The sequence below is a fragment of the Phalacrocorax aristotelis genome, chromosome 1 (assembly GCF_949628215.1).
Source record: "Phalacrocorax aristotelis chromosome 1, bGulAri2.1, whole genome shotgun sequence".
NCBI lineage: Eukaryota > Metazoa > Chordata > Aves > Suliformes > Phalacrocoracidae > Phalacrocorax > Phalacrocorax aristotelis.
The window spans coordinates 116490513-116778728 of NC_134276.1; the positions used below are offsets into that span (position 1 = coordinate 116490513).

At 42.2% G+C, this 288216-nt stretch overlaps 4 protein-coding genes, 3 long non-coding RNA genes and 1 pseudogene across 13 annotated transcripts; 2 read left to right on the top strand and 6 right to left on the bottom strand.

Annotated features, from left to right (window-relative positions):
* The first annotated feature begins 21816 nt into the window (after nt 1-21816).
* Nucleotides 21817-142296, top strand: HTR1F (5-hydroxytryptamine receptor 1F). 4 transcript variants are annotated; one of them, XR_012662133.1, is made up of 5 exons: nt 21817-22942; nt 71888-72002; nt 126053-126188; nt 128321-128454; nt 130787-131594. XR_012662133.1 is itself a non-coding variant. In XM_075102538.1 (5 exons), exon 5 carries the CDS (start codon nt 136025-136027, stop codon nt 137117-137119), a length of 1095 nt encoding a protein of 364 aa, XP_074958639.1. In that variant the 5' UTR covers nt 21817-22942; nt 71888-72002; nt 126053-126188; nt 128321-128454; nt 135987-136024; the 3' UTR covers nt 137120-142296. The 4 variants fall into 4 exon arrangements, 3 of the variants coding, with proteins under 3 accessions (XP_074958639.1, XP_074958647.1, XP_074958656.1); XM_075102538.1 differs by lacking the exon at nt 130787-131594 and adding an exon at nt 135987-142296; XM_075102546.1 differs by lacking the exons at nt 128321-128454; nt 130787-131594 and adding an exon at nt 135987-142296 and having other exon boundaries at nt 21818-22942.
* LOC142061444 (uncharacterized) lies at nt 26289-32342 on the bottom strand. Its single transcript, XR_012662129.1, has 2 exons — nt 27348-32342; nt 26289-26424 (listed from the first exon to the last, which is right to left on the bottom strand). It is a non-coding gene; the product is annotated as an uncharacterized LOC142061444 (long non-coding RNA).
* Nucleotides 43099-167650, bottom strand: LOC142061464 (uncharacterized). Its single transcript, XR_012662134.1, has 9 exons — nt 167270-167650; nt 82513-82611; nt 79949-80155; nt 69402-69488; nt 68559-68618; nt 67539-67639; nt 63844-63903; nt 49688-49794; nt 43099-43597 (listed from the first exon to the last, which is right to left on the bottom strand). It is a non-coding gene; the product is annotated as an uncharacterized LOC142061464 (long non-coding RNA).
* Nucleotides 147442-157381, bottom strand: LOC142061468 (uncharacterized). Its single transcript, XR_012662135.1, has 3 exons — nt 157309-157381; nt 154403-154550; nt 147442-152302 (listed from the first exon to the last, which is right to left on the bottom strand). It is a non-coding gene; the product is annotated as an uncharacterized LOC142061468 (long non-coding RNA).
* A 3922-nt stretch (nt 167651-171572) lies between the features above and the next one.
* On the bottom strand, nt 171573-175922 carry LOC142053614 (cell surface glycoprotein CD200 receptor 1-A-like; annotated as a pseudogene).
* A 28322-nt stretch (nt 175923-204244) lies between these two features.
* Nucleotides 204245-215404, top strand: PDZK1 (PDZ domain containing 1). 2 transcript variants are annotated; one of them, XM_075102588.1, is made up of 9 exons: nt 204245-204338; nt 208501-208712; nt 209020-209260; nt 210255-210391; nt 211664-211859; nt 212133-212329; nt 212832-213026; nt 213839-214138; nt 215136-215404. In XM_075102588.1, exons 2-9 carry the CDS (start codon nt 208503-208505, stop codon nt 215211-215213), a joined length of 1554 nt encoding a protein of 517 aa, XP_074958689.1. In that variant the 5' UTR covers nt 204245-204338; nt 208501-208502; the 3' UTR covers nt 215214-215404. The 2 variants fall into 2 exon arrangements, with proteins under 2 accessions (XP_074958689.1, XP_074958698.1); XM_075102597.1 differs by lacking the exon at nt 204245-204338 and having other exon boundaries at nt 204803-208712.
* A 1144-nt stretch (nt 215405-216548) lies between these two features.
* LOC142061485 (Golgi pH regulator) lies at nt 216549-234419 on the bottom strand. Of its 3 annotated transcripts, none has more exons than XM_075102620.1 (14): nt 234208-234419; nt 231406-231465; nt 230437-230540; nt 228853-228959; nt 227900-228001; nt 224748-224868; nt 224417-224497; nt 221016-221125; nt 219650-219738; nt 219186-219278; nt 218742-218837; nt 218091-218180; nt 217361-217426; nt 216549-217206 (listed from the first exon to the last, which is right to left on the bottom strand). In XM_075102620.1, the coding sequence occupies exons 1-14, from the start codon at nt 234247-234249 to the stop codon at nt 217000-217002; spliced, it is 1368 nt and encodes a 455-aa protein (XP_074958721.1). In that variant the 5' UTR covers nt 234250-234419; the 3' UTR covers nt 216549-216999. The 3 variants fall into 3 exon arrangements, with proteins under 3 accessions (XP_074958721.1, XP_074958712.1, XP_074958731.1); XM_075102611.1 differs by having other exon boundaries at nt 219650-219761; nt 220979-221125; nt 234208-234349; XM_075102630.1 differs by lacking the exon at nt 231406-231465 and having other exon boundaries at nt 234208-234347.
* Nucleotides 234420-242641: 8222 nt separating this feature from the next.
* Nucleotides 242642-244921, bottom strand: GJA8 (gap junction protein alpha 8). The gene has a single exon (XM_075102643.1). It carries the CDS (start codon nt 244348-244350, stop codon nt 243151-243153), a length of 1200 nt encoding a protein of 399 aa, XP_074958744.1. The 5' UTR covers nt 244351-244921; the 3' UTR covers nt 242642-243150.
* Nucleotides 244922-288216: the final 43295 nt, after the last annotated feature.

A 288216-nucleotide genomic window follows, 5' to 3' on the forward strand; every position in this document is an offset into this window, starting at 1 on the left:
GAGAGGTCAAGATTTCAGGTCAGGAAGAAGCAGCAGTTCTTTGGGGTGTGTGTGGGGGGTGTGTGGGGTGTGCGAGGGGGTGGAGAGAGAAAAAAAAAAGAGAGCAGAGTTGTACAGTTAGGTCCCACCTTCTTCCATTTTACACAGCTGCTTATCCTCCTACCTGTATTTCCATGAGTTTACAAATTCATATTTCACTGAAAATGTGGAGTTCAGGCCAACTTATAAAAGCATATATCTCAATTTTTCCTCCTAAAAACCTGCTTTCACCCAAAGGAAGAGTAACACACAATGGTTGAAATGGGCCGTATATGATGGCAAGACATACCAGCACTCCTTGAATCACCCAGCACAAATATCAACGTTTCATAACACAACAAGAATTAACAAATTCATGCCAGGATTTTTCCCATCCTCAGTATGGGCACTGCCTGCAAAAAAAAATGAAACTCTCTCTCCTTAAACTAATGAGCAACATTGCCAGCAGCTGACCCTCAAGAAATTGTGCACCCTTTGGAAGACGACACAAAAGCTCTTGCAAATATCTGCATTTATTTGGTTATAGAATTAATGATACAAGCCCATTTCACAGCTGATACATGAAGAAGCAGCAGCTGCTCTTTCAGCCACTGTGACTGTAGCCCAGTGACCTTGCCTTGATTTGAAAAATTATTGCCCTCTCTCAAACTTCTCTGTATTGTGATTTTATGAAGGCAGTGTGATATATTTCCTGGTTTAGAAGCAGATTCATCCCTGCATGATAGATTTCACATCTAAACATCCAAGATATTGGGGACAGATCAGGTTTTTCATAGCTAAACCAAGAGCTTATTAAATCTATAGCTGAGTGTGTGTTCATTGAAAGGAATGTAGGAAGTTCACAGAAAGCACGTTTCTGTGCGCAGAGCCCGCTCCATGAGAAACACAAAGAAAAAGCCCCCTCTGATCTGTTCAAGGTACCACAGACACTTCAGAGCCAGGATAGCATGCTAGAAGTAGTCAGGAACATGAAAACAAAGAGCACACAGAAGAATTACCTGGTTACTACAACCTCTGCTGATGAGGTTCAGCAACAAAACTGACATGGTCACTTCAGCCATTTGCTGATGAAAAAGGTTTGGGAAATTTTGCTTTTCCATGGTTGTCAAGCACATTCAAAAGCTACAAAAGTGTTCTGTCTGATGGCATACATGATAGGCTTGTTTAAGACCCTGTTTATAGAGCTCTCGCTCTCCTTATGTATTGATTACCTTGGCCATTGCACTGGTCCCTCTCTCGTCATTCCTGATTTCCTTACAGAGCACTGGGGGAGGTGGCTGTCCTTCATTCATCACCTCGCTCCCTTGCAAACATGCATAAACACTCACACAGCCCAACATAGTGAGCGTGGTCCCTCCACTACAGAGCACAGGAAAAACCTGGTGTGTCCAGAAACAGCATGCTTCAAGTTTTCAGTGACTGTCTAGTAATTAGTTATCCCAAAATATTAACTGAATGTTTGAAGCTTCTTAACAGCACTAAGCTGATCAAACTGATCAATACAGTCAACAGTAAGAAGGATGTTCACCAATCTACTGTGCTATTCTGGAGTTGCAGCTTTCAACACCCTAATGTAAAATATTCAAGCATTGTATGTGCTGTAGAATATTTGCATTATATATCTAAATGTATCCATAAATTTAACACTTTTTCATTTGGATATCGTATCTGGAAATAATATTTGCAAGGTTCCAACTTCCAAGGCTTCCTAAGCCACAACACTGACCACCAGAGAACCCTCCTCCTCTTCCACCAGTGAAGACCTCTGTTGAATTTGGGTCTTTCAAAGGGATGTAGAAGTGCCACTTCAGGAAATCCCATACTAAAACCAATCCTAGCAGAAAAGTCCATTAAAACAAATACTTGTTCAGAGAGACCAGCAGTCAGAGCTTTTCCACTTGTTACAAAGAAACCAGGGTCAATCCCATGTTATTTGATGCAGTCACAATATTTGGATCTGACACAATGAAAAGGAGTAGATGCAGGTCCATTCTGAAGGAAGAAAGACTCTACACAACTGCACTGCTGTTCCTGCATTCAGAGGTTGTGCAGAGTTTGCCAATAGACATTAAGAGGGTGTGCAACATGCTTAACTGAACCCTAGCAAAGCCTCATCACAACAGGGACCAACTATTTCCTACTGCAGGTGGTTCTCCCTTCCTGATTATGGTTAGAAATGTCAACCAGGACCCATGAGCTTTTTTTTTTCCTAATTAGGTCCTGTCTGAACTGGCACCTTTCTAAGAGAGATTTCCATTGCAAGTTCACAGTCACCACTCTTGAAACATCCTCACATAGCCAGCAGACCTCAGTAAAAGAAAAGGGTCACAGTGATATTACTGCCGCTTACTAAGTGTTTGCACTGGGTGGAAAACTGGACCATCATTTCCATAACTGGTATTTTCCATACATTAAGAATTATGCAAGACATCACTTCTGTAACAAAAAAGTATTATCCATAAAACATTCCAGATAATTTTAAAACATCTATTATAATGATTCGTCCCCCTTTTTGTCAGTCTCCCCAGTGGTCAGTTAAGCCAGGTTTCACAGTATTGCTCCTTTTGAGTCTGTTTTATAAGTGAGAGAGATGAGCAAAATGCTGCCTGTGGTATTTATGCTTATTTAACACAGCTTGAAATTGTGCTGGGACACCGAAAGCATTTCGGAGCTCATTCAAATCCTCCCTTTGGATTTACAACCTGTTGATGCATATTCAGGAGCACACCATAAAATATCATTAAAGTTATAAATCTGTCTTCAACTACTATGAGCTTCCCCATCTCCTCACCCTCTTTGATACATTTTCAATTGTTGTTTTCCTTCCACTGCTAACCTAAATAAAATACCTTTTTAATAATAAAATGGTCAGATTGAGAGTGTATGATGCTGAGATACCTCTGTGATATCCTTACCTATGGTGTCAAGTGCAGAGACTATTTCACTGAAAGAAGATAGATGCTGGACAAAGAACAGGAGTAACAACTATTTGTTATAAATGGATGCGGTGGATATCAGCTGGAAGCTAAGATGCATTTCATTGTAACTAATTAGATTTGGATATACAAGTAGCAAAAAGTCTACAAACTGTTCCTAGCCATGGCAGGAAATCTGCTTTCTTGACACCAACTTCTATGGTACTCGCACAGCAACGCTGTCGTTAACTGGAGTTTATAGTCCAAATTCTTTCCTTTTAAGGCTCCAAGTCTCCTTTCTACAAGTATGTATTTTACTTTTTTCCCCTTAGTGTTTTGTCTCTTTTTACTCATGAAACTCACTAAATTAAACTCAAGAGAAGGAAGCGGTTAAATTCTTGCCATCATTTCCCTTCCCATATAGTAGGCAGAGTTGTTTTTGCTAGAAATATCCATATTCTAAAATAGAAAAAAAAAAACAAACAAACAAAAGTCAAATTCCCCTGGAGTGCAGTATTTCTTTGCTTTATCACAAACATCTGTATAATAAATGGCATCTGTCTCATGAAGGAGGAAGTTTTCCCTCCTTCCAAAGTAGTCAGGTATGTAGTATACAGCAAGCCATATTTTGTGATTATTACATGAAAGAAGATAAAATATATCAATAGATATTCCCTTTCCCAAAGTGACTATCAACTTGCAGCCAACTGTAATTCACAGAGAGACTAGGGACAAAGTAAAAGTGCTTATTCAGCAAGTAGGGTAGCTCACAAATTAAAAAGAAGGTGTACATTTATAAGTGAGGATCTTGGTCACAGTAGAGGCTGACCGCATTTTAGCAATGTGCAATTTCTGCCGATACCGTCCTTGATATTACAGGACTTTGCACAGCTCTAGAAGAGCCACACGCAGAGCAAAGGAGCAAGAATTAAACAAACATTTTATTACTCAAATATCTTTATTACTCAAATAAATGCACATGAACACAGACACAAAAACAGAAGAATAAAATACCTCTGCAATGAAAGTTACAATACAGCCAAGAACAATACTATTATTTTGCCAGGAAAATAACTAAGGCAAAGCATTTTTTTCTTGCCAAAGCTTTTTTTTCCCCAAGGTACCACCCTTGCCTTGCCCTGTCTGAAGCATCCTTTAATCCCTCTCTCAGGACTGTGCTATGGCAGCAGATGGTATGCTAGACCACAGCTTAAGATTTACTGAAGCTTTTGTCATAGGGAACAGCACAATTATCATCCAGAGGAAAAGGGTACACTACTTGCTAAAAGGTCTGTCACTTTATCTGCAAGCTTCTAAACCACACACCACTGAAAAAATTCTGTCTCAAGAATTATTAGCTTAACTGCTCCTGTATCACAGCACCAAATCCTTTGTACCTAGTGCCATACAACTGAATCATGCACTTTAATTTCCCTCTTCTCCTTCATACAACACACACACCGTGCAAAGAATATTGTCATCTAAGCCACACTTTCCAATCTAATGGAAAAAAAGTGAAGGAAAATACCATGAGGAACTCCTCATGGTATGAGTATTTATTTAACTAAGCAGAAAAATGCAGCATCAGGTTGATAATCCATTTTCCCTGTTCCTATCCAGACTCCTAGACAGCACTTGGCACCGCAGTCTCCAGAAAAACTGTTTTCCTGGTACAGCTTGCCCCTTCACTGAGCAAAATATTTAGAGGACAGAATTATTACCAGATATCTCAGGCGAACGGCTGGTCACTCAGGAATTAACCAGGAATTCTACCCAGCATGGTTTTTTCTGAAGAAAATGTCTCAAACCAGTCATCTTCTAAAGATGAGTTGTTTGCTTCATTTAAATTCTCATGGAAAGGATATTTGTGATCTGGGATGACGGTTCCCCCTATTTCTCTGGTTTATGGCTGTGTTACATATGCTGTCTGCAAAACCAGGAGAACATTCCTGGTGTATTAGTGTCTTATTCTTACTGGAAGAAGAAAAATAACCATTAATTTCCATTTAGACTGCTGTATGAGAAAATGGAAGTGTTACATGTAGCAGCTGTCAACATGGTTTAAAGGGCTTTTTTTGTTGTTTCTTTAAAACTCTTTCAAGTACAAAAATCAGAAGGTGAGAATTAATTCCCAGAATATTCTCTCAGATATTGAAAAGGGAAACAAAACCTGTATCTTGCAGTTATTGCTATTTATTATCAAGCTATTGCCAAGCCATATTTACACATCTCTTAAAAGACAACTTGGATCATTTTAAGGCACGTACAGTATCATACACGTCAGTGAGCTGAACGCTAACGATAGTAGGCCACCCAAGGGACAAGAGCTGTCTAAAAGGAAGAGGCACCTCCAGTCTGTGGGCACAAGTCCCATGTTTTGTGTAGGTTGCTTCATTTTGGTTACATTCCCCAAGAATACATTTTTTCAAGCCAGATGTTAGCTTTGCTTTACACAGCATTAACCACTAAGCCATTCAAATAGTTAATTAGACCATACGTAGAAATTGTGTTTCTACTTTAAGTAAAAAAGATTTTGCAGCTTCAAAAGAATTCCACAGTGCTTCAAAATTGTCATAACTGTTGTCCAAAAGTTGTACTATGCCTAGTGCTTTATTTACCTTCCCTTAAAGCTGTCTGTAAGTAACTTCAGATTTAACAAGGTTACTGAACTGGAGGTAAAATTATACATACCCTGGGGGAGGCGGGGGGAGTTGGAGGGTGTGGGGCAAGCTCTATTTAATTACTGGTTATTACTCTGGGCAAGAACTCCAGGAAAACATTAGGCTAAAGATCAACTGTATAAACCATAACAGTCATCCCCACCAAAACTGTCAGCATCTCCAGATCTATAAGGTTTTCTTAAGTAAAAATCCTTTCCTCTCCAAATCAGGCAAGTTCAGCTGACCGTTTCACATTTACTCCAGGTCACGTCACACAATAAATTCCTCCACCTGAACAGCTACTTAGGGGGCACCTCACCAGAAACCAAATTATTACTAACTTTTCCATAGGACAAGAGAAATTGGGGTAGTTAATTTTCATGTAAGCATTAATATTCAGTGAGCGGTCTCTGGCTATTACAGCAATCCTCCCAGAAGAGAACAGCTGCTCTGAAGAGCTGGGCTGCTTTTCTACAGGGTAGGCAGTCGCTTGTCTCACTAGGCACCATGACTAATAAGATCCCTGCTAACTGTGCAGGATCAGGGGTCCTGCCTGGAGTGCATTTTGCAGAGCGGGGGGCAGAGAAAGCAGGGTGGCTGCCGACAGGAATGACGAATATTTCAGAGACCAGCGTAAGAAATGCTTCAAGAAGTTGCTAGGTCATGCCAAGGTCTTGAACACAGGTAACGATGTTGTGCAGAGAGGACTTGTGCAGGGTCAGGCACCGCAGCCTCCCAGAGGCTTCCCCAGAGAAACCCTGTGCACTGCAGCTTTGAAACAGTCCCGACGCTCTTCACTTCAGCTTCTGACAACACACCGACCCCAAAACACTCCCCGTGCAGCTCCTACCTCCCATTTGGCCTGAACTTGGAGTTCAGTGCTGGATGACAGTGCTGGATTTAGAGCAAAAGCACGCTGACTCTTGCAAGACAAAAGGAGGCATTGACCATTTTATATACAGGTAGATGTTGGTATGAAGGCATATTTAACAGTACACTGAATATTGCATGCAGGAAGGTGGATGCAGACATGCAACATTGAGATTTACAGATATTAGCAGAAAGTATAAGACCATTTCTAAATATTTAGAAAAGCTTGGCAAATTTCTTAGTTCTAAAAATTCTATTGTAGTGTTGTAGTCTTGAGCAACAGCATCTTTTGATTTTTACATTCCCAAATGAAAATCGAGTGTGCAAATTCTGCTATGTATAAGTAAGGCGTTTGTATATGCTGACTACGTCTTGTAAGTCCAGATAAAATTTATTATCTGCTATAGCAGTATGGTACCAGAAAAGACACCCTGATGTTGACGTGAGCTATTTTGAGGATGAAAAAACCCTAATAAATCAGGCTACACAAATTTGAAATTTAGAAGGTAGGCTGTTCAAACTTGCAAATGTTATTTAGTGATACACAACAAATAAAACAAACAACTTGCATTCCAATTCCCCGGTTAATATTTATTGATTAAGCTTTTGTTAGTAAAAGGCTATTAGCAGTGCATATTCTTGTACAAGTGCTTAAAGCAAGTGCTGTAACTTATATCTAAGCATTTGTTCAGTGAAAAGCATTTATAAGGAATTATTTTTCACTCTTTTGAGGGGGGAAAAAAAGTGAGAGTAATTTGCAACAGTGCAAGCAGAACAAATTAGAAAAAAATGAATTCAATGTTACAAAAACAAGTCAATGCCAAAGTTTTATAGAGGTATAGTTAGTATATTCAGCCTTACATTGTACTGAAAAAGTAACATTTCTATTTCCAGACTTCAGAGAAAACTTTGGAAAAAAAGACCCCAAACATTCCCTAGCGCATCAGATATAGGTATTGAATTATAGGTATATTAATTTCATGCAACATTCCATTTACCTGTAGCTCTTTTGAAATTAAACTACTCTTGAACATCAGAATTTCAGCCACCATTCTATTCTATTCCTGCAAAGCAGAGTTTTTGCCCTGCATGAGTGAAAAAAGCAAACAAAAACCCAACCAAAAACCACCAGTCAAAACCAACCTACAAACAACTGTCAGGCAGTTATATTATTGCTGTAAAGGCATCAAGTCAAAACAGAGCGCTCTGTTCTCACCACTCTTCAAGAAAAGGAGTTTATTAAACAATAGCATGATGGTAACAAACTTGTTAACAAGCGTATTTATGATCATCTCTGGACATTCTTTTATGACCTTTGCTTAAAATAATTGCAGGCTTCTATCCTGTTTCTTACTGTAATTTGGGGCATGATATTTTCATCCACACTGCAATGACTTTTTGATAAAATTATTAGGGTCTGAGAAACTTTAATTGTAAGATAGGCACTCGATACTTGCTACATAAACTTACAAAGTCAAAGGAACAAATCCTGAAGATATTTTGCATATCCCTGCATGTACTCTCAGCAAATAACAACTTACTTTGTACACAGTCCCCAGGTATACATCTTTGGATAGAAAGAAGTCCAACAGTTTTCTACTTGATGAGATTTACATCTAATAACTAATGCACAACATTTCTTGTGCTTTTTTTCTACAGAACTTGCAGCATTTCCTCTTAATATTCAGCACAAATAAAAGTTATTCTTTACTTAAACGTAGGTTGGATCATCAATTATTATAAACAGCACATCCTAAAGATCAGTATATTCAAATTCTCCAAGGAAGTGTAAAGGAAAGTTTATATAGTGAGAGAGCAGGAAGAGTCAGATGGATACTAAAAAGGCTGCTTTAGAGTACAGAAGTATCTCAGGCACCATCTCTCAGGAACAGCTCAGGTACTATTCCGATGAACCTTTTGGGTTTTTCCAGCCTTATGTTGGAAATAGTTATCATAAAATGACAGCTTTGCTTAGGAAAATGAGTGTGGAAATAGGTTAGTGCTAGGAGTTTTGCATCTTCAGCAGTATTCCAAACCTTTCTGTAAGCCTTCATTAAGTACAAGTGATCACACAGAAAAGGAACCAAGCGCTCTTGCCCAACTTCTATCTCACCTCCTCACCTCACTGAGGTCCTTGATAGAGTATTTTGCCATTTCATTAAAAAAAAAATCTTAGTAAAGTCAAAACCATTCATATTCCCCCCCCAACTTGATTCAGATTAATGCATGTACTTCTTAACAAAGGGGGAAAAAAATGCATATGCTAAGAGTTAAAATAGGGATAAGCCTTTTCAGAGTATCAGAGCATTTGACTGCCTTAATTCTAAACATTTATCTTCAAGTTAACAGCAAAATATAATTTTACATTCTCAGAATCTGCAAAGCTTAAGCTGAGCATGAACAGTAGGACTCATCCCACCTACATGATAGTCACAAACTTTTCCACTAAAGGCCACGCCACCCACTAACAAGATCTTAGCAACGAAGCTAGGTACTCTGTATCAGGGACTACCTCACCATTAGGTACAAGATTCACAACACACTTCATCTTTAACTTCTTTCTTAAACCAGCCTTGAGAGTCACACAACAGTGACACAGAGATAACTAATAAAGGCAAGGCCCTCAACACTTACTCTTCCCACAGGAGCCCCCTGCAGCAGACCTGGGTGAGGCTGAAGCCTACACCCTGCAAGGCAGCCTCTACAGAGATGGGAGCCATGTGCTACCTTCATCTGCCCATAACCTGAGCAAAATGCAAGTATATCAGCCATAGGCCATCTTACCTTGACTTAGCTGTGACAGATGAGAAGGGAGGTATGTTGTGAACTCAGCTGCAGTTGCCTTTACCCTGGCATCTGAGAGGCAAAAGCTTTTGCCTACAGCCTGAACACTGCCACTTCAGATGCCAGCTGTAAAACTTCAGTCTTGCCCTTTTAACAATAGCTAAACCTTCAGTTGCAGAGCCCCAAAGCAAGCTAACAGCTTGCCCAGGAGGACTAGAGTTGTAGCTAAGGTTTTGTTTCTCAGGACATACTGTACTGCTGAAGCAAAGAGCCCAGCCACACACCTGACCAAGGCAGGCTGCAGGCACTCCAGCCCCACACCTCCTTCAAACAACCATACTACCTACTTTGTTTCTATCCCTTTATAAAAGTCACCTGGTTATTACCCAGCTGAATTTGACAGCAAACAAAGCCAGCTGGCTCCCAGCCCCAAGCTCCTCCTGGTCTGCAAGGCAGATCAATTGTTACATTTATAAACTTAAAATAATGTATTTGTAGGTTTTAACTACAAACGTTTTCCCTCATAAAAACCTTCCAACAGATTGGTAAATGAAGTTCTTATGTTCTTATATGCCTATAAAAGTCCAGGAAACCAGCCTGCAAGCATTTTGGTGGACAGCAAAATGCACTAAGGAGGAATATTGGTTTTCACCTAAGACTTTCTTCATTCTTTGCAAAGATAAGTTTCGTAGCAGTAACAGCAAGCAGACAATGGTTAAAGTTCAAAGAAAGCAGCAGCTGAACTTCACACAGCTGATGCCAGGAACAAACTAATGAGCTACTGATTGCTCCTCTATCAAATAAATCTTAAGATTATGGATGTGACAGATCTCCTAATCATATTTTACTCTTCCTACTAAATATTCTAGGCTATTCTAAGACAAAACAGGTGTAGGAAACAAAAGCTGCCCCTCAGTGTATGAAAATTATTTTGAAAGATTGTCCCTACTAAATGTTAAGACCAAAGGTTTTATTAGAGGTGGAGGAGTGCAATAGAGCCTGAGAAAGCAAAATGCGCGCACAGCACAGGAATTACAGGGAAGAACACCCCTCAGAAGGCACCTTTCTCTATGAGGGAGCAGGATAAAATTTAATGCCTCTGGACACATTCAAGGGTCTGCAAAATAGAAGAGACAGAAAAACATGAAGGGAGAGAAAAAATACATAGAAAAGTGGATGTTTCTGGGCAATGTATGAAAGAAAAACATTCAAAGCTCCATGGTGACAGAGGGAGCCCATCATCTCTCAAAAAAGAGGGAAAGCACAGGGGTGAGTAATGCAAGGCAGAAAATTTAAAAGAGGTAGTTATCTATTGGGAAACGCTTCAAATGCATAGCTAAAGCTTTTCAGGGTAAAAGCATAACTGCCAGTAACTTCTCCAATCTTCTTGTCCTTGGAGAAAGGCAACTGTCACTAGTAGGTTTCCCTCCATTGTAAATAACTGGAAGGCTGACTGTAGTGAACAACCATGAACTTTATGAACCTCAGATCTTAGGGATCTCGTGCAATATGCAGCTGGTCAATATAAACCTATGTCTGATTATTACATTTTTTTAGAAAACATGCTAACCACCAGCACTTCCCCCTGACAATCTCACCATCACCTACAAAGTTACATTTAAGTACCTCTTGAAAAACAAAGGCAAAATCTAGTGATTTCTTTTGAAAATAGCACAAAATAAACTTTTCCTATATTCTTTCAGCAGAACTTTTCACAGTTTCAAATTCAGCTGAGCTTTGAAAGAATATGCTTACTCTGGCACAGAGGAAAAGTTACAGACAGCTTGGTGGGGGTCCTAAAATATGATTTATGTTTTTACAAGCCAAGAAACTGGGAAAAAAAAGAAAAGATAATGTTACACATTTCCAGAGGTGTATCTTCGTGACAAAGCTACTTTTTAGAAAACGGAGACTTTTAAAATCTCAAACACATTCATTCCATAGACTATATTCAAAGCAAATCCACCAAGCTCTTGCACAAAAGGTGAACAATCACCCAGCTATAAACTATTCATTAATGATGCAAGAAGCTATTTCAGAGAGTGGGATCTTAAAAAGCAGGCACTGTCATGGAAATATGCATTTATTTAGAAGCCATTAGAATATTTGTCTCATCTCTTCTTCCATATCCTCACCTGAGCTCGGTCTGTTTAAGAACAATGCAATCAGTCAAGTTGCTTAATAACAGAAGATTCAAAACCTTTGCAATAAATACAACCCTGGGCTTTTCATTTTCCAACAGAATTTTCTAAATATGAATCAAAGCAGCAGAAAACAAAAAGACAAAGGGATGTCTGAGCAAACCCTAATATTTTTTACCTTAAATTAAACGTTATCTATCTTGTGCAGTCTATTTACTTTTTAGTCAATCAGAACCACACAAAAAGATTTCTTTAAAATAACCAGTAGAAGCTATCTAGTGCCAGGCTAGGTAGGAAATTTACCAATATCTTTCTGGATTAAGAAGGATAAGGGAAGGGGAGGAGGATTTTTTTCACGGAGGAGTCCTGCAGTCTAGTGGAAGTCCACACTTGGTGGAAGCAAAGAGTGGCAAATATTGATCTAGTTATGGAAAAAGTCATGTTGGTCTCATTCAGTCAAAATCAGCTCAAATGTCCATTAAATGTGTAAAATGGACTTAGAGCAAGGGATCCTGGACTAGACAGCAGTGGGATAAATGCTTACACGCAGCTTGGCCACTATGGAAGACATGCTTTCCTTTAGCTATTGCTCCCCTACTGTTTCTCTTTTTCTGCTCCTTCTCCAGCTTGGATCTTAAGTGCATTTTGAATTACATTAGGTAGATACCTTCTCTGTCCTTCCTGATGACTGATGTCATGACTTTGCCTTTCCTGCAGAAAACAGATCTAACTACTCATAAGATTTAGATCATTAAACCTGCTTTTTTTTTTCTTTTTTTTTTACATCAGGGAGAAGGCAGTTATTCACTTCAGCAAGTTCTCCTTAGTTTTGAAAATATCTCCAAGATGACAAGGGCTCTCCTTCTCAGTGAAAATGGCTGAGTCCCATCGAGTTCAGCAAATCTTCAACAAATCTGAATTGGAACAAAATCGGCCCACTTATTGAGACAACACCCTAGGGCAGAGACCAAAGTTCCTTGTTATCAAAATAATTCTGGTAGCCTATTAGCAGGGAATGAAGCTCTGGGTTTCCTAGGCAGGAGTCTGACGGAACAAAATGCTCTTAAGATATCCAAAGGGAAAGACTGTCATAACATCAGAATGAGTTATGGGACATCATTTACCTCTTGCAGTTAACACTTCTTACATTTGCTCAGTCCCAAGGATTTTGAAGTCTGTATGTGAACTTGAGAGAGCAAAGGCAGAGCTTCTTAGTACTGATAATACGGAAGGGAAGTTCTTAATTTTAAGTAGGTGGTAGTTCCTTTCCTCTATTCTCCACAGCTTTCTTGTCCTCAGCTGATATGGGACATAATATATCTTTTAACTCTATTGCTATTTTGTTGCTTGGAACCTTCCCTCTACTAAAAAAGTAGTAAAATTGTCTAGGTAAATATGAGTGAGCTTCAAGAGGTAAGAAAGCCAAGAAGTTACCTCACCTGCCAGTGTCTTTGTTCTCTTTTATGCCCTTTTTCTGTTTTATCTAATTAAATGGGAAGAAGAGCTGGTTGCCTATCAATAGTATCTGCAGTCCTTACACAGTGGACACTCCATCTTTGGTCAAGGCTTCCAAATGCAACTTTAATAGAAATCATTCTAATAAAATGATGGGGAAGACAGAAGCAAATAGAAACAAGAAAACAAACAAAAAAGACAATGTACAAAAGGGACAGAGACAAAGAAATACAGAAATGACACAACATAGCTGGAAAAAAAATGCCCAAAAAGCAAACAGAATAGCATCAAATTAGAGTAAAGGCAATACTTGCAGAAATTAGGAGAAAACACTATAAAGTAGAACACAGTGGAGACTAGTCCATACCCTTTTCTTCAACTAAAATTGCTTCAGATTGTGTTGAATTGGAACGAAATACATTTTCTCTCAATTGAATGCTGGCTTTTCCTCTTCAGATCTAAATTCTGTTATTGGTACTTTGGCATGTATTTAAGTAGACACTATGCTTTTTTTTTTTTTGGCGCCACGTTCAGAAGTCATCCTCATGCCACTTTGTTTTTTATCGGCATTGACACATCTCTCTACAAGCACTGCTGACATCAGTAGTTCTCATGATCAGTATTTATGCAAAGCATTTCTCTTTGGGGAAAAAGAAATACTCATTTTTTGCCATTAATGAGCTGAGGTCTGAAGTTGTTTGGGTTATGGTTTTACATGCTACAGCAAGCCTTATAGCTTCGGGTATCAGATATATTTTGATGATGTGTTGAGTAAGGGCACTATTACCTGTAGCTATAGCATACTGTACACCATTTTGCCCTGTAATTATCATTTCTTCCTTTTGCTAATCAAACTCATCCATTTCCAGTTTCATACAGCTCTGATACCAGCCTCTGTGTGTTTCTGTGCATGTGTGCAAGCATGATCACAGCAGCTGACAGAACAGCAGCACCCAGCCGAGTGGAAAATACAATTTCCAGAAAGTAAAAACATGCATTCCCAGAGACAACAATCTTCCTAAAGAAGTAATCTGTTAAATATAGTTACCAGTAATTTAGCAGTGAAAACAATCGAGATTTCTCTTGCGGCTCTCATCTCTAAAGGTACCCTCAAACCCCTACGTTCTTTGTTACAATTAAGAATAGATCTGATACTTATTAAGGGCTGATATATCCACCTAAGATCTTAGGAAGTTATCACTTTGGATGAACAATTGTATTGCATTGACTCTAAACTTTACAAAAATATGAAGGACAAAAATATGGAGGACGTCATCACTCTTGAAGGAAGAAGGAAAGCATAGGGAATTTGCCAGCTTCTGTAGTTCTTTCCACTACATTAACATATCCACTGATATATCTTGGCTTGAAGAAAGATACTAAAACCCCAGTAGACAACTGGAATGGAAGTTACTAAATCTAAGAAAGAGATATTAAACTTATTCCTGACACAATCCTGTTGTAAAACATGATGTAAGCATCCTCAGCCTCCCTCTCAGCTGTGTGTCATATTCAGTTTTCACATTCTGGAAACTGTAATAATTTTCTTCTGGTAGCACTAAGTTTCAGGTTTTGTTCCGAGTGACTTTACATTGCATTCTTCTTTTCCTGTCCATCATGAGAGAACATTCATGTTTTTAAAGTCCCAGTCTCTTTCTTCAGTTACCAACCACTGTATATCTCCTTTCCCACTCTCTCTCCATGGAAGTTGTGGCATTTCCTTTTTTCAAGAGGGGGTCTTGGCCCCTCTATTTGTCTTTGGAGAAGAGCAACCCACCATGACCTGCCCCGTATACCATGCTAAGCCTGCTGCGGGTCATGCTTGAGCTTTATCCAATGGCCACTGTGATGAGAGCAGGTTTGCGTACATGGAGTGTAAGTATTATTTAGAGAGGTTAAATGTTTTCTAGATACACAGCAACGAGATACACACATTTCATTAAGTAAAGATGATGGGCTGTTTTCCTAAGAAGCGATCTTCATTCTCACTTAATAGTCAGACTTTAAGAGAACTGAGAGTGTTTTAATTAAAAGATGCAAACAAATAGTCTGATTTTGAGAGATGCTGAGCACCTGGTATTTTGCAAACCACAGATGGTCTGTCACTGCCCCTGCTGACCTGCTCCACTGCCCCTCATTAAGGGCACACCACAGCACATTACTGTGACAGCTATGCAAGGCTCTCTAGACACCATGATGTAAATAATAACATCATAACCCCTGTCATCTAACTGAAGTTAGCCTGGTATCTGCATATCATATTTCATCCCAAATGTGTAGGTATTTATAGTGAAGTAGAAAAGGCAAGAACTGTGTGGCATCAGTCCCTAGGTCATCCTGAGACTCAGCAACAGCTCCTAAAGATGGCTGTGATGCCAAACACTGGAAGTTGCACTGCAGGTTCAGGAAGGTCCTTCTCACCTCTCCTGTCTATGAAGCCTCACATTGAGCCCCCTCACGCTGCTCTGAGGGGTTTTTGTCCTCGAGCTGAACCCGCTCCAAACATCTGTGTCACGCTGATTCAGTCTCCCTTCACACCCCCAGACAAGCTAGTCAGGATAGGTACAATAGAGAGATATGCTCAGAAAGGAGGAACAGTAGAAGCATTTAAAAAGGGAGAAGACGGTCAACTAGAGGTCTTCTAAGAGCAGAGCAATAAAAATTGAAAATGCATGTGTATCCCCTGCAATGCTGAGTTGCTGCCCTGATAAATGTCTCTGCCAAGGTGGAGCTTCTTCTCCAAGACAGTGTGGCCCTAGAGACCAAACAGCAGCTTTTATACTTGCCTTTCATAAACCCAGTGGGAGGAAATATCTTCTGGCAGCACTATCTGCCACATTAACTTCTTATATCTGTTTAACTTGTTTTGTCTTGTGCTTGGTGTCTTTGGTTATGTCTGCACAAACATGGTCAGGGCCTCTTTTCCACCCCCTAGAAAGCAAATGCCTTGTGTCCAGGGACAGCTCTGACCGAAGGCATAGTGGCACCCATCCCCATCACAACTGTAAGAACCTCACTAAAGCCTTTCTTTGTCCTTCTGTCTTATGACCGACATGCAGTGGTGGGATAACACGCTGGAGGCAAGGTAGCAAGGAGGTATCAGGAAACAACAGAAGCAGCAAATACCAAGTTACAACATTGCTACTACATGTAACTAGTTTCCACAGTGGTGTTTTCTTGGGGGGTTGTGGGGGTGTTCAGCAATGCGAAACAGTGCACAGAGCTCCAGTACTTTCAGGCACCTTAGCCCTCTTTGGGGATTTTACTGGCTATCCCCAAGGTCTCAGAGGATGAGAATGTGGCAACTCAGGCTGAGCGTGACAAGGTGCGTGTATGAGAAAGTAACAAAAGTCCTTCACAGGTGAATGGCTGTTTTTCTGTGTTGTTGTTTTCTGCTACATAACTAGACACTCTTGTCTTCTTAGCATTACCTTGGTAATGTATAACCCATATTGTTCTTACCTGGTACAATATTCTTTTCATAACCCCAACGTACTATATGCAGACACACACGCTGCTACAAAATATCCTATTGAGATCCTCACAGTTAAAATACATTAAAGAAGCCACTGACTGTGTCTCTATACAGCTAACCTCAGATTCACCCCACTCCAGTTTGCCATAACTACAGTGCCTAAGAGAAACAGCCCTTGGCTTGCACTTTTCTGTGAACTGTGCCTGGGCATCATCTCGGAGTTAGCACAGGCTACCATCACACCCATGACTGTGATACAAATTAAACAGCATAGGCAATGATACGTTCTTGCTCAAGCCCTTGCTCTGATCCTGCTTTGTTTACTGGAAAGATGTGGCTCTGTAAGTCTGCACAGGCATACCCTGAGCTGAGGAAGAAGAACGGAATAGCAGCTACCCATTAACCTCCTAATCCATCTGCAGCACAAAAGTGGGAGCTTTACCACACTCTTCACCAGCATGCTATTATGCTTTTCCAGAACAAAAGCCTTTCTTTTCTCAAACCCATGCTTGGAAGGGAGACAGTATATGAGTCAAAAAAACCCCAGCATTCTCACCTGATTAACCTCCAGGCCTGTGGATATGATCCAGGCAGAGAGGAAAGGTGGGTGTCAACAAACCTCAGCCACCAGATTTACCTTAATGAATGGGAAAGGATGAAGCAGCAGGGAGCAACTAAAGTTTCGTAACATCCCTGGAAAGAAACATCCCAGAAAGAAACAGAGCCTGCAAACAAAGGAATGCCACACAGGAAATAAAAGTTATCCACCTGATTTGTTGCACAAGGGGGATTTAAATGTGATGGAAAAAGCCCCCAGACTTTCCAATGTATCAAGCCTATAGTGGTGAGAAGGAAGGAGAGCTCACCAAGTATGGTGGCTTACCAACCAGCTCCAATCCTTCTTTCACTCCATACTGATATGAGGCAGAGTTTGCAGACAGAGGAAGAGGAACACAACCTGGACTTCATGGCTGGATACTGGAATTCTAAACAGCATGATAAACTGAGGATTCCTCGCCCTGCTTTTCTCCTGCACCAGCTTTACACACCAGTTCATGATCATCTACCATGCCAGCCCTGGGGAGGGAGAACTGAGATGCCGGAGATGCCATCAGCTGACACGCACAGGGAACAAGTATCTCCATAAGTCACATGTCAGGGACTAGAAACTTGTCTCAACATTGTTGGCAGGCAAATTTCACTACTAAAGCCTGACCACTACATCAGCTGAATGGAACAGTTTAATCACTAAGGTTGACCCAGCAGAAATGTGCACCCCGTTATCTCAGAGTACTCATCCTCCACGCATACACCTGGGCCCAAGGATGACTGGCAACATATGGGGGGGGCTCAGACCCTCCAGGACTTTCAAGCATCTTCTAGCAACAGTAATGGGCATGCGCCCCACTGCTGAGTGGGAGGCAGGGGTATGCAGAACAGTTACTGACTATGCAAGAGAGCAACCTCATAAAAGGGGAAACCAGCAGAGATGATGGGGGGGGCACGTTCTGGAATATCTTCCCCTCCACCGGCTTCAAAGAAGCATTGGACGCCCAGACCGGACAGACTGCCGCAGATCCATGGTGATAGCTATCACAACAGTCCCACTCTGTCCCTCTCTCTCCCCCTCTCGTTCCCTTTTTCACCTTTTTTTTTCTCTCTTTCTTGGATTTTTTCTCTTGTATCTATTTCTGGCCAAATAAAGTAACTTGGCACTTGACTCCGTTTTGAGTCTTAATTCTGTTTCCGAGAATGTAAAAGGAACCTAGTCACGATAACACACTGGAGTTAATCAGAAGTTAAGCCCAGCCGCCCCCAACCTCCCAGAATTATCTGAGGTCAGTTGGAAAAAAAGGAGGTTTAACCTCTGCCAAATTGTTCAACCCAACAGTGGATCGTGACATCACACCTCTTTCTGAGGCTCTGAATGTGCTGCAGGCAGACTGTTTTTCTGATAGCACACACACCCCCCACCAAGGTGATAGATGAGCAATGCAAAGAACTGAGAAAGGCTGTCTTTTGAAGTGGAGGGTGACTGTGACTCATGCCAATCTTCCATAGCGTTGCTGATGTCTTCAGATCCATATTTTCTGATTTACTTTGTGGAGAGTTTATAGTAAAATGGACAGAAATCCCTCCTGGAGTTCACCTGGACACATAGCTGGACATACCTGGAGAACTGCCTTTGAACAAATTTTTGAGATGCTTGTGACTAACTGTCAGCTCAAGGAAGAAGCTGGGACTAGAATGGAGTCAAATCCAGCTGGCGGCCGGTCACGAGTGGTGTTCCCCAGGGCTCAGTGTTGGGGCCGGTCCTGTTCAATATCTTCATTGATGATCTGGGTGAGGGGATTGAGTGCACCCTCAGTAAATTTGCAGATGACACCAAGCTGGGTGGAAGTGTCGATCTGCTGGAGGGCAGGAAGACCCTACAGAGGGACCTGGACAGGCTGGATCGTTGGGCCGGAGCCAAAGGTATGAGATTCAACAAGGCCAAGTGCCGGGTCCTGCACTTGGGTCACAACAACCCCATGCAACGCTACAGGCTTGGGGAGGAGTGGCTGGAGAGCTGCCTGGAGCAAAAGGACCTGGGGGTTTTGGTTGACAGCCGCCTGAACATGACCCAACAGTGTGCTCAGGAGGCCAAGAAGGCCAACAGCATCCTAGCTTGTATCAGGAATAGTGGGGCCAGCAGGAGCAGGGAAGCAATCACCCCCCTGTACTTAGCACTGGTGAGGCCGCACCTCGAGTACTGTGTTCGGTTTTGGGCCCCTCACTACAAGAAGGACATCGAGTTGCTGGAGCATGTCCAGAGAAGGGCAACAAAGCTGGTGAAGGGTCTAGAGAACAAGTCTTATGAGGAGCGGCTGAGGGAGCTGGGGTTGTTTAGTCTGGAGAAGAGGAGGCTGAGGGGAGACCTTATCGCTCTCTACAGCTACCTGAAAGGAGGTTGTAGTGAGGTGGGGGTCCATCTCTTCTCCCTAGTAACAAGAGACAGGACGAGAGGAAATGGCCTCAAGTTGTGCCATGGGAGGTTTAGATTGGATATTAGAAAAACTTCTTCACTGAAAGGGTTGTCAGGCATTGGAACAGGCTGCCCAGGGAGGTGGTGGAGTCTCCATCCCTGGAGGTATTTAAAAGAAGGGTAGATGTGGTGCTTGAGGATATGGTTTGGTGGTGGACTTGGCAGTGATAGGTTAACGGTTGGACTTGATGATCTTAAGGGTCTTTTCCAACCTTAACGATTCTATGATTCTATGGTGATGAACATTGTTTAGAAACAAAAGATAGGAAACCTAATCTCGAATTCAAGGAACCCAATTATTTTATTGTTTGTCTAAGGAAATGTTTCTCTTTGTATCAGGTCTCAGAAAGGGACTGAAATACATGTCACAAAACTCAACAGTGTTCTGCATCCACAGACCGGCCACCACATATTTGTTATTTTTCATTCAAATAGTCCATTATTATTATCATCTGTGTTGTCATAGTGTCTTGGAGCCTGAGTCCAGGATCAACACTTTAATGTAGTAAGTGCTGTGGAAACTCAGGGCAAAAAGGCTGTCTCAAAAAACTTGAGATCTAATTACATGAGAAGTGTGGGCCTTCTTCCTCCAGTAAATGTAGTAGCCCTTTATGCAGCTATTACCTGTTAATTGGTCTATTTTTTTTTTTTTCAAATGCAGAGGATTAAATAGCTTTATCTAAACAAATGTAAATATCACTTAAGCTAAGTGAAACTTGCCCACCATTACTTGACTTTTAGTTTGACATACACTTTTTTAAACAGAAGTTTAAGGCAATCGAGAAATATTTTTCATAAGCCCAGCAGACACATGTGCTGTAGAACAGCTTGCCGGAGGGAGAGAGTGGATACCAAAAGTATAAATGTGTTTAAAAAGTGTCTGTAGACACTCTTATGAAAATGATCCTTTAAGGTAATAACATACAAAGGCATAACTAGCATTTCAAACCTGTATTGCCTAAGCTTCAGCAAGACGAGAGCATGTACAAGGACAAGGATCTCTCTGTATTTGCCCAGATCTTACACTCTTTTTCTAAGTATCCACTGCCAGCTCTCCTCAGAGAGAAGATAATGCACTTAGAAGGACTTTCTGCCTGACCCGGTATGACTGTTCCTATGTAAAAGAACACAACAAAACTTACTCTGAAAAATAAGCTTTAAATTGCTACCTGTTATAATCAAAACAGAAAAGCCCCTTCTTGCTACCACCAAAGCTATTGCTGTGAGACACACCAGCTAATCAAGATACCACTATACTGAGTAGGGGGCAGCTTTGCTCATGGAGTACAACCAGAGGTTGAGCCACAGTTTGAAACTGAGAGAACACACAAAGAGCAAAGTAGCAGTGAGCAAACACCACAGGAAGCAAGAGGTCCTAAGGAGCTATTTGAAGAAGGAGCTCGAGACACTACTTGCCCACACTGTGACATCCAGTGCCCTTGCACACTGTTTTGGGAATTACTAGAGAATTTCTGCCATCACCAATGTCACTTGAGCAGTTTTCCCTAGTAGAAAATCGTTTTTAAAGGTTTATAGGCACTGCAGAAAAAATCATATACTAAATCGTCAGTTCTAGAGAGGCACTTTCACGTTCCCATTAGACTGAGTGTAATGGCATCATTCTGAAGCCAGATGCAGACCACAGAGCAAACACAGGTTAATCATAAACAGTCAACTCTTACTCATCAGGAGCAGTGGACAGAACAGGACTGTTTTGCTTAACCTCTGCTATTTTTAAGGTCACCTGTGGTATGATTAAAACTTCATTCATTAATTCAGACATTAGCAGGAGGAGACACACGTGACTGGTAGCTGAGGAAGGAGAAGACTGTATTCACTGGTGCTGAAACCTGCAAAAGAAAAACCTGTGTCCAGCTCATATAAAACCGGAATTTAAAAAGCCTGCAGAAGACCAGTCCTAAGCAGCCACCTGAGAACCTGACAGGCACCAAGCAATCGAGGGAGACTGCCTCTCATTAGACTGATGAAACTACAATGTAGCTGTGTGATGCAGGTAGTTGCTAGCGCTTCTACCTATAAAGGCTTTCCTTTGCCTTTTTGAATAACCGAAGTTATAAGTGAACTTCTAGTACTTTCAGCTTTTTAAAGCTGTTGTGGAACAAAAGTTTACAATGGTATGTAGGGGCTGGTTTCACTGAAACACATTTTGGTTTGCTTCAAAGACAAAGACTTGTATAGACAGAGATCCAAGTGAACAACAAGCATCACGAGCTAAAGGGGGAAGGGCACTAGCTAGCACCCAGGATTACTTAGTACCAAGGCAAAGTACGCATCAGGGAAGTGAACTGCAAACAGCATGTAAACAGGAAGGCAAAGAACTGTTTACAGATAGGTTGTCTGTGGGGTACTCAGCCTCCTCGGATGATGGGCTAGAAGCAACCACTGAAGCACGCTGAGTGCTGAGGCCCAGTGCTGAGTGCCGAGATGAGGGAGAGAGGAGGCACTGACCGGGCGTGCAACTGTTGGTAGGTGTTGAAGAGCTTGGGGCTCAGCCCAGGGACAGCAGGGCAGTTACCACCCAGGCATGTCCAAGCACATCACTAAGGTATCACCCACTTCAGAATCTCCTGATCCAAATACATGACTCCGCCAGCTGCTCTTGCCTTTGCAGAAGAACTGAGCGTGTGCTCGCCCACCTCCGCACCACATTACATGCACCCGGCACCTCTTCCTTGCAGCCCGGTCATAACATTTTGGAGGAGGCTAACAGTCTCGCCCATGAGCACGCACTTCTGAAGTCGAAAATCCCGCAGAAGTCGGGTGCTTGAAACAGACCTTGCCCTTCTTGCCCCCACCAGGCAGTCTCGAAAAGACGACGCCTGAGCAGCAGCCTTTCCACCCCATTTAGGACGCGCCAGGGCCCCCCGGAGGACTGGCGCGGCTCCTCCCAGCCCGCGCCCGGCGCCGGGAGCCGGGGAAGTGGCACAAGCGCAGGCCGGCCCCAGCAAGGGACCCCTGCCGCTCCCGGCGCGGGGGGACATCCCTCCCCACGGCACATCGCACCGGAGCTTGGGCTGGGGACGGACGGACACACGGACACACCACCCGGCAGGCCGGCGCGTCCCCGCGGCGGCGACCCGGGAGCCGCGGGCGGAGCATCGCCGCGCCGAGCATCGCCGAGCATCGCCGCGCCGCATCCCGGCGCCCTCCCCCGGCGGCGGCCGCCCCGCCCCGCCCCGCCCCGCCCCGCCCCGCCCCGGCGGCTCCCGCGACCGGCGCAAGTTGCGAGGCGGCGGAGGGGCGCGGAGCAGCCTCGCCCGCAGCCCTGCGGGCAGGGGAGCTGTCGGGGCGGCGCTGGAGTTTCGCGGGCCGGCTGGTGCCTCCCCCTCCTTCTCTTCCCCTCCCCTCCCCTCCCCTCCCCTCGCCGTGTTTTCTCCGTTTGCGTTTTGGCGGGGGGAGCGGTGGCTGCGGAGGGAAGCGCTTTGCCCTCCGCGCTGCGGGGCCGGCGGCTGCCGCGGTGCGGATGCGTACGGACGAGTCCTCGTGAAAACAGCTCCCGACGTTTCCAAACAAAAAAACCAAACCCAAACAAACCACCCACTTGGATAATTAAAACGGTAAATCTAGCTAACTTTTCATTATCTTGCTTGCTGTGTGCTTATATATGTAGATATTTATGGCTTATCCGGCTTCGTTTCGTCATCCTTTGGGTTTTGTTAATTAGCCTCTCTTGTGCTGCTGGAGAACTTGAAATATTGGGGTTTCGAACAGAGCAGGACGCTGTTTCTGCTTTATCCTAAAGTTGGACTGAGGAATAAAAACCTTCCTAGTTCATACCAGCCTTGCAAATATGTTTACTTGTTTTATTAACCTGAATGTAGATGAGATCTCATGCAGCGGCATCCCTCTGAGTTTGCTTTCCCTTAGTTTAATTTTTGCCGATGCTATCAAATACGGCATAGATGTGTCTATGCTACACATATGCAATCCTGTATGCTGACTGATTTTGTATGCCGGCACTCACATCTGAAAATCCAAGTAGGCTCTGAATCTCTTTAGTTTATGATGTTAATAAGTGAACCGTCTTCTGTTTTCATCCTAATTCAACTTGTGGATCCTGCCGACACAAGGTCACCTAAACCAAATCAAGTGGTACTTCTCAGCCCTGTAATTATTTAGTTTCCATTTAAGTGATAGAAACATGCTACGGTTTGTACAGTTTGCACAATTTGTATAGTTTCTTCATCCAGTAGGCTTTTGTTTGAGAGGTTATTAATTTTGTATAGTCACTGTATTAGTTGGTTACTTTATTAGACTGGGCAACCCCAGGCTTTCTGCACGTTATGAACACTGGCTTTAGGAGATTATATGCCTTTGCTTTGTTAGATATTACAATTTCATAGACATTTATGCTCTCTACTATTAGCTATTCTTCTTCTCAGAGTATTAACCCAGCAGACATTTACCTGAGGGAAATGAAAATGAGATGTCCGTTAAAAAAAAATAAACCAGTGTATACATGGAGAAAAGGCTGCCTTAGTCTCATAAAATACAAGAAAATGAGAGTAACAGTTGCAGAGTTGGTAAAAATGACTGACCTGGTCTTTGCTATAAAATATAAGCCAAACTTGCAAGTTTAACTCAGGAAAAACTTAGTGTAGACTCTGCAGCTCTTCATTGATTTTGCTTCTTTCTTTCCTGAGAAGTCATTTATGTATTGATCTACCTACCTGTACATCCATGTGCGTATACACCCGCACAGGTGTGCATACCAGCCTGAGAGTGGCCAACCACAGGACTTGCGGTTCCAGGTTTTGAGTCACAGAGGACTACAAATGATGGTGGGGAAAGGAAAAAGGAGAAGATATTTACAACACTTACTTTTGGGCACAAGTTTTACGGACCTTAGCTTGGAGACTGGTCTCAGTAGTCAAAGGACACCACGTGCCCTTCAGAGTACCTAGCATATACTTCTGCTCTGAACTGCTGCTTGCTGTCATTACATCTCTATTTGAATTCCTCTTCCAAAAAACTTATGTTCATCTGCCATTTCTGTTGTTAGTGTTGAAAATGGGACAGAACACCCATTCATTGGTTATTTCTACTCAACTAAATATTAAGATCTGTTGACCAAGAGACAGATATTTTGCTTAGGGGTTAAAAATAACCTTTGTTCACAAACTTACAAACTGCTGTGCGCTGACACTGCACACTAACTTTCAGCAGTGTTACATTAAACGGGAATATGGAAGTAGGAGCATTTTTTGTCCTGCACATAGGATATGAGTTGTTAGGTGACCGGTCAGTAGCGCTGCTCAAAGCATCAGTAACTCCGGGGAACGTTACTGTCTGAACACTGCAAGAGGTACAGCAGTGACCTTTGGTATCAGGTTGTTTTAAGGCACTGTAAGCACGCTACTCTTGGTACCTCTGCCTCTTCACTGTTACCATTCACAGGCATGATAATGCCTTCTTTCTTTGGTGTGATTTCTGCCAAGCCTGTCATAAATATCTGAAAGTTTCTTAATTTTGATTGTGGAGACTGAAGCTCTTGGAGTGCTAAGGGAGGAAAAAAAGGTAATCAACTCCAAGCCGTTGTGAAATTTTAATACAATAACTAAACCAGACTTTTAGGTAAGTCAGAAATTCTGCTTTCTTAAGAAGAGATTCATCAAGCCTCCATTGTTTCTTATTTTTCCTAGAACTTTTGAACTCTACAGCTCTTGCTGCCTTCAGTGAAACCTGCAAATAAGCAAGTTTCCTTGCATATTTCCTTGCAGAATTCCTCCTGCCTTCCTTACTTCCTTCCTCCCCCTGCTGCAAGCTCCTAATTACCTGTTTTTTTCATCCAGGCAGCAAATGAAAGGGCTAACAATACGCTCAGGCAGGAGGCACTCACTGCTTGTAGAATCTAACTTTTCAATACTAAGATTCCTCTTGAGCTGGGGTTACAGACAAAGAGGGCTCACGCTGCTCGTGGCATCCCTCAGGTGGCCATGGCATTTTATGCCAATTCCACATCTGTGGGTGGCATACCACTATTTCAGTGTTTAAGAGGACTTAAGTGATTAAAATTCAGATTTCTTTTATAACTTGACTGTTAGAAGTTACAACTGAAATTATTGGATCCGAGAGAGTAACATCTTTTTGCCCCAATATTATTTAAGTTATTAATTGGAAAAAGCCTTATAAACTGCCAGATTCAGTGGCTTGCCCCTATTATTAGCCCTCCCTCCAGAAACAGGGCAAAAAATATGTATATCTTCAAAATGAAAGAAAAATTTAAGACAGCTTTAGTACTTGAAATCAGTTTTTATACCTTTGTTTCTTAAATGATTAATCCCCACCTGTGGGTGTCCACTTAACTTGTGAGATAACTTGAATGTGCTGGAGGCAATTTGTACTATAGGATCTTAAGAGATTAACATTAGGTACACAATATAATGCATTTTCAGTATTTGATGGGTTGTATCTCTTGGCTTTGGATGATTTTTTTTTTTAATGTAATGTTCTTGCTTGCAGGGTTTCTCTGTAATTTATGATCACAAACAAAGGTTACAGACTCTAATTCAAGCTTCAACTGTTATGGCATTTTTATACAAATGTACATTTACTTTGTCATAGCATTTAACAAGAAGGATCAGTCAATGCGATCCAATATTCTGCAACTATTCTGTGAAGAAGTGATTCTATCAAAAATGTGTCCCCTGGTTATATTTTTTTGCAAACTAATTATACCTATCAGCCATAATGTTACCCTCTACTCCTACGTTATGTTTCTACTTGCAATAAAGTTGGAGAAGTTTCAATGCAAGAATGAAACACGGTATTTTTTCAGTTGACATTTGATGTCCATGGTGGGAAAGTTGCACAGGCAGCTGCTTCTGGCAGAGAAGGAAGTCCTTCAGTACACGCCCTTCACATTGTAATTAAGACCAGGGGACACTTCAGAAAGCGTTGGGAATGGGTAGTGTGTATATTTAATTTCAGGTGTTACTTCCAGGACAGTTCATCTTACAAATTAGTGAAGGAGCGAGAGAAGGGAATTGGTGGTCATATCCTCCACACTCTCCTCATGTCCTCAGTTCTCCTGCAGTGCCTGGAGGAAGAAAGGCACATGGGAGTACAGTAAACTACACAGACCTAGACATCCTAAGAATGGAATACACACTTCTGAGTTCCACTTGCCTATAGTAGGAGTGTGTCATATCGTAATTTGGGAGGCTTACTTGGAACTTTAAGAGTTACAAAACTGGGTTTGACTCTTACAGCTCTGCATCTCTGTGTACACATTTGCAGGTTTTCTGCAGGAAAGAGACAGAGAGCCCAAGACTAAAGGCTGGATAGCTAGTTTTAAATAGCAAACATGACTTGTTCTGCCGTGAAGCATCAGCAGCTCAGCACCACAAAAAGCCCGATCTAAGGACTCCCACATCACTGGCTTCATTGAAAAATGGGAGGATTTCAATAAAGCACTAGTTGTGATATTGCTGTTTGAAAAACTACATCAGCAGACAAGCAAGTAGCCTTGTTGAATATGCTTAAGCATTGTTTCATCTTGCCAAAATGTAAGATGAATTTTGAAAGTTTTGTTTTGAGTGTCAAGCAGCCCCAACTGAAAGTAGGGCTTATCGAAGAAAAAAAAAAAAAAAAAAAAAGCCAGCTAAAATAATTTTTAAATTATTTTTTCCTAGAAATGCTCTGTCACTATCTTGGACCTAATTCATTGCATTTTGTAAGAAACCATTACTCTGCTATGTTAAATGACAGTGTTACTTTTTCAGGCTTTGACTGGAATGGGTTTTTGTTGATGGTGGAAAATAGAAAGGTTGGATGGCAAAAACATCCAAAAAAGAATCAGCCAGTCAGCTGGCCCATGTGCAAACACAACAAGTTACACCCTAGGTGCTAAACAGTTAAAAAATTATTCTCTGCCACAAGAAATACTGGATTGCATAGAAAGATTATTAGCAGGACTGTCACTATGAGGTGCAGAGAGGCTAAGGTGATCTAGCTACCTACTTGTGTCTATAAAGGTGTGAGCGCTTACGTGCATGTGTACACAGACACACACACCAATTTCATGATGGCCAAATATAAAACCCATGAAGGAACATTTTGATTGTGACCTGCTGGAGAAAGAGGAAAGGAGAGCAGAAATTAAAACTAAGTCACAGAAAGGCTGGATCCACTATGTAAATTTTGGATAGAGTAGGTGGGAAGGACTGGAACTGGCCTACTTAACCCAGAAAAGCTAGTGCTTGTTCAGTAATGAGAAGTGATTAGAATTTGATGGATGTTTTATGATAACACAAAACCAGGAATTCCTCCAAAGGGCACTTTGTACCTATTGAAGTGTGGTTGCATTTGGCAGCTTCTCCTGACTTGAGGAGAACTTCTGAACTCTGCTGCTATAAGTCACAATCAAAAATATGACAATTTCAGAAACTATTGACCTTCAAAATAGAATTTATGACCATTTAATTGCCGTGCCTGTAACTGTGTAGCCATGTCTGCAATACAATTGTGGGCAAACAGACAACAGTCAGATTCCTCTTCCCCCTTTCTCACAGTACTGCGAATAAAAATTGATTTAAATCGAGTTTAATTCCTTTTCCCCATAGTAAAACTTTCTTCCTAGGGCTGTCTGCTGTTGGTTCCTTAAGCAGCTGAATGAGGAGGGCAGAACAGTTGGCTTGGGTCTTTTCATGGACCAGAATGCCAAATGTTCTCTGCTTATTGCTTCCTGCCTCTGACAGAGGACACGGTGCTCTTAAGGTCAGCAGCACAGTGTGACTTCAGCATCACATTGCATCTTCCCTCCTCTCTCTTTCTCCCAGTCTCACCATCTTTCTTACCTCTCAGCAGCTAGGTTTCAGGCAGACCACGCTCTCCTCATCTTCAGCTGTCTGAGTTTCCTGGTCTTTTGAATTCCTGGATTGCTACTGATTGCGCTCATGTGAAAGCACTGACACTGCCCTGACTGAAAAACTTTCTGTGTGGGCAGCAATAATCATCGTGGCTGTTGTTTCTGCCTGGCTCCAGAAGGCAGTGTGCACAACACTTATGTAGGGCTGCTACAACATATGAGAAACAAGCATTTTCCAGTTTTAAGTGCAGATGATTTCTTTGTATCATAGCCACATTTGTTAGTCCCTAGATGCATAGATTTGGGCCATAACTGGATCTTTTGCTGAAGAAGAGTGATCCTTCCTCTGGGAGAAAAGGAACATATCCCTGTCTTATTACCCAGCATAAATGCTGTTGATTAAATAGCATTAAATCTTTTCAGTTTATTTGCACTAAGTGTAAGATTATCTATGAAGTTCAATATGGAAAACAAGTATCTATCAGTACTCGTTCTCTTATCCTTAGCTTTGTGCTAGATTATAAACGATCAGCACCGCTTGGACAAACCACTGTAGTAGGCAGTGATGGAGTCCATGGAGTACAAGTCTTCTAACTCACTGTGATGACTGTGGTGTTCTGAGTCACTGGCAAGACAGGGGTGCCCCTAAACCGAGCGACAACTGAAACAGAGAAGTCTATTTTCAAAAGGTGATCTCTGGGAGAGATTTCAGGCCATGCCTTATTGGTATCTCAGCCTCTAGAGGATATAGGCAAATTTGAACCACATCTGTGCTGTTTACAGATGCAGCTCAGTCAGTTATCATAGTATTTTCCTCCAACTGGTGTTATAATAAATCCCAGCAAATACAGGACAAGCTTCTAACATTGCCACAGACACAAAACAATAAATGTGGCTTGGGTAAAAATACTAGGAGGGGTGTGTACCACTCTCTGGAAAACTTTACTCAGAAAATAGGTGTTAATAACTCATTATTAACAACTACTGTCAAGTTGTAAGTCTTGTGCCACTTGTGATTATCCAGGAGACTCTCCTGGGTATCATGTAATGTTTTAATTAATAGTTTAATAATAATTAGTATTTAATTATTTGTTAACAGTTTAGCTGAGGGAATAATCTAAACACTGGTAAGTGTGCAGGTGATACAAGGTTGAGGAAGAATGCAAACAGGTTGAACAACTGAGTGAGAATTTAAAGTTGTTTTAATAAATGTAGCTCAATAGAACAAGTATCAAGAATACTCTTGGCCAGGAACAATGAACAGTGCAAATATATATAACAGTGGAAATGACTGACTGGGCAGAGATGTACATCCCAATATATGTCAACAATATCACAGAGCTGATTCATGTTCCGATGATGTAACTAGCAGATTCTTTTTGAAAAACTGCTACGTGGCCATCCATACCCTGAATTCTGGGCACGTGGGGAACAGAGAGAGCAGGGCTGCTCTGCTAGGGGGACATGCTGGGAGCCAAGGTGACCCCAGTGCAGGCTTTGCCTCACCAAGGGGGCACAGACAAGTGCAGGCAGGCAGAGCCAAGTGCTGGTAATGGGACCCACTGACAGCCCCAGCACTGTGAGGGGATGACCCAGGGCTAGGGGCCACCTGAGGGAGCAGCCAGGAGCAAAAAATGACATTCACAGTATTTAATGGCATAGAAAAAATCCAAAAGTACTGGACAAAACAAGCAAATAACAAAATTATCCACTCAAAAAAACAGGTAAGTCAAACTTTAGAAGTCTAATAGCATTTTGGTCTCTGCAAAAGAGGCATTTAAGGCTGTTGATTTCTTTCCTAGGGAAATGACTTCCATTCTGTCCTCTGTAACGCTTGTATCTACATAAACAATCTTCTACATTGGGCTTGCCCAACATAATGGCATCATTACTATCTCTTCTGCACAAAGAATTTTTACATTAGGGTTATAAATTACGCTCATTCTTACTCTGCCTTTTACTGAAGGCTTTTAATTTTTTTTCTTCCAGCCAACCCTCACTCTTCTCAAGGACTGTACTGCAGGTCTTATTATGAAATTACCCAAAGACTGACAGTTGCCAGTGGCAAAAAGGGCCCCTGCTGTTTTGGATAAAATGAAACGTGTGTTTCTTTTCATCTAGACAAAAAGCCTTGGACGGTTGTGGATTTGGGGGTTGTTGTTTGGTTGTTGGTTTTTAATTAATATCTTAGGATGTTTATATCTAGAATAAAAAAACTATTTTCTATTAATAACAAGGATCTGTGGATACATCTACATTGTCACTTCCCCGATTTGCTGTGAAGTCCCTATCTCCTGATCATCCAAACAGCATTAATGTTAGTTTGTTTGGACTCTGTTATAGAGCAAACAAACCAGTTTCCTCCAGGACAAAATCCAGGTGTGGATTTGGAGGTGATTTGCTGAGGAGAACAATTAAAGTAAGCACAATAAGTGAGACCATACCCAGATTGGGACCTTTCTTTCCTGCATAGTATTTCCATTGGACTCCTCGCACACCTTCTGTTCTTAAGGGCTCACAAGCCCTCATGTCACGCCTGAGGACATGCAACCTATCTCCCCCTTGGTATTATGCTATCAAGCTGCCATTCTACTAGGTTAGCCCTCGCATCAATTCAGGTATTTTAAACTATAAAACCTCTGAGAAAATAGTAATTATGACTTTCAGCCACGGGGACCTGTGTAAGGTACCATGCAGTGTGGTTCACAGTGTGCTCACTGTGCTGTTCACAGTGCTTTAAATGGAGCTGACATAAATATTGTGGGCACCTGCCACACTGTGCCACTTGGGCTAGTGAGCAGGGATCTCTCAACAATGCAGACATCTTTTCTGTTTGGTTGAGACACACTTGGTTCAGGCTTAAGTTTTTTGCTTGCGTTTCTGGCAATGGCCTCATGACACTAAGTTTTCTTCTTGGGGAAAGCAGGCAAGGCTCTCTTCAATCTAGGGCAAGCCAGTTACCACCAGACAGACAACAAAATGCGGCAGCAAGACAAGCAGCCTAGGATGCCTCTGTTAGTTTTTGGCACAAAAGTCAACGGTGCTTTGAACTATCTCTAAAGATAAATTTGACCTAGAAAAGACCTATATTTGGATACAGCTACTGAGGAAAGACAAGTAAAGAGGGCTTAATTGTGGAGCCTGCTCATGACTGCCTGTACTGAAAGCAAGTACTTGTAAGTGGTGGGCTATCCAAAGCCCCAAGTAACGACAAAGAATGGGAGCTTTCTGAATGATGACGGTGTTCTAGAAAATTACTTGCTGTTTGGTGAAGCAGTTGCACTGTCTCTAGTGAACAGCAGTCTGAGCTGTGTATATATGATATTGTGACAGGATTTGATATTCACGCTGGAATTCTCAATCCACTGTAGCCATCTAAAAACCAAGTGTGTCTTCTGCTCTTAATTATGCGATCTTTAATCAGCAGCAACAGCTTTGGGTGTATATCTTGTTTTTAAGATGACCTATTAAGCTGTCATGTATAGCTGCTTGACCTATAACAGATAACGCCATCAGGAGAAACAAGCACTCAAACAGAAAATAGCTTTACTTGCTCTCGTTAACATTCATCTGACACTCCAAAAGGCTGCAGCTGGGCCAATGCAACCACACTCAGAGTGCAAGTTCACCATGGTGGTATGTCTTAATTATCTTTTTCTAGTGCATTTATGTGTCTTCCTCTCATTTCTCAGACAACAAGTCAAGTCTGCTGCTCATTAGCCCCATCCTTGATCTCGTACTGAAACTATTTATTGGCTCTCCTGGCAGTTTGTTAGTCTAATGGTATTCGTCTCTTGTTATATATAGCTACATGTAAGAAATAAGAAGACCACATTTAGTCATTTCACTCATTTCAAACTACTAAACCTCTCTAATATAAGAAAGAAAAGGGGTGCATAGCTGGACCGAAACTTCACTTATTTTTTAATATTAAGAAGCTAAATTTGGAAAAGGTATCAGAAAAGTGTGAAAAATATGAACGAGGAAAACTATACATTAGATTTACCGTGAGATTCTTTGGAGGTTTCAACGTTATCCTTCATAAGCAGCTGCTGGCTCAATGGTGCACATGACTGGTTACATGAAAGATTTCTGTCTAAAGCATGAAGTTTAATTTCAGAAAAGCAGTCATTAATTTCTAACTTCAAAGGTCTCTCTCTAAAGCATGTCAATCATTAATGACAACTAGCAAAAAATCCTGAATGTAGCAATAACTTAGTATTTAAAAAGAAAAGACGATAAATCCATCTTGCACATTTTTGGGGCTATATAATACAACCTTCTGCCATGAACAGTACTTCTGAGTACTTAAACACAGTGTCCTCCTTGGGTACTGGTGGGAAAAGAGGTTAAGTTGTGAAACCAAAGAGGATGGGAGGAAAGAAGAGTGGGAGGAGCTGTCACTCACTAGAGCAGGCCTCAAACTCCAGTGACTAGGTAACAGAATTTTGTTTAGGTGCAAAATGTGAAATGCATGTTGACGCTTAAAAGCTGGAAAATAAAAACGTTAACACTAAACCAAAGAGTAGAACTACATAGTTTTGAAAACACGTTCTGCCTCAAGCATCAAAATGTTTCTTGTCCTGTGTTCTGAACAGCTAACACTGAAGAACCGTTGTAACTGATGGAGCCAGGGAAATAACAGTTGTGTGAACCACTTACCTGCCAAACCAATGCAATTTAAAGCACTGAAATTATTTGTGAATACACCCAAATAGTTTTGCCAGAACAAACTTTGACAAAACATTATTGAGCACAGAGACCTTCATTTTTTAACAGTTTTGATACATCAGTAAAGTAAGAAAGTAAGAGAGTTGCAAGAGGATGGCAGTATTTCTGTTTCCCTAATAGTTCAGTAATTAGAAAGCACATTCTAGATGTAGCTTCTTGCTCTTCAGGGGTTTCCCATCTTGCAGCAGTTTTACCTCAAGAAGGACCATGCTCTCTGGCTCTCCTGCTCCTGCACATTAAAGGCTGTTCTCAAACAGGCTTGGAGCCACACAACAGCAGCAGGAATGATTCGCTAAGCAGCTTGTTATGGCAGCCTTGAAGGTATAGATGACCTGATTCAAAGCACCCTTTTTCTCCACTTAAGAGGAGGGCCTGAAATGGGCTTTGGTTAGGAGCTACAAAGGAAGAGTAGGAAGAAACCAGCACTTTGTGTTGCTAGGTGTGCGGGTGCCCACACTTTGAACTGCTTTACCCTTCCCCAGCACAGGCAGAGGTGACCTCTGCTGGAATAAAAGTGTATAAAAAGAAAATCAAGGGATTTGATTTACATCCGAATGAAGAGAGGAATATATTTTTGGCAAACTCCTCTTTTCAATACCTGTTTGCAGAAAATTCCATTAAATTATTCTTTCTCAAGACCTGTTTGTGAAGCCTAGTTGATGCAATACATTGAAACTGAGGTAAAAACAATACACTAGAAGCATGGTGTCTGCTGCATGCATCTAATTCACTTGCAAGAATGGGCTGTATCTGCTGTATTTGGGCATATCCTGAGGCAAGGCTGGAGAAAGAGGAGGATGAGTCCTGATTCTCTTTGGGAAATGCTTTCCACTGCAGACCCACGGAGATGCTTCTCTTCTTTAAAGGACTTATGTGGTCTCCACTACTGCAGTATCACCTGGTTTTTGCTGAATGTCCCACCAAAGTCTGTAAGGTGGAAATGTGGCCGTTCCATTCATTTTATTGATTTAGAGAAAGAGGCAGACCCCTGCCCATGGACAAAGCCATGGATGATATGCTAGGTAAGGGAGTTTGCCTCTCATCTTCCCAAGTAATACAGCGATGATGCTGATTGACTTCTCAGGTGTGTGGTGAGGATAAACTGGTGACTGCACAGTTACCAGGATCATGGCAACACGCATATCGGCTTGTAACAGTCAAAGGGATCTTCATCTAGTGGTTTAGAAATTGCTTATCTCTGGCTCCATCAGAAAATCCACAAGAAAAAGCTTTGTATGAAATATTGGAAAAACAGATTTGGCCAGAATTTATCTGGCAAAAAAATGGGATTAAACAGACTTAAAATGCAGAAAGATGAGAAGGCAAATAAGATTTTTCTGGCCTGGATGCATCTGTCTGCTTAAATCTGACTTCCAGCATGTATCAAAAATGTATATAACCAAGAAAGAGAGGGGACAGTACATATAGCTTTACTTCTTTCATAAACCTGTGATGCACCTTGGTGGAAGTGGCACAGGAGTCTGGATTGAAATTCAATGCAACAGCATAGAGCCTATGGTAAAGGCAGACTGACAGAGAGATGTGCTGAAAATACCTGTAGGACCAAGCACCATTTACACAGGAAGGAGCACTGTAAACAGCAAGAGCTGCTTTAATTCATCAGAACTTACTTCACTTAGAAATGAGAGTCTGACTTTTTTACTGCCAACTCTTCTCATAAAAGCAATACTTATTCTAGGTGTGACCAACCTGTTTGTTCCCTTAACGGCTATTGAAAGAGCTACCTCTACAATGTTATAATTTTGTAATGCCTTTTCTGCATATCTAACATGTAGTACACCTGTGACTAAATGATTTTTACTTTCTCATTTTTTATTGAGACAATATTGTGTAGGCTTCTTTGGCACTAACCTGACGTACAGCTTTGTTCAGCCCAAACACATTTACCTTCTGGAAACACATTCATTTAATCTAAAGAAGCATAGATCATTTGAAGAATGATAAAATTACATGGTCAGCCTGAATATTAAGCCATTTCTGTAAAAGAGGTTTGCTCTTGTAAAGCTGTAAGTATGAGTCACTGATCTAAGAACTCAAAGCATTACAGGGATATTAAGAATATAAAAATAAAGATTTCAATAAATTGGTGAAGTAATTAGAGAAGACAGGAAATAAAAGACTTGTTCATCCAGACTGAAACAGAAAGCTTCTTTCTGTGGTAAGGAGAACAGATCATACCCTTCACGTTACTTGTTACAAATCTTCTGGACCAACACCTGTAAAGCAAGTGCTATCGGTGGATATATTGTGCTTCAAAGAGTTTTAGGAAGCAGTGAGAGTAAGGATCAAGAAGTATTGCTCTTCCTTTCGGTAAGATAGACTTTGGCAGCCTATCTCCTTTCTTCAGACTCCCCTTCTCCTGCCTACAACAGCTGCCAGCTCTGAAACAGCTGATCTGCAATAAAGAAACACCCTGGAGGAGTGGAGAGACCCTTGGGCAGAGCTGTTCTCCTCCTCAGACCACAGCTACCTCCCAGCCAGGGAAGAGAAAGTAGTTTTGACTGAGGGTGGAGAAGGGGAAAGAAAGGAAGAAAAATACCTTTCTTCCTTTCTTTGCATCTTTACCTCCTTCTAAAACCTATCTTAAAAGTGAAGATCAGTTTTTCATCCATCTCTGTAGTGCAAGGAACTAAAAGAACCTGTTCTCACCTCTCTCGTTTGGTGCCTTTCAGAGTGAGCAGTGTCATACCTAGCTTTCAGGCAAAAGCCTCATCTCCAGCATCTACAGGGGAGCAGCTCATACATTGCAATAAACTGGCTTAGAGTCAATTCAATTTAGATCAAAATGATGATAATGTGCTAAAGAAAGGAACTAAGGAGGTAATTCAGAAGGTGTTTCTGCCTTCTGAAAGGTTATCCAGCTAGCTACTGTTTTTGTTTGCTTGCAGTTTAGATTCCCAGATACATCTAAGTACTCAGTGCCCAGCCCTGATTTTTTTGTGTGCAAGTGCTTGTCTTTTTTTTTTTTTTTTTTTTTTTTTACCCTATTTTATAGATATATGATTGGAGGAGCCAATGGGAGGTTGAAGTAGGGTAGCCCAAGGTTGCCCTTTCCCACAGCGTGGCTCTGGTAGTTGCTGCCAGCCCATAGCTCAGAGGGTTTGAGTTTAACTTCATCCTCTGCCAAAACGGGTGACACTGGTCTCACCATGTAGTCTCCCTGTGTCTCACTTTCCTGACTCATAAGGCAAGGTGAGGCATATTCCCTATTTAACAAAGCACTAGGAAGAAAAATACATTGAAAAGAGGTACTTGAACTCTGCAAGGATGGGCCATGCATATATTACTGACAGATCTTCCTGTGATGACCTTCCCTGGGTCTTCCAGCTCAGGGTTACTCAGTCTGTTGTCTTGGTACAGAAACATGCAAAATACCTGCAAATAAGTTTTAAGCAGGGCATGCACTTTTGGAGGCCTCCACATGAGAAATGTGCCTCTGATTTTATCTGTAGCCAGTCATACAGGATGAGAATTAGCAGACGATGGGTCAGTCTTACAGCTCTTCCCTCCCATCAAGGTGACAAAACGCTTCCACAGCTGGTTCTGCGGACCTTTTTGCAAGACCTTTCCATCTTCCCTGCATGAAGCAATGTCAACTGACCATTGATTTTTGATGCAGCTTTTCATCACTGAAATGTTGACACTTTAATTATCAGAAGGCCCTGCACAGGTTGGAATTAAAAAATTAAGAGTCAGTATATCATAGAGTTTAGTATAGCAACTCCCAGCAAGTTATCTGAGCAGTGAAACTTCTGAAGCTTGCTTTACTGTAGTTCTTGTTCTTATAAAAATTTTCAGTCTTTCTGTTCTGTCATACAGATTCTCTAATGCCTAATAATAAGTTGAACACATGCTGCGGCCTTTCCATTAACAGGGGCTTGCCTTGCATCTCTTTGGCAGCATGTTTTCATCAAATGTATAGGGACTTTTGATCGCTCTGCAAGTTTAGTTAAAATCTGGGCAATGAGTTCAAAAGGAACTCATGGGGACTGACAGAAAGCGTGATCTTGTAAGTGTCATTTTCCAAGGAAACTGGGTTAAAAGACTAGTGGCTAGTTATGTGGTAGGCTAATTCAACCCTTCCTTTTCTGTCAGTAACAAAAAAAGAAGTGAGAAAATATTGTTTTGACAATGTTAATTAGCAGAGTTTCAGTCAGAGGGGAAGCTGACTCCCCAATTTCCTTTTTTCATTAATAGGGTCTAGAAAAATGACAGCTTTTTGTCCTTGTATAACTAGAATAAATTACTTTTTTAAAGTGTCCTTTTTCATTTATTATTGGTGATCTGCTTTGTCAGGGATTTCCACTGCATGGTGTTTCCTTTTAAATAATTGCAAAATTATTATCTCTCTAAGGTTGTTTTGAGCAACATGATGGAAGCCTCCCATAGCCTGTTTTCCTACTGGAATTTTTATCCTTCTTGATTATCGGCTGTGTTCCCATGACAATTCCTGTACTCATGCATCCCAGAATTAGCTCCTCACACGTTCCAGCCTGATGGTACATCAAGCCCACTCAGTGCTCTGGAAACTACACGTACGCAATAGACTCTGAATGTGTGGGGAAAGGAAGGTCTCCAATTTGGGTATCAAGGCTATGTGATTGAAAGATAGGAGAAGGGATGGACAGAAGGGACTGAGAAAATAAAAGATGTTTAGGTTTATTCCTTTATTTAATTATTATTTTTGAAATTAAAATGCCTCATGTCTATAGAATAACATCTATATTATTAGTACATACTTTTGGTGAAATTGAATACTTGCTTGAAAATGACTTAGCAATTTAACTTCAGAGTCAGCTGATAAGGCAAGCAATTCTGTTTTGAGTTAACTTTCCTCTGTTGCACTTTCAGTTTACCTGGAAGCTCACTGTTTCCATGAGGTGCCCAGGTGTCATTTCCACTTTAAATGCTGCTGCATAGCTGGGTGCATTCCAGCTGCAGATCTACATACCTTTCTCAGGATTGCAACAGTCTTAGCCAAAAGCTGAGCAAATCCTAGCAGAGATCTACTCAAAAGAATCATAGAATGTCCTGAGTTGGAAGGGACCCACAAGGATCAAGTCCAACTCCTGTCCCTGCACAGGACAGCCCCAAATTTACACCATGTGTCTGAGGGCATTGTCCAAGTGCTTCTTGAATACCGTCAGGCTTGGTGCCGTGACTGCCTCCCTGGGGAGCCTGTTCCAGTGCTCCACCGCCCTCTGGAGGAAGAACCTTTTCCTAATATCCAACCTAAACCTCCCCTGGCACATCTTCCTGCCATTTCCTAGCATCACTAGAGAGCAGAGATCAGCACCTGCCCCTTCTCCGACCCTTGTGAGGAAGCTGCAGACCACGATGAGGTCTGCCCTCAGCCTCCTCTTCTCCAGGCTGAACAAACAAGTGACTTCAGGCGCTCCTCATACAGTTTCTCCTCTAAACCCTTCACCAACTTCGTGGCCCTCCTCTGGACACTCTCTAGTAGCTTTATATCCTTAATGTACTGTGGCACCCAAAACTGCACACCGCACTCAAGATGAGGCCGCTCCAGCACAGAGCAGAGCAGGACAATCACCTCCCTTGACCGGCTGCAATGCAGGGCTTGATGCACACCAGGACTTGGTTGGCCCTCTTCGCTGCCAGGGCACACTGTTGGCTCATGGTCAACTTGCCATCAACCAGAACCCCTAAGTCCCTCTCTGCAGAGCTGCTCTCCAGCCTCTCACTCCCCAGTCTGTATGTGCATCCAGGGTTGCCGTGCCCCAGGCGTAAAATCCAGCACCTGCCCTTGTTAAACTTCATATGGTTGGTGATTGCCCACCTCTCCTGTCTGTCCAGATCCCTCTGCAGGGCCTCTCTGCCCTTGAGAAACACCTCATTGCTCAGTCTAGCTGCCAGAATAGTGCCAGACCTGATGGTATACACCCAGCAGGGCTGCTAGCTGAGAGGGGAGCATCTGGATACTCTACTACTGCAGGCTAAGTCAAGGACCATTGACAAAACAAGCTCCCAGCAGGTGCTGGTTTGGCTCCAAGTGGCACTAATACTTCACAGCCAAGGCACAATGAATTCCAGCCAGGACTCCTGATAGATTTTCATGGACAGCCAAAACTGCCAGCAGAACATGTTCAACTCCAATACCTAAAGAGCTGCTAACTAAATTTTTTTCTGCCAGTAGTTGAAGTTCACAGATTAAAGCTATTCTGAGGTTTCCCGGACATTTTTGCCCCAAACCTGTTCTCAGGAATCTGTCCAGACTGGAGAAGTAAAGCTCTTCAACATGCCTCCATCTGAGAACAGCCTACCATCTCACCATCTGTCACAACAGCATTTCCTAGCATTTTCTTCTCCCTCTTGGTGCTTCTTATACCTTTTCAAAGTTTGCCCTCTGGCATTCTCCAAATGGCACAGTAGTGTTAAGCAGTGACAAATGCACCTTGGGACGCTTGCATTTATGGAATATCAAAAAGTATCCTTCCTCCCAGCACTTTTGTCACTCAGCATGACGGTACCACGAGGTACCACGAGGGTTAAAAAAACCAAGCTTATTATAATGCAAGCATGGTTACCAAGATAGCAGGTAGGAGAAAATACAATTGAGATAGTAGTTTGCTTTACAGGTTGAACTCTGAGCTTTCAGCTACCTTTACCTTTTATAAGATATATTTCCCAAAATAAGATATTTAAAGATGCGTACAGATTTTAAGATATTCAGTTTGCTTTTATCACAGTCTCAGCACTATTAATGATATGATTTCAGAAAAGTTATTGCAAAAATCTATTTTTGCTAAGCCGTTTGTGAAGAACAAAACCAAATTTAAAATAAAGATCATACATTCAAAGGCAAGAGGGTCTCTGTGAGAAGTCACCTGTGAAAGTAATATTGACCTCTCACTCTCACAGAACTTCTGCAAGAATCCTTCCAACACAAACATTTCTGCCTATTGTGCCAGCTGCCATTGCCATTTCAACAAAACCCTTTTTGTTCCTTGATGGCAAACCTCCTGATCGCACCTGTCCCCCTCCGTAAGGATAGCCAGCAGAGTTGTGCTAGGAGGTTACTACATTTTTCTCTGCCTCTCACCAATTTCCCAATAGCCCTTCCACCAATTCAAAACCGTACTGGCATCCTCCAAGTCCCTGTCCCAGTGCTGGTCTCCAGGCTGAGCCCAGAGTTCAGCCTAGCCCAGAAGGAGACCATAGGAAGGGAATTCCAGGAGTGAGGGAAAAACATGCATTAGCGTTGCTATGGAGATGAGAATTAGCACAATAACTATTGTGTTCTGTTTCAAAGCTTCCCAGTCACCAGTTTTAACTCTTTCCCCTCTCTCCACCACCGCTTCAGTTCTGTCCCAGCAACATCCCAGCACACCTGAGAGATTTCTGCGCCAGGAACTGGAAAGTGAATGGCAGAACATATAAGAACCTGAAGTCTGGTCAGGGGCCAGAAAATGGGAAGAAAAAAGTGAGAGAAGGTCTTGTAGAAAGAGGAGAGGATTAAAAAAAAAAAAAAAACCAAAAAAAAACCCCAAACGGTTATAAGAGGCAGGTATATGGAAAACAAGCTTCTGGAAATGGCACAGAAATAGACAGAAATGGAAAATACTTTGGTACCATATGGCTACCCTCTACCCTTCCTTAATGAAGCTCTGTCCCTCATGGAGAGTGATGTACTGGCTGTGCACCACTTGGCAGTGAATACTGAGACTACCATCTTCCCTCCTGTATGCAACAGCCTCTCCTTTTTTCTTCAGCACTGAGAGGAAAAGCAAAGCTTCTAGGACATAAATGCAACATTATGCTTTCTTCTGAGAGAAAGAGCAAAAGTTGGAATGAATTGGATAAGTTTAAACATATTTTTCCACATCCACATTGTTACATTCAGTTAGATGGTTGTGCCATTTCTGATGTTTATGTTTATGTTCCAGTGTCTTAAAACTTGCACTTCTTATGTACGAGTCGTTGACATGAGTCGATACCCTTCCATAAAATCACCCATGCTGTAAAGATAATGCCCTGCCCTTTTCAAGATACACTGGGAAAGCATTAAAAAGGGGTAATAAAGGGAGCTTGTAGATGAAAATTAGAACAAGGCATTTCTAATCCACTAGGCTTCGCAGTTAACCGCTGGTGCTAGAGGCAGCATCACCGACTGTATGAAGTGTCTCTGAACATATCTTTCACCTGACAATAACGTTGTCCATTGCTGCCACAGCCATTGTGCAAAACCCAGCAAACAAGCCTTGCTCTGCTACCTCTGGCCCTGCAGCAAGCACCACCTTTGTTCGTTCAATCTTCAAAAAACTTATTCCTCTGCAGCCACCAGAAGTACAGCTACACTTTTATTTTGCCCAGCTAGCAAACGGCACCATAAACCAGTCAATAAGCAGAGGACAAAATGTGCCTCCTAGGAGAGCAGCGGGATGCCTGGCCCTACCCGGCCACCCTCTGCCAGGGAACAGCACTTCAGCTGCAGGGAAAGCAGGCTGCAAAAAGGGCCTAAAAGGTGGCTGGGGGCATTCACACTTATACAGTTGTTATATATCCTGATCCCACATCACATCCTTTCCTAAAAATGAATACTGATTTTCCTACCCCAGAAACTGAGCTCTTGGAAGTTCGTTTGATGCAGACAGAACCCACCAAAACTAGCCCTTAGATTCTATCCTCCTTTGTCCAAAATGACATAGCAACTAGCTGTTCATGCCACTTGGCTGTGCGACGACACATGCAGACACCAGCATCCACATCACAGTTATGACTCTGGGGATCTCACTGCGCCACCTCCCCTCCCTGCTGGCTGACAACGTAAAAATGGGCATAGTTTGCAAAAGGCACATGAATGATACAGCTGACTCCTTTGAGTCTTTGCTGCTCTCCGGTCCCACATTCCCAGACCTTACACAATTTCTAACCGAGCTTTTAAGGGAAAAAAAGAAAAAACATAGCAAATTGCCTCCAGCCCCATGATGGGAGAGAGCACCATAAGATTAACCTTTGGTGCGGTGCTGTGGTGTCAAAGACTCACTGCTGCCCAAATTTAAAAGGGTAGTGAGAAATGACCAACTTTGGCTATTCGTTGCTGTGCAAAAAATTTCAAATATAACCATAATTTCTCATAACTTGCCCTTGTAGGCAAGGCTTCAAAAGCAGGGAAATGAATGCTTTCCCTTCAAGAGTTTTAACAGGAGAAAGAGTCTTCACTTGTTTATTGATCTCTACAGCGTATTTCATGTGAGTGTGGGAAAATCCAGGAGAAAAGTAAGGTTCAGTGGGTCTCTCAGCCCAACTATAATTTCACCCTCACCATCTCATTTCCATCCCCCTTCCCTCCCTCCTCCAGCCTTGCAAAGGAAAATACCTTGACACTAAAAGTCCTATATTACTTCTGAAGATTTACTCCCTTGTCTTTCTGGTGAAGACCTACACTTTTAAATAGAGCATAGGTATGGAAACACCTTTCTCAGAAAACTTAAAACCAGACATAAAACACAGACAGAAAAACAGCTCTTTCAAGCTCAGAAAGTTAAGGAAAAAGTCATTCCAAATCAACACTTTGATTTAATACTTCTCCAGTCAACAAAGCATCTGACAACCTTCTCTTATGCTTTTTACTAAAAAGTTATCTTAATAGCAAGCTGTCAGTTTAAGCTGGAAACTCAGATGCACTATAGAATGGCTAGAGTCTGAACATACAGGAATCATGGGGATGGGTATTATGAGGATATTACTAATTGCGCCGTTCCCTGTTTCTTTTTATGAAATGTAATATATAAAATTGTGACAAAAAACAATGATCATCTAACTGAGAAAGTATCAGGAACAGGAGAATAAGCAGGGTGTGGTTTTTCCTCACATGCCAAAAGCACGGTATGTGAAAATGTCATTGTGAAGTCCCAAAATCATAGCCAAGAGACTCAGCAGCTGCTTAGCTGGGAAAGAGACTTATCTGCTTAACCGTCTAGTGGTGCAGAAACTTTGAGTGGAATTTGGTATAATCTGTGTTTCTACTACATTTCCGTTATGCTTTTGAAAGATTGGGCCAAAGAAACCCCTTGTTTTGTAAACCTTTGTCATGGTTTTAGCTGGGATAGTGTTGATTCTCTTCACTGCAGCTGGCACAGTGCTGTGCTTTGGGCTTAGTATGAAAACTATGTTGAGATAACACACCGATGTTTGGGCTGTTGCTGGGCAGCGCTTGTACTGGTCAAGGACATTTCCAGCCTCCCACGCTCTGCCGGGTGCACAAGAAGCCGGGAGGGGAGGGGGCACAGCTGAGAGTCCGGACTCAAACTGACCAAAGGGATATTCCATATCATGTAACGTCATGCCCAGTATGTTACCTGGGAGGGGCTGGCCGGGGGAGGGAGGCAGCAATCGCAGCTCGGGGACGGGCAGCATCAGTCGGCGGGTGGTGAGCGGCTGTATCGTTTGTGGTTCTGGTTTTTTTTCCTTTTTCCCTTTTCCTTTTTATTATATTATCATTATTGTTATCACAATCAATATTACAATTATTATTTTATTCTAATTAGTAAACTGTTCTTACCTCAAGCCACAAGTTTTTTTTTTGCTTTTGTTCTTCTGATTCTCTCCCCCATCCCTGTGGGATGGGGGAAGTGAGCGAGCGGCTGCGTGGTGTTTAGTTGGCTGACTGGGGCTGAACCACAACAACCTTGAAGAAAGAAAAGAGATTACCAAGAGACCTTTTTTAGCTATTGTACCCTAAACTTCCTGGATTTCAGAAGTTTTGTCTTTAGGGTGATTTACTTATCTTTATCCCCAGATTTTTATGTGCCACAGGTAGGACACAATTTTTTAATAACAGAATACATACTCATGTTTCTATTCAGGAGTCACTTCATAGATAAAACACTTGTATAAATGCCTAAATTATTTCAATGCTCAATCACACTGAAAGTCAATACAACCCAAATACCTACACCGCAAAGACAGTTTTGGAAAATGCTATGTTAGGCTGGGGTCATACTGTCTTAATATAGATATTCTTATCCAGATAATGTCACTGAAGAGATGTTTGGTTTTGCAAGGATGATTAATTTCATTTTCCCTCTAACATCATGAATGGTACTAACCACCCCACCTAATTTTGTTCAGTGATGGTATTAGTTAGTTATTTGGATGGTGCGAATAAAATTTAGCCTGACATCTCAAGAACCTGGGCATAATGAATATTAACAAAGCCTTATTACACAAGGTTTCTTTTATGCCTTTTTAAAGCCTGAACACAATATTGTTGGTGTCAAGGTATGGGGAACTTTTGCATTTTTAGCGGGGACCAGTGTAGAGTAGTCGCTATGTCATGAAACAGCTCAAATTGATCACAGTGATGGTCTGTTACCTGCAAACCCATGCCTGGGTCTTTTACTCTGAATGATATCTGAATGACAAACAGCAGAGCTTCTAAGAGTACTCCATCCCACCTATACCAACTTTATCCTACAGAAAACATGCTACTTCCTTGGCCTCTGGTATGAATGCCACCTGATTGTTAGTGAAAATGTCTAAGGTAAAAAACAGAAATCAAGGCTGAGCAATATTAGTTTGAATCTTGCACAGGCAGAGTCACGCCACACTGTCCAGTGGAGAGCTGCTAGATGGTGACAACTGTTTCTCTCTTCCAAGGAGTGCAGTACACTTAGCAAAAGGAGTTAAACCTCTTGTACACAACAGCCTGTAGGGCATAAAATATTGCTGGGTTCTCTTCCCCATCATGTAAAAAATCGCAAACGTTGCAGCGAGTGCTGTGCTTTGCAGTGTTTTTCACGTCCATTTTCACTTTCCCATGTGCTTGCCTTTTAAGCTTTGATCAGAATGCTGTACAGCTAAAGGCACCTGAGAAACAGATTGCTAGGCAACAGATGCTGCAAAGGACAGCTTCCCCTCCCCTAGAACTGAGATGGCTAGAGACCTTACAGCGCTCAAAGTTGCCTGTTACAAAATATTCAAGGCAAAACCAGCTTAGCATAATGAAGGCAGTCAGGTGAAGTAAGAAATTACTTTGAAAGTAGGAGTTAAAAATAAACAGCAACAGGAAAAAGAGGCAATTCAAGCAAATGAAAGAGGAACATGATGGGAGGCAACAAAGGCGACATCAAATAATGAGTTGTTATTAACAGTGTGGGAGCAGGTAGAGAATATGAGGAAAGAAGTTGGCAAAACACAGGTACAAGGCAGATTTGAAAACTTGTGCGACAGCATAAATATATATAAGCTTAATTTACTGTCATTCTTATAAAAGTTTATTTATTGCTAAAATTCTGTGTAGTGTTCATTTTACACCACTGAATCAAAAATTATGTCTACCATGAGGAAACTGATATTACTGTTGTTTTTCTCTCCTGAATTACAAAACGGAGCACTTTACATCATTTCTGCTCAGTCCATAAATGTCACCCATGGAGTAAATAGAAAAGTTTCATCTGATCACCATTTAGGAGAGAATGCAGAATCTACATACAGCTATATAAATGTTTATAGAACACAAATAGGTTTTTCACCCAGAATATAACTTGGAAGCCAAGATATAAATGCAAAATGGTGCATACTAAGCAAAGGGAAGGTTACATTGGTCTAATGAGAGTTTCCTTTAGGATAACAAAAACAAGCTGCTAAAGTAACTTGACCTGGAAGCTGTGAAGCACAGTGCAGTGCCACATTTAGGAAACGTGTTTTCCTTGTTTAAATCCATAATTGCTATTTTAAATGTGGAAGTAGGCTTGCCCAGTAGGATGAACAGTGGCAACAAAAACAGATGCTGCGTATGCAGAACCAAGAAGAAAGTACTAAGCAGCAAAGCAAGCTGAACGTTAGAGATGAAATGCTCACACACAGTGAAAATTAGACTTTGCACAGGATATGAAAACAAACAGGGGGGAAAATGGAGATATTATACAGGAAGAATGTGACAGAGATTAAAGATAATCCAGGTACAGCCCAAAACCTAAGTATACTCTGCCTCATGTCAGTCAGAGGAGATGATGTTGGGCATGGAACATAAGGCAGAATGGCTAAAGGGAATGACATTAGGGAAATCGCTAAGGAGCTTATTTGGTCTTTTGAGACCAAATGATCAGTCACAGCAGAATTCTGAAAGAACTGGATGCCAAACAGCAGGCAGAGTAACTGGTATTTTCAATAATTCTGCTGGGCCAATCCGTCTTTAAATGTCTATATAATTGTAAAGAGGTTGCAGAAAGACTGTTCAAGCTTGCCAAAATAGGATAGGATAGGGGTTCTGTCTACAAACATACCACTGAAGTAAAAACCAGAAAGGGGAAAATAATATTTTAGCTAAAGGATAATACTGACATGAGAACACACACATTATGAAGTTAGAAAAATGTTTCTAACCTTCAATGCAATGAGGTTTGGGAACAATCTTCCCATGAAAGTAACTGGTACAGAACTAGTTAGAAATGGAGACTGATCAGTTTGGAAAATGGATTTAGTGATAAATTTGCCCGAGGCAGGTAGAAGAGAGACCATTCCTAGTCCTTTTGTCTAAAAGTTTCTTTATAATCAAGTCTCTGTGATTCCCACATGGTTTCCTATGCATTTGACTTGATAATATTCCAGCATTTAGTAATAATCCTTTGCCTTGTTACTACTTGCAGGCAGCTTAATTATCATCCATCTTGTGTACTTCTCACTCTAGCAACAAACAGGGTCCATGTATTCCCTCACAAGGCAAAGATTCCTGTTGGACATGCTGACATGGCACAGACTTTTCTAGTTCTGCCAGTTGTTCCTTGAGCTGAGGGAGGAAATGGAAAAGTCAAGCCCTGCCTGCTATAACAGTTGTTGAAATCACATGACAGCTCACACACCGCTCGTGTAATCAACTGCACCCATGCTGCCCAGATGAGAGACATACTTAAGAAGAAGCAACCAAGAATTTCCCCTCAATCCATTACTTTGAAACTTTACCAGAGTTTATGCAAAGTTCATCAAAGCTAAAACAAACTATTGACAGTCTTGAAATATGAGAATAGAAAGGAAGGCACAAGTCTTTCACATAATTAGCTTTATGCTTTTCAAGTTTGGAGGACACGGCATATTCCTTCCACGGGTTTAACCAAACTTAAATATATGTTTTGTCTGTGAACTCTTTCACCAGCTTTTTGCTACTGACACATCACGTTGGTAAATTCCTTTTTAGGTTTGCTTCAACGTACCCATTTAAAATATCTGACTCGTTTCACAAATATACTCTAAGGTTTCTTATTAAAAAGCCTTGCAATGATCTAAGAGAAAAAGGGTTCTGCAAATAAAGAACAATGTTAACTATTCTATTTTTGGAGAACAGGAGTGCAGTGCCAATTAGCCTGCAGCAGTCTGAAGGCAAAATCCCCCATGTCCCACCAGACAAGGTCACTAGAGTTGTGTGTGCACATTGACACAACCTTTTAATGCATATACCCATTTAAAATAATTATTTTGCGTGCCAAGCCATATCTTCTCTTCTAAGTTCATTTCCACTGTGTAATGGATGGCTTGAAATCCAATTTAATTCATTTTTGTAATGCAATTTTCTTCCATGTCTACTATTTTCAGTGCATATTACATCTTCACTACTTCTGAATGTATCTTATTAAGTAGCAATTGCAAATATATATATAATAAATTTCAATTCTGTAATTTCTCCTCTTAGTCAACTCTAATGTCATTCTTGAAAGCACAAAAAAATCTGTAGGACAAATATACGTTTCACTTGCACTCTATATCCCAGTCACTGAACAAAGAAATTTCATCGCTAACCTGTATTTATTTATTCCTAAAACCAATTCTTTTTTTATTGAATCTTCTTAATGTATTTTGCCTTTATAAGAACTGATATATAGGTATGCAATTCAATTTGGTGACGGACCTTTTTTCAAAGCTGGAAATTAAATTTGCTAGCATCTTTTTCTCATCCTCAAAACATCAGTTTGAGGTATTTGAAGTATTTGAAACACCTCTACAAACGAGAGTTAAAGAGAGAAACAAGAGAACTGGAGATTGCGTGAAGCCCTGGACAATCTGCTCCACTTCAGCTCCAGCTGAAGCTTGGAAGGGGTCTGGAGGGACGCCGGGACATTGTTACCCTTAGACCCCACATGGAGGAGGGTTTGGGGACTGGGTTTTGGGCAAGGCTTGTTTGTTTTTGCAATCGCCATATGAAGTTCTTCCTGCTTATGCAAGACCAGTTTTTTCAAAAGAAAAAAAGATTCAGCTTGAAAAAGAAAATTCTTATATACATCTACTTCTAAAAAAAATTTTTAAATCAGTCTATCTTAAATCTGCCTACTTCTCAGACACTTCTATTAAAGCTGGTTTTTTTCTTCACTTGTGTTTTACAGAAGGGACAGGCTGTTTATCAACAGAATTTTTATGTTGCCTTCAAAGGGGTTCTGGACCCGACTATGCCATTCTAAACAGATTTAGCTTCATCACAGTGAAACCTTCAAGATAGGGGGGTAGCACTTTCTACTTCCATATAAATGATAGTTCTGCCTGCAAAGTGGCCATAAAAGCAGCACGCATGAACTTTATAAATTGTTGTCTGTCAGTTATTTCCATGTAAAGTATACATTATTTGCAAGTTAGATTTGTTTTGTTTTCTCCAATCTGCCAGTTCTACAAACTCAAGCTGACAATCAAGCAAAGTTCTTCTCATGCATAATTACCTTTAATGAAGAATCCTCTGGCCAAACTGATTCACCGACACTTGAGCACTTTGTTTCTGTCAGCACTTTTTTCTGTCAGCATTTTTTGCACAGGCAATGCAGACCAGACCTTAACAAACAATGCTAATGTACAAGAAATGGTTGAACCTGGTCCACTGTCAGCATGTCTCTTCTGCTGGGCTTGCACACCGAATACTTAAAACATCAGCTTTGAAGGCAAGCTAGTAGCTATGACTTTGAATACACATAAATAACATATTGAGTAGGCGGTAATTTTACATCAGAGTGGGAGATGTTAGGTAAAGTCTCTTCTCAGTGCAGCTTTCGAAGTACCTGGGACCAAGTGCTGCCGTTTTTCACATTTGTTTGACGCCACCCTTTGCTGTGCTCTTGTAGCACCTTCACTTTACCCAACCCCGTGAAAAAAAAAAATATCCAGAACAAATAAGTTTTCAGGGGTTGGGAAGAGATAATTAGACAATTAGTTTAGTTTTGTTCTTTAAGAAATAATGCATATTCCAGTCCCTAAATGTCCTATTTTTGTTTTCATCTGGTTTGGCTTTAGAAAGCTGGGAAGTTTTATATGCATTATGCATAGGTAATGGCATGGCCCGAACGCGGGTAGGGCATCCTCTATCTGATACAATAAGCAGTTCTTTTAAATTGAAAGCAACAAACTGATAACTTCTACTTAAAGAAAGGAAAAATATATTTTATAAACCACACTTCACCATATGATATTTGCCTTACATCCAAACCAGTGGGCCAAGCAAGAGTTGATTTTCATTTGGAACACAGGTTGAGAATCCCTGCCTGTCTGATGTCAATATTTAAGTGCTCATCAGCAGGAGTGAACTGATCTCCCCCCTTTTCCTTGTTCATACAGTACTACATACGCTGGTACCCATAATCATTATTTACTTTTGTTGAATGCTATCAGCTTTTCATAATAATTAATGGAATCATATAACACACCACTGGTCTAGTAGTGAGAAAACACCCATAAATTCTGCTTTGATGAAAGATCAGTATGCAACATGTAATATTTGCAAGACATCTATGTTGTACGCACTCACATCCAGAAGTCAACCAATCCTTTACGCCTCAGTGATTACTTTCACTGGCAGATGAAACTGTCTTCCGTGCTTCTCCAGATACATGAATTCTTCAGCTTATTGCCTTTCTGCAGAAGAGGATCAAAGTAAAGATGGTGATAAATATCTCTAACTCCATCCATATCAATATCTTCAGACATAAGGATGAAGAGCTTTAAATATGTTTGCACAAAGATTCTTTCAGCATTATACCAATCTGCAAGAAATGATATAGGTACTAGTGTCAACACTGCAGAACTTTATAAATATACTCTCAGCTGAAACTCTCAGTTAATAGCAAGTAAGCCTAACATTTGCTAACGTAGTCAACAGAAGACTGTTTATAATCGACAGATTGTTATTTACAGCTGTGCCAAATGGGACAGTTTGAAAAATGTTTAACTGCTCTTTAGTTAACATTTAAAATATATTCTTCAACATCCTTGAATATTTTTTCCTTTGGGAGGGTTGGGGTTTTTTGAGTAAAATTTATCTGCAAATATTTTTATGTTCCTGCTGTCAAACACAATTATTATACATGCCTGTAAATAAAAGACAAATTGCCTACAGAAAACTATTACTGGAGCTCTCACAGGAGAAACATTAAATATTAACAATCGAATACATCAATTTTAGTGCAAAGTGACTGAACTTTGTGGGGAAACTTCTGTGTTAGTTATTGTAATACATTATTTGAACGTGACACATCGGGGTGGGTGTGGGGATTAGTGCCATCTGTGTGTCTAGCTCTCAGATAAACGGTCAATAACAAAACCTTTAAGGAAGGGGCACTGAGGTAGTGGTGCTTTGATTCAGTGTTATCTTCATATTTATTTATACCCTCCAAATCCACTGCAAATCTGCTGTTTTCTTCCACCCTTTTCAAATATCCTCTAAGAAATGTAAAATCATTTTAACAACAGATTGTGGCAGAATGGCTGAACTGATGGGGCAGAAACACCATGGCGTGCAGAGCTGGACACAGCTTTATGGCTTAAAACTAAAGAAAGCATTAGTTTTTCTAGAAAGACAGAAGCAATCAGTAAAATACATCTGCAGTGTTCTCATCAGACCTTCAGCAAACCACTATGTAGCTGGTTCGTACTTGAGCTGCAAGCTATATTGTTTTCCAAGCCTTTAACAGTTTTGTTAACAGTGTATCTGTACAGGTCATGTAGCTGATGAATATGCCTGGGTCTATATGGAATTTATTTTTTTTCGCCCCTCTCCAAAACAGGTACGTAGACTAAAACGGCTAAACTGCATAATTATCTTCCATTGCCCCTTGGACATGATTCAGCTCAGACCTTCAATGAGATCTCTGGGGATGTCACGTCTTCCATCTTTGGGTTATCTTCTTGGGTTCTAGCAGCGCTATTAATTATTTTGTGAGGTACAGCCTCTGATCCACTGAAATCCCGGGAAAACTAATTTTACGTACACTGAAACAGTCAGTCATTGTTAGCCTCAGCTGGATTTGAAGTAGCAGCGTTAAAAGGAAGTTTTAGTCCCCTGATTCCCAGCTCCCTACAGCCTAGGGACAAGACAAAAAAAATGTGGAGAAAAGAGGAAACACAGGGAATCAGCCTGTCTTCTACTGCAAGCAGTAAAAAGAGAAGGTACTACAGAGGATGAATACTTAAATATTCTCCCCTCTTTACCTCATCACTGCTTGCACACACTTACTCTCCACTTAGAGACAGAGCTAAGAGAGAAAGGGGGCAGAGAGAGGAAGGGGGCAGCAAAGACAGCACATCTTTTATTTGGGGAAGAAGGGGGAGAATGTCTATAGCACCCACAGGACACAGGCCAATGGCTTGCTTTGTGGACCACGCAAGCCAACGGGTGCAAGCTGACGCAAATTCCAACTCCTCAGGGACTAACCCTCCAGACCTGGCTCAGCCAAGGTCGCTTTGGCTGTATGACAAAATAAAAGTAGGGCCAGGGATGACTTCTGACCATGAGGCACAGAGCTTCAGGATGACTCCCTTTTCTACGGCACACCAGGACATAATTTTTCTGCACTGTTCTGCCGTTCAGAATGCCAAAATCTTGCCAGCACAGGGTTCCAGGTGCCATGCTGAGGGGTGGTGCTAGGACCTCCCCAAGCACAGAGCAAGCCCCATCCTTTGTCTCTAGCCCCACAAAACCATGAAGAAACTCTCCTGCCCCCTTTAGCGGGCTTTCTCTGCTCCTCTTGGCCTCATATATTCAAAGAGGAAGATAAAGTAATTTTTGGTTTTAGATACACATGACACATTAATACAGTGCATCAACATGCATAAATAGAAGTCCTCAAGTTTCATTTTGATGCACACCAGTAGCTTAGGTTTCTCCCATGGCCTGAAGCATGAATTTTAGCACAGTTGTAGAATAGAATCTTTGAATTTCCATTAATATTTTAAATACAATGCCTTCTCTACACAAGTTCCTATTGCAAGTATAGGCATTTTGGATGTATGTCTAAGAAAACCAAGGGAGAACTTGGTCTAATCTTTTACTTGTACCAAGTAGTTTGGATATATTCACTATTTTATTAAGCTGTTACATCATCTAGTCTGTGCACTCTTTCTACTGTTACGAGCTGGAAACACAAATTGCAAGATTCTTGTAAGGGGAGAGCAATACTCTTTATACTTTTTCACTTTTGCTTTATCATGGGTGGAGTGTGGCACTGTTTCAGTCACTTCTTGTACACACCTGTGGCTCCTGTGATTGTAATTGGGCTTATACTTGTCCTAAATTTCAATACAGACAAGGAGAAACGTAAGTGGGACTAACACTTCAAACTTGCAACCAAAAGTGGTTCTGGTGGGGTTTTTTTGTTTCAATATTGTACTAATAAAAGTAGTTGCTACCACTGATGTGGAGGAATTTAAGATGAATATTTCTTTTGTTTTATTTTCCAACTACAGTAGCTCTAATGGCAATGGTAGAAGTATTAACTCATTGGATCAATATCCAAATTACTTCTACTCTTCTGGTCTTTTTTTCACTTTTCAATAGATGAACAGGGAAAGGAAGAATAGGGAACAGAAAGAAGAAAGTCCTCAGAGGCCTGAAAGCTGAGTTTAAGTTCTCTTGTTCTCATTTAAAAATTAAATTTGCAAGATGATACACCCATAGTTGTTAACTTATGGTAGTTTCAGATATGGAACAGTCTTCTGAGTACTGTGCACAGCTTAGGAAAGTTCTATATCCTGTTTTTAAAGTGCTCACTTGAGACACAGGCTAACTAAATAATGTATATTCTGGGTTCTAGTTTAACATATACCTTCAAAAGAAGCTGTGTTAGTGAGGAATGCATGTTTTCTAGGGCTGTTGAAGCTACAGCAAGTCACAGCAACTGAAGACTTCTGGAATAAAGGCCCCTAAAAGATTTCATTTCTAGTGTCTCTTGATTGTCATGAAGAGCTGCTGCTGAGCACACATCTGTACTTTCTGGTCAGAGTTGTGAAGGTATACCAAACCCCAAGGTAGAACCTCAGATATTTGATTCCTGCAGCAGGTTTCAGGCTAAGGACATGCAAATAATATGAGCTACCTAGCACCTCCACTGCCAGGTAGACTCTGGACTACATATTTAAGTGCATTACACAGGAATTGCCAGATGCCCACATTCTCAGTAGAAAAAAAACCCTAGCTTAGTAGGTGAGATTTGCCAAGTGGTATTGCTGATCCACTTTAAAGCACACTAGATTTATCATAGTCTATTTTCAGCCCAGGCAGATATTCATACAAAGGTAGTAATTCATCAACCATATCTTTTCTATAAACCTATTTCTTTTATAGTTTTACCAATTGGTGTCATTGCTTGAGACAAGATTTTCATATGTAATTTAGAAACCTATGTCTAGGCAGGTCATTCTATATTCTCTTTGTAGCCAATGAAGAGAAAAAGATAGAATGCAAGTCCTCTCATCTGTTTTAGATTACTTCTTTTCAGATGCAAAACACTGCATCCTAGAAGAACTACTGAATATAAATGGAATGCCAAAAAAGCCCCCCATCCTAGTTACAGATGTTTGCGTTACAGATATCCAAAGAAGAGCAACAAAGCTGGTGAAAGGTCTAGAGCACAAGTCTTATGAGGAGCGCCTGAGGGAGCTTGGGTTGTTTAGTCTGGAGAAGAGGAGACTGAGGGGAGACCTTATTGTTCTCTACAGCTGCCTGAAAGGAGGCTGTAGTGAGGTGGGTGTTGGTCTCTTTTCCCAGGTAACATGCAATGGGATGAGAGGAAATGGCCTCAAGTTGTGCCATGGGAGGTTTAGATTGGATATTAGGAAAAATTTCTTCCCTGACAGGGTAGTTACGCATTGGAACAGGCTGCCCAGGGAGGTGGTTGAGTCTCCATCCCTGGAGGTTTTTAAAAGACATGTAGATGTGGTGCTTAGGGACATGGTTTAGTGGTGCACTTGGCAGTGCTAGCTTAACGGTTGGACTGGATGACCTTAAAGGTCTTTTCCAACATAAATGATTCCATGCGTCTACATTTAATGAAAATATTCTCTTCCCTGGAATATTTCAGACCACACTGCTGAATTTAATATTGTTAGAAGTATAAACTGCATCTCTTCTTTTACATGGGTGGATTAAAATTGTTGAAAAATCATGCTCCTCTCAGTATTGTGTCACTTGAAATGTTAAGTTCCACATGTAAAAGGACTCTCTTACAGTAAAAATATTCTCAGTCACAGATTGAGCTGGCCCTGGACATTGAAAGCAGGATAGAGATCTTTATAGCTGATTCACAGAAGATTTATTAATCCTAAACTCTTTCTAAAAAATCAAAACAAAAAGCTCATTTCAGAGAAGCATAATACAAGAGATAAACACTATGCTGAGCATAAAGGATGTCTGGCTGTCTGTAGATCTGAAAAACATTTAATTTTACTATGTATTCTCTTCCAGATGTAAAGATTGCTCACTGATGCTGCTGTCTGTGATTTTTTAGCTTCTAGCCTACAAGATTAATTAGCTGTTCATTAACCAAGATGCATATATGACATACTGCAAGAAAGATTATATGGTTATTATTATGGCTTTTAAATAAGGTTTCTGGCATTTGATATTTGTTGGATCCCATCTCGATTGTTTAGCTTCCATGCTAATGAGCAAATAGTCTTTATTTATATTAACCCTTAAAAAAATCCTACAAGAAATTCTTGACACACAGAAAGAATTCTTAAACAGCATGTGTTTTCAGTATAAGCATTTCATTTCAGCGTTTCAGATATGAATTTTGTATGCAGTAATTTATTCTCTAGCTTTCTGTGAATTTGAATTTGTAATGTTTTGGTAAAATTATTAAATTTTGGGATGAACTTTTCTTCACAAGGCTCTATTTCGCCAGTATGCTTAGCTGCCCACCTCCTCTTATTATCAATGCATCTACATGTACGTGTCCCAGTGGTAGAAATGATGTTTAGTTGGTGCTATTTTTATTCATCGAAACACTTTGCAAACATTGTCTTTAGAAATTGCATGGGCAAGATTTCAGAGTATCATTAGTGCCTTTCACTACAGAAATACTGAGAAAAGTAGATGGCATAAAGGTTCTGAAGGAGCAAAAGGTTATGATCAGAACCCACATTTCTGTATATTCAGACTGTTTGAACCTCTTCTTCCCTTGCCAACATCTGCTTTGGTGACTTAAGTCAGCTGTAATAACAATCCTTTTCTAAAGTATTTTTAAATTATGTAGCTTTGGTGTAGAATTGGGCTGCTCCACTTTTGTGCGCCTCGTCAAAGAGGGAATATCATCCGCCCTTCCCTCCACCCTCCCATGTCCCACAACATTTTCAGCATCCCTCGCAGTTTGATATTCCTTGAGAAAGTACAGATTTGTGTTTGGTCTCTGCAAGCTTATCAGATGTAGACTTGTGGGAGGTGTGGATTCTAATTTTTTGTGATTTGTCTCTATTGAGGAATAGAATAGTGGTTCTGTTTCATTTGAAATAGTCTAAACGCTCTTTGGGAACAATTTCAAGTTTTTGCAATTAAATGTATTTTCTTTGTGCCACTTGTACATTTAGCTTCTTCTTCCTCGCATCTAAAAGATTACCTGATAAATAGTCTAGTTATAGACAGGCTATCAGAGTAAAGTCTGGGATATTTTACTACAAAGCTATAGTAAAAGTTTGAGATCATCTGCTAGTATGGCAACTTGGAGAGATTTTTTTGAACACGTGTCTTGCTTTGAAAGTATCTACTCAAAACAAACATGAGTGATCAAATGATGTCTATACAATAAGAATCCATTCACCTTATTTCATAGTATTTCTACTATATTCAAAATTGTATTTGTTTTGGCTTTTACACATTTTAAATACATAAGTTTGGTAAGTCTGAGTACTCGTGCCCAACTTAAAATTATCTTAGTTCTGCCTATTTGGTTTTATTTATAGCTTCAAACCACAACAGTGGATATGGCAACTGAAACCATGTCAGGGCTTGCCAGGCTGTTGTAACCAAGACCACCAACCTGCACGAACCACATTCTTAGCATTTCATCTTCTGGGTCACATTTTAGGCTTTATATGTGGCTTGGGGAAGTCTGGAGGTTTCATTTGATCAATGAAAGAGATCTATGCTTTTTCCCCCTCATATATAACTTTGCTGAACACTGTCCAGTATGACCAGAGCTCTTGGGTATCTATGCCAACAGGCAATAACATGTCCTCATGATAAAAATGAGAAGGCATTTTACAGCGTAGGGGATGGAGCTGTATGATCAGGGATCAATAATAAGAATTCTTACTATTTCCATGGAGGTTATGTACCAGAGACAGCTAAAAGGAGGAAAATCAGGATGTACTGGTCAATCAGCATAGTGCTGTAAGCTCTTAGTGTGATGCAGGTGTGGAAAAAGCTGACCACATCTTAAAATGCTTCAAGCAAGACAGTTTTAGAAGTGAGAGAGATGATTATCCTTTTGAAAGGCTTCATAGAGACACTATTTGAACTACTTTTCTGACCATTTACATTCGGAAAAAAAAAATATTGTAAGCTAGAAATGGTACAGAGGAAGTATAGAAAAACTATTAAAGGAATGGATTATTCAGCAGAGAAGTTATACGAGCTTGGACAGTTTTGTCTTACTAAACAAAGCTGAGAGAGGGCATATAGGAAGGTAAGAGAAGATCTGTTTCGAAGATAACATCAGTAAAAGTTCAAGTAAATACAAACTGTTTGTGAATCAACTGAAACTGGAAGTTGGGAAAGAAAAAGTTCTTTCATGCTGGACCAGCCTTCCAGACAAAGCAGCTGGGCAAGTAACTTGCACTGTCTTAAAACAGTTTGATCACTTTACACAGGGATTTATATACCTAAGAATTGTTGCAGACAGAAAACTGAGTCTATACTACAGGTCCTTGAATTGATGGTGCACCGGTACAGACAAAAAATTTATTTGCATGACACCTATACTGTATTAAACCTCTGCATCAGGATTTCATTTGGTTACCTGACAAAAGCAATAAAGATCTTTTTGCCTATGACTCGTCATTTGTTTTCCAAGTTTTTCTGCTCCTTCTTCTGAATCCTGTCAGATTAAGTCTAGGGTGTCTTTCACCATCCAGCTTTATTGCCCTGAAGTTGTCCCCATTGATTGGCTGCAGCTAGAGACAGGTTGCAAGTAGTGCATGCTAGCTTGCCTATCAACATTCAATTCACAGGGCTAGTGCAGCAGCTCCTCTTCGCTTCCCTCAGGCTAAGCCAAACCACCTCAGCCCAAGCTGAAAAAAGCAAAAAGATGAGCCAAAAAAAAAAAAAGTAGTCCTTTACCTTTAGCATGAGACACAATTTTAGGACCTCTGGATATTTCTCACTTCATATTACCTACTACTGCAAGTACTTAGGGCCTTTAAAGTACTATTATTTGTCCATGGCTTCTGTTATGCTACTACATATAGCCTATACTTGTAACAGCATTATCAAGCAATTTGTTCCTGGACTGCTTGCAAACATGCAAAGTAGATATTTTGCAGACCTTCTAAATCAGACACCCGTGGTCAAATAGCCTATGCTTGCAGGAGGCTGGAATAAACCTTCCAAACCATTACTAGTAATTCCGCAAAACAACTGTAGATATGGAACATATGTTTATCTAAGCACTCTGAAACAACAGTTGAGTTCTTCTGAAGTTGGTAGTGTTTACCTTAGGCAGGAGCATTTTTCAAGCTCTGTTTGAAATAACTGGCAGCACACCCCATAAAATTTCCTCTGAAAATTAGATTGCTAGAACACAGTAAAATGCCCAAATCAATTTCCTAATATTCTTCCAACATAGAGCCTAATTTTAACACCTCCCCCTTGACCAGCAGCTCTGGCTGACAACTCCAGAGACTGGCCTCTTTCTGTTTATGATAACATTTTACCTACTGTACAGAGAGAGCCCAGAGTGTTTCTCCCTCCCGACTAGAAGGCTGCTTGCTGGCCTTAGCCCCTCCCCTACTTCATTTTTAAAACTTCCCCTTTCCTAGATGGCTTCCAAAAACCACCTGGCCCCATCCAGTTCTCTGATGTCCCCTCCCAGACCATTCCATCACCTTTCTCTGCACTTGCCCACCATAAACAGGGACCAAGTTGATTCAGCTGGGGTTGATCTACACCATCACGCTCCTTACCTGAGTCAACCACACAGGGTAGGAGGGAAGGCACTCAGCATACTATTTTATAACACTATTAATCATGAGAATTGTTTTTACTGAACAAAACATACTGCAAAATCAGTAGGCAGTAATGCTAACTATCATCTTTTGTTTCATCTGCAGTGACAAGGCAGGATGACCTAACTGCAGGTTTCCTGTAGTTCAGTTATTGTAGATATCACAGCTGTGATTTTCAAAAATTGGCCTTGGCAGTTTGGACATGCTGCTGACAAAAATAATATGTGAATTGTGAGTTCAGTGTCATAGCCAGCTTTAAAGATTAATTCATTCCTCTGCTTTTGTTTACTAAGATCTAAGATCTCTGCTTTTAGTTTTATGTATGCAGGTCAATTCCTTCTCAAAACAGTAATGGACAATAAGTGAAACCACCCTGCCATATAAATGCAGAAGTGAATTCTACGTAAGAGCAGAATCAGTATGCAATTGAAAGCAAACTGAAGAAAATTAAATAAAATAAAAAAGCTGTATCCCTTGTTTAATAACAGTTTTTCATTACAGTTTTCAAAAGTGTGATCTCCTCTAGCCATGCATTACTTCTGAAATGGTTTAAAACATGTGGTGAAAGCTCCAGGTGTGGGAGTTACAATATAAACTAAGGAGGAAAACAATATACAGATGGATATATACAAATCAAAACAGAGGAAGATGACTTATTTAATAATTTACATAGGGCTGTAGTACATTATGATTTCTCGCAAGCACCAATCCCTGTAACATCAGAGATTAGTTTTCCTCATAGAATAGTATTTTTAGAGGCAATCATATACCAATTAGTATTAATTAAGATCATGAAAGATGAAGTGTTGTACAGAAAGCAACTCTCTAGGGTGAGAAATGGTGTAATATCAGGTCTATAAAGCATCTGTCTGCTTAATCGGTTGAATCACTGTCATGTCTAAGCATTTTAAAACCCACCCTGCCAGGTAGGAAGCTATCAGGATCCACACACAGTATCCTGTATCATGCAGATACACTCAACCTGTTTTTATGCATCTGAGGAGTTTAGCAATGGAGTCCAAAACACTGGTTTTAAACAAACTACTGTAAGTATTTTGGACCATGTCACCCAATGGATGTGCTGTTTTTATATGTTGCTGGTCACTTTTGAGCTCAGATCACAAAATATCTTCAAGCTAGAGACTGGGGGGGAGCTAGGTATACCTAGTGATGGACCCTTCTGCTCTGAATTGTGCTTTCCCCTCCCAATGGCCACACCCGGGAGATCACCACGGCCCTGCACAATGCAAGTGTGTTCTTGGTGCATTGCCATCGGGGGAGAAAAAAAGAAGAGGAATTTGGAAAATGAGAATGAAATAACTACAGACAATAACTGATGGTAGCAATAGGGAAGGAGATTAAGCAGAATCTTTGTTAGGGGAATTCGAGCCACCAGCAGCCCTGGAGCTAACACCCAGCAAGTGAAAAAGAAGTGACAATGAATATCACAGCCCTGAGCCCAGCCAGCCAAACCCCTCGAAGCGAGAGGTTGCAGAGCATGCTGATGCAGTCAGTGTCCTGACAGCATGTCTAACCCTTCTCTGGATAGAAAGGCAGGTCATGGATGGGAGAGCAAGGTACAGGAGATAGTCCGTTCTCATATATACATATATTAGAATGGGGTGAGGAGATGAATCAGTTTGAAAGACAGGTCATGGACGGGAGAGCAAGGTACAGCAGACAGTCTGTTCTCATATATACATATATTAGAATGGGGTGAGGAGATGACTCAGTTTATTTGGAGAAGAGATTATTAAAGATATTTGAAAAGCATGTGCAGAAAAAAAAAGCTAATTATGCAAAAAGGAGAAACAAAAGGGGGGGAAGCAAAAAGATTCTAGTGTCACAAACACTAATTTGTTGGAAGAAGAATATCAGCCAGCAGGTTAAACTGCACATTGGAAAGCAATGAGGAAGAGGACAGGGAAGAATAATAAGAACAAAAAGATCCAACAGCTAATGGGATAAGTGTCTGTGAAAACAAGTCTAAAGAGTTGGACATGTATATGCAAAAGTCCCTGCCATGTAGAGGTCTAAATGGGTGTGGGAGGAGAGTGGGGGGGTTCACGCAGGCAAAATCTGACATCAAATACTGATTCTGTCTATTGTCCAAAGTCGCTGAAACCCCATTCTAAAGAAAACATGCTTTTACAGAGGTAGTCTTAAAATAATTTCTTCTCTTCAAATCCTGAACCCTTCAAAGAAATTCAGAAAGAAATTTTAAGATGATAGAAGTAAACACTTGTATCATTAAAAGGTAACTCTTAAAGCATGCCGCTTTTCACTTGCTAAATTCAAGAAATAGTGTGAAACAGAATTTAAATGCTAGGGAGAAAGAGCTCTTTGCTAAAAGGTCATTTAAACCAGGATGCTTCAAAGATGTAAAGCCACTTCAGTATTATGCAGTCCCAGTCACTCAGCAGGGTGTTATCAGTGAGAGATCTGTTCTATTAACAGTTATCGCTCCAGACTATACCAATACCTGAAACATTGAAAAACACTTGTTTATGCTTTTAAATTTTACAGTTATCACAAAGAAAAGCTCTCCCTGGTTTCTAGGTCTTAGGCAACAAATTTCATGCAGTTTTGTAAGGAGATCTCTCCTGCAGGTGCCCTAGCCAACCTGCAGAGCAGTGTAACAAACGCTGGGCCCTATTTGCAACCATGTAATCCTACTGACTCCTAAAGAGAAAGCAACACATACAGTGGAGATCAAAAGTACTCAGAGGCAGAGGCCCAGATCCCTAGAGACAAATTAACAGCAGAAGAAATGCTCTGAAAAATGAAACAGCGAACAGTACAACTACAGAAACTACATAAATCCAAAGTCTGATAGAGTTTGGTTTTTGGCATTAACGAAGAGGTTAAACAGTCAAAAGAAATCTTGTTAAACACCTGTTCCTTGCGTTTCCTGCTGTTGCATCCCAATGTTATTTAAATTCTGTTCTTTCCTTAATTAGTTTTCAAGTTGCAACATCATGTCACCCTCACAGTCAGTATCTTGCTTCTCCTTTTATTCAACCCAGAAGCAACTCTGTTTTTACTGAGAGCTGGCTACTCTTGGTGTTTCACTCCTTCACCTATATACAAATATATACATATAGATATATACATATAATAGCCCTTTACACATTTTCATTGTGATCTATAGTAGTTGGATACCTCTTTAACACACTATTCCTGTTCTTGTGAATGATGGGACCAATATCCAGAGATTTGAAGACACACGATATAAAAATATTTACTTAAAATCCTCTGAACAAAAGCCCCCTCCAAAAAAAAAAAAAAATCAGCAGTGTCTTGCCTTCTGCTGAAAAGCAGAAGGATGCTTTTTAGGATGGGAAGGATGGAAGAAAAAGAGGCTGCAGTGATCTCAAGATACTAAAGTTGGCCAGGTCACTTAAGCAGGCATCAGATCAATCATTGTAAACTTAAGGGAAAGCGGTGGTTTGTACTGTGCTCAGTTTTTGAGAGGGCATGCTTTAAGTCAGGGTTTACCCAGAAGACAGGAAGGAGGACAAAGATGAAAAGAGAACCATAGGAAATTGCATCTGGCTTTGGTCTCTTCCCTCACACTTTTCTCCTTCATCATGCCTTCTTCCACTCATATTTTCCCTCCCCACTCCTGGCAGCCTTTCTTGACAGCTCTGCTCTTACTGGAAGCATCCAGCATTCAGCTCTGCTTGCACCTACCTTCCTCCCAGTCCTTCCTGCGTAGCTGGAGCCAGCTGCCCTATTTTATCATCAACTCTTTCCTTAACCTGCCATGCAAGGTTGTTAGGAGGCAAAAATAAACATAATTGTTGAAACCCTGTTGCGAAGCTCCTTAACTGTAATTTTTGCCTGAAGGGCAGCCTAAACCAGAGTGCAGTGACATCTTCTTGCAAAAGCACCCATATGCCAGTGGGTTTTGTCAGCAGAATTCCTAAAGGTCCTGCAGTATCCAGCAATAAATCTTAGTCTTCAGCTCAGCATCAGCCATAGGCATTCACTTAGTTGGCATTACAAGTTATACGTTCAGCTTCCAAGTCTGCCAGTGCTAGAACCCTGTAAATCCCATTTGGCTGCCACAGCTGTGCAGTCACAATGTGCAGGGAGTCACTGTCCTCTCTCCTATTTCCCATGCAACATCCAGAGCAGCAAATGTGACTTTCTCCACCCCACCTTCCTCCCTGCCCCACCACTATCCTTCCCTCTGCCTCCACTGCCCATGTCTTGGCCAGACCTGACCCTCATCCTTGGGATCAGAGTTCAACTTTGTCTCCCCCACTGACAAACCCTGAGAGTATTGTGTCTCAGGTGTTACTGTCTCCGGTACTAATCAAGGCATTAGCCACTGCAGAGACATTTCCCACAGCACAAACCTTCCCTGGCACTAGCTTTCATCTAGCCATGTGAGTCCTGTGGTATTTATGAATGAACCTACTTCCTCAGGCTCTTTAGGCACAAATCATAAACCCAATACTAGCATTAGCCTCATCCTCAGCAACATGCATAGTAGTCAACGGCTAGTTATAAGCCATTTGTCTCATCTTCACCATCCCTCATCCAAACCCCTCTTGTCCTGCAGAATCCTCCATAATCTTAAGGTTACGACTAACGTGAGGGCAAGCAGGATACCCTGTCCATCACTCTTCCATCACTGCATAGCCATGCCTTCTTTGCTGTGCCTCTTGCCCTGGCACAGTAGCTCAAGAAGAACAAGCCCGGTAGGGTAGGGGCAGATCTTGGCTCACTTTACTCCTTCCTAGGCAAATAAGGCCTGCCACAGGCACATTTTGGTTGGTCTGCTTCATGTTACAGTCCCCACAAGCAGATCAGATGCTGTCGGAGATGGAGATGACAGCACTTGCTAGAAGCAGTCCCAGACTTCACAGGAACCACCCTGGGGCCAGTGTCAGACCTCCTTTGTGTCACATGAGGCGAGATACAATGACAGCAGCTATCAGGTCGCACATTTCTGAAAACACACAGCCAGGTGTCGAAGCCTTGACAGGTGCCACATTGGCTAAAAGAGGCTTCAAACAACAGGGCCTGTCTTAAAATCCTGGGATCATTCCTGTTGAAATTTCCTTGCTTAGGGGATTTGCTATTGTATGTCTGCTATTTTCCTCCTGACTAGCCAGACTTGTAGCTCTTCCTTAACTCTCCATTCAGGGTAATGTGACATTTGGTTAGACCTTACTACTTGTGGCTTAAGTAGTACCATGCTCCAAACACTGGAAACTATTTTAAGAGGTGGGGGAAAGGTGTTCGAGAAAGGGAAGCATTGCTCGTGATTGACAAGTAAGAAGTTGTGTCTTCAGAAGCCAAGGGGGAGGGTATGAACCTGAGATTTAAGAGAGGAAAATAATGAGATGAAACACTTCTTTGCCTTTTCATTATACATCCAGTTTTCTTAAAGATGTTTTTTTCTCTGTGGGAATCTGAATATGAAATTCTGAGATGTTCTGCATATTGCCCTCTTACCTCACAGCTTTTATCTGAAAATTTGCAGCATCAAGTCTTGGCTTCAAATTCTTGAACTGCCTATAAACAATAGTGGAAAATTTATGGTGGAGTGAGTGCAATAGAATTGTCATAAAAACTATAAAAGAAAATATCCTCCTACTCCCAAACAAAATGCTCTATGGGCACTTAGGTATTTTCAGTATAAAATTGATTTAGCTAATCTTCTGCACAAACACGATGTACTTAAAATCAGTTGCATTTTTTCCATTTTAGAATGTCCAGATTTTGAAAACTGATTTTCCTGCTACCTGTACATTCCTGCCATTTGTAATGTAGAGGGATATGGACAACGATGAAAAATTTGTTTTCCATGTGATGGAAAGGAGTGAAAAATCCTGTTTCAATTATGGTTAATTATGGCAGCTTTGCCTACCTCTACCCCCTCCACTGAAAACGCATGCCTCTTTCAAGCCTTGTCCTTCCTTGACCTCTCTTCGCTTACCTAATGTTTTATTCATTAGTAAGACATGGCAGGAAATGTCATGTCATTAGTGTTGTGTTTGTCTACTTTGAAGAACGGTCAACCACATTTTGACAGATTGTGTGGATTCTTCCATTAATAAATCAACAGATTTACTCAATTCTTTAAAAAAGACTAACCCATTGTTACTACTTGTAGCACGTAGCTTCTTCACAGCAGATGTTTAAATATTAGTAAGTTTTAGGTCCTAAAAGTTTCCAACAAGGTGAAAGCACTTCTGCAGGTCTCGTAGTCTGATCAGTATCTCCCTCCCTCTCCTCCCTTTCCTTCTTGTTATATGCTCCGTTTCTCAGATGCGTTATACATGGTAAATTGGTGAGATATATTTTGAAATTCCCAATTTTTCTGTAATATACATCTGCTCCAGAGAACTGGCAAGCCTAAAAAGTTCAGCTGCAAATGCGTCAGCCTGAACCTAAGAAGTACAGATTGGAGGCAGTGACTCATTAGTTCACGATGGAGTAGCTTTGTACAGTCAACTTTTTCCTACATTAAACAGCTCTAGGAGAAAAAGTTGGGGGAGTGGGGGCTGTTTTGGTTTTTGGGGTTTTTTTTGCTTATGTGTAGACTTCCATTCCATATTAGCCTCTGGTTTTGTATAAAATGTAAAAGTGTAAAAAAACTAGCTTTCTTCACAGTGGGGAAAATCTTCAGAAAAGACATTTAATAGACTCCTTGGTCTACCATCCATTTTTTCTTGGAATATGCCAAGATGGGCTCAAGTGTGCACAGATACCCCGACCTACTCTAGGAATGAATTAAAAAATTTCTCTAGAGAGACTGATCTGATGAGGGTTTGTGTATGCGTGCATTTATTTAAGCACGGAGAAATTGGATGAGGTGCAAGTGACCATCCTTAACATTAAAAAGTTATCTGGTTTCTGATCCATAGTGAAAGAGAGCATTGGAAAATTTCAAATCTTTCCACAGAAAATGGACAACAGATAGTGCAGCTATCTCAGCTGTCACAGGTGAGGGGGCCAACATCAACTGGAGAAAATGAGAAATAATGTAGTTTTTACTCGTAGCAAAAGGCTGGCCACTAAGAATTTGCAGCCTGCTGTTGGAGGTGGGGGGGGTTGAATGTTTTAGTCTGTGAATAAATAGTAGCAGCAATGGTCTGTGACTTACACTGGCACATAGTTAATTACCATGCCGGATCAGATTTGTACCTCATCTTTAATCAAAAGCAAGCAGAAGGCTAAGCTGGCCACCCTGGGCTGGAAAAGGACAAGGAAGAAGAGGGTATTTTATTTATTTGGCACTAGACACCGAACTGCATGGTTTTTGAGCTCTAACTCATCAGTTTTTGAGGTAAACCATACCGTGAAGCATAGGCACTTCTAATGGATAGAAAGATGTGGTTTAGTACATGATTAGGTGGAAGACCTTGGAAAGCTTGTCCTTGAATACAATTTCATTCAGGCAAAATCCAGACATCTTTACCTATACCTGTAGTCTCTCTATTTGATATATTTTCTTTCTTCAATGTAAAAGAAAACTGGCTATTTCTCACTTCACTGTCTTTTATAGAGAAATGCAATTACTTTTGTGCAGCTTTCAGGTACAAAGCAAAAATAACCAATGCACATTATTTTCAAAAATTCCCTGATTTCAATAGCATTAAAAATTAATTTCTTCATAGAAGAAGTCCTACTTTTTCCTTATTTAACTACAAACCTCTCTACAATGTTCTCAGATACAGCAACAAGAAAACACCTTTTGTGCAGAAAGTTAAAAAGTGATTTACTACTGCATATAAAAACAGTGTGCTTGAGATGCAAGCTCAGCCAGGCTGCTGGCTGATTTTTCTAAACTGCTGCAGCTTTTGAGTATGGGTTCAGATTGAAGTCCTGAATAAAATGTAATTTAGCAGAATGGAGGACAATTCTTTGACTGCACACCACAGACGCATAAATCTGTTTCGAAAGACAAAGTGGCATCCTTTGGAGGCCCCCAGAATGAAAGCCCAAAATTTGGTGTAGGAGGGAGAGACATAGATGTGGAATTCTGGTTGCAACTTTGTTGATAGGTTAGACAAGGAGCCTTTATTGATTAAAAATCATCCTTCCTCCTTGAAAATTAAGTTCAAGCTCTTTTTCAGTCTTAATCAAGAAACCGTCCTTTTCAGTTTCCTGATCTGTCAAGGTTTGGCAGATAAGTCCTGAAAATTGTGACAAAACTGTGTGGTTTTCATTCATTAGATGTCTGAAGATACTTAAATTCCCTTTGGCTCATTTCTGCCATTTTTTGAAACTGCTGAGCTACTTTTTCATCTTGTTGCAAGGCCTGAAGAAAGTACGCTTTGAAGGAAAAGAATCTTTCTTAAAAGCAGATGAAGGGGCATTTACATTAATTTCTTCCCTTTACTTTTGTAATTTACTGAGGAACGATTCATACAGAGAAGTGCAGAGCAACTCTGACTACTTAGCCTTGCTTATTTTGCTTTATCTCCTTAGATTTCGACCCATCCGAGAATACTACGGCTAATATGAAATGTCCTTTCCAGTAGTCCATGGCCTCACATGGGACCTTTTAGGTTCTTTATGATATAACATTTATCCTCATGACAGAAAGTTCTCTCAGTCACGGTTGATCAAGCCTGTTATAAACGTGTATCCATTACTTTGATTTGTGTTTCATAATTGATTCATCCTGAAGCAAAAGTAAAGGAAATGCATGCTGACATACTTTTGTTCAATTGCTACTTGAGTTGCGTAATTCCTTGAGCTTATTAGTCAAATTGCTACCCATTGTTGACTGTAAGTAACAGCAACGTTTGCAGACAGTTCGGGCTTGCGTACATTAACATTTCCACACTGACAGGAAGCACTTGTATGGTATATGTGAAGACACAATAACAGTACTCAAAAGTTTACAGTCTAACAGAAACAGCAAAAATATGTGGAGGAGGAAGATATAATCCCACAACTGATACCTGGCATTTTTTTGGAGTTTAGAAGAGATTTCTGTTTGCAACTGCTCCTTCTTTGGTGCCTTTGCAAACCAACTAATTTTATGTAGTCCCCGTGGTAGCAATGGCTCCTTAGGAACAATGTACAATAGAGAAATCAGTCTTTCAGCAGGAAAGTTAGTCTTTCATCATGTTCAGCAAAAACCATTTTTCCCTTGCCATAAGATGAGGACAGATGTGAAAGCCAGGCTAACTTACCGGAGCAGCAGAGGCAGGAGCAAAGCATCCATGCAGTCTGAATCAAGACAGGTCAGGCAATCACATCTTTCTGCTTCTCCTGCCCTGTTTTGAATCCTCACCTGCAATTAGAGATGACATGTTCTAATCCTCGTCATACAAGCTATCAGAGGATTGTAACTTCATCTGGGAAATACGAGGGGAAGAAAAACTCAGAACAAAAATCCTTCTTTCTTACAAAAGCATTCAATAACAAAGAAGGAAGAACTAAAAATAAAACTGAGACAGACTGCATAGGAAGGTTTGCTTAGAACTATATAACTTCAGGAAAACAACTGCGCTTTCAATTTACTGCTGTTCCTTTGTGGGACTGAGATCTTGTTTGAGGGTGCAATTTATACCTGCAAAATTAATTTCAGACATAGTCATACTTGTGAGTAGATATTATCCTCTTTAGATAATAAAAGAAAAGATTATAATAATCAGATTTGTTTCTAGAATGGAAGAGTAGCTTAAAAATTGGCAAACAAAAATTACTCACAAAGACGACCATCCTACATATTTAATCCTTCATTTACTGATCATTCTCATTTTTGCTGCCACTGCCTTCACCATTAGATGGCAAAAATTTCTTCTAATTTCATTGCAATGAACATTTGAAAGGAATAATTTATTCATCCACAGATGATATTATGTGACGCTGCATCCTCAGCTTCAAGCTCAGAAATATTTATTGCAGTCAGATAAATTATCTTTTTTAATGCTATTATTATGCCTATAGAGAGTAAACATATTTTGAGCATATTTCTTTCTCTTTCGCTTTCAGCAGGGAGTTTTTAATATTTTAGTTGTTTTGATATTTTGATATTTTTGATATTTTAGTTCCTATTTTGTACATTTGCCCTCCGGTCACTGTCAATCACTGCAGTCAGAATAACAAACTCCTCTTTATTGCATTGTCAGTGTGCTGTCATTATGGTGGACTTTTTCTTCTCCCAGAAGACTGTTTTGTAAGTTATTTTAGAAAGTTTTACTACAGACGTGTTCAGGATTTATAGGACTGTACTGATCCATCCTTTTCTGGCACATCTAATGCAGTCACTGTAAATTTAAAGAAAAAAAGAGAATTCTCATTAAACTATGGACATGAAGTTGTTCTGGGAGGTATTATCTACTTCTAACTCCTTGCCCCTTTTATACAGGAAACACAAACCCAGCTCAATGTTTTTCACAAGGCCAAAGACCTCATATATCAACGTCTTTGCTAGGAAAGGAGGACTGGAATTGATAGTTCTGCTTTCTGGTTACTGGCCGACTTCAGCCTGACATAATAAATATTCAGACTTGAAGCAGGAGAAGCCTGAGGCTTGAGAAGTGACGGAAGCAATGAATATTCTTCAGAGATGGAGGCAGGTCCAGCATTACTTCTGCTGGACTACCTTTCTAAAGATAGTTGCTGCCACATATAAACTGAGATTATTGGGATTTTGGGCAGATGTGAAATGATTTTATATTGGGTAAAATAGGTTTGTTTGTGTTTAGACATACTAAGCCCAGATATGTACAAGACAACTCTCTTCATCTGTTAAAGGCCCGGCTTCTGTTTATTAAACTAAACAGTGAGTTCACAGGATTTTGGGCAATTTCCCAAATTTTCCCTTTACCTGGGGATGTTCTGCCATAACAAAAATTACCCTGGTTGTAAATTAGTTATCAATGGTTCCAAAAGTCCTTGTTCCTGCAGTTGTGTAACGTCTTCCTCTCTGACTTCAGTTTATAGGAATCACTGTTCTAAAAACAGCTTCATTTACTGATCGAACATTATATATTTTTTCACATGTTCTTAGAAAGCTAAAATAAATCATAATCTCATATGAACTTTACCTGCTGGCTATGTAGGATTCTCTTGGAGATGTCTGTTCGGTTCCTGTGCTGGACCTAGAGGTCCAGGGTACTTCCATTTTCATTAAGCTGAAAATGATGGGAGGTAAAACAGCTATATCATCAACAAGGACTCCCACATCTGTCCTGCATTCCCATCCAGACAAGGTCTTCATAAGAGCTTGTAGATGGCTTGCAAATCTGCCTGTGCAGGAATGCCTGGTAGTACCCCAAGCTAGAAAACAAGTTGCAAATAGTGATCTGAGCACCCAGGTAGCCCTTCAAAGGACACTGTCTCCCCATTCAGACAAGAATGAGGTCATTGGATGGCATGCCAATAGGGAAATTCTTGACTACATAAGCACACACATAGCAGAAATATTCCTTTTTGCATAAGAGGATCAGGAGAGAAAAAGGGACCACAATTAGCAAGGGCCTGAGTGCAAAGAACCAGCTGCTTGCAAACACAGTTGAGATAAGGAGGATGAAAATATGAAGATGCAGAAGCTGGAGGATGGGAAAAGGATAGACTGTAGAGGGAAGGCACGTATGAAAAGAACCTTGACAAGAAATAGAGCTTTCTTATTTTTCTAGAAAAGCTAAACAAAATTTCTGAGGTGTGTAGGAGCTACCTAGACATTCTGATACTTATAATTTCTTACTTTGGGATGAAACATAGCATACAAGAACTCAAACAGGAACTAAAGCCAGCTTCCCCTCCCTCCACCCCTTAAGGCAGAAATCCTTCTGAGTATTTTAAGATCACCCTAAAACTATTTCAGCTTTTGTGCACTCTTGCGTTCTCATACAGAACATAGTTTTGCCACATCTGGTGGAGTGTGTTGAGGGAAGAGGATGCAGACAATGGTTACACTAACAACTTCCAGGCAAAACCAGGCAGAGGGCTACTCTGCCTTGATCAGTTGTCACCTATTTTTGGTAGATTGCTATTAATTCTGGATGCTTAATGAGATACAGCTAAGTACATCATTACTCACACCTTGAGTGCTGCATATTCTTGTAGTACGTCATGCTGGCCACTCTGCCTTCCGTCCTTCCTGGCCTTGCCTAGTGATAGAGAAATCTGCATTGCAAAGGAGGGGAGGGAAAGAGAGAGAGCATGGGCACTTGTTTTACTATTTAAACTCTATTATTGCTGCCAATAAGTTATATTTTGAAGGTTAATGCTCTGTACTGAGAAGGATACTAATTTTTGAAAAATCTAAGCCTCAAGCCTACCAGTGGCATGGGTACAAAAGTACTAACAGCTTTCACCTTTCCTTGTTTTTTCAACACATACAGGACTGATGTTATAATTCATGATTTGCTGGGTACCTTCCTGGCAGTGAGGCCATTGCCCTTCCTCTAGCAATAACAAAACCCAGACTTCCTGCAGTTGCACTGACAACCTCAAGAAACCATGTCACTGACTATCCTAGGCTAGGCCATGAAATCATGTAGATGGGACAACAAATAGGTCTGTAACCATCTTCAAAACCTGCCCCAGACAGCTTTGAGAGAACTCATCTGGTACCAAGTCACAGTCAAATGTTAGTAGAATTACATTCTGGATAAATTACCAGGTTATTGGATCATATGTAAAAAATTATCAGGTTTTATCTTTTTTTCCAGGAAATCATTGATCTTCCCTTATTTCTTTTGTCACTTTGTCTTCTTTTTGTTCATTTTTCTTACTGACTGCTCTTCTACTTTGAACTGCCTTTGATATCTGATTTTCTACATTTTAAGCACTTTAGCAATTTAAAGAATATATATTTAAAATGAAATCAGCCTATTTTTGGTAGATTGCTATATTTCTGCTTTTCACAGTGCATACTCTTTTGCAGTATATGTGTTTTTTAGGCAGTTGCTTACTGGGAGACACTGCTGACTGGAGGGGAAAAAACCTGTTAGTATTTGATAAAGCAAGAAACAATACCTTGCAGTTCAGAGAACGTTTTGGTACATTTATATCCTTAGCTTAATAACATGAGGGCTAACGCTGCAAAATGCCAAGTGCCCTGGGCTCCCACTGCAGTCAATAAGAGTTGGCTATTGGCACCTCACAGATGCACTCGGGTGTTAATAGCATGAGATACACTAAACCTGCTGGCTTGGCTACACAGCACAGACTTCTTCCTCCTTTTCCTTTTACTGACCATTGATCTTCAGAAAAGTCCAGGTCCATTTTTTGATTTCTTGAGTTCCTCAAGTGAAGCCAATTTCTGGAGTGTCAAATCCCGCAAGGGGTTTGCTGGTCATTAGATCGTTATAAAGAATTTCAGGCATTACCAGCTATGCTCTTACACGAACTCTGCGGGGTTTTCCTGACACTGACCTCTAAGCTTTTAAAGAACCATCCCCAGTTAGCTGAAGGGATCCTGCAAATTACAGTTTAGGTCTCTGAAAAATTCTTTCCTTCCCCTGAAGTAGAGATCTTTCATTGCCACTTACAGAGTCTGTACAGATGACTTTTTGCTTTCTCACAGGTTTTTGGCAGTGTCTGGAGTTGCTAAGGGTGATTTAACTCCTACTTCCAGCCCTATCCTCAGGCTTCCTGGCACAGAGGCAGCTTTTCCAAGGCTATCCCAAACACAGGAGATGGTGAGTTGCTTTCTACCCTCATACGCAGAGGCTCTACGTGTGAGTTTGTGAGGGATATACCTAATTCAAAGGTGATCAAATTCATTTAGCTGGCTCTGCCATAGGGGTACTGCAAAACATGCTGAATAGAGAGTTTTGCTGAGCTCTGTGAGATTGACCTTTCTGTAAAATAATGCAGGAAAGAAAAGTCAGCACTAAGGAAAGACTAAAGTAATAAAGGAGGCAAACAGAGCCACGTGAGGGTCGACCTACAGGGTTATTGCAGGCTTAACTGGGCAATCTGAGTACACGCAGTGCAACAGAAAGCTGCAGACCAGCCAGGGAAAAGATGTCAAAAAGGACAAACAGTTTGAGAAAAGGAGGGCAGTGGCTGACGGATGGACAACTGAATAAATGAAGAATGTCCAGACCAGTCTAGGAAGTCCAGGAACCGCAGGAGAAGCTTAGACTGCAGTCCTAGATCTGACCGACCTTCTCCGTGGCCTTGGACGTTTAAACACTCAACATCCACTTCAGCTGAGGGGAAAAAACCAATGATGGCAATATAATGCTTCATTTCACACATATATTTTAAAGACTTAACCTTTGTAAGACATTTTGAAGATGAAAAGCACAGCAGCACTCATTACTTTGCTTAACCAAATTTCTCTGTGCCTAGCTGAACCTAAAATCTTTTGATGTTAGCTCATCACAAAGATATTTTGTGAGATTTTCCTTGCTTTTGTGTTGCCCTGTGGCCATTTCATACCACTATATGCTTGGTTTTGTTTCTGTTTTTGCCATGTACGCTTTTTCAAAGAAGTGAACTTTTCTCATAGCACATAAATGTCGTTTTCTAACAATGTGGAAGATGAAATCCCCAAATTCTTGTTTCCCATAATGATTCAAATACAGCAGCTTAATGATGACATTTCATAAAGCACATACAATTGATTTGAATACAAAAATATTGAAAAACAGAAGGGTAAAGCTTCCTGCAACAGTATCAGAAGACAAAATTGTCATTTAATATTGAGACGTCTGGATAATAAAATAAGAAGAAATGCACGTGAAGTATGATTGCTTATAAGCAGACCTGAAAATTGCACATGCTGAGAGGGAGTAATGTGCCACCATTTGACATTCAAAGACATTCTTTTGGGAGTATTTAATCTCATTACTTTTTTGCTAGAGGGAGAAACAGGCCCTGAAGACTGATGTTTCACATGTTCAGCACTCCTTACCCTTGCTTCTATGGGCACAAGTTCAGAATCCCAGTACCTCAGGATTGTGTCCGCACCCTGGGTGTCTGAAAGATCTGGCAAAGTGCACTTGAAAAGTCTTACTCACAGTGAGAGAAGCAAAGACAAGGCTGCTGTGCTTGTAATAACAGAACAATTAAAATTGTCACCAGGTAACTTCAAAACTGACGAAAATAGTCATCTAATTGTTTCATGGTAATCTTCATGAAACATAGAGATTTTAGTGAAAAATAGGTTGGAATATAAGCCAGTTTCAGCCTTTACAAGCCTTTTCTGCTGCCCCGAAGAACACATACAGAAAGACAAAGTTCCCATACTTGTACGATTTTATACTTCTAAGATGGATTTTACCTTGGTCAGGAATTCCTCCAACTGCCAAATTAGAGGATGAATTAACCAGGTACTTGAGCTATATGCTGAATGAGAGCTTTTCTGATCTATGGCCTCACCCTATGGCTGCCTAATTCAGCTTTTAGAAAGGGGATTAAATAATGCATCCTCATTCAGGAGAAATTAATTGCGTATCTGTAACAAGACTCATGTAGCAAGGTGGAATAACTGTCAAAGCTTCAGGAAAACAGCAAGGCACATGATATTCTTTGTCTCTAACAGAGTTTTAGCCTGAGAGTTGCGTGCTAGGCTGCATGAAATGCATGCTCTGGTCCATACTGGGTTCACATATGAAAGTTAGCAGTGTCTGAACCAACTGCAGGTAGGAGTTTAAGCCTCTCAGCACAGCTGTGGCCATAATACAGAAAAGGATGAGTTTTATACTGTATCTGGGAAGTTCAGCAGACTTAAGCGTGGGGAATGTTTGGTTTGAAAGCTTCTCTTTGTTTTTCTCCTACCATTTTTAAAAACCTTATTTCTTTCTTACTATTTATTGTTTTGTATCTAGTACAAGAGAAATTTTGGCTATTTATTCATTCTACTGTAATGCCCGAGATTACATTACAGAGAGAAACTGTCTAGTAGGAGAAAATGGAATGGAAGTAGAAACCGGGCTTTTCTTCTTTTTTTGGTGGAAATGGGTTTGCTGGCTGCATGCTAGTTTCCAAAAGATAATGACAGACTGGCAGCTTAAAGAAAGGTCCTGACAGCCCACTTCAGTGCACCAAATGTTTTGTAACAGTTTGTGTCATATAAAGCACTTTCACGCCATCTGTGATCCAGCAGCAAAGGCCTGCTCTGTCCCAGGCAGAACCTTTTCTCTCTGCATAGCCACAGAAGTCAATGGAGCCAGAGAGCAGAATTATAAAGCTTGTCTCTGGGTGGATGTATGCAGAGCGTCAGCTTCTCCCGTAAGCCCCCTCTGTAGTCCTGTCAACAGCAGCAGCACAGCTCAGCAGACAGACAGGGATGCAGAGAAGTATCGGACATGTACTACTGTTATGTTAGTGCCACTTTTTGTTTTATACTGGGCTGACTTGCCAAAGAAAAGAAATAACATAAGCAAAGGAGGAAAAGGGAAGGCAAGTGAAATGCGAGCATGTGTCTCATTAGCGCTTGCTATGCGAGTTCCTTATATTCTGGGGAAGGTAAAAATACTTGAATGAGGAAAACAGACCCTTTTCAAATATTTCTTGTAAGAAAGGCTTTATAAGGACAACTTATTTCTAAGATAAATATAGGTAACACATACATTATCTGCGACTTAAATAGAGACGAGGAGGAAAATTACAAAAGCAGAGTATCTTGATTACATTAAATTGCCTTCTTCAAGCGGTGGTGTTTGTCATTATTAAATAATTTTATGTTCCTTAGTATTGGAAGAAGGGCAATCATTAATACTAATACTTACATAAGTAAAGTATTATTCCTTATAGCTCTATAAGGCCCAGTTTTTGTGCTAGTAAAATCCCGTATGCCTATAGCAATGTACTAGTACTGAGTTGCTAAAATTTTCTTTAATTTCTCAGAGTTTAAAAAAAAAGAAAGAACTCAGAAAAAAGAAAACAGACCCTTCCATTCAGTAAGCCCTAAATGAAGTCTCTGCCTTCAGTATTGTGGACTTTGAGGCCCAATACTTTATCTTGTTGCCATCACTGTTTCATGGATTTTTCTTACTTCAAAGTATTTCTATGCTCGGGCACATAGCTATTTTCTTGGCTACCTTGCTTCATTATTTTGATGGAAGCAGTCTTTTAATTTAAAACATTATTATTAAAAGTAATGCATGAAAGGCTTGTCTGAAAGATATATTGTTTTGGCTATAGATGCAAATCAAAATGCAACTGTCTAGATAGTCAATTATATATTTTAATGGAAGACTTTGAGTAAAGCTTAGGCACAAAGGAGAAAAGTACTTACCAACATTTATCATTTAAATTACCAGCATGTTCGTAGACTATTCATATCCTTCTTATACCTTAATAAGGTCGAGACTGAAGCTAGTTCAATGGAGAGCAGTTAGCTTGTGAGGTCTCTGTCCTTGGAAGACATTGCTGCAGCAGAATTCCGAAAGGACAAGCTGTTCTTGCATCTTCTCTCCAACGCACTAAGCACTAGCGTCTTTCAATACTCGGTAGGCTTATACTATGCCACTTCCTCCCTTGTAATCCATGTAAATATGCACCATCTATTTGTCTTTGAATATACTCCGAACTTATTTTTCCTTGTGATCTTACAGGGAACTCAATATCACTTAGGCTAAGGGTGGTCCATGAGAATGCGTGTTAGATAATGCCTTCACTGGGACACACATGAGACACTAAGCTGTCCAAATTATACTTGGGTTTGCTTTTAGTTTTGGATCTTGCAGGGTTTTTTTCTCACCTCAATACAACACAACTGACTGTCATTTACTGAAAATCCTGGTTTATCAAACAGCAGTTAAAGCGCCCTGCAGACTCGTGCTGACCAACAAACTCACATGATATGAGTTCATCTGTACCTTAGCTAAGGATATGCCATGGAGTTTAACCCCTGCAGTGCTCCATGTAACTCAGTCCTTAGCTTTCTTCAGAGCTGGTATGTTCTTTACTGCTCAATCTCCTGGCAGCCGCCTCGATCCACAGACCTTTGCAATGCTGCAGACATCTCTGTAAGGCTGGGATTTGGGATAATGCATCCTAAATGCTTACCAAGTAGAAAATCATTTCAGCTCACAGAATCTTCTAAAATATGCAAGAAGACTCTCTGGTACCTTAATCCAACCCAAAGGGAAATATAATGCAGATTTGAAGTGCCAGCCTACCAAGCTCACATGTTGCTGCCCATGTAAAGAGACCACACATACTCTTGAAACCTCAAGGTCATGAAGCACTTTGCTTCCCTGTACAAGCACCTCCAGCAAGACAGAGGCATAAGTTTATCATCTCACTGTGCCACTGATTCATATCTAATATGCAGAGGTTTTTTTTAAAACTTATTTTGTATTTGACCAGTGTTACTTGCCTGCTGGCCATATTTTTGTTTTACAACAAGCAGCCTGTCAACCAAAAGCTAACTGCATAGACGTTCATACAGAAAGTCACCATATAAATATTAGCATTTCCCTATTTGTAAATAGCTCAACTAAAAGAATTTCTGGAATTTGTAGATCTCAATAATGCTGGTAAGTATATGTTTTCCCTCAGCGCTGAACTAGAGTTCATTCCAACTTTCTGGCCATCTGGTTTATTCTCTGATGTCCGTACCTGCACTCTTTTAACATATGCACTGACCTCTTTTGACAGCTTAACAAGGAGTCATCATGATAGACAAAAGTTAGGATTTAGAAATGGAAAACTGAAATGCAGATTGGCCTTTCTTGCAGAAGGGTTTCATTTTGGCATAGTATTTGCCCCCATTAATATAAAATAATAGCCTGAACAGGGCTTTTTCTTTAAATATTTAGGACTTTGCCTGACATTCACTCAAATCTTAGCAGCCTTAGCTACATTCAGAAGGACTGATAATTTAAAAATTGTTTTACTTTCATACAATGGAGCTCATTCAAAGAGTTTTATCAAAATTCCTACCTGTTAAATTTGACTTTGAGGTTATTTTAATTATACTGGAACCTTCTAACTTGAAGCTAAAGTCACTGAGATGCTGCACTTCAATCAGAAATTTCAGACAACTGGTACAGACACCGAGGCAGAAGAAGGGAACCTATCAGAAGATTGTACTTAATGACATTTCTAAAAGACATTTGAAAAGCTGACCTTTGCCAAGTGCTTCTTTTATCATGTATTGCAAGAAATATGTTACTTCTTTAGGTTATAGCTGCGGTAGACTCTACCAGCTGAAATTGTGCAAGTTGTAGTCCTACTGAAGTCAGGGTACTCTGGAGAGGATAATTTTAGCTACAAATGAATAGGGTCATTTACACTTGAGCTAAGGGAAGGCAAGTTACTGCTATTTTAGTAAAATATGTACCTTTATAATAATTGGGGGGAAAATTTTTCAGACTTTTAATATGTGTTTCTAAAAATGATGGTAACTACAATACATTTGATAAGTTTGTGTCCTCCTCTGAACAGGGTATTGTCATCACCTAAGCACGTTTAGTTGAAGTTCTCTATAAGCATCAGGATGATGCTGTATTAGAATCTATTACTACCAACTCTGTCAATAGTGCTTACAAATTTCCCAGAAAAAAAAAAAGTCATACATTATTGTCCTCAGTCAAAGCTTAAACATGCAGTACCTGCAAATTTAGGGAAAAATTCATCTGACAAAAGACATCTGTACCTGAACCAATCACTCCAGGCTTCCTTTTGCAGTAATGGAGAGAAACAGTCACTTGTAAGGTGCAAGTCATCTGGTCTAAATAGGTCAGCACAATCTCACCCCAGCAGTTGCTTCACTTCTTCACCCATAAACCTTTGGCCTAAGGTGCCAAAGGGTACCTGTCTAGCACAGATAAAAGCATCACACCACTTTTACCTTAGACAGACACCTAAAAGCAGGTGAGAAGAATCCCACCGACAGTAGCTGGAAAATTTAGAAAACTGAAGAGTTTCGTTTCCCGTTATATAAACAGGTGCATGAAACTTTCTCACTTCATAGCAGTGAGGAAGAACAGTAGTTTACCAGAAATACAGTGAAAAAAAGAAAAAAAAAAAGTTTAAATTCACAGAGTAAATAAACATATGCAAATACCTTTTGCTATCTCCCCAGCGCATGGAAACAAGTAGCATGATCTGTTCAAGAAAAATTGGTAAACTTTACTTTGGTGAGGGCAGTTTCTACGGGTTCTCCTGGGTGATAGCTGTTGCATGCTTTAAGTGCCCTTCCTGCAGAGTTTTTAAAAAGGTCTCTGTTGTTGTAAGCCCTGTCTCTCACGACAGCTGAGGGCTATAACCCATAAAAATCAAAGCTTGTGTGTGTTTTCCTGAAAGAGTGGTTTTTTTAGATGAGCTTACCATTAGAAATTTCTCCCCTGGGATCTTTCAGGTCCTTGGAAAGAAAGATCAATGTCTCTATAGAGGAAAAATGCAAGGCAGCCAGTTGAAAATATTACTTATTCTAAATACAGGATTTCTTGATAGAGCTGTAACCCAGAGCAGCTTGCAAAGATTAATCTGCTAATAAAGAGTTGTTTGACAAAGCAGGATGCTTCAGAGTCACTCTGCTGACACGCTAGAGATGATGGAACACCTAAGAGACTGCCGATAGCCTGGAAATGGGATAAAAATACACTGCCTTGTATTGTTGCTATCAGTAAACAGGAACTTAGCAGTGGTATTCTTTGCAGAATTTAGTTGTCAAAAATCTATAAAGACTGTACTCAGCCTGTACACATTGCTATTTGCTTTTTTTTCAGAAACTCAAATTTAATTGAGCTTTCACAAAGATGCCAAGGCCACGTGTTTCACGTACAAGGTTAACCCATAGCAAATGTCAAGGTCATAGAAGTCTGCTAGAATTTCTCAGTCAAGAAAAATATACACAGACATTTTACATTGGCTAAACAACTTACCTTTTTTATGTCTGCCTCTGGAAAAATGGCTCCTGGAAAAATTTCTAACATATATTTCCTGGAAATTTTGTTTCCTTCTTCTCCTACTCTTAAAAAAAATAACCCAAGGAAGACTGAAAATGTCGACCAGCTGGTTAAGGTTAGCTTAGAGAGTAGAGAATAGTAGAGAAAACAACCCTGGGAAAAGAGCTTCGGAGTGGGAATTTTTGGACAGTCTTAATCAGATCCCTGCCTATCCCTGCACCAATCTGGAATTGCAGATTTAATTCTGTACCCATTAAGATCACGAAGGGACTTGCTATTTACTTGATGAGGCAAACAAATGCCCAATTCTGTGAGGTTAGTTATGAATGAGTATAGTATTTCCTTCAGTTTGGACGAGGAGTTGTTTCAAAATTACAAATACATATACTGCTGAACTGGAGAAACACACGCATTGTCCTTTTAACTGTATCTAAAGCACTAGTAGCAGGAAAGAAAAAAAAAAACAAATCAGAAATTGCCTGCTTAAATTATAATTAATATTATTAAGACAAATTACATCATTAAGCAGTTTATATTTTGTTATCTTAACTTACAAAAAGGCAACTGTAAAATACAAAAATGCTATGTATGTTTGACCAGGAGGAGGCATTAAACCCGTACATGTCTTCAGTCATTTTGGTCACTACCCCCATAAAATTATTTCTAGAATTTAGTAATGAGCAGTTATTGCACTGATCCATCACATAAAATAAGGAAGCAGCTGAGAAACTTGGTGTGGATTCAGGCAGGTATTTAGAATAACAGAAACTCACCGTTTGGCAACAACACTGGAGGCCAGATGCCAAGATGTTGTGCAGGAAGATGGATTTTGAACTGACCCATAAGAAGAAAGGGCAAGGCTTGACAGTTTTGCTGTTCTTGCTCACAAGCGCAGAGATGTTGCTGTTTCTGGACTTTGTTCTTGTTTATCTCCCTCGCTGCTTTTAAGACACAACCTTTGAAGCCCCAACCTTTGACACCTGCAATCCATGTTTCCAAAGGATAAAACAGTTGCGTTACTTGGAGGATACAGATGTATGTCATACATAGGATTGGACCCTCAGCATGCCCCTGTAACTCAGTGACTGTAACCAGCAGCTTAATTAATTGTTGTACTGCGTAAGCCATGACTGTATCTGAGGTACAAAAGCATGAATATGGAGCCTATCTCCTACACTGTATAGAAATATCCTGGAGTGGTTATTTGTTTATAATTCTGTTATTGTAGTCATGCTAGAAACTCATCTTTAACTGAACAAACGTACAGTAGTAAATGGTCCTTTCAATAGAGAGCTTTCAGTATAAATAGGCAAAATGACGGCTCGGGAAAAACTGGTTTTGAAAATAACTGTAGTCCTGCTTAATTAGACAATTTGTAACAGTTTAACGAAAGTCCTTCAGAAACTGAAGTTATGCCAGGCAGTTGAAGTCCACATGTGTAGGGATTTAATAGTTTACATTTTCCTTCCATCAAATGCACCTTCAGTTGTAAACTTGCATCCCTAAAATATTTCCGCAAGCAACTGTTTTATCCTATGCATAGCATAGATATGCTCCTGTACCCAGTTGTCCTTGGGTGATATGTAAATGACTTGAAGCTGGTTAAGTAGCGTGGCTTCAAACCGTTTGAAAACAGCATTACGAACAGTAGTCCTCATGTATGATCTATTCTGCCTAGATTTTGAAAGAATGGCAGCTGCACCCTCATCAGGTTCTGTCCCTATCAGAAAGCAGACAAAAAATAGTAATAAAAAAAAAAGACACACAGAAAACTTCATTGATTTGAAAGAACCCTGCGCTCTCTGCATTTTGTTTGCAGCCTCTAGAAGAGTTGACCACGGCCAAGGGAGAGTTTGTGTTTGGGGGTTTGGCACCTTGCTGGTGTTGCCTGTTCTGGGTGGCTCGATTACAGTCACTTGTATTGTAAACACAAAGGTGCACAGCCTAGCAGCAGCGCAGAGTATAGCCATGCCTGTTTCAAACAAATTGGCCTTCTGATCCACAAAACATTGAAGAACATTTCTTGGTATCTTAGATATTTCAGTGGTAGAAAGAGCTAGTGGCAAAGTTTAGCAGTTTATCCTGCAGAAGGGAAAGCCATAATTTTGTAGAAAACAGGGAAGGATCCATGCTCCTGAGCTTATCTTAACTATGAAAACCCAAGGCATACATAAGGAAACCTAAGGAAATCAAGCTAACTAGAGGCTTTTTGTACTTTGAAGTGGTGGGCTAACTTGCTGACTCTTGTATCCCCATTCAGTTATTCACTCATGAGATGCCACACAGAACAACTCATGTGAAGTGAGAGCCTTTATACCTCAGTGTGGTATGAGCTCTAGTACAGCAGAGCTCTCACTTATTCTCAAATGAAGAAAGGCAAAGCTTAAAGCAGGAGCAAGTGAAACAAACGAGGATGCTGAGGGATGGAAATGCCTGAAGCCTCTGGCTAACCACAGCACAGAAGTGATCCCTAAATGGGAAGGTGCTACTTCTGTCACAGCTGTGTGATTACAACTTGCAGGTGATACTTTTCAGTTCTCAACTGCAACTGTGCTCTTCATTTCCATAATTAAGACAATGCTGCTGGATTCGGTCTTTCACCATCCCGAGCTGCACCATTTGTTTCTTGCAGAACAAATCAACGAGAGAAGCAAACTTTTCAGCTTGGTTCTCCAGGGCTTAGAAGCATTCTTTGAGTCAATTAACCATCTGGCAAAAGCTTTCCAGCTTGAGTACAAGGGTCCCACGACGCTAAACAGAACATTGTCCCTGTTAAGTCCTTTACATTTTCACAACTATGAACTAACAGAAATAAGATCTTCCATGTCACTACACAGGTTCTTTTCAGCGAGGCGCAAAAGATGTGCTGGTACTGGGTCAGACCTTTGAGACAGCCTCTAAAAATAGTCACATCAGGACAGGCCTACTCAAAATGGCTTAAATGTTCTTGAGATGGAGGTTACATCTGAAGTCATCATGTTCAATAACAGAGTTGGATCTTCATTCATGAATTCGCCACCACCTGTTTTCAAACTATTTTTATTCTTGACTGCTTTGGCATCCTGTGGCAATGAATGCTGCAGTTTTAATAACTTCATAGCCGGTGCCTCATGAATTCTGTAATAGGGCATGTCCTTTGTATTAAAAACATGCTGGCAGGTACTTCCATTGCTTCCAGTGGAAATCCTCTGTAATTTATCTTGCATAGCTAAAGGATGAATTTGTTACTTTGGGGCTTGTAAACTGAATATGCATTATTTTGACTGAAAAAAAAAATAAAAAAGAGGATTTTGCTTGCACTTTTCATCTCTATACAGATCTAAATTAAATTACTTACCTTCAGATAATCACTTGAGTAGTGAGAATTAAAATTCATAAACTTTATCCAAGTCCCTCTCTGTGATAAACGTCTGGACCAGCCAATTCGGTTACAGCCCTGAAAATAATACATAAAATACATATTTAAAATTTCAAACAAGTCTGTCACAGCTATATGGATTTTACATCAGGTAACTTGAATTTTGAAAACTCTTGCTTAGACTACCTTCACACAAGCATTTTAACACTAAAAAAAAAACCCTATTTGGTTATACTTTAAAAATAACAAAAAAGAATTTTCTTAAGAAAGCTTTTAGAATGTTTAGGACCAGATCTGAAGATCAGCACTTATATTAAATCATTATTTGCTTCAAAACAATGTATTCAGAAGTAATGGAACAGAAACAAATTAAAATTTCCCTTCAGATTTCACTCAGGGAAGATATTCTTTTATAGGTCTCTGACTCCAACCTTTTGACAGCTAAAACTCGCTTTGAATTACTGAAAGAGGTAATGCACATTCCTTATTATATTCAGAAATAATACATTAAATACTGATTACTGATTAGTTTTTACACAAGATTCATAGCAGAAACATTTCTTAATTTATATCAGTTTATGTCCATGAATGATGTCAAGCTGTCCTTTAGGCTTCACTATTTCTGAATATTTTTTTAAATTTACATTGATGTCAGCTTTAGTAGTTCTTTTTTTTAAAGTGTATTAATAATACTTATATGTATATGCACGTTTTTACAAATATTACTTTAAAACACTACAGTTTAAAAATAAAAATTCTCTTTATCTCCTGCTGCCTGCCAGAAAGCTTGCTTGCACAGGAAAGAAAAAACCTTATGTCAGATTAAACCTGTTATGTATTTTCAGGGAATCTAATAATCTTCATATAATAGCAGAAACGTGTACAGGAAAGTGATGATTTTATAGTGCCATAAATGGTGTCTTTTTCCCAGGATTTTCAAGACTGTGATATGCAGGTTGATACAATCAAAAACCAACTACATAATGTGGCTGACAGTGATGAGAACAATGTAAAACTATCATGTGCATTATACGTAAGGTGGATGCTTTGGGATTCGGTGGCTTGTTTCTGAAGCAGCCCTGCCCCTGCTCACTGCTGGGAAGCCAACTCTGGCAGTGCAGAAATTTTTAAGTCCCTGCCATGTCACACAGCCCACTTGTCCAACGCCCCTGAATATCCTGTTTATTCCAAAGGCTCAGATGTATTTCTTAATTAAATCATGACAGTTAAGTTGTAGTTTATGGAAACAACCTATGGTGGTTTGTGACCCAGCATTTGTGCGTATTAAAACAGCACTTGGCCAGACAGGTTTTTTACAGTTCAGTCAGGTATGCCTTGAAAGCATTATCAAGGATAAGTGGTAGCTGTTTGAATAGTAAGTACACTATGTCTGCCTCCGGGATGAAACACAAAGCTTCTCAGGGAGTCCACAGTGTTGTAAAACACAGTCATAATGTTTGGTATTTTGCTCTGCTGCAAGAATCCACAGTTTACTTAGACAGAAGGTTATTTTTCTGATCCTCTTCCCCTGGTATCAATGGTGTCTTACCAGCCTATGTTGCCAGAGGTGTTGTTATTCCCCTCTCTGACCTACATTCGCTCATCTGCTTGTTAGTCTTTCACTTAAAAATAGACTTTAAATGTTACTGTGTGATTTCAAACTTATGTTAATAGATAACACTACCCACTCCTACTAAAGAGAAATACTATTTTTCATCATCTTACAAGTTACAGCCATAATTAAGATAAATCTGAAACACACTTTAAACATCTCAGTCCAAACATGCACATTCCAGAAGTGCTCTTATTAATATATCTGTCATAATTATTTTCTTCTTACAGTTACAGAGGTGATTTTCATTACTGAAAAACTGGTAGTGTTGCTTTTCAAAGGACTGTGTCACAAAGTTAATCTCCCCTTTGAGCTGAAATTCTGTTTTTCATTCGGAGCAGTGACAGTTTTGACCTTGCTCGCCCCATGGTTACTCCTTTACAAAACAAAGTGCATCAGAAAGAGTGTAAGAGCAGGCATGGCAAGCCAATGTTCAGCACCATGTAGGAAGCCAAAGGGGTGGGAAATATAGTACCTCAGTTCAAAATTGCCAGCAGAGGCTGATGTGCAAGTTAACATGGAAGCCACTTAATAGGAAGGAGGAATTCCCATTCCAGTTTAAGAAATTCCTAGAGGTATGTCATTTTCCCACACAGAAGGAATAAACACCTAGAGTTTAATCTTCATCTAGAAAAAGAAAACATTACAATTGTAAAATAGGACCTGAAGCTATATGGAAGTTGTCTCTGTGGGGCACACCAGCAAAAGGAACTTGGCCACCAAACCAGCTGGTGTAGATGGTCTTGTATGCACGCTGCTCAGACCTTGCATCCTCTGGAGCAAACACGTCATTTGGCAATAACTATCTAAATTCATGGAAAGAAATCCATGGAAAATTGCTGCATGGCCAGGAGTTCCTGAACAGTCAGGAGAAAGTGTAATAGACTGAGAAGGTTCCTTAGGGAAGCTTTACCTGCACTTCCTTCATTCGTACTCTTTTCCGTAAGTGTACACTTGGGACGCTTTTCTGCCCCTTAGTTCTTATCATCCCTTAATTTAGCAGAGCTGGGAACAGGCATAAAGGTAGCCATAGTGACAATTGCTTACAGGACAATAGCTGGAATGAGATGATGCTCTAGCAACTCATTTTACTAATACTTTCATAGTCAGCACAAGAGCTGAAGTCAACAAGTTCTGCAAGTTCAAAACATGGGCTGCCTTCCTATGTGTTTCCCATGGAGGCCCTGCATACATGGCCACAGACATTGCTGTGAACGGTGCCAGACTTAGCACCTGCAGGGTCAGTTTCTCTGCCGGTTTTTTATAGTGGGCAATGCTGGAGCCATGACCCAGGGCCAAAAGCAATCTTTGGTTTGAGCCTATAATGCCCTCTGATATTCTCCCCAAGTGAGTAGCCTTTGTGGCACCAGGACATAGCTATCCTATATTACTCTTATCATGTGTTTTTTCAGATAAAAGTTAAGAATGTGAAAAGCCGTGTCCCAGCCTACCAGAGTAATGTTTTTATACCATGACACTTGTACATGATTGTGCTATGGCATGAGGGTGTAAGACTTTGAAAGTACAAAGGCTACTCTTGGAGGGGGACAGACATAGTGCTGCCTTGTGCCGTTACCACTAGTTTGCAGCAGGCTCAGGCATGAAACTCTCCAGGCTTTGGTATTTGGGTTTGCCCTATCAGAAATTGCCTTGTTCTGTAAGGGAGCCAGTATTTATAAGAAGAGGATCAGAGCCCTAGCGAAAAACGGGGCAAAAAGACAACATAGTCACAGTATAAAGGCAGCATATCCTCAGGACAAAAGGAGAAAGGAGGAAGAGAGATTGAGTGAAACCATGACAGGATAGGCTTCATGAAGTGTAACAGTTCACAGTCTCCCAAAGAGTTTTCTAGGTCTCCTACATACAGGAGAGCAACTGTGGCTGTTTTTAATACATTGCACATTAGGATCAGAATTTGGAAAAGGCATTAGAGATACAACGAAAAGTTTAGAGGATATCCTCTCCCCTGCGTCTGACAGGTAACGGTGACAAAGTCAATCAGCAGTTCATCAGGTCTGTGGGTAAGACAGAATTAAATAGGAAATTGAGAATCTCAGACAATTCTCAATATGATTTAAAAATAGTAATCTCCTAGCTAAATAAAAAAAATAAATGTTCTTTCTGAATCAAATTAGGTTTTTTCCAGGATCCTAAATAAGACAACAGTGATGTCATAAAATGGGATATTAATATTTATACACGTAAATAATAAGAAAAGGAGACTTTTACGTACCATGAAGTTGCAATTTAAACCATACATTTCTTTTAATCAGTGTAACCGCAAGAAATAGTATTCAAGGAGTTTAAGCAAACTATCAGATCGATATTTCTGGATGCCGCATAATTAAAAATATCTTCAGAACAATCTCCAAATTAAAAGTGACACACTGAAGGATGACTTAATTTATTCTCTGACATTGAGTAAAGTAGGTTTCTGTTCCCTAGAAATGTAAAACAAACAACTGTAAACACCCAAAGTGCAGATTCCAAAGGAAATACATTGAAACTGAAAACATTTCTTGTGAATCACAATCTTCCTAATCTTTGCACAGTAGTTTTTTGCGTAATTGGATTTTGCTGCTCTACCTGAAAAATCACATTGTAAAAATGCAATGGTTAAACAAGGAACATTTTTAGGCTTCTTTGGGAAGGTAAGTAGTCTCTTGGTTCGTATGCATACATGTGTGTGAAGAGCATACAAAAAAAAGACCCCATAAGCCCTGCCTGCCCAAAACCACCCTGTAAAGACTACATCAACATATCAATATATTGCTCAATTACAAACAAGCAAAAGTTAGACAACGACAAGCTTAAAACTGTCATAAAACTTGCATTCAGCTCCTTTGCACACTAGATTTTTCATACAGTCTCTCACTGAGACATGCTTTTTTATTTCACAGAATCACAGAATCTCAGGTTGGAAGGGACTTCAGGGATCATCTAGTCCAACCTTTCTCCTATGGGACCCTGCTACACTTATTGGTCAAAGAGACCATGCCCAGTGAAGACACAGTCATATTATTTTTCCCAATTAATACACTTTCCCCCACTGCGCATTAGAATTGCTCACTCCTTCGTGGTCTTTTTCAGTGGTGCGCATCACTGTAGACCTCTTCCAAAGCCCAGTGAAGGTCTCTGCCCCAACCCCCTCTGGGCTTGCAGCGTTGTTTTTATTTTGAAGATGACACTCACCCGTATCTACTGGTTGCAGAATCCCAGTTTAAGAAGAGCATAGCCTTAGTTGCTAAAGGTTTTAGCAACGCACAGCACTTTATTTTTACTCAGAGAATACACCTTCCAGATATCAGCTTTTCAAAGCAGCTTATCACTTCTGCAGATCAGACATGGGCTCTCACAAGTCAAGCACTGAAGACTATGCAGAGTGACAAGAGCTTTACTTAACTGACTTCACAGCATTCGTGATACTAGGACAGAAAGAGGTCTAAAACTCATTTAGGATCAGAGGCAAATGCATAATCCTGAAGTCTTTATTTTCCTTTCTCTTTCATTATATACGCTTTGATTCTGTAACAAAGCAGGCAGAAGTCTGACAGCCAGCTACTCCCTCTTCTATAAAATTCTGACTTATACCCTGAGCACCATCTTAAGGTTGCACAAGCAACCTTATACCTACTGTTTTCTCTCAGTACAGTTATTTTACAGAATCTTCCTTTTAAAAACAACTCAAAGGAGATCCCTGAGAACATCCGTCATGTATTGTTACCTTGACACACAGGCTTAATACCCTTGGATCGTTAACTCCAGCTTCTTTCACTGAGCTAAGGGAGCAGAAGAAAGCACTTTAAGTTGCTAATGTCTCTGGGCTCACCACTAGCAGAAGATGGGTACACATTTTGTCAGTGAGTGTCACAGCTGTTGGCTGATAGGAGAAAAACATAGAGATTATGGGTGCAGGGATTGTTTCCCATCTTTGGAGAGTGAGCACTAACAACCAACCACTTCCAAGGATTTTAATAGTGGCAAAATCATACATTTTTCCTTAACTTCCTTCTCTGAAACAACCCAGCCATTTTAGTTTATCCCTCTACAATTCATCCTGAGGCACAAAATCAGCATGACGATTCTTTTTTTCGCAAAGCTACAAAAAGTCAAAAATCACATCTTACAGTGGAAAATACCTGGCTAGTTTTTGGCATTGTCACCTGAATGAATTTCATGATGATTACATTAATCTCTAAGGTATCTAAGGTATGAAGTAGCAATTCAGTTTTTCTTTTCATTCTTCACTAGCAAATCCAGAGATTCAATAATGTCATGCAACATATTGCAATATGACAGCAGAGTGCTGATATGTCCTGTAAAAGCATTTGTCATTTTAGGTGTGGGATGTTTTTTCAGTATATTCAACAACACTTTAAAATATTTGCCTAAATTAGACTTTTTTTACCTTCTGTTACAGAAATCCAGATTCTTTTCATCCATACAGGGACATTCAAGTTAAATTGAGCTATTATCAACACTAATAGGAGTATTCTGTAGGAAATGGAAAGCCCCACGAACACCAACAGGACACAGAACAAAGATACTGTATTCTATTGAGTGTATAGTAACAGAGATGCCAGTTTGACCAGATGTTTTTAATTAACTAAGGAATAGCCAGACTACTGGCATCAACATTGCAGTGCTCCCTGTTCTATTCAGAAATGTGCACACTCAGAACTAAAATATTTGCTGTTTGCAATGACAGCTCATCCATTCCTCTCAAACACAACTATTAACTAGTGCTATGGGTAACAGAACTGAAGGGATACCCCAAAAAAGTTCATAGTTCAATGTTGAAGTCAATCATATGTTTGGAAGGCAGTTGTCTACAATCCAGATAATGCTGGTATTTTCAAGTCTTGCTCCCAGTGGTTTTAATGAATAATGCTCAGGATATAAACACGTTATGAAGAAACAGCAATCTAGGATATTGTGCATGTATCACTTTTCCTTGCTGAAAACAGCTGGCACGACTGCAGTACTTCTACATGTTTCCAGAGTAGTTCTTACCAGAGACTTCATAGTTTAGACATGTCACCAGCCTGTACTAAGATGCTAACAGAGAGCAGCAGTGACTATGAAAGTCACTTGGAAACATAAAATAGTAAAGGTTATATCATATATAGTTTCTAGCATTACATTTGACACCTTATGTTCATTAGCTAAGTCACAATTATTAGCATCATCTACTAAACAAAGTTTTGTTACCGTGTTTCCTTAATTTTATTGTGCAGTTTACTTTTTGTTTTCTTCCTCAAGTTATTGCCATTAATCTTTGGTGTGGAACCAGCCTAATTGTTTGCACTCAACTTATTTGAAACTTGCCATGACTTGTAGAACTGAGAAAAGTTACTACTCTAAAGACATTTGGCAACAAACTTTACTTTTAAAACTATATAGTCCCTGTTTTCCTTAGAGTATTCCTACTTATTTCTTTTTTAACCTTCCCTGAAGGTCTACAGCGTTAATATCTCCTAAGCTTCAAGTCCTCTCTGGAATGACAGTCCAAGCACAGACAGTTGCTTTTCTCTGGTAAATGCATTCTGGGTTGTGGTCCAGCTCTGACAGCTAGGCCCTAAATCAAAAGCATTTGTGGCAAACTGGAGAAATAGCCCATTTAAGAAGAGATAGCTGTTGTCCTTAGTGAATTTCAAAGCACTACCTTTAGCTAGGAATAACCACCTACATAAAGCAGGGCTGCAGGGAACTCTGCAGAGAAGGATTTAAGGGATCACAGGTTGGACATGAGTCAGCAATGCCATGTTATTGCAGAATAAAAAAAAAAAGAAAATATTATACTGTAATATATAAAACAAGGATATAACAAAGCATAAAAAAGAAACCCTTCTGCTCAGCTTGGAACTAACAAGGCTGAGCACTCTGTCCATTTTTGAACACTTTAAGAGGGTCAGGGATGTATTGAAGAGCACCCAGAAAAGAACAAGGAAAAAATTCAGAGAGCTGGAAAATGTGGCCTAAGAAGAAATAGCAAAGAAATTAAGTTCTTTAGCCTAAAAAAGGCAAGCAGGGAGGAAGCATGTTTGAAAGCCTAAAGGCTGGTGCAGTGAGGGAGAGAATAAAACAGTCTCTGTGCCCACCTCGAGCACAGCACGAAGGCGTGCATGGCAACAAGGAAGGTCTAGCTCAAAATTTTGTGACTGCATTGAAAAATCGTGTCTAGGAATTGTTTCATTCTATTGCTGGAGTGCCTTAAGAGAAATATAATTATTTGGCAGATGTGCCAGTAAGATCGGAAGAGTGGGATAGTCAAGATTACTGCTCAAAACTGTTTTTCAAGCAGATTATATTACTGCCTTGCATACACGATTTTCACAAAATGAGTTTCGCTTTCACAGAACCTCCTGGTTGGGACTGACATAACTGAACGTTTGGCTAGTCTAAACAAGAGGCTTTAAGGGGTCATAACTCTTTAATTTTATTTTTGTCACCAGCACAGAGACTCTGAATCTTTGGTTAGTTTTCTTCCAACATCTTTTATTCAGAATCATAATTTTTTGAGAGGGGTTGAAAAAGTAAAAGCAAAGCACAAAACCCAAACTTGCAGTCCTTGGAAGTCTGTCATTGCTCATTTCTGGCAAACTCAACAAATACTCAGACTTTTATATACGCTTTTATTTAAAAAATACTTAGCAAGCATACTTACACAGTTATTTTGATTTTACCTACTTCAGGTCTTAATTTTGATCCCCTCCTCTAACACTCTTCACACTCAGTAACTTGTCTGGAGGACAAAACATCCTCTGCAGTTTGCCAAAGCATTATAAGGTACCTACCTATCCGAAGAATGCTAACGCAGGAAGCAGGCACGCTTCAGACTAAAGGCTTTTTATTGGGTTTCAGAGAACATAATTGCACACTCGGGAGGCAGTAACTTCTTAACTACAGTCCTCTGGGGAATAAGAAGAATCAAAGTGCTGGCATGTCTGGAAGGGAGTTGACACAAGTAGCCAAAGTGGCCTAATCCTATCAGAGGAGAAAACACTTGGTCTGTACTCCAGAAAGTGCCCAGCCTTCTTCAGGCGCTCTATAATTAAGTACTTAAGAATTGCTCCCCTCAGTGTACTACTTTGCTTCTGCTCTTCTATCGCCTTCATCACTTAAATCACCAGCATGGTTAACCAGCACTGATTTCTACTTCCTACCTTGTGCATGCTCCAGTTTCAGTGGCAGAGGATGAGATCATGGCTAAGGCACAGGGCTGGGGGTCAGAGGCAACAAACCTGAGAACTCAGCTATCATTTTGTGCATGGCCCATGTCACGCACACTCAGAGTTTTGTGTGTCTACCATGAGGCATGTCAGCTGAATCCACATAGAAATACTGAATGCATTAAACGATTCTTGAAATAACTGCTTTTTTAAAAGTTAGGGCCTGGACGTTGGAAAGAATTTATGCTTGAGAACAGTGTTGAAGCGTATGCTAATTTTATTTATTTCACAATCTCATCCAAGTTTAAAAAGAACTAAAACACATTGCCGGATCAGGACATGTGACTGACTAAAAAAGGGAATATACACACCACTTCTAAAGCGTGTCATTTACAAAGGAATGCAATTATTCATTCTTCAACCATCAGCCACCCTGCAGCTTATGGCAGTTAGAAACAAGCACTTTCTGTAGGCATGCTTTTTCATAATTGTCCACGCACGCATTTCTTGCACTCTCCTCCTTATTTTCTTGCACTAGTGCCAAACAAAATCAGGATCTTGGAGTTGAAAGAGAAAACACTGATAAAACCAAAGGCGGTTTCCTTTACAAAGCCACGCGAAGCAGGTATTTATTTTAGCTGAAGAGCAGACCACTGCCCAGCCCTCCAACCACCACCAATCCATAGACCACTTTGTGAACTGCAGTTCTGGGTCATCTTTCATACACATCACACATTTCACAGTGGGAAACAGTGCAAGAAACTTTCAGAGTTATTATCTGTAAGTTCACTTTCTGTGAATACAGCAAACCACCATATCCATGACAGCCAGTTACTGCTAACACCACCAGAGATGTCCTCTCATTTTGGTAAACTCACCTATGGCTGGAACAGGTGGAAGACAATGAAACTGCAAGCCTAGGCATCTCTTTATATAAAATGGGTCATTTTTTAATGCTTACCACAAAGAAAGGAAAGAAACAAGGGTGATGTGCTGTAGAATGAGTGAAGCAATCTTTTTAAAAAAATTATAACCTGTAGTTGTAGAAAACTAAACATTTGCAGACAGCCTCACCAAACTTCAGTTGAACTTTGGCACTAGAAAGACATACTGCATGAGGCTGGTGTCTCACTAATGCAGTGCTGTGGCTGTAATCCGTGAAGGAAGAAATGGGGGAGGAGGACTGCACTAATTTAGCTCTGAGTCCCACTGAAGAGATTGTCACACTCACTCCCCCTCAGCAGTGGGCTTTTCATACGGCTGCATCCAGGATAGTTAGTGGCTGAAAAGAGAAATCACTACTGCTGAGAGCAAGCGAGCCAGTCACTCATCAGCATAGTGCCTTTTTGCTGCTGTCCTTCTCAGTGGTAGTACACCTTTTTCCCCAATAAAATACGTTCCCTTTAACGCAGTCCTCGTCTGGGTTGAGATTGGATGTATTTGCTTTGCAGAAGAAAGGACAGAATGAGGCACATTGATTTCATGTTGTAAGCTTTGGTTGAAGAGCTGTATCAAAGTGAAGGAATTCTGTGGTTTCTCAAAAATAGGTTTTGCTTAATAGACCTTTGTCACTGAGTGAACAAAGTGAGTCAAATATGTGTTTTGCTGCGAATTCTGTAGGCAACACTAGCCAGAATGTATCATGTATACTTACGACCACTTAAGCACAAACTGCTTTCTCTACTGTAAGCTACAGCCTAAGAACATTCCTGTTCCATTTTCCTGTCATGTAAAACAAAACAACTTTTTATCTTGGGGTCTGTAAAACTTTATACAAACTATTTCTAAGAGATCTTCTAAGAGATCCACCCAGAACGGTTAGGAGGCAAAAACCAACACCATCACGTTACATACAGAAGATCAGAGTTATCACACAGGGACCTACATTTCTACTGGAAGATTCTTAGTAGTCTACAAATTGTCTGGAGCAGGGAAAGGGATACACCCAAGTGATATCTGTGTGGTCAATGGCCGAAGACCCATATCACTAAAGAGAGGCCATGGAAATAAAGGAAAGAATGTGAACAGAAATATATCCACTGGGGTTTTATTGCCTAAATATTAAAGTAGGAGGTCTGATGAAAATGTGAGGAAAATTGGGAGTATCTGTAGTTAATATGTTAACAGGAAAACACAACATAAGTTAACTGGCCAGCAGTTACTCTGTTTACAAATAACGGAACATTACTAGAGGAAAAAAAGGCATGAAGACAAGCCAACATTTTGTGCTGAACAATTATTAATGTACCAACACTCTGAACATTAAGTTAAGGTTCCATAATGAGGCTAACAGTCTGTAAAGCTAGTTCAGTCATAAGACTGTTCTCTGCTTAATGGGTGCCATAACCATTAAAGATGAAACACAGTATTTGGCAGAAATAGACACAAAGCAGAAGAACATCATAGCAAATAAAAAGGCTCTTATTCCATTCAGACTTGGGCACTGCACAACAGGGTAAAAAGAAAAGACAGCTGTAGCCTCTCTGTATCTCCCAGCATTCTAACTTCTGAAAGCTAAAGCCAATATACAATGTCTCTTTGCAGGGAAGACCCCAAAAGCCAAACTTAGCTTAGGGAATAAGTCTTCCATGGTTCCGTCGACAGTTAATGGATAGAGGAATGTTCCCCAAGAGAATAAATCAGAGCAGAAACTTGCCTGTAAATTTTCTGGATTGCCCTTTAGGATACTAGATTAGAAGTGTCTGACATGACAAAAGGCAGAGCTTCAATCCAAAGCGACTTGGCCATAAATTTGAGGACTGAGCAATCATGAAATTCAACACAGCAAAGTGCAAAGCTGTGCACTCAGGGAAGAACAACCCCAGGCATCTGCAGAGGCTGGAAACCAAGTGGGCTGATTAGCAGCCCTGCGGAAAAGGTCCCAAGGTTACGGTGGATGCCAGGTTAACATAAACCAACACTGCACCCTTGTCACAAATAAGGCAAATGACCACATTAAGAGAAGCATGTCCAGCGGATTGAGAGGTGGTTATCCCCCTGGAGGCAGCACTGATGAGGCTGCATTTGTAGTACTTCATCCACTTTTGTGATGAGGGATGAATTCAAGATGGATGTGGAGAACCTGGAGACAGTCCAGCGGCTGAGATGGTCAGGGCCCTGGGCATGTGGTTTGTGAGGAGAGGTTGAGGATCAGGCCCCATTTAGTCTTCAGAGAAGGGATGATCAAGTAGGCTGAAGAAGGGATGATCTAGCAAAACTACCTGAAGGGAAGTTAAAGACAACGGCGCCAAACTGTTTTTGAGAGTGGCAGGCAATATAACTAAGGACAACATTCACAAATAGTGTCCTGAGAGGTTCAGGCTGGAGACTAGGAAAAACTGTCATGGGGAGGACAGTGCAGTCTGTTGCCCAGGGAGCTTGTAGTGTCTCAGTTATTGGGGATTTGCAAAACTCCTCTAGACAAAGCCATGGCTGACCTGGTCTCTTAATGTTAGCGAGCCTCCAGCAACAAAGAGGAGGCTGGATGAGACGACTTCCAGCTGTCCCACCCAACCAAGACCTCTGTGATTCTGTGACTCCCCACAGGAGCCTCAGTGTTAGTAGGTTAAGGGAGACAAGTGTCCCCACACTTGAATAAAGCTGCGTGAATGAACCTCTCTTTCTGAACCTGCAGGAGAATGCAAAGCTGCAAATCTCTGGCCTTTCTATGGGGTGCATAAGTTACAAAGAAAAATTCACTGCTTTCTTTCCTATTGCACCTAACACATTAATATTACAAACAATGCATCAAATTAAGCTTCTGTAGGATCAGCCTCACACCTTGCAACAGGAAAAAGATGCCTTTGAAATTAAAAATAGCATGGCATGGAATACAAATATTCATCAGCTACATTAACAATCTCTAGACAATAAGCAAGTTAATGGTCAAAGCAAAATAAAGCAGTAGATTTCAAGTTGGTTACTGCAGGGTGGGGAACAAACTAAGCATCGGGGACAGTTAACAGAATAGATCAAGACATCATATGAGTACTAACCATAGGTCTCAAACAAGTCTTTGGCAGTATTTTTAAATTGTTTTCAATAGTGGAGTACCTTATTTAAATGAGATTGGATTTGAACTGGCGCTGCATGTCCACTATGGGAGGAGAAAAGAGAAAACTGCATACTTAGTAGTAAAGCAATCTGAATATGTCCCCAGAATTCAACAAAATAGTTTTTGTTAGAGGTTTCTTTTAACTCACATTCAAAGGCTTATCTAGCACAGCCCTCTCCCACATTTGTGGGATTTTGCACCTCTCGAATAACGTCAGAAGTAGGAATGCTGCAAAACAGCAAAAGAAGGTATCTCAAAGTATTTGACTAAGCGTGAATCAGGAATTACAATACTTGACATCCCACAGACAGCTTGTTATTTCAGAAGGTTTTGCAAGTTCAAGACACTTATGCAGTATTCGTTGGGTAAACATCCAAAATTGCCAAGGCTTATCTGAACAGAACTGCTCTGTGATTAACACGACATTAACCATCTATGTCATATCTAGAGATTAACTGAATCATGGTAGAAGCCACAGATGAAATAATAGATATTCCTCTCCTTGCTTCTACATCTCTCTTGGGAGCACCACGGTATGAAGATTTTATCAGAAAGACTGCAATAGTTTCAGAGGCAAAGAAAGGAATGAGTTAGAAAGGCCATTCCATACAAACACAGCGGAAGCTCAGTTTTAGCATCTTGGAAAGGATCAACATTCATCTATGAAATTCAGAGCCCTTCTCTCCTCCAAAAGTGCAGTCTCCTTGGGGGATCTCAGTAGTAGTGTTCCTGGTTTTGAGCACTGCAGCGTAGATAGCGTTTCGGAATAAACCCTCAGGACACCAGAGCAGAGTAGCTCCTGCCTGTATTTCTGACCTGTACAGTTGTATGGGGCAGATGAAAAGCGACATTAGCTGCTTGACTGATGTTCCAGTATGGACAGTAAGATGTAGATAAAATTCATCTGTATTCATATAGATTAGAAATGGGTAGTCATACATGCTTGAATTTATGCCAGTAGACTCCATAAGTTAGGGCAGAAACTGAGCAGTTATTTATGAGATTGCCGTCATCACCCAAGAGCTTGGTTTGTAAATAATAGTTGATTGGCAGCAACTCAAAGGGTAAGAGACAGAAAGATTAATCCCCTGTAAAAGGACTTAGCGGCGTTGTTTCTTTTCGAAGAAAGTACAAATTACAAATGACTAGGTGCCTCTGCAACACGCTATTGAGAAGTATGTGGTCAGGTACGCTTTGGAGGGGAAAGGGCTCTGAGGTGAGAAAGACAACCCGCACATCTTTACTGGGGCAGGATGGGGGAGGGAAGCAAGGAGGCTGCACAGCCGGAGGCATTGCACTGCATGGGAAGCAGCAGCATGCAAACCCGAAAGGGCTTACTGCTGAGCCAATGTCAAAATTTCTCACACTATAAATGCAGACAAGCATTATACATAGTGAATGAATGTCCACATGTTTTTTGTATATATGTGTGTGTGTGTGTGTGTGTGTGTGTTAACATATAAAACAAGATCTCCCTTTCAAAATTTCATGTGGCTCATCTACAGCTGTAGTAAAATCCTGATATTTGTTAAGATTTAGGGAGAGAATACTGTAGGGAAAAGGAACCAAAAATTCTGCTAAGAGAAGTTTCTAGTGACTAAGAAGTGAATACTTCAAAAAAGGAAGAAAGCAATTAGATTTCTCCATCTGTGTTTACCTGTTACACAGGAAATACATTTTTAGTTAATGCACTGAAGGATCAGTAAAAGGACCTTGACTATTCTTCCAAGTCCTAAGGTTGTCAGCGACAAAAATACTCATCTTGACATCAGTAGATAAATCAGTACTTTAAATACCTTAATCAATTAACAAGACAAACCTGTAGCTAAAGGTGTTACCATGAACAACCCGTGGTGAAAGTTAGGAGAATTCTCTTTTCTTCCCTCTGAGAGTCTCCCCTGTAAATGCCAGGTGGTAGGCATACTGCATTAAATACAAATAATTTGTCTGACTTAGGAAATGTGTGCCAATACAGACAACAAAGTTATAGCTATGACCAACCCACTTCAACACAGACGAAATGTCTCCCACAACAGGATGTCTTCAGCTATACATTTTTGTACCCTATAATGAACATTATAACCAGAAATTATAACCAGAAATGAGGCCTAGATCCTGCCCTTAACCTATAAGCACAACTGCTGACGTTATTTCTGAAAGGCTTAACTGGCCTTTACAAAATGACATGGCTATATTTCCGCTCATCAGTGATGAGCTACCAAAGGCATTGCAAAGACCTACGCCTTAATAGAAATTCTATAATCTAACTACTGATTTACTGACTGTGAGTATCCCCAAGCAGCAGACAGGTGTTGTGTGATGAAAATTTTACAGAAATCTGGACCTTTGTACAAGAGCAGAAGCCCAGCGATAGGTTAGCAAAGCACCCACAGCATGAAGCCAATGCAGGATAGATAAACTACTGAGCTATCAGGCCAGCTGTCTCCCAAGAACCCAAACTAACAATCTTAAAATTACAAAAAGTTCAGTTTCATTCTTGTCATAAGCTAAAGCAGAATTCAGACTTTACCTCACCTTGTTCATGACAAAACTCAGGTCAGCTCTCTCCTTCCCTTCTTCTGCCTTATCTGGCTATGAAATGGGGATTAGCCATAGATAATCTGGGCTCCAGGTCTTGGAGCCCATAAATGTAGCTATATCTGGTGCTAGAAACATTTTGCAAGCTGGAAGCCTCCTCTCTGCCAGTCTTTCATGATCTCTTTTCTACCAGAACTAGAAGAAAGAGCTGTTGTGATACCAAAGGAGAAGGGAGACAATTTTATATGTTATATGCCTGGTTATCACTTTAGTTTTGTTACCTTTCAGGCTTTATCACAACTTTGCTGTTACTCTCTACAATTTTGCAAGAATTGCCATACAAAGTCAAAAGTTCCGGTTTTAAAAGAATATTTCATGGCTGATGCAATACTCTGGAGCTAGACACTGCACCTCTTACTTCCCCTTTAGATGCTTGCAATCGCTACTGACTCAACATAAGGAGATGGTTAACTCAGGGGCTAAGAGTAATTACAATAGGTGCAGTGGCCACGTGGCTAATTATTCAGAGAGATGTACTGGAAAACAAAAACATACAGAAGGGTTGTGCATCTACCCACCCCTTCCCTTCTTTTCAAATGCATTGGAATGCATTGCTTGTCCTTTGCAAGGCAGATAGTAAATCCATGTAGCAAGTTGTTACCCTGTGCCTTTCATGATAAAGTACACATAATCACTCATTATCATGAGTATCATGAATTTCACAAATACCATGAAAAACATCTTATCTATGGATTAACGGATTAACAAATAGATTAGTGCCAAGCAACCTCCTGTGTTGTTACCTTCTGGTATTTAGAAGTAAAGAATCCCTAGTTCACTCCTGTTAGAGTCTCCCAGTCAGTATTCCTGTAAGGGGGGGGCCAGTCCTCGTAGGGACTTATAGCCAGGGCAAAAGTATTCTTTCAATGAGTAGGTAATTGAGAAAAGAGACAGCTATTTCCTCAGTAGAACCACAAAGGGAAGAAACTGGTAAGTTCTTTTGTGAAAGCAGTTTGTTTCATTTGTGTCAAACATGAAATTAAACGCTCCAAGCAGCACTGAAAACAGTAATTAACTTTCATCTTCACGTAATATCGGTGACATTTTTCACCACAGCATACACGGTGTTGGAAATGCTGTTACTTAGGGTACTAAACTTATTTACAGCCAGACAATGACAAGTGAGGGAGAGGGAGAGAGAAATACCACAAGATAGCCAGTTCCCCAGAAAATTCAATAAGAATAAGTGAACAACACATGTCCGTCTGACAACAAAGCTGAAAGGCAAATGGTGTTGTACCTCCTATAGGAATAACTTTTCTTGCAAATAAAAAGAGATGTGTGCTAACAGGCAGCATGGTAAAAAAAAATACAAACCAAAAAACAACAAACAAACCCACCCAAACACCAACAAACCCCAACCAAAAAATCCCACAACCGGAGAATTAGAAACAGTTTTGACTATGCTGCTGCCTCTTAATATGTGCGTTGGGGAGGGGATGCTTTTTTATTTGGTAGTATTTCTGTGTTCCCTTGTCAGCAGTGAGGTTTAAATGAACAGGTAGGAAAACTTGAGACCAAATTCCTGCACATCTTGTGTCTACTCCCCTTGCCATTCTGAGCAAGGGGAGAAGGGGGTGGAGCAGCAGAAGGAAGAACATGCACAAGTGAGAAGATCTGTTAAGACCCCATTTTAACAGAAACCATTATAAATAAGCCCCTGGGGAAAGCATAGCATCCAGTATGTAAGAAATGCAAGAAGTGAGCGCAATAGCTGTGGTTGGCGCTCTGCCCAGTCCCAGCTGCCCAGCACTGACAGGAGCGGGGAATGCAGCCTGCTTGGCTTGGTGGCTTACAGGGCCAGCACTGGCTTTCCAGGGTGGAGTTGGGTGCATTTGCAGGACCAGGTGGGAAAGTGTTTTAAGTGCTTTGAGATCTTGATGAGCTTAACAGTAGTTGTTTTTAACAGTGGCTACTTTAAAAAAATGTTAGGGGGACAGCATTCTATAGGAAAAGTCACTCTCTTGGAGTATTTTAAGGATGTTCTACAAATCAAGCAGTTGTGACTCATATATCAAAATCTTTCAGAGTCTGAATGTCAGGAAGATGCTAGCCCTCTCTTCAATTACTTATTCTCCTGCATCCAACACATCCTGTCTATGTGCCAATGCTACATGTCCATGTTTTATGTACAAAATGTGTTCCGATAGAATGAACTACAATCATGTCATAAAATTATGTATAGCATAGCTGCACAATGCATATTTAGTTTTTCACATAGAGAAGAAAATAAGCTTATATGCAAAGAAATCACACGAGTCCCTTCTTTTGCCTTTATGACCTGAATATACTAGACCATAAACGGGTATACAACATTTGCAGAATACATATAGCCTAACAGTTGAAATAATGGTAACTATTATCAACAACAACTCTAAAGACAGTACTTTTAGGAAAGATTTCCAATCTTAACAAAGATTCCTAGGATTTACAGGCATGAGCTCAGATGCAAAACACAGCTAATAATGTTCTCCTAGAGCTGTTCTCTGAGATAATTTAGTCTTTGAGTCCCTGTGGGACAGCATCCAAATCTTTCATAGGACGCTCAAGCTTCTCAAAATCTCCAGACTGCTGGAAAAAGCAGTAGTTGGCAATGTTCACAGCTTTATGCAACTTCAGTTCTCTTCTTCACTGGGAGCTTTCAAGCTAAATTATTAAAAACCTGGCAAAATTCCTAGGATAGTCTTTTCTTAACACTCCCCAGGGGACTGATGAGTTGTTTCCCAGCTAATTTCTTTCCTGGCTCTCCTCTCATTGTGAACTACTTCCTTCCCTCCTTTGAGGTCACAGTGTTCAATGACAAAAGGAACTAATTACTCCTGTGGGTGCCTCACCGGGCTGTGCCCAACAGAAACTGTTATCACTGACCCCAGCGCCACACACATCCAGGGGCTGGGTGGCTCTTGCCCACCCAGCCAACAAACACCCACCCAGTTCAGTGAGGTTAAAAGCACACACCACCCCTAAACCATAAATTGCTTATCCTCTACCTTGTTCCTTGGATAATTTATGCCACTTCAATACCCCGCTGCAAGCATGCTCGTTGCTATCATTTGTGTTGGGGTTTCATTGCAGGAGGCTCTCCTCTGAGCTGACTGCAAAACAGCATGCCAGCACCTGGCAGCAATCTCTTTCATTGCATCTACCTATCTTTAAGTGTTCGCACCAGGGCAGGAGACATATGTAAGATTGCACTGGCCATTTTAACTCTCTTGAAATCTATACAGTCAGATAAAGCAATCCAGTGAAAAGGCTGTTTCGTCCTTAAAAAGAAGTAATTCACTAGGGAGGAGAATAATTTATTTGTTTCTTAGACGAAGCACTAATCCTACTAAAGCTATTGGGCAGTGAAGAGAAGGAGGTTGAAATAAAACATCGTGATATAGGTCTGCCAAACAACCCCTACAGCCCAGAGTACTGCACTCCAAGCATAATTTGGTGAAGCCAACCCACTTTGTTTGCAAGACCTAGGCCAGAAAATTTCATCAATCTCTGCACATGCAACCAGTGGGAGGAGAGCTGGCACTGGACCTTGACACTGAAGCACACATGTGGTTTCTAGGAGAGAACACGCAGACCTGTCAGGCTGTGATGAGTCCCGGAAGGGGCATTAGGTGAGTGAAAGATTTAAATTCCCCAGAAGCACCAAGAAATAGTGCTTCTTCCTACTCCAAATTATTTGCTAGAAGTATATTTATTGTCACATCTCAAGAGCTCAGAGAAGTTTTTGTTCATCAGGTGAACCATCAATACATGAGGCTCTGAAGCCAGGCTCTGAGAGCAGAATTGGGTTTTGTCCGCGTCATGACTTGAAATCAGGATAACCTGATCCTCAGCAACAACAAAATAAAAAGCAGCCACTGGACTGGCTGAGAGGGGAGGTTTTAAAAAAGGGAAAAATCAAACCCCATCACTACTCAGGTGTTCTGATGCTGGACTCATCTTTGTTTGATGCCTTCAGTTTTGACTCAAGCATCTTCATTCAGAATGGTGATGCTCTTGCTGTAACCAGGCTGGTAACAGAGCCTTTCAAACCTGTCATCAAGATATCACAGTGATACTCCATCTGCTTCTCAGCTGAGGTTTTTAAGAGACACCACCCACTCCAAGGGGGGTATAAGTCTTTGTAAATTGAGAGCTAGATGCATCCACTTCAGGGACTGTGCCCTGTACTTTGCCCAGTCTGTGGTGTTCCTTGCAGAGAAATCTCTTACTGGAGGTGTAGGTGGTCAAAGAACAAAATAATATTTTAAGGGCTGGGAATAAGAAATCTTGCAACACCTTGTAAGAGTTGTTTAGGATATTTTCCATACCAGTGACTTAGAGATATTAAGATAAAATATTTATTTCTAAAAAAAAAACAACAAAACAAAACACAAAATTAAAAAAAAAGTATATATCTGCCAGACTTTCCAGCAGATTTAGAACATACAGAGATTGGGCAGTTTTCTACTTTTCTTTATCCTCCATTACCAAAGGCTTTAAAAGCCAAAAGACTTTCTCTTCATTAAGAGGAGAGAGCTGTGTGCTTTAAAAGACTGAATAGATCACCTTGCCATTCCTTGTAGGAGAGCACAGTGGTTTGAGCGTATCAGGTTGTCCGCAGTTGAAGGTAAACACCAATGTTTCCAGGAGGAAGTAAATCTAGAGCCTCACTGGGGAGGGGAGGAATCTCCATGAGAGGAAAAGATTCAAGCACATAATGGGGGAAATCCTTCCAAGCAGGTACAAGTTTCAATATTTAGAAGAGTATGGGAAGGGAGGGATCTCTATGGAGCTGCATCTTGTAGCACAGGCTGTGGACTGCAAAAAGGAGGAAGATGTTTGCAGCACCTCTCCTTCTCAGCAAAATCCTTGTTCTTTGTAATGGTTCCTACGGGGAGCGACACAAATGGGGCAGCCTCACACTGGGACAGTGCTCTTTCCAGAAAGGTTGCCTTGTTCCTTTCTCAACACCGCACGTATGCACATACAAAGCCACAGAAAACCTTACTTTCTAACTAGGAACAAGCATAGCTAGTACTGCCAACTGAAGGGAAAGGCTAAACAGGAAGAGAGACAAGATTAAATGACTGTTCCCCCAATTCAAGTCATTAAGCATGTCAACATACCCACTAGAAAGCACTCCTCTGCTCTCTGCATCCCTGTTTGAAGATGGATTTTATGTTTGGCACTACTCCTGCTGGTGTAAACACCTCTGCTGGAAAACATACTCAATAGGCAGGTTAGGGAGTACCGCTGAGAGCAGAGGGGAAGATGACAAGCAAAGCGCAGGCTGGGGGTAAGATGATCTAGAGGTTTGTTCTGTGCTCTTTCCCATCCATTTCCCGTGGGAGGCAGGACCAGGCATTTAGCCTGCCTATACTTTCTTTTCTTTTTTGAAAGAACAAGGTATAACATGAAACTGACACTGAGAATTACTTTGTAAAGGACTTTAAGATAATATAATAGAAAACTACATAAGTACAAAGTCTGTTAGTCATAGTTTATTAATACGCATTTATTTTGTCCAGGGATGGACAGCAATATTGCCAGATCCACACACCAAGTCATAGCAGTTTCATCCATTCCAATAAAATGGAACAGAATATATGTTCTTAAAGAGAAGAGGATTGTCTGCCACACACAGTATGGGTAACATTTGTCCTGCTCTGGTTGCGAAAGCACAGAACTAAAGAGAAGGTGCAAGATCATTGATGATAGATTGCCACTCATCAAAACACACTGTTTACAAACTGAAACTAGTATTTTCAAGATGCTAGCAGCATCACGTAAATTAACTTGGTGAGCTAAGAGCTCTCAAATCTGAGATCCTCACAGTAGGCCATTTCAGGATAGACAATCTGGTTATTTCAAGTAATTGAGTACTGTCAAGATAAATGATATTTGACAAATCAGAGGTTGAAAAGGTAAGAACAGGATCACTATTGATGTTGAGAAAATAGCTTTGCAATTTCTTATACAATGATGAATAAAAGCACTACTCCTAGTAAAAAAGCTGGCTATACCTCTAATACTGAACAAGTACATTGTGATCTTACCACACAGCACATGCTTTTTTACACTAACTGTAAGAAACAGAGCACTAAACCTCAGCGTGGCTTTAGGCTTCTGGAAATCAATAGTGCCAAATTAAGTTTGTCCTGTAATGAACTAGAAGTCAGTAGGCAAGCTCTCCAAGAACAAACTGCTGAGCAACAGCATCTCTCCAGAAGGCATGACCACAGCCCTCAATCACAAATCTGCACCTTGGATCCCATACAGTAGTTGATAGCAGCCGGTTTGGGACCCCCATGTCCCCAGGGTTCCCCAAATGGTATCTGCTGCCCACTGGGTGACACACACTTCTGCTCAGTTGATTCCAGCACAGGGGAATCATTAACTCCTCTCCTTGTCCCCACAGGACTCAAGCAGACTTTCCTTGCCCCCTTGCTGCACAATAATAATTAATAACAAGCAAAGCAGAGCAGAGCAGGACTGAGTAAAAACCCTGCCAGGCATGACACCTGGGAGGCACTGAGTCTGAAAAAAGGTTCTGACGTTCACCTGCTGGATCCAGAGAGACCCTGGAGCAAGTCAAGTGCCTGATCACTGTGCCCTGAGGGTGGTTTGGATGCTGCCTTGCTGTAAAGCTCATCCTTCCCCATCACAGTAGCAGTGGATATTTTGGTAATTTATAGCAGCTGGCAAATTCCATGGAAAGAAACAAAGAACACTAAATCTCTGACCTAAACTCTCACATAGACTTAGCTCTTCCCATTAATTAATGTACTAGCCTGCAGCTGCCCTACCCTCAATTTTTAAGGCATGATGTGCCAGAGAGGCCCTTTTATACTAGAAGGGCAGCACAGGAGAAGCAACCTAACGCTCCTCTGACTGCAGCATTTGAGTAAGCCCTCCATCTGTATGTTACACAGCACATTCGCCTGGCCAGATAAATTTTATAATTAATTACTACTGGTATGCCTGTATGCAGCTCCGGACTTAACTATCAGAAAAGGAAAGCAACAAAAGTCTCTTCACATTTTTTTTAAAATCAGTCTCAGTTCTTGAAGAATATAGGGCTGTTTAAGAACACTGTTCCAGTCCAGAAAGCTTTGTGAGAAAATCAAATGGCCCTATCTTCATTTGCAGTAGGGTCTAGTCTTCTATAGAGATTTGCTCCCATAAAATAGATTTAATTTCCATATCTTTTTAATCTCTGAATAAAAGAAAAAAATTCTTACAAGCATAATGCTTCACTGTCAAAATTTTGTAGATAGCATGAGCTACTATATGTAGACATGAACTGAACCTTTCACCTGTAAAATACTTTCCAAGCCTCCATTTTCTTAAATGTTATTTCAGTAGGCTGTTTGGTACAGGTCGTTCTTCCTTCCCTGTGGTAGCTCAACTTTCACTGCTCTGATGAATAGCTTCTGCCTGAAGATGTCTGCTTTCAGCCAGGCTCTGCAGAACAAGGTGCTAACCAGAAAAGCAGACCAGAAGCTTGTACTGTTCTACATGCTTGGTGCTCTCCATCCAGCTGCTGTTACCTCCTGCCATACCGAAGCACACAACTGAGATAAATAACTATTAGCCACAAAAAGAACTGAGAAGAATCTTTCTTGCTAACTGACCTTTCATAACACACTTACTAGCTGTATTTATGAGAGTTTGAATATCCCAGACTATTTACAGCTGAAAACTTTCTCACAAAGCTCTTTACTCTTATGGAGTCCATTGTTTCAAACAGCCAAAAATTGTCTTCTGAACCAAATTAATTTGTGTAACTTTATAGACTGGTAATGTAAATCAAGAGTATTTTCAAGTTCAGTTCTACCAAAACTGTCTTAAAAGATGCAAGGTTTTTGGTTTGTTTTTGGTTTTGTTTTTTTTTTAACTGAAAAACATGTTCTGGTTTGTTTACAACTAAAACAAACCGCAGTTACATTCACTTTGAAGATCATGTGTAACAGCTGATGCCCAACTCAGTCATTCCTTTTCTAGTAAAAGCAGATCTTACAGAATCTGATCTTCTACAAGAAAACACAGGACATATTTTCCCTTACATTACTCTGAGATATTTAAATTTACAGAAAGCTATTTGTGACAACCATCAATGGCTTCCTGGAACTGGTGCACACTGTATCAAGCAGAGAATACCATTTCTATGGCAACTGTCTCATCACATTTCAAAAAGGGATGAACAAGAAGCACTCATCACCTTCTATGTTTTTCATTTCCTCGGCAGTATCTTGTCTTATCCATTCACCCAACTCTTTATGGCCAAGATAGGGAGGGGACACTTTTGAGTTAAACTCCACAGACATTGTTGGCTGCTTGGCCACTGGTCATGAGAACTCTGAACTGATGGTGCCAAGAGATCAGCATTATAATTCCTACTTCTGCTGCTGACCCACAGCAAGGCATAGCCAGCTGTGTCTTTAAGTATTTCCAGTTGTCTAGGGCATTGGGCTGACAAAATGGTTGCAGCCTACAGTATATTTTTTCTCTGCCGGAAGCCCTTCAAACAAACCCAGCCACCACCACCCTGGGCTGGTTGCTACCACCAACCGCACTGAGGGAGGAAGCCCATGGCTCATCCCAGCACAGCAGCTGCCGTAGCCCTTGCCCTGACAGAAGCAGCCCAGCAGTCCCCGACTTTCCAGTCCAGCTCAGTTCCTCCCACTACACCTCCCCTTCACCCTCAAGGCAGCATTAGTCACACTTTTTTCCATGCTTCAGAGATTTGTGCCAGCTCTGCCGTGCCATAAGCAGCTTGCCCATTTCTGAATCATACCTTTACCCCAAAGGGCTGCAGAAAGGCATCATTCATTTTTGCTCTGCTCTTCTAAATGCTTCTACTTTAGCATGCCTCATATAACAGAGAAGAAATTGTTATATGAGAACTGGAGTCTGACAAGCATGAGGGACTCAGGAACTTACATTTGGGGAAGAAATACACAACAGCAGCATCGACAGGGAGGCTGGCTTTCATGCTGCAGGCTTCCATATTTGCACCTGTGCTTGCTGAGACGGCAATGATATGAATGCGGAGCCAAGGCACTCAAATTTTAGAGTTTCCGAGGAATAAATGTAATGGTTATTTTTAACAAGTAAAGCAGTCCCCACAGTTAGGAGAGACCTGGACATCTTTTTTTCTTTTCTTTTGTTCCCAAAACGGCCACTTCAATATCCCCAAAGAGAGAAAAATATTTAAAGCATTATGTGAAAACACTTCGTTTGCCTTTGAAAAGGACTATAAACAGTTATATCTCCTCATTCTTCACCTCAGACTGGATATCGTGGGAAAGATAGGCTAACAGCATGATTTAACCATTTTGACTTTCAAGGTCTTTTTTGAAGGGTTCACACTTCTACCCTTTCTAGGACCGAAACTTGTCAGTCACAACCCGCACATTTCTTTATGCTTTGTTCAAAACACAAAAATATGTAATTTCTTTTGTTAAGGACCTTTTGCAAATCTTCCAAAGAATGAGCAAGTTCTGCCTTATTTCTCTTTCCTTTTGTTCAAGTTCTGAATAGTGTCAGCATGCTCAGACATCGAAATACTGCACCAACCTGCTCTAAACTTAAGCATGCACTGGTACAGAGTTTGCTTTCCAGCACTTGCTTCCCTGCTCCATCTACCCTACGACGTCAGCAAGAGGGTCCAGAACAAATCTGCATTTAGGAGAAACTGGTAGTGTTTCCTAGGTAGAAGTTCTTCCTTGCCATAAGCAGGTAGATTTTATTTTTTTGAGACACAGAACTGGCACTTGTGCATTGCAAGCAGGCCCAAGTATATCTTGTCCTGCTACTACAACTCTGGGCAGTCAGGATGTGAACTCTCAATCTTCAACAAAAGTAATCTAGAAACAGAAAATGTGCCCATAGTCCATTTGCTGTGTATTACGTGAACTTTATTATCTGCTTTGCATACTATATTTGTACTTGGCTTACTTGGCTTATTACTGAAAATGTCATTTAAAAATAGTTATTTTAAACATTTCCATTAGATACCTAATGGATTGCCTAAAGCAGCAGTCCAGCAAATTAAAAAAATTCATCAAGCCAGTAAAACATGCTTGCTTAGCAAATTTCTCCCCTGATTTGTCCTTAAGGATCACTTACTTTATATATACACACACAAAGTCTTTTTAATACATCTCCCTTTCCCCATCACTTAGCATTAGCTGTATGCAAGTTTATATTCATTACATCAATAAAATTGTCCATACTTTAATACTTTCCACAAAAATTAATGCAAGAAGTCATGTAATTGCTGCTCTAAAAACAGCTATATATTTATTGCAAAAATGCATTATTACAAAAAATGCATAAAACAAATATTTACAGTTGTGCTGTTACTGTTTCACACTGTAGCATTACATTAATCAGCACCTCTCTTGTACAAATTAGTTTTATAGGATTCAAAACAGACAGAATAAGGTAATTGTAGAATAATTGATATTCTATTAATGAACCATTGTCATTATTGCAGAACCAACGTGATTATTGCAGAAAACCTTGCTCATCTACCCAGCACTGTAGTATCCCAGATGGGATTCTAGAGGCCTGGACTCTTCTCCAAGGAAAAGAAGGTCTGGAGAGGACCTCCTCTCTAATTCAGTGGTGAATTCACAGAAAATCAATATGACAAGGTTGCAACCCCATCAGTGTGGTTTGAGATCACCCACTTAGTTGTTGGCTTTTGAGGACAGCCAGCTCTGAGAGCGTTTGTAAAGGAACTGAACAGTTTGAGGAGGACTCAAACAGGCGACAGTGCTCAGGTACAGCGGGGTGGACAGAGATACTGTAAAATATGAAACTTCCAATGTTTCTGGGTGCACAAGTCTTCGAAATCCCTGCCAGTCATCCTTTCTAAACAAAATAACTGCAGGGTAACTCCCAACATTCCCCTTCCCCATATATAATGCTACCCTTGCAATGCAGGAGCTTGAAGATGCATGGCACAGCAACTTGGGGACTCTCTTAATCGTTTAGAAGCATTCATTTTATTGCTTGAAAATGAAGCAAAGTCTTTTGCTTACCAAAATCACCACAACTGCTACAATGCAGGAAATATGTATGTATGTCTCCTATTAAAACAACGCTTCCTGCTAGCCTAGTAGTTGTAACCTTTAAATCCCACTCTCTAGATCAAAGGAGCGAGCAGAAAATTGCAGTAAATCATCAGACAGTGCTTTGAGATTGTGTAACTGAATGAAGAAAAAGCACTAATCTGATGATGATGGGGTGAAAATTTGATAAGCCTTTCTGAAGCAGATGTTTCTTCATCCATCCCCCCTTTATACTAGTTAAATGGTTAATATAATTTTGAACCTGACAAGAAACTTTAAACCAGTCAATTGGACGTTTCCTGCAGAGAAAGTTATAAAATATTTCTGGCTGAATTTAGGAATAAAATTATATAAAACGTTGATTGATTTAATACATTTTACACAGATTTAAGAAAATTAGTCTAACTGGTCTGAAACTACTAGGAAAGCAGCCTAGCAGCATACATTACCAAAAGTGTGATTCTATGATTGTTTAATTTAAAAAATGCTAAGAACAACCGCTACTTCAAATAAATACAGATTAAGCAGTAAAATCCCTTGAAGCCTGTTGCACGAACCGGAATACTCGATCAGCTAGCTTGTAGAGAGTGGAAGATACAATGTACCAGCTTCCCATAGCAGAGCCTGTACCAGCATCACTCAGAATGGTCATTTTAAACCAAGGGCCCGAAGCGGCTTCTCCAAGTTATTTCTGTATTGCTGAGGAGGAAGGTTGTGAGAGTTATTTGAAATAACTCCTAATAGCATCGGTGTGTGAAGACTGAGGCAACCAAAACCTACGTGGTGATGTGAAATACTGTCCTGGGAAAAATGCAGGCAGAGGGACCACTGGCAGCTGCCAACAGTGCAGAAGGAGCAGGCGCCTCCTTGCTGCAACCCACTTGGCCCAGAAAACACAGAGGTGGGGACACCAAGCCATGGTGTCTGATGGGACCTGAGAGCAGCTGCTGGGAGAAGACATTCAGCACTCCCCTCCATCCCTGCCAGTTTTTGCTTTGGCAGGGGCACGTGACAAGCAATGAACTCTCAGAAGTCCTGCCAGCAATTTGGGAAGTAGCAAAGGTTGATTTTGGGATAACATAAAATGTTTTTACAAATACATCAACAACAAAAAGAGAATCAAAGAAAATCTCTATCTTCTGTTGGATGCAGAGGGGAACATTACAACTGAGGATGAGGAAAAGGTTGAGGTACTAAATGCCTTCTTTGCTTCAGTCTTTAACAGTAAGACCAGTTATCCCCAAGATATTCAGCCCCCTGAGATGGAAGGCAGCGACAGGGAGCAGAATGAACCCCCCCCATAATCCAGGAAGAAGCAGTTTATGACCTGCTGCACCACTTGGACACTCTCAAGTCTATGGGGCCAGATGGGATCCACCCAAGAGTACTGAGGGATGTGGCAGAGGAGATCGCCAAGCCACTCTCCACCATTTACCAGCAGTCCTGGTTAACAGGGGAGGTCCCAGATGACCGGAGGCTTGCCAATGTGATGCCCATTTACAAGAAGGGCCGGAAGTAGGATCCGGGGAACTACAGGCCTGTCAGCTTGACCTCAGTACCAGGAAAGGTTATGGAGCAGTTCATCTTGAGTGAGCTCACCAAGCATGTGCAGGACAACCAGGGGATCAGGCCCAGCCAGCATGGCTTCATGAAAGGCAGGTACTGCCTGACCAGCCTTATCCGCTATGACAGGGTGACCCACCTGCTGGATGAGGGAAAGGCTGTGTATGTTGTCTACTTGGACTTTAGCAAAGCCTTTAATACTGTCTCCCACAGTATCCTCCTAGAGAAGCTGGCGGCTCATGGCTTAGACATGTGCACTCTTCGCTGTGTAAAAAAACTGGCTGGATGACCAAGCCCAGAGAGTGGTGGTGAATGGAGCTAAATCCAGTTGGCGGCCAGTCACGAGCAGGGTTCCCCAGGGCTCAGTTTTGGGGATAGTCTTGTTTAATACCTTCATCAATGAGCTGGATGAGGGGACTGAGTGCACCCTTAATAAGTTTGCAGACGACACCAAGTTGGGCAGGAGTGTCGATCTGCTCGAGGGTAGGAAGGCTCTTCAGAGGGACCTGGACAGGCTGGACTGAAGGGCCACAAAGCTGGGGAAGGGTCTGGAGAACAAGTCTTATGAGGAGTGGCTGAGGGAGCTGGGGGTGTTCAGCCTGAAGAAGAGGAGGCTGAGGGGAGAGAGATCTTATCATTCCCTACAACTACCTGAGAGGCAGCTGTAGTGAGGTGGGTATTGGTCTCTTCTCCCAAGTCACTAGCGATAGAACGAGAGGAAACAGCTTCAGGCTGCATCAGGGCGGGTTTAGATTGGCTATTAGGAAGTATTTCTTTTCTGAAAGAGTGGTCAGACACTAGAACAGGCTGCCCAGAGCGGTGGTGGAGTCACCATTCCTGGAGGTGTTCAAAAAACATGTAGGCATGGCACTTCAGGGCATGGTTTAGGAGGCATGGTGATGTTGGGGTGACAGCTGGACTTGATGATCCGAGGTCTTCTCCAACCTTAATGATTCTATGATTCTATTCTATGATTTTTGTGCAGGCTGCCCAGCCCCGGCAGCTGAGGTCCCATCTTTGGCTCCAGGTGTCCTTTTCATTCTATACTGTTTCTTCACTACTCCCTGCAACTTCTCCTGCTACCACCTTGTGCCCCCCACAGCACTATTAGGAAAGACATGTTCCTTTTGGCTCTATTTTTAGTGTATATACACAGAGATATGTGTGTGTGTATGTATATATATTCTTCAATTTTATATACATACATACAGTGTTTACACATAGGCATGTACTTCAAAATTAGAAGCAGCAATTGCTTCACCATTAAAAGGCCTCTTTCTTCAAATGCCAAGGTCTCCCTAGTATTCCACAATACTCACACATCTGCTGCAATTTCCTTTGAGAGAAACTTCTTTCATCCCAAAGGAAATTTATTTAAATGATGAGACTTTTCATTTAGGGCACTTTGTAATTAAATTACCAATCTTTAAAGCTTTTGCCTTCTAAGACTCATTGTTCTTTGCACAAGAGGACAAGGCAGTTACAATTCATTGTCTTTATAGAGACACATATCAGTTAAAAAAAAAATTAAGCAGCTTGCAATTTCATGTCCTTGACATCAGAAATGCTTGTATAGTTTAATATAGGGAAATAGCCAGCCTTTGCTGTGTTAGACACAGGTCCTCAACAAATCCCAATGTCCACGGTATGTTTTAAAAATATATAAAGTCTTTGAGATTTTACTTGTATTGTTGTAGACTCACTAAAAGCTCTTTACTTCTATATATTGGGCCATTACCTCACATGTGAGGTTTCCATATTCTCATTTACGAGAAAGTGATTATTACAGATAGGATAAAATCTAAGTGGCACCATATACTATTTTCCAATTAGAAAAGAGAAGGAAAAGGAGAGCTTTAATGTTAAAAGGATTACAGGAAGGCACCTACCTTATAAGCAGAGAGTTACACAGACAGGCTGAAATGAGATGAAGCCTTAGTTTCCTATTACCTCTCCACTGAGTTCTCTTTTACAAGAGTGTAAAGATAGCTGGTGAACCCCTGTGGGATAAATTCCCCAGGAGAAGTGATCTCAGCATTAACATTACCACAAACGTCCTGAAAAATACTTCCTGCATGCCTTGCTCTGTTGGTTATCTTCACGGATGAACCACTGCAGCCCTGACATCCCCATAGCTTTTAAGCACTTCTACAACCTTCTTGGACCATTGTGTAACACCACTATAGACTCAATAAATGTTCTGCTTGGAAATCTATCTGCCAACTTTCTATTATTGGTATCTTGGGCAGGATTCATTTCCTCAATCTCTAGAGGTCCACACTGCAGTTTTCTGTATCTGAATTAGTCTTCCCAGGTTCCCTTTATAATCAGTAGGGAGAAATACACACCTTCAGGCATAATTCACATGACTCAACCGAAACATCTACTTCAGGATGAGAATAACAGCTCCCCAGAGATGCCTGCTTCTCTGTGCAGGGTGACAATTCAGGATTAGATGGCTGCATTTAGTCAAATAAATTCCATCACTTGTGTTTGAAAGCATTATTTTCCCCCCATGTTCCCAGCATGGAGCGTGACACGTGCGTACTGAAATCTTATACAGTCATAAGGGGAACCTGTACATGATAACATGCTAGAGAGTTCACCCTCTAAAGAGCTGCTCTTGTTTTGAGAGCACAGACTCAACATTTCCCAGCAGAAGGAAATGATCAGTTTGCTCTAATTAATGTGGCTGAACGTGTACTAAAATGGACTTCCTCCATTTTCCACCCTTATGTTCAATAATTTGACAGAATACTTCATGCTTTTAGGTGCCTATTTCAAACTGAAACACTCTCTGAATAGCACTTGTAGCTAATTGATTTGTTTTAATTTACTTCCAACTTGCTCTCTAATGCTCCAGCATGGTACTTTTTAAATTCTGAACACAGCAGACAGCCTTCCTGCGAGAATAGCTTCTCTGAGCTTCCCCGTGGGGCTTTCGAGCCACAGTTCATGCATGAAGAGGCAACAGGAGGACATACACCACCTCCAGCCATGCCAGAGGCTCACAAAGCAGGTGTCATTCCCACCCACTCCCAAGTGATTAGGTTTAATCCTTCTGACCAGTGCAGACAACGAGACAGGGTGCCAGCTGAAGCTTGCCCCTTTGGGATTTAAAACATGGGTGGCTGCTAGGGCCCTTTCTCTCAAGGTTTTAAACAGGAGTTTCCCAGAGGGAACACTGGGTGGTCACTTTGGGAACTAGCTGACTTTCCCAGTTCCCAAGTCCATTGTATTTAGAGTCATTAGTATAAAGACAGACCCAGCTAGGTTTTATTTCATCCATACACTCAAGCAAGGTACCACTGTGTTAGAATAAATATTAAGCGGGGACTTTTCTCCACTATCAGAGGCTTAAGCCTAGGGATAGCTTTCTCTGACAGAATTAAAAAAAATGCTTTCTGTTACTTTTAATCCTTCATCCAGCTTCTGCCAAGACAGACAGGCAATGTAAAACATGGAGATAAAGCTCAGCCTAAGAGAGGAATCTGCCAATGTTAAATGTGCTTTAAGACAGCCTACCAACTGCACAGATTGCTCCAATTTTCCTTCCTGAATTTCATGTGTGTAGTTTGCTTGCTGAGGTGCCAAGTGCACTAAGGATAATGCCAAATCCCGTTGTGGCCCATATGCAAGCATGTGGCATGGATAACCTGCCACAGAACAACACTGGTGATGCCTCATCTGATGCTGGGTCATCTGCCATCCTTGGCAAAAAAGCTCTTTTCTGGTCTCACTGCTTTCAAACAACACCGCCTGCCAACAGCACTGAAATCAAATATGCGTCACAGCTTAGCTTCAGCCATCCGAAATGGATAAAGGACTGACTTTCTAGTTAAGCACCAAGTTACCTTGACAAGGAGGAGAATGCGGCCCTTTGAAGCACAGTTATTTTTCAGCCACACTCTTGTTTCTGGAAAATGAACTTTCTTATTAAAGAAAATAAGACCTGGAGAGAAATCTTACAAAAATTATTCTTCACAGATACATGCTTGAGTTACATCTTTTTATGTAAGAGACCTTCAACCTGTACCTCTGCTTTGGGAACAAGGAAACCCAAGGACCTCCTTCTGCCTTATTATCCTTAATTTAAACACATCAAAGAGTACTTAGTCAAAGCATTTTTCCACTGACTTTTCTTGGAGAGAGGTTTACAGCTCCTGACCAGCTAAATTATCTTTAAGTTAGTTATTCTCTGTCCTCTTGTTGCACTAGCGACTAAGACAATTACTGCAGCCTTATACAAGGCACGATGAATGTTTTGATTTGCCATGTCTGAATCCATGTTCTTAGAAGTTTAAGGCACTTAAACTTAGATGGCCCTTCCTCGGAGGAGACGCCTTTTGGCAGTGTGATTGTAAAGGATCAATTACCAGGTTCAGCATTCAATTTCAATTCACCCTGCGCATCCATCAAAGCTCCTAAACACTGATGCTTTAGGAGAGCAGGCTTTTTTCCAACTGCCTGAACAGATGGTTGGGAAGCAAAGTGCTTGCACAATAACCCTAGCTTGCACCTTCAAACACTCATCTACAGTTCCACACCTGAGTGAAATTGTAATTGCTTCAAGATTAAAAAAAAAATATTATAAATGCAAATGGCCATTAAGAACAGTAAGTCATTCTTAATAGTAAGCTCCTTGTCTCAAAGGGCTTTTCAGCACCTTAGATACCCATTATAATTCCAGCCTGGTTCTCCAGGCTTAATAAATCACCCAGTGTTTTCAGTATTCCCCCTTAAATTCATAAGGCCCACATTGTACTTTTCCCATCAAAAGAAGTCTAGGAAGTTCAAGCAAGAGCTATCAAGGCCACCTGTAACCCTTCAGTGCACTTAAGCTGGGTTTCTGCCTTACAGATCAGAAGCACTGGAACAGAAAAACAAATCTCCTACCTGGGAGATGCATCAGGAATGATTTGCTGCTGGGTCCTCTGCTGCAGAGCTAATGGACAGTGCTCACTGCTCTGACTACTTGCAGCCTGTACAGAGGTGGGCAGGGGAAATGTAACCAACTCGGTGCTGCCAGTTGTATGGATGGGGAAAGAGCCAAATGGGAGCATTTGGTCAAATTGCACAGAAGGATATTCTAAAAGCTGTACAAAACAGAGAACTGAGCTCGACTTGTCCTCAAGATACTTTTGCCACTAAAGCAAAGGAAGTACTTGGTCTGCCTCTCCTGGAGCACTAAGTCATCCTCTTTTTTTTTTTCTTTTTTTTAAAAGTTGCTTTGCAGCTAAAGCAAAAGCCAAAAACTTGTCTTTAACCTCTGTGGTTCCTGTGTTTCTAGTACATGAGGAAGGAAATAGAGGGGTGGGAAATATTCATCTGCTCTCCCTAATCATAGACACTCTGTTGCTAATATTATCAAACATCTGAAAGATTAATAAAAAAACCCCAGCCAATTGAAGTGTCATGTACTGTTGGCAATCCAGATGTCCAAACACAGAAAATCTGGATAATTAAAGCTATATATATAGATGAATTTTCCATTGCCATTCATTATTATTATTATTACTACCATAATTCTATGTACTGAAAGAAGGGCTACTTCATAGACCTTCATAAAGAAGGTTTATTTCATTAACTCCATATGTACAGGTAGGAAAATTGCAGTAGTGCCTAGAGAAACAGGGGCACCATTAAGCCTAGGTATTGAATATATAACTGAACAGATAAATATAGTCCCTGACACAATATAGCAGATGAGAGAAATACTATTAAACCATACTTAATTCTTTTAAATCACTACAACTTCAGATACTTCGGTATAACTTATTTGCTGAGGTTGATACTCAACTGCTTCCAATATTTAACCAGATGAAATGTCCTTTAAAAAAAAGCAGGAAGTCAACCAGATGGTGAAAGGCTTTCTCAAGAAATTGTTAGATGAGGTTCTTCATCCTGTTTCATGGAGAATAGGAGATCTTTATGAGCTTTTCTCTGGTCATAAACAGAGCTTTAGGAAAAGCAAGCAGTGGATTCTATACCTTTTGGCTAAAGTTAATAAATATAGGCAGCCTTGGTTGTCTTTTCAAACATCTATATATGGCTATAGCAATAGCACTAGAAGCTTCTTTATAGCTGGTAAAACATAATTTTTAACCACACAAAGGTAGGTCCAGAATGAGGCATTTGGATTCTTTGCCCCCTACTAACTGAATCGTCAATTCTTTAGCATCTATAGCATATATCTAGGAATAAAAATATCCTGATTGAAAAGGACATGGGATTTGAACGTGCTTTTAATGTTCTGATCAAATGGTCTTAAGGGTCAGTAGACTTTGAAATGAAAAGCAAAGGCTTGAAACAGCAAGAATTGCACAGACTGGCATTTTTACTACAGTCAGAAGAAAGTTCCTGTGCTCATCAGTCTCTCTTTTTGATAGATAAGTGATCCAAACATCGCATCTCCCAGGGGTCCCAAGCAACATTTGTGAAATTCTTAAAGGCAGTTACTTTTTAGTCTGCCTCTCTGAGACCACACATATACTTAATAGCGCAGCCTATGAAAACTTTTCAAAGGCAATTGCCTTTCCCGTGACACACCTTTTGCTGGTTTCACATAACTGCTTTTAGAGTGTGGGTGTAGTAAATCATCATCTATGGCAAACTGAGAATATTTAAAAGACCTATTCCCATACGTAAGTCGTTGCAATTTATAACACCATTTTTATTATCAACATGCAATGAAGCCAACATATGCAGCTGAAGAATCCCTAGGAAAAAAAATTGTTGTTACTATTATTCTTATAAGATGAAAGTTGTACACACAGTTGCAGTCCAACCTCAAATACTTCAGTTTCAGGCTGGAAAATAACTTTGTTGAGCCATGGAATCAAGCAAATTAAAAGCCCCCTGCTACTGATTTCCTAGATGGATGTCTCCTCTCAAAAATTATACTGCAGACTTTTGTTAGCACAATACCATCAGTGACACAGCCAAGCTTCCTTCTAAGGCATACTTCTTAACCACACAAAAACTCAAGAAAGCACCTCAAAATGCTGAATAAAAGGTCCCAAGTACCTCTCCTCTACTCTTTCATGTTAGGAAAGGAAGAGCCACCAAGACACCAACTTCTTGTACTTTGAAGACTGGTCAATATCCTCCTTCTGGATATTCTGTAACAACCATCATGGCACCAAACGATTTTTAATTACTTTAGGCTGATAGGAAATTGCACTATTAAGAAACAATCAAACAGTTCTTTTCTTAAAGCCTATTAAGGCTAACAGACCTTAGGCCTTGGTCTGGCAAGTGTTCAGCCAGACAGGGAAAAACATGTATGATACTGTCAGTGGCACAGGACAGGGAGTCCCAGCTGGAGTACCTCTATTTGTCTAGCTGGAAGGAAATTTCTGGGGAAAAAAGACTGAGAAATAATCACCTTATGTTCAAAATGCCCAATACATCTGATGAACAGAACCCCTTTCTGTTGCATTTCATTATCGCACCAGGAGGGGATGGGAGAAGGAGAAAGAAAGGAGGAAGGATCTGTTGCTTCCCTGAATACAGCACTACTAATAGCAGTCCTCTGAGGCCCCAGCTAGACCCAAACTTGTCATAATCACTTGTCTTTACAAGGTTACCTCGAACAACGTGCAAGCATTTGACCGTGCTAACATCTGTAACTATCGAGCACCATTATTTCAGAGTTGCTCTGCAGCACAACTTCCTAGTGGTCATTAGTGGCACTCCACTCCACAGCATCTAGACGACCTTTGATGAAATTAAATGGCTTTGATTAAACTAGCCCACAGTCAGACCAAAGGAAGAACAATTGCAAGCAGTAACGTTATTTGAACTGGATACTTTCTAGCCTAAGTGCATTTTATTCCTTACTTCAATCCTTCAATGCCAGGACTACCTGCACAGCTGTCAGTTTTCAATATATTTATGAAGCACAAGTACTGGAATGTCCATTTTACATATAGACACACTTAAGTCATTAATTCACTCAAGATCACCTACTACCTTTGCAGTCACAAATGAACAGAAGAGACCCTACCACCCTGCTTGGCAGCAGCTGCTGAGCATCGCGGGGCATGTGGGATCCTGGCCGTGCAGGGTGAGTACCAAGGTGACAAGCAGATGCCCTGATGCAGAAGAGAGAAATCGGTTCAGGAAGACATGAAAGTGCCAGCACACTTGCTTGATCCATACTGCCCTGCTCCAGCATCCCAGAGGGACCTTCTCAAAATAGTTTTGGCACAGATATCAACTACTTCTAACTGAATAATGATCTCCAGTGTTTAAACCGACTCATCTATTTCTTAAGCCTGAAGAGGCACACTTTGCCACAGTACTCTAAACTGGGCAGAGGCAAACCAGCAAAAAGGGCGGCAGAGTTTGGTGCACTGGGCAGAGGCAGCTGTTATGTCATGCATTACACACAAACACCAGCGCCATCGTTCTTGCCAAATGTTACTGCAGAAGCAACGTTTGTACAAAGAACATACTTCCTTCTTGCCATCCAACTTCACCACTGCTCACTACAGGAAAAGCAATTATCTCTTAATCATCACAGAAGTCAGAAGCCAACATAAAAGCAGCAGATATATATAAACAGAACAACAGACCATGTCAGGAACCCATTTATCTGTATTAAAATCTTTATCCATTTCAACATAATAAGGAGCGTAAACCTATTGATCCCATTAAACACAGCTGAAACACATCTTGCAGCAATGCTTTTCATCATAACAAAAGGTAATCTAATGATCCTGAACCATATTTGATGGTTATTAGAAGCCAAATTCTATTTTGGCAGTTGGGTTGGTTTCTGGTTTGTTTGTTGGGGTTTTTTGGTTGTTTTGTTGTTGGGGTTTGGTCTCTTTTTTGTCAGGGTTGGTTTTGTTTTGTTTTGCTTCTTTCTTCAGTGTTCTTCAGTACTTACTTTCCATGTTTTATCTCATCTCCAGCTGAGATATATGAGAAAACTCCATGGCATTTAAAGGTCTGCAGCATTTTTGCCACTGCTAGTTGAAAATAATAGGGAAAAAAGGACTTCAGTATATTTGAGCATTTTTCCCTCCTACAGTGCTATCTCAAATCACATGTTTTCTGAAAGCTCCTAAGCTGTTTGTTATAGGGTTGGGTTTTTTTTAAATTAAAGTTTGGATTTAGACTGGTTGATGAATAAATGGTTATGTCTATGAGTTTTTCTTCCATGCAGTGCAGCATACTTTCTAGTGAATTGAGAGTATTGACAATCGATATTGTGGTCAAACCAGGTCATACTGCAGTAATCAACAGAAAAAAAAAAAAGGTGCAATATTAATAAAATGTTATTTCCAACACAAGAGTTTCAAAGATTTTAGGACAAAGGTAGCTACGTGGCCTAAATTAGCTCCTCCTAATTAATTAGTGCCTCCTAATGAAAAAAAAGTTTCAGCATCAGAAACAGAGAGAACAAAGCAACTGGAATAAATTACTTGCAGAAGGAAAATACTGTGATTGCTTGCCTGGGTCTAAAGCAATCCATCTAAATTATCAGAAGGGATAATAAATATTGCAGTAGATGTCAAGCACCAGCAAACCTGGATGCTGCAGCTAATAGAGTTGGAACTTTTCAATCCTGAAACCCAGAGTTAAACACGTACAGAACAGGCAGAGATTCCAGTAAAGACAATATATTTGATTTCTTCAGATGCTGGCAACCACATTCATTTTATCTGCCCTAGCAGCTTTTCCTAATATAGCAAGTCACTAACCAGACCCTGAGGGCTCAGTTATCCCCCTGCTAAGCAGGAGCTGTACCTTGGGGGTGGAGAGGAACGCGCACCCGTCGCACACCAGCACCCGGCCACAGACAGCAGCTGGAGCAGTGGGTGCTGGAGCTTGCTGCTCTCTGACAGCAGATGCAACAAGTCTCCTGCCCTCAGAGGGGCTGAAAGTCTTACTGGAGACACAAATAGACACCCACAGCCCTCAGGGACTATTGCCACTGCTGGAGGGCAGATTTCTCCCCATCCCTCAGTGCCTGGGTACAGCGTGGCCTGGCCAGGCTGGGAGCCAACAGGGAGGTGTGGTGCCCTCCCTCCCCAGCCAGCCCTGTCCCACAGCCTCCAGCAAGGCGAAACAAGCCAAGGACACCCCCAGGAACCACCCCAGCCAGGGAAGGATACAGAGATTTCCCATGGGAGGGAACGGGGCACTCATGGAGGTTACAGACCTTCCTAACACAAGGATACACACATGCAGTGTGCCTACAGCCAACGCACCCCCTGCCACCATCCATTCCCAATCATTATGTCACAACTCCGTAGTACCAGGCAGGCAAAAGTTTATTTGTGTGCCCTTTTAGATTGAGCAAGTATGCTTTTATGCTGGCTGCATACTCTAGCTGTATAAAAAAGTGCGCATGAAGTTACAGTAGCTCCCAGACACATCAGACAGGAAGGGCTCCACTGGCTCCCTTACCCAAGATATCACCCTCTGTTCACAAAGTCCCTCTCCTGGTGTGCTTTTGGGGTTTCTTTTTGTTTGGTTGAGATTTTTTTTTTTTTTAAGTGCATGCTCCAAAGAAACCACAGCACAATCTTCAGGACTTTAATCTTCCAGCACTGGAGAGGGAGCCCATGTACCACAGGACTAAAGTTTTTTAGATAGTCCTTACTTCTGCAGCGGATTTAGCCCTGTACTTTTCTTAGGATTTGCTGCTCTACATATTATATACCACAAACATATCACAAAGGTACAGTGATAGAGCTGGATGGGCCATATAAGTATCATAAGTGAGTGATTCAGCTACTTCTCCTGAGCTTGCTAGTTTTATGTGAAGCAGTAGACACTCAGGACAACTGATTAGAGAGAGCACCCTCTACATACAATATATACATAGTATATAGATAGTACATACAACTATCTGTAGCTATATCTGTACCTTTGTAAGAGAGTCTTTAAATCTTGGAACTATGAGGGGGAATGTTTGATATATATGACCTAGCTACACACTAAAGATTGAGAATCAAGAAACAAAGAGGTAAAAGAATCCCAGAATGTAATGTCATCACTTAGTGGATAAAAATGGGAAAAACTGAAATTAGAAAAAGAAACAAGGGACTATAGAGATATGGAGACTTGCCTGAATCTATTCATTGTTCTTTTCCAGAAGAGTTAACATTAAAATGTTCTTCAGCTTCAAGGAGCAAAGACTTGTTTTGAACACTAAGGAAATGTAGTTTTCAGTAATGACTTCTTAAAATAGAAAACATAGAAATGATGGGCAAAAATAAGATGCAATGTACACGTGTACCTACAAAAGGACACACGATCTGAGACCTTATACTGTATTTCTCATTACTTCTCAACACTATTGCTGTTAAAAGCCTTTTACCGTAAATTTCAGCATCTTCAAAGGGTAAAACTGAAAAGGCATTTTAGCAGAGCGTTCAAAGTTATAATTTGGTCTTTTCCAGTCTCCTGGTAGAAAAATAGTTTGTCATGCTATAGTCCATAGCTAAATCCCCCAACTTCCCAATGTGAGAGCTGGGCTCTAAGCAGTCCAGGGAAAGGAATTCAGCATTTTTCAACAGCACTAAGCACAATGCTGCTCCCGTACATAATGGGCCAGATCATACAGAAGCAATGGCTTGCCTTTGATTTTTCTTCTCTCTGAAGATCAGTACATTAACCATTTGCCTCTGTCCTTTACTCCTACTTTTTACCATGTTATTATGTGAAAGCACATCTTATAATCTTTATCTCTCTCAGAAACTACAGGGGCCATAGACAGCCTACAATTGCTGAGAATACACTGGAGGTTTCTGAACTCTCCTAAAGCAGTTCTGAGTACTGATGTGCCTTCAGCGGATTTGGGCAATTAGATACAGCTTGTTTAATGCTTCTCTTCACCACCAAATGAACATTATCTGTTGTCACCTGCAAATACTGTCCTTGTGAAAATTTTTGCAATATATTGCAAGTGTACATCAAGATTACAGAGAAATGTTCTTATCATATAGAAAGATGCATTTCGTTTTCTCAGCGTACAACTTAAGGAGAAAACAGCTGCTAGAATTATTGCTTCTTTATATAAGTATTCTAATCTAAATCTAAAAGATAGCTTTGCTCAACCCTCTTGAAACTGCATACTTTTTTTCTTACTCAGGAAACAAAGAGCTGAAGTGCTGTCTACAAGCACCCCTAGCGTAAAGTAGTATCTAAACTTCTCTACAGTGCTGAAGGCTTTCATAATCACAAAGTTATGTTTTAAAGGATCTTAGAAAGCCAGCATCAATAGATTCTCAAGGGGGGAGAATCAACAACAGTAAAAAACCCTTTGAAATTTTGTTTGGAAATAGTTTCTTAGGCTTATCATTTTATATTCTTTAGCTGCTTTATCAATGAGAAGTTTGGAGGATCAGCTGAAGCTGGATAATCTTGTTAGACAACTGCTGTCTGTACTGAATTCCTGGGGCAACAATAAGGTGGTTTTTCACAATTAATTCTGAATCATCTGCTTAAATTTTAAGAAGCCATTCACTGTCATCTGTGCTGTATGTCAAGTGTCACATCAGAATTATGCAAAGGAAAAAAGTTGCATGTGACAGTCTGTTATTTTTCTATCAGAAATGAAAATGAGTTCACAGTGTTAGAGAGCTTAAAACCTTATTTAGTACTCACAGCGTCTGCAACAGAAGACCTGACAGATTCAGGAGGCTTCCTAGGGAAGATAAATCCTTGCTTCTGTGTTTGGACACATTTTAACACTGTCCTGCTGCTACGAGCTTTCTTGAAAGTGTTGTACTCCTAAAAATATACCCAAGGCCAAAGGCTTCTAGGAATTATTCAGCAAGCTGTGATGCCAGTTGACCACAGAGACAGTCCTCCCCTGCCAAAACGTGGTGCTGAGATCCCTGACCTGACCGTGCACAAGTCATTTCCAGACCAATGGCCGGTCTGGGCACGGCAGCAGCTGCTCCAGCTCACCTCCCTCCTGTCCCCACCGCAGCAGGCCTGCACGGAGCCAAGCAAACGTGCCAGCTTGCTTAGACAGCTCAGAAATCCCAAATGCTGATTTCCACTGCACCTCACGGACGTGCTATTTGGCATCCTGGTTCTTCAAAGAAATTACTGTATTTGCAAACATCCAATACAAAGCAGCAGCAGTGCGGGATATACACACGTTCCAGCGCTATGCAGGGGGTACTGCAGCACCATCCTCCCCATGCATTCCCCTTCCTCAGGTTCTCCCCCAGGTTTCCCTTCTGATGCACTCTCGCCTACTTCCATAGCAGTCCCAGCAACATTGTTTTTATTTTACCCAGGCTGTCCCAGGAATTTTCTTTTTTTACAACTATCGGTACTTGTAAAAGAGAACATGTTACAATGCAATAATAAACTGAAGTAGGGAAAGGCATGCTCAAGAGCTGCTGAGTATTTTGAAACTGAAAGAAGGAGGAAAGCTAAAGCCCAATCTGCAACAGAGGATTTTTGCCAGCATAGCTGCAACCCAGACCTCAGATGCAGATGGTTTATACAGGCCTGGAACAAATGCTTTTTTGCAATTAACACTTACACCAATTCACTGAGTGAACTAAACTCTTCAGAGATTAACTAAACATGAATGTTAACTAGAACATTCAGTTGTGTCAATGCTAGGATTTAAATCTTTAAAAAAAAACAACACACAACAAAACAAACAAACAAACGAGAACCCACAAAGAAAACCACACACAACTGGAAAAGCATATGAAAGTAGCAAATGAGGACTTCCTAGGTATGTGGTACACCCTCCCTTTGAAAGACACACCCGCTAGACAAAAGTTTCCTGTGGTGCTCATGGAGAGTTTGACCAGCCAGTTACTTGCTCACATTAATGCTCTGCCTCCCCACAGGAGAAAGAACATACAAGAATGGCTCTATGTTTTGTATTACCAGCACTGTGGCACTCCATGCAGAGTACAACACAAATCATCTCCTTCTTAGTACGGACCTAAGTTTTAAGGCACAGAATCTGGATTTTGGAAAGACAGCCCCCAACCGAAGTGTTCACCGCAGGGAATAAATCAATCTTAGAAACATCTCAATAAAATTGCAGTGCCAGTTAGGAAGCACCAGTCTCAACTGTGTAATTACAGCTCTTTGCCTCTTCACTATGCAAACTCTACCAACAGGAGTCTCCACTTACCTATGAAGGAGGCTAACCGCTTGGATCTCTACAGGTTGACACAGTACCACATGGTATGGTTTCAAGTCCACTGCAAGTCAGTCCAACCACAGTGATCCATCCATCCTGACCTGAGGACAGTTTAATTACCCCTTCTAAAATGAAAAGTCCTAGGCAGGTTCCCAGGTTGAGATTTTATCTGACAGCTCCAATACAGTACCTTCTTGTGCAAGTATTTCAGATCCACTTAGTAAGATTTCCCCAGTCTCCCACCTGCCTGTTCAAAGCTCCACCTGTGCTCTCAAAGTTCACTTTTTCCCTGCTAAGCTTTTGCGTAGCAGTTTCTAGTTTCTTGGTAAGGTCTGTGTGTTACAGACCTTACCAAGGCCACCCACACTCGCCGCTTCCTGGGGGTCCGCACTTTGCCAGCATTTCAGACAGGACAAGGTCTGCTGTGCCATTGTCCCATGGCGCATCCTCCTCCATGCAGTGGTGGCAGCCCTCTGCACAGAGCAGGAGCCAGGTCCCTTTGCACCCAGGCAAACAGCAGAAGCTCGCACTTGCCCTTGCCTTTGCCCTTGCCCTTCCCCTCCTCACACCTTTTACAGGGTCTCTCCCTCGAGCTGCTGTTGGTTCACTGGTGGAAGTTATCAGGGCAAGGCAGCCTGACAGAAAAGCGTTGTCTGAAGGAAAACCCAAACATTCCTCCACAGCAAAATCATTTCCCTCAGATGCATCACTTTGATAAAGCTTTCAACAAATTCTGCCTGGTTTTCTGGCAGCATGTGGATCCTTTCCTCCCTGTCTTTCCCAGGGAGACTGAAAAAAAAAACCAAAAACCTACATTTTGAGTTCTGCTTCCACTAAAATCTTGAGTCTCTTAATTTTCCTCCCACTTCCAAACCCACCAACTTTAAGGACAGTTTTGTTGTTTTACTTAAACTACTTCTTGGCCAGGACTACATGTGCATCATTCAGAGGAAACAGCCTCCATTGTCTCAGCAAATCCTGATAAAGAAAATGTTAGACAACTGCTGTTCAGTGCAAACGCAATGCAGACTTTACTATCTGATAGTCCTATTTCATCACATATAGATAACAAGACCTATGGAAAGACCTTCAACCTGTGATATTATCAGATGAGGTCTAGAATAAAGACAAATGACACAGCAGAAAGAAGTGCAAGGAAAGATTCTGGGAAGTATGCAGCAAGACAGTCTTTGTAAAAAAGCATCAGTCTTCAAACTAGGCAGAGATGAGATCGTAGATTATATGAATTTTGCCACCTCTCCAAATTGCAGGTGATTAACCACAGACTCGTACTGTTCTTGTGTCACGCAGAACCCCTGCTGCAGAGGAGGAGCACACTGACACATCACCTCCAATCCTCTTCCAACAAACTCTTGAGACTGGTTCTCCCTCAAAGCTCTCCTGGTGGACACACAGCAGAAAAGGAAATATCCTACTGTTGGCCCAGGTGATAGTTTGAAAATGAGGTTTTCTTATATTGTAGATTGAAATGGAGATCTTTTCCAGACACATACTTGAAAATATTGTTTTGTTACTGTCCAGGAGTAAACAAGGTAGTTTCTTTCATTTGAATAAAAGCTTTCACAGTAGTTGTATAATAAACCCCCCATTTGATAAAACTCCCAAGAAACTAAGACAAAAAGTGCCCCCATTATCTTAAAAGTCAGGTAAAACAGGATATTTTCTCACCAAAATTCCCGATAACAAGGTGGGGGGAGAAAGGGGGGAGGAGGAGGGGGGGAGGGAGGGAATGTTTCCCAGTTTAACTCCTTGCAATAGAGTTTCAGAGGTAGGTGTATCAGTGAAAAAGGTTTGTGACTTACACCTATGTACACATGTGTTCTCAGAGGGCTAGCAAAGAACACATGGCCCCAAAGCATAAGGATGAGTAGGAAGTGGGAGAAACAAAGCTGCATTTTATACCATTCAAAGGAAGTAAAACTACCTCTCAACTTCCTTGCTCCAACACCGCTTTGTGATTCCTACAGGTTTCAAACCCTTATCTAAAAGGCAGTGTTTTGAAACACAAGCAAAGCCATTCTGCATTTTCACCTCGCTTTACAAATTCAGTTGATAATCATGAAAGAAAACCCCTCCTGCAGAGTATGAAACTAGTTGTACAAATTCTGTAGAGACGAGTGAATAGTCACTACTTTGATTCACTGCCAAACCACAGGAAAACTTGAAACAAAAACAAACAAACAAAACCTTTGCTTTTTCTTCAACAGAACTTAAAAACAAAATTTTAAACATCTTTTCCTAATATGGAAAATTTTTGGCTGAACAGAACATTTCAGGCTGTTAGTTCAAACTAAATTAAGGGTGGCTGGCCAAAGAGTGGGGATAGGGAGTGACCCACTCATGATTTGGAAGATCCAAGTTCAGATCCCAACCACCCATCCAAGGGGACACGTGCATCTAAGGACAACAGGGTGTTGACCACATGGTTACATGGGACTTTTTCTGTCTGTACAGAATACTTGCCATCATGAAGGTACCATTTTGCTCAGTGGAGAGCTCACACAGGCAGATGGGTGCCCAGACATTACTTTGTTTCTCACAGACATTTATTTACACACCTCACAACATCAACAGCAGAAGCGATGGCAGGAAGCAGCTCCCATGAGAACTACTGTCCAGGACCTGGTCCTCTGGGGCTCTTCCACACCATATACAATATAAGAGGCAACTATCCAGACCTCTACCCTGAGAGCTCTGGACTAGGGATTCAGACCAGCCTCAAATAGGAGAGGATCCTGAATACCCTCATCTAAAGAAATATAAAATTAAATCACTGCCATGTCCTCTGGAGAACTAGGAATATGGGTCTGAAATTTTCCCTTTCTCCAGCCAAAATGATCAAATTCATAACAGGTTCACTGTCCAGTTTCCCAGCAACTGAGGCTGCATTTAGGAGGCATGTTTACTGTTTTATATAAGCCAGTCTGTCACCCTGTGGACCATGCCATTCTTGCTGTTCCTCCTTTCCCTGCTCCCAGAGGGCTGGCTGAGAAGCTGGCTTGCCTCATCCCCATCCCCCTCAGCTAGATTAAAACAGATGGCAGAGGGACAGGAAATAAAGAGCAAACACAGATGAGTGACTAATTTTCCAAAAGGAGAAAAAAAAACCCAAGCCCTCAACTTCAACACTAGAAGCAGCAAGGAATGCATAATTACTTTCTGAGCATCATTCTTCCATATAAGCAAATGCAGCAGTTGCTACAGAAAATGACAATAACCAGGGTAGGTATCCTCCAGGCAGGCTTGACAAGAGGCACTGGACTACACTGCAGTCCAACAGACGCAAGTAGAGAACATGGCAAAGGCACATAAAAAGAGTGCATCACAGACTAACCCCACCTATGTAGCAACCCTGCTTCCCAGGCAGGTTTTGCTGAGCACTTCTGCTCATAGTTACGTGGCTGAGTTCAAAGCTAGCTCAAGTGGTACCTCCCCAGGAACTGTAGCAACAGCTTTGAAATGCAGGGGGCAAGGAGCTGCTCCCCTGTGACAGAGGCGCAGGGATCCCTGTTATGCAAGGTTGTCACATTTGGGGTTGAAGAGTCTGGTATTTTGCAGACTGGAAAACATGGAATACTTGGTAACGTTCATGAAGTAACAAAGCAAGGACCAAAGCCTTCTGGAAGGAGATGTGTCAAAGGACTCATAGCCAGCACGCTGCAATTTATACAGCCTCAATAGGAAACATGAAGGTGAGTTAATTATACCAGGGAGAGGAGGACAGGAGCTATTTCAGTGCTTCATTCTGCCCCATTGCCAGAGATTACTGCCTTTGTTCTGGTCCTGATGGAGTTGGTACTTGCATCTCCCTTGCCAGCAGCCAGTGGCACAGGGCAAGTTCACCTTCCCTGGTAGCTTGAGCAAGCCCTCAGACTTTGCATCTCAGATGCCTCAGTGGAAGCACTACCTCCCTCCTGTTGATTTTGCCTCAGGAGCAATAACATGACAGAGCAGATATACTGGGTGCTAACTTTCAGGGCTAAGTCTGTCAGGCTTTGTCATTTTACCCACTTGGGATCATTTCTGTTGGCTGAAAGAATTTAAAGAGCCATCCAGAACATTAAAGCAAGCATCATCTTGTTGTGCCCGACACAAAATATACTGCAGTGTATCATTTTGCCAAGACAGGGACTCTTAGACTGGAAACATGGCTAAGAAAAGCATCAAATGCAGGTTTACCGTGCAACTTCTGTGCTTTGCATTCAAGGCACAGAAATGGACTTTTCTTTGCCATTCTGCGAGAAAGGAGAGCTCCTGTACTTAGCCAATAAATGTATTTGTACATCTCAGAGCTGGAGGCATATATTCTACAGGACTCTCAGATTTGGTACCTTCGTGGGTTATACTGATATTCAGGACATGACGCAAAGCCTGTCCATTTACCCATACTTGTCCTGAGCGGGTGCTTGGGAGGCAAGATTCTGTATTATCTTTAGTTTATATTAGTTCAATTGATTTATCTATGATTTTGTAGTTATTTGTGGTCTGTGTTTCTAGAAAGGGGTCTGTTGTGACTTTCTACAAGTGGAAATTATTTATAACTCCAGTTAACTGAGACATAAGCAGCGAAACTTAAAGAGCTTCTGAGTTACTCCCCCAGCTTAGCCATACGTTTCAGGTCCTGAGTGTGCTCAGTCCAGTGGACTGAGACAGTACCACCCAAAACAGGGAATCCAAAGCATTACTTCAGCGTGCAAATATGAATATTTGCTGACAGATGAAGAACTGGAAATAACCTCCTAGTTAAGCAGCAGATATAGGGGGGAAAATGTTTTAAGCATGCAGAAATGCAGATTGGGAAAGGAAAACTGGCAACCTTGTGATTTCTGCTTCACACTTCAAGCTGCTGATAGACATCTACTTTGCATTCCAGGAATGGCAGGTTTGCAGCAGCTGCCTTCAGCTGGCAAGTAACTCCTCTTATAAAACTGCCAGTCACCCCTACCTTGTCCCAGGGGACACACTGTGGTTTTAGGAGCCTTAGAAGGAATTATTGGGAGGAAAGAATTTAAGGACAGGGCACTAGGAATCAAGTGAAAATGTTCCTCTCCTCTTCCTTACCTGTTAGGACTCTAGGGTTCAGGCTCAACAAAGCACACATCCACTATGAGTTCACCCTCTTCAAACAGATTTGTTTAATCTAAAAGAGCATTATTTCCCTCTACTCATATTTAATACAATGGATCACTACTAAGCTAACTGTCATTACTATATCACATGGTTGGTATCTAAAGGCACACAGCCACATCAGGAATGATTTTTACAAGATCATAAATAGTGGCTTCAGCAGCCCTTTTAACTCCCAAGCACAGTATAACTACTTCATCCTTCTATGGTTATTTCAGTCTTACCTCCAGTAAGTGTCTGGGTAGCCTATACAGGCACAGCTGATAAAAGCAGGAAAACTGAAAACAAGCATAAAGTCTTTCCCTTCATCAGGAAAAGAAGTTTGTAGGATCAGTTTCCACTGGAGCAAGAAAGCTGGGCCTTTCTATTTGGCTTACAGATCAGTTGGGCCAAAAGAGCAAGGGATCCTGCTAGCAGGTGAAACACTTCATCATTTCAAAGCCAGCTGAAGCCTGTTTGAGTGAGAGAGATGGGCAGGATCTGTCTCTGCCACTGGTGTAACTTTGTGTTTACTTAATGCACAAAGGCTGTAATCGCTATCTCTTTAAATACCCTTTATTCAATCAGTGGCTTATTTTGCTTCGTGAGTACTGTTACTTGTTTTAAATTAAAGACACATTTTGCTAAGGAACCCACAGGGAAAAAAGCAAGAAAACACCCCCCAGGTATGCTCAGAAAACTTGTATTCAAAATCAGTACTTAAACCCTAATCAGCAAGTTTTCTCACTGCCAGTGCTTAAAGCAATATAAAATGAACTTGGACCACAAATCAAGATCTGTAAACTTCTGACAGTTCAGTCTCAATTCAGGATCCCAAAGAGTAAGCTCATGATGACTTTCCCAAAGGCACTGCCAGCCATGTTCTTCCTGCAACCAATGTTTCATATTATTTTCCAGGTTTACTCAAAGGCAGAGGAGTGCTGTTTTTCAAACCTGGAAGGACAGACTACTGCTACAGAACAAGAGCAATTCTGTTACTATTCCATAAATTTCAGACAAAAGTGGGTGGTTATGGGCTTAATAACATACACAAGTTCCTGCAAAACTGAGGAGCACCAACAACATTCCCTTTTCTTTGAGTGGTCACTAGGCAAATTCGATGTTTACTTTTGTGATAAGGCTGCACAGACATTTTCCTCCCCGCCTTCTAAACAAGATCAGGAGGATGATATATGTGCTTTTACAGACAAGGAAGTACTTATATTCTCATCACCTTAACATGCCATATCTGGGAGGGATGGGAAAAAGATCTGTAGAAGTGGCTAATTCCCCCGAAATAATAATGTTCATGTATCCAAGATAACAGACACACTGCCTTAGATGAACAGCAGATTCCTTTGTTTACAGGGCTCTTGTTCAGCAATTGAAGGCTAATATTTTAACAGGTCAGCTGAAATATCACACTTGTATTTTAAAAGCAGTTAAATAACAGTTTAAAATACCAGTTAAAATAACAGCTGCATATTGAAAAGTTAATAATAAAAGACAACCCTTCCATCAGCGTCAAGAGCAACTTCCATGGAATAAGAAATATTAGTGATAACCTGACAGATTCAGCTTAGCCCTTCGAGAAGGGCACTAAGTTGCCAGTTCCACAAATATAACCTTAAACACCTCTGGATTGTAAGAATTTCTTCGAAAGTAGTTACATCTCATTGTTGAACCCATTCTATAATTGCTGAAATACAGATTTCCCTTCAGTTCAGCATGGCTACAAGTTTGTTTTCATCCACTAAAGTAAATTTGCTACTCAGAGAAGAGGGCTCCAAGTCTTCCATTCTTCCTTTGAGGTCTTGTGTCAAGTATGTGGCCATAAGCAGATGCCCACACCACAGGACAGAGTGACTATGCCTGCTCTGTGAGGCAAGAGCTCGATAGACTCACACAGGGATAACAGCAAAGTCTGAGCTGAAAGTACATTGAGTAGTTTTGCCAGTATGCCCACAGCACTCCGGGGTACCACCTGAGATTAGATCTTCCCTGCAATAAATGCAGGCAGGAGATGCTCTCCTGCATCCTAATCCAGTGCACTGTTTATAGCATCATCCTTCATACTCCTAAAAATGATTCAGTTGCTTGCTGAGGACAGAAGCCAGTGATGGCCACTGATTGAACCAAGTTCAACTTAGTAAGAGAAAATCCAGAATTAGTTCATCCTGGAAATAATTGAAAGAGAGAGAAGCAGCAGTCCTTAAATGCTACCAGCATTTCAACTCCACATATTTATAAAACAAACTTTTTAGCAAATGATCACCCAATAAACTCGCGTGAATTCCTGCCACTGTTAGCAGAAGATCCCCATCCCGCTTGGACAGGAAAGTCACCAAACTTTGTGACTGGCACTACCAAGCAGCCCAGCCCAATGAACGGGTCTGTAACCTCAAAGGGAGCCACCATCTTGGAGGGCACATCTTGCCACCCTACTGCTGTCTCCCTTGGATAAAGCCACACTCTTTGGTCTGCTCAGCAGCCTGCAGGGACCACCCTGGATGCCTGCTGCTGGGGCTCTGAGAGCAACAGCAGAGGGTGTTAACTCTCTACATAGGAACAGGAGGGCAGTATGTCCAGAAGGGCACGATTAAAGAACAGATTATGTCCCAAGAGCAGGAGACCCCCGCTCAGTTATGTATCTAACAGTAGTACACTAAAAACTTGGTGTGGTGTTCTTCAGTGCTGTTGTGTTTCCATGCTAGCAGCCTGAACAAAATCTGGAACCTGGACTATCAAAAACCTGGACTTCTCCAAGGCTTTTGATACGGTTCTCCACAGCCTCCTCCTGGAGAAATTAATGCATTATGGCCTAGAAAAGTGGTCTGTGCAGTGGGTGGGGAACTGGCTGACAGGCCGCACCCAAAGGGTGGTGATAAATAGCTCTTTTTCAAATTGGTAACCTTTCACAAGTGGGGTCCCCCAGGGATCAATATTGGGCAAAATGTTATTCAACATCTTCATAAGTGATCTGGGTAATGGGATCAAGCGTAGCCTGATGAAGTTTGTGGATGACACTAAACTGAGTGGGGAAGTAGACCCTCCAGAAGGGAGAGCTGCTCTGCAGGAAGATCTAGACAGGCTGGAAGAGTGGGCCAGCAAGAACCTTATGAAGTTCGACAAGGAGAAGTGTAAGGTCATGCACCTGGGAAAACATAATCCAGGAGTGCAGCACAGACTGGGATCCACCTGGCTGGAGAGCAGCTCTGTGAAAAGGGACCTGGGGGTCCTGGTGGACAGGAAGCTCAACATGAGCGAACAGCGTGCTGCTGCGGCCAAGAAGGCCAACAGGATGCTGGGTTGCATCAAAAAGGGCATCGCCAGCAGAGATAAAGAAGTCATCATCCCACTCTACTCAGCGCTTGTCAGGCCACACCTGGAGTACTGTGTCCAGTTCTGGTCCCCGTGATACAAAAAGGATGTGGCCAGGCTGGAAGGGGTCCAGAGAAGGGCCACCAAGATGATCAAAGGACTGGGAAGCTGCCATACGAGGATAGGCTGGGAGAACCGGGTTTGTTCAGCCTTGAGAAAAGGAGGCTCAGAGGGGATCTCATCACCGTGTACCAGTACTTAAAGGGCAGCCACAAAGAAGATGGAGACTCCCTTTTTACACGGAGTCACATGGAGAGGACAAGGGGGAATGGGCACAAGCTGCTCTTGGGGAGATTCTGATTGGACATGAGAGGGAAATTTTTCACAGTGAGGACAGTCAACTATTGCAATAATCTCCCCAGGGAAGTGGGTGACTCGGCCACGTTGGACACTTTGAAGATTTGGCTAGACAGGGTGCTGGGCAATCTTGTCTAGACTGTGCTCTTCCTAGACAGGTTGGACTAGATGATCTCTGAGGTCCCTTCCAACCTGTGATTCTGTGATTCTGTGTGATTCTGAGCGTACCGGCTGATAATCTTAAAACCACACAGAGAAGCATAATCAGTGCACATGGCAAGTGACACTGTGCTTCTTATAAAGAGCCTCCAAATCACTGTAGCACGAAGGAAACCTACTTATTCCTACACAACAGTTTTGCAAACCCACCCATACTATTTTCCTTACTCCACAGTCTTAAACTGAATAATCTCTCAAGAGCTATTAATCAGCTTTCATTATCTCTAAATTGCTTTTTGCTTGCTTGCAATTAAGGACTAATATCCAAAGAGTTAGAAAGTTATAAGGTAATTAACCATGAGTAACTGTTCTAAAATATGATCAACTGCTGGTTATCAACAGAAGTCTTAATTTTTCCCAATAACTTTTTTTTTTCCCTATGTATTTATACAATCTCGAAAATCAAGATTTATTTAGCAGAGGTTGAACACTCACCAGAAAATACTATATGTGCCTATTCTTTCTCTGGAAGGCAGCTAGCTATAGACAAAAATATCTGCAAACTAGCAATTACTGTGGATTCAGAAGGTTTTAAGGTGACACTGACATGATAAAAGACCTATTTTTATGCATATGAAGTATATTTCAAGTTCAGAGAGAGGAACACAGAGAGAAAGAGAGCACACACATGCTGTAATCAGCTCATGTACAGGACAAGATTTTGCTCAGCATTTTTAAATATCACTATGTAAAATACATTTCTTTTCTTTTTTCTTCCATACAATTAAATGTTGGTCAAGCAATGCTAAAAGCCTTTTTCAGTAGGCCAATAGCATATTAAGCATTGCCCAGGTTAGAACATCAAACCAAATTAGTGAGCTCAGTCCAAGCTTGTATACAGTACATGAGATTCTTTTTAAGCCACTCCAACATAATACCAAAAAAGCTTTAGTTATGTTAATGAGACCCATTTTTCTTAAGAAAAAGTATTCACTTATTGTACTTATTCCCCTCCATGTGGCATCCAATGCAACACAAGCACAACGCATTCACTACACTCCAAAAGTTATCAGAGAAAACCCCGCTTCATCTGGTAGATCTTGCATGCACAAGAAATTACATGTCAAAACTTGCAAAAGGATGAAATCTGATCCTCTTAACTGCGAGTTACAAGCCCTAGCCTAAAAAGCTGGAACCACATACTTCATCTGCAGTCTGTAGAGTGCTCAGAAACCCTTACTGATAAGCAAGTAGGGTGCTCATCCTCAGAACACAACCAAGAATTTATTTCATCAGTATTTCCCTGCTTTCTGCTTCCTGCAGAGCCTAAGAGGAGTTACACTGTTTCTGTGGAAAGAGTCCTTAGCAGAACAACTAGCATCCAAGTTTTCTGCAGTTTTCTTTGGCAGCAACCACAGAGCAGCAAAACTTGAGGAAAAGTAAGAATGTTCTCAAGACTAGGTATAATATTTCAGTTAGACAATAAATCAACCATTTGAAGCTTTCAAGTGTATTGAGCTGTTCCATTTTAGAGCTGCATAAGAGGAAGTTCTAAAATGAAACTTTCAACACTCAGTTGTTTCTTCTCCTGTTTGTACTGCAATGTTTCACATTTCTGTTTTCTCTTGAAAACTATGTCCCAGTTTAGAAAGCCCATGTTTACCTATACCCAAGGAAAGACTCACATACCGATGGGGAAAAAGTAGTTTATGTAGAGAAAAGAAGCGTTATGCCCGCTTCCTGTGGACTAAAGTTTTCAACAGTCATTGCATTGCTCAGTGGAGTAGAAAGTGCTAGCATAAAAGCAGTATAAGTACTTACTTTAGGATGAGATTGTCCATGTTTAACGAGTTTCAAGACTCCACTATAATCCATTCAGAGTAACCATTTAGCAGGAGGGCTGGCTCTGCAGCCCAGGGGCTGCACTGATGCCACTGCCCAGCTCAAGGAACAAGGCTGGTTCCCCATGCAGCAATGTGCAGCACCTCACAGGGCCGGGCCATCTCAGGCACCATGGCACGCTCCTCTCCCCTGCCATGCAAACATGCCCTTTCCAAGAGCAAGAACAAGGAGAAAGAGGCGGCCCCTATTCTGGAGGCAGATCATCCCATATAGTGCTACTCAGGAAAATCTGTCTGGAGCAAGAATCATTTCTAATGATATGTCTGGGGTTCTTGTAAGTTTGAGACCTTTAGTAAGTTTGAGTCTTTTAGATTAAGAAAAATCAAGACTTCCTGGAGGCTGAGGATGCACTTTCTGAATGTTTTTACTTTTCCAACAGGTAACTGCTCCTGCTAAAGATCACCTTTAAAAGGGAACATGGATTTAATAAACTCAACTGAACAAAATGGTACATCAGAAGAACTATTCAAATGGGTGACATCCAAGATTCTAATTTCCATCACCCTGTCTGTGCTTGCACTAATGACAACAGCCATCAATTCTCTCGTGATGACTGCAATAATTGTAACAAGAAAGCTCCACCACCCTGCCAACTATTTAATCTGCTCTCTTGCAGTGACTGATTTCCTTGTGGCAGTCCTAGTGATGCCCTTCAGCATTGTCTACATTGTAAAGGAGACCTGGATCATGGGGCAAGTGGTGTGTGACATTTGGCTGAGCGTGGACATTACATGCTGCACATGTTCCATCTTGCATCTCTCTGCCATTGCTTTGGACCGGTACAGAGCAATCACGGATGCTGTGGAATATGCACGGAAAAGGACACCTAGGCATGCTGGCATCATGATTGCAGTGGTATGGACCATATCCATTTTCATCTCCCTGCCACCTTTGTTTTGGCGGCACCAGACGACCAGCAGAGATGACGAATGCATTATCAAACATGACCACATTGTTTTCACCATTTACTCTACATTTGGTGCCTTCTACATCCCGCTGGCCTTGATTCTGATCCTTTATTACAAGATATACAAGGCAGCAAAAACATTTCACAGAAGAAGTGTCAGCCGGATTGTAAGGGAGGAGGTAAACGGACAAGTCCTTTTGGACGCAGGTGAAAGAAGCACCAAATCGGCTTCAATGCCCAGCACAGTGGAGAAGACATCAGATCCCCTGGTGGACTGTGATAAAACCAACATCACCATACGAAGCCCCAGGTCTGAATCTAAGCACGAAAAGTCCTGGAAAAAACAGAGAATCTCTAGCACAAGAGAGCGAAAGGCAGCAACTACGCTGGGTCTGATCTTGGGGGCATTTGTGATCTGCTGGCTCCCTTTTTTTGTAAAAGAAGTAGTTGTTAATACCTGTGAAAGATGTCACATCTCAGAAGACATGTCTAATTTCCTAGCATGGCTGGGATATATAAATTCCCTGATTAACCCTCTCATCTACACAATCTTTAATGAAGATTTCAAGAAAGCCTTCCAGAAGCTTGTGCGGTGTAGGCAATAACTTTAAGAGCTTTTGTTCATGTAAAGAGAACATACTCGTTTTTTTAACCTGTATAAATTTATATAACTGAGATGACATTTGTTGTATTTAAGGAAAAGCACCAAGACTCTACATTTACATTATGACTTCTTTGTATCAGTAGTACTGGGAGCATAAATAACCCAGGTTTTAAAGAGATAGATCATATGGGATCAGTTTTGCACTGGAAAAAGAGGTAGCATATTGTGGCTCTGATCGGGTTGGGATTTGCACAGCTGCCTAGCTTGAAGCATAAGGAAACACACTCTTGAAGTAGACAAAGAAACAAAATTTAAAAAAAAAAACAACAAACAAAACTAAAAACCAAGTAACCCTCGGTCATCAATGAAGTTTTAAGTAAAACCACACACAGATTTTTAAACCCTAATCGCAAGTAAGAAGACAGAAAACACATCTTGGAATTCAGACATGATTTTATTTGTTTGACACAGGCCTGCAGCACAGAGCCAAGCCATCCCCAGAGAAGGGTAGTAGCTTTAAACATACCTCGTACCATTCTATGTTGATCTGCTGAGTGCAGCTGCAGCCCTGCCTTCTCCTGTAGATGGAGGACTTCCCTGTGTTATGCCCTTGCAGCACCCCAGCAGCCAGCAAGGTGCTTTCATGGATTACCAGTTTCATAGCAAGCCAGCGTTGTGAGCTCTCTGCCATTGTGCACCCATGACAGACATGGGCATAGCCCCAAGGGAAGCAGCCAGGCAGCTGGGGCACCTCCGGTGAGTTGGGTATACATAGTGCCTGGTGCTCTGAGACACTGTTTCAACAGGGTCTAGTTAAACTTGTAAAGAGCAGCTGGTCCTCCTTATGGAGATGTTAGAAGGGAGGGAAGCATAAGACACTCCTTTCTTTGTGTCCTCATCCCTACCTTACACACCTGGCCAGGCACGGCCTCTGTGACTTTCAGCACCAAACCAGCTACACAGTTTGTGCCAGGTCCCCCAGACCTGGTGGGTGGCTTAGTGAGATTTAGTCGAGGGCCACCTGATGAAGAACTCAGGCTGGTAGCTCTGGCTCAGCATGTTCAGCCCTCCACCCCGAGAAGTCCGATGTCCCCCAAGTCTTTTCTCGACTGCCTCTAGAACTAGGGCTGGGCACCCTCTGCCCAAGCATGTGAGAAAGCAGAGACCAACCGCAGTGCTGGCAGCGTGGGTCTCTGGAAAAGGCTGTGAAGCAGCTTCTCCAGTAAGGGCAGGGGGAGCGACCTCAGTATGCAGTGCACACCTGCAGAGGGGAGCCTGTGGGATGCTCACTGGCTGGCACCTCTAAACCCCAGCTTTCTCCAGAGCATCTAGTCCACGTCCCCACTCCCAGCAGAGCTAAAATGACCTCGAAGGCACTCCAGCCAGTCCTGGCCAGCTGGTTCAGTCAAAGATTACCACAATGAATATATCCCTTAGTGGGCTGCCTTCTAAGGCCTCAAAGAAGGCACCTTGGCCAATCTTGATTTACATGCTCTAGATGCCAAGACACAGCATTAATGAGTGCTAGAACAGCACTTGCCTCAAAATCAACAGCGCAAGTTTGCCAACAGCTAAAGGTACTAACAGAGCAGTGGGCATTTACCCTTGAGTGCAGATGAGTCACTAAGAGCCGCACCTGAACTTGGGGATGGGTTGTGCACTCTTCAGGGCAAACAGGTTCAGCCTGTGTTACTAAGACCCCAGCTTTATATTCATTGCCAGCCATTCAATACTGTCTAGCATGAATAGCGACTTAAGGCTCCTTAGAGGAACTACAGATCCCACTGTCAGCAGCAGCAGTGTCCTGCAAAGGCACTCTGGTTAGGCACATGGGCCAGCAGCTTAGGGACATCACAAACAAGCTGAGACATGAGACCACTATGCACACCTTTAGTTCGGGAAAGGTTTCACTGCTCTTTGCGATTGTTCTTCCAAGAGAATTTCAGTGGTTTGCATTAGACAAGAAAACCCAGAAAGAAGGCATCACTGTCATTTCTCTCTCCCTTTCCCTGCCCTGTATTACAAACTGGAGTTTGTAGTATTTTGCCCACTGGCTACCAGCTGACACAACAGCTGTCAGAGGTGTTTCTTGCAAGGTTACAAGATTTGAAATCTGAGACATTGAACTAATTTGTTTGTCACTTGCAACTTACTGTATTCTGCTTTCACATCAAGGTCCAGATGATGAGATGCTATTCAGAAGCACTAGGAACGGTGCATTTGCTTTACTGTTGATTTTAACCCAGCCAGGAATCTAACAGAAAGCTCACTTGTCATGCCGTGTAGCTCTAGCACAGCAGTAGCACAGCTAAATTTTGAAGATACTAGGATGCGACAGAATGGAATTTGGCTCATGCTCAGCACAAGCTAGCGCACTTCACTACCACTGCAGTCAGAGCACAGCCTCTGCAGACCCTGTGACCCCGGCAATGGCTGTATTATGCTGAAAGAAAAAAAACCCTGCTTTAAACATCAGCTGTGCTCTACTGTCTCCAGAAAGAGCTTTCTAAAGGGATGAGCAGATTAGCAGAAGGCAGCAAAGAAAACCCCACTGAAACATTTAAGATTGAAGGCTTCTGTTTCTCACATTTCCTGAGTACTGAGTCACAACATTGGATGTCTAGGGGCAGGACTTCCTCTCCCGCTGTTTCTCCCTTTTTGACTGCTGGAGGGTAGAGTATATTGTTTATCCACTTACATGTAAGAAGTTTGACATTATCTTGTGAAATCAAATTGGAATTAAAAATAGGGGTTGCTTCTGAGGAGAAAAGATACTTAAAATACTCATATTTAAATAATAACGGATAAAGCTCAAAGAATGAAACGATATGTAGATAAACAGAAAATAGCTGTCATTTATGCACTGTTAACAGTATTATACTCTGAATCTAATTAAGCTGCTAAACATTTCTCAAGATGCTGGGTGGTTTATTTGTATTGTTTTCACTGAGCTGTATCTGCTCGCTCTTCAACACTCCAGTGGTGGAAGATGCAACTACAAGAAATCTAAGCAAACGAGTGGGTAGATATCCTATTAAAAGCACTTGCAGCTTGTGGACCATCATTTCTTGGTGTCTGACTGCAACTTGTCCTCTAACAGAATCCACTGTGCTGAACACTTTATGACACAACCCCACGCAGTATCATTTCATCTCTAGTGCTTATCCATGCATGTGATGTGTTAAGAAAAAGCTTTAGCTCCTCTTTCAAAATGCATAAAGGTTAAGATTACTGTGGATGGTGCTTCCCACCCCCCATGAAGTACATAGGCATCCACCGGAGCTTAGCACTGGATTTAAGGAGCAAGAGGGAGTAAGATTTTATGCACTGGAGCTAAGATTTTCTGCAAGGAGCTCTGTGCTCTGTGAGAGTTCAGTGTCAGCAAATAGAAAAAAATATGTCTGGTTTCCTATCTCTAACAGAAGACTCTGTGTCTGGGGAAAGGGTTTACATCTCCTTTAGGGTTTGCATAAAGCTTCCTGGATCCCTATCCCTGCTGCAGCTGCCCTCCCTGTTGCTGTTTGCTGCCCACCCATCCACCCATCAGTTTAGATTTCTTCCAACACCTAGAGAACTGGATTTGGAGCAGCTGACCTGCTCCCACTTCAGCTTTCACAGAGAATGATTCCTGAAGCAGCTGTGAACACTATATCCAGTTCAGGTGGATGGTTTTTGCTAACAGCAAGCCGTTAAATATACCTCATTATCCTGTACTCATTTCTTTGCCTTTCCTCCCTGCCAGATGCTTTATTGATGTCCTTTCCTCTTGAGGATGGCATATCCCTACAAAGGGCTTAGGGATACAAATATAATTCTGTTTTAGTGATGCAGTCACACTTGTTAACGCATGACTGTACCACCCAGAAACACCCACTTCATCCAAATGCGCTTTTGGCAGTCACTGTCTTCAGCTGGTGCCTAATTGTTCTTGGTGCTAGGGTGGTACACGGAAATAACTATGTGCCAAACTATTTTCTCCAGTAGTTACAAACTCAGCACATAATTTCTATGCAAGTACACATTACTATTTGGCCTTTGCATTTCATATTCCCTTGCAGAAGGGAAACAGAAAATCACCGCTGTAGCCATTGGAAGGAAGGGCTTTTTTGAACTCCACACACCAAAGTGCAAATGCTGCAATAAAAGAATGAAGAAATCTTTGTAGCACCCCTATAAGGATTAAGCATAAACCTAACACTGTGTTTCATCTAGAAACAAGAGCTGCACCAGTGCATGGGCAGCTGTTCTCAGACAGAGATCTCAGCAGTCATCTACCGGTCACGGCAGGCACTCACAAGCGCTCCAGCACCTGAACAGTAAATGGCATCTGCTGGTCCTCCAAAAAGTGCTGCTGCAGTACAGGGACAGTACCACCAATAGCAGAACTGCTAAAAATTACCAGCAAGATGTTGATATCTCCTCCTCTGCAAAATCTGGAAATGAATTAAACAGATTTTTTTTTCAGGATTTTTCACTTGTCTTTTGGGGAGCCTGGGTCAAATGTTCCTATTTTAACCCTCAACCAGGAAGGCTAAACCTCTAAAAGAAACATAAACATTTCTTTAATCTACTGTTTTAGTCATCATTTAGTAACTCAAGAAATTAAAGCCTCGATGATACCAAGCTTGGCTAAGAAGAAAGATTACAGAGGACAGAAGAAACAGAAGTCAGCAGCATTGGTGTGAACGGTCAAGGTTACCAACTGACTTCAAAACGGCCTTTCTGGTGTCAAATCCCTCACTCATAACAAACACCAATGACTGACAGCAACCTTATATCCTCAGGAACTTACTAAAATATGAGTTTCCTAAATTCCAGTTGTTTACATTTAAATAAGTTACTTTTTAAGTAAGAACTTTGCAACTCAGGAAAATTTCAGAGGGAAATATTTTTAGGCAAGGAAAAGTACTGTATTTCATTAGTCAAACTACATTAGTACAATTACGTATTAAAAATCTTGGTTGAGGCAGAGTAAAATTAAAGAAGATGCTTATTCAGTGCTGTTACTTTTATCCACTAGTAGCCCAAATCAATTGTATCCAGTCTTTAAGGCCTATATTTAAACTAGTTTTGAAGGTATTAATTGTTACATACCAGATGGGCACCACTAACAAAATTAGCCTGCCTTTCCACTTTAAAGCAAGATAGTTCCATACATATGTGATACTTTCACTCACTAAATTAAACTTTTTTGTGATCTTCCTGTATGCTCATTGATTTGAAAGTCAGAGCAGTATTTTATGGTTTGGGTTTAAAGACAAAAAAACATGTTTAACGCCACAAAAAGTGCTAACTGGTAAGTTAATGCTAGAAGAGCGATTAATCTTCTCGCTTTCAGTTTAGATCATGACTGGTAGTAGACATTTAATGCAATAGCTAGCTCTCTGCTGGCAGCACTCCAAGATGCAAAAGTGGTGGCTAATTTGTATGACAGCAAGCGTCTGCTAAGCAACTCACTTTTGGCTAAGCCTGGTTTCCTATATTTCATAATACAAAGCTGCATAAAATAGTCCACAGCCATGAAATAAGAAATCAGCCAGTTTGCACTCCAGTCATTTCTAGTCTGGCAGTCACTAGAAGATAGTTGCTCCACAAACACACACCATTAACCAGCAGGAGCAAAGCTGTGTCTTTTTCCACAGCAAAAACAGTCAAAATCTTTCACATCTATCTATCATTTCGGAGGTAGCCAGGAGGCAGCCTGAACTGACTCACCATCAGGTGGGCTCAACACAGGCCAGTACTGCTCCCCAAACAGTTGCAAAAAGAGATCTCTTCAAGGAGAACACCACCAGCAGCAAGCTTAGTCAGTACCAACTAGTAACAATACAAAGAGCAATCCAGCATCTGGCCCATCTTCCCCGGCGAGGGGAGGTCAACCAGATATTAACAGTCCCTTAATATCAGTTCCTGCAGCTTACTGTCTGTCCTAACTGAGCTGGGCTCTTTCAGTCCTTCCAGCATGTTTAGCAAGCCAGTGAACTACCTCATCAGCTCTATGCTGGTCAGTACAGGATTTGCATGCCCTATCATCATAAAGTCCAGCTCTGAAGCTTGAGGTCATCATTCAGCTTCGGTAAATGCAAAAATATTGGAATTCAAGATGACAAAAATTCAAGTTAAAGGTTTTCAGGTTGTGGATTTTTCTTCCACATCACTTTGACAGCAAGTAAATTGTGGTCATTTTGAACCCAAAACAGTTTTGCAAGGAAGATATATCTACAACAGGTAAGCATAACCTTATTTTCACACACATAAATACAAGTTATACTACCCTTGGACAGTTTCAAACCTCATTCGTTGATGGTCTTTTGCATTTTGACAAGCATCTCTCCCATCCTGTTTTCAAAGTGTGGAAGAAATATTAACAAACTAATTACCTGAGGTAGGTAGGAGGTCTTATCTCTCTTTTACAGGTAGAAAACCAGAAGCCAAGGGAAGTAGGCACTCAGCACCTCAGCCTGGGTGAGGTCCTGGGGTGCCATTCAGCATACAAAACAAAAGAAGGAAACAAAGGGTGTTTTCAAAGCTAGTGCCAGAATCACAGAACAGTTGAGGTTGGAGGGGACCTCTGGAGGTCATCTCATCCAACCCCTCCCTGTTCAAGCACAGGGACCTACAGCAGGCTGCCCAGGACCAAATCCAGACGGCTTTTTAATATCTCCAAGGATAAAGACTCCACCACCTCTCTGGACAACCTGTGCCAGTGCTCAGTCACCCTCGCAGTGAGAAAGTGTTCCTTACCTTCAGATGGAGCTTCCTGTGTTTCAGGCCCTTTGCGTCTTGTCCTGTCACTAGGCCTCACTGAAAAGAGCCCAGCTCCATCTTCTCTGCACCTTCCTTTGATGTATTTATATACATTGACAAGTTTTCCCTGAGCCTTCTCTTCTCCAGGCTGAACAGTCCCAGCTCTCTCAGCCTTTCCTCATAGCAGAGATATCGAGCCCCTTCATCATCTTAGTGGCCCTTCACTGGACTCTCTCCAGTATGTCCCTGTCTCTTGTACTGAAAAACACAGAACTGTACCCAGCACTTCAGGTGTGGCCTCACCAGTGCTGAGTAGAGGGGAAGGATCACCTCCCTCCACCTGCTAGAAACCCTCCTCCTAATGCATCCCAGGACACCATTGGCCTTCTTTGCTGCAAGTGCATTTTGTTTGGCCATGTTCAGCTTTGTGTCCACCAGGATGCCCCCAGGTCCTTTTTTGCCAAGCTGCTTTCCAGCTTGTCGGCCCCCAGCATACACCAGTGCATGGGGTTGTTCCTCCCCAGGTGCAGGATTTTGAGCATCCCTTTCTTGAACTGCATGAGGAATCACACACCACAGCCTGAGCGAAGAAAACGAGAGCTGTGGAGCAAAGCAAATCAGAAAAAGGGAAGGAGGAGGAGAGCAGGGAGAGACAAAGACTGAGCAGTTTTCTCCTTATAGAGCCAGGCAGCCTTGAAATCAACTTGCCTGAACTCATCACAACTCTGATCCAACTAACAGAAGCTGCCTGGAACCTCCCAGGACTTAGCACAGAGAGGGAGAGGAGATTGTTTTGCCATATTCATCCCACACAGGATTAGTACCACACTCTGTATCTGAGGACACAGGGTCCTTCTCGAAGACTAGTGTGACAATACTGGTCAGCATCAGGCACGCACAGCCAGTGAGGCTGGGGAATTGCAAGTACTGAGATTTTAAAGGCTACAAACAACAGAGAAAAAATTTGAGTACTATCAAAGCACATCTTTTAAAATCTTACCCACATTTCAGCGCTGCCCTCTCCCCCTCTCAAAAGCCACCTTGAGCACAGGAAGAGTGCTGAATGGAGATTTGCCTCTTGCTTTAGACACGGCCAGGGATATACACTCAGCTTGCTTTATGTCCCAAAAACACAAGTTACGCTAAGTCAAACCACTACCATATTTCTTGCCTCTCCGTGTCAAATATCCTGGTGTATACCAATACCCCCTACACAGCCCCTGCCAGCCCGCCTTTCCCTGTGTCTCCAGCTCATTGAACATGGCCTTAAAGTACTTCATAACCAATTTACTCCACCACTTTTCTTTTTTCTTTGACTGGAGAAGAATAACAAAAAGCAACTGAAACACCCTCCAAGCTCTAAACCTGCAAACAAGAGAGGAAAAAAAAAGAAATAAAATGAAGCAGTCTAGATTCAACAGAAAAATAAATCAAGTAACGCTTCTCCAAGCCATCCCTTCTACTCACCCCACTCCATGCTCTGACTGTTCTTATCCACAACACAATGCACACCGTGAATGAAAGGAACAAGTTATTTCAGGGGAAGGTTTGACTTATTTTGTATTATTGGACAAAAGGGCTCATTTAAAGATCCTTCAGGGGAACGAGGAAGGCTATGAAATAATAACCTGTTCTGCCTTCTCTCATCCTTCACTGTGCAAGGAAAACCAAAGGAGGAGAGATGCATTACAGATTAACATGCAGACAAGGAAACATGGCACAGATGAAAAAAGTGTCAGAGAGGAGAAAAGCCAGAGCATCAGGGCAGGCTCTCTCCAAGGGTTGGGTTCGGCCTCTGTTTGGTGGGTAGATCTCACAGGGCGAGCAGCTTTGCCTCAGCCACCGGACCCTTCGTGAGGGGTGCCGCCAGCAGCCCCGCCACCAGCCACGGGCAGCTGCCACATCCACACGGGAGCAAGTGCGAAGCCACATTTTCCTTGCAGGCACCCTCCTGCACACCTGGGGAAACCAGACAAGCAGGGCCACAGTTCACCCCTCCGCTCAAGGGGTGCCTTGGCTCAGACGGGTCTGAGCTGCTGCAAAGTTCAGGCTCAGTTACATTTATCAAGCAGGCTTTGAAAATAAAAACCAGTGTATCTGAAGGCAAGAAATCATGTAGCAGACAAACGGGGGACTCTGGAAATACAGAGGAGAAACAAGAGGCAGGTTTTAAATTGCTCCAGCCGTCCCAAGCCATTCGGGCCGAAGGGGACCTTCTGCAGTGTCAGGGTTTGGGCCGTGCCCGCTCGCCAGGACGCGGGGCGGCGGCACGGATCGCTGGGAAGCCCGCAGCCGGAGGGACCCCCCGCCTGACGGGCGGCCATTTCCCGGGCGGGCGGTTCCCCCTAGCGGCCCCGGGAGCGCGGCCCGCCCGCCTCCGCCAGGCCCAGGGAGTCCCTCTCGGCAGCGGCCCCGCCGTACCCCGCAGGGTCAGGGAGCTCCCCGGCATCCGCCCTTCCCACGAGCAGCGCCCCACACACACCGGGGGTCCCCCTTCGCAAGCGTGGCTGCCGGCCCGGCCTGGCTGGAGCAGCTTTCCTCCCGCGCCCCCTCGGGCCTGCCCGCAGGGTCAGCTCCTCTGGACGGCACAGGCCCCTCTGGGCTGAAAACCCCCGCTCCCTGTTGTCCCCAGCACCACAGGCGGGGCTGCCCTGCGCCAGGCCGTCACCTAGCACCGCTCTGCGGGCATCCCCCGTGGCCACGGCTGTGCAGGTGCACCCTTGGCCGGGGGTAGGCGTCTGGCAGCAGGAAGGACCCGACGGGTTGGGAAACCATCAGCATGGAATCCCTCCCCTTCCTGGCAAGGTTCTCAGACCCTATCTGTCTACCTGCACTCCCCTTCTTTAGGGCTTGATCATTAATGATCAACATCTGGTGATTTAAAGGCTTATTGCAACCAGGTACACGCTGACACACGCACACGAAGAAGAGTTTCAGTCAAAGGTTGATTAACATGGGCAGCAACCAAAGGGATCGTTACTAGGACAATAACCCACAAGAAGAGAGTTGTGACACAGCTCTCCTCTGGGATAATACTAATTTCTGCAGCATGAGGCCCCTGGGACAACCAGCCTCCAGCAGCAACAGAGGCTTCCTAGGAAGGGGAACAGGACATGACATTTGCTACCCCTCGTTGCTGCTTCAAAAACGAGGTAGTTCATGTCTCCATGACATTTTGTTAGCCGAATGAGGCTCTAGGCCATTTCAATTAAAAGTTGACAAGTCTAGAGAGTTCAGCAATGTTTGTGAGACCTCCCAAGCAAAGGTCAGAAAGGACTGTCATTTGAAATGGCATGCAGAAACAGCTACACAGTTTGAAAATTTACAGAGGGGAAAAAAACATTACAAATCACAAGAGATCAGCTCCCCTGATAATAGTACAGTTCTCAGCAACAGGTTAAAAGTTTCTAGGATGGTTTCTAGAGAAGCTGTTTCTTTTGTGGTATGTTATTGGTTTTACTTCAGGATTAAATTCTAGGGAATCATGAGCAATACCGAGCATGTAGGAAAAAACAACTCACCTCTCTATTTAAAGTAATGATGTTAATTATAATAACTGTTTTTTATTTGGACTTGTTTGTGGTTGCCAGACTACAGGTTTCATTCACAGTTGCTCTTCACCACCTTTTGCTATTGCACAGTACTGTGTAAAGTGGCCAAAACTTCCTCATTTCCAAAAGCTGTAACCCGTCTCATGCTGCTTTGGTGTAAAGCACAAAACAAGGCATAGGGCAGTGGAGAATTACACTCTGAAACTATAGACTGATCAATGACTGCAATCTCATTCTAGAAAAGAAAAAGTATTCACACTGCGACATAATTTAAGCCTCACTGTCTTCATATATTTTCTGTTAAATACTACCCGCAGGGTCCCTGGATTTGGTGGCATACCAGGCAGCAGGTTACAAATCACCCTGGTTAGTAGGGCAGTGAGCATGTAGGGCAAATGCATTCACAAAGCAGCAGCCCAGAAGTTCAAATGCTCATCTTTCCTCTGTGCTACGCTGCATCTGGAGTACCTGTTTCTGAGCTGACTGCAGAATGAGTAGATGTACAGTTACAACCCAGGGGGTGTACTCCATCAATAAATATTGTCTAACTGCCTGAAACTTAGACAGCAACACAATCATAACATAGTTTTGGGCTTTTTATGACTGGCCTCAGCAGAGAGGGAGGCAGATAGAGAAGAAGGATGGAAATAAAAAGAAATGCATTAAAATACAATAACAACATAGATGTGGGAAGGAGGAAGTTTTGAAATTAATAGATGTCTTTGCTACGTTCCTGTAACAAGATCACACTAGGGAAGGGGAGAGAAAAATGGACTGAAGAGCTTCCCATGTGACAAAGCCAAGTACTTGCAGGAAGTCCTGGCTGAGGCTCCCCTAGACAGCTTTGAAAGAGGAGGGTTATAACAATCAAAAGAAAAATCTTTGGGAGCATCTGAGGTGTGATTTGGGTGTAATGTCAACACAAACTGCAGGTACTGAGTAGAGAAGCTTTGAAGTCTCAACTGAGCCTGGAATAAGTAGAAAAAGAAACAGGTATAAGCCACACAAATATGTGTACACAAACCTTGAGCAGAAATATCACAAATGATCCTTTCCAGGGTTAGAAATTACCAAATATAAGGGATATGTGATGGCAGAGCTTTTCTGAGCGAGAGGAGGACTCAGGAGCTGAAAGGACTCTAATTCCCCTAGCATTTTTCATGCTAAGGAATTTTCTCTTCCCTTGGCTAATCATTGATGTATCCCCAGGTGCTTCAGTCAGCTGTCCAGTTTCATTCTTGTTACTGGGAAAGTGAATCTAGAACTGTTTATGCGATTCACTTGCAGCTTGATTATTTTTTTTTTTTAAATAGGCAGCACTGGAGCCACTTGAGCTGCTTTGCAAAGTAGAAAGGAAAATTATGACAGATTTTCTGACTCCAGTGCTTCTGTCAACATCTCCTTTTTTCCTGTCCCATATGCTCTCTTTCACTGTCATACAGACAAAAAGTCACCGGACCTGTAAATTTTTTTCCTTTTCCAAGTTTTCTGAATTTTAAGGGGGAGAAAAAAAAAATCAAACCAAAGATTACTCCAAATCTTTCATAAGAAGTGTGAGGCCGGTTAGAGTTATCTATGCTGCACTTCCAAGGAAACACAGTGGCAGTATGATCCCATCTCATTCCCTTTTGCTGCAGGATATATTGCTGTAAAGGAAGTAGGACTCAGGTAATTACAAATACTTAGATATCCTAAAGACAAGCTAGTTTTAAATAGTGGAGAACTCACATTTTCAGGTTGTTTAGGGAGCTGTACAAACAATAACTTTACATCTAGCATGGTCATAATGTGGTGCAAACCACATCTTCCTATTCAGTAGTCCAGGAATGCATGGGTAGGATTTTTTGCCAAATAGTACTATTCACAATATTTACGATTCATCTGATGCAGAAATACCACAGGAACTCTTTCTACCTGCAACATTTCACCATATAACCAGCAAATATACAAAGTAAACTCCTTGCCTTGTTCCCCTATCCCAAAATATTTCCTTCTGTCACTAGATTACGTACCCAGACAAACATTCTAGCACAGGAGGTCTCCTTGGTCAAACATATCTCCTGGAGTTTCATTGCTGAAACAAGCAAGGAGTTCAAATGCTATCAGCAGCATTTCAAAGATCACAGATATAAAATAGGCTGTCTTCTCTAACGTTACAGGAGATACCTGTCAAAGGCCCTAAGGTAAAATGAAGCAAGGTAATGATCTAAAACAGGTAAGGACAGCAGCTTCCGCAGGCCCTGGAAAAGAAAATGGAGACTGGTGAGCCAGACTGCTGAACATGGCTTGAAGTACAACCAAAAGGAGTGAAATCCACAATCCAGCACCTAGAGAGAACACCTTGCCAACAGATCTCTCTCCGTTCAGCTGAGCTGGCGTCCCCTGTGCCTGCAGCTGCAGAAGGAGAATGCAGCTCTTGGGTCTGCAGGGCTGAGGTCACTGCAGGCAGGGAAAGGCCAGCCCACACATATGGCCAAGGAAGCTGCCAGGCCTGTATCCCGATAGTACCACCACTTAAATACAAGCACTGCCTCCTATATAGGCTGCTGTCATTAAGCTGTATTAAGGTATGGGCACTTCTGAGCTGTTAGAGGGCCTTCTTTTATGCAAGGAAATCCCCTGGTGACCAATTAGCACAGCTTGCCCTTTGGTTAGCATCATGCTGCGGGAACAGCACCGAGCAGGCCAGCATGAATATGCTCCAGATGACTCTGGTCTTTGTTGCCAGGAATAGGCATGACGAGTATTACTTCCCTCAGCAATGCATCTTCTGGCCTGGCTGTATATACATTCAAAGCATTGCTAAGTTCCCTGAAATATAAATATAAAAAAAAATCCTTTACTGATCCGGCAGAAGATTGTTATTTTTGCTACCATTTCTCCCTTGCTCTTTTAGAAGTGTATTTCTATTTCCTCCTCTCATAGTATGTTCCACACGTTGTGGTAGTTTCCTTGCTCCAACCCTATCATCACAATCTTCTCTCCCCTCACATTGGTACCACCCATTTCTTCACAGGTGGCCCATTGCTTTGCCCAGAGAGACTTCACAGACCACAAGGCAGCCAGAGTCTGATATGTAGCTCCTGCTTGCAAGGTCACTGCTCGTACATTCATGTTTTTTCCATTTGCAAGTGTACCAAGAGGAAAGTTGAGAACCTAGAGTTTTTTCAAGCATAAACCAGTGAAGTGCAGAAATAAAGATGTCACCAAAAGAGATGTCCCTGTCTCCAAAAGACTAGAGTGCTCCCCAGGAAAATAAAGATTAAAGAAAAAGAAACAGGATAAACCAGACATCTATCTGAACAACAGTGCTATCAGGCAGCAGTTTTCTCTGTCAGGTGGCTGTTTTGTCCAGAGGTAGCTGGGGAATTTCTTCCTTCCAGGCTGCTTCTGCCTGAAGTTCATCAAATCCAAAGGTATTAGCCAGTGTCTTCTGTGGACAGCCTTTATAGCTATGGGGGTCAATGCTGTGCAATCTCCTTGCTGATCTGCTCATCTCTTTTACTATGTTGGTTAAATAGGGTACTAGGCCCAAGCTGTGACAATCTAGACACAAAAGTCAAGCAGCACAAAAGCAATTCATTAAGTACCTTACTTCCTATTTTAACAAACAAACAAAAAACCCCAAGTTCGTCCCTCTCTTCCATTTCACAGGTGTGTAGGTTTTCTAAGCCTCTTTCAACATCAGAGATAACAGCTGAAAAGACATCTGTATTAGTAAGACCAAGGTATGAGTCAGCAGCAGGGTTCAGGTATTTAACCCACTGAGATGCAGATGTTATTGATATCCTTATCTCCCATGTTCACAGAGGGCACCACAAACTGATAGAAATATTTAAACAATCCAGCCTTAAACATCATGCGCCTCAGAGGGTTTTTTTCTACTCCTGTTGAGCTGCTGTATTTAACACAATTCCCCCTTGCTGTAGTGTCTGAGCTCTTCGTTGTCTTTTATAGTGATTAAAATAATGCATCTTCCAGGAGAAACAAGAAAGCGCTATCGTCCTCAGTTCGAGATGAAGAATCAAAGCAGAGAGAGAAGAGAAACTACTTGCCTGAGATGACAAAAGAAAACAGCAGCAAGGAATTAAACCCAAGTATCCTCACTTACAATGACATTATCTTATTCTTTCCTTAAGCTTCATTGTAGCATTTTTTTAAAAGTCTGTAAAATGTTCAAGTCAGAAAACAAGGGAGCTCCTTTGACATAAAAGTACATGTCTAGAGTAGAGGTTTGCTGAAGGACTATATAGGTATTTATTTTTAGCTAGTATCATTTTTAACCCCTACTCTTCCAAATCATTGCTGAGGCTCCAGAAAACAGTACAGTTGAGATCCTTTTAATTTGCCATTGGCAGCTGTACTGTCCAGGCCCACTGAGTTTTCAATCACTCTGAGACCCAGGAACAAATTTCTTCTATAGTCACAGAGTAACCAAGCCAATAACTGGGACTCCAGCAGGTGGGATTTTAAGATAAAACAAAACACAAAAAAAATCAGAGTCTTTATGAGTAATCAGAGAGAACAAGCCATGCTGTAGTCAGCTTGTGTTGTCAGAGATACTGGAAAGTGAAAAATGGCTCACAGGAGGGAATTTTGTTTGAAGCCAGGAGGAAAAGTGTTGAACATGTTTCTTTGGAAGTCCAGAATCAAATGTCCACTTTCTTTGTTCAACATTAGTCCTCAGACTACCACTTGGTATCCCAAGGGAAGGGGTGTGATCTTCCAGGCATAGGTTAAGCAAGGCCACCTGCATGCCAGCCAACTGTTGTCACATCATCACAGTCAGCTGTTTTCTGATCCAGATACAGTCACCACAGGATTTGAGGAGGGGTACATCCTCCTTAGGTGGGTGGAGCTCTTTATGTCTGCATTTTTCCCCATTCCTAAGGAACAGACACAAAAAATTAACAAGGGTCATCTTGAATGTTTGCCTTGTGTCAAGACAGATTTGTTCATTTTCATCTCTGCCCAATCACCTGCTGAATCCACTGATGTGAAGTCATTACACATCAAGCTAGTGATAATTAAAATTTCCTAATACTTTGCACTGAAACACAGGGTTAGTATTACTTCTCTAACCTTTTCACTGCTTGCACTGACCCTTTCTGCCCTGAACAGCTGTCTCAGGCCAAAGAGGTCCTGGCCTGGCCTACTTTGCTGTGTGCTGAAAGCAAACTTGGACCAAAGTATTCCCTTCGTTACAGAAAAAAATACAAACATTTCTCTGTGGTGGGTCTTACCCCCACAGACACACTTTTTCTACTTACAGTCCACCAACTGTGCGTAACTCCAAACACAAGCCCCACAGGATCCCCTGGCTCTCCCAAACTACTCGGACATGATGAGGGCTTTAGAGCTGAGGGCTGTTCCCACCACAGCTCTTCTGCTTGTGCACACTCCAAGAGAGCCTGCTGCTTAGCATTTGGAGGTGTTTTGCAAGACCAGCCTTAGCACAGCTGCTGGCAGTTCCCATTTTGTCCCTGAGCTTCTTGACCTTTAAGACAGGTCTCTCTGCCAGGTAACCATTTCCCCCCATCACTGGAGGGTCTCTGTGTGTTCCTAATGATCATTTCAAGAGAATTTGCCCTTATTTCCAGAGCTGGCTGGGGCTATTGTTTCCTTTGCTTTAGAAGAGAAGACCCCAACAGCTTTACATCTTTAACATAAAAAAATTTCAGGCTTCATTTCAAATGAAATCTTGAGCTGCTTAGTCCATTCTTCACCATTGAGTTCCCTCCACTTGTGCATAGATTTTCCTTTTTAAACTAAGAACAAGAGTCACAGACTCTTCCAGGTCACATCAACTAAATCAACTTCACTTGCTCCCTCAAGGTTATTTTCTACAACCATCTCCTCTAAGTTGTTAACGTTAGTCACAGCAGCAATATTTTAAGTAGTATCACCCTCTGTTGCTTCATTGACTGCTCAGTTAAACAGATCTTTTGGTTGTCACACCCATGGCCTATGATTGCTAATGGTTTTCAGTCTCAATGACTGAGAAATTAAGATTTCCTGTGATAGAAATCTCAGGAGTGTTTCTCTCTCTAATAGCATTAAATAGTTCTTTGTTCGTATCCAAATTCAACTCCCCAGTCAATCCCAGATGGGCCTTCTTTGACATCCTTTCCTAGAATGATGTTGATCATAACTAATCTACTTTATCCACATTATCACTCCTTTTTTTATAATTTCTAACAACTTTAAAATATTATTCTACTCCTCCACTACCTTTAAACTGTTATTTCTGTCATTTCTGTACAGTGCATTTCCAACATGATTGCTCCCTGTCATGTAATAATCACTGCTGCTATTCCACCTCAATTCAGTCAATGTCACATTCACTTTCATGCTCTGCGCATCACCTGCAATACTCTTGCCTGGTGGGAATACACAAGCATGCCTGTTGTCTCCTAGTGACCACATACTTTCTAGTCGTGTAAAAGTAAATCATTTGACTATTGATATGCCAACTTGACTACAGTTGGCAGCAGTATTGCTCCTTTTTTCCCCTTCTCTTTTTATTATAAAAATAGCTGTAAGGATTTCACTGCTCTCCCAAACAATTTTCCTCATTTCTTAGTTTAAAGCTCTTCTCATAAGTCCTGTTAAGTAGGATCTCGGGAAGCTATGTTTTCAGCATTATCCGTCCTCAGATGAGTCCCCTTTGCATGGTTTTTCCTCCTAACCACAATCCTTGTACTGACTGCACTAATATGCACTAATTTTTCTGGCTTTCCCACTTCCTTCTAAGGACAAAAAGTATTTCACCAAAGCTCACCTGAACATATTCTTCTTTGAGTTTTGTTCTGGCAGAGTTCTTTTTGGTTCACTCCAGGCACTGACACTAGCCTTAACAGGGGAAAAAAATCCACTGCTGATCCTTCCTAACACCTTCAGGATCTTTTTCAGCTTCAATACCCTGTCCCAGGTCCTTCCTCAGGGCTGCAGTCCATGATCCTGCCACTCACTAGTGACAAACTTACCAGTTTTTCCTCAGCCAGGGTTGTTCACACTCCTAGATACATCATTTTGGGGACAGGTGGGAAACTCTGGGGTCTTCTCCCTGCCATCCTTCATCATCCTGGGCACATGTTGTTACAGCTTCTCCTTTGGGTCAGTTTGTTTGAGCACCTTTAGCCAAGCAAAAAGAGTAACACACACATAACTGTAAAGTGTGAAGCAATTACTTATCAGCTAACACATATAAAAGACAGCTACGATCTTTTTGAAGCGTTAGGCTAAGCGCTACTGAGCTTATGACCCTGATAAAGCATCTGAGGGCCTTTGCTGGCCAAGGAGAAGGCAGGCAGAAGGGGCAGCATCATTCCACGCACCTCCCTGAGACAGATCCTCAGTACTGCTGGGGTACCCTCTGCCACCAGCTCAGTTGACACTGATGGCATTGACAACCTCACCAAACAGCCCACTGTTTCCTGGCTGTCCAACTAGCCTGACCAGCCTGATGGTTTGTTTTGTTCTGTTTTTTCCTTCAGGATTTAATATTTCTCCATGTTGATGTTTTCCCTCTTGAAGCCTTGAACTACTAACAGTCCTCTGACTTTTGCCTCTCTTTTTGAGGACCAAGCTGCTTTGCTCATCTTTGCCACTTACTTCTGCTTCTCTTGCTATTTGTTGATTGTTTTCTTCTTGGAAGGGACCAAGCCTTCAACTCCACCACAGTAGTCCTTCTTCCTCTAAGCACCTAACTTCCAGGTGCTGTGATGACAGTCCATGTAGCCTCTTTTCCACCATATCATCACTCCTCCATTGGCATTTTACCACACTGCCCCTACGTGTACGTCTGATCCACAGGGTTTCTGTCCCACTACTCATAGTGGAGACAATACATGCATAAAAACTACGCATCCTACACCTTCTGCCTCCAGTCTTTGATATCTCTGGAAGCCTCTTCATTTCCTCCGTTGCTCACTCAGCTGAACTTACTGTCCTCTATTCTGGGGCCTCCCTTCAAGAAAACAACAACAGCCACAGCAAAGAACACCCCACCTTATTTGCCTTTTTATTGCTTTGTTTTCATTTCAGGCCACTTAGCTTCTTCAGGAGGAACATATTTAAACTATCAAGAAGCAGGTTTCAACCACCAGCATAAATATTTTTTCACAGGACATAATTAAATTACTGGAACTCATTGCTGCCGTTTATTTTGGCAATTGAAATCAAAAAAAGTGTCATCATGCAGGGCAGGCTTATCAATGTCCATTAAGAGATGATTCAGATAGAGCCTCCATCTCACAAAGTCCTACATCCTTGATTGTAAAAAGCTAGGCGAGGTTTTCAAAGTGCAAGACAGCTGTATTTTTCTATGTTTCTTTCTCTTCTCTGCTGCTGGCCACTGTTCAAGACAGGACACAGCATTGAAGGTAGCCCTGCTTTGAGCAGGGGTTTGGTCCAGATGACTTCCAGGAGTCCTTTCCAATCTAAATTATTCCTAGACTTTATATTTTCTCTAACCGAATGTGGATGTTTGGTTTTATCTTACCATGCAACAACAGTCTCCCAAGTAACTCAGCAATAAATTATCTGTGATCAAAGGCTACTTGAGCTACTTGCTCAGCTATGAGGATCTAGCCTACTTAGTATCCACAATCCCAAGCATCCACGGTAAACCACAAACTGCAACTAGAGCAGATGGTATGAAATGCAGGCAAAAAAAACCCATGAAGCTACAGATGGATTACTCCTGTCGGAGGTGAAAGCAAAGCTGAAACAATACCACAGGATGGTAACTTTCTGCCGCTCTTATCAAGACACTGAGACAGGAGTTGTTTGTTTATATGTTTCAGATAATCTACATATACAAAAATTATATGAAAGCAGAACACTATGTCTCTCCATTTATTGGCTGTTATACTGCAACAAACTAACTTTTTTTAATCAAAACAAAAATGTGGGGCTCATGAAAAGGGGCTTGATCAAGAGCCCTGTGGTCAGAAACCGTCCTATGTATTGCCGAGATCACAGGGACAGGTGAGTTTCCTCAGACTAGCACTAGTTACACAGCAGGGAAATGCAGTACATTCCTCCGTACCCATTTACTATTTGCCTCTGCAAAGACCCATCACAAAGATGCCAATGTAGAAGCTGTTTTCTATGTCATGGACACCAATCCACTAGGAATGTACAGCTCATTTAACACAGGCCAACCATGCTGGCAGAGAGAAACAGTCCATAATCCTTCTTAAACAAATTGAGGTGAAACTTGTAAAGAATCACCTAGTAGTATTCTTTCAAATAAAAATGTCTTTGTCTACTATTGCAATTCTGAATCACACTGTAAAATATCATACAAAGTTAGAACAGTCCAGAGCCATCTCCAGGATGTCAGTTCTCCTATATTCCTAAAAGAGAGATGGATTTCACAATGTCTGGGATAGCTTGTTTCACAGCTGACTCCTTATTCAAATTATAAGGCAGCATAGAAGCATTCAGGTATTGGTTTAGAGGAAATTCAGTCAAATTCCACCAGGGCTGAGCTCTACGTTGATGGCACTAAAACTGGAAGGGCAAAAAAACAATTGCCTGCCTATCAAGTAGTGTCTGTATATAAACATTTTGTGAGTGCAAACTCTGGAGCTGGGACTGGTCTTGACATTGTATCTAGTAGAAGTATTCTAAGCATTTGGCTTTTTGCTCCCCCCCCCCACCATATGCTCATTCTCAATGTGCACTTAGGCACAATGGCTTTTTAAATGCAAGCTGTTGTGCGATAACAGTAGAAATTCTGTGCCAGTTTATTTTTTTATATACAACTACTGAATAAGTCAAATGGGACTCATGCATTTGCAAATAATTGTACAGACTGACGTTACGTCATTCTCTGTAGTATTTCAGCATTTGTGAAGAAAACATGAGACTTAGCTGGCAACACCTGCATGCAGCCATGGCTCCTACATTTTCTTGCTGAGCAATCCAGGGTTAGCAGGTCACCAGAAGAACCAGTCTGTAATGCTTTTTTCTAGACAGAAAGGCACATAACAGGACCATACTCAATATTTGGTCCCATCTTTTCCATGCACATTCTTTGTGTAATCATCCAGAGAGATCTTCAGTACATGAGCGCTGCAAATTGGCATTTCTCAGTGCCGCCTTGGAGCTGATGCTCAAGTTATTTTTTGCATATAAAACAGATTAAAAAAAAAAAAATCACACTGCAGGAAGAGCTTGTTTAACAAAAGCTATGTTTATCTCATCAGCTGTGTAGCTCAGCAGGAGTGGTTTGACAGAGCATAGCATGGGATGGGGGATTTTATTTTGGGCTAATCACAGCCTGATCCTGTGAACTGAATGCCCGTTAGCAGCTGGAGACCATTAGATGTACCCCTGCTTCAGCTCCATCAGAAAAGATGCAGGGTTTGTTGTGTGCTCCAAGGCTGCTTGACGATATGAACCCAGCAGAGTAAGCACAGACCACAGGGAGTTTCTTTTCAAAAGCACATTCCTGACCCAGCCTAACACTATGTGAACGCATCTGCCAACAGATGACTACAGAAAATAACAGCTACAGAAGAATCTCAAGGATAGAACATGGACACCAGCTTTAGTGTGATCAAGCCTCTTAGTACCAAAGCGGTTGGTACATACAGAGCTCAAGTCGCTTTTGGCTTATTTGACAAGCCATACTTGAAATGTGATTTTCTAAGAATCTGCTATAGAGGGATGATGACAGCTGCAGCTGAGAGCTAAAGAATGTTTTGTATTTAGCAAAACATTTCCTCTGTGCCTTAGCATCTTCTTTAGTCTTTCTTCTTCCCTGCTCTATACCCTAGCCCAATCTGTTTCCTACATCAAAATTAACTCCAGTGAAGGCAATAATGTCCACAGTTCCAATAAACTGCTGCATCTGGTCATAGATGGGCAGAACTGACCACCAGGGATTAAAGTTTTTTTCTGCCTTACACCAGACTGATACCAGGACAAGAAAGGGGTTTAAAATACTCACAAGAAAGGAAAAAAAAAATTCCATTAGCCTGAGATGCACATTACAGTCACAGTCAGATGGGATTTCCGTTTGTGTATCAGCAATTCAGATTCTTTTTCCTAAAGAAAGAAATTATATGCAAACAGTATTCTAATAGAAGACAAAGACTGGGGTTTTAAGTGCACAAAAGACAGACTTATTTCAGGTTATTGTTTCCACAGCAACTTTTAATTTTATCCCTCATGTGTCTATCTGTCTAATAAGGTCTTTCACAACATTTGTATATAATGAGATGTTCTGTTGATGTGAAATTATTAATAAATTACTTTCTTAAGGAAAAAACATAACTTTGTATGTATTCACAGCTTCACACACACAGAGAAATGCGCATATGCATAAAGATGTTTGCATATTTGTGTACATTTTTATTTTTGCTATATATAGCACTGTGAAATAGGCAACCACTGTTGATTACACAAGAATGACAAACGATAAAGAATGTGATAGTAAGTGCAGCTGGTAGACGTTCAGACCTGGAGGCAGACAGTGCTCACAAAGGTATCACAGCTCTACAGGCACTAACTTGCCTGATTAAGGAGGCAACCCTAACAATACACTGACTGCTCTTGTTTGATTCTAATCTCCCTGATTTGACTATTTCAAGCAAGTTGAAGAATAAGGCAAGCAGCCAGGCCAGAGCTTTTCAGTAGCTGGCTCGCTCATCTTTTTTTTTCCACACAACACTCCTCTCACACAAGAGATGAAATGAGTACAAGCAAGACATTTATGTACTAAGCACATTGTTCTGCATATGGCTGCTTGTTTTGCACAGAAAAGGGGGTTGTATACTTTAGAGATTATAAGATAGAAAGGATTTCAGAGGCTTTGTCTGTGGTTTCTTTCATATGCACAAATGGAAATCCAAAATATAAGCACAGCTAGATACAAACACTACGCTACAGCATATAAACCCTGTTGGACTGTGGCAGCAGTCAGGAAAAAAAGCAATTCAAAAAGCACTTACCTTTGTTTGCTCAGCAGTACTTATTGTCGGCTGAGAGAACAGAATGAGTGGAAATGAAATTTTCAGAGCTCAGTACAGACTGATAAGATTAAAGTCAGAAGATCTGGAGATGTATCATCAGCATAAAATATTTTAATAGTGTAGAGTCTATGTTTACAGCATCCTATTTGCTATTATAGCTTTGTTAGTAAATAAGACTGTTGTGGTGGGTTGACTTTGGCTGGCTGCCAGCTGCCCACACAGATGCTCTCTCACTCCCCCCCACTCAGTAGGACAAGGGGAGAAAATATGATGAAAAAGCTTGTGGGTCGATATAAGGACAGGGAGATCACTCACCAAGTACTGTCACAGGCAAAACAGACTTGACTTGAGGAAATTTGATTTGTTGCCAATTAATAACAGAGTAGGATAGTGAGAAATAAAAACAAAATTTAAAACACCTCCCCCCACCCCCTCTTCTTCCCAGATTTACTTCCTCCTCTCCACCCCCTCCTACTAGTGCAGGGGGATGGGGAATGGGGGTCAGAGTCAGTTCATTGCAATACTTTGTCTCTGCCACTCCTTCCTCACACTGTTGCCCTGCTCCAGCATAGGTCCTTCCCATGGGATACAGTCCCTCATGAAGTGCTCCAACACAGGTCCTTCCTACAGGCTGCTGGTCTTCAAGAACTACTCCAGCACTGGTCCTTTGCACAGGGTGCAGTCACTGATTGCTAATCTATCCTGCAGTGCATCCCATGCCACCCCAGAATGCACAAGAGGAGCATGCATCTGTGTGCAACACTGACCAGGCAATGACAAAGCACTTTGCAAACAGCAAAGTCCTTACTTCAGAAGTCAACGTTCAAGCAAAGGGCCACTGACTACCCAGAGTAGTTTTTCCTTCAGACGATGTCTCAAAAGTTCTGAATCTTGCTTGCAAGGCATAACAGTCTCTTACAATATTTTTCTCCCGTATCCAAAGCACCAACACTAAGCCCTGGCAACCCTGTGCTGGAATGAACCCTTAATTAGTTTGGGATCTAGAAACACTGGCGGTAGTCACAGAGTCACAGGATAGCTGAGCCTGGAGGGTACATCTTGAGATCATTTAGTCCAACCTGCTGCACAGGCACAGTCAGCTACAGCAGCTTGCTAAGGGTTGTGTCCAGTCTGGTTTTGACTATCCCCATGGAGGGGGACTCCACAACATCCTGTGGGATGCTACAGGTGGTCCAACAGCAATAAAAATCTACTGTGTCATCAGTTGATACAAAACACCTGCAGAACAAAACCACTGTCCCCTGCCCATCCTGAACATACACTGATGTCCTCTGTCAAAGGCAATCAGCTGTCCCTCTCCATCTTGCAGAATAAACCTATTTCTGCACAGGATGTTGCTGAACTTTTAATAGCAATTGAGTTCCCAGTACTGCTGCAGTATTGGGTGTTTCTTGAAGCATCATTTGGTAATTGACAGAATTATCATCTGGAAAAGCAGAGAGTGATGGCTTGAGAGTCTACATTTATGTTGTCCGTGTTGTGCTAAGATGCAGATAGGATCTACTTGGCAGAAGGTTTTGTACTGCTTAAACATAAGAAAATCTACAAAATATCAGCTCCTGATATAACATTAATGTAAGTTCATGCAAGCAAGGAACAAGAGGAGAAAATCAAAATCTACCATGAAGCCAAAATCCCTCTGAGAATAAGTGCAAATTTGTATTGGAGCACAGTATTCATACAGACATACCTGGCTTGAATTCAGAGAAGACAGATACTATACTAACATGACTCTCCCAGCCTAGGATTCAGTGCAAATCCCCAAATTCAGTGTGGACTGGTAATTCTAGCTAACTCAGTAAGAGGATGGTCAGTCCACTTTTGAAGAGCCATGGAGATACGTTCCAAGTCGAGCTAGTCCTGTGACTGTTCTGTAGCACTATACACCCCATCTAGTCAGTCCCTAAATTCTTAGGTTTATCTGCAAGCAAGATGCTTTTGCTTTGAGGGCAGGCCTGGGTACCATTTCTTTTTCAAAGGGAAGATAGAAGGATGGGAAATGTTGTCTGGAGGAGTACAACAATTAACAGACTTGAAAAGTTCCTGCAGAAGCTTCCTGGGGTAAGACAAGGAGCAAGATGCAGCTGTTTGGGTACAACCTCTGCTGACTGTGAGGCAAATTACCAGCCAGGCTCCCATGAAAGCTGCTCAGGCTTTTCAAGTCCTTTATCACCAAGGATACTGACTGCAGCCAGTGAGACTCGATAGGTCAGATATCCCAAGGAGATCCCAGTGAAAGGAATAATCTATTGCATTCCTTCTCATGCAGCAAGAGATTATCCCTTATCTCTGGCTGTTCTAGGGTTCGTACACCAGTCATCAGACTAAAAATTGTCAAGGTATAGAAGAGCCTGGCTCAGTGCTAGAGAACAGCACAAGCCGTCACGGAAAAATAATAGACCAGGAATCAGGAGTCAAAACAGGCCAATTCAGACTAGCCCCAGTCCAAAGAAGGAAGCCCAAGAGGCTTCTCTGGGTACTGTGCACTAAACTCTGTGTAAATTGATTTGATAATATAGTCAAAACCACTAGAAAATACACAGGAGATCCAGCAGCAGATGTAGTGTTAGTTTGATAATGACAAGCGACAGAATCTGGAGGAAGTGGAGCAAAAAGCCTCCTTATGCTGTTTGTTTCTACTCTTCTTGGGGAAGTTTCACATTTGCAAATGCACAAGGAGTCTGTGGTTTGTAATACCATTTCCGTCTTTCTCTGAAAATATTATTGCTTATTAATCAGGTAAAATATTGTCTATTTTCTATGGTGGATGTCAGCCCATAATTGGTTGGTTATATACAATGTTACTGACAACATATGAGTCAGACATAGGTATAGTCCCATTCAGAGAAAGCGTGACATGTCAGAGAAATTTTGTTAATGTGTCTGAACTAAATAAAAGCACTGATAATCAAGATTGCCTGAAAAGCCTCGCTGATAAATGCCTGCTTAGTTTCTTTGAGCTGGATGCGTATTGCTGCTGTGAGTGGTACAAAGCAGCTTGGAAACTATGGAGGAAGAAAATAAACTGGCTATGATGTTTTTTCATAATACTGCAAGACAGATGTCACCGAAAAACAAACAAAATGCTGCCTATTATGATATTATGATTTGGACTTTATAGGTGAGCTTAGATTTGCAGAAGCTGAAGCAGGGGAGTGGTTTATAGTCAAGAGCAATTAATTTTCTATTATGTATTGGAAAAAAAAATAAAAATCAAGGAGACCTGGAGCAAGTATGGCTCTAAGAGAAAGTTCAGTGAAAAGCATTAGAAAATTCCAAAGCAATTCTATTTGAAACCTATTATTTCCCTCCCTCCCCCAACCCCCCCACCCCACCCCCCAAAAAAAAAAAAAACCTTCTAAAGGAAAAATTTTACTGAGAGGATCTGGAACCCACGAAAGCAACTGAATGGAGAATGCAATTGTATTTGATGCCAAAAAGAAAAGGAAAGAGAACTAGATAATAAAATAGTTTGAGAAGAAAAAAAAAATCAATAACCTGAGAAACCTAGTACATGAGAGGATTGGGGAGACAACTTCAAAGAGAGAAGCTGGTAATTGCTTAAAGAAGCACCATTAAGAGCAAAACCACAAACTGTTCCAGGACAGAGAAGTGATAGGAAATGTAGTATAAGTCCCACTTGGTTAAATCACGAGCTCTTCACTGCCTCCAGCACATGACAGATGCATACAGATTGTAGACACCAAGTCAAGTAGCCAAGGACAAGTTAATATTAATAACAAGACTTCACAAAGGCAGAAATACCAAGTCAAAGACATCAAAACCAGCAGGACAATACTCCACAGGTGTTACAGTTATTAAAGAAGAACCAAGGAAAGTATCATTTTCTCATCAGAGAAGAAAAACTATGACAAATGATGTCAAGAAGGCTAGACCAAAAATACAGCTGCAAGAAATACCAACTTAGGAAACTGAGATTTTTCACTGAACTGGCAAATACCCTTAGGATATTTGCCCCATTTCCAAAGTCTGCAGGAAAATTATTTACCTTCTTCCTTTTAAAAATTCCTGTTCATAATCTGAAGTTACATTCCAGTTCATGGGGTTTTAAATATAACTTTTTATTAACTCCCTCACACACACCCCCCCCATAAATAAATAGAATAAACAACCATACGGCAGCATCACAACACCTGCTATTGCCAGAAGATAAATTTTCCCTAGATTAATGAGGAAGCAGACATCGTGACTATTGCCAAGAGTGCCCTATAAACGTTATGAGTGAAATTCCATACAATAAACAGCAACGCCGCGCCTTCATCTACAATCACATCTAGTGCTAAAAAGCACAAGTGGCATTCAATCAACTATGCATTTGACTAAACAGTCAGTCAGAAACAACAGTGGCAAAGAAGAGCTGTTGGCACAGCCCTGGAGCAGGGGTTCACATTTCTTTTTTTTTTTTTGTCAGAATGTACAAATAGCTCGCTCCAACACCCATTGCCTTTTAGTAGCTCTCTCACAATGACTATTCAATAAACAGTCAGCATTTTCCTAGCCGTTTTGACAAGGCCACAGAAGAATATGTGGAAATTTGCAGTCTAAAACATTTGTGTAGCTTAAATTTGCTTTCAGTGCAAATAAAATAAGATCACCAAAAGTATTCTTGCAATTAAGGAAAAAAGCATAGTAAATATACTCATAAAAACATCCTCCACTTGCTTATTTTCCAAACCAAATTCCTACAAGAGACAAAATACACTATTTGGGTTATTCTTTGGATTATACCAAGATGCCTATCCCATTACAAAATCAGCATGGCAGAAAATATTTCAGTGATTTTCTTCTCATTCTCAAAACACTCAACAGATCAACTGCAAAATTAAATCCATGTGAGAAACGGGCGCATTCTCAGTAGTCATCTCAGGAGAACACAGCTTGGGCAGGAGCTGGAAGCCACCAGCCCCTGTGGGCAACTCTCGGCCAGCGTGAGGATGGCTCCTGTATACACCCTGCTGCGCTGGCCCAGCAGCCGGGCACTACTGCGCACTGGTCCCTGCTTTGGGAGGGAGGGAGTTGGCAGAGGTGGACCTGGCTGCAAGCCCAGCTCAAACCTTTCTGATGCAGGAGGATTTAAACCCCTCAAGAGCCACTGAAGCAGCGCTAGGCCTTTCTCTCCTTCTCACCCCGAGGTGTGCATTTCATGTCTTTTAGCCCTTTGGTGTGTGGCTCAGAAGACAAGAAGCATGAAACACACCCCTCTTTGGTGATGGCAGGCACAGAGGAAACCATCAAAGCCCATGCCTAGTTTTCCACCCTGAGAGAAGAGTGTAGAGCTTCCCGTATGACAAAAGGCTGTCCTTCACCAGTCACAATCAGTGGTTAAGGTACCCAGTGAAAGGCAATGCGAATGGAAAAACCAATTAATCACGCTATTAAGTATTAAGCAACAAGCCAACATCATGCTTCCTCTTTTAGTCTTACCCTTCTCCTCTGTCAACCCCCTTCTCCAGTCTCTCCCATTTTCTTCTCTCTGCTTCCATACAAACTCATTCAAATTGCAGATCTCCTTGTTTTATCCCAAGCACCAAGGTCCTCCTTCCTGAGCGTACACGTGGGCCCATTGCATGGCTCATCCCATCTTCCTCCTTTCAAAGCCAATGCTATCAGGGGAGCTGATAGGCCCACTAGAATAGTTATCACCTGTTGGCAGCTTGGATACAATACATATTCCTGTGGTCAAAGCTCCAATGAATGGCAGACAGCTAAAAAAGAAGCAAACTCTGTATCTGAAACTACCTACCACTTGTGCCAGTAATATAACACATATAAAAGATGAGCATAAAATTAAGTGAGATTGTTCAATTATTATGCTCTGCCTAGAAGCATTATTCATGTCCCAGCCTTTCTAACAGTCACCCCCACTAGCCACATTATTCGCTTTGGCCTAATAAGTTTCATTAATCATACACAACGAGCTTGAAAAGCACGATGGCCAATTTTATTGCAAAAGACAGACAAAACAATTAGGCAGCAGAGGCCTTTTAGTGCCTGCAACTTGTGGGCTTGCCTGAGCCATGGGTTGATAACTCGAGCTTTTTGTTGGCAGTAAACAGGTGATGATCAAAGCCTGACTTTTCAGAGAGACTAGAGCAGGACTGGCTCTTGGGCCATTCAAGAAATAAGAAATCAGGCAAACCATAGTCCACATGGCTGTTAAGAGCTGTGGAACTGCCAGGAGAGCCCATTTCACTGGCAGCACAAAGAGACCTAAATCATTGCCAGAGCACCTTGTTTTGGCACATCAGACAAAGTCTGCTCAGAATTTCTAGGTAACGCTGACACATTGCAGGTGACTGGACCAATTCTACCAAATACAAATTAAGGGAGGAAATAAAATCATAAGCACAGAAACCATGCTTTTCGGCCAGGGCTAATTATCACAGTGATGTTTCTCCAGAAGCTTTTACCCACCGCACTATCATCTCCCTGTCTGTCTGCATTAGATCTTACTCTTCAGCATTTCCTTAGTGCAAAGGAATTATGAAAAGTTCTTGCTTTGCACCCTAAAAATCACGACACCTGCACCATGATTGCCAAAAGCAGACTGCTCCACAGCCTAACTCTCTTCATTTTGACAGTCATATCATCCTTAGGTCTGGCTACAATGGTCCAGCTTCTGAATAAGAAGACAGACAAAAATTGCTGTAGCTGTCCACAGAAATTATTCATGCCTGTTTGTCAAAATGAGCAACACCAGCCTAGGAAGCCAAGTTTACACCCCACTAGACTAAGCAACAAGTGATCTTTCCCCTATTTCAGAGGCTTCCCATCACAACAAACTCATTGACAGCACCATGACTGAGATGTCCAGGCTGCCGGAGAGAACATAAAAGGGTGATGGGTCATGCGCATGATGCATTGCCAGCCGTGGGCCATCAGAACTGGGAAACCACTTCCTTAGACTAATGCACTGCTGTGGAGTTCACTAGAGCCACAAAACACTTTTCCTAGCTATCGTCGCTGAAATTCACTAATTCTGAGCTATCTGTCACTTGTTTCTCCCAGAGACTGTATACATGAAAAGGTGTGCCTCCTTCCCCACAGATGACACGAAGAAGCTGTACGCAGCTCTGAGACAGTGACCCATCATTGACATTTAACACCACAAGAAAGGCTTCACTCAGTTATCAGGCATGAATGGACTACCTTCTGTAGGCACTTTTCATTAAGGCAGAGTGTCACTCACTCTTCATGCCTTTCTGACTAAAATGAGGGGCTAGAATGATGTCAGTAGGTGCCCACCTGCGTCTATTTAGAATTAAGTGAAGTGCAATTAAAAGGCACCAGGAGATCCTCATGCCTAAGAACACTGAAGGAACGATGAGCAAGCAAAGGCCGTTCAAAACACACATTTGAGTATACTTACTGCTGCATCTGTGTTTGGAAGGTTTGACAAATCTGATCAATGAAAACTGAAAATAACAACCAATGGGGGGGGTGGGGGTGTTCAGTTTAGGGACACAGGAATGAGAAGAAATAAATTATTTAGTATGGGGGTTTTTTTGTTTGTTTTAAACAAGCACACCGTCTGCATTTTTCACAACTTAACACTTCTGTTCTCAGTAGAAGCGTGCTGTGATCTCAGCTTCTAAGAAACCGGTCAATAAATGTTTACCCAAATAGCCCCAGAAATCATTTAGGTAAATATTTGCATAGTTGCACATTTACTTGAAAATTAATCTTAGAAAATTGCCCATTGCTATTTCTCATTTCCATATCAAGTACAATTTCAAAGTGACTTTTTTTTTCTTCCATTATCAATGCAAACAGAAAGTTTAACTGAAAAAGAAATACACTAAAAGAAAAAAAGATGACCAATACCTTATTGTCATCTGCCACATGTAACTATCTACCCAGGGAAAAAAAAAATAAATTAAAAAAAACCCACATCTTATTTCTGCTGGATGCCTTTCTTTAACCTTCTATGTTTTGGGGTCCCCTGTGTCGCTTCCCAGTTTCCAACACAAAACTTCAAAGAGAGTCTAGTTGCTAAAGTGGAAAAAAGTGCTACATTTTCACCAGCAGTCTGCTACTCTGGCACAGAAATATGTCAATTATTGACTTGATGGAAGACAGCACATACCTCAGAGTCTATTTTCAGACAAAATTCAGATAGGTATTTCCCCAGCTCTCTCTTTAAAAGTTCCAAATGTTTCAAGAGCTGTACTGATACTTAGAGAAAGAGAGAAATAATTTACTAAAACAGGTTGCTCTCCCTCACTGTCTTCAGGTCAGGAAAGACAAAGGCTTTTGTGGGGCAGTTTTGAGTGTTCTCCTGGCCTGCTACATGGCAAGGTCTGAGATTTGTTAGCTGAGGTACAAGTTCAAGTAACTGAGTATCATTGGTAGCTGAGCTAGTACCAGACTGCTTGTGCCTACACTGTTATTAGTTCATTTATATCATTCTTGGATTGCAGTTCTGACAGATACGCACTGATAAGACAGCAGGCTTGACCACAGCTGTTTTCTCACATGATGGTGTGGACCTGAAGTTCTTAGTCTGTAATATAAAGAAAAACATGTACCATTATATTTTATGGTAGAATTTTGTGGAAATATCATACCTATAGAGTCCAGACAAAAAACAAGACCGGAAACTTGGTAAACAACATTACTTTTGCAACAAAACTGTGAATTTATTTCTCTAAGCTGTGTTAGCAAAGGGGTGGGGTACAGATGGTGAAGCACGAACTGACAGAGATGCAGCTGCCTTCACAAAGCCTAAACAGGACATCCATTTGAAGTATTATTTTCTTAATGCAATTGAAAAAATTTTTGAAATGTCGGTATTTTCAGCAAAATAGATGATCATGAACAATGAACTTCTCTGGAAATAAAAGAAAAAAAAAACCCAAACCAGCCAAACAAACAAACACCAAAAAAACCCAACCCACAAACAAACAACAGGCAGGCCACAGGCAATCCAGTTTAGGCACCTAAAATTACTGGAAGCTTTTGACTTTGATCTCTGCAACTCCCACTCCTGTCAGTCAAACTGTTGTGAATGCCATAGAAGAACACATCAGGAAATTAATCATTCTAACTTCAGAGCACTGTTTGACTAGTTTGCAACAAACAAGGTACACGGCCATTACTTTAACCGTGAGCAGAAAATGAAATATGAAATAATTGCTCTTTCAGTGTGCGTTAAATGAGGCAGAAGCCCTGAGGAAGGAGCAGCATATTATCATGCTGTTAAATATGTATCACGACACACTGGAATTAGAGAGGAAGTAAAAGTTGCAGTGGCACATTTATCACTGCTGTTTCCTAGCTTCTGAATGTTTGAACTGCAACTTAAAAAATAAAAGTTTCATAGCTGTGTTTGCTTCTAATATAGCATAAGAAAGGGCACCCTTTTCCCTCATTGTAAAACGCCTGTCTGTTTTCATCCAATCTTTAATCAGGCAGGTTCTGCTGTCAAGGGTTAACACACATCCTTAAGCAAAAGATCAGAGTTAAGATGACTCTGTGAAGCAGAAATATGAAAACATTAACTTTTGGGAGTTTTAAAATTCAGCTTAACTACTGGCATTGTAAACGTAGTTTATAGTATTCTTAGGTGGGAAATGCACTACACTCCACTCTTGATGTAGTGCTTAAACAGTTACTGAGATACTCTGAATATACATGAAAATAGGGCCATTCAGATAGACACCCTCCCAAATACACTGTTCCTCATCCCCCCACTCCAAGCACACACAGAGATAGGAAGTTTTGTCAGAGCAGACATGCTGCAATGAAATTGCATGTTTTCGTGAAGAATACACAAAAAACCGCAAAGCACACACACAAAAAAAGCCCACTTACTGCAAAATGGTGCTGCCGACCCACGTGGGAATTTACAAAACCGGAAAGCTGAAAGTAAGATGACAGGACATGAAAATTATTTGATGGGGCAAGGTGCACAGCTGTTATGTCTTGAGTTCTCCTCCAGCTACACTCAGCTGTTGAAAGACTTTCTTTTAAATACAGTTAAACTCGTAGGTTATTTTAACGTCCTGCTCTTGAAAGCACTATTGTTTTATTTTTCCCTTCATTGAAACTTTTGGTCACACTGGGAGACATGACTGAATTGACTCGGTTAGGTGCACTTTTCCTCAGTTCTGCAGGGACATGCTGGGCCAGGGAACGCATCTGAGCATGTTTCCTCCTGTCCTCACCTGCCCCGAAGAAGCACACCACTCCGTGCCAGGGAGAGGCTCCCATCAATGGGCAGCAAGCACTGGTCAGTGCTGCCACCACTGATGACAAGTGCCCTTCTCCTGTCTCTGTTTTCCTCACCCTCCCTTCTCTGCTCTTCCAGTGCACACCTCCCCTCATTGTCCCCACTTGCCAACTCTTTCACCCCATTCGTTCAGACCTGGTTCATAGAATACACCTGCAGTGTAATATGCCCAAATGGGGGGAATAATCTGAAAGACGTTGAGAAGAAACCCAGACAAGCAGTAAAGCTAGAGCGGAGCTCAGGCAATAGAGGGGAGTAAATCAGGCACTCTGATTCTCTGCAAGTGCCCTCCATTTACAGTTCAGCAGCCTCTATGTTGCCTCCTCCCAGTGCTTCACATGCTCTCCCGAAAACACTCATGCCTTCAGCCTGCTATTCTCTCTTCCTCCCATTTTAAGCCTCCACTTGGGCTTCTACTCCATTCATACTCCTTCACAGTCATCTTACTCAACTCCAAGAGTAGCAAACCACTGTCTTGAGTTCTTGCTATCACATTATTCAGTATAAGCCTGACCCAGTGCCAATAAAATCTACACAGCCTGAGAAACTGCAAGTGTTCCAGAGTGACGTATGTGCATTTGGCCTATTCTTACAAATGCTCAAGGAAAAATTTATGACTGCTGATGGAAACATGGGAGTTGTTTTTGTCTACTCATTAGAATTGTCATTCTTGTGTATAGAATTTTATGTCAGTAAATGCAGCAGGACCAAAATAATTCTAAAAACTCAGAAGCTACCCTACTCTCAGAAAGAATCCTTTTCATCCTGGATGACTCTCTGACATATATAAAATGCATTAACGTCATAGTAACTATGGTTCTTACAAAACTCCAACTTGTTTTAAAGTTCCACCCCTTATTTTATTAGGAATTTTCCAAAAGGGCAATGCATGCTATATGGACGTTTTCCTCGATCCTTGCCTCCCACCCCACTCTCAGCGATAAAGTTAATGTCCTTGTACCTGCACATGGCCAGCAATGGAACTGTAATACATTTCAGGCTCATCAAATGACTTACCTCTGCATCTGAGAAATCAAGCATAAAGCCAGACCACTAACAGCAGCAACATTTGCAGGTCCTCTTTTCAGGAGACAGGGAAGCCTGGGGGAAGTGTCTGAGCAATGCGAAAAGAAAGCTAGTTACAGAGCTAGACATCAGTACCCACTGACTACATGATGTTACTACCTACCTTAACCAGAGGAGAAAGCTAATCCTCTACCCCCACGGCTCAAACGAGCTGAGACACACAGGTGAGATGTCTGAATGCCAACCAGCAATAGGAAGCTTCCTCATACACCCAGTCATTTGTGTGTACAAACACACTTTCATTTTCAATTCTTCTGCCTCCACCATCTCCCTTTGTTCAAATTGTATTAGCACTGCAACAGCAGAACTGACCAGCCATCCCTGCAAAACGCTGTTATTAACGACTGGTCTATGGTGAATTCTATCCTTCGTGCCTCTACTGACATATTTGGGTGATATGAGCACTTATTTAGCTGTTCTTACAAATCCTACGGGCATAGACTTCTAACAGGTCCAGCACAGCCAGCTGAATTTCACCCTTTACTACCTTTAAGCCTAGGAAAGATCACTTCAAAGTCACAGACAGACATTCTCCAAGGAATTTTTCTCCAGACCATCACCGCTGTGGGGAGCTGGACAATATTCAACTCCAGGGGCTCAAAGCTTCACATAAAAAATTAGCGAGCTGTATCACGGTGGCTGTGAAAAGCAACTTTTCTGTCATCAGTGATTATAAAGGTCACTGAAGGAGTGTATTGGGTTTGCATGGCAAGGTTTTGGTAGTGGGGGACTGCAGGTGTGTCTTCCACAAGAAGATGCCACAAGTTCCCCTCATGTCTACAGAGCCAACGGCAGCCGGCTCCAAGACAGTTAAGTAATCTCCCTGTCCATATCTTGACCCATGAGCTTTTCATCATATTTTTCTCCCCCCATCTTCTTGAGTAGGAGAGCAATAGAGAAGCTTAGTAGGCATCTGGTGTCCAGCCAAGGCCAACCCACCACAAGCAGAATGATAAACTCCTGTAAAACAGAAGAGGGACAGAAAGAAGCATGCACTGAAAGCATCCCCATACGATGCCACAGAATATTTGGTTTCAGCTGGCCAGCACAAAAGTATTAATTTCTCTATCAACACGCACTAGAACTTCGGCCTGTCACCCCACTCAACAATCTGCACACTGGCATTCAATGGGAAGAGCTGGGTAGAACAGCACAAAGAATCCCAAGAGCAGGATGAAGAGCAGTTACAGAACAGTTATTTACATGACAGGTCTGGTTTGGAGCTGGGTGGGTAACCAGGCAGCGGGAAGTGTGCTGTTGACTCAGCCTGTGTAGCTCACTCTGGTCACTTTTCTACTGGGGTGATGGACTTCTTCCTCGGTGCTGTGATTACTTGCAGGGATCTAGGGGACACCAGCAGCTGGTTTTCCAGCAGATGTGTGACAGACAGCCCCCCTGCTCTTCTCTCAGGTCAGAGTTCCTGTAGGAGGGACCACAGAAGGAGGAAAAATGGTCTGCAACCATTATTTCTAGTCCAGTATAAAATCACCAACTGAGAAACTGAAAAATAGGTGGTACTTTTTTAGTTTGTGTGACCAAGAGATTTCAAAATAATTTGGAATATTAGCATCGACAATCTTTAGGGGAAAAAAAAAAAATCCATCAAAAAGTCCAAGGTGAATATCTCCAAAACTAGCTAGCTACCAGTACTGCTTCCTCATGTTTTCCAAAAGGTGACTACATTAGTAACAGCAGAAGATTGGGATGACAGAGAGGGGTGGATTAAATGAAGATTTATAAGTATGGCAGTACACATACTAAAGAAAGCACAGCTTGCTGAAGCTCCAGCTAAAATGTTTAGGAGGTTGAGTACCCAAATCAAGAATCTGACAGTAGGAAAATAAAGAAGGAATCAGACCAAACTGTTCTGCGTGAAGTCCAACAACTCATATTCTGCATTTGACAAAACAGGCAAAGGCTCAGATAATACCTATGTTACCGAAAAACGTGGTAAAATCAGAAACAACTCTTTAACACCAATTTAGTATTAAAGAGCAGGCATTCTTTATTCACAGCGCCGGATGCACGGGGGATCGCTCCTCCTAATGTGCATACCTTACACACCTTTCCCATACAATTTATAGATCAAAAATTTACACATTCATACATATTCATTATTGTCCCTTCTACTGATTGGTACAAACTTGCTCGTTCCATGTGTAAATCGCTGCACAGGCTCAGTTGTCCTCTTCCATTGTTCTCTTTTGAGTAGGTGGTATTACTTGGGTCGGTGGTCCGTGAGTCGGTGGTCACAATCTCCCCCTGCCAGAATTACCTTTTACCTACTTGGTTCTTAATCTTGGCAGTCCTGGCCAGTTTTCTCAGTCCGCTACACAAAACCACATTTTGTCTTCCTTTTCTGACAGAAGCACGTTGTCTATTGTTTCGTTCACATTAATGATTACCTAGGGACTAAAATACAGATCAACAGATACACTGATTCGTACACTCCATGTTCCCATAATATAACAACATCCCTGGTTGATTAATTTCATCACTTTGGTTACACCTAAGCCACTCTCAGAATGGCAAGACTGTGCAGGGAAGAACAAATAAAACCAAAAAATCAAGTGATAAAAACAAATAATAACAATTATAGCATTCCAAAATCCATTTCCCATAATTTTTAGTTATATTCAAAAGGCTTAACTAATGTGGCCAGAACACAAAATCTTCTCCTTTTATTCTGGTTTTGTTTTTAAAGTTATGGAAACCTAGAGATAGTTTAACTACCTGAAAAAGATGACTTTATGTATTCATTACATTTTCTAATATTCTTTTGTTCCTGCCTATGTTGAATACAGACTCATATCATTTTTTAGTGATGCAGTCACATAGACAGCTTTCAGTATTTCTGGAAGAGTGAAATATTTCCAGACAGCATCCTAAAACTGTTCTTTCCTTCCTATTCAGCTCTTATCCAGACAAAACACACATTGGTCTTATTGTGAATTTTGGTTCAGCACCTTCTTGCTCAGCTTACAGCAGCAATATTTATTCGATATATTCTGTTTGCATTAACTTAACCAAGTGTGTATACTCCTGGTTGTGTGAACATTCACAGACTATTCAATGTTATGCCCAAAGAACTGTCTCGGAAACTATGCAGACTGTTGGATTTGTGTATTTTAAAACCTCTCCTGTTCATGACTCAAGAGAAGCTAGAAAAACACACACAAACACCACCACCCCCCCCCCCCCCGATTATTTCTCCATAGAACAGCCAAGTTCTATTGCATAACTCCTCATGCCTTTTTCACCTCTCCGAATAGCCAGACTAAATCAGCTTATTTCTTTATTTTCATTTTCAGTGTGCATCCAAAATTAATTTGGTCTTTTACCACCAAATCAAATAATTATATCTCCACACACACCAAAAAAAAAAAAGAAAAAAAAATCACAAGATGTGTCTTAACCTATCACAGTCAAGGAAGAGAAAAAAAGAAAACCCCCTGCACTGCTGGCAATTTCACAACTGTAGTTTTCCTCATCACAAAGGTTCACAGGTAAATACATAGAGCAGGGTCACTGTCAGGTGAGTATTTCCACATCACACTCTCACTGCAGTTTAACTTCCTTGTCTCATAGTGATCACATCTCCAGGCCAACAAGCAGCAAGTGCTGCATTCATCTTCCATGTCACCATGAGCAAAGACACCTTGGAGATGTAAGGGCCACTTAACACAGCCTCATGACCAGCCTCCATACTCACCATGTTGTAAGCTACATAAGAAGAAAAAAAGACATTAAAAATTATGTTACAGCCATCATCCTGGTTTCAGCTGGGACAGAGAGAGTTAAATTTCTTCGTAGTAGCTAGTATGGGGCTATGTTTTGGATTTGTGCTGGAAACAGTGGTGATAATGTGCAGGTGTTTTAGTTGTTGCTAAGTAGCGCTAACACTGGTCAAGGACTTTCAGCTCCCCGTGCTTTGCGGGTGCACAAGAAGCTGGGAGGGGGCACAGCCAGGACAGCTGACCCCAACTGACCAAAGGGACATTCCATATCATATGACGTCATGCTCAGCATATAAAGCTGGGGGGAGAAGGAGGAAGGGGGGTAGTTCAGAGTTATGGCATTTGTCTTCCCAAGTAACCGTTACGCATGATGGAGCCCTGCTGTCCTGGAGATGGCTGAACACCTGCCTGCCCACAGGAAGTAGGGAATTAATTCCTTGGTTTGCTTTGCTTCCGTGCGCAGCTTTTGCTTTCCCTGTTAAACTGTCTTTATCTCAACCCAGGAGTTTCCTCACTTTTACTCTTTACGATTCTCTCCCCCATCCCACTGAGGGGGGAGCGAGCAAGGGGCTTCATGGTGCTAGGTTGCTGACTGGGGCTAAACCGTGACATGTAAGAAACGCTCGGCTTCATCACACTTAAAAAATTCTACTTCCTTACTGTACTGGCAGCCTTGGTGACATATCGCTCTGTGCAGACACATATAAGTAGTATCCAGTTTCCAAGTCCAGCTTCCTGCTGTCTGGAAATGCAGTGGAGATTGTGCCTTTCCGCTGTGGACACTGTGCAGGTATATGATGCAGGCTGGCAAGATGCAACTCCTCCAGCTTTTTTTAGGCGACAGATTTCTATCACTTTAAAATGGGCTTTGAAAAACTGATGGGGAGGGCAAGATTCACCCTTAAGGGAATGGAAACTGCTTTTTAAAAATATTGTGTTATTGAATTAGGCGCGTTGGCTGACGTACAAGTAAGACTGGAGACAGCAGTGGAACACACACCTGTAACAAGGTTTAAACAATGATCACTTGGTGCAGTAGTTCACAAGTTATATTTAGTAAGGGGCATACATAGATCCCTTTTCTAGCTGAAACCCTAGCTTTTCTGGTATTGTCCCGGTTGAGCAGAAGAGGGGTCTTCAGATGATCTGTGCTGGATTCCTATCAGATATATCATCCTGTGCCACTCTGCAAGGGACACTATTACTTTGTCAGCTGAGGTGACATCACTCTTTGCATTCACATTAAACAAGAAGCAAAATTTCCCCTGGTGAACTACAAAGTTTCGGTGTACCGGTGAGTTGGAAATACAGAATACCAGAGAGTGCTGCATGTAGTTTTGGATCTTTCTCACTTACATTGCCCTTCAGCCAGATTGATTAGCAAGAAACAGAGTGCAGCCAGAACCACCCATGTCTAAGCCATCTTTAGCAGAAGGAACTAACATTGCAGTAAGTGAAGGCAAAGAAAATGGTACATAGCCAAAAACTGTTGTGCAAATCCCTTCAAAGAAAACACGTAGTAAAACCTCTGTTTCCTTTGAAAACAGTTCTAAACAAAACCCTGTGTCAAGTATCAGTCTTGTACTGAAGACAGTAAAGCAAAAAGCATTTTGAAAATTAAAAAAAAAAAGCCACTACTGTTTACAAACAACTTTTAAAAATCCAGGATCTGTGATACCATTTTACAGACACCTCTAGCTGCTCACTATGCATGTCCAAGCTATCTAACACAAAGACAGCTACAGACCTCTTACTGCTGCTTCAGACTTACTTGCAGAAGATGAGAAAAAGGTTTTGCACGAGCAAATATGTACACATTACAATTCTTTCTGAAAAAAAAAGATCAAGGTAACAGGACATATAGGAAAATTCAAGATCTAGGCTTCATCAACTATTTGACAAAGAAATTACTCCTAACCCTTGCGTGCTTTTATATTCTTGAAGGGTAACTCCACTTCTGTAGCAGAATAAAAATGGCAACCATCCTATTGCATGAGATCAAAAACATGTAGGTTTGTTTTCTGCTTTCATAAACACAGTGAAGTAAAGAGGCATCTAGTAACTTACGCTATTCTACAACTATATATACTTTTTAACAAACTGTATCTTAGCTCCTTTTTGGCAAAAGGACAGCAGTTCATCAGTAAGACTGAGACAGTGCTGTCATCCCAACACATTGTTCTCTGGTTCACACAAAATCCCAGAACTCCGTGCTATCCAAAGGCTTGCCAGTCAAAATACATATGGTTCTCAGTAAAGAATTTTGATGCAAACCTATTCAGCTGTTGCTTGAACATGGATTTGGCTAAAAGCATCGCTGATACTTTCCTACAGCCAGATATCATTCATAAACGACCCCAATTTGGCATGGCAAACTGGCACTACACTGTACTGAACAATATATATATATATATATATATATGTATTCCCACAGTCAAACACCCAACCTCTTCTGCTCAGGTCTCAAGGGCAAGCACCCTGCCGCAGTCAGTACTCATGTTGGTTCTGTGACAGCAGAAAGGTTCACAACCAATGCGCTCCTGTGCCCCCAGCCAGCTGGGGGATAAAGCCGAGGTCTCAGAGCGCAGGCCTCTTTCCAAGACACTACAGTAACTATCTTGACGGCAGTTTTCTGATGTCACTGTCAGACATCAGTGGCCACACTTCTGTCTTGAGGCTCCCCGTAGCCTGCCCATAAAGCTAGCTCATTCCCATCACTCACCTCTGCAGTCCCTCAAATTGTCTTCTGGGTAGACCTTTTGTTATTCTCTCCTTTATGCCATCATTTGTATCTCTTTAATCTTCTACTTTCTGAACCAGTCACTCACAGCTAGAGATGACTAGAAAATTGTTTCCATCCCATAGGAAATACAGAGACACTGTTTTCATTCCCAAGTCGAAACCCGATACGCACCAGAGAAGCAAATATCTTTGTGCAGTGGTTGATTCAGATATGTCATATGTGTTGCAACAGGACTTTTCTTCTGGGATATTTAGATCAGGCACTCTTTACACCCATATTTAAATACAAGTATGCTTCTCAGTATGTGCTGAGAGGAAGAGGAAGGGCAGCCAGGGCTCACTGTGCACACAGAAACCTAAATCCTCATCTGATATCAATTGCTATAAAAGTAACAGGCATCAATTACGCAGCATTCAAAATTTCATTTTAAATGGAAAATATATCAAGTGAGGACACAGAAGAAAAACCAGAACACTGCCACACTTGTGGCACAGAAAGAACAAATGCTGCTACATTCATGAGCCAAGTGCAAGAGGCAATAGTGTTTTCTTACACACAATGCGATACATGTGCACATTCAGACAACAGCCTGATGGTTTTCTGCACAGTTCTAAAAAAACACTAATGCTTCTGGATTAAAAGCTTTAATTAGAACCTGGAAAAAAATGTCAGTACAACCACATTGATCAGTATTTGGCTACTAACATGCAACAGGCAATGTAACTCTCACATTTAAAAAAACCCCAAGTTTAATTTTTGTTCACTTAAAATCTTTGCCACAGATGAAACATTTTTGTTTTGTTTCATGTTATTTAATACTATCAAAGATTGGGGGGGGTGGGGGGCAAAAGGGGGCTTGCATTTTGGATAAAATTATGCATGCAAAAGTTGCTTTCAGTGACAAAGTTTGAAATCTTTAAACCAAAAACTAAAAACTATGCTTTTTGACCAGAATTATGTACCGAATTTGACCCAATTTGCAAATAATTTTTCAGTCTCAAAATTAAAAAAAAAACAACCTCCACAATGTTTATCAGCAAATTCAGTATTCACCAATTTTGATGGATCTATAAATATTCATAAACAGAATATTGTCATATTGGAACTTGTCCCAGAGATCATTTTTTTAAAATGCATGCAAGTCTCTCATATATAGGGCTTATTTGCTCAAAAGAACAGGCATTAATGACTAAAAACGGGGCCTTACAAAAAGAACAATGTATATTACTCTTTTTAAATATTCATGTATGAAATGCAGAATTTAGATTGCAATTTTTAAGGTTCACAGTCCTTGAATACTTGTGCCTGTAAATGAGTAAATCCCAAAGTAAAGCCCAAAAAGGAGAAACCAAGCACAGCTGAATCAAATTCATTTCAAAGTAGCAAATGAATATTTGTAGATTGTCTTGTGTTACTTCCTTTGATGGAATTAAAATGCCTCAATAGCTACATTAAAATAAATTAAAATTTTCACTCAGCCTTGACGGCGGTGGCTGGCACAAGACCATGCAATATGTGCATCACTCTTCCATTAGCCTCAGCCTTCCAGTTAGGGAATGGCACCACTCTCACTCAGATTCATCTCAATGAACGCTGAGGCTGGAGGAAAGTTACCCATTTGTCAGCCTGGAGAAGAGCCCTCCAGCCACAGGACCATGGGAGATGAACAGCAGCAGTACCAGCATGCTCCGGTCTTCTGATAGTCACTGTCCTGGGCATGAGAAGAGAGATGTTAGTGCACACAGCTGGTCCAATATGGATACTGGTCCCGATGGCTGCTTACAGGGTGGCTCCTGCACACCAGGGAACTGCAGAGATGTACCTGGAGTTCCAGATATCATAGAATCATAGAGTTAAGGTTGGAAGAGACCTCTAGGATCATCAAGTCCAACCATCAACACAGCACCACCATGCCTCCTAAACCATGTCCCCAGGTGCCACCTCTACATGTTTTTTGAACACCTCCAGGGATGGTGACTCCACCACCTCTCTGGGCAGCCTGTTCCAATGCCTGACCACTCTTTCAGTAAAGAAACTCTTCCTAATATCTAATCTAAACCTCCCCTGACGCAGCTTGAGGCCATTTCCTCTTATCCTATGGCCAGTAACTTGGGAGAAGAGACCGACCCCCACCTCACTACAGCCTCCTTTCAGGTAGTTGTAGAGAGCAATAAGGTCTCCCCTCAGCCTCCTCTTCTCCAAACTAAACCACCCCAGTTCCCTCAACCTCTCTTTATAAGACCTGCTCTCCAGACCCTTCACCAGCTTCGTTGCCCTTCTCTGGACACGCTCCAGCACCTCAATGTCCTTCTTGTACTGACGGGCCCAAAACTGAACACAGTATTCGAGGTGCGGCCTCACCAGTGCCGAGTACAAGGGCATGATCACCTCTCTGCTCCTGCTGGCCATAGTTGCAAAGAAGTGAGAACTATCTCAGTTTAGGACCATCTATCCCAGGTAGTCCCTGTTTTCACCTGTCCAGTTCATTAATTTCTTTGTCATTGATGCTCCTGAGATCTTAACACACAGCTGATTTGTCTCACAGACAGATGTAGCCTCTTTCCCCTCCAAAAGAGCTCAGAGAAAACAAGCCATCTGGTTGCACACTCCCCTGAAGAGGTTGGGACACAGTAAAACTAAGGAAACAAACTGCTTGCTGACACGAAGAAACAACCACAACCTTAAGTTGTCTGCTATTACACATCAAACACAAGCTACAAGCCTTGAGCTATGCAAAGCACCAACTTGGAATTGGATAAATAGAAGTCCAACACAATGAAAATATATTTTAACACAATCTGAAGGAGGAAAAAGTGAAGAACATAAAGAACCAGGTATCAATCAGTGCATCATTCATCACCACAACTTTTTAAAAAATAACCATTATATCACTTAGCCCTTCCCATGCTTAACTCAGCGAAATATGGTTCTGCTTTGCAGCAGAAGCACATTTTAAAGGGTAGAAAAGACCCTGCCTCAAAAGTCTGTTCTCTGTAACACTTTTGTCTTTGGGCAGGGAAGAGCTGGAAGGGACAGCAAGAAGAGGAAGCAGTGGCACACAGCTGTGCCAACCCTCCCACTTCTTATACAAGGATGAGGTAGCAGTGAAGACTAGCTCTTCAAAGCAAGACTATGTTATTTAAAATTCAAACCTACACTTTTAACAGCCACAGCCTTCATACAGCAACACCGGCTACTACAAGGCATTTGATGTAGAGACCAAGGTCTCTCCTTAAAGCCGTGCTCCTCTGTCACTCAGCTCTTTGGGGGAGGCACAGTTTCTGCAGGTGTGAGTCCTTGCACCCTACACTGGGCTGGCTGTCATCTCAGGAGGCCAGGAAGCCTTACACTGAATACTTGCCAGCCACACAGCAACCTACTTGGAAGCCTGCAGGCAGCCATCACCTGTTCTGAAGTGAGAGATGCTGGTTATGCCGTATTTTCAAAGTCCTCAGGTCAGCCTCCACTTTTAGCTGTCCTTTTGAGTGTGGGAAGCTCTGGAACCCGAGTTATCCACTGGTACCACATTTGCAATAAATAACTGGAGCAGTTCAAGTGTCAATTTAAGAGGCTTTCCCATTCTCCTCAAAGTTTTAACACAAGCTACTAGGCATCTGAGTTGGAAGAGTTACCTGAAGAAATGTAGCAGCAAATGTGCCCGTGGTTCCACATTCCCCATGCATCTCAAGGGCCAGGCCCTGGGTTATTTTTGTGCAGCCTGTTCACTGTTTGCGAAGACTTTTACACCAGGTCTGGGAGCAGCCTGCAGCCCCTGCTCACCGGACAGATTTGGCTTGACCGCTGCCCCAGTTTCTTCTGAGCAATGGTCCTCTCCTCAAGTCCCTCCACTGGAAACGAAGCTACAAAATATAGGAAGACTTTGAATGCCCTGGGAGGAAGACAAATCATATCAAAAGGGGCAGCAGGTAGATAATCCCAAAGCTGTTCTTTCTCAGAAACTGAAAGGTTTCTGGAGGAGAGAAGAAGTTGTGTTCTTGCTCTGTTCTTAGCCGTCTCCTTAACCATCTGCAGCTGGCTGCTGCAAATGCTGCTGGGCTAATGGACCTTTGGTTTGACTTTATAAGGAGGCTGAATTTTTATTCTCTGAAAGATGCTCTGGCCCTGACAATGCATCCATGAAGCCCTGGTGCTAGCACAGCAGAAGACTGCTAGCACTGTTAGCAACTGGAGGATCTGTACCACCATAGTGTATTTTCTTCTCAGGCTCCCTGTTTGTCTTATACTTGCTGGCATCAGTGGAAGCCACAGATGGTTTGTGGCTGTGAAATTCAACCCATCCAGTTCGTGAGCTAGTTTCATTCAGTTCCAAATACGTAAAACTCTAAAACTTTCTCTATGAACTGGGAAATAAAGGGTAGAAGTCTTTCTGAAAGACAGAGAGAACTAGCCTAATAGGAGGAGCTCTCAAAACAATTATGAACAAGTTATACTCAACACCTGTAAAACTACAGTGTTTTGGTAACAGATACCTGAAGGTAAATAGGTTTGAATAGGTTCCTCCACACAGGGCAGAGGTTTGTGGTGTCTGTGTGTTGAATTCATCAAGATATTAGTATTTAGAATACTACTAATATTAACATTACGTCAAAGTGGGGTTTTTTCCCCAAGGGAAAAAAAATTAAAATGCCATATAGCAGATGAGTATTTTATCAGGCTTTTTTTTGGGGGGGGTTGTTTGTTTTTTTAACTTTAGTAGCTGTAATTCAAGAAAGCAAGTGGGCATTTTCTCTCTTCTCAGAAATATTCCTCTCATTCCTCTCTTCTCAGAAATATTTACCTTCTAAACACCAGCACATCTAGGAAATAGCTTAGTCCCATGGAGGTATTACATGAGCCAAGTTGTACACCTCACATCCGTAGCTGCCTTGCAGCCAGCCTCTTCAGAAAGCACTGTAACCCAGTGTTGGGAATGGAGAGTAGGACCAAAGGATGAACGAGAACACCACCACCACTGGCAACCTGTTCTGTTGCTTTCAGAAGGAGAAAAGACATTTGCTTTACGTTTTCCATTGTATGGGGGAAAAAAAAACCCTAGTCCATGTACCTAACTGCTTGACTTTCCCAAGTATAAGCCATCTGTAGCTCTTACTAATGTCAGCAAACATATGGGGGAAGAACTGCTGAAAATGAAGCCTTTAAAACCTGACACTTCCAGGTTAAAATATCCAGAGGCAATTATATTGCAATTTCTAGATACCATAAAAAATGAGGTTTTTTTACCTGTAGCTAATTTTCCTCTCATTGCACAGTCACTGAAGCAGCATGGCTGTGCTTAGCAACTTCTGCTCCTGGCCCCAGAGAATCCCCTTACCATTGGTGGGTCATTAACCTCAGGGGCTTCTCATTCAATCCCAGCACTCCAGCAACCAAACCTATCTACAACAGAGATGTTTGTGACCTTAACTACGTTAATTTCTGCCTCTTGTGGACCTACTGCACCTTGTTGCTGGTCTCCCAGGAAGAACCTGAGAACCAACAACCTGCCAGTACAATTACTGCCTTCAGAGCTGTGGATAATCCAAGAAAAAGTCTCCCACACAAGTATTCAAAGATGAACAGAAAAGAGATGGTTTATAGGTGGACATTTAACTCCCAAAACACTTCAGTAAGAATCAGTATGTATCTCAGACTCCCCGGATGAAAGTTTCCTCCTCATCTTTCAGCTGGAGCTATTGGCCTCCCACTCCACAGCTAAATGTGAGAAAAATTGCACCACACATCCTGAACTGCACGTAAAGAAGCTGCAAACCTCAAATAATTCCCACTTCAGAAAGAACAGAAATAGCAGAAGAACTGGTGTACAGCAGAAATAAAAGCCCAGGTGGTCCTTCCTCACCCATCAGTCAATCTTACACGTAGCATCACTAACCGTAGTTTAGGCAGTGCCAAGCAGGGGTAGAGACACAGGACTACCAGGCCTCTCTCCTTCAGCTGTTCACTGCTCCTCCTCCTTCACACCCAAGGGAAGCCAATGTTCTCTGAAAGCTACAGCTTCCTCCTCCCATGGAGAGCTGTGAACATCCCACAAGGCATCCCAGGAACCCCCAACAGACTCAGCTGGGAGTCAGCTTCTCCAGCCTCAAGGAGCTGCATACCCAGCCCTCCTCAAACTCATCACATAGACGTAGATTTATCTATTTATTTATATTTTTTTAGGAAGGGAAAACCTTGTCTCCTCCTCTGTGTTTATAGAGCAGCTAGATAAACACTTCTAAATATGAAATCCATACTGTTATCATATGGCAAAGGAGAAGGCTCAATAGTTCTCTCTTAGTGGCTTCCATTTCTGTGATTTTTACATCAAGTGGAACAAATCAGTTGTATAACAAAGCATACCTGAAATAGAAACCCCTATCCATATTGGAAAAAACTACACATCCCACTTCTCAAATGCAAACTGAAGTCATGACACCAGCGTCAGGGTGGCATTTATCACTGCCTACAATCTTCTGGTGAAGTATAATAAACCAAAGGGGATGCTTCTGCTTTACCCGTTTCCTTCCTCACCATACAGGCCTCTTTGCTGTCATAAACTCCCTTTATTATGAGCCAGCTTAACACCTATAGCTCTGTGTCACTTAGAAGTTTAGGAAAATTCTCCACAGGGATTTCCAGTTAAACTTCTCGCCCCATTTCTTTCCTGTGTTGCAGCTGGTTAGCAGCACTTCTGGCAGATTTATATGCTGGATGTGTGGGAGCATGACACAGAAGGGTAGAGTTGCTGGGTGAAGCCCAGTCCTGCGGCATGTCCTTATTCAGGTTTGTGCTGCCTGAACTGCCTTCCCTTTTTGTAGCACAGTGGTCTGCAGGTGGAAAATGTGACACGAAGTAAGGTCAGCTCCCTCAAATGTAGATGCTGTCATGGCATTGTGGGCATTGCTAGTAAAAGGTCTTCGTTCTCTCATCTTCCCAGAGTGGCTTAAAATACAGCCCACAGGGGAAGCTCCTGAGGACAAGGTGGCAGAGCAATGCGTGCTCCAGGCTGGGAGAACATGCACATCAGGACTTTTGGCTCCTTATTCAATGTCCTAAGGTGCTGTGTGAAAAGTTGAGACAAAGCACTACAAAACAAGAGAGAGAGAGAGAGAGAGAGAGAGAGAGAGAGAGAAGAGAAAGAGAGGGAAATAAGATGCAAAAGAAGTCAGCTGGCACAGAGTGTGCAGAAAGTGTCAGAAGTGAGCTCAGGAAGCCTCCCGCTCCCCACTACAAGGCCTTTGCTGCATCCACCCATGCTGCAGACCACAGCTTTCTTCCTGCTCTCTGCCCTCAGGCCTGCACAGCCCATGCCATGGTACACAGCTATGGACCCACTTAAAATACATGTAAAACATCTTCATTTGCTGAAAGTATGTGTGCTCTGGCTGTGTCTATGTGTGCATGTTGCTACATATATTCAGAAAAATCAAGATATAGAGATACAACATTATGCACACACTTTTAGAGCTGTTACTCTTAAGTGACAAGGTGTCTAGGGATGCTCAGTTAACAAGGTTGTGTCACTGATTATATACCATTTTCCATATAATCTCTTATTAAAGTGGACCTTTTCAGTAGAGCGGCTGCCAGGGGTGGCACTCCCAAGAAGTCCAGTTTGCGCAGGCAGACACAACACTCCCCACGTACAGCAGCAGGCAGCCATTAAAACTCACCCCACAGCAAGGCATCCAGCCCCACAGTGTGACCCAGGCTCAGCCCCCCCCACCTTCCTCCCCTCCTGAAGAGGGGATGCCTCCAGCCCTGGGGCTCAGAGTCAAGCAGCTATCTTCAAATTGAGATAGAAGAGCAAAATGCTGCTGGCAGTGCTGCCTCACCACCTTTCCTCACCTCTTTTCCTCCTTAGCTCCCTGCTCAGAGAGCCAAGAGCTGCGTATCTCACAGCCCTCCTACACAGCAAGAAAAGTTATTTGGCCTGTTTGCAGAGTCTCCATCACTAGAAATCTGACTTGCACATTGGTTCTACATGGGTTATTGTCAGAGCTAGTTTATGACTTTTGTAATGATAAATAGCCTCTGGCTAAAGATATTTAAAAATGCATCCAAAGGGATATGCTGGAGGCACCTTTCAACTATGTAGGCTTCCAACAAGCCCCTTTGAACAAGATTATTTTCCTGACTAAGGCAATGTGTCATGTAAAAGAAGGTAAGTTGTGGACACTGACTGCAGCTTACATGGGAGTCTTGCAACTGAACAACAAAGAAAACAACCTCTTTCAAAGTCCAGATTCAATACTTCGGAGTCCAGCACCTCTACTCAACCAGGCTTATGTACATGTGCTACAAAAACTCTCCAAACCAGTTTTAATGCAGTTAACAAGGGCATAAGGAACAGTGATCTCATTATGTCCATAAGGGATCCTGGCTAAATGCATACTCGGTCAGTCAGATTGAAAATCAGTTTTCACTGAAAAAGACATTTTCACCTGGAAGTTTTGGACTAGCAGCCTATATTTCTTTATAGATTCTAGAAATATGTATTTCACTATTTATTCAAACTTGTCCACATAGGGCAGTTCTGAGATGGCTACCAAAATGACTGTTGGTCTTTCCTGTGAAATAGACAGATGACACTGAGCTGGCAAAGAACAAGAAATGGACACTGTAGGTTTCTGATCCATTCCTTTAAAATAAAACCAGCTCTGGCCACACTGTTGTCAAAGACAAGTAAAGGTCATCCTGTCTTATGAAAGAGATTTTCACTTGGGAAAATTAACATTTTCTTATTACTGAAGGGCACTTACCTTGCAGAATGCCTACAGACTCGACTATGTGTCCTCCGTAACAGTATGTGCCTCTATAACAATTGTTGTCCTTAATAGACAGAATGTATAGGTATTTTAGCAACTGGAGTTTCACGAAGTGTGTTCATGTCCCCCAGTTACCATGGATATACACTCATGCTCCCTCCCTCAATATAAAATGTCTGTCTGGCATCTTATTACTTACAGTCCTGCTGCAAGCACCTCGTATTTATGACCTTTCAGCTTAAGCACTCATTTTCACAGTAGTTACAAATAAAACTATTTGGAAATAGCTTCTATGCTTATATAGTATAGAATACTGAACATTGAAGAGTTAAAAATCTCTTTGAGCTCAAGAGAAGTGTCTCTAAAATTCCTACTTCACCTTCTACTGCCTTGCAAAAATAAAAACATAATTCTCCTCAGTCTCTTTTCAGCTATTCCTTATAGTTGCCAGGAGGTGGAAACATAGCTACACCAACCTACTAGAGAAGCATCATGTTGATGTGTAATTGTACAGCATGCTGCCTGCTGAAGAATAGCGCTAAAAATATCTGCAGTCTGAATTGTCTCAATGGAGCCCAACACAGAATCATACAGTGCTCCCCCTGGCCCCCCCTCACCTCCCCCTTCCCCCAGCTAGAGAGACATTTATACTGCTTGTTACTGCTTCTCAGCATCAAGGATGCCCTTTAAGCAGCTGGTTCTGTCAGATGTGACACGCACGTTTATTTCAACAAGAATCCAAAATCAGGCTGCCTTTGATGGAAACGCTCACAGAGCAGCAGCAATTGCAGCCCTTCAGAGCTCATAAACAATCAGATCCTGGCAAAGTGATGAGGAGATAAATGATCACTTGGCTTATTTAGAAGATACCTGTCTTTGACACTGAAAAACATTACACACATGCCCTAGCGTGAAAAACATGGCAGAGGTCAGAATCGCTCATCAGACAAGCTTTAGTAACCAAACACAAACAAAGATGTAACCATCTTCCCTTTGTCATTTCGTACCAAATTTTAAGTCTTAAGAGAAAACCCCTTACATAAAAGGCTAATTTACACAAACACTTGGAAAAGGGGAAAGGGACACTGTTAAAAGACTGTAGACAAAATAGCCTTTCAAAACATCCCACAGTTAGGGTAACACATTGTGCCTGCTCTGGGTTTCTGTTTACAGAACAGTGAGTTTGACACTGACTTCATTTCTGCTTCCCGTGCATCCCCCACAACTTGAGCTCATACTGCTGAGTTTTGAATAAGGGCCTCAAGCCTTCTCAAAGCAAATTGAAGAACACAGAGGATGGACTAGAAATATGTTAGAAGACGTTTCAGAGGAAAGAAGCCGCCAGGAAATCCTTCTTTGAACAGAGAGCTGTTGCAGAAAGGCAAAACCTCCCTGCATGGGAGGCAGGCCCCAGAAAGTACAGCTGGAAAGAAACCATCTCTTCATTTCAAAGAGCACAACACTGAGAAATCTGTTACCTCAATGAAGGCAAAACCTGAAAGAAATGGCATTAGATGTGAGAGAATTTCAATTCTAGGATGAGAAAAGGCATGAAGAAATAATTTTTCGCTGCCGAGGAGATAGGTAGGGTTAACAGGTAAAGTGAATAATCCCAATGAACCAGTACCAGTAAGCCCAGAAATAAGTCCCCTGCAACCTTGAAGTGTGCCATGAAACACAACATGGATCCCAGATATTTATCATATGCCATAAAATGAAGTTCTTACAGCACCTCAGGAATATTATCTTGTTTAAGCAAAGCTGCTCAGACTTCACAAACAGTGTCTTCATGGTATGAGTCCTTGGGTGGGAAAAAAGGCAAACACATATGCACACACACACAAAAAAAAAAAAAAAAAAGGAAAAATGTACTGGTATTCAGGAGCAAAATGTACCAATCCAAATTAATAAAACACAAGCTTATTCAAAAAGTGACTAACGCAAGACCACATCTCAGAGGTTATGCTGAGGGGTCGTCAGGCCAAGAAGAGAGACTTTCACACATCTAAATCAACTGCCTGAGCTCAGGCTCAGCATTTAATTTGCAAGACACCTTATGTCATATTAGCACACAACTACATATTCCCAAAAGACCATGCAGGAGGCATCTGAAGTCCATAAAACAATGGTCCTGTGCTCATTCAGTGCACCCTTTTTTGGCATGACCAGGAATTGGACACTGAGCCAGGTCACTTCTGTGGATGTTGGCCGGAATCCAGCTCAGCTGCACCTTCTGCAAAATCACTTAAAACCAAAACCAGCGCAAGTTAGTCAGAATCATGTCACCTTCCTGCCTGGGGAGTTTTAGCCCGCTAACTTCTATAGAATTATTACAATGGGAAAGGGGGAGTCATTAAATATAAGGGCCATGCAGAAATCCACCTGTGAGACTTGTGTTTTTATAAAATCAATCATAAGCTCTATCTTCAGAAAAAAAAATCATCCAGGTTATCATGACCACAGCCTATATCTTCCCCAGCTCAGGATCTACCCTCAGACCTTTGTTCTGTTCCAGGTCACCCTCTGTCCTCTCTGTGGTATTGACAGTGCTCACACCTGATATAATGTAACCAACATGCAAATAGAAGTCTGCAGAACTGCATCCTTCCTTACCTAAAACTTAGTGGCAAAAAGGTGACTGAAGGTGTAACTTTTATTTATTTTTTTTTTAATTAAAATATGTTGGAGAAGACTTTAAGAAGACAAAAGATTAATATAATCCCCACATCTTAACAAAGCTAAGAGAAGAGCTTGGAAGGAATGAGCTGATTTCTCAGCCTGCCTCTGATCAGAACCAACCTACAAAGTTCTAGTAGCTCAACAACAGCACCCCTCCCGATGAGAACTTTGGCTAGTTAGGCCAAACAGATATTCTTTTCTGCTGGAGGCTTGGAGCTGAAGTCGCTTGGCACAAGCAGAGGACACCATACCATACCATCAGTTAAGACCTGTACAGAAATGATTGCAGAAGGGCACTGCCACTGTTTCAGCCCTCCCAGTCTTTCTGCACAATGTTTTTTCTCTTCTAAGTAGTGAAGCAAGGGAAGAAAAATTCACCTAAATAAGAACAAAATAAATCACAGTGGTGGCTGCTGTATCTCAAGTCTCACTCCCTATAGGCACCAATCCTCCCTGAGGTCTACATACACTACAATGAATTCAAGAGGTGGTAAGGCTGGACTGTGTGCATACACAAAGGTCTCCATTTAAGAAAATACATAGATCTCCATTTTAGAGAACATAACTTTACTGCCTGTGAATGTAGCTATGGTTATAAACTCAGAACAGATGCTAGGTGAACTGGGGCAGACCTGCATCTAACCTGAGACTAACATACATTTTCCCACACTGCTTTTTCCACCCAATTCCTTTCAGCTCCGGCAATGGTGGTCAGAGTAGAAATCCCACGGGAAACTGTTCCCATTAGCTCAGAGAGTTCCACAGCCAAGCTAAAACAAATCTCTAACATTTTTCCACGTAAGTCTTGCATTTCACACATAATCACAGAATGGCAGGGGTTGGAAGGGACCTCTGGAGATCATCTCGTCCAACCCCCCCGCTTGAGCAGGTACACCCAGAGCAGGGTATATCAAAGATGAGATTTTGTTCTTTATTTCGCACGCATAGACAAAAAGACAGAGGAGTAAGAAACTTATTCCACGTGTCACAGTGTGGCAGCAATCATTTTTAGTTTCACACCCTAGGAGGAGAGGATACATCTTCATGAACAGAGCTTTTATCGTGCAGAAATTTTGTATCAGAGAAAACCATGTGATCTCCCAACTGCCTCTGCAAGAAAGCTCCTGGGCACACAGAACTTACCTGTTACATTCACTCTAATAAAGTGTGCCACAGCAGTTAGGACAGTTATTCTTTATTTTGGCCCTGCATTAACAGTGGCCACTGTCTGAGTGGTTGACTCTCTGAATTTTCAGAAGCAGAAAGGACGTAACTTCAGCCTTGGGGTCTGAGTTTCATGAGAGGTGCAAGCTTTCCATCTCCTTTCCAAACCCAGTCTCATTTTGCTGCTTTGCTTTTTTATACCAGTGAACCTCCATTTGCGACGGCTGATCCTGTCGATGTCTGATGAGACACTTCAAATTCACGGTCTCTCCTTCTTCCAGGTATTTCATGGTAGATGCATAAATGATTTCCAGCATACTGTGTTCTGTGATGGAAGAGAGCAGGCTTTAACTGAACTGACCTTTGTGCCAGGCCAGCTCCCCCTCCCTCACCATACTTCTCCATTTCTTTATGCACCTTGAAAGCAGGGGCTATCTTACGCTCCAGATGTGCACAGAGCACCCAGGGTAATAGGTACCACAAGAAAAACAATACTTTTTCCCTCATGTGAGAGTGGAAAAAAAATACTGTTTCCTGTCATAGAACTTGCAGCAAAGGCATTTTGCAAACAGAATATTCTCTATAAGCTTTGCTGTTTTCATAAAAATGGAAGATAAGAGCATCCTTTCTTCAAAAAAGAAAGCAAAAGCATCAGGAGAGAGGGATATTTGGAGGGGTTGTTTGGGTTTTTTCAACTGGAAGGTTTCTGCTTTCACCAAATATTGAATTACTCCATGGAAAGATAATATAAAAATACTGATTGGCTCAAAATACTGCTCTTTTGGGATGAGATTTCACCTCCTAGCTCCCTGGGCAAAATTTAGCCTGGACTAAATAGAAGGCTGAAAAAACATCATGCAGAGCATGCCCCGCTGGAAGCTTACTGCAATACTTTCTTTCCCATTACCCAAGCAGCATTTCTCAGCCACACCAAGTAACTCCTACACATGATTTAAAATTTGCCAACAGCATGCTTTTCCTTGCCAGGGCTCCTCCTTACCTGATACTGGCATTGACAGAGCTGCCGTTTAGAACACCAGAATGGGGCTGCTGCCTCCAGCCCTAGCGAGGAACCCTGCAATCAGGGTCATTTTTCGCACTAAGAAAATGAAAAAGGAAAAAAAAAATCATAGGCAGTTATCTGTGAGTTCTTCTCATGGTACAGAAGAGAGCTAGTATCATTTAGCTTGGTACTGCAAGCCTGTCCTGCCACTTACAGAGCAGTCAAAAGTACACAGACCTTCTCCTGAAGCAACGAGCTTGTAAATGACGAAGTAACCCTCTGCATTTAAATAAGACAGAGACTTAAAAGTGCATATCTCCTTTAAAAAAAACAACAACCCACAAACCAACAAGGCAACAGATACCACAAACCAGAACACCCGCACACACGTACTATCTGTAAACTCAAGTCGCAGGCAACAGGCGTATTGAGGCTCAGAGGGCACTAGCTAAAACCGCTGAAAGCTAGGACTGCAATCACATAATTATTGCTGCAGCCTACAGTGAATTGGACAACTGTCAACAAATTCCTAAAAGCTAGCAAAATTCCTTTGTAATTGTTTCTCCTCCTCAAGAGGGCACCTGCATCAAATTATTTGGCTAGCACAGCCAAGAGCCTGGCTCCCAGAAGACTGTCTCAGGCCATTAAAATGAATGTACAGAACAACAGGCAGGAGAGCTGCTTTCTTTACCACATAATATAGATTTCCCTTTCTCCTAGAAAAACAAGAGGCGTTTCTAAAAGACAGCCTAAGTGCCAGATCAGCAGGTGGAGCTTGGCACGCTGCTAGTAAGGAGAAAAGCAAGAGTGGTTTGCTTGGCCTCCATTTTTCAAATGGGTAGGTGCCTTGAAAGATTCTGAGGTTAAGTAAATAACCAAAAACTCAAAACCTTTGGTTTTGTTTTCTTGGGGTTCGGTTTCTTCCCCCTCACCTACCACCTTAGACCAAGACATGAAAGAAAGCCGTGGCAGGGCTTCTGGTCGTTCCACATCATCCAGTGCTTGTGTGAGTTAAATGAGTTCTTTTGGGTATGCTCTGATTTTCTTGTTGGTATGTCAGGGCAGCAAAATGGTGGGAGTGAAAATGACGACCAAGCATTTATCTGCACTTTTCTATACTGCAAAGGAATTCCTGTGTAGGCTGTACTTGCAAAAAAGTTGAATGTTTGGTTGGTTTCTGTGTTATTTTACCTAAAATATCTATTCTTCGCTTATCTTTCTGCTCTTTACTGGCTTTCTAAAAGGGACCCCCATACACTTTCTGGTGTCAAGCTTTCAGTTATGGGTCAGCTACCCAGGACCAGGAGATTTTATTGGCTTTTACCAGCTAAGGCCAGCTTAGATAACATTTCCTCTCTCAGATGACCCAGTAATTTTTGGACACTTAAAAGACTAGAAGTAGTTCTGGTTCTACTTGCTGAGTAAATCTGAATAGGTGCCTATTTGTTTTAAGGCAAGTGAGATTTCCTCAGATGTCTCAGTGTTAGTAAATCCATCAGATTCAACACAATGGTCAACAAATTTTCATTACAAGATTGCAAGGCAAGGATGTATCAGGGCTAGGAAAAAAATAGATCACAAGTTCACTGGACCTGTTGAAATGCATCTGCAGGTCCTGAGGGAAGCAGCAGATGAAGTTGCTAAGCCACCATCCATTAGGAGAAGTCGTGGAAGTCTGGTGAAGTTCCCACTGACAGGAAAACAGGAAACACAAACCCCATTTTTAAAAAGGGAAAAAAGGAAGACCCAGGAAACTACAGGTCAGTCAGTCTCACCTCTGTGCCCAGCAAGATCATGGAACAGATCCTCCTGGAAACTATGCTAAGGAACATGGAAAATTAGGAGGTGATTGGTGACAGCCAACATGGCTTCACTAAGGGCAAATCACGTGTAACAAATTTGGTGGTCTTCTACAATGTTGTTACAGCTTTGCTGAATGAGGGAAGAGCAACTAATCTCATCTGCCTGGACTTGTGCAAAGCATTTGACGCTGTACCCACAACAACCTTGTCTCTAAATTGGAGAGACATGGATCTGACAGACGGACCATTTGGTGGATAAGGAATTGGCTGCATGGTCACACTCAGAGTTGCTCAAATGTCCAAGCAGGGACCAGTGACAACTGGCATTCCTTAGGGGTCGGTATTGGAACCAGCGCTAACTTCTTTATCAGTGACATGGACAGTGGGACTGAGGACACTCTCAGCAAGTTTGCCGATGACACCAAGCTGTGTGGTGCAGTCAACACACTGGAGAGAAGGGATGCCATCCAGAGGGACCTTGACAGGCTTGAGAGGTGGGCCCATGTGAACTTAATGAAGTTCAACAAGGCCAAGTGCAAGGTCCTACACGCAATCCCAAACACAAATACAGGATGGGTGGAGAATGGATTGAGAGCAGCCCCGAGAAGAAGGACTTTGGGGTGCTGGTTGATAAGAAGCTCAAAATGATGCAGCAATGTGCACCTGAAGCCAGAAAGCCAGCCATATCCTGAGCTGCATCAAAAGAAGCATGACCAGCAGCTCAAGGGAGATGATTCGCCCCCTCTACTTGCTCTCATGAGACCCCACCTGGAGTGCTGCATTGAGCTCTGGGGTCCCCAACATAAGGACATGGAGCTGCGGGGAGACCTTATAGCAGCCTTCTAGTACCTGAAAGGGCCTACAAGGAAGCTGGAGAGGGACTTTTATAAGGGCATGTAGTGAAAGGACATGGGGTGATGGCTTTAAACTGAAAGAGGGTAGATTTAGACTAGATATAAGGAAGAAATTCTTCACTATGAGGATGGTGAGGCACTGGAACAAATTGCCCAGAGAAGCTGTGGATGCCCCATCCCTGGAAGTGTCCAAGGCCAGGTTGGATGGGGCTTTGAGCAACCCGGTCTAATGGAAGATGTCCCTGCCCATGGCAGGGGTGGTCCCTTCCAACCCAAACCATTCTATGATTCTATATTTTTACCCTACTTTGTTTACCTTAAAAAAAAAAAAAAAAAAACAACATGGGAGAAATACATACCCTAAAAAAATATGTCCTAAGGCTGCTTTGGACTATCACCGTCGTGTATACATACCCACGATAATGAAATAAAAATTTCAAATAAGGCAAATTACACGATTTGTCTTAGTGGTATGCTAATCATATTCAGATAGCAGGAGAGAAAGTAGAGTTCAGTTTCACCTAAATTATCTGTTACAAAAGAAACACAGCATAGTCATAAGGAAAAACATATACAGAAGATAAAGTCAGATTAAGCAATTCACAACAACTGATCTGTAACAAGATAGCACCATATTCCATATTTGCAACAGACGTTCTAAAAATGCATTTCAGAGGACCTATCAAGTTTTCCTAGAACCAGGTCCTGACAGCTCTAGCTTTCAGCTCTGTAAATGAGATGGTGGGAAACCCTGGTCCTCATCAAATCTGTGAAAAAGGATGTATCCTCTAGGTGCTCCGGAAATGCTCTTTCATCACTTTGGACACAAGTGCACCAGGAAGAGGCATGACACAGCTGTGCACCAGACGCTCTAGATTTCTAATAGTCCTGCTTGTAATCTGTACTAGATACTTGTCTTTGCCCTGATCATGCAGCAGGACTGCATTTTGGATGCATTGGCCTACAGCTCAATGATGACCAAAAGGCACTCTCTTACCCTCCCACTTTACCTCAGTTTAAGACCTCATTTGCTGCGTTTACTTTTGTAGAATACCACTTCATCATTAATATATCTTATACATCATCTCTTATAAATGACAAATGGGCTGTCATTTCTACTTTCTTATATCTAGAATAAAAAAATAAAAAACCCAAAACATCAAACCCCAAGAGTTCTATACTGAATTAAAACATAAGGCTTTTTTCCTTAGTGATCATTTTTATTAATCATGCTGCAAAGCAATTTAGAACTAATTTTGAAGTGAACACGAAGAGCTTACAAATTCTGTACCTCAAGATGTATGTATTCTGTAACTGTAAAGAGAACAGGTCCAGACACCATTAGTGAAAAGATGCACCTTCTTTTTTCAATTTTTAAAAATCAAAATAATAAAATCAATGTCATACAAATAACATAAAAGCAAGCAAACCTTGAGAAATCAATGCTTATCTAAGGTGATTAGATATGTAACTTCACAGTATCACAGTGAATCGACAGCCTAACATAGTCCAGTGATCAAACCCTCAAACTAATATTACAGATTATCACCACTCGCAAAATTAACCCTAGGAAAACTTAAGACAATGACATCCTTCAGTTTCAATTCCCTTACTAAATATAAATGCCTGCCTGATTTAAGTGTTCATTAGCTACTTATTCCTTACACCCTACTGTCACTAAACATAACTACAGAGGGTTCTTATTCCATCATCCTTTTCTTCAAAAGGACACAATGGGCTTTAAAGAAGGTATGACAGTTAAATCACATAACAGCACCTTAAAAAACAACCATTAACACAAGAGAACCTGACTCAGTGACAAGTTGTGGTTTAAGTTTAGGAAATCATTAAAGGACTCTGTTGGGAATCTCTCCTGTGCACAGCCAAATGAAAACCAAGAGATAACAGTATAACTTCCCCCTGCAAAGGCAAAACAAAACCACAAGACAGGAGAATAAACTACTTCTGGTTGACTTCTTGGGATCTTGTCATTGGCTATATGGACTCAAATAGTGGGGAGCTTACTGCCATACGCATGAGTTTCATTCAGGGTTATGCTGGCTTCCCCAGTGACGTTGATCTTTAAATTCTCCCTCCTCTGGATGACCTGCCCAAGAAAACAGCTTAATGTAACTTCAGCTACGTCTGTGCATAACAGAATTTTTCTTTTTCCTTCTCTGATCTTTACTTCTTGAGAAGGCATGTCCCGCTTGCTCCAGCTCTGAACCCAGTTCAGCATTTCAGGATCACTTAGTTTTTTAGGCCCGGATATAGTCATGTCACTCAAGATGATCTTCAAGACAGGCAATAAGCTAAGATGTAGGTGGGTATTTCCTAGAAAGTTTGAGTGTAATCTTCCAGCTGAAATCAGGGATAAAAGTTCTGCTGCCACCAAAACCAGTTTTACTCTTACAGCCAAGCCAACCTTTTTTCGATATATGCATTTCATGGAGAGTTAGTCTGTCCTTAGTATTTAGGCATGGATTTCTGGTAGGATCTGTTGCTTGTTTGGAGGGGATTTTAAACAAATAAAAGCAAGCTCATAAGCAATTCTACTGGCTTTTACACCATATTAAAATAATTTATTTTTATACCAATTTTTTTTCCCCTCTTATTAAAGTAATCTTGGGTTCAAATACTGTCTAGAGTTATATTCCTCCCAAAGCTTATAACAACTGTTTTCAATAGTTGCACAGGAAAAGGGCTGCATTCTGCGTTTCTGCAGTGCCGTGCATAGCAGTAGCCATTTCCTTTTTGTGACAACAGATAAGAAGCCTTTCAAAGCCACAAAGTGACAAGAACTAATAAAGAGCAGGCATTATCCACCCACCCCCCCATTTCTATTAACAGTTCTATAAGCATCATATAAGCCTCATCAGAGCAGAACGCAATAGTTCCCCCAACACAAAAGCAAATATACAGTGACCAAGAAGATGGAACTTCTACAGGGAGTTTGTGTTTCTCCTTGCCTTCAAAGCTACATTTCAGACTTCCCATTATCGTCACTGATCTCAGAAAGAGAGGTAAATGAACGCTATTCCAATTTAAATCCTTCTTGTAGCAAATCTGAAGCAGAAGTTGGTTCCTTGGCATACAGAAGAGAGTCAAAATAGTTCTGGATTCCATGAAGCAACATCATTTGTATTTGCTGAGGCTAATGCACCTAACCCCTCCAGACATCAGTTCAGCCTGAACCTAGGGTAATGAAAGGTCAGAATAGTATGTTTACTGACAAAGCAAAATTAAATACTCAAGAATATAAAGGTTAATACAGCGATTAGGGACATTTCCTGGATGGCTTACAGACTTGGGGGAGGAGGGATGGGACAAAATTGGACACAGGCAGCAGGAAAAGGAAGTGAAGACGGGAAGAGAAAGAGATTCATGCTTGCTGCTGTCAAAGCCTTCGGCCTGGACACTTCCTGCCTCACAGAGCTGTATTTTTGGAGGGGAGTATATGCTTTCTGTAGTGACTGTATAAGTATCTCTTCCTCATGCGCCTTGAATGAAACTGTGAAGTAGGCATAGTACTTATTATTTATACATTTCAAAACCTTAAAAGAAAAGGAACACAGTCTACTGTCCAATTCAGGAATCCATCTCCAGAGGGCAAGAAATGCATATGCAACTGAGATCTAAGTAACTCATTCTGTTCTTTCATAATTTAGAAATAAAACATTTATTTTAAGGGTACATACCCTAAGAAAAAGAAAGCTCCATGTGCTGAATAGAAAAAGCCAGACTAGCAGATTTATAACATTATTTATGTCTCAGCATCTTGCATGTCCAAAGACTACTGAATGGTACAGCAATTAGAAGGCCAAACTGAAGAAATACATGTCCAGAAAACACCCAACAAAAGGAGCTAAAGAGAAAAGTCTTCTCACGTGTTACGACTGCCAGAGGGAAGACAAGAATTCCAAAGACATTGCCACTTGAGCAGCATTAATCAAACCAACTTCATTTGCTGTCATCCAAACACTCCTGCAGACAAGCCTGATTGCTGTCTGTGCATGTGAATATACATGCACACACCTATTCACTATGAACAAACCACATAGCTCCACCAAAAAGTCTACTTTAGTTAGCTCACGTAATTCCTCATTTTTAAGACCTTAGAATTTTTTCTTCAACAGAAATTTCCAGTTTTTAGCACTGATTTCAGCCTGACATGACAGCAAAAGAAGTTGCACAGACACACCTCACAGTTAACCCTGTAAAAAATTCTACATCTAAAAGCCCAAATTCATGATCAATACAAAATATTTGATGAATAGTGAAAAAAGAAAGCATTGTTTATAGTTTATATTCTCCAGTAAAAAGGTTGTTAGAGAAGACAATTCAATATTTAAAGCACAAAGAGCAAAGCCAGGGGGAAGAGGACTACCTCTATAATTCCTTGCTGACAGGTCCAGTGCATAACAGAATACCTTTCTTTGCTGCGGAGAGAGGGACAACAAATGATTTTTTTTTTCCTCCCCCATTTTTTGGGAAGACATAAACCCAAAACACTAGAAGGGATATTCTCCCCTCCCTCTGCAAGCCTGCAAACCGGCAAGATTGCAATGTCGTTCCTGTTTGCTTCCCCTTTTTTTCCCCCGGACTCTCTTTACCATATCAGGAGCATGCGGTCACCAGAAGAGAAAGAATTAATTACCACTTGGCTATGTTCAGGATGACTGATGAATATTCATTTGGTAGCTCAAATGGACTTTGCCTCATGATTAAGGAGGACTTCAGTGAACCAAATATTCCTATTACCGAATCACATGGTGTTTTATACAATACTTGCCAAACTGGAATGGAAAAACCATCACTGGCAAAATAAGGGGCAAAGGGAAAGGGCTGTACTGATTTTGAACAGCTTAAATACAAGAACAAATAAATTATTCCTTCGTATTACTCTATTGAAGGAGACATTAAAACAGTCCAAGGGTCTGATGCACAATCCCTGTCAGACTTAGCTGTGGAAGGAAAGACTTAGCTGAAGAGGCTGCTGCCCCCTTGGATGGGAGCTGCAACTTTTTCAGGGAACATATCTCCACCTGACAGAGGTTGCAAATCACAGCCTTCAGTCAACACAGTTCATGGCCTTGCATATTAATATAAATTGAAAGTTATGTTGCCTCTTGTTAATACATGGGTTTGCAGTGGCTTAGACCGGGCATACCACCTTTCTGAAGCTGAGCGGCAGGGGCATCATTTTCTGCAGGGAGAAGGGGGCAGCTTTACAATTGTCCCAGCTGGAGTCAGCAGAGGATACAAATAAGCCTATATTCTCCCGACATGCTGCATTTGAAAATGAATTTTCATTAACTAGTTTGTTACAAATCCAATAAAAGAATGGCGCTGCAAGGAGACTAGTGAACTCGTGTCAGCAAGTATACAGTAAGCAATAGGTAAGCAAGCACTATTAAAAATTGATGTAATGAGGATTTCTAAAGGGATGTACATGCTCCCAGGCAAGGAAGTTCAGCTGAGACTGGCAGAGTCAACATCATAAAGATTTAAGAGAGGGAATATTTTTACAGCAAAATATCCACATGAACTTTTTGTCAATAGAGCAATGCTGGCAGTGATACATATCATTTGAGCACAACTTGGTTTTCAGAATTAAACATATGAATTACATTAATTCAAATTTAGGGTTGGACTGCTTGTACAACTGTGTTAATAACAAAAGGCACCTTTTAGTGGACTGACCTTTGTAACCTTACACTTTTATTATAAACGTTAAAGATCTACTTCACCATTCTTGCATTAACAGCTGTTTTCTACTCTTCCATCCCGTGGAACAGCCAAGAAAGTGGTTTCTTCACTATCTCTTAACACCATCTCTTAACTCACAATTTAAAAAACCAAACCAAAACTGCTTATAAAAAAAGAGAAGTGATCCAAAGGCTAGCTACATTTTTTCCCTTTTTTTTTAAATAAAAACCAAACAAAATAAACATTCAGACATAAATCGGTATAAACTCTTTGGATGTGAGTAAGTTAAATAAGGGCCATCATCCTGGCACCAACAGGCACACACTTTCCTCATTATCTGTGCCCAAAACAGGGCTAGGAAAGTGACCTGGGCCACACACTTACTGGCAAAGAGCAAGACTTTAGTAAATACCACTTACTGAAACTACACCCTGGCACAATACCAGCTGCACCAGGTTTGGCTCTCTCCACTCTGCATCACTCCACCCAGCACTGAGAGGCTCTGGAACACGCCACATGTACCCCCAGTGTCAGGCTACTAGAACATGAGCAGCACAGCTCTCATCATATTTCAAATGATAAGCATGAAAAATACCATTACCTTTATTGTCACCGCTGCCCATTTGCCAGCAGAGGACACATTCACTCTTCCTTGAAGTTAGGCAGCTCTTCAGGCTGTTATGAAGAATATGTGGACAAGGATGCTGAGGCACCTTTGTTACTGCTACGTGCTCAAGTCTACTGCTTTGAAAGCCTTCCAGAGGATCAAAATAAGGTGCCTGACACAGACAATACCAAAACATCTCCACAGCCACTGTTTTATTCCAGGTGGCCTGCTGGAAGCACTAGGAAGTGAGAAGCTTTTGCTTTGGGGGAAGGAGGCTAGACTTACCAAAAGCTGGGAATCTGTTCAAGTCACAGATCCTAGCAAGTACCAAAGTTAAGAACACAGCTGCTTCTCCCCATTTACCAATGTGCTGAGGAAACCGTGTGATCACTTACAACTACTAGAAAATGCTTACTTCTGATAATTTTTGGTAACAGAGGTAAGTACCACAGAATTTCTTCTAACCAAAGGAAGCTTTGGCAAAAAGAATGATTGAAAATATTTTGTAAATGTTGACCCAACAGGAGAATGCAATGAGGATGGAACAAAGGTCCTTATATTGCTACAACCAGGCTATAGATGAAAAGGGACATACCTGAGAAAGCAGACCCCCACTAAGTCTAGTCCCTGTGCTAACACAACCATATGAACTAAGTCACTGTGGCCAACTCCTGCAATATAAGAATACTGTGAATTCAGAGGTGTTCCAAGGTTTTATCACTTTTCCTGTAGTATTAAAAGGCAAAACCTGTTCTCTGTTTTTTCTTCCAGTTTGGTTCCTCATTTTCATAGCTGTATGAATATGCTTGAGAATACTCTTCCAAAAGGCTCAAGAACCAGAAGAAGAGATATTGCAAGCTGCTTTTACTCTGGTCCAGTCTTAAATAATTTTCATTCTACTGGTGGAAGGACAGAATTTCTGAATTTTTAGCCTCAAGGGCTTGTCAGCATTGGATGCATTAGTACACCTTCTCCATACAATTTACACCTCAGCCCCACAGATGCAAAGGTCAGCTCTAAGACATGCAGGGTCCCATTCTTGAGCACACATGGAGATATATGTGCCCTTGCACCTAGTCATCAGCATTGCATTCAACCTCCTGTCTTGGCCTTAGGGCTAACTACCAGCCTCAACTTAAAGAGCCTTCCCCTTGCCATTTGTATTTACTAACATTTCATAATTCACCACACCAGAAGCTTAAGTAGCCTGTTGTCTGCTAGGCCTTTCTCCCTCAACTTTCTTTTCAAAGCCTTTTGAAACAACTGCACAGCCTCCACCTCCTTCCCATTTGGAACATGACCATGCTTTCCCTTCTAAAAAACACAGAAGGTTTCTATGTTTCACTAACATTTTGCATTTGTGTAGCACCTTATTCTTGAAAAATCTTGTCCAGACCCAAAATGTCCTCAAGCGACTATCACAGTGGCACTACAATAAAAGAAATATACCTTGCTTCAAATACTGTGCTGTTTCCTTGTGTGCTGACCCGAGATCCTTGTACGTGTTCCCATCTGCACTGTGCTTAGCTGCAAACTATGAGCCACTGATTCCCTTTCCCTATGTCCCTCCTCATCCAGTCTTTGTCTGAAGGATTGTAAGCAGAGGACAGGGCAGGGTCCGACTTCTCCGGTGCTTACAACACTGGAGATCACTTACTTCAGTTTTTAGATTGTATGTTATACAAAGAGGAACAACTAGTCACAACAGGCTTGCAAATCCACTTACAGTAAGTGGATTACAGTAAGGCTTTTATAACATCGATGACTGTTCTACTGCAGCACATTTAGGTTATGCTTATTTCTATTACCTTTCCTTTGAATTAAAACAGTTGGAGCAGACAGCCAAGGAAAACACAGGTATTAATTCTAATAATCCAATTCCACAGTAAGTTAATGAGGGAAATAAGTAATTTTAAAGCTTTCTAAAACTGAATGAGATTTTTTTTTAACAAGAACTTCACACAGTCAATTCATTAAGTGCCTTGGTAAACCAAGATCTCAACTTTAGGATCTTCCCCCCTCATTAGAAACACTATAAGTTCAGTCCATATCTATAAGCATATCATCCACTGGTCATAAGCATGTGCAGAAGATATACCCTTGGAGTAGGCTGACCCCAAGCAACAGCCGAACACCCACCCTGACTCCCTCTCACTCTTCTCCTGCAGATGGGGAAAAAATAAAAGGCAGGCAAGAAGATTTGTGGATTGAGATAATGACAGTTTGATAGGGAAAGGAAACCTGTGCATGCAAGGAAAGAAAAACAGGAATTAATTCACTACTTCCCATCAGCAGGCAGATCTTTAGCTACTTCATGGGAAGGAGGAACTCAACATGCACAACAGTTGCTTGGGAAGACCGTCATAACCACAAACATCTGCCCTTCCTCCTCTTTTCACTGAGCTTTTAATGCTGAGCACGACATCAAATGGTATGGAATATCCCTTTAGTCAGTTGGGGTCAGCTGTCTCAGCTCTGTCCCTCCCAGCCTGCTCACTTAGGAGGACATGGGGGACAGAAAGCAAACACTGTTCAACAATATCCAAAACAAAGTGGTGTGTTATCAACACTCTCTTAAGCCACAAATGCAAAACGCAGCACCATGCAGGCTGCCATGAAGAAAGTTAACTCCATCCCACCCAGACCCAGTACAATCTTAACCCCTTAATTCCGTATCATTCACATCATGCTCAGGTCACAAATTATCAAGTATCCTCTGTCCCATTCATACATTGCTTAATTTCTACATCCTACCTCATCAAGCCTTTTCATTCTATTTCTTATTCCTGAAATCCCTTCTTACCAACACTTACAACTTATACTACATACTTAAACCATTTTTACATCCAACAGTCAGGTTTATACATCCTCATTAACCACTATACCTTGTCCCTTGACATATATACAGGTATCCCCCTAGTCCATGCTCCCCCTCCCCAAAATGTCCATAAGAACAGTGGATGACTTTGGTCCTATCTGTCAAGGAGGTAACTCAGGACAGAAGCAGCGTGGCGCTCAGCAATCCAACAAGACCGCTTGGGCTGGGTCAGCGCTGCACTCACATGGTTCCTTGTAAGGCCCATTCTCCATTGCTTCAGGTGATCCTGCTGTATTACTTCCTATATCATACAAGTCAAATTATGGATTATATTCCCCCAGGGATAAATCTCCTTGAGGTACACAACAGATTTCTACTTTCTGCGCTATCCACCAAATGCGCCTGGGTCCTTGAGCAAAGACAATCCCACAAATGGGCTTTCCTTTTCCCAAGGCAGAGAAACCCACGCTGCCTTCCCCAGACACTTACCTATATGTACTACAGGGACCTCATCTCCTCTCACAAAGTATGTAGGGGCTTTGTCTGGGCACAACCAGGGCAGTTAGTAGATCATCTGGTGTTAACCACCCAAGAGGCTTCTGCTAAATTTAGGTCCCACTGCTTCCGTTCCCCAGCACCTCATGCTCTCAGCATAGTCTTTAACAGTCCATTGTATCATCCAGTCTTTCCAGAGGCTTGTGGGTGGTAGGTACATGATGCATCAAATCAGTGCCATGTTTCTTGGCCCAGGAGTGTATGAAGTTATTTCAGAAATGAGTTGCACTGACTTGCTTCTTTCTGGGGTACTGTGACACAGAACTTGACTTTCAAGGACCAGAATGGCATTTCAAGCAATAGCATCGTTTACAGGGTATGTCTCCAGTCACCCAGTAGACACTTCCACCATGGTAAACACATAGCACTTGCCTTGGCAGGTTCAGAGCAGCAGTCCAGTATATCCAGTTTGCCAGGCCTCACCGTATTGATATCCCAGCCACCTCCCTCCCTCTATTCCAGGGAGACTTTACTCACTTGATTGCAGTGCATATTTCACAAGCATGATGGCCTCAACAGTCAGGGCCACCCCTCAATTATGAGCCCATTGTTTCATTGTATTTCTCCCAGTTACTGTCCTTACCTTGGATTCTTCAAGCTTTTTCATCCTATTTTCACCCCTTGTACTGTAGAGGAGGGGAGTGAGAGCACCTTGGTGGGCATCTGGCTGCTGGCCAAGGCTAACCCATCACAGTCTTTTTTTTTTTTTTTGGCATCCAGCATGGGCCACACAGATTCAAACTGGTAACATCTTGATCTGCAGTCAAATGCTGCTGGCCCAGGCCAACCCACCACAATCCAAACCTGTTCCCTTTAAGACATTTCTTATAGCTAGAGAAGGCTTTTGCCCAGAGCAAAGATCAGGCTTGCCTCCGATGACCTCCTTGACTGAGTTTTTTTAGTATAATTATCGGTAGAACAAAATTCAAAGCTGCTGAGAAGTGCATGTGATTATCACTTCTGCAGACAAAGACAAGGCTGCTTATCGAGGTGTTGAACATATTCAGTGAAACTTGGTTAAATAAATCATCTTTTAAATCAACCTTTGCCCAATCAAAGTCCAGCCTTACTTATAGGTACAGCCACAGGAGGGACAGCAAAAAAGAATTCCTGTGAAGGCTGCTCCACACAGACATACAGGTAAGAAATTCCTTTTATTGCTAATCCCTTTTCCCTTAGAAAACTCCTTTTTACGATCTCAATAATTTTGCATGTAAAGCTTTCATGGATTAAAAGGAATGGTATCCAATGCACTGTAACCTTCCCTCTAAATACAAAGAGAGAATCTTTCCTATAAAAGCCCATTGTTTCTTCAGCTTTGTGTACCACTCGTTTTGCATGTTAACTTCAGGAATTAGCACAGATTCCCAATGTTAGTCAAGAAAAATGGCTTTAAGTTGTAGTTGCGATCAATGCAGTCTGATGTGTTCCAAACAACGTCCAAATAATAGGGCAGTCTATCCCTGTATGGAGTTAGTCCCAGTGCAACTACACAGTCACTCAGAAAAGCACAAGGCACCTGACCAAGGGGAACAAGTAAATCATGATCTGCAGGCTTCCTATCCCTGCATGCTGAAATTCCCCATACTCTTTAGCTTAATTGACATCTGTGCCAAGCCCCCACCACACATCCATGTTGTTCTATATGCTGCCCAACTAACCTCAACAATGCACTTTCAGCTTCAATAGCAAACTGTAGCATGGGTAGCCACAGAGGTAGTTCTGCAGTAGGCTGCTATCATGGAAGGATCTGACTGCCAGCTAGTTCTGAAAAAAGGAAAAAGGAAAGAAGGCCAGTCCCCACATACATTAGCCACATAGATGATAGAAAGAGAAGAAAAAAACATGGAGTTGCAAAGAAATCTTTACATGGAAACAGATGAATTTTTTTAGTATTTATTAGGCTGTGATAAATGGCTAATCTCTGCAACACAACTTTGGCCTTTTGACAGACTTCTGTCAGTAGAGAGAGGAAGAAAAAAAAAGATCTTTCCAGTATAATACAAATCAAGTTTGCTAATTACCTGGACTTTCCAACTGGAAGAAGTTGTCTTCATTCATCTTGTTCCCCTATCATCGTGGATCTTTGGTAGGAGTTCCTAAGACAACTACTTTTGGAGTTGTTCCCTGGTCACAATTATTGCTTCCTGCTAATGATACACATTACCCAAACCAGTTTCATTACATCATCAAAGAATAGAAGAGTTTAGGATGGAAGGGACTTTGGGAGGTTGCCTGGTCCAATGCCCCATACAAAACATGCTTAACTTTGATCAGGTTGCTCAGGGCCCTGTCCAGGTAAAGTATCTTCAAGGACAGAGATTCCACAGCCCCTCTCTGCGCACCTGTTCTGGTATCTGACAGCCCCCAAGATGAAAAGCTGTTCTTACAGCTGTCTAATTGGAATTTCCCTTGCTGCAGCCTGTGTCTGTTGCTGCTCATTCTACCACTGTTAACTTCCAAGAAGAGACTGGCTCTGTGTTCTCTACACAATCTGGTTAGGCAGTTGAAGACATGAATAAGATACTCCCTTTACTTTCTCTTCCCGAGACTGAACCAACCCAGCGCTCTCAGCCTCCTTAAACATTACGTGCTCCAAAATCTAAATCATCTCAGTGGACTAGCTCCAATATGTCAATTACTTGGGGAGCTCAAAACTGAAGACAGTACTCACATGCGGTTTCACAAGTGCCAAAGAGAGTGGAAAATCCCTTCCATTGACCTGCTGGCTACATTACGATACTACCCAGTATACAGTTGACCTTCACCACAAAGGTACACCACTAACTCATGTTCATCTTGGACACCTGAGTGGTGCCCAACAAAGCTGCCTTCTGGCCACCCAGCAGTCAGCCTGTATTGTTGTGCATGGTCTAGATAGATATTTCACACACACACACTTTTCTTTGTTGAACTTCATAAGGTCCCTGTCGACCCACTTCTCTAGCCTGCTAAGGTACCTCTAAATAGCAACCCTAACCTCTAGCCTATTGACTGCTCCCCCTCAATTTGGTATCATCAGCTTATTGAGGATGTCTCACTGTCCTTATCATAAATTAACAGAATTAATTATAATTATTTTAATATTAATATGATTAATAATAAATGAATCATAAATAAAGATGTTAAACAGTATCAACCCCACTACCAACTCTGAAGAATACCACTAATAACCAGCCAACAGCTGGATTACATACCACTGATCAAAGCCCTCTGAACCTAGTGGCCCAGCCAATTTTCTGCATCGTCTGGTAGCCTGCTTCTCCAGTACGTATGTCACCATAGCAGCTACACTGACTGTACTAGAGACTGTATCAAAGTCATTGCAAAAATTAAGCTGAACAGCATCCACTGCTCTCTGCCTGTCACAGAGCCAGCATACGCATCATGTAAAGTTATCAGGTTCATGAGGTATCATAAAAATCAGTAAATCCATACTGTCTGATCCCAAACCCCTTCCTGCCATTGGCACATGTGTCTTGGCACAGGTTCTAGGAAGATTTGCTTGAAAACCTCTAGAGGACAAAGATCACTGCCTAACAGCAATCTAGTAGCAATCCCCAGGATCAAGTATACCCTTTAACCACCTGATCTCAAATTATCTGGGGAAGTAACACAGCACCCTGGAGACCCTGACAGGAAATTCTGCTCCAGTTGTCACAAATTCATTGAGAAATCATTTTAATCAAACTACTGCTGTTACGTTAGCAGCCTGTCATTTCTAAACCAAATTTAATTTCTTTCTCACACAACATCACATTTTTATTTTGATTACATCTCATGTCATTGTTAAAGTCAGAGTTGGAGTCAAAGTTTCAGTCAGGCAGCAGACTGAGGCTTTATGGTCATTTCAGGATTCATGTGAGAATTGCAAGATAAGCACACTGTCCCAACTCCTCCATTTTGTTCCACACAGACCAGGTAGTATTACGTTACCTCTCCTGCAAGCGATTACCTGATGGCACATTCAGATTGTTAGTAGGTATATGCCTGAATATTCTACACTTTTGTTAGACCTCATAATACTTGCATTCATATCTTATCCATGTCTCGCATATAATGATATACCAAAGTGAAATAGCTCTGTTAGCTCCTCTTCATATCAGAATCACAGTGTTTAATTAGGATTCAGCAGCAGAGGAAAACATGGACAGCTCCAAGAACTTTGACTCTACCAGTAACTTCTAAAGGACACAGAAATAAAGCAGGTGCACCATTTTGTATGAAAATTGAGATGTAGAGATATCGAATCCAGCTAGAAGAAAAAAAAGCTTTGTAAGTGGAGACAGCGGTCTTCCTAGTTCCTTTATAGTCCTTGCTTTCCACCCTCCAATGCAAACCTTGTACTCATTAACAATAACATTCCAGTTACAATGTCTTTTCCTGAAACTTAATTTTGTTTAGCTAAAATAACAGAACAGGAAATCCTGGTTAGGACAATGAGGTCCTTCCTTGATCCCACCTGTTGGTCCATCTGCACAGGTTGCACAGAAAAGTTGTAGAGTCTCCATCCTTGGAGATATTCAAAAGGCTGAGAGAGCTGGGACTGTTCAGCCAGGAGAAGCAAAGGCTCAGGGGAAACTTATCAATGTATAAAAATATCTGAAGGGAGGGTGCAAAGAAGATGAAGCCAGGCTCTCTTCAGTGGTGCCCACTGACAGGACAAGAGGCACTGGGCACAACTAAAACACAGGAAGCTCCATCTGAATGTGAGGACACTTTTTTACTACGAGAGTGACTGAGCACTGGCACAGGTTTCCCAGACAGGTGACGGAGCCTCCCTCCTTGGAGATACTCAAAAGCTGTCTGGACTTGGTCCTGGGGAGCTGGCTCTAGGTGACACTGCTTGAGCTGGGAAGTTGGACCACATGAGGCCCAACTCCAGAGGTCCCTGCCAACCTTGACCATTCTGCAGTTCTGTGAAATCCCATTTTGTCACATAACTTTTCTATAAAATTGCAGTATTTTTGTGCTGCTGTTATTTTTCCTCTGTAAGACTTACTTCTGGTATTAAATCCTACCTCTACTTTCACTGTGTCATCACAGGAGACAACTTCTTTCTTCCAGTTCTGCATCTTGCTTAACTTCATTTGAGATAGGGAGACAAGAAAAGCAAGGAGGGAAAGGGAATATGGATTGGTTCCTTCTCCCTAGCCTTGTTAACTAGCTTCAACTTTGCATAAAGAAGGGAAACCAAAACTGAAGAATGCTGAAGCAAACTGTCTCCATAAGTATTTAAAGGGAACATATCTAGGTAAGCTTACTGGTTTTACTCACACATCTTTTCCATCCCGTCTGGTAGAGATGACTTCCGTTCTCCAGCCCCGAGAATGTAAAGTGACCAAAAAGCCCCAAAAGAGCTACGGATTCTACCTGCGTATTGAGAAAGACACAGCAGGGCATCTCATCCGGAACGTGGAAAAGAACAGCCCAGCTGAAAAGGCTGGCTTGAAGGATGGAGACAGAGTCCTCAGGGTTAATGGTGTGTTTGTAGACAAGGAGGAACATGCACAGGTACATCTCTGTTTAGTCTGGGATCCACACCACTCCCCCTTACCCAGACCCACTGCCACTATGCAAAGCTTTCTCTTCCAGTTTTGATGGTATCTTCTGCTAGGAAATCCAAGAGCAGTCAACTGCTGATTATCTCCCTGCATCATTCATTACCCACAATGGGTATGAAGCATCTTTGAGGTGCCTCCATAGTGCATAAGCAGAGGGATGAGACAAGAAAAACAATAGACAGCGCAACCCTTCCTGGGACATGCTTTTAGGTCAATCCCTCTAGCACCTGCTTGCCATTTCACCTTGTCCACTGCAGGTGGTGGAGATTGTCAAAAGCAGTGGGAATTCTGTTGTACTTCTTGTTCTGGATGATGCATCTTATCAAAAGGCAAAAAAGGAGGGAGTGAACTTGGAAGAGCTGAGTCAAAAGGTGTCAACAGGACAGCAGCAGGAGCAGCAGTCCCCACCACCCACAGCAAATGGAGTTTCACAACCCCGGCTCTGCTACCTAGTGAAGGACGAGAAAGGCTATGGCTTCTCTCTGAAAACCACAGAAGGTGAGAGCCTGGGGAGAAGAAAGGGAGCATGTGCGTGGGTGCAGCTGCAGGGACACAGACAACTACAGTTAACATGTGGGGGCCAACAGGGACATACAAACTGCTCTTGCTAACAGAAAGAAAGTGAGAAGCAGTAAGATGAGCCCAGATCTATCTCTAGTCCATTTCAGTATAGCACATGCAGTGCATGGTTTTCAGAGAACCACATTTCTTATGGGGTGGAGAAAAGATGGGGGAAAAAAGGGTAAAAAGGAGATGCTATTTTCTGCTTGTTATTTAAGCCCACTTACCAAAACCAAATTTGCAGTCCATGCTCAAATACCAGATATACACTCAATATGCTATATAAAGTCCTGTTCCATTCTTCCATATCACCTCAGGTAACAGCACACAACATTCTGGACAGCTGTCAAACACTTTTCCTCATTTGTACATTATTTCATTTAGAAAGCAAGGGATTTTGATCCTCTTCGAAAGGCACATGCCTTTCTTCCAAGGCCAGACACAGAATAGGGAAGTCTTCTGGAAAGCATCACCTCTAAAGAAGGTGTTTTGGAATGCAATATAACTGAAAGACCAAATATGGAAGCTGTCCAAACACAGGACATTATGACATATATAAAACAACAATAAAAGCAGCTCCTCACTTCAAACTGGGGGGGGGGGTATGTGTGCGCGCGCACGCCTCAGGGCAGGAATCAAATCCTTCTCAGCTATCTTAATCAGCCCCTTTGGCACTCTTGGTTGTTGAAAAATAAAAGATTGTTTGAGCTGCAGATAGTAAACAAATGCTTCCCTCCCCAACAGAAGTGATTTTTCAGGACAGAATAAGAGATAGAGGTGTGTCTATGTGGAAGGTTTGTGGTGTCACTGTAATCTGCACGTAAGAAGAGACCAAGAGTCTCTAAGGACATCAGTGCTGAGTTTCCTTAACCATTAAATTCAGGCATATTTCAGTGACTTATCCTGTGTAATGAGTTCTCATTTATTTTAGGACAGAAGGGGTTGTTCATAGTAGAGCTTTCATCACAAGGAGCAGCTGCAAAGGCTGGTGTCCAAAATAACGATCGCCTGATTGAAATCAATGGAAAAAATGTGGAAAATTACACACATGAGGAAGTGGTGGAAGAGGTATTTGTTTGCATACTGATTCATCTTCTGTTCTGGCCCACTTTCACAGCAACCTATCAAGGTTACTGAGGAGGCAGGTCTGACTGATTTGAATGCTTCACAGTAAATCTTGGAAGCTACTATTCGTGTATCATCAACAAGGCAGAGTACCCCTCTGCTTTGGCTCTGCTGTCAAGTAGCCTCTTGAAATGACTCTGAATGAATACTACCATCAAGACAGGCCAAAGAATTTTAAATAACAGAAGTATAGTGCTGCCAGAAACCCTATTAAATAAATCATACTCTGTTCCTAGAAGTACTGGAAATACTCCTCATGGTGAGAGGGCAAGTCATCAAATGTGGTTTCCAGGGCAGGAAGAGGGGGAACTCTGATGATACAGTTAGCATGGAACAGGGAAAATTCATTATTTTTAGACAGTAGTTCCTTTCTCCTGTTAAGAAGTCCAAAACTAATGAAAGTTACTGTGCAAGTAATTTCACTACCTGGCCTCAGCTGCAAAGAACATTGCTAATGAGGCTTCCAGCTTTCCACTATTGGCACTGCTAAAACGCAGCTGGAGCTGAAGAGATTTCAGAGCCATGACACAGGCAGCACATGCTCTGGCATTCCAGCATCACAATTTACTGCACACTACTAACTATGGAACTGTGCAACACCTGCGTTTTGCTGAGCTGCCATAACATCAGCACCGGAGTGACACTGGTTAAGACGAGTAAAGACGACACCCATTAGAATAGAAAAGAATAAGAGAAGGATGGACTTGGAGAGGCTGAACAGACAAAAAACACCTCCAAAACTTCAGAATCAGTAATAAAGGGAGATGAAAGAGGACCAAGAGTGGCAGAAACTTGACTCTTGTCACTGTAATCTAGAATAGTGGTATAGATGGCATGATATGTCTATATTGTAGAGTTCCACATCTAGATAAGCCAAGCACTGAGGCTTACTGGATTCTACTGGCACTGTATGCCACCCTCATGGCACGCTAGAGCTAATTCCAGAGAAGTCAGGAACACAGTATGAAATACAGAAAACTTCCTCACATATGCACTGGATCTTTCATGCCCAAGACCTTGTCATGGTCCAAATTTCTGACAGCGGGAGGGAGGGGGGAGGGGATCAACTTACAGTAGCATGACCTACACCATATGGCTCATTCATCAACAGCACCCACCCACCACTAAATATCAGTACACCGTCTACCAAAGTATCTACCACTCCCACATGTTGTTGAAGGGGTGACATATGAGACTGTACATGTACTATTACAGGTAAAGAAGTCTGAAAATCATGTTATGTTTCTGCTTTCAAATGAAGAAACAGACCGCTATTACACAAGCAAGAAGATGGTACTGAGCAAAGAGAATGCCAACCTAAGATTGCTTCCCCTCAAACCACGACTTAGTGAGATCCACAAAGGAGAAAATGGTTATGGCTTTTATCTACGGATGGAACAAAATACGGGTGGTGAGAACTAAGTTAACACACAGACCATGATATTTGCTATACAATTTCTTCCTCTACAAGGTTTGCAGACCTCATTCTCTTTGGCTTCTTACTGGTCATCTAGGAAAAGTCTTCTACAGAAGTGTTACAGAAGTGCTACAGAAGTGCTAGATCAGGGAGATGATCTCAACCCAAAGTGTAATTCTGACAATTAGCCTTTGCCATGCATTTTTGTGTCTTTAAACTTACCAAGCATACACCTTCACGTCAATCTCTTTTCATTTCTGATCCTAGATCATGTGATCAAGGATGTCGATTCTGGGAGCCCAGCAGCCAAGGCGGGTCTCAAAGACAATGACATCTTGGTAGCTGTCAATGGCGAGCAAGTGGATGGTCTGGATCATGAAAGCGTAGTGGGTAAAATTAAACAGTCTGAGGCAAAAACCACACTGTTGGTAGTGGATAAGGAGACTGATGCCATGTATAAACTGGTAAGAAAATGCAAACTACTGCTAAGAATTTATAATTTATCATTATGAAGAGACATATGCAGCAATGAAACAGCCAGTCTGCTCTGACAGACACTTCTTTGACTTGCAGGGAATGTCTAAGATGCATCCATATTTCAGCAACTCCCCTTGCACAGCCAGTCTCTAAACAGCCAAATTTTTGGCCTCTTCCATGTTTTTATAGGCACTATTGGAACAACTCAAAGTTTAAACACACCACAAGAAAGGTTAGAAGTTTAAGAATACAAATTCAGAGCTACGCAGCTATGTAACCATTTATGAACAAATAACAAAATTTCCTTCTCACATAGATCACTGTAGTTTTCCACTCAGCAGAAATTAATAGCAAAGAGTTCTTCATTGCAGCTCAAGTGTCAGTCTTTATAAAAGTTTCAAACAAAACAAGTTGAGCATGAAAGCCTAATACAGGTTTCACAACAGAAGTTTTTATGTCAACAAAGTTTTATTTGTCACTTTTTTTCAGGCTCAAATTTCCCCCTTCTCTTACTACTACAAAGCACAAGATCCAACTACAGCAAAAATGGAGGAAAGAGTGGAGTTGCACACTGAGCAGAAAGCTAACCACAAGCCAAAAGTCTGCAAGATGGTGAAAGGGCCTAGTGGATTTGGCTTCAGCTTAAACATGATCAAGAACAAGCCTGGACTGTTCATCAGTGAGGTACTAATGTAGAATGAGGAACAAGGAAAAGCTCAGGTAGTCTGTTGGACAGCCTCCTCCCTTCCATCTTGCAAAAACATTCAAGAAAAGCCACAAAAGACAAGCCTCTTCTCCCGCACTCTCAGATAAAGAGCTGTAACTGTTAAAGTCAGACTAACATTGTAGGACCAAGATAAATAAGCACCAGAAAACATTCCTCCTTCTGCTAGACATTTACAGGGAAGGGGAATCCAGCTTTTGCCTCATTTTTGCTTTTATTCATGCTGACATGCTAAAATTAGTATTTTAAATAGATGTTTTTCACTGTAGAACATCCTAAACGTAAGAAAGAAACCTTTGCCCCCTTCACCCTCTTTCTCTGAATTCCACAGCTGGCAAAAGTCAAACCTCTACTGTTTCAAATTATGTCTATGCCTTCAGCTTTCTTAAGAGGAGGGGTTCTGCACATTACTAAGGAATCTGTGAAACACAGTATCGTTAACTTTAAAGTTACTGGACAGGGACCTGCAAATAGTAAGAAAACTGGGTTTCTACCTGTCTTCATGAGTCTACCATGCCACATTTCTATTCTACCATGCTGAAGTCCAGCAAAATCAAGATGCATCTTAAATCTCGAACTGATGGGTTCCACGTTTATTATGGCTACGCCTATTGCCTCTCCCAATTCATTCTGGCCCCACAAATCTCCCCTTCTCCATGCTTATTTTGCCATCTTTTAAGGAAAGCAGTAACACAATAGTCTAGCTAACCATCAGTTGTGAATGCATCTTTAAGTTTTATGCTAATATCACAGTTTGAACTTGCCTTTGCAGGTACAAAACTGCGGGCCAGCTGACACAGCAGGTGTAGAAAATAATGACTTTTTGGTGGAAGTGAACGGGTTGAATGTGATGAATGAATCCTATGACAAAGTGGTGGCAAGAATCCAAGATAGTGGCGACAGACTAACACTACTGGTGTGCAGCAAAGAAGCTTACAAATACTTCCAGAGCCAGAACATTCCCATCACAGCCTCTATGGCAGATCCAGTCCATGACACTTCCGAACTTCCTGCTAATACAGAAAACCATCTGACAGATCCAGAGAGAAACTCACCTGAACCAAGAGAAAGGGTGAGTAATACTGCATTAAGTAGATGTTGAAGGATCATCTAGGGGATAGGAAGAGATTTTTTTCAGCTAGTATGTATTCCTAAACTAGAATTTTTACTTGAGCCTGGATTTTTACAAGTCAGTCTATGTTATTAAAAGGAAACCTGTGGTCTGATTACTATAAACAACTCTTCCCTTTCCCCACACATAATACAGATGAGTATCTTTAATGCAACATTAAATGACAGAAATGATGCTCATACAAGAGATTTTATGGAGCAAAATAATCCAAATACGGTAATCCTTAATGAAGATGGGAAACAGGCAATACAATCCTAAAAGTGCAGGGAAAGAAGTGCTTAAATACATCAAAAAGCATAAACCACTTTTGGGGAAATCAGGTGAAATATTTTGAAACAGATCATTTTGTAGAAGGAAGAGCAACTGATAGGTTATGATGACATTTTGTAGGAAATATGCTAATTTGAAATTATTCACTTCATGCCATTGAAAAGAAGCATGAAGAAGTCAGAAAAGCAGGAAGGTATTTCTTCTTGAAACAGCCATTTTGAACCCTCTGTGTGGTCAGCCTTAAATATTTAAATGCTTCTTTTCTGATCACGCAAAAGTGACAGACAAGGAAGAATAAGTCCAATACTGTCTCCTATTCATTTTTCTTCATTAGCCTTGTCTGCAAATGTCCAGCTGCAAGTTTTTTCATAAGTTTCTTCGTCACTAAGCTGCATTTTGCAGATCTGAAGGTAGCACCACTTTTGTGTGCAAATTCAGCAGGTATGGGAATTAAATAATAGGAAACTTCTATAGAACAAACTTCTCTCTAAATGTACTTAACCAAAAAGCCCTTCAACAACAAAAATCACATTTGTTGATTCATTCTGCCATCCAGACAAGTACATGATTAGTGCAGATGAAAACAGCAGTCCTTCGTAACACAGCAGACTATCAAGCATGTTTACAAACTAAAAATAATCAGAACATATTTGTTACTCCTCTGCAGGCAAGCTCATCAGCCTCTTCACAATCAGCTGCCTCTACAAGAGCAGACAGCGACAACAACGATGACACAAAGTTGTGAGGAGACAAACTATGCCAAGAACAAAAAAACCACCAACCTTCCAAATCCTCTTTCTTCAGTCATTCTTTGCTACTATGCCTCCCAGAGCTCAACTATTCCTTGGATTGCCATACCTGTAAAGGACTGTAATCTCTTGCTGAAATGCAGCTCTCCAGAATAAACACTTCAGTGTAACACTTGCATTCATTTAACACATTGCAATTGTACTTCATTGTCTTTCCGCCTTGTAAAGTGGGCAGTTAGTCACTTACTTCTGTAAAGGCTTAAATAACTAAAAGTACATAACTAAGTATACCGCAGCAGAATGCAGAAATATTTTATAGATTTGTAAGCGTCTTAGCCTTTTAAGAATAAGCTCTTAATAAAGAGCAACTGATTTCTCCCCATCTCCCAGGAGAGGCATTCTCCTCCTAATCAAAGCTCATCAACTCAATCTCTGTGGCGACTCTTCTGTTATACTTACAGCAGTACGACTGCTGTGAAATGGCATACGCCAATGTACTCTGTGCATTACACTCCTTTCTCCTGCTAATATTGTAAAAATGTCTTTCAAACATTAAGCTAACTTCATAATTCATAACTCAAGGCGTTTAAGCACTATTCTCTCTCCTCTGCAAACAGTTGTGGATCATGGTCGTTTGAATAGCCTACATAATTCAGTCACACAGGTTGTCTAATTCCAAGTCAAAACCACACTGTCTTGAATGTGACATAAATGGCTCTATAATACTGCTGCTGTATACTTCGCCTCCTTGCTGTACACCAAAGAAAAGACAGAAATAAGTTGTTTAGAGTGGCTATTTCCCACCCCCTCCCAGGTCTTACTCATACCACCTATGATTTACATTCTAGAACAATTTTAAAACAAAGCCTACGAGGGTGGCTATGGGAAGCTACAAGTTTAAGTCACACAGAAAAGATTTACTTTTATGCCTTGAATTACATCAAGAAGGGGAAATGGGCTACTGTAGAACACGTGGGTTGTGGGGAACACCAAATTTACAGCATATAAAGTAAACAAATTTGTAACATACAAGGTAAATGAGGCATAGCTGTGGTCTTTGACTTCACACCGACCTCTAGCGAAGAAGAATCCAAAACCTCAGTTCCATTTATGCAGGGAGAAAAAACATAACACTTGGCAATAGAAAGCTAATCTCCATCTCCTAGGGATAGTAGGTACCAGTGATACACACTAGCATACACTCCATACAGAAATGGAGTGAAATTTTCTCCACTTCACCTCTGTCAGGCAGCAAATCCTAGCCACCTTCTAGCTCACTTCCAGCCAAATCTTTGAGTCTGACAAAAAACAACTGTGCTGCTTGCACGAGATATTACAAAAGCTTATTTAATTCCACAGACTCAAACATTCAACTCCAGAACTGCTGTCCTCTGAATCCCAATCATAAGTTGATTGATTTTCAAAAGAAAAATCACATTTCCTTGGTGCCTTCTATGAAGATCATCTTCCAACAGTAAGAGGTTTTACCTCAACCTACTATGCAAGTTCCGATGCCCCCAGATATTGGTGTACCAAGGAGTGCCATTATTCCTTGGCAATGAACTATCTCACATTCAATAAGTGCATCCCCTTTCCTTCAAGCTGTGGCACCTTAACAAAATGAGCCACAGAGCTTGATGATGACATGTGTGGAAGTTCAAAGAGCCAGTTACACTGCTGGAACATACAGAATAGTCCTGGCTTTCCCAAGTTTTTCAGTCCACAGGAGTTGCAGCAGTGCAGTTGAAAGGACAGAGAGCAGCACGTGACTGCAGTCCTCACTTAGAGGGCCATATGCTTTTCTGGGGCTTGTTTGTGGGCTAAATAAAGAAAGAGGATACTGGACAGTGCACTAACAAGGAATATCACATCAAACCAACGATGATAGAAGTTGAACTGGAGCTCTCCCAGGACTTCTGTAATAATAGTGCGATACTCTAGAGGCATACTCATCCGGATCAGGAGCACTGAGGACACAAAGTACATACCCTGTAAATTAAAAAAGAGGGAGTAGTTTCACAGTTGGCTATGTGGCTAACATGGGTCAGCACACAAAGATTTTATGATGTGTATATGTACACACACACAAATACGTATGCATGCATAAATGCATATGGGCGTGCCCATGGTTCCACATACTCACCATTATCTGTGCTAAAAGCAGAACAATAACATTGGAGGACTTGCTGCTGGAAATGGCATAGAAGAACTAGGGGGTAAAAAAAAGAAAAAAGCACAGGAAATAAGCAGGCAGATAAGTCTGACGTGCCTTAGGACAGCATGAAAAGTACAAACCATTCAATACCTTTTCATTTAAAAAAAAAAAAAAACAATAAACAGCATACTTTCTCAGAGGGTGCTTGTACCCTACTTTCAGAAATCTGCAGTCTTAGTCTTAAACATGAATCTCCCTAAGCCAGTGACGCCATGTGGTGAAAGTCATAACAATACATATCGAAGTTTTAAGCTTAGGTACCAAAAGCCAGGTCAAGACAGTGAGTCACATGTCTCTGGAGTTAATGCCTTTCCAGTCCTACCAGGAGCTCAAATTAAGCAATCTAAATTCTTTTAATCAACACCTCATCAACCTTACTAATAAGCTCTGGCTACAGCATCATTTTGAACCCTTGCTCACATCTAACATCTCATTTAACATCTACATCTCTTCCCAACAGTTAACAACAATAGAGACTGAGTGAGAAAATATACTGCAGAAGGTATTTTTCCCTCCCTTCCTCCCTCTTCAAGTATTTATAACCAGATATTTAAAACAAACATGTATTGAAAGTTTATACAGTATTTGTCCCATCTAAAGTTAAAGATCTGATAACAGCTTCCCTGATCCAAAACCACATAAGAGTCCTGGCTCTTACCTTTGTGAGTGTAATTAACAATCCTCTGATAGAGGTAACAATGATTATTCCAACAAGAATAAAGGAAATGTGCTGAGACCAGAACTTCACCTGTATCAACAAGAAGAATACAGTTAAATCTCTAACGCAAACCCCATTTACAACACATTGTATAGCTGCCAATTCTTCAGGGCCTTTTTATTTCCTAATTGTACAGATATCCACTGTAGACAGGTTTACATAACAGACTTTTCACAAATATATTTTTCACTCCAAACACACGAGATAAACAGATTTAGCTTATTCCAATCACAAAGACCCCCATATTCAGAGGGATATATTTAAAAAGTGTAAATGACAGAACATCTATGTGCACAAGCAAACATCATTACTCCATAGCGAAATGTATTAATCTAAGCAAGCTGACTAACATATTTCCATTTGCCCAAAACAAACAAGCAAATCATTGCCCCTCTGGCAAGACCACATTACCATCCCAACATAAAAATCAGTGTGAAAGCAAATTCATGGTGCACCTTCCCTTCTTCCTCAGTAAGTCAGAAGTCAATGAGATTCTCAGGGCTCTATCGCTCTCTCCCTGTGAGCAATATGATTTTATCTAGATAAGACAGGAATTGCTGAAAAGGCTGTTAAGAGTTAATACAGTCTTACATCAAACTGAATTCCCAGATAATTTACAGTGATTTCAATTCCTCTTGTGACAGGATCAGTCTTCCCCACACGGTCAAATACAATGTTGATGGTTGCCTGCAAGAGAAAGATGGATTTACATTTAAACAAGAAAACAAAAACACACCTCACTGTTACACAAGATACATGCATGACTGTTACTTTGTATCATCAACGCGCAGGGGGCGACAGGATTGCCTAAGAAAGTGGAAAATGCACACATGTAAGAATTGCTTGTCTAATGCTCTATCCGAAAAGGCAGATCCAGAGCTTTATTTCAACCAAGGGCCAGTTTGTTTCAGGATTTCCAGAAACAGGCTTATAAGGTAACTGGAGCATTACTTCATGAACCACATGTGTAGAATACTTTATGCAGGGGGTGACATTTGCATATGTCCACATAAAATGCATTAAACATTCACATACCATGAAGATCTTCCAGACACAATAGATGGAGAAAAAATAACCCAAAAAATTGAAGTATTTTCCCTGGAAAGTTTTGGAGTATTCTATTCTCTCCTGGAAATACAAAAGGAGGGAGGGGGAATAGAACACAAACAAAAATATATCATTTCTACAATCACCCACAACACAAAATTTTAATGGAGCACCAACAGTAGCAAACATAGCTTCATACCTCTATACCTCTTAATTCAAATGTTTCTGAATTCAAAAGTTTTAATTCAAAAGTTTCTGAATGGCTTTAGGGACATGGAGCATACTCCAGTATGCATCTGGACCCCAAATTAAAGAAACAGATCCTCACTCCACCACATCACAACATTTCCATGTTTACCTGCTGAACAGCTTTCAATTTCTCATAACATACGTTCTCTTTCAAACTACTCCAGCCTCCCAACACCCATCCAGGCAGTTACTTTGCTGTGTACCTTTGTTGCATGCAAGTCCGCAGTTTCCAGAAAAAGCTGCCGACTCAGCTCTTCTAGGGCATCCACTTCTTGCTGGATAAGGGACAGATCTGGCAAACCAGCATAGTCAAGGCTAGAATACATCACAAATTCCTAATTAAAAACAAAATTCCCCACCTTTAGCCCAAGGGCCACATTTAATGGTTTGACCACTTTTTTGATCCGATGAGCTTTTTGGTTCGGTCTTAATGCTCCTTGTTAATACTGCACCCAAAGAAATCTCAAGCATACCTATATGGCACACTACTCCATTTTAAGAAGGTACGCAGTATTTAGGCAGTCATGCAACAAGCTCTTTATTCCTCTGCCTGGGGAACATATTGCAGAATAGAACCAGAGCTCTCAAAGACTGCTGCTCCACTTTGATCAGTGTCCCTTGTCAATGAAGTGCACCATCATATGTCACTCTCACATTTTCTTAAACGAAACTGTTGAGTAACTGCTCCAAGAGATAGTGATTATTATGAAGAGTCTAGTCTAATAGCCAAATTCTGGTTTTAAGAGCTAGTGGGAAAGGAGAGGAAGAAGAATCCTCAGCCTTAAATATGCAAACTGCACACTTCAGGTAGTCTGGCAGAAACTGTTGGCGGGCAACTGTAAGTTAGAGAAATACAGACCCTTGTAACTCCCAACAGGTTCCTTTCACACAGGCAGAACAACTTCTGCTCACCTGTTCCTATCCACCTTTGTCACACTGGTATAGCACCAGTGCCTAGCCTATATCAAAAGAACAATTTTTGTCACTAAGTTGCTTCCTGCCCTTCTTTTTCCTCGCAGCCTTACAACGTGGCCAGAACGCCAACTGTAGGCTAGGCAATTGTTCCAGCACCTCAGCCAACCCTGTTGGTTTGCTCAAGTACGTCAAAGGTTCTCCATCCTGGAGAGGCGTATTTCAAGTTATCAGGAAAATATGCATGCAGGTCAGTCATACAAGCAGAGGATACATCAGAATAGAAAGTTGCCTCCCGTGTCAGTGATGTGATAGGGTAGACATCTGCAGTGTGACACCGTAAGTGTGCACATCTGTCCTACGACCTGCTGTACACCCCAACCATGGTGATACAACAGCATGTTTATAGTGTAGGGCAGCAGCATATGACTTCTGACTGTGTCACAGTAAAACCATGTGTCCAATCCCTGGGCGAAAGGTCAGGGAACACAGTGTTAGAGAGCAAACCTCCCAGGAGACATTAAGCCTTTTGCTCAGACTGCTCAAACATGTTGAAACAAACGCTTTGTAACCAGCCCAACTAACACTCTCCTTTCAAAACAGAAGAAAGCTGGAGCCACCTCCCAAGGCAGGCGCCAGTGTGCTGATGAAGGATACTTTCACTGCCTGCAACAGATGTTGTAACACTTTTTATCATTCCCCAGAAGCCACTGGGTTTGTTATGAACTTCTCCTCTCTGGAACATTGTCCTATGAGCCACTGCTATCCTGTGAAAAAACAGAAAACAGAAGTCCTTATGAATAAAGTATTTTTATAAAAAAATCAAAACAAAAAAAACCCCAAAACACAGTTCCTGAGAAGACACTGTTAAACTGAATTCACTGCAAACAGATGCCCTGCCATTTTTTCCCCCAAGCACCGATCTTGCTTCACAACATTATCTTGATTAGCTCTGGAGTAGAGCCCAGATCTAATCAAGTGAGATTCAGTGAGACACTTCAAGACCTCCATTCAGGATCCTGCTTCAATCCTTAAAGGGATTTAAACCCCCTTAAAAATAAAAATTCCAATAGATTCCTCAATCATATGATTAGTCACTTTCCCTTCCTCAAACATATGACTCTCCTATCTCAAGTTCAGAAACTCGAAGATTCCTCATGCTCCTCTCTCCCCTTGAACACCTCTTCTTTATCACTGAACCTTCTCCTCCCTCCTCCACACAACTGTGAGCACTGGATGGTATGCAGCAGCACTCTCTGATATGTTGTCACTCACTACTGGGCTGCATGACAAGCTGTTATAAAGCAGAAGCACATAAATCCATTATTGGACTGAACCACTGGATGCTTCAGGCGATCTGAACGTGGCTCCTAAAGTTAATTCCAACACTACAGCAGCAGCTGCATATTGTCCCTCACACTCCCATGTGCACTGCAGCATAATCCCCACGAGCAGTCCTGGCTTCTGGCCTCATTCCCTCACATTTCTCCCCATTGAAATTTGCGAGCCAGGAATCCACTCCTAAGCTGAAAACTATTCATAGGATTGCCAGGGCAATCCATGATTCGACAGTGTTTAGGCCCTTTCTTGTAGCTGCAGCCATTATTGCTACATTTGGCACTGAGCCCTCTTCAAGGTTGTTGATAAGCAGTGTAATAAAAAAAAAAAATCAAATCACTACTCCTTCACATTCAGCAAAAGAAACACTCTTGGGGCACCCCACATAACATACATAAAAGCACATATGGCCACAAACTACAAATAACAGAAATCTCAGAATGATTCAATTAATCCTGATAGCTGCCAAATATAAGAATTGCATTTTTAATCCTTGCTTTCTTCCCAGTACCTGCTTCACACATTCCATCTGAAACGAACCACAGCAATGCAGCAAAAGCGCAGTTACGTCAAGGTGAAGCGCAAGGCTATAAGCATACAAAGGCAAACCTTTTCTTCTGAGATGTGACAGGGGTCTCTGTACCCACACAGCAGTTACGAGTTCTCAACACCTCACAGAAAGCATCCACAGGCAAAAGCCACACACTTTGCCTGTGTAGATATGTGATATATCTACATCACATAGGCTGATTTGACTCTTAACATGAAGCAAAATAAAGCAATGGTATCACAGAATCTAGGCATTTCAAACCTGAGGCTTAGTAATGTCATACCTGCAAGGATGACTATAAAGAACCTGCCAACCTTAGAGGCGAGCTTCCATAAGGCTTTACTTGATTTCACTCAGAAAGCAGAGAACAATAATTCAGGTGCAAAAAGCATCAGGGAAAACACCTTTCAACAACTATCTCCTACTGACAAGGAAGCCAGTATCAATAAGCAGTGGGATGAGAAGAAATATCAGTATCAGCAAAGAAAACAAAAGAAGCTTTATGTTCTATTGCCTTATAACCCTTGTGTGCACTGAGAAGTTCTGAGTTATGAGTAGTACTGAAAACGTGGCCAGCAAGTAACTGACAGTTTATGGAACTATGGTGTTTACCCTACGTTGTAAAATACCGCTATTTCCGCTTGTTCTGCCAAGCAATTTGGATTGCGTTTGGAAGGATACAAATCTAACTTTTTAAGTTCTGCTATATATGAGCAAAGACTCCAATTACAGAAGCCACTGCTCCCTGCACAAGCAAAAAAAAAAAGAACAAAATCTACAGAACTCAAGTTTCTGCTGTTTCTTGCACACTTCTGAGACTAGTTTTTGGGGTTTTTTTTTTTTGTTTGGGGTTTTTGCTTTCTTTTTAGACACAAATACATGAACTTTAATATAATTCCCAAGTGATTAACACACTTTACTTGGCTCTTCATAATGGCTAGAAAGCTGCTATATTCAGAAGATTTTCTGGCCACAAGAAGGCAAGAAAGTACTAGTCATTTACAAGTCCCAGACATCCTTACTTTTACCCCAACGTCACCCTCCCTGGACCAGAGGTCCAAAACCACTGTAGACAACAAACGAGCAGAGGCAGAAGCAGCACTACACAATATATTTTAACTCCAAAGCCAGTATTTTAGTAGGCTCCTAGTCAATTGAACCAATTAAACCTGAGCAATTAAATTTTCTCACTACTTACCGCCTCACACATGACCATAAATACTGAGTTAACATTTGTTCACCACCCAACATTTTCAAAGTGGAAGACAAAAAGTTATGCTTTAACTGCACTTTCATATCCTAATACTGATCAGCAGATATGCACACTGGTGACATGCGATTCAGCTACGTTAGACTACCCAAAACCTCCCTTGTCATAAATTAAAAGGTAGCATTAAAATATCAGTGCGCCAAAAGTAAAGTCTGGGGGACTGCTGTGAGGATTCAGCGTCAGACAGTCAAACTTTTGAAGTGACTATGGTATATTTATTCCACACAACTACTAAGGCATGTAATACATCATTTGTAACAGCACACAAAAATCTTTTCAGTGTAAATGAAATTACATTGTTTCTGAAAGTAGCTTTTTTCCTTGGGGTACACAGAATAAGCTGAACCAACAAAAGCAGAGTTCTGATGACACACTTGTACACTAACACTACATTCTCATCAGAGATGTTTTGCAATTCTGTAAAACTTAACTAACGTAAACCTTGTCATTTGCAAGGATGTAGCTGTGTCCACACCAGCTCACTAGCCTGCTTCAGCTTTCATCAGGAAGCACCAGATCCACAGAGAAGGAGACTACTCAATATGTATGAACCAATTGCTGTACTGAAACCGTCAGAGCACGCCAGCTGTGGTGGCTTAAGGGTCCCTTACTCATCGGGAGAGAAAGGTGCCCATCTTACAGACTAGTCAAGCTGCCGTCAGAGAATTACAATTTGTGTTGGAAGCCTAATCTGTGCCACTACAATAAGAAAGGGTTCAATTTAGTGCACATGTCTGGGAAAAAAAACGCCAAAGTTGTGCATCAGGCCAGAATGAAACACCATACAGCTCAATGCAATCAGCCACCTGTTTCACGGGAACATGTAGCACTGACAGGACCTGTAATTTTGGTAATTTCAAGAACTGTCTTATACCATACTGACCACTACTGCCTTCTCACCTTTTTTTCTTGCTAACAATCATATCCATAGTCTGAAGGAGTCGTCGCTCCAAAGCCAGAATATCTGCATCTGTCACATTCCTGCAAAACGAAGACACCCAGTTAGACCTGCTATCCCATTTCACAGGAAATATGCACATGCCCATGAAACAAAGAACAGAGAAGCCTGCACGAGTAGAATATGCTTCAGCAACGGAAACAGTTCTAGCATGTAGACATGGCAACAGCTAGGTTCAGGAAAAAAGTTATGAAAAGCCTCGTCATTGCCACAGGAAAAGCAGAAGAATAATTTCAAAAAGGTGGACAAAATATTTCACAAGGCTGCAGTTACCTGAGAAAGTAGGACATGTAAGTGTATGGACAGTTGACAGCCCCAAATCCTGACAGCAAAGCCATGAGTGTCACTCCAATCACACCCACACGGCTGATGAGCTGTTCTATAGACAGGATTCCTAAGAGAAGAAAAACATGGCATTAGTAACCTTGCTCTCTTTGCTGTGCTCCACAGTTGGTGCCTTCACAATATAACACACAGAACTGCTGAATGAATCCAGCTGCCTTCCCACTGCAACGACCAGAGGTAATATGAAGTACAAACAGAGGCTACAAAAAAAAAAAAGAAAGTCTCCCTCAGAAAGCACTTTATCATGCTTAAAAAAACAGGATTGGGAAACTCTAGCAGTGAAGAAGCTTGAGACAGATCTAGAGGGGATTAACAGTCAACATTTTGTTTCTAAATTAAACATCAGTGAGTGCACTTTGCTGAGGTGGGAACACAGATCACCCACCAGATCCTATAAAGGAGGCATCTTCCACAAAGCCACTGCTGCAATAACCAGGATCAGAGTTACCAAAACAGTTAGTCCTGGCAAACTGGCCCAAAAAGTGTCTGGACCATAGAGGGGATGCCCTATCCTCTCAATTGTCATTAGAGGCAACCCCTCCAGATCAAATGCTATTTGTTCTTGTAGGACAGTGGAGTTATGACAGCATGGAAAGCTTATGCTGCTCCTGGCTCTTCAGTATTGATCTTGTGGACACACACACATCATTGAGGTGACCAACACTAAGGCATTCCACCTGAGCACCAAGTGGGCTCTAAAATGTATATGACATAATACAGCATGAACACTAAGCCTGTGCTGTAACCAACACCAAGCACTGAAGCTGCATTTGTTTTTCTCAGCCATCAAACACAGACTTCAACCCGTCTTCTCAGGATACAGTGCCATGTACTACTGAACATAACTCACTTTTTAGGGAGCTAGTTACAGAGCAGCTGCCACACACAGCACATTTGGAGCTTACATGATTGCAAAGCTGAGATGGCCAAGCGCCAAGCCACATTTCATGCTTCAGAGAAGGGGAATATATGATGAAAACAAGGCAAAAAGACTTCACAAAAGGAGACTGAGACACCCAGTCATGTGCAGCTGCATAGAGATTTACACCAGCTACAGAATGTGCTACAATACACTGGCCTTTTGCCCCACACACTGACAGACAGCAGCAGTTAAAACAGAGGTGCCTTCAAAATGACATGACATTTCACTGGTTAAAGCAATGTTACCCCATAACACTCACGGCAACTCTACTCTTGTGATCAGGTCAGATACAATGAATGCTTTATAAACTCAGATGAAGATAAGAGTTTTATTAGAATACTAGTATGTAACTGAGTAGAACATAGCCTTCCTTTACTATGAGCTCCCAAACTCAGGTCTATTGAACAAACTGCAGACCAGCTAGGGCTCCTGACTCAGAGCCTGCATGATGGCGCATTCCCCAGCTGCAGCACACCACTATGCAGGTCAGCAGGCTGGGGCACACCAAGAAAGACACCACAGGCAATATACTGCAGCATGAGGGGCTCATTAAGTATGGCCTCCTGTCACACGTCACTACACAACAGGATCCTACCTGCCTGAATTGGGCCACCACCACACAAAAGCCCTGCAGCAGCCTTGTCAGTACATGCAGCGCATCAGGGGAAAAAAAACCTAGAAATCCTTTGCTCTAACCTTGTCTCTACATCTGGGAGGACAAGGCACTGTACAACTGTTAAGTGGAGGTATCATCCTGTAAAGCAGAAGTTAAAAATAGAAAACGCCCCGCTACCAGTTCTGGAAATCTGCAGTTGTTCTGCAGCTTCACCAAACCTTTTCAGACATCTGAAGAGGATTATCTAAACCCCATGGCTAAGTACCCATTGGGTTATTATATTCTGCCAACTCAAGCACCTTCTGCAACTCAAAGTGAATACTTGTTTTTCTTGGCAATGAAACACTGAGCAAAGGGATCTGCTCTATATACTAGCTGTTGTATTTCAGTGGCAAATGACATAATTACAAAACACAGATACACGCTTTCTCTTAGGAAAGTTTTAGGCTCACAGATGGAAGGGTGAGCTGACCCTACAGCAGTTGGTATCCTTCATTTCTTCTCTTACAGATTAGTACAAAGTAGCCTCTTAGAGATCAGAAAGATTAAGCTGACAGTTATCTATGCAGGCAGACGTATTCACCAATTTGAGTGAAACTGACTGAATTTTACCTGTTGAGAACAATATACAAACAATATTCCAGTGCAGGGGATAAGGACAACATAAGTTACACAGGAAACCCAGGTGACAAATAATTTGGTTCTACAGTGTTGTAAATCCTTTGGCACATTTACGTGCCTGAAGGATTCAGTACAGTTAGGCACATGCTAACAAGCTCTGTTGGACCCAAACTAGCCCAAGTGTACACAGTATCTTCACACTATAAATACTCTTGGTTCCATGACTGCAATGCAGAGATACCCAAGCTAATTCTGCACATAAATAGCTCTGTCATCAGCAGGACTTAACAACTGACATTCTAGTACCACGCAACTGTGCTGCCTCTGGGGTCAGGCAGTATACGAAGCTGTACCTTCTGGCAGCACACACACCGCCAGACATGTTACTGGCTACAGTCTATACAGCTCTGGTGTTTAGGCACCCTGCCATGTTTTGTCAACTGGATAGCCACCTATGCTAAAATGATCTGATTTCAGTCACAAGAAACAATAACCTGACTGAAAAAGTCAGATGAAGGATTGATTATCAATTCTCTGCTTAAATTAATTAGTCTCCACAAGACAAGAAACAAGTGAGTAAAAATTATGATCAAGTTTCTGTGGAGATGAAGTTTTTGTGCCCTCAAGTAGTACACTGTGTTCTAACAAACCCTAGGTTCAGTTAGGACTCATTCACTTCCCTAAAGTTTTGCTGTGGTACTAAAAGAAAACTAATGCAAATAAACCAGATGTATCCACGCATTTCTGTCAGCCTGACAACCTTCAGATCGCAGATATCAAACAGAGCAGACCCTCTGTTGCAATAGCTACTTTCTACAGTCCCAACTGTAGAGCTCAGATAACATAATAACAGCTCCAAGATAAAAGTGAGATAAAGCCTATTTATAGGAGGGAAGGAATGAGCAAGAGTATGAAACTCACCATGTTTTGGGCTGAGGATAGGAAATGGATCCCCCAACTTCCAGAAGAAATACATGAACGTCAACCAGAGGACACAAGCAAAAAGCAGTTTCTGTCTGTGCACTAAGGGAGAGGAAAAAACAGTATTTTATACATATTATTTCTTTAGGGCTTTTTCTAGCTTGCAAAATTGCTACATTGGTCCAAATGCTGCTTTGAGCACAGGTGGCCAAAACAGGTATCAACTGACAGAGCTACAGCTAGCAGTATGCACCCCTTCACTTCCTACAGTACAAGCTACTTGAGCCACCACCATTTGCAAGAGCTAACACAGCAACACAACACTCTGGCTTTCCCCGATGGGTGCATAGAGGGCTGTGCTACAAACAGGGATCACTCAGCTGCATCTTTCGTGTGTGACCCTGAATATGAAACTTGGAAACTTCATCTTCATACTAACACTACACATTTAATACCCAGAACCTACATGCCTAAGCTTAACACAAAAAAGCAATTAATATCAACAGCTCATGGGTAAATGTCCTTTAGTGCATGGAAGAGGCCTCACCCAGGCAACAGTAAGCAAAAAAAGCAAAAGTGATTTATTGAGCTTCTCTGCCTCATTTCTTTTAACCCCTAGCAGAACAACACAGCCTTGCCAAGGGTTCCAGGATTTGACTGCAAGCTTAAAATTTTAAATGAACAAAATCCACTAACATTACTCTAAAGTGCTCAACTTTGTTGGAATCCATAAAGAAAAGCTACATTTGTTAAGGTCACGTCAAGTATCTCAATAAACAGTTCATGCTAAAGCATTAAGTTCCAAAGAGAAGTTACCTAGCCAGAAAAAAAGGCAGAGGAGGGAAGGAGCTACGGGGATAGTGACCAACATATGTCCCTCTCAGAAAAGTTATTTCTCAACTCTACATGCAGTCTCAAGTTAGCAGCCCCACTGCCATAAACCAAGTACTCACATAATCTGATATTGCTCACAACAAAGTAACCAATGTAGAAGGGTACCATGAAGACTAGGATGAGCAAAATGACACACAGGTTCAGCTTCCAGTGAAAATATCGAGAGCTAAAATAAAGCCAAAATACTGATTAGCACACTATCATAATACAACAAATTTCTCAAAGACAATCTCACATCAATGCAATCCTTTCAACTACATCAAACATTGGACAATATTGGCCTAGCATATGGACCTTACTGTTTGGGCTGGGGAGGAAGGGTTGTTTGTTTTGGGGTTTTGTTTTTAATACAGAGCTCAAGAATGTGTATTTCAAAATTAACAACTATCCAGAAAAACACATTGAGCTATTTTATCAAATATCATATCTTCTATGGTAACTACTGCTGGTTGCAGCATGATTAGTTTGATTTATTCCTTATCTAACTGAGCAGTAAATCAAAACTAAGTATAAGCAGTAATTAATTTTGTAGTGAGTAGCTGAGTCAAAAAAGGGCTAATTCAAATTAAAAAGGTTAAAAATATTTAATGTTCATAATTCAACGTGTTTTGCTTCAAAGTGAGTTGTCTCATGTGCAAGACACTGCAAAGCAAGAACTTAAAAATACACATAAAAATCAAAATGATCAATACATCTCTGACCAAAGGAGATTTGCAGATGAGATTCGTCTTGGCTGAACTGACTTTTCACTTAGCTTGAATAGAAAAATACATGTCCTGTTCCCAATATTAACTTATCTCTTCTTTATCCCTCAGGGAAGGAGAAATTATGAGGATCCCTGATACTTTTTCCTAGTTAATTCAGAAACAAACATTTTCCTCTATATTGATGTCCAGCCCTTTACTGAAGCTGATAAAAGCATTCTCCTCAGTGACCTCTCTGGCTGCAAGCTCTACAGATTAATAACATACAGTCAGAACTAACATTACCTTTTAGCAGTTTTGAACTTCTTGCCTTTCAACTCCTTTGACTGCTCTCTTATACTAGTATGATGAGAGAGAGAATAAATAGGAAACCCACGTAGCCTCTACGTGCTACTGTTCTACCTTCTCTTTCCTACTGATTTCTGAAGTAGACAGTTTTTAACATCCCCTTTATGTAGAAGTCCTCTCCCTGTGTCAAGTGAGGGTGTGCCTTTGATTCACAAATACCGTATTATTACAGAAGTAGCTTTCACTCCATAATTAGCTTCACATCTTATTCACTGCTCTGACTACCACAGAAAAAAAACTAGTGCTTATAGTTTCTATAGTCCTTAACATCTGAAAAGCGCTCTTCACGATCTGAAGCTTCACAACACTCCCATAAAAGAAACCATTTCTTTTAACTTCACAAATGGAGAAAGTCAAAGACTAAAGCCTTGACCCAAGAACCTAGACCACAGTAATAGCAACTGCATGGAAAATCAGGAGATTATGCCTTTTAGTCTCACATTTGGTCAAACAAACAAATCCTGCTGTTCAGACACCTTTATTGAGCTTTTGACAATTTTCTCACACAATATCTCCAACCCAAGACTAATCCATTCTTTTAGAAGCCTGAACACAAGGCAGGCTAGTCCTTAAGTGAGCTTCCAGACTCACCTGCTGTTCAGCACCCCCAAAATCTCAAAGATGATGAGTTCAAACATGGTGCAAGAGAAGGCAAAAGTCACAGAGAAGATCACCTGGACCACATACTGTCGCACCTGCAATGGAGAAAACAAGCCAGAGGCATCAGCCATTTCCATTCCCAGAACGCACGCTGGTATCCCTCAGGTAACAAAAAACAAATCACAAAGTACAACGGCACACAACTGGGCCTCTTGCTTCAAGGCACCTTGCCCTTTATCTAAACGGGAAGAAACCAACAGCCTGTCAGGAATAGAGGGCAAACTCATCAGGTGCTCAGGATTACACTGATTGCAGCTATTGGCACTTCTAACAGAGATGCCTACAAAGAAGGGATGTCAAGTATGCGATGCCCTATATCAACTTTAATGATAGACCCTTGCTAACAGAGCTCTTCGGTCTTAACCTCAGATTTAAAAGTAAGATCCATACAAAAAAACTTTTTAGGTCTGAAGCTGGCTCTCACTTAAGACATCTCTGACCTAGACTACATTCTGTCATATCACTCTAGGGATAAGAGGATGCTCTGTCTCATCCAATCCTCACAAACAATTCAGCCACAATGAACACACCTCACTAAGTTTACAGTTACCACTGAATTTGATTTTGTCTCAAATATTTTACAATTACATAAGGCAGGCTTACTCAAGCAAAAGGCAAAATAGTTTCTTATTTCCCCTGCACCTCCTCTTTTTTTCATTTATTTAACAGTAGCCAATATGGAAGCTTTCACTGGCCCCAAGAGAACCCATTTCCTCAGATATCTAGGAGTCTTTAAGACAGAAGCACAAGAGGAAATGGAAAAGAAAGCAACTGTAGAGACAATTAAAAATAAGATAAGAGGACTTAAAGAGGAAAAAGGCCAGATGCAGTTTTCAAAATATTTCTATATCTGGGAGTAATTTTAAAGATATAGAATTGTAATGAAAGGTGCCTTCTCACCTCATAATCCTTGAAGAGCTTACGCATGAAGAATAGCCACCCAAATCCAAAGAACAGCACCTGCAGAAGAGATAAAGTACTTTACATTTGTATAAGGCAACTGGCAAAATACAGAGCTGCTTCACTGCTGACTGTAGAGAAAAGAAATGGAAGGAAAAGAGCTGGGTCAAAGCACCCAAGATCCACAAGAGATTAAAACTTGCCATGGTACCATGGAGAGAAGAATACTTTAAACATTCAAGTGAGCAGATACTGAGGGCTATGGCTTTATAGAAGATCCAGTCAAGTCAGCCCATTTCTGTATTCCCAAGTTCTCAGCATTCCTCAGTTGCTTCTTGTTTCATGCTTCTAATCTACAGAATTAGAGCTTATAGTTCTTACAGAAAACACAGTAACATAGGCAAAAGTAAACACTTGAACGTCCACAACATAGAAGTATTCTAGGGATGAGCAAATTTTATTAAAATATCAGCTGTTTCTTTCAGACTAGAAGTGCATTTGATTTTTCTGGAGAGGTCTTAATACTAAATCTAGTTATACTTTGACACACTTTGAGAGAAAGGTGTTAAAAGCATCTCTAAGATAAGGAAAAGACACTGTTGAACGCCTCAAACCATGACCTGGAATTGCAGGAAAGCCACAGAGAAAACATAGGTGAAGCAGGACAAGCCAATAACACTTCACATTTCAATGGCTCAGAGCCATTTACAAAATTTAGTTAAGTTTCAACACACACCTGAGTGTGTGATTGGTAACAGATGGCAAAACTTGCTTGAGGAGGACTTCAGACTTTAAAGTAATTGATAGCAAAATGAAAAAGGTAATATATTCCACAAGCCTCCTATCTACAGGTCATAAGTCAAAGACGTATGATAAGCAAGTGATATTTACATAAAGTAATTCCACATTTAACAGTGTAAAGGAGGAAAAAAGTAGAGAAAAAATCTTCAAAAAGAAATAAGTAAATAAAGAGATGAGGAAATAATCAAGTACAATAACAACAGAGGAAGTTATATATAAAGATTAGATTTCCCTTGTGTTAGGGACTGTACAAAAGCATTGAAAGACATTATCTTAAGAGTTCACACTCTAAAACACTGCAGATGAATGTGACATATAAGTCAGAAAATTCTTGAGCGTTTGACAAGTACATGCAGCAATTTAAATATCTAACTTGATACTTTTGAAGATGATGGGAGGATGCAAAGCTGCCATCACAAATGAAAGAAAAACAATTAGATAAGTTAGATCTTGGAATGCAAAGCAAATGACAGGAGGAAAAATCAAAGCATTATTGAGTAGGAGGATATTATACCTCTAATGGCCAAATGCTGTCCTGAAAACTACAGAGTTGTGCATGAAAGTCTATTAAGATAACCAACTGCTGTTTGAAAGGGGAAAGGTCCTCTTTCCTCAGCTCATCCCTCCTCATTACAGAACTAAAATTTCACACCAGCTCAGAAGCTTATTAGATCTCTCTGTGATTCAGTTAAAACTTATTTAAAGCAAATACTGGAAGGAGTGCAAATAAGAGGATAACTGTTCAGCCAAGTGGAAGTGATGAGGGAGCAGAACCATCCCCCTTGGGCAGAAGCAGACAGTTGGACAATCTCAGTTGCCAGAGAGGCCGACAGGAAGAAAGGGCATCTAGATGCTTACTGAGGAGAGAGCAGGGTAGCAAGGAGGACAGGAAGGTCAAAGAGAATGCAATGACAAGATAAATTACTAGCAAAAAGAAGTTAATGAAGGAGGGGGTGTTTCCTCCCACAAAACAATAAGACAATTTCAAGTATGTTAAGACCACAACCTGCTTCGCAATGATAAAGAGAGGATGACATGAAAAGGTTTAAAGGGCTCCTAGGTGAATTCAGCTGGTGTAAAACAAAGACTAGTTAAAAGGTGACTTTGATGGCAGCAGAAAGAAAAAGCTGAAGGAAGTGCTGAATCACAGATGGATCAGTGGAGATGGAAGCATTTAAGATAAAATAGCGAGGTCTTTTTAAGATTCCTTAAAGCATATAATGGAAAATCTTCCAAAGTTGTAAATAAGCAAACTCCTCCGTACCAAAGCAGGGGTAGAAGACACAAACGTCTTCTCGAAGAACATCAGAAACAAAATAAGTCCTACATAGAGAACAGCAAAGTGAGTTTTCCTGTCTGTTCCAAAATAGAAAATTTAAGTTTATAGACGTGCCGCGGTATTACAAGAAAAGCTCCATTCCCTACAACCTCATTTACTGAACTTTTTTATGCATAACAACCACTTGGCAATTGCACGAGAGCAACGGTCACGGCGACACGTAAGGAAGCAGTCCAAAGGCGCATACACCTTATCTTCTCCCGCAACAGAGGCTTGGACGATAGGAAACGGCGGGCGGCCCTAACGAGGCGAACTAGTAACCCAGCGCCCCTCAACTCGCAGCGACGAGGGGCTTTTTCCCCACCTCGCTGCACTCAGGCGCGGAGTCCTGAGCCCCCTCCGCTCAGCAGGCGAGCCCCGGGGGGCCCGGGCAGCGGGGGCAGCGCCGGCAGGAAGGCGGCATACCGCTGCCATTGGCGCTGCTCCACGCCCTCCCCCCCGCCGCCGCCGCCGCCGCCGCCGCCGCCGCCCCGGGGGTCCCCGCACGCCCCGCGCGTTGACAGGCTACGCACGCGCGCCGGCAGGCACCGCCCCCGCGCGCTCCCAACGGCCACTTCCGGGCGGGGGGGGGGTACGGGGCGGGCCGCGGCGGGAGCCACTTCGCCCCCCACTCACCCCTCCCGGGCCAGGGGGACACACCGCGCCGCGCAGCCGCAGGGTACCTGGGAGGTGACCATAATACTGGAATCGATGAGGAAGCTCATGGCGGCCGCCCGCACGCCACCACTTCCGGCCCCGCGCTCGCACCGGCTGTTGCAGCGCGCAGGCGCGCGAGCTCCTTCCTCAGCCCGGCGCAACGCCCTCCCCGCGGCGGGGGGCGGGGCCGAGCTGGCCGAGGGGCGCGGCTTATCCTACTAAGCCCCGCCTCGTCGCCGAAGCCCCGCCCCTCAGGGGCCGGAGTAGGCAGTTGGCGGGACGGGCGGTCCGTCTGTCCAGCCGCCGGCCGTGGGGACGGGGTCTCACTCCACCGGGGGAAACATGAGTGGGCTCAGTGGTTGGGATGGGACCTGCTGCCGGCCAGGGGAAGGAAGGAGGTGGCCGGCTGGGGGTGCAGACACCATTCCATCATTTTACCACCACTTTGGCTCCTGTGCAAGCGCTGTGCGGCAGCGGGACACGCCACACCACGCCACGCCACGCCACAACTGGTCCAGGCCCATCTTCCCACCTAAGGGGAGACCGATCTCCCACGTGGGGCCCTTTCTGTTCTCCCTCTGCGCCCAGAACAGGGCTGGGGATGGCTGTCAGGCCTTGCAATTTTAATATATTGAGGAACGAGGCCAGAAGGGAAGTAAAACTTCAAACATGGAATTTCCTGATGCCTGTTGGTGTGAGATCCACTCCTTCATGTTGTAGTCATGTCCCCACTTGAACTTCTCGGCATCTATATTTTTTTTCCTTTTAAAAACACACCTAACATTTGCCACCCAAAACTCTGTATATTTGGAATAATAAATCATACAGGAAGAAAAATAATTAAGTATGGTGATTTGGGAGTTTAAAAAAGCGTGGAGCCCTTGCTGATTGAAAATCAGGAACCTTTATTCATTACAACTCATTTCACTAGGAAAACAAAGCTACGTTCTCTTGTGCTGAGTCACCAGATTAGTCCCAGTCTCTCTGATTGCTTGGCTTTATGTCTTGCTGTCAGTTGTCTTGGTTTGAAGTTTGTCTCGTTGTCCACAGCATTGCAAAGAGAAAGAAACATTCAACTTCCATGGGGAAATGAACTGAGGGAGCAGATTACTGTAGCTGATCTAAGGCCTCTTTTTTTTTTTTACAGCTTCTGGTGTTGCTGCCAGTTAATGAAGAGCTGAGATCTGAGTTTCCCTGTTCTTCCTTTCTGCATCTGCTACTTAGACAATGATCTTTCCTAAAGGTGAGATTCCTGAGCTTGGAGGGATTTGTGGGTCTTTTGTTCCCTATAGGTAGGTTGTGGGGCAAGGTTAGTTGTTGGTTGTTTTTTTGAAGACAGAAGTTAACAGGAAATCCTTTTAAAAATAAATTGCACAAAGCCAAATTCTGCTCTGTTTATACCTTGGCAACTCTGCTTACTTCAACACAAGGTTAAAAAACAAGGCAGAGTTTGGTCATAGGTCTTTAAACTTTCTTCTTTGCATGTGTTTATAAATAGGTTTGAAACATGCCTCTACTTAGCTGTAAATTACTCATCCCCAAGCCTTGGGACAAACGCACAGGGAAGAAGATAATCCCTTCTGGAAAAACTCATATCCACCCTCAAGTCCCAGGACTTCACCTTCAGGGAAGACAAAAAGTGTAGAAAGAAAATGGGAAGTTTATTCCATGTTGTTCCTCCTTAGATAGCTGCTGATATGCATGTGTGAGGAGAAGGGTCCACGGCACTTCACAGATACAAAGGCAACTTCCCAGTCGTGAGAGGCTGACAGTTTCACTAAACAGAATATAGATGGAGGTGGCCAGGGAGGAGAGGCAGCGCACAAGGAAGAAGGGCTGGTCAGTACATTGGCAGGTTTCCGCTCAGTTCCATATTTTATTCTTCTGCATATTAAGGTGTAAAGGTAGCTATTTTATGTTCGGTTTGCAGAGGGAACTAAAGTCAAGCCTTTCAAGTAAAGTGGAAAGGTGGAGCATATTGAATTCAAACAGTTTGTTGGCCAAGTGTATATTTAGAGATAGCACAGGTTTCCAGAAGGCGCTACAGGGCATATTCCTGACAAATAGGCTTAGCTGGCAGCCAGCCAGCCACTTTCTTTTCTCTTCTCTCCAGAGCTTTTCATTAACAGGAGCCCTGAAGCTGGGAGTAATCCAGCATCATTCTGATTCTGCATTTCTTTTGAACTTACTTGTGGCAAGTTCAGGAGGATGATGTTCACTGGCAGTAGATGAATTCCTTTATGGGGTTTTCTATGACTTTTCTTTAAAATAACATATGTACTGGGAAACTTACCTGAATATTTTTGTCCCAGCAATTCTTCATATACTTAGGTAGAAGAATTGGGGGGAAAAAAAGCTTTGCCCATGCTAGTTCTGGTTCTCATTTCTACCAGGTAAATAAAAGAACCAGCACATAAAAGTTCAGTTAAATTATTTTGGAGTTGCTGACCTTCTTAAAATCCAGAAATACCAGATTTGGTAGCATGCTGGGTTTAATTCATGTCTCAAGTTGGCTTGCCTCATCCTTACAGTGAGGCCAACGAGCTCACAGGTTTCTTTGCTTCGGCCTCTGCCTGCAGCCTGCCCCTCAGCTGGTGTGCTGTGCCACTGCCTGGGACTCCCTGCTGCCCTCCTGCACGGCCTCTGCCCTGCAGATACCTGTAACCCAGGATTTTTTGGTATGCTCATTAGTAACTGGGTTTCATTATCCCTGTCATCCTTCAATCCATCTCTGCCCTGAGCTTCATGGAAACACCATAGGAGCCAACTTTTCTGTTAATATTTCACCATAAATTCTTTGCTGTGTTGACTTAAAGTTTTTTGGTAGGCTGCTCCATGATTTTTCGAAGCAATATAGCCTTTCCTCCTTGGAAACCAATAAATGGCCTGTTTTGCTTTTACTATGCCAGGCTGGATCTAGCAAGGCGAAGGCCAACAGTCTTTGTTTTTTTCAAAATGTTCTGTCAGTAGCTCTGCAATCACCATTTCTATTCAGTTCTGCTTCATCCCAGATCAGCAAGCTTTCAAATACACAGGTTTTTGTTGACAGAACATTAAAATGCAGTCCTCTGCACTTTCAGATGGATTTAAAGGCACACTTGACACTGAAATTAAAGGGAGCTAAGCCCCTTATATTTCCATGATTTTCTCGGTTGACAAGCATACATTTTATTTTTTAATTTGTGAAGCCTTTTCCAAACCAGTTACAGAACACATGGTTCTGCCCTCAAGCAGCTTTTGTAGCTACCGAACACCAGTTGACTGTGTTTGTGCATCAGCCTCTGCTGTGGTGCCCAGTTAGTTTGTGTTGCCTTCTGGGACAGGCTAAGCAAGCCCTACCAGAACACCCCGGAGAGGCAGAAAGTGCCCTACAACTCTTGTTCCACCACACAGTGGCTGCACTGAGCTTTCAACCTCCCATGAGATGGATAGTTTGGGTTGGAAGGGGCCAGCTGGTCCAACCTTCAGCTCATCGCAGAGTCAGACAAGAGTGGTCAACATTTTTCCCAGTCAGGCTTCAACCCCCAAGGACGGAGATCTCACCATGTCCCTGGGCACCTGCTTTAGTGCTGAACCACTCTCCAGTTGAACCACTTTTTTCCTTGTCAGGATTTTTTTAGTCAAAATTTTCCTTGCGGCTCCTTGTGATTGTTGCCTCTGATCTTTTGCTCTGCACGACTGTCAAGAGTCTGTCTCCATCTTCCCTCTAGCTCCCCATTAGGTACCTGAAGACAGCAGTTAGGACTCCTCACCCATTTAACCCTCTCCTCTCTAGGCTGAAAAAAACCTTCAGTGTCTGTACATCAAGCTGCCGAGAAAAAAACTTGAGTTGTTGACAGAGACACAAGTCTTGCCTGTTCTACTGAAATAGGTGCGTGCCAAGTTAGCTGCAAGGAAAGGATTGTGTGCCAGGCTACGTCTTGGCAAGGCAACACACATTTATTTGCCATGGTTACTACTCAACTGTAGAAGCACATTTGGTGTTGGCAAAGAGCCTTTCCTGAGCCACCTTAAAAGGTGTAGCACACAGAGAGCCTAAGAAATGGTAGTGTCATTCTGTTGGGGAAAAAAAATATTCCAATACTTAGACAAGTCCCCTGATGTTGGTACGTTTCTCTGACCCTGGCCCTCAGGAAACCTGGCACTGTATAACATTTTATCGCAACTGCCTCGGGTTTATAGGAAGGCTTTAGTCTAGTTCTCATGGATGTTCCTGTCTTTACTAAACAAAACTATGCCTAGGCTAGGATTACTTTCAGTTGTCAGCCTGAAAAGCCATTTTCTATACAAAACAGCAAACTGCCGCTTTTTTTCCAGCATTGTGTGACACAGCCGCTCTTTAAATGTAAAACTGCACAGTCAGTGAGTTACTGAGTGGCAGGAGAGATTGGACTTCCCTCCCCCAGTAAGTAGATTTCATGCCCACACAGACCTAGAGAGCAGAGATCCCCCAAATCTTTCCCCTCCTACAGGAGGAGGAATCTGTACCTCATTGTGTTTCAGTGCTAAGAGATCATTGGTATCTGTCTCACTTAGAGGAAAAAAAATCAGTATAGCATGATAATTTATGGGTTTGCATTCATGAAGGGTGGCTTTTTTTCTGTTCCCTAGAGACTGGAAAATTGTATTTTTTTTTTACTTGGATTTTGCGCTCAGTGGTTTAAAACAGAAGCCCAACAATACTGTGCATTATACAACCCCCTCACACATGCCTTGCAAGGCCCTTAAAATTGTTAGAGCTCCATGAATCTGCACCCCCCTCTTGTAACTGTCTTATTGAAGCACAAATGCTGCCCCAGCATGGATACTGGGACTGGAGAAAAGGGGTCCATGTAACCACACTGTCACTGGTGCTTCATAAAGCCAGGCCGAGGCTGAGGTGGGAGAAGGGGGGGGGGTGGATCAAGAAAGTCTTTTTTACTCATGGCAAGTCCACATCTGTGTTGATGTTGTCAGTGCAATGCAGCCTTCACATTTTCAAACTACAGCCCTTCTGGTCGAGGAGTCATATATCAACCAAGTGAGCAGTTTTGCCAGGAAATAACAAGGATACCGTGCATTTCAGCAGTGCTTTTCATCAGATCATTCCTACTTACTTTACAAACAGAATTAAGGAAGCCTCACAACATCCCTGTGAGGTAGGTGGAAATTCTTACACCCATTTTGCAGGTGGAGAAAACAGGCACTGAGAGGTAAAGTGATTATCACAGCAAGTCAGAAGCAGAGCTGGAAATAAATCTAAGATTATTATCCTAGGTCCACTGCTCTAGACACTAGGGGACACCAACTCCCACATGCTATTATAAGCTAAGACACTACCTTTCTCTTCTACTTTCACCTCCTTTGGTGATTTTGACACTTGCATCTTATGCTCCTTGCAGAGAGCCATGTGATCAGTTAGTAATTTAGTTGCACAGGGAGCCAAGGGGGTGCACACACCATTAAATGATCCAGGCATGGCTCTAATTGTCCAGTGACTTCCCCCTTCCCAAGAAGATAATTTTCCCTGTTCTTTACATCGAGATCTTTGTTTTGCTTAATTATTTTTTGAGTAGAATCATATACTGAATCCACAGCTCTGAGGCTGTTTTGCAACTTCACTAGGAATTTCTTGAATAAATGATTAAATTTGTCTCATTGAGAGGGAATAAAACACATTTATATGCTATCACATCCAGAAATAGCAATAATCCTTTGCTCATCTGTAGGGCCTTCCATCCAAGGACCTCCCATTCTATTACTAACACAATATATCAAGCCTCACATCGTCTTTGTGAGGTAGAAGATGATTCCCAAGTGTACAAGAAGGAAGAATGACTTGCTGACAGTCCCACAGTGATTTCATTGCAGAGATGAGGCTGAATGCCAGAAGACCGGACTGTTAGTTCCCTGCCCAGTTTGCCGAGAAGTGCTGTCTTGATGCCGCGGCTGGTACTTGGTGGCAACAGATCCGCTAGCAGTCTGGCAGGATACTTGAAAACTGGCTCGAAAAAATAATCAACAAGCAGTTGACTGGATGCAGGAGGAAAACACTGGCTTGTGTCATTGTGCTGTTGTGACCCGGAGGAAGAAACAAGCTTTCCTGCAGCAGTTGTGAAAGAACTACAGAGTGTCAATTGAGTGCGCTGCATAAAGTGCATTTTACTGAGGCACTCCAGTGAAAAAGAATGACATACTCAACATCTGAAGATCAAAGACTGGACTGTCTGGCAGCCATATTGTGAACTATATACCTTTGCTGAATAAGCACTCTTCTTAATTAATTAGTCCGGTGATCTAATTGAAGGTATGCATGTCAGAGGCCAAGAACAGGGATGGTTATTAAAATATTTTGTATGTAAAAGGACTTGTCAAGTAATTAGAATTAAGCAAGGGTGGGCGTGATTCATCTAGTCCATCGGTATCTGGAAGTGTCAGGTGCTCTGAAGAAGGCGGAAAATACCTTATACTGAACCGTTACAGATATATTTTTTTACCTACAGGAAAGTGTGTTTCCAACCCCCTTTAATGAGTGGTCTGGTTTAGAACCATTATATCTGCTTAGAATTATTAAAACCCTCTTATATCATTCTGTGAAGAAAGTGAAAAGTAATAGATCCCATCTCATATAAGTATGGTGATTTTGCTGTTCATCTAAATCTTTGCCCTTGCTTGAATTGTAGTAGAGTATTGGGCACAGTGGACCTTTTCCTGCTGAAAAACATTCTCTTTCCTCAGTTGCCTTTTGTTTGTGTTAACTGGTCTCCTGCTTCTGTATTAAGAGAGTGGATAAATGGTAGCCTCCAGATTCTCTCTCTGCATGTTCCTTCGCATATGTTGTTTTGTCATGTTCCTTCCTAAAACTGAGAAGGTACCTTCTAGTCTTCCTTCACAAGGAAGCACAATCTAACAGCCTTTGTCAAGGGAGCAAAGATTTTGACCTCAGGCTGCAAACCCTGGCGAAAAAAAAAGGGATAAATGGGCCCAAGAGGAGCAAAAGGATTAATAGTATTAAAAAAAAAAAACAAAACACCAAAAAACAAACAACATGGCACCGCTATGGTGCTGAAGAATCCCAATGCACCCTACAAACTTTCTACATATGTACAGCTTACTTCACTCAGCAGTGAAGTCCAGCCACCTTTATGCTCGTATGGGGCAGCTGTATAACAAGGCACGGGAACTCCACCAAACAGGTTAGATCAGCGAGTGACAGAACTGACTGTACTGGTGGCTGCCTGGACTGGGGCGTGGGGCAGCAGGGTTGGAGGTGTGAGCCCAAGCCTGCCCAGAGCTCTCTCAGACATCCATTTGACTTCAATGGGCTTTGAGTCAGCCCTGCTACAATGGGAGACTGCAGGGGGTCTTTTCTAGCTAATGGTGGGATGAGTTTTATGCATTATGCCAAAGACCTTTTTTTTCCTGACCTGGATTAGAGCCTGCCCTGGGAACAATAGGATGGGCTGCAGCCCAGCAGAAAGAATTTGCTGAGCTGGCAGGGTCTGAGGTTTGCAGAGCAGAGCAGATGAGAGTGCATACCTGCACTTTTCTGGCATGAGGCTCAGTTTTGGGGGGACATAGCTGTTAACCTGAAGCTTTTGAGCGCATTGCTGCGCTGACCCAGCCAAAAGGTGCTGCTGTAGTCCTAAAATTAAAAATCCACAGACATTTAAACATTTGCAAGCACATGCTTTTCTGCCTTTTGTAACAAAAAAGATTTTGCTGAGGCTCTGAGAGTTCTGTAAGGACCTGTTGGCACTAAAGGTCTAAATCGTCTTTTGAAAGGCCTTGTTTTACTTGAGACTTTGGTATTTAATAGAGAAGTAGACCACTGGATGGCTCCTGTCTGTCAAATTAAAAACAAAGAATGTCAAAAGACTATTATCATGTGGGACTTTTCAAACTTGAACAGCCAGTTTTGTATATCAAGGTTTAAATAGTCACATAGTCACCCAGACCCCTGGTTTAGGTTCACAGGTGCCTTCAGGACTCTGTACCTGATATTTGCTGAGTGCCTGTAAGTCCAGGAGCTCCAGGAACTGAGCACATGTCAGGATCATGCCATGAGGGCTTATATTTGGTTTCATGCTCTGGGGGCTGTAGCTGTTTCCTCCTTTCACAGAAGCCTTCCCACGCTTGCTTTGCTAAATCGAGTTTCAGATCTTTAAGTCACAAGTAAAAAATATCACTTGAATTTATTCTTTCCAGTGCTCTGAAATAGGCTCGGGGCTGGATGACCCTCTTGGGAACAAATAATCCAGCTGTGGGCATCTGCTAAATCCTAGTTGAGAGCTACTGTTAACCTCAATGTGTCAATGTCACTTGAAGAGCAGAAATATTTTTGACAAAGGGGAAATATTTTTACCTAACTCAGATTTGCATTCACAGAGAGATTGGAGACATTTTGGCCTTTCTTTCCTGAATAGAGAGGGGAAACAGTGCTTTGCTTACTGTTTTAGTGTGGTGATGCTAAGCACAGAATTAACTTTGTGAATTAAATAACTGCAATTCCCTGCCAACAGCGAAGGGGAGATCTGTTCAACATGCCATAGGTGGAAACAGAAACAGAAGTACTAGATACAGTTGTTAATCAGTCTTCCCCCTCGCTGGCTGAAGGGACAGATCCTCCCCATGTTCCTAGAGAAATGTAGAATACAAAACTTCCAGTAGATACGTTCACAGTGGTGACATTTGGGTTTCACTGCCACGTTAGGTTTTAAAAGACATCAGTTATGAGTACAGTGTAGATATTACTGTAAGGAGTGAGATGGCATGTGGAAACAAGGGAAATGTTCCTTTTCAAATGGACATACAGGGCGAATAAGGCACAGTTACCATGATAGTACCTTTCCAGTTGAGAATCTCAAGAGGAAATAATATTCAAATGGTCATTTTAGCACTTTACTTAAAAATATCTTTTGATTCTTTCTCTATCTCTCCTTTTCTCGTCAACCTTTTCTTTTTCATGTGCTCCCCCATATCCTGCACCTTCATACAGTCAAATCATCTGACCTGGCCCGGCTGCTGGCTTTACTTAGCCTGCTGAGAGGTCTCATATCAGTGGCGAGCTCAGCAGGTGCTGACGGCCCTTCTGCTTCATCGCTCACCACCTCCTCTGCTTTCTTCACCCCTGGCTCTTCCTGAAGTCCCAGCTGCTCCTCTTCTCGTTCCTCCTCCTCCTCTGCTCTTACCTTCTCCTCTTCCGGTTCCTTCGCTTGTGCATATGATGGTAATCTCTCGTCAAACACCCTGGAGATATCTTCCAATGGTCCCATCCCAATCTTCTCCTCAAACTCATTGAAGGTTGATGGAAGGGGACTGGGCTCAGCCCCCACTTCTGTGAGAGGGAAGTAGTGGGGCACTGGCTTCTCTTCTTCCAGCAGCTTGTAGCCTTTGGCCTTCGGGATGGAGGGGACTGTGATGGCATGGAGAGGCTTCTCAGGGACCTCCCCCAGCTGTTCCTCTGCTGGTCTTCTCAGAGCCCTCCGGATCCTTTTCAGAATCAAGTGACTGATCTCCACCAGGTTGAGAAAGAGGGACACAGAAGCCACCACCAGCATGAACATAATAAAGATGGTCTTCTCTGTGGGCCTGGAGACAAAACAGTCCACAAGATTGGGACAGGGCCACCGCCCACAGCGGTAGAGGGGGAGAATTCGGAAGCCGTACAAGAAATACTGACCTACTATGAATCCCACCTCAAAGAGGGTTTTGAAAATTATGTGGAAGATGTAGGTTCTCAGGAGGGTACCCTCCAGGCGAAACTTCTTGGTTGCATCAGGGTTGTTGCCTTTGTTTTGATTTGGAGCCAGGGGCAGCTTCTCTTCATCCACCTCAGCTTGCTGACGCCTCTCAGCTTCCTCTCTCGCTCTCCTCTTCTCCTCCATACGGACGTGGTGCACCGCATGCCCAAAGTACATCAGCGAAGGCGTGGATACGAAAATGATCTGCAGGACCCAGAGCCGGATGTGGGAGATGGGGAAGGCCTCATCATAGCAGACATTCTCGCAACCAGGTTGCTGGGTGTTGCACACAAAGTCTGACTGTTCATCTCCCCACACTAGCTCGGCAGCTGTTCCCAGGATCAGGATGCGGAAAATGAAGAGCACTGTGAGCCAAACTCTCCCGATGACAGTAGACTGCTCATTCACCTGCTCTAAAATGTTCCCCAAGAAACTCCAGTCACCCATTTCTTACTGTCTAAGGAAAGAAAAAAGAAAGAGAATGACCACAAATTACAGCAAATTTAAAAGATTTCAGGTTTTCCCACTGATGCCTGTTGTTGCTTTCAACTAGTATTTCCCTAATATGCTTTCAGAACAGAAAGAAGCTTGCTTGCTTGCTTGCTTGCTTGCTTATTTGTCCAATCACAGTGATTTATTAGCAGAAGAAGGGCTGGGATGCCAGAGCAAACTGCTTGCTAAATTCTTTCTTCCCTGGCTGTAAGTGGTCTATTACTTTTCACCCAGGGAGTGTATTTAACTCCTTTTCCAGGTAGGAGTCTTCTGTGGTGCCTTGTAAGCTCAGTTGCATGAGCCTGCTTAGATTTTGCACACGTACAAACTCTCGCCAGCAGTACAGAAATACAGATTCATCAGCATGCAGCTGCAGTGGTTAAAAAAGCAAGTGAAGCTTTCAAGCACCCAAGCTCTTCTGCAGCAGAACCACACATGGGTCAAACAGATCTCGAATTGGTGCCCATCTTACACCTACAGGAGCCTGAATTCTCTATAGGTTGCATATATTAATTCTACATTACAAATTGTTCTGTTAGGTAAGAAGAGCAATTACAACACCACTACTATGTTAGTAATACTGTATAAGCTTAATAACTACCATATATGCTAGTTTTGCTGCATAGCATGTATTATATACAATATAATTATTCAGTGTTATTGGCTCTATTCATTGCGTCCTCTTCTGAAGTCAGTTGCCACACTGACATTGGAATCAACCTGGAGAAAAACACAAAGGTCTATAATTGGGACCTAAAATACTAATTTCTCTCTCTGAAATGTGAGTGCTGCTATCTCAGGCTAACACAGAGCTGGAAGCCAGCTACAGATATCCTATTGGAAAGCTAAGAAAGTAGTCCATTTTCAAGTAATGCAGGTCAAATGTTACATCTGTCACTATTTTTGCATGATAAGAAATTATTCCTAGGCCAGGACTTCATCCTCCATGTCCTACACTTCCACTATACAATTTTAGGCAAGGAAAAATCTGTGAATGAGGGAAATAAAGAGGAAACTAGTTTGGGATGGGCTAATTTAACACATCACAGGAGTCTGAAGTCTCTGAGGAATGCAGAATATTACAGTGATCCAGAAAGACCAACTTATGGAAACAGGGAACATTATTCATAAAATAGCTGTTCACAGGATCTAGAAGTTCACCTCTGAGATACTACCTCCATCTATAGCTTCCTAAATGCAGACACATGTACACAGGTGCTGGGAAAAAGAAGGTACAGTCAACAGCATGGAAATCTGAGTATCTAAACTTCCTTCCTCCTTCAGACACCACTGAGATATATTTGTAATGCCATATGTTACGACACACCAACGCACACCAGTCTGTTTCAACTACTGTGTGTACGTATTCACACATAGACAAACACACAAAATATTGAGAGTTCTATGGCTCTGGGGAATATCACAAATTTGCAACCATAAAAAGTCCTTCTGATGTTATTTTTCCTCAAACAGGATGGACTCATTTTCCTTGCCTTCAAACCTTGTAAAATTTTAACCCCAGACACCCATGTTAGAAAACAAAGAACAGAATGCAGTCCTTCAGCTTGCACAAACACCTTGCATGCGTAAGCGGCAAGCATATAATTTAATCACCGAAGAAAATTGCTACTTTCTCAGTCATTAAAGTTGTGTAAAAGAGTGTGTTAATGTCAGCACTTACATTAACAAGTCTAGCAGAAGATTATGCTGTTTACATACATTATCTAAACTGACTTAAACATTCTCTTTCTGCAAATTCACAGAGCAAAGTACACCCGACAGTTACCAATCATGTGCAACTCTGTAAAAAACACAACTATACACAATATAAACTTCATTGTCCCTCCATCCCTCTCTTTCTTCGTGAGTCACACTGATATCCACAACTACCATTTACACATTTCCATTGCAGCATGAAAGAGCGACATTCGAGATGTGATAAACCTTATCATACGGAAAACTCACTGTACAAGAGAAGGAAAAATGCTTCCCGCCTAACTCCATTAAATGTCTTGCTTGCGGCTTGCTACATTTGGCTGAACTCTTCCTGAGATCACTTCCGAACTAGTCATGTTTTTCAAAAATCTGCCATGACCACCCTCCTAATTTTTTCTGCGAGTGAAGTGGTTCGAGGTGGCTCAACCAGTTTGACTGCAAGTAACAATTTTGGGTGGACTGAAGGTGAGTGGTACAGCCAGTTCAAATCTATAGGACTCCACCTGCAAGCCGTCAGCCCCTCGAGTCTCGAAAAAGGTGCAAGCGATTAATTTAGGCAGTCACTTTTTTCCTTAAATTGCCTGTCATGAGGAAAAGAGCAGGAGACTGCCTAAGCCCACTCAGAGAGTCAACAGGCTCGTGTTCTTAACTCACATGGGCTTGTTGCAAACCCCCACCCTGCACTTCCAGACATTGCAACCTGAGCATGCAACCAGCGAAAAAGACTGTCTAGATTAAGGATGTTGAGCAAGCAACTTGCCGCTGTGAAAGGCTCCACCGAAGAAATGTGTCCCCCTCCTCTCTTGGCACTCTGCAGGGAAGAGTGAACTTTTGTCTCTCTTCTTCCCTACCCTAAAAGTCCCAATCTTGTCGCACGACTGAGCAGATATGACTGAATTGGCTCTGATGGTGGGTTTTAGTTGCCCTGCAATATTTAAGCTCCGAGCCCGATGGCTTTATGAAGTGAGTGACAGTTAGTGACATGAGGAACAATAGGGAGAAAAAAATAAAGAGAGGCAGAGACACAGAGAGGAGAATCCACTGAACATGAAAAAGCAGAGCGGGGAGAGGAGCAGGCGACAGGCAGTGAAAACCTAATACATGCATAAATGAGAGTTTGCACAGTTAAGCAGGGGCCAAAGCATCTCTGCAATTCTGCCATGGTTCAGCACAGCTCTGCGTATGTCCACACTCACTGGTCTTTAGGTGTTGTGGTGTGACAGGTGAAAAGGGAGTGCCAACACCTCTGATGGTGGTAGAACTAATTGAATTAAGTTATTACCCTACATCCAGTTCTGACAGCCAAGTCGCACTGCTTATTTCCAGTACAGGCAGTCAGTGAGGTACTGGACCTGTACTTGGCATTGCCAGATACTTCGGACTGCTCTGTAACATCTTTTGCCAGGAAAAAGAAGCAGTATGGGAAAACTAGATCATCAGTCAATATTGATCGAAATTGAGAAATACCAATTTTACAACCTCACCTTTCAGTGTCTTAGTTCTGCTTAGTTTTTCCTCCAAATGCATCTTGCACATGCACACGCATCAAAAATGTCTAAAACAAACTGTTTTGTTAAGGAGCATAGCCAAATTCCAGCAGCCCAGCAAACAGGAACATTACCCCAGGCGCACTCGCCTACCCCCAGCCATCTGCAAAACTGCTAGAGAGCCCGCGGAAGAGAAGAATCACAGGCTCAATAATGCACCCACAAGTACAACTAACTGCCCTGTGATTTTTGATTATGAGCCAAAGGATATGACTTTATTCTCAGGTGCTATTTTTGTAGTCTTTGTGTATGAATTGCTCAGGATGTCCTCTTGGTGCTCAGCTCTGAAGAAAAAGAGGATTACTGGAAGCAAGATTTGCTGAGCAGTGGTACAGATACCAGGCTCATAAAGTGGTGAAGGGGCAAGTAGCTCTCTTGTCTCTTTATGCAGACTCAACACTAAATTTAATTCCCCAGAATGGTACTGGGAGATGCTCTGTCTCTAGAAGAGCTGTGATTTGAATGAGATTTTACAGTAGGAGGGTTGCAAAATTTTATCTCTTCAAACCAATGGTTTCAGGCCTCTCTTCAGTGTTTCTGGGCATTTGTGCCCATGTAAGTTCAGAGCCTCATTTCAGCAGTTGTCTTCCCAAATGGCTTTTAAGCTGAGTTGCACAGATCCAAAGTCCAAAGCACAAGTGGAGGCAGAGATGATGTTTTTTCCAACCGGATTTCCAAAGAGCTAAAGGGTAAGTGAGAGATGGAAAATAATCACACTTTGCAAGAGAGATCAGTTTGGAGATACAAAAGAAAAATCAATATCTATGCATGCAGTTGGAATGAAGGTCATCTTCTGAGCACCTTAATAAATCACTCTCTTAATAGAGAAAGTTGTAGAGGTCTATACACGACATTTTTCACCCTGTGCAACGTAAAGCATGAGAATAGTCCTCCTGGAGAGAGGACACACAGAGGAGATGATACAAGTCCCAAGAACATGAAGAGAATAAGAACAGGCACAGTTTGAACAACACGAGGAAAAAGGTTGGTAAGGAATAGTAAGGAATACCTTTGCTGTTTTGTTTTGTTATATGCTACTGAGATAAACTAGGATTAAAACATGATGACTGGTCATCACTACCACCTTCATCCCCTCTCTGGGAAGCTGTAAGAGAGGGAGGATTAAATAATACCACCAGCAGCTAACACCTTCAAAGAGTGCCTGCAAGCTGCTGCATCACAGAGGCCAGATGGTTCAGATGTTAAACTGCCCATCCCTTTTCAGACTGAAACTGTCTTTTTGGAAAACTCAGCTCTGGCTGAATATGTATATCCCTTTCTGGGCCTTATCTCTTCAGTAAAATGAGCTAAAACCCAAATCTGGGATGTAACTACATGGCTGTAGTCCATCTCTAAACTACATCCAGCTACCGCCAGAGACATTTCCCATTAACCTTCTATCTGCCGCTTGCAAACACTATCCAAATATTGAACACTATGTGGCAAGTTGCAGAACATCTTGCAAGATGCAGCTGATGCAGAAATTATATTCAAATCACTGATCATTGGGTATACCTTACCTTCATCTGAATGATCAGGGTGACTTTCTTTGCTATCACTAGGGTGCAGATTCTCTAACATGGGGCATGCTGAGTTTGCTGGACATTTCTGGCTTAGGGAAAACTACACAGTCCCTCCAACTGGATGCCTTTTAAAAAGGCACCACTGAGCTCTGGGCCAGATTCTCCAGCTCACTAGGGCCTCCTCCCCTGAAGAAAGTGGCCACAGACAATGGCCTAAATGAACATGAAGGTGGCTAATGAGGAGTTCCTCTTGTACTGGGGCTACTTAGGGAAGTGGTTGTTTGAGATGGGGATGAAGAGGAGACAGCAGAGTAGGAGAAGAGCAAGAAGGGGACTTGATTCTCTCAGCCAGGGTAATGCTGGAAGTCAGGGCTGCCTTTGTAATATGAAGAAATGGCTGCAAAAGAAAGGAGTAGAGACCATAAGGTCTAGAAGGCTGGACCTCACACGCAGCATGCGACCTTTGTTGAGTCTGCAAAAGAACTGCAGCACTGACAGTGCCAGACTGATAATGGCCAACACTTCCAACGTGTGTACCTGGCCCAGCATTTACACTCTCATTAGGCAGCCTGTAGAACGCCAGAGTACTACCATCTCCAAAAACCAGTGCTAGAAATAGTAGCAGCTAATGAGAGTAACACTGTTACTCACAGCGACTTTCTCTTGCCTTCGGGACTTTTCTTGCCTTCAAAGAACCATGGACATCTCCTGCACTTTAAAGATGTTCCTTTCTTTGGGAAGAAGTTTGCTTCATTGCTGACTTCTCATCCTTTAGCTGCTTTGAGGCTGGTGACTGAGCTCCCATCTCTGGCACCACTGAGACTGTAAAGTCTCCACTGCAACTCAGTCTTTTGCTCAGAGACTACGAGGTCACTTGGGGAATGTGGGATTTTTCATTCCAAACGGATTTCCAACACAGACATGATGTCAGGACAAGGCAGGGCCATGCTATTGAGCAGCTCTGTTCATGCATGATAGCAGATTGTGCAATTATATAGTGCACAACCCTGGATAACGATACCTCTCCCTCAAACAAAGTTATCTTCTCCTGATCTGCTTAGCTAGAAAGTGGCACATGCTTCCTGTTCTTCTGCTGAACACACAAACCTTTTTCTCATGGCTGAAGCTGAACACTAGATATATCCAGCCTCCCTACAAGAAGCTGGGAGCTCTACCAATGCTCTTGTTTGCTAGATGCTACCCAGCTTAGCAGACACCTACTTTCTAGTACATGTCTCTTCGTCCATCCTAGAGCCAAAGCAGTCCACCGGTCTGATCAATAAAACCAGAGTCTCTCGGATTTCATCTTCTCTGTGCCACCTACCACTCTCAGAAGTCATTTAAATGTATCTAGCCCTGGGCAAATCTTTAGGGAGAACTTACTATGTCCCTGCAAGACTGGTAAATGTCACTGTCCACAGTTTAAGGGCAGAGCTCTGAGATTTTTCCAGGCCTCTCTTCAGAGGCCTCAGGCCTCTGGGGGATATAAATTGCAGGGGAATACATTTTGCTAGGGACCTGCAAACAAACCATAAAGAAAAGAGAGGGAGGAAGATGTAAAGCATCAAGAAGGAGGGAAATTGGGAAGTGTGTAAATAAACAGGAAGGTTTGGGCAAGAACACAGAAGAGGTGAAGGGAGGGTTGGATTGTGCTGAGCCTCGAGTGGAGGATAAATACTTACGAGAAACATGTTTTTAATTTAAGGGATGGAACAAAACGAGACAATGAATAAAGATAAGCAGGGCAAAAGTGGAGTGTCTTTCAATATCTATTTAACTTAAATGCAGTTCTTCTCTGAAAATTACTGTTATAAGAGGATCTGGGGAATTACAGGCCAGTCAGCCTAACCATGATGCCTAGAGAGATACTGGAACCAATTATGAAACAATCAATTTGTAAGTAGCTAAAGGACAATAAGGTGATAAGAAACAATCAGCAGGGAATTTTGAAGAACAAATACTGTCAAAGCAGCCTAATTTCCTTCTTTGACTAAGAGGCCTGGTAGATGAGGAGGAAATGGTAGATATAAAATACCCTGACTTCAGTGAGCATTTAGAAAATATCTAGATTGCAGGCTCCCAGAGCCGCAAGCAGACAGAGTCATGAGGCAGAGGCGGCACAGGTTGAAGTACCATAATCAAGGGTAATTATCAGGGCTTCACTTTTCCAGCTGGGAGGATGATATCCCTCAAGTTCTGCCTCCAGGGCTGCTCAGTATTTCCCTGTGTGTTTTTAACAACAGACTAGAGGACAAAACCGAAAGGATGGCAGCTGGGCTGGCGGGGTTGGGGCGGGGTGCAACAGTCCCTCCTGAAGGCAGGGGAGCTGGGGGATCAGAATTTGAAAGGGACACGAGGCACTGGAGAACTGGGCTGCCCTCTGCAGAGGTGACTGTAGCTGAACCAAGGTAAAAGTCAGGGAAGGTGACTACACAGACAGCAAATGCACTGGGCCAAACTAGATCGTAATAATTTTGGCAGCAGTGCAGCAAAGAAAGAGCTGGGGTGGGACCGAATATGAGCCCGTTAAGTGAGATTCCCGCAGAAAAAGACAAATCTCATTCTGTGATGTTTTAAGGGGAGTTTTGTGTATAAGGCAAAGGAAGCAATTATTTTGTGCATTTACTGAATACTGCTGAGCTCTCAGCAGGAACAGTGTGTCCGGTTCCAGGCACTACATTTTACAGGAGATGTAGACAAATTGGAGAGAGTCCAAAAAAGAACAACAAAAAGATAAGAGATGCGAAAAAAACATGACTTATAAGGAATGGATAAAATAACTGAGTTTGTTTTCCCTAGAAAAAGAACAACAGGAGGGAAGGCATGATGACAGTCTTCCAGCACATAAACATTTGTTATAACGGGTGGAGAGACTAAGCAGTTGTCCTCTACATTCACCAGAAGTAGAAGAAGAAATAATCAGCTTAATTTGCAATAAAAATGATATAGCTAAACATTAGAAAAACACTTTGCAACAGTAAGAATAGCAAAGCACTGCAGCACGCGGCTTGGGGAGGCTGTAGAATCACAGGAGGTTTTTATGAAGAGGTAAACAAACATCTGTTAAGAGTGATTTTACCTCATAAAGAGGGAGAGGGAGGCTTTCTGAGGTCTTTGGCCGTACAGTTCTATGTAGGGCCAGAGACCTAGAGAAATCTCAGAGAAATATTTTCAGTTCAAACAAAATGGTATCTTGCCACCAACCCTGAAAACTCAGCCTGGACATCCCAGGTTGTCTACTCCACCCAGTGCAATGCTGAGCTGGGGAGACACCAGCTGAGGTCTGGGAGCAGGTTAGATGTGGCAGCAAAGCGTTCCACTTGAGCTAATTATCTCCTTTCTGGAGTGGGGCTAATTAGCAGGGACAGTGTGAAGCACACTGGTGTTATGCTGCTTCCCATGCTGGTGCTAGCTCACCTCGAGCTACCAGTGGTACCTCCACACCACCCTGCAAGGAGGGCTGCCTTTGGGGACACTTCGGGAGGGTCACTTTGTTCTTTGACTTCAGTGATGGCTCTGAATATTTACATTTTTGTAAAAATATTTCTGAATATTCTGAATATTTAAAATTTAAAGGTGTTTGCTCACCCCAACTACATTTCAACTAATTTGTTCTCTTACTATAATAACTGTAAGATTAAATGCCATAGCTCATTTAGAGGGTTTCGTCTGGACATTGATGCTAAACACAAAAAACAGGTGCGAGCGACCCGTGGCACTTCCAGTAAGAACCTCTTTTCTCACTCAGTTCAGTGCTGACCTTTTCCAGAGGTGCTGATTGTATCTGAGGGCAGGAGGAATAAGAGCCACCCACCTTGTCCCGGTACAGTTGCTGGAGTAGCATCAGCATCAGCAAAGCAAGAACAGGGAGCAGCCTCTGCCAAGCAGAGGGTTGGGCTCCTGCAGCTTGAACCACTAGCGGGCGGTATTTTCTCATTCATGCACCGTGCAGCACCGGGGGAGACGGACGGATGCTACGGATGAGAAAGGAGAAAGCACAGTCTGCCTTTTACACCGTAGCTAAACCTTTCCTTTCTCTTCCCTCATTTCTTGTACTTTTTCTGCAAGATACACAACTAAGGCAAGCAAACACAGGAAAGTTGCGGTGGTGCAGTAATACCTATTGTGAATATGATTTTTAATAGTACTTTTACAATCATTAAATAGATGGAGTTAAACTGACATAAAGGTCACTTTTATGCCATTGATTTTACCTATAGACTCGGTATAAACTTTGTTGGCAAAGCACTCTTTTTGCTAGTATAATCTGTATTTTCACTTGAGTCTGCAGCCTTTATCCAGCAAATACTTCTCATGTATACCAGATGACCTCTGTGATTCCCCCTTTAATAACAGCATGGTTAATAATAAAAACTGCACTAAACTGTAAGAAAGTGTAAGGCAAAGGAGATGAACTCGCACTTGTCAAGGGTAGGTGCTATGGTACTGCAGCAGCAGCACAAACAGGGCTAGGAAAAGAATACTCTTATAGAACTGTGATTTCATGGGTTGGCATGAATTCACTTAAAACTTGACCGGGCTATTCCTAGAAACACAGACCTTTACAACAGAGTCCTGGTTAGAAATTCCGAGTTCTCATGCCAGCACAGATGCTAGTTCTCAAGAGGTGCACTGGGAGAGGGCCCAGAGCTTGCAGGCGAGGTATAGCACGTGTATATACAAAACACCTTTCCTAGGTCCCGATATACCCTCCTCTTACCTGTCCCTTTCTCTGCCCCCTGCCTAGAACCTACCACCTGGTCAGACATGCAGGTGGAGCACATCAGCTGGAGGACGTCACTGAGAAGATCTGAGAATACAAGCAAGGTGCATACTGAGGCGGTCCATGAATTCAAATTTCTCTCTGCATATATTCTAGATTATGGCTCTTCCACTGCTATTGAGATCCTCCTCACAGAAATGGATTAACTGCTATCGGGAGCTGTGAGGTATCAGACCAGTTAGGGAACATGTTGCTTACAGCCAATCTGGACTATGTAAAGTGGATCCAGGGAATGCAGTGACAGGCACCTGATAATACTTCTGGTAATAATTAATTGCTCCAGGCCTGCCAGTAAAAGAGGGCCTAATAATATCTCCCAGCCTCTTGAGGTGATGCCTGTATGTTTGTTGTATCAGGACTTTTTGTGCAATCTCTTAACATCCTCAGGCACAATGAGCTGGAAAGGACAAAGTTTCTGAAAGTCCTGAACAAGTGGGTATGTCTGGAAACATCCCATGTTACTTCACTCTCTGTGAGGTTTGTTGCCTTCCAGTTTCTGCTGGGGGCTCATTCCCTACTGTCTCATCCCTTCTGGGTTCTACTAACACCGCCAAAGCTTGCCTCGCTGAGTGGTAGGCTCAGGGCTCTCAGGAGCATTGTCACCACCCACTCTCCACCTTTATCTCCCTGCCTTCATTTCCACACCATGGAATGACGCAGTGGAGGTGCACTGTGCGTACAAGGTGTGGAGGTGCGCCTGGGAGAGCTCAGAAGCAGGACAGCAGAGCGGTGGGGATGGCAAAACAGGCCATTATCTCTATTCTCCCGGTCCTGAGATGCGTGTACCTGCTGTGCACTTCGGCTGACCTCAGCTTCCCATTTCCCACAGCAGAGCATGTTCCCAGCCTCTCTGGGGAGGACATCCGTGTGGACTGTTCCTGTTTCCCTGCCCTTTCAGTCATTTGCCTTCCTGAGCCTGATATGATTGTTTCTTTGGGCATGGTATAAAGATGCCAGCAAGGAACGGAAGCCTCTCATGCCTCAGCAATTTATTAAGAAAAGGAGGTTATTGAACTTGGAAGCTGTTGAGCCAGTGGTTCTCTTTTCCTGATCAAGAAGATAACCCGTCCATAGATAAATCATCCATCCAAAGGTCTTCAGCATTCCCTGAGACAACCTGGTCTCAAACTAATAAACAACCGGATGGAGTGAGGCAGGCATTATCTATGTACAGGCCTGCCAGAAAACATAGGTGGAAGGGCTTCCAGTTTGGAGAGACCTGTTTTGTTTGGGGTTTTGGTTTTTGGGTTGTGGTTTTTTTCATTATTTCCAGCAAACTTCAATCCCTTGAAGTCCTGTTACTGCTCAATCGATGATATTCTTAACAGCAATATGGTTTAAAGCATTATCAGGATCCTTGTAGGAGAAGCATTAAGACTCTCTGGGGGTCCCCCGTCCTGGGTCAGACCTGGCAAAACTTTCAGCAGCTACTTCTGTGGCAAGTCTCACCTTGGCATAGCAACTGTCGGTTACTCTTCTATATGTCCTGCACTATGAGGCCCAGTTCTTGTCTGATTGATAAACACCATCATAGTGAACGCAGTTATCACTACAGATAGTTCCTCAGAAAAATACAGACATGTATTTTAATGGCCTGTGTCTCTCCAGTCCCTGAAACTCTTGAAGTGAGAACACGAACTCTAATGCTTCTCTTGGCCACCCTGCTTTGGCCCAGGATGCAGCAGGTCTGGTGGGTTTGTAATCCCTCTGCTGCATATCAGCTCCTCTGACCAGCGCTGGGTGTATTTGGCTGCAGCCCTGTCTCTTCCTTTCAAAAGTGTGCCCTCCTTTACAGAAGCACAATGTAGAAGTCAATTCCATTCTAATACATCCTCTCTAGCTGTATACAGTTGTGGCATCCCTTTCCTTTTTATATTCATCAAGTCTTTGCCTGCCCAGGAGACTGCAGCTGTAAGACACTGGAAAAGATGCTGGGATGGTTTGTAACAACTGAATGTTAAAATCAGTGGCTGTTGCCCTAAGAAAGGCTGAGTGGGCAGAAGTGGGGTGAAAAGAAAAAGTATTACCTGCTTTCTTGTTTGTGATTTTTGAATCATAATTTCCCAGTGAACAATATTCAATATTTGTGAGCCAGTAACTGGAATATGGGAGCACTGCTTATTCGAGCACTAACCAAAGAAAAAATAAACATAAGTTATTGCTTAGTTTAACACATGCTGATGTGGCTGACTCAAAAACAACCTTGGGGATTGTTAAACATTCTAAACAACTTCCTCATTTTGCAAATCTTAAATCCAAAATGAACAAAACCTGTATTTCACCTCATCTGGATGGGTAAAGTAATGGTAGAAATGAGAACCTGTTAGCAGGTTTACTGATCCCCAGTTAACTGCTCTGTTACATGAAAGCAGAAGAAGGTCCAAAGTGGTAATGTAATGCTTTGGAAGACATGATGCTTTAAAAAGTCCTGTTTCCCAGCCCTGAGTAGGATTTTGGTCTAAATCAACACAAAGAAATGATTTTAATAAGAAAATATAAATAATAATTGAGAACTACTTAGAAATTTTTTACTGGGCACTAAAATTACACAACTGCCCAGTAAAGAAAGAATAGTGTAATTGAAAAAATACAACCAGATTTAAAAGGGCAATGGGCGTGGCTTTAAGTAAGTAAAACACATATAACATAGTAAGAGAGGAGAAGCTGAATATAAATTGGAAGACAGGAATTATTAAAAAATATTTGATGGAAGTGAGATGGGAAAAAAAGACTGACAAAGCTGTTTTTTTAAAAAGTAGATTAAGAACAAAATGAGTCCTAATCATGGTATTGATCTGTTACCAGATGGAAATGTTAGATTATTCAATAATAACGCAGACAAGCAAAATGAAATCAATAAATACTTCTATCCTACTGCTGGGAACAAAGAAAGTAGATGATGAAGACATTGTTGATGACATGTCTATTCTTGTAGTATCTCAGGAATTAAATACCACATACTAAAATCAAGAATTTTAAATCAGCAGGACTGGATGCCTTGCACTAAAACATTTTTTTTTATTATTATTATTTTTAAAATAAGCTGCACAGCATGTCTCTGTGCTATTTACGCTGATTTTCCATACTATTTAGTGCAATGGGTAAGTCCTGGAGGAGAAGAAGGAAACCCATATTCTGGCACTTTGTAAAGACTATGTAGAAGGGCATAATTATTTTATAATTATTTCATAACTGTAATTACTCACAGGTAACTACGGACCTGTGATAGGATCTCAGTCCTAAGCTAAATAATGATTTGGCTAACACAGAACACAGGGAATAAAAGGAGGGAACTACAACTAGGGCCAATCAGCATGGGTTTATAGAAAATTCACCCCACTGAACTGTGTTAATACATTTCTCTGAGGAAATAGCACATACCGTTGTTAAATATAACAAAGCTGTTACAATATACTTAAGATCCTGGAAGGCAGTTTCCCTTCTATCACATGGCAATTTGATTAAAGAACTTGCTTGACATAAAGTAAGATAGCAGTCATTAAACAGACAATAAATGAGCTATCAGACTGGTCCCAAAATAAACCGACAGCTAGAAGTGACTGGTGTTTTTATAGCATGTTTGTACCAAGATCCTGGAGGGTGTTTGGCATCACGATATTTTTAGTCAATAACCTGCAAAAAAAACATAAAATATTTTTCAGATGTCACTAAGTCCAGGAGAGGGATGAATCATGAAAAAGGAGACTGCAGATCTAGAGCATCCCTGATGGCACAATGAGTTGGGCAAACACAGAAAGGGTTTGCTTTACAGAATCACAGAGTGGTTGGGGTTGGAAGGGACCTTTGGAGATCAACTCGTCCAACCCCCCTGCTTGAGCAGGCACACCCAGAGCAGGGGGCACAGGAACGCGTCCAGGCGGGTTTTGAATGTCTCCAGGTAAGGAGACTCCACAACCTCCCTGGGTAGCCTGTGCCCCTGCTCTGGCACCCGCACAGGAAAGAAGTTTTTTACTCATATTTAAGTCAAGCTTCCTGTGTTCCAGCTTGTGCCCATTGCCCCTTGGCCTGCCATTGGGCACCACTGAAAAGTGTCTGGCCCATCCTCCTTGTCCTGGTTTCAGCTGGGACAGAGAGAGTTAAATTTCTTCATAGTAGCTAGTATGGGGCTGTGTTTTGGATTTGTGCTGGAAACAGGGGTGATAATGTGCAGGTGTTTTAGTTGTTGCTAAGTAGCGCTTACACTGGTCAAGGACTTTTTCAGCTCCCCATGCTCTGACGGGTGCAAAAGAAGCTGGGAGGGGGCACGGCCAGGACAGCTGACCCCAACTGACCAATGGGATATTCCGTACCAGATGACATCATGCTCAGCATATAAAGCTGGGGAAGAAGGAGGAAGGGGGGGACGTTTGGAGTGATGGTGTTTGTCTTCCCAAGTAACAGTTATGCATGATGGAGCCCTGCTTTCCTGGAGATGGCTGAACACCTGCCTGCCCACGGGAAGCAGGGAATGAATTCCTTGTTTTGCTTTGCTTTTGTGCACAGCTTTTGCTTTCCCTATTAAACTGTCTTTATCTCAACCGATGAGTTGCCTCACTTTTACTCTTCTGATTCTCTCCTCCATCCCACCAGGGGGGAGTGAGCGAGCAGCTGCGTGGTGCTTGGTTGCGGACTGGGGCCAAACCACGACAGTCCTGACACCCGCCCTTAAGATATTTGTAAGTGTTTATAAGATCCCCCCTCAATCTTCTTTTCTCCAGGCTAAACAGACCCAGCTCTCTCAGTCTTCCCTCATACAACAGGTGCTCCAGTCCCCTGATCATCTTCATAGCCCTCCACTGGACTCTCTCCAGTAGTTCCCTGTCTTTCTTGAACTGGGGATCCCAGAACTGGATGCAGTGCTCCAGATGTGGCCTCACTAGGGTGGAGTGGGGGGGAGGATAACCTCCCTCGACCTGCTGGCCACACTCCTTTTAATGCACCCCAGGATACCTTTGGTCTCTGCTGCAAGGGCACATGGCTCGCTCATTATTAACTTGTCCACCAGCGCTCCCAGGTCCTTCTCAACAGAGCTGCTTTCCAGCAGGTCAGCCCCCAGCCTGTACTGGTGCCTGGGGTTGTTCCTCCCCAGGTGCAGGACCTTACACTTGCCTTTGTTGAATCTCATTAGGTTCCCCTCAGCCCAGCTCTCCAGCCTGTCCAGGTCTCGTTGGATGACAGCACAGCCTCTGGTGTATCAGCCACTCCTCCCAGTTTTGTATCATCAGCAAATACCCTGTCCCTTTGTCCAGGCAATTGATGGATAAGCTGAACAAGACCGGACCCAGTACTGACCCCGGGGGAACACCGGTAGGTACAGGCATCCAACTAGACTCTGTACCGCTGATCACAACCCTCAGAGCTCTGCTGTTCAGCCAGTTCTCAATCCACCCCACTGTCTGCTCATTTAACCCACATTTCCTTAGCTTACCTATGAGGATGCTATGGGAGCATATGTCAAAAGCCTTGCTGAAGTCAAGGTAGACAACATCCACTGCTCTCCCTTCATCTACCCAGCTAATCATGCCATCACAGAAGGCTATCAGGTTGGTCAAGCATGATCTCCCCTTGGTGAATCCATGTTGACTACTCCTGACAACCTTCTTTTCCTCCACATGCTTAGAGATGACCTCCAGAATGAGCTGTTGTGTCACTTTTCCAGGGATGGAGGTGACGCTGATGGGCCTGTAGTTTCCTGGGTCCTCCTTCTTGCCTTTTTGAAGATTGGAGCAACATTGGCTTTCCTTCACCACAAAGAAGGTCATATCTTGCACATCTGCAAGGAGCTCAGCTGTATCTCTGCTATGAAGAATGTTGTCCAGGGGAACAGTGACTCTGCAGAGGACTCTGAACTCAGGGTAGCTGACGGGCTGCATATGAGCTCATAGTGCAACACTGTGCTTGATAGGGCTAATATGATCCTTGGATGTACACATAGAGGCAATGTGTGTACACATATCACCTCAGTCCTGCCTGATTTATTCTCAAATTTTCATAACACTCCTCTGCCGTCAAAATCTCCCCATTACGTCTTCTACCTGACCCCTAACTTGGCAAATTAGAAAAAGAGTTCTTACTTGCTGGTTCAAAAGTCAGCTTGCTTTAATGACTACCTGCCAGCTTGAATGAAGAAGGTACCTCTCAGGACTGTCTTCTCACCTTGTACTGATCATATGAGATCTTCGATCTATGCATGTGCAGCTAGCATGTAATTTTAAAGGCTTACATCTGCTCTAGTCCAGCTCCCAAAACTAATTTATGATCTGTGAGGTAGCCCAGAAAGCAGTGTCACGAGTGGTGACATACAGCATCACCCCAAGGATTCTTGCTCACGCATTTCAAAAGCAAGTCCCATCTGTGAGCAATGTCTCATCTCTCAGTCCTGGAAAGATAGCACCCCTCTCTGCTATTGTCCCCATTTTGGCTGGGATAGAGTTAATTTTCTTCACTGTAGCTGGTACAGTGCTGTGTTTTGGATTGAGGGTGAGAATAACATTGATAACACACTAATGTTTTAGACGTTGCTAAGCAGTGCTTACACTAGTCAAGATTTTTTCAGCTTCCCATGGTCTGCCAGGTGCACAAGAAACTGGGAGGGGAGGGGGCATAGCTGATCCAAACTGGCCACCGGGGTATTCTATACCGTATGATGTCATGCTTAGTACGTAAACTGGGGGGAGCTGGCCGCGGCGAGGGGGAGGCAGTGAACCCTGATTGGGGATCGGATGGGCATTAGTCAGTAGGTGGTGAGCAATTGCATTGTGCATCACTTGTTTTATATATTCTTTTATCATTATTATTTTCTCTTCCTTCACTGCCCTATTAAACTGTCTTTACCTCAACCCATGGGTTTTACTGGTGTTTTTTTCCAATTCTCTCCCCCAACCCACAGAGGGGGTGGAAGCAAGTGGCTGGTGTGGTATTTAGTTGCTGGCTGGGTTAAACCACAACAGTCCATATAAGGGAAGCAGTTTGAAGGACACATGCAAGACCTTGTGAGAAGCAAATGGGAAGCAAGAAGACTATAATTACTGCAAAGCAGAATGAGAATAGCAAAGAACATTCAGCAGAAAAGAAAGCAATTAACACACCACCAGAGCACAACCCATATGTGCCAAAGGGCAGCTCACAGACAACTTGACGTCACCCTGTGTCCTTCCAGCTTAATAGAGATGATGCCCCACAAAGCACCTATGTGCATTCGTATCAAAGGGTATCATGCATCAGCACCTGAGCTGCCTATAGCAGACTCATATATGTCCAGCATGAGGGTGCCAGCAACTTCCTGTTTATTACTGCATTCTTTCAATTCTGCTTGTTGGAGTACAAATGCCAATCCTGGTGAGCTGTCAGTGAACCTACAAACACTTATGGACAACGAGCCACCAATCACGAACCCAGAACAGGCCCAAAAAAATATGGAGACTCCTGCAAATTCTCTTGGATGCTGTTTGATGTATACATTGTCATGCCTGACAAAAGCCATGTGGCTATCCTATGAGTAGATTTTAATTTAGCTGGAAATCGGCACTTGCATTAACAGGTTTCCCTGGTAGCAAGGCCTTTAGTCATTGATGAACCTCAGATGTCAAAGGTTGGAACCACTTTATTTCCTGCAAACTAGTCCAGCGCTGTTACACTGTTTGAGTGTATTACCTATCCTGCCAAAGCATGGAAAACTTGGATCTGTCCTAGAAAACATCTGTCCTGGGAAAAGCAAAGGGTGCCAAGGAATTAAGGAATGGGTATTGATTTCTGACCTTCTTTTCAAGAAGGGATGCCTAGGCAAAAAGGCAAGCAAGGTGCAATAAAATTCTCAGTTCATGGAATGACAGAACAAAAGAAACAACATAGGCTTTCTGCTAGTGCAGGGAGGAGAGCAGGCTTAGGCTGGGACTTCTAAAGGCAGCATTTAATCTAGCTTGCGTGCATTAGAGGGAAGATAAAATTTCCATAGTCTGCCATGGAAAGAAATCTGTGAAAATGCCAAGTGCTTCTGATGATCCAGGCCTGACTCTCCCTCTTAGGCAAGATATTTAACAGTGACAAAAGTAAAACTGGTTGGACGCAGACCACACATCCCTGACCCATGAAACCCACTGCCACAGACTAGGTCTGATCTCCAAAGAACTACTTTTATCCAAAAGTGCTTATGGTTTCAACAGCTGTGTGTGTGTTTACAGAAAGGTGAATGGGCTTCTTGGGAAGGATTTATAGCTGAGCAGCAAAGTTTTCATGCAGCAGGGACCAAGCATTCCTCTTGAGTCATTAACTCAGCCATTTTGCATAGCAATAAACCCCAGTTAAGGTAAGAGTGAAGAGCAGAGCAGGTTGCCAGAGAGGTGGGTTAGAGGGGTGGGTTCCTGCTTCAGTTCCTGAAAAAACCTTCACTTATACTCCCTATGACTAGACGTCTGCCTCGGTGGCACAGGTCATCTGTGAGCAGAGTCAGTCCCAATACCACTAGAAACAAACCCAGGGAATAGGGTCACGGCATGTTTCTGGTGAAAGCCATCAAAGCCAAAAACTATAAGGACTGGAGGAAGTCTCCCAAGGTCTGACTGTGTGAGCACAGCTGTCCCGACCGTGTGCTGGCTTGCAGCGATAACATTGTGTGCTGAGGTTGGCACTCAGTCCAGGTGAAATCACAAGAGGAAAAGCTTCCCACCCCGCACAGCCTTAGCAGTCACATCCACAGCTCCTTGCCTGCTTACTGCCCCTTGCCACGCTCTGCCCAGCTAGCCCTCCTGCGCTGCAGGGGACACGCTGTCCTGCCTGGCTTTCTTCCACTGCTGGGGTAGGGCTGGCTCACAAGTGGCCATTGTGTTCCCTAGGAAGTACTCTTACAGCAAGTACCTGCTCATACTGGCTGTGCACGAAGGCTCAGAGCCTCTGCTGGCAGTATTAATATTGCCCCAACCTCCATCTGTGTCAGCGCTCATCTTTCCACTGCTGTTCTCAGAAGTTTCTAATGATATGTTGCACCACCAATTCTTCCACATGCAAGCTCTTGGCCTCTGCCAAAGTTTAAGTCTATGAGGAATAAGGTAAGAAATGAAGCAAAACCCTGGCATCATGGGAATGTAGGTTTTTTTTTAAATGTCCAGGGGGGAAGAACTCATTCTTGTTTGGCTCAGATAGGAGAGGAAATATAGGAGAATAACTGTTCAAGGTTTAAAGTTTGCAATATACAACAAAGCCATAGATGATGGTATGCAAAGGAATGCCTTGGCTTGGCCAAGGGAGAATTAAAGCAACACTGATAAATGACATTTAATACCTCTTATCACTGAGCACCTCAATGGGATCTAATGATGCCTCATTTACTTTGGGGTACCACTGCAGCATAATCCAATAAAAAGGGGAACCAAACACTCTGAGTTCAGATTAGAGGCCTACATCTAGCCCATGCCCTCTTCTCCCAGCAAAGATAGTGCCTGGTTGCTCCCGCTGGGGACTCTTGACTTCTTCCACCCTGTACAAACAGACCACCAGACCCCTGGGTGACACCCCAGGCAGTGGAACAGTGCTGTGGGATAAGGGGCTGGTGGCAGCTCCTCTTTGAAATGTTGGTGCTCACCTCCACCATCCTCAGTGGTCTTTCAGTGGTGGAGGTGGCTGCCTATGTCATGGCGTGGGAACAGGGTAGACAGTTACATGGCAAACATAAATGAATGCTGCTTACTAGCGCAATAGCATTTGAGACTTAAAGATGGAGAGAGATGTGGTTTGGCTGTCTGCAGGCCATTCACACAGGTCAGGGTGAAAAAGAGTAATATCTTGGGTTGAGAGGGGATGCCTTCTGCTCTTGCCATGAGGTCCCAACTCTCAAACCCATAGCTGCCAACAGTGAGCCAACTTCTGACTGTAACACCAGAAAGAACTGCTGTGATGACCTAGACCCACACCTTTGAAAATCTGGGTGAGAAGACTTGGCAGAAATCCTTCCCATCTCTGTAAAGGTCTACTTTCTAACAAGAATCCAGCCACAATTTAAAAGCCTCCTGTGGAGGATCCTCCACAACCTTCAGTGAGTTTTTCTAGCAGTTAATGACAGACAATGTTAAAAAATAGCGCTCTTTTTCATATGACTTTATTTTTCCACCCAGTTTCAAATTCTGGTTTTTGGATCTTGTTACCCTTCAGTCTGCTAGACCATAGAAAGTTTGTTCCCCATGTAAGTATATATAGACACTGAAAAAAGTTAGTCTTCAGCTTTCCCTTTTCCCTTCAACTCTTCAACCTCCTTCACTGGAAGGCACGCTTCCAGTTCTTTAATACCCTTAGGCATTGTCCCCGAAACCTCTCCCATCCAGGAACCGCCAACAAAAGCACTAAACGGAGTGTATGGGAAGTGACTGTGTTAATGCTAAATGACACATGCACTTAGCCTCTCCTAGAGCTATTCACCTTGAAGTTATTTACTGAAAGCTGCATGAGTTCCCCTAGATACAGCATCATCCTGGAATTTTGTCATCAGCCAGTGAGCCACTCCAGCCCCCACTTCTTCCCTGTCACTGTTTCCGAGACAAACTTGCCAGCCGATAAGCGTAGCCTGTATTCCTTTTTCTTGGGCATGTGAATTACCACAGCTAATGTTATGCTTGGCCCCATCTTTCTGAGTCATCCAGACTATTGCAGTAATGTATTTTTTTTTGCTAGCTTACTGATTTTTGAGTCATTCCTACTGATCAATGACTATTTTGCTGTCTTTCAGATCATTGATAGTAGAGTTCAATAGTATACAGCCACAAATGACCAACTTTACAATGCTTATTCCCCCTTATGATTACACATCTCCATCCATTTGGAGAACTGACAGGTTTCCTGTAAAGTTTTAGTGTCTGTGTTGCAAGAAACAGCAACAACAAAAATCTCTAAAAGCAGTGTACCAGGACTATCTAGTCCTGTGTCAGTCTACCTTGTGTAATTTGATTATAAGTGCTTTAAGTTAAAGTTACCATTTGATACATGTTATTGTAGGGCCTACCTCAAATGGGCCCCTAATTAAGAAACAGTAGTAGTGGAAGAGGAAGTAGTCTTCCTCTCTGGCTGGGACAAAAGCAAGTGATTTACAATTCTCAAACTGCTGCTAGGATCTTGTCTTTCAGAGATGTAAAATTTCTCACAAAAACACAGGAATGTGAATAAGTTGTTCTCAGAGCGCCTGTGGTGCAAGTCCCTGATCTGGCAAAGCTTACGCATGTGCTTAACTTGACCCTGTGTCAGAGGAGCTAGTCTCAAAGCACAGTAAAATACAGACTTTCTATTTTTGCAGGACTACGCACCAGGAAGATGCATAGCATGCAACGGGGAGGGTGAAACAGGAGGTTAGACAGTCAAAGCTTTACTTTATACTGTTGTAAATGCTAACATCTTCTCACATCTTCTTTTCAGTCGTTAAATATCCGAAGGTGGGATTGCATTCCCATGCCTGGTTGCCTCAGGGGCAGTACACAAATTACACAATTTGCAAATAAGTGAATACATGGATGCCCTGGCTTCCAAGGGATTTTTGAAGATTAACTAATTAACCCGTATTTATACCTGTACTGGCTGGTTAATGAATGAGGTGAGGCAACACCCTCGGCTGGTAAGATTCATGATGAAAAAGGTGACTTACTCCATCCCAGGGAGGAAGAAGGCTCATGAGTCTGACACCTCACTGTGCAGGTTTCCCATGTGGGACAGAGTCGCAATAGTCTGTGTCTACAGGAATGCATGATCCTTCCTGATCTATTGTAGGATCACTGTACGAGAACATATGAAATCCAATGGATTTGCTCAGTGAAAACAAAGGGTCCAAGTGACAGAGATCCTTCCTGGAGAGGCACTTTCCCTCACTGTCACAGCTGACTAATGTGAGAACAACCTACCTACTGGAAGATTTCACCCTAGCTATGAGGGACACTTCTGTTTCCTGCATCATCCAAGTGGTTTGCCCATCCGATTCAGACCACGCACCAGAGAGGAAGTTAGCACGCTCCAGACTGCTCATGTTTGGTGTTTCTGATGGGAGCAGAGATGTGGTTATAGCGTGAAACAGTAGTTATTGCTGTCAGAAAACACCAGCCCTTGCAACATACTACTGGATATTAAACTTCTAGTAACCTTCACTTTAGTCTCGTGACCAGGAAATACAGAGCACTGTCTTACATGTGGTTCCAAGTATCAACACCCTGCATACTCCCCACCCTGAGGTGAGCTGTGGCCTATGGTGACAGACCCATGAAGATTTTTAACACAAAGAGCCTATATGCCAAGAACAGCTTCAGAGACCCAAGCTGCAGTACCATTGCATTCCAGCTAGCAGGAGATGTGGGGATAAACAGAGCATCCACGACTACTGCATATGGCACTTGCCGTGATCCACAAATTAAAACAGCAAATATATTCCTCTGGTCATGTAATCCTTCACATTACTTTTGGGAATACGGAGTTACTCAGAGATCTGATACAGAGGATTCAGACCATGCAAGAGACACAGCCTCCCAGTATGAATTTCAGGATCCTTATCTAGGGGATCAATTCTGCTGTCATTGAATTTGGAGAGAGCAGCAGGACTTGGAGACCCATCATTTGTGTACTTGCCCCTGCAGAGGCACTTCGCCTAGGTAGCTGAAAAAATACAGTATTTATGGGATGTATTAAATGGCTGGGACGTTTCTCCATTGTAAAAATCACTATCAATACTTCTCCCACCTCTCCCTAATTATTTTCTTCCTCTTTCCATCTTTCTTTTTATTTTTTTTACTCCTTCCCCTCTCTGTCTCACTCTGCATCAGTTTGACTGAGCTTTCATTTCTTTACCCCATGACTCTATCTTTGATATCATCTTCTTGGATGATCTACACCAGCAGCAATGGGCACTCCTTTCCTCCCTGACTCATGGGCTTCATCCCCCTCTCAAAAACATATTCCAGTAGTATTAGGCCTGTATGGAAAAGCAGACATCTCCTGGTTACTGTTAGATGTTTATTGCTTTGTACAGGAAGAACCTGTTTATAGCCTGGGGCCTGCGAAGACTTCTGGAATCTGAAATGCTTTCTCCTTCCATTTTGAGGGCAAGCAGCTGAAGAGACCAGGAATCCTGCCTCCCCTCACAAATATCTTGGCCTTCCAGATATCGACCTTACCTTTAGATCCTGCAGCTCAGCAAATGTGCTATCATATATCCCAGTGTTTACCCAGCCTATGCAATCTGATAGGCCACCTATATTGAAGAGGGTGATTAATGTCTAAGAACGGATGGGAGGTGACCTTCCACACAGACACGATATATTTTTGGAAGGGCAGGGCAAAGTCAGAAGGGCTTACTAAACTCTTTGATCATTTAAGCTTCTGGTTACCAAATAACCATCAGTATCCTTTCCATAAACCAATTTATTCTTAGTAACATGAATCCCCATCCCCATTTCTGCAACATTAGCATGTACTCCTAAACTATGCCTTTCCTCCCAGCTACACCATCATCCCTCAGGAGTTCCAGTAACCCATTCCCCAAGTGCTCTCCTTTTTCTGATGGATGACACATCCTGTGTCTTGCTTACTGCACCCTTCTGCCAATTTCCACAGTACCCCAGTCACTTGACTTGAGCAAGCAGTAGGCCACAGTTTGAAAACGGCTACTTCTAAGCCTCTCACAAAAAAATATAAGAGAATGTACTTAATTCATGCATTTCTTATAGCTTCTCTCCCTCCCTTGTCAGTTGGTACATTCACATCTGCTGCTAACTAGCCTCATTTTTAGCAAAGCACAGCAGGAGCTAAAGAAGTGTAAGTCTGGCAGACTTATAATATCAGAGGTACTCCCCCACTTCCATTATCTCCATGTCCTTTTTATTTTCTCTATTCCCTTTTTCTTCTCCTCCTTTCTTTTTTTGCTGGCGTGGTGAACTGTTACACTAGGTGTGCAGCAAACATGAGCTGGTTAGTGCAGAGCACAGGAGCAGTTCAGACAGTAGTTCACATCCCCTCACTGCTGCATGTGGCCAAAGAGTGGAGGTAGCTGGTGTTGGATGCCTCAGAAGAGCACCAGAAAATGCCAGCATCCTTAAGGGACACCACATAGGATGTCCATGGTGAAACGCTGACTGAGGGCATGACTTAAGAAGGACGTGCACATCTCTCACCTATCTGTAGCAAGGGTATACATCTCAAAATGGGACTCACCACCTTGCTGTCTTTCCTGGTCCAACTGCATAATGTGGGGGTGGGGTGTCAAAAAGCACTCCAGAAAAAAAAAAAATATATATAGTAAACCAGGACGGTGGTGATGTGGCCCATTAGGCCACTAATTAGGACATTTTACTAGAACGTGTTAAAAATAAGAAAGAAGTCAAGTTCAACACCTTCTCCATTTGACCTCAAGTGTCTTGGGCGTTGGTGAAATTAATCCAAATCTGAAAAGGTAACTCCTTATAATTTCAAAGAACAATAACCAGACAGCTAGATAAAGTGCAAATGTAAGTCTTGGTCTTACATGGGCAGATTGCCAGAGGGACATAAAGGAAACAGTCCCACTTTTTACCACCATGACAGCTTAGCCTAACATTACACACACTTCGTTTCATATGCTCTGCTGAGCCACTGAGCAAACTTCAATGTCATAGCTGCCTCTGTCTCTACAGTGGATTTCAGAGGTGAGGGCGCTAGGTGCTGTTTCACATCCTCCAAGGAAAGAAGGAAGTTAAATCTGGTTATTTACCTCCTGGTCTTAGACAACAGCCACAACACCTACCTTCTCCACCAGCCCTGCATTGTGCAGGAGTTGATCTGGTATGCCTTCTCTGAAAACCTGTATGAGATTGGACACTAACAGCGAGATAGCCAGAGGGACAGCTTGCTTATGGATCCCAGTGGACTGAAGCGAGGACTACATATCGAGTTCCTCAGGCTGTTACCAAATGCAGACTTTGGGAATATTACCGCCAGATACCACGGACTCCCAGGGTGAGGTGGCATCAACAGTTTGGTACACAAATACCTTAACAGTATTCAGCTGCCCAACTGCCAGATGGGCCATTATTCAGTATTAATTTCAAGGGAAATTAGTTGTTTAGTGTCTCCAAGGTGTGCTTCTGATCTTGCCTAGTATGAACAGGGTCAAGGAAAGTGTTGAAGTGTAAGCCAAGAAATTTTCAAAGCTTGGAAAAAGACATAAAGGTGAGCAAGCAGATGCGGAAAGAGTCAGTAAGTGGTTAAACAACACTCATGAAGATGGCAAGTATGAGGGGATAGTAGACAGCTGTGAAATGGCGACATACATAGTCGACATGGAGGAGCTGAAACCTGACAAAGAAACCACAGAAGGAATATGAAGCTGGAGAATGACACAGCTGGGGACTGCAAGCAGCACTGCAGTAACTGACGACAACTGAGCTTTTCAGTTGAGGATGTAGGCAAAACGTCAGGTTTTAGAGGAAAAACTGGTGAGATTTGACAGGCTTATATGCAAGACAGAGCTTGGATGCAGCAAAATGTGTGGTAATCTGGATGTCGCTCTCAGGGAGAACAGCAGAAGCGCTGGGGGTGAAAAGACGTGGTCTTGGGAAAAGGCCCAGGTTTCCCACACATCAAGTTCCAAATGTTGGTAGAGGATGATGGAAGACTGGAGAAATGGGAAGATGCTGGAATAAAGAGGTGGTAGTACAAGATGATGGACAGAAACAGGAGAAAGAGAGCAGAGAGGGGAACAGTTCAAAAGCACGGGAAAGATCAAAGCTGGTGGGGAAAAAAAAATAAAGACTCCTAAAGGTGGCTGGGGCAACACTAGATATTCCTGTGAGAACAACTTTGGGATTATGATATTGAAAATAAACTTCAAGGTATCCAAGCAAGTATTGGAGAGGAAGAACTTGGCAAAGTTATTGTGAATACAGGGAATGCGGAAGGAGTTTTTTCCATTCTGCAAGTCTGCAGCATGTGGAAGTGATTACAGGGATGATTACAAGACTAGTGCTATATAAAAGAAACAGGATAATAACATTCAATGAATAACATAGCACAGAGTAGAGCTGTAGCCCATGAAGAAAAAAAATATGCATAGAGCTGCATAAGCCTATTTTCTGAATAAGGTGGAAAAGTAAAACAGCAAGTCAGATTGAAACTTTTCATTGATTTCACTGGAAGTTTCTGTTGTTAATGATAATTCGTTCCTCTAAAGAAGTCCCTTGCTTCACCTTTCATTATTTAAAATAGTTGGACCAGTGAAGTCAAAATCAAATCTTCAGCCATGAAAAAGGTGAAGGACTTTGGCCCCAAGTTCTATGATAAAATCTTCAGAAGTTCTTCTCCAGCAAGAAATGTTAGCATCATGACTTTTCTCTCCAGTTCAGGAAGAAGGACACTAAGTCTAGGATCATTCTTAAAAAAAAAAAAAAAAAGAAGGCATTCTTAAACATCTGAATTTCTCACTCAGAAGAAAAGTTCTTCTTTCCAGTCAGTTCCATGACAGGTTTTGTTGTTCTCTAGTGGCAAGATACTGTATACAAGTTTGGCACCATTTACAGATTCCAAAACTTACACACCTGCGTAGTAGTTGCTTATTGTTTCATATTCAGGGGTCCTTAGTTCAAACCCATAAAGAGGACTCTCCCAAGTGAATCACTGGCAGTGCTTGCCTGTAAAAAAAAAACAAAAAAAAGAAATTAAAAATAGCTTAAAAATTTGCCATGGGCCTACAGGTAGCAGTTACATGTTGAAAAATAATACACCCTTTTAGTGATAATTAAGATTTGTACAAGAACTAATTAGATCCTTATGACCCCCAAGAGAGAGAAATAAGTTATTTCTGGAAGAAAAGACAACAAATCCCCCTGTACATTCCTTCCCATTGTCATAACTCTACTGTTTATAGCTCTGGGTACAAACATACTGCAATCATTTCACGTGGCTTGCATTTCCAACTCCACTAGGTACTGAAAAGTAACAGCTACCGCAACTTCTGTAAACCCCTATTCTAACACAAAATTAATGTGCTGCCGAGCCAGTCACGTCAGCACACCTGGTGCTTCATAAACTAGGAGGTTATTCTGCCCTCACCTCGTCTCAGATTAGGGCTGTTTCTTTGCTACCTTGCCCCGGAGCAGGGTCCCACGCTGGTTGCTGGCTGCGGGCGATCCAGCCTCCCATGCTCTGCAACGTGTTCTGCAGAGCTGCTCAGGAGATTACACCGGCGATGGCATTTTATCAGTGCTGCTACGAGGTGGGCGAAGACACGATAAAGAAGCGTTAAAAGTCAACGAGGTGCCATTGACAAGGATTGAAGCCGGACTCGCGCTTCGCCACCGATCATGTGTGTGCTGACGCTGCGCAGTCCAGTCGCCTTCTCACCAGCTGCTGCTTTGGCGGGCAGCACCTTTCACCCTCTCTTTTCAGTCCGCAGCCTCCTGTCTAGCCAGCCAGCTCACCTCCGCTGGAAGCTGTCACAGCATCAGGCCTACAGGGAACAAATCTTTTCTTAGGAAACCCCCGTGGGTTCCCTAGTGAGAGTTAAAGAGATTTTTTGTCGCTCAAACACACTGATGGAGGGGTAGCCTGGTTGCTTCTGTTCCTCCCCACCATATTCTGTTCCAAGCAACAAAATAGCAACAGAGTTAAAAGATATATTATGTCCCATATCAGCTGAGGACAAGAAAGCTGTGCTCACAAACACTGCCTGGAGCGGAGCAGAGCAGAGGGCCCCAGCAGCACGACTGGCACACACCCCACAGAGACTAGCCCCCTGCACACGCAAACTCCAAGGCTTGGGAAACCTGTTGTGACTAACAGCTTGATTAAGGCCTAAGTCTTTTTCCACCAAGTTTTCAGGGGCAGGTGTTTATTTCTTTTGTGCAACCACAGTCCCTGAGCTGGAACCATACAAGCAGCCAGCAAGCTATAGGCTTAACTGCATCACAGGGTAATATATGCTGTTAGAGCCAAAACATCCTGGCACTGTCCTTGCCGTGGTGCCCATTAACTCCACATAGCAACAGCAGAGATAGCTTAAGTGGCCACAGACTGATCAGAGTGTTTCAAAACAACCCGAAACTCAAGAATCTCTTCCACAACCTACATAACAAGGATACAGACACATACCAACAATGCTTCCGCTGCCTGAGCTACCACAGCTGAGGTCCAGTAGCTCAAGCAACAAAACTCTGGAGAGCAACCAACTCACAGAAGCACCACTAACAAGTCTGGCACATAGCAAACCCCCACAACCATTACAATGAGCTAAAGGACTCCATGCTATTCCCATGAGGCAGGTGTGGTTGTCACTACCAGCCCCTTCCCAGCTGGTGCCAATGAAGTCCTTACCAGCAGCCTCAGCACAGAAGCCCAGGTCTGAAAGAAATCTGCAGTTCACCTCCGGCGATGCCCTGCCTGTGTGAGGTTCAGATGCACTGAGCAGTTAACTACGCAAGCTGTTATCTTGCCAGTCCTCTGGCACCCTGAATTTACACTCATAGAGAGAGGAGAGAAAGCCACTTCTTCGTGGTGTGTGTTTGCTGGAAAACACCTTCTGAGATATCCATGCTTTCTGTTTCCTAGTCCTCGTAAAGACACTAGGGGCAAGAAAAGTCTCTCCCTACTCTTTGCGGTTCGATGCCAATACATGTCCCACCATGCCAGCGGCAGGCAGCGCAGGCAGAGCCCCCTGCTCACTCCCAGGAGAGCAGGCACGTAGGGGTTAGTTGTGAGAACACAGTGTCGGGGCCAGCCCTCACCATGCCGTACCCTGCTTGTGTTGGCAGGCGCTGCTTCCCGTGCTGTGCAAAACAGATCTGAGGCTCTCAGGAGACCAAAAGACCCAGGAATATCATTAAAGGGGTAGGTTTCTTTCTGAGAAGAAACAGATTGCTAGTACAGGAACTCTATCGAAGACCACCTAGCTGTGGATATTGCCCTGTTTATATCTGCACAGAGGGAAGAGGCTGTGACAGTAACTGCAATGTATATCACTGTAGGCATATCTGAAAGCAACAGTCACAGACTATGTGCAGTAAAGGCCCCACTCAAATACCTAGTAGACGCTACCTCAGCTTAATCTGAAATGATTTCTTTATTTTCCGTAATTTTTATTTCTCCCTCCACCCTTGCCCCTCAGGACAAAGGCTTTGTCCAAAGACAGGACTGTGCCTCTGCTAAGTACCACACTGGGAACCTCAGGGGTTTGTCATGCTTTGGATTCATTTCTTTTACATTATTTTTTAAACACACCCCTGCCCGGAACCAGGGTAAAAATGCAATCCCTGAACCAAAAAGTGCCAGAGAACAATGGGCAGGTATACTGGTATACCTGGGGAGGGCCAGAGGGGAACCATAGGGGCCTTCACGCCAGCACCTCCTCAGTGGCTCTGAGCGGCTGCAGCTGCTCCAGCCTCCAGTGTGGGCAGCTGCCAGGTTCCCAGATGCTCTTTCCATGGGTAACGCAAATGCTGGGCCCTCTGTCCTCCCTGTCTCCAGATGCAAGCAGGCCTGCAGGAGTGAGCAGAACATCCTTCTCCCTGCAACCCTACCTGATGATGCTCCGCAGCCTGTGAAACAAGTCTTTGATGCTAGAAATGCAGAACTCTTCCAAAACTTCAGCAGTTTTGGAAAAGAAAAGAAAAAACAATTCTGATTAAAAAAAAAATATTGAAAACAGTTTTCCTTGCCCAATGTCTTCCTCCAGCACAGTGGGCTCTGTGGCTGGGCTGGGTGTCCTCCTGCCAGGTTTTTGGGCCTCAGCAGTGGTTGCATGGTGTGTGTCCCCCACTGGCAGCCGGGTCTGGCAGCCCCTAACACCTGCTGCCCCGGGACACGGCTGTTCTCACCCTGTCTCCCAGCAGGCATCTTCCGCTCCCAATTCCTCTATGTCACCAGTCCTCAAGCATTTTAGTCAGGGACCTCACAAGCTCCTGAGAAGCACTGCCTTGCAGGTTTTGTGTGGAGCAGAAGCACCTCATAGATGGTTGTGCAGCAGGTTTGCGGGTCTGGCAGGCTTCCACACCACACACACCCACACCACCAGCACCCTGGCATTTTCACAAGCAATTGCCTTGCCTTGTTTGAGCTTCAGGGAGTTCAGTTTGGGGCGAAGGGTAGGTCATCTCTTATCTCATATCTACATGCGCAAATGTAACCCTTACCAGTTCCCTTTCCAGCCCCCATAGTTCCTGCCTGACAGCACAGCGAGGACCATGCTTTCTCCCTCTGCTGGGGCCTTTTAGCAGGAGACAAGCTGTGCCAAAGAGCCACCAAGATTTCCTAGGGACACCCCAGCTTTAAGGAAAATCCTGGGGTCATCTATGATCTTTATCCTCTGCAGCCTTCGATGCAGGGCTCATGGCTAGGGGAAGAAGCAGAGCCACTGCCCCCAGTGCTCCCCCCGCCCCTGGTCCAAACTGATGAGAGCAGCCCCAGGGTGATGCTCAGGGATGACAGAAGCTGAATGAAATCCCTCACAGGATCCTGGAGGCCCTGTGAGATTCAGAGACTACAGGAAGCCACCCTGGCCCCCTTCTCCTCCTGGAAAATGTTTTTAGTGCAGCTGAGGTGGATTCAAGAGCTTGAGCTACAAGATCTTGCAGTTTGTTTAAGCAAATAGTGCTTTTGTCAATTTTCCAAACGTCTGTTCGCACACAGACTGTCCTAGCATGCTGCCAGGGCTCCAAACATTCATCTATGGAGAAATTTTCTGGGAACCTGTGCTTGCATCCTTGCCTTGCCTTCTGACCATTTTAAGACCAATCACATAAAATATAAGCCCGCATGGAAATGTAGATGTCAAAGATTGCGTTCTCCAAATCCTTGCAGATGTATGTGACTTGGGAAGCCATGCTCTGGCTACCACCACTACCTTGCCCTAACCATAGCACATCACACTCAGCTCAAAGCCCAGGCTAGCAAATTGTGCCTTTATCCCTCACTGGCAGAGTCTACCACAGAACAAAGACACAAAAACTGAGTGGGGGTGGGTGGGAAGGGAATAGTGGAGCAGGCAGAGACAGTTGGTCCCATGTGTTTTCTTTCCTTAAAGATAAAAATTTACCCCAGTCAAATGAAAAATCAGGAACAATGAAGGAACTTTAAAGAGGCCCAAACCGCCACCTGACTCAGCGTCTAGGCAGGATATCGATTAGTGAGGCTATTCTTTATTCCTCTGCTATTGTTTAGGACTGGCCTCCCTCATGACAGCAACAGGCGTGGGAACACAGCAGCTTTGGTGTTGAAAAGTGCTTTTATCACTGAGCTGAGTGGAGGGGTCTCTGGGAACCAGAGATGGTGTGTCCGATAGTCAAGAAAAGGCATTCAAAACGAAAGCCTTATTCTGAGATCTCTAAGCTCTGCTAACAACTCTGAAGCACACCAACTTGATGCAGCACATTCCCAGTCTAGCATTTCTTCTGAGCTGAGTTCAGGCTCCGGTGAGTTCAGAGAGGTGCAGAAAGAAAAGTGCTCTGCCTGCTAAAAATTCTTCGATTTTTCCTTGAGCCCCAGTAGCTGCTGTGATGGCAGCTCCTATAGACATACCCACCCTGGTTTTAAACAAGCCAGACTGGGTTCTGTGAATGGTTTGGCACGGCACAGAGAATAGGCTCACCTTCTTATCCCTCCTCTTGAGCAGGTTCTGCTAGCCAGGTTGGGCTCCAGCCTGCAATGGCTGCCACAATAATGTCAGTAGGTGAAGGCATCTCCCCCTTAGTCAGCAGAACCAAACAATGGTAGAGTGGCATGATTGTTGCCACTTAAAATATCCAGGTGCCTGCAGCCCACCAGGAAGCCACCACAACTCCCTACCAAATGAACTGACGGGCAGTTATGCAGTTTCCTGGTAGCTCCAGGCAGGAATAAAGCAAAATCTTTGGTTTCCTGGTAATTCTCAATGCACTAAAAAGCAACACGCTTCAGTACTTGAACACAACTCATTTGACTGAGTAGCGGGCAAACAGGGACCACCAACCAGGTTTTCAGCCAAAATATTTCTGGCTCCCCTCAGGGCTGTACAGCTGGCTCCTGATTTTATAATCTCTGTAGTTTATTCTTCATTTGCAACAGAATCTCACATGTAACCACCTTATATGTACACATGGGGGTCTTTGTTTTCACCTACCCTTAAGATAAAATAAAACATTAAACTTATTCAGGCACTGACTGGACAAACATCAACATATGAATTCACTTCAAAGACACCTCAAATGAAAGCACACAACGCACTGCTGAATGGATCTCCAGACATAGGGCATGCTCTCTGTAGACACTAAATACTTATTCCAGCATCTAGGAACACTCTGCAACATTACTTCCCTTGTCTGTGTAAGAATATGCAGTTTGGTAGTAGTGTGACTGCACCCATTTTTTCTGCAGCCTTTCGTGCTTCAGTTTCACTCTTTCCATGCATTTCTCACCTTCCTAAAGTTTAAAACCAGTCAGGACTCAGCCAAGATTCTCCTGTAGTCTGTGACAAATCAACAACCAAGCTAAACTTAGACTTTTTTTAATAGGTGGTAGCCCCCCTTCTACAAGAACCATGTTAGCACACAAATACTGTTTTTCAAAGATGATGGGCATCCTCTGATGTTTATCTGATAAATAAAAAGTCTCAGGACTTGTTACTTATACTGCCTCCATGTCAGCTTGTACTCAGTGCCTAGCACAGAGCAAGCCATGCCCCAGACTGGAAAGTCAAAATACAGAGCCTGGCTCACTGGGCCCATACAGGCACCATAGACGTGACAGCCTGGAGCCGCTCGGCTCTATGAAAGCAAACCCTGCTCTAGCACTAACCTGTCCTTGTCCACATACTGGGGCAGTCAGCAGTTGAGGAATCCATCATCTTACCCATTACTCCACAGTCCAAAAAGCTATCCAATAAACGCAGCACGTTGCAATTTAATGAACAGCTCCTCTCTCCTTGAGCTCAGTGGCATGATCATATTTTCACTGCTTACTTTCTGACCTTCTTCCTCTTCCAGACAGTGACGGTGCATCTATAACTCACAAACTAACAGGACCAAGGCACAGGTTCCAATGTGATCCAGCTATCATCAGTGTTGTTGAACAGTCAGCATGCTCCCTGACAATTTTGCTCCAAGGCAATGATGCTCTCCCAGGATGGTTCGGGTGCTGGCGTGACTAATAATGCCTCCAACACATCAGCGTGGACAAAAGCACCTTGTTTGGGGTCTGAGGGAAGGCAAGGAGAGCCAAATGGCCGTAAGCTATGCCATGACATTTGCTCTTAAGACCAGTAGAACAGTCCCACATCAATTTTAAGACATTGCCCTTTTGCCCCATATCAATCAAATCCTAGAACCTCTGTCTGCAGCAATAAGCCCCATGTTTGGGTGATCATGCCTCTCTTGGCAGGGAGCTGGTCACAGGAATGCTTCCTACAACTTCTTCCATGAGCAGTTAAGTTTACTCAGGAGCCTGGAGTACTTAAAGATGGATGTGCTTCCTCTGCCAATTCAGTGGCTCATACTCCTCCCATGAATTTCACCTGCTACACCCTGCTTTGTCCCCTGGCCATTTTGGCTTACTCCATCATATGAGTCCAGACTACAAGCCCCATAGGACTCAAGGCATGGTGTCTCACAGAGCAGGAGAGATGGCTCTTCAGAAATGCCACAAAATTCCCCTGGCACATGAAAAGCAAGATGTCAATTGATGAACAACTTCAACAATTGCTCCCTAACTGGAATGGGAACTCAGAGGCACGGAGAGTCTATGTGAAACCTGGGGACAAAGAATCCTCTGCCAAGGGAGTCCCAATCATGGCACAATCTTCTAGAAGGAAGCAAACAAATCCAGAATGCAGGTACCTGTTTTTTAGGAGTCTTTCTTGTTGAGAAAAGCATGCCATGAAAATAAGTCATGATACACTTTTCTAACTAGGAAAACCCAAGCAACCAAAACAAAAAAGCTACTCTGACAGAGCTGCACCTAGAAAAGCAAATAGCATGTATTTTTAAACATAGAAGATTCTTCCTCAGTGAGTAATCTGTCCCCCCAAATTAGGAATGTTATTGATGCCATGGGCCATATGTGCCAATGTATATTACTCACCAGATATACACATAGGTTGATAGATACATTTGTGCCAGCTGTGAATTTGGTCATGTTCTCGTCCCTGTCCAAGTCACCACTATATATTTGAAACAGCATCTGTGCTACAACACACTATGGGACATGTCCCTTTATTATTTTTTATTTCTGTGTTAGACTTCAGTCCATGATCTATAACAAAGCTTCCTTCTCAAACCAAGGCCACTTGGCCTCCTAAATAGCTTAATCTGAGGAATTTTTGAAAAATGGATGAATAATTTCTCCTTTTACTACTTTTCTCAATCTTCTGAAGAAACCCTGTACACTGATATGATTTACCTGTACAGAAGCTGCTGCACTGACCTCAAGCTGCTACAGACCATCTGTTCCCAGCAACTTATAATCATAGTGTAATTCAGGTGGGAAGGAGACTCAGGAGATTTGAACTTCTTGTTCTTTAACTTCATCAGCTGAGACCAGCCTTCCATTTGGACACCAGTTTCCCCCAGCAGTTCATCTTTACTACCAATACTAGACAGACGAGGAGTCTAGCCTGGATTCTGGCAAAACTGAGGGGTGGTATAGCTCAGAGGGTGGCAATTTGGAGGCTGCTCTATGTAACTCAAGAAGCCTTAAACGGTCCCAGAGCTCAGAGGGCTTTAAGATGGCTTAAGGTACACAAGTAGTGGGTTTTCTCTGCTGTGTCCCCATTCTCCTTCACTGCAGCTTACAACCCAGTCCAGAATTATTTCCTCCATATTCACCACACTTACTATGTCCACCAACAATGGAAATGCTGCTTGGCATTTCTGACCATCACCAGCTGGGTTCAGCAACTTGGACAGGAGGTAAGAGCAGAAGACTGAAGGAAGCAGGGGGCCCAAAAGTTTCCATCTTTGGAGATCTCTGGCCATTACCAATGCCGGATAATATTAACACTGGCATCACAGCACATTTCTTCAGCTCCATCTTCTTCCTTTTGCATAGCTGAACCATCTCACAGCTTTGTTGCGCTTGGAAACAAAATGTGAGTTCCCATCCAGTTCAGCACCAAGCAGATTGCCTGCACAAAGCCAGGCAGATACGACACCACAGATCACCACCGACCTCTGTGTGGATTCCTGTAATGCTAGTCTATTTGCTTACACAGCTGCAGACTACTATTTCACATCACCTTGGTAGATGAAATATAATCTTGTGTCAGTCCTGTGACGGAGTTTCTGTGTGGGTCCACTTTTCAGAGTGGAAAATAATTATTTTTAACTATATGAAGTAATTTCTCAAGGTATCTTTTTTAACGCGGGAATGATCATACAGTTCTGAACAGAGGAGGAAAAATAGAAAGGATTGCTCAGGTGGAAGGAAAGTTGTGTGACCTGGATTGGAAGGAATGCGAGAAAAACTTCTCTCAAAGGTTTTGGGAATGGGGCTGGAGGGATTGCAAGAGAAAGCACCTCGTGTGACCAGTATGGGCAGCTCCAGGAGAAACACTGAAGTCTGGTGTTAGATTTACCCTGGATTGTGGCACCTGGGGAGTTCTCCAGCTCTTATGAATCCGATGGCATTAAAGCACTGGCAACTACTCTCGAGGCAGCATTCCTCATGTTTTCCAAACAATTTGGGAACTGCAAATAAGTGCAGATTTCTCAGCTCAGTAATTGTGATGTTGCCTTAGTATTTTTCTATCAGCATACTTCAAAGCCCTGTAGATTTTCTCCCCAAATGCAGCCATCCATCCTCCTCCAACAAATCTCAGACCTCACTGATTATTACCAATAAAATTATTGATGTTAGAAATGCTGATGCAGGAAGATGAGGCTATTTAAGAACGTTTTACCAGATGTTAGCTGAGTGGTACTGCATAATTTCATGCAGCACATTGCAAAACATCTTTCTTCCCTGCTGTGTAAAATTGTTACTTTCCCTGGAAGAGAAACATGGTTCTTCACAAATCTGGCCTGAGAGGAAAGTGGGGAAAAAGTGTGGGAACTGCAGGCAACATCAAGGCTTCCCATTTCTCCGTTCTCTGCTTCCTGTGAGCAATCTTGCACGGCTTTTAACCACTGCCATTCATTTTCTGAAGTGCTCTTTCAGTGGGCACGTCTTGTGGTGTCCCTGGTTTGGTGACAACACTCCTAAATACTGAGTGCATTGTCAAAGAATCAGTCTTGGGTTCTTCTTGGTCTGAAAGAACCAATTTACTTTTCCCCTTTGAGAGGCATAGGGTAATTATAGGAAGCCCCCACATCATACCATGTGGGTATCACATGCAAAACCTATCTATTTTACTAGCATGCATTGCTTAGGCATCTCTGTTTCTCTCACACACAGAAAGCCAAAAAGCATCATCCATAGCCAGAAAAAAAAATTACTTTAATAGTTATTTTTATCATACCTCAACTGGGGGAGGGGAGGTTTTAAGGAAAATAAATTTTGTTTTTCTCACCAAGAAGCCAAATTCCTTGTCTAAGTACAGAACTGCAAGATTCAGAGCAAAACCAGTGAATTTATAGCTATCTCATTTCAATCAAGTTTAAATATGTCTTCCTTCTCCACCATTTTAAGGAAAATAATAAGCATCAGCAAACAAACACCATCCTGTCTGACATCGCTTACTGATCAGATTTTACCACCATGCAGGGGTCATAGGACAGTGCAAGCCCACTTTGATATCATCTGTCAATCACCAAATCAGACAGAGAAAAAGCAGCAACCCACAAATGAAACATCTCGGCACAGGCTGGCAATTTTGTGTATAGTTTTCTGCTAGGTGTCCCATGATTACACTTCATCTTTGCCTGCACTGGCGTTAAAAACAAGAAGCTACAGCGTGCAAAGAACCCAGTAGGAATGCGACGCCCGGATTCACACAGAGCAGTCGGCAGTTAGGATCAGAGCAGAGTGCACTGCACTACATATGAGGAGCAAAAATGAAATTTAAATGGGAAGCTAAGTAGGGAAAGCCCTACGTTAGGCCACCAGCAGGATTTCAGTGCTCAGAGAATTTCCTTGCCCCCTCCCAAAGCCTCACAGCTTTAAACATGAGCATTGCTTGTGGCCACCTGGAAAGCCAGCATGGCTATCTGCATGGCCTTGGCTGGCTGCTGTGGAGAAGCCAGGGCACTCACTTCCTTGCCTTTGTGGCTGTAGGTGACTAATGCGCACACCTGTTTCCTCTGCAGGCTGTCACCTCTTCTGTTACAAAAAGTCAAGCAGGCAGTGTTTTACCAGGAAACCCAGGTGTCCAGAAGCACAATTAAGGAGATTTGGATTGACCAAATACTTCACTCTTCCAGAAAGCAAAACTAGGCACAAACCTTTTCCAAGCTTTCCTCTAATAAATCCTCAGGATGCCAGGCTGCATAGGTGCCGAATGCATTCATTTGAGCCTCTGTGCCTTTATGCAGCCACACAGAAGATGCAGCATGAGGGAGCAAGGCTGCCTGCTTCCCTCACACCGCTCAAGTCGACCTCATGGCACGCTTTGGAAAGGGAAGCTCCTTGTAAGGCACCTTCCCTGCATGCTGTGGACCACGACATTGCAGGGAGTTAGTCTAGATTGTGAGCTCTTGCCAACAAAAAAATATAATTTTATTCTATATGCATGTGTGTGTGCCCACACACATGCTTAGCACATGGATGTTTGGTCTTCTAACATAAAATGTACCCTTCTAATCTGCCTGGGCCAGCAGCGTCCTCCTGCCCACTCCATTTGCTGTAATTTGCATTGTTCACAGAAGGCTTCAGAATCCAGCCAACACACATCACGAAATTGGTGGGAAGAACCATTACGCATAAATTTGTGCAATTAATTAAGTTCTTAATTTTACCCAGGAGGTCATGTCTTGAAATGCTTTCAGACCATCACAAAAGAGAACAAGTTGGCTGGGAGCAATAAGCACCATCTGAGAATCCTCCCATAACTCAGGCTGTTTACTTTTCAGTTTCACTCACCACCATCCAAGCACATGTCTCTCTGTCCTCAAATCCTTTTACTGTTTCTGCCTTTGAAGGTGACTTCCAGGGAAAGCTCTAGAGATCTTGGCCTTCAGAGTAGATTCAAGTCCTGATTTCTCTTCCCCCTGCGGAGAATGTCTAGAGCAGGCTAAGACGCTTCTATCCCACAGCAAAGCTAGCTTGCTTTATGATGAGACGTGTGCCTGTAGTTCTTTCCATACCGGCAATATTGCTTAAGCAGCCTTTTTCTAAAGACTCAAGCTTTAGAGCTGGGAGATCTCATGGCAGCACAGCTAATCCCACCATGGGAAAATATATCCCAGGAACTGAGTGCTGGCACTGGCACCACATGGCAGCATGTCACAGTTTTCTGGGGTGAGAGGTCCTCCGACATCCACGTGTCCAGCCGGCTAGCAACCTCTGTCATCCCAGAAGTTTCTGAGCAACTCTATTGGGTCCAGGTAGAAAAAACAGGAGCTTCAACAATCTACGACATCTATGACATTTGTACACAGAGGGACCTTTACCCACGTGAACAGCCCTAAGCCATAACTATATCAAGTTACTCACGTGACCAAGTCTTTGCAGGATCCCAGCCTCAGGGACTACCAAGAGCCCAACAGTCCTGAGCAACTGACAAAAAGTCTCTCACAGCGTACATTTGGGGTTGAAACACTACTTATCAGAAAAAAGTGTGAATTAACTGGTATCAGTCCAGATGACACAGATTCCAAATAAGTGCAAATAAAATATTTTCCATTGCCAGAACACCATCTTGTGATTTGCACGTAGCATCCCTTACAGCAGAGGCGACTGAGAAGTGTATCAACTAGCTGCTGTCTGCCTCGGAATTCCCCCAGCAAAACTGGCCTGGCTGCCAATGTAGGATGCTTAACTTCCAGGCTATTAAATCTCATTGAAATCAATGCAACTCAAGAATGTACTTAAAATTAAGTAAACTCCTACGGACTGTAACGAACTAGGATGCTGCACTGCTCTGTGTGCTTCTTTGGCTGATTTGTTTACCAAGGAAATATTTCAGAGGGACAGAAATTAGAGAAACCTTCTAAAAGCTATAAGAATACTTTAAAAAATACAAGATTGTTGCATTTGCATTAAAACTACCAAGTTTAGGACCCAGTTTCTTAGGACCTTCCAGAGACCATGCACTCACTTTGACCCTCTTATAAGCATCTAACCTGGATAAATTAAAAGGAACATGTAAACTGAGATCTTCTACCACTTGCCAATAGAAGACATATTATTGCCGTAGGCCTCAGAGAAAACTGTAGCTTTGCATTCCTGCTTTTAGTTAAGCTAATGAGGAGAAGAAAGAAGAGAATTTTGGAGGTGGGCTCTTCTTCCTTTCATCTGAAAAGCAGTTACTGAGCTGTTCAAAGCTTGTGGGCACAGCTCTGTGGGCTCAGTACCTCTCAGTGCCTGACTCTAGAGGCTAGTACTGCACCACTGAAAGGAGAGGTGAGTTCTTCCCATACGCTCCCTGGAAGCAGGTTAAACACTCAGTTAGCAGAGAGCCCTCTGAAAAAGGGATATGGCTTTGCATTAAGCAGAGTTTGTAAATGTTTCTCAGTTACTTGTTTTATTCTCTTCTTGTTTCCTTGCAAACGATGAAACTCCTTGGAAAGGCTTAGGCAGCACTGTCACTTTCTGCTTGTGAGTCTGATAGTTTGGCCGTCCATTCTTCTCATCAGCCGCATGCCAGCGTGTTTTCAGTGACTTAATGGCACTGCTACTTTGGGGTAGCTGCATGGGGAACCAGACTGCAGCTGCTTCTGAAGGATATAAATATTTTTTACAGTCGGGGGGCTCCAGCAGCCCAACAGGATCAGGGACACCTGGGCTCTATTCCTGGCTCTTCTGCAGACCTGCCGTATTGTTTTGCTTCTTTCAGTAGCTCTAAACTAAGACCTTTTCCTGCCAGACTTGTCATCTTAGATGTGAGGCTTCCATTTGAAAATTTGAGCCACAATAAGGAATTTGGGGTGATGCGGCTAGCCCATGAATGCAAGCCCACGCATTAATTCAACAACAAAATCCCACGAAAGCCATTGCACTGGTGAACAACACGAACGGCTCACAGGTCAACCTTACTTGCACCATTTACCACTTAGCCATCTGCTCCCTTCAGATATTATTTTATGGCTTTCCTTTGTTTTCACCAAGGCCTAAACAGGAATGAAATTGTGAGTCTTGTCGCTAGCCCTTTTAAATAAATAGCTCTGCCATTGCTCTAATAAGTTTGACAAGTTGGTCCCAGGCCCTGGGCAGGAAGCTAATAAACTTCAAGTTGCTTTTCTATTGTTTTCCTAAAACAATTTGACTTCCTTTCTGATAGCCTCAAATTCCTTCAATAAAAATAGAGTAGCTGTGAGCCAGAGGAAGAGCTGAACGTGAGCCAAGTTGTGCTTACAATGCCGCCTGCGTAAGATCACATTTTTATCCTGATCCACGAAGACTCTTTAAAAGAATAGCAAGCAGGCAGCTGCCAGTGCATGTCAGGAACAGCTCGGGAGCTAGTCTCCCCCAGCATCAGTCCGCCAGGCTTGAGGGAATCTCCAGCCAGTGAGCCAGTGTCAGACCATAGCGGGAGGCTGAGCTCCTGGGAGCTGACTGGGGTTCGCTTACCCTGTCCAGAGTGTCATCCCTCAGGCACGGATCTCTTCTGGGAGCCGAACACTGACAGAGAGGTGGGCTCCAGCAAGACCAAGGGCCTGTGCTAAAGCTCACCCTTCAGTGAACTTCACCTGCTCTTCCCTCTACCTGTGCAGGCTCAGCAAAAAGAGGTAAAGGTCCGTTCTTTCTTTTCTTGTCACTTTGGGAAACATGTGTATATGTATATATATGTATACACACATATTTTTTTGTAAAGCAGCAATTCACTTAGCTGGAAGTTTACAGGACTAGGTGAATGTCCGGTGGCTAGGTAGGCAAAGACTTCTTGCTTGAAAATTACTTGCCAATCCTTTGGACAAATCCTTTACGCTCTCCATGGTTTGGTTCCTCCACCTGTAAAGCAAGGAGAGTGTTTTAGGAGCTGTAATTACAGTATCATTTGCAAAGCATTTCTCAACTACTCAGAGATGCTGCAGAGTTGAGAAGTGGAAGCAGAGGCTGTGAGAGTGCCATGTTTTATTTCCAGTAACATAAAGCTGACAACTAAGCATTTACTTTGGGATAGATGGTCATTCCTCCTCAGTGAGATGAAATCCTTTTCCAGTTTTTCTTGCTGAAAACTTTACTGCAAATGAGACTGACACACTGTGACATTTCATGCCTTGCTTTTTTCTTATTTTCTCTTTCCTCACTCTGTGCTGGTTTGGTACTTTGAGCTAGGAAGGGGAAAATGTCCATCTATAATGGAATAATTCAGGACTTTTTACTAAATAAGGAACTGTGACTATAAAACTGTTACCCCCTCGTTCAGGGGCCCATCGTCACATGCTACTCCTGTTCCCTTGGGCCCAGCCTGTCCTTGGGAATTTGCCTCCTGCTGGAGGATGCCTTCAAGCTCTCTCCAGAGTTCTAGTGTATTACAGAGAATTTCCCTCTCCCTCCTTCTCTTTCAATCATATCCACACATAGGGATTTTAGATAAAATGTTTCACCAGGAAGGTAGCACCTATTGGTGCTTTAGAGAAGGTACTAGAGGTGCCTGTCCAGCATGGGGCACCATGAAGGCTCAGAATAAATGCATTGCTGTGGCCAGGCATCAGAGATAAAATACATATAAGAAGTTTCTATCTCAACTGCTGTTGGGTGGTGGTTTTTTCTGAAATTTTCCAATGCAGTAAATCTGATATCCTCCTCAAGCACAAAGTACTCAGCAATGGCAGGAAAGTACAAGACATTTTCCCTTCAGACAGCCTCTTGAAGTTCTCAAACCTCAGGAGAGTATCTACCCGCATTTGAAACAGCCTTCCAGCAAAGCCAGATGTTCCAGGAACATCTGTTTTCTGTGAAGAAGCTCTTTCATATGTGGGCTCTCATCTGTACTACTGCATATTTGCAAACCTTTCCTCTGCATTGTGTTGGCTTGCCCTTTTTGTTTAAACCCCCGACACAGAATGAATCCTTCATTAAATATCCATGGGATCAATGTCAAAAAACTCATCACACAAACTCTATTCAGGATTTACCTGGCTTCTGTGTGAAAGGGAGCAGCTCTGATAAGGCAATAAGGCAAGTGCCGGAAATGGAATGAAAAAGGGACCTCTTGGCTTATCAGGTTCAATCCCTTTGAATAACGGGCAAGTACAAAACAAATGGCCTTTTCTAAACTTACTAAGCCCTGTCCTAAATCTCATTAGGTTTCCACCCTCACTTGTGCTACTCGAATGCTGTTCCGGCACCTCCTTCCCTGCTCTGTTGCTTAGAAACCTTCTGATTTCCAGCCTAAATTCATTCATGGCCAATTTATATGTATTTATTCTTGTGCCACATTGTCCTTTAGCTTATGTAGCTCTCCTCTCTCCCTAGCACTTACTTTCCCAAACCCCGATTTCTACAAATATTTATAGGCAGCAAGTCTCTCATCTCTCAACCTTTGTTCTGCCAGACTAAGTAACTACGCTCCCTTAGAGTATTCACCCTGCAGGCACGTCAGACCATGTTTTAATTACTTTGGGTAGCTGCACTAGCATGAAGTTCAGTGCAAAATAATTAACGCATAAAAGCTCAAACTGGTACTGCATCTATTTTCAAATCAGTTCAAATATCTCTCTGCAGTCACTTCTATGACCGACAAGTAAACATACTCTTGGCCAAGAGTCACCCTCCGTCCCTCTGATCACCCCGTTGCCTTTCTTTGCACCTGTTCCAGGCTGAATATCTTTCTTGAATGTGGGTGAGCAGCACTGCACACACTACTCTGGTGGGGTCTCACATCCTCTTGGACGATGTCAGTCTCACTCACTGCAACTGGAAATACTGCTACATCCTGAAAGCCCACTTGCCTTTTTCACCCCCACATAGCATTGCTGGTTCCTCCTCCTTTGGTGACCTTCCCTGTCTCAGTCCTGCCAGGTAGGAACTCCCAATTGCTAAGAAAGATTCCTATTACTCTCTGAGCAACAAGTTCCTAATGTGTGACTTTGCACTCTCCCGTGTAACCTCACCTCGATCATTCCAGTCGCAAAGAGCCTTCAGCTCTCCTGGAGCCAGACTCCACCTCTGCCCTGACGACGCCTCCCAGCTTTGTTCCATCAGCAGATTTCATTAGCTTTTCCACTTCAGTGCCACGGTAATTAACACGAATATTAAAAAAGATAGTCCTAAGAGCAATCTTTGAACAACCTCACAGACAACTTGCCTTCAACCTAGTAGGGAACTGGTGTCAATTCTGTCAGTCTCTCACCCGCTTAAGGATTTCTCTAATAATTCCTGCCTTCCCCAGCTGAATATTCTCCACTAACTTGCTTCTTCTGGAACACCATATCATATGCCTTACTGAAATCCAAGCAGATATGGTCTGCTATGTTTCTTTTACCTAGAGTCAGGATTCTTAGCCCAAGAAAGCTACTTACCTTTGATCAAAAGATGGTGCATGTTGTCCTATTTCCCCTTACCTGCCAGCTTCATTTCTCCTTTCCTTCAAAATCTGTTCCACAGCATCATAAGCTGCTGAGATCTGCAAGCTGCACATGGCAAGCTGTCAGCTGTTCTCATTCCCACTGTCTGGAGGAGCATTCTCTTCCACTTGCTCTCCTCACTCAAGTCATACAAGTTTTGCATAGCAGTCTCTTGGGGAGGGGAGGAAAAAATCCTTCTTCCCAGCTTACCAGTAGGCCAAGCCACTATTTCTCTAGCTGTGGAGGTGAAGAAGCTGCCATTACACCTCTTTTCCATTGAAGAGGATGCAGTAGAGAAGGGATGACACAGTGAGGGGCTGGCTGAACTGTCCATACATCTATACTCACCTTTCAGTCTTTCACCTCCCTCTCTGCCTTCACCCATTTCCTTTCTGTGCATCAAAATTCAAATAATTACCACCACCACCAAAAAAAAAAAGAGCTTGTAATGGTTACCTCACGTGCATGATGCATGTATTGGACAGAAACTTTCTCCCCTCCCTCATTCATTCAACAGAACTAGACTGTATCTGTTAGATCCAGAGATTAACTCTGCAGGAAAATTAGTATGTCACTCCGGAGAAATACCGGGACAGGAAACACAAAGGAGTATTTCTGACCACCCTGAGCATACAGCAAAGTGTCAGCCATGCAGGGAGGGGATTACATTTCAGACAGCTCACTCACAGGATCTG

Bases quoted from the DNA above. Each gene is read 5' to 3' on its own strand.
- PDZK1 (XM_075102588.1), top strand. From the start codon at position 208,503: ATGACTTCCGTTCTCCAGCCCCGAGAATGTAAAGTGACCAAAAAGCCC. The intron at 208,713-209,019 runs GTACATCTCTGT...TGTCCACTGCAG, and splicing joins ACAAGGAGGAACATGCACAG to GTGGTGGAGATTGTCAAAAG. The intron at 211,860-212,132 runs GTGAGAACTAAG...TTCTGATCCTAG, and splicing joins GATGGAACAAAATACGGGTG to ATCATGTGATCAAGGATGTC.
- LOC142061485 (XM_075102611.1), bottom strand. From the start codon at position 234,249: ATGAGCTTCCTCATCGATTCCAGTATTATGGTCACCTCCCAG. The intron at 221,126-224,416 runs GTGAGAAGGCAG...GTTTTTTCACAG, and splicing joins ATTGTTAGCAAGAAAAAAAG to GATAGCAGTGGCTCATAGGA. The intron at 217,207-217,360 runs GTGAGTATGTGG...TTTAATTTACAG, and splicing joins TGCTTTTAGCACAGATAATG to GGTATGTACTTTGTGTCCTC.
- GJA8 (XM_075102643.1), bottom strand. From the start codon at position 244,350: ATGGGTGACTGGAGTTTCTTGGGGAACATTTTAGAGCAGGTGAATGAG.
- HTR1F (XM_075102538.1), top strand. From the start codon at position 136,025: ATGGATTTAATAAACTCAACTGAACAAAATGGTACATCAGAAGAACTA.